The sequence below is a fragment of the Candoia aspera genome, chromosome 1, assembly GCF_035149785.1.
Source record: "Candoia aspera isolate rCanAsp1 chromosome 1, rCanAsp1.hap2, whole genome shotgun sequence".
NCBI classification, from domain to species: domain Eukaryota; kingdom Metazoa; phylum Chordata; class Lepidosauria; order Squamata; family Boidae; genus Candoia; species Candoia aspera.
This window is the reverse complement of record NC_086153.1, coordinates 292,405,549-292,693,906: the sequence shown is the minus strand read 5'-3', so window position 1 is coordinate 292,693,906 and position 288,358 is coordinate 292,405,549. Positions and strand designations below refer to the sequence as shown.

Sequence of the window (288,358 nt, the reverse complement as noted above, 5' to 3'; positions counted from 1 at the left end):
CTATTTCCAGGTCTTTGTATTTTGTGATTTTCTCAAGTTCTTTCTCTTCTATTCTGCTCTCTCCAGGTATTACAATGTCCACTATCCAGATTTTTTTGTCTTTCATATCAACAATTGTTAAATCTGGGGCGTTATGAGGCAGATGCTTGTGTGTCTGAGTTCTAGAGTCCCAGAGCACTTTAGCTTCTTCATTTTCTATTAGTTTGTCTATTCTGTGGTCCCACCAGTTCCTGCTTGCAGGCAAATGGTATTTCTTGCAGATATTACCATGCACCGTTGTTGGTACTTTGTGATGCCGCTTTTTGTAGTCAATCTGTGCGATCTTCTTGCAGCAGCTAACTAGGTGGTCCCCTGTTTCTTCAGCTTCTTTGCAGAGGCAGCATTTGCTGTCTGTTGCTGTCTTCTCAATTCTGGCTTTGTATGCATTTGTTCTTAAGGCTTGGTCTTGTGCAGCCAGAATTAGCCCCTCTGTCTCTTTCTTCAACTTTCCTGCTCTTAGCAATTGCCAAGTCTTGTTGTTATGTGCTTTGCCTGCTAATTTTTTGTGTACTGGCTGTGTAACACTTTGCCTTGCCATGTCTCTTTTCTATTCTTCATTTGATCTTTCTTGTAGGCCAGTTTGGTCTCTTCAGTATTCAGTAAGCCTTCATGGTATACTAGCTTCAGTGCATCTTTTTCACTGTCCTTCAGATATTCTTCCAATGCCCTTTTTTCTTCTTCAGCTATCTGGTGTACTTGCAACATTCCACGCCTACCTATGCTCCTTGGTAAGTAGAGTCTGTCAACATCACTGCATGGATGAAGGGCATGATTCATTGTCATTATTTTTCTGGTCTTCCTATCCAGGGCTTCTAGTTCTGCTTGAGTCCAGTCCATGATTCCAGCTGTGTATCTAATGACTGGAATTGCCCAGGTGTTAATTGCCATGATGGTATTTCCTCCACTGAGTTTGGACTTTAAGATCTTCTTCACTCTCATCATCATCTTTATTATTATTATTATTATTATTATTATTATTATTATTATCATCATCATCATCATCATCATCTTTCCTTTTATTATTCAAAGGGTAAAGATATTTTTTTTTACTCTGGTCAGAAGTAAAATTATGAAATTATGTCCATTGTTTTGACGTTCATTCTGAATCACTCAGTGATGCCTTCACAATTTTCTAATTCAGGTACATTTAACTGAGATTAAGTCCCACTAAAGTCTATGGCGTTATCTCTAAGTAGAGATTTATTGGATTGCATTGCACTTTAAAATAGTCTTTAATTCCAGTTAACAAGTATGTTTCAAATTTCAAGATATAGAAATGAATAATCTGTAGTGTATATAACCATGTGCAAGAAAAAAGCAATTTTCTGTGTGTAATTTCTTTCAAGATATAATTCACAGAATATCAATCATACTGTTTCCTATCACTTTGCTGCCAAATATTTCTTGAAACAAACTATTGAATTCAGTTGTTTCCAAAGCTGTAATATCTAATATAGGTTCTGGGTTGAAATCAAAACTGTTTTGAAAGCAGTTAGGCTGCTTTATAAGATATTTAGGTCTTGCATTGTTAAGTATATATAAGAAAAAGAAGAAGAGACAGAAAGTGTTAAACAACAAGGGTATTCTAAACAGATTGGCAGTTGAAAATAGGGAACTCCCTCTTCTGGCAGCTAGCAATAACTGCTAGGAAATTTCATAAACATTCACAATCCTTATGACAACTAAAGTTTATGAGTTAAATTATGCAAACTTTCAAGCATCTGAGAATTTTTCATCAGCTTCAAATCCAGGGAAAAACATCAGAGATTATGGTTAAAGTTTCAGCCATGTTTGTAGAATTATAGCATCATTTAGAGAGTAACTGATGCAGCCCAATGGCAGTCCTAGCCCAGAGCATGTTGGCGGGGGGTGGGGGGTGGGGGAGGAATCAATCCTATCAAAATGAGAAGCCCAACCAGGTGATAGAAAACCTGCCCCCTTTTACGGGCACGCAATGCACTTTAAAAAAGGATGGCGTTTCAATTGCTTAGTCATGAGCACCATTATAACATCTTTGACACACCAGGGGCACTTTATGAAGGGTGTGTATAATCCAAAGAACTCCTCCAGATTTGGGGATCACTTTTTGTACTCTTCTAGTAAATCAGAAATGGCTCTTTGGTGAGTGGAAGACATTTATTGTTAGGAACCAGGCATTTCTGAATTCTACGTGTAGTCAAATTCATTGTAATTATGACCTGTATGAACATGTGTGGATTTATATAAGATTCAGGGATATTCTTTATATGAGATACAGAGGGTAATCAAACCTATTTTCAGAATATCTAACAACAATGATCAAAACTAACTCAAATTCTAATCACACAAATCTGCAGCAACAGTTTCAGTCACAACATGACTAAGATATTTCATAACAGTACAGTCAAAAACAGCAAAACAAATTGCCTTTCTGTACATTTTAGTTTGGACATTGTATAGTTTACAGTATTTCCTTATTCCAAATTTTGGAAGTCCTCCATCCCAAGAAATCCAATTCTTTTTATTTTTATTATAAAAAAACAAAAAAAGGAAAGGAAAGGAAAACACAGAGCAGACTAAAACATTGCTTGTTTTCTTAAAAAATCAGTAGTAGCTGACAGCTGACACTTTGGGAATTTGATCAATTATATCTCAAATGTAGAAGAATCTACATCTATTCTGTTCTTAGATCATCAATGTAGCCATTACAGTATTTTCTTGTTTAATTACATACTTGTAACTATAGCAACTATAAACATAATCATTTTCAGTTCTTAAGTTTCAACATGGTGATTTCCTTTCAGCAAAGAGCAGAAGAAATCATCCTTCTTTAGAACTCTGGACATTTTGTTTTCTGAATATCCCTTAATTAGTATGCCATAAGATTAAATCCAGTTGTACATCTTTTGAAACCAAGAAGCTAAATAACTGATGTTGAGCAGATATGGGAAGAGACAAGAAGGGATGTGAGCATCCACATCTGTTGGTGGGAATTTGCTGCCATCTTCAGGCAGTCAGTATTAAACTATCCCCAGCATTAGAACTACTTCTCAGTATCAGAGCTCAGTAGATTAAGCTTCTGAAGGCACTGAACCTACCTGGAAAGAGGAAGTTTTTAAAGCATAAACAACCTAGTGCAGATAAAATCTAAATTGTAGCAGCTAGAGGTGTTCAATATCATTTATCTTGCTTTTCATATTCGTCTTTCTCATTCTTTTCTGTTGCTGTTGACATGTTCTTATTACTTCATGCAATAGAAAGCCTAAAATCCCATTACAGATAGCCAAATCAATACATACCTCCCCACATTCTCCTTTCAATGCAGAGAAATTCTCAGAATCTAAAGCAATGACTTCAACGAGACTCCATTGCCTATATAAAGCTCTTGCTTGCTTTTCAAATTGCGTAATGAAAGACCTTGCATTTCTGTTACTTTTATAGCCATATGAATTCTCAGATAATTCTCAATAGGTACATACTGTATCTGTTGAGATGCTTACTATAACCAAAGACCAAGGGAACTAAAATCTTGTAGGTGTCAACTCTGAATTAATTCAACATGTACCCATGCTATGTAGACAAAGCAACATCGCTCACAGAAAAGAAAAGTCTGACAGGACACCTGAAGAACTTAGGGTTTACAACAGTTTGGGGAAAAAAATAAAGGGAAAAAAACCCACCAAAATGGGAGACCAGAAACAGTTTCCTGACTGTAACAATATATCCCAACAAAATACCACTGGATTTTGGAGAGGGAATTGGAAACTGGGAGAGTGGGAAGGGAATGAAGCTCCTGGAAGAAGTTTTACAGAGGAGCCTTAAAGATCTGTGTCTGTTTCTGCATAGCCTTTGAGCGGCCATAATTATAATGAGTTCTGCTAGATCCTGACTCTTCAGTTTGAGAATATAATTTGTTTCACAAAAAGTAACAAAGCCAGAGGCTTTTGAAAATACTAGTAACTAGAATTTGGCCCTTCAAGAATCTAGATGGGCCACTTTCATTGATTTGGAATTCCTTCTTTAATTTAGAGAGAGATTTGTTTGTGCCATTTAATTAATTAATTAAATTCAGGTTAAAGGGAATTGGTCTCAGGGGCTATGTGGAATCCTAATCTGATTCTCAAATCACTATCTAGTTGACTAATCCAAATGTGTGCCTATAATTTAGACAATCCAGAGCCTTGGCACAATCCTAAAGCATCCTGGTTTTCTGATTATGTCATCTCGATATTGGTTATACTATTTTTTGTTACTGCTATTGTTGCATGCCAATAACTAATTGTTAATTGTAATATGGATTTTGTCAAACAGTTCTTGGTCAATCAACAACCAGCCAATAATCATGATAAGGTTTCTTTTCATAACTCAGGAAAAATAACTTATATCTTTGACCTGTCCTTGAATAATAAATTGAGAGTCCTTTGTCATTTTTTTGTTTTGTATCCTAAAACTACTCTTGAGTTTGAAAGCCAGATCTTTCTTCTCTAGTGCACAGCATGCTTATAGACTGTAGCTCAGCTGTACATTTATGCTAAGGTTCTCCAAAATGGCTTAGAATCCTTGTTTAGCACTATCTATGATCTATTCTGATTCTTTATTTCTATTTTTAGGACAGGAAAATCTCACTTTTTTCAAGTCACATTTCTGCATCATTGGCCTAGAGATACGTTTCCCTTGCACACACAAATAAAGAGTCTTATCTTCTTATAAAGTGCTCAGCAGTCCAATTTGGTTTGCTTCATTAGCCTGGTTTCAACCACCAGTCACTTTTCAATCTTCAGTGCCTCCCTGGCTCCACCGCACTCGTGCTGTGCCTTGCACCACGCCTTACCTGCCTGCTGGCCTCCTTGCAAGCCACCTGCAAGCCACTTAATGACCTGCAATCCTCACTTAATGATGGCAACCAGGATTGCTGGGATTGCCATTGCTAAGCAAGGCAGTCACATGAGGTCGCACTTTAAGACCTCATCATTTAGCAATGGAAATTCCATACCAATTACTGTCGTTAACCAAGGATTACCTGTATACATTGCAAGTATTTGGCTGAATGTCAATAAACATCAATCGTACTATCTAAAGTAGAAGTCCTTTAGTTAATACAGGTAGTCCTCATTTAGAGACCACAATTGGGACCGGCGACTTGGTCATTAGGTGAAGTGGTTGCTAAGTGAAACTACAACTGTGCTTATTATCTTACTTCAGCTTTCCTTTGCTTTACAGACCTGTGAAGGTTGTAAATGGTTGATTTACAGACCTGCAAAGGTTGTAAAGTTTCTTTTTCATCACCATCATAACTGCAAATAGTCAATAATGAGGCAGTTGCTAAATGAGGACTACCTGTAAAGAACTTTCGAGTCCAATGGGCTAGAAAACTCAACTTTAGGGGTTGCCTTTAGCAGTGCCAACACCGGCTTTGGTAAAGAACTGTAAAGCAACACTTTCATCTTAACAGATACACAGGACTATAGACATGCAATATTCTCTAGTGTGATGATTGCCTTAATCCAAATAAAACTCTCAGACTCAAAATCACAATTCAGGTTCTGGGTTTATTTAGAAAAGAGTGCAAACAGGTAAAAAGCTGAGAATGAGAAAAGCGCGCCTAAACTCAAACTAAATATCATCGTTTCCAACATCAGCCCACCCCCTCCTTCACATACAGTACAACCCCACATTCCCAGGTGCTCCTAACGAGCTCTGCTGATCAACGGGTAAAAAGACCTTGTGTAATGATTGCCTATCCTGATATACTCAGACGCACAAGCAGATACTTAATGACATCTGATTTATTGGAAGAATAGTATGCAAATACAGAGAAAGCTGAGAATAATGAAAAGCACACCAAATACAAACTAAAAACCCTCGGCTCCAAACGTAATCCCTCCCCCCGTCCAGCCATAGCAACCACCCCCCTCCCAGGTGCTGTTCACCATTTTCCACACATCCTGGGAAAGCAACCTTGAACACAGGAGATAACCCAAACACATTCCAACCCAGCAGCCAAGAGATAACAACTCCCCGAGAAGGAATCCTCCTCCCTCCTGAGATCAAACACGTATCAGGCAAATGACATGCGAAACATTACGAGGTACCAGGAACATTGGAACAGTGAACATGACACCTTGACATTTAAGAGATAGCCCAAACGCATTCCCCCCTGGCACAGTCCAGCACATCTGGAGTACAAGGCTCTCAGCAGCACCCTCCCAGCCAGCACACGTATCAGCACTTTGGCAAGTGAACCATTACGATGCAGAAACACCGCGACGGTGAACATGACATACTGCCCCCCCCCAAAAAAAAACCGAATCATCAAGCAGAGGGCTTGGAAGGATAGGCAACATGAAAGTCACGCAGTAAATCAGGAGCCAGAACATCGTGGGCAGCAACCCATTCAGGATGGGGAAAGTGCTTCCAGCGGACCAGGTACTGAAGAGATCCATGAAGCCTGCGAGAGTCGAGCACCTCCTTGACCTCGAAGTGCTGCTGCCCATCAATCATGATCAGTGGAGGGGGAGGCGGGCGTGGATGCCAGCGAGATGACTCATGAGCAGGCTTGAGCAAGCTGCAGTGAAAAACAGGATGCAAGCGCTTCAAATTATGAGGCAAATCCAAACGAACAGTGACAGGATTGAGCACCGCAGTAATAGGGAAAGGTCCAATAAACTTAGGAGCCAGTTTCTTAGAGGGCTGAGGAGACTTTATAAACTTTGTAGAAAGATAGACCAAATCCCCCACCTTAAAAGCGGGCTGCCTCTGCCGGTGCTTATCAGCATGCAGTTTATAGGCGGCTTGAGCCTCTCGAAGAGCGGTTTGAATAACGGGCCAGGAACCAGCCAGCTTAGAGCCCCAATCACAGGCGGCAACAGCCAGAGCGGGAGGTTGGGGAAATTCCGGAATGGGAACAAAATCCCTACCAGAAACAACACGAAAAGGTGTTTGCCCAGTACTCTGGTGAACAGCATTATTGTAAGCGACCTCAGCGAAAGGGAGCAAGTCAACCCAATCATCCTGATGATAGTTGATGTACGAGCAGAGAAATTGCTCCAATGTGGCATTAAGGACCTCAGTAGATCCGTCTGTCTGTGGATGCCAAGAGGTTGACAACGCCTGCTCAGTGCCAATCAGCTTCAAAAAAGCCCGCCAAAACCTCGAGGTAAATTGTGTGCCCCTATCGGTCACCAAACAAGAGGGGCAGCCGTGCAGACGGTACACATGTACCAAGAAAAGCTTAGCCGGCTGTTGCACCGAGGGAATGGAAGCGCAGGGAACAAAATGAGCTTGCTTAGAAAAATAGTCCTTGACCACCCAAATGACAGTCTTCTTTTGACTGGGGGGCAGGTCCACAATAAAATCCATGGAGATCGCTTCCCAAGGGTGAGAAGGGTCAGCCACAGGCTGCAGAAGCCCCTGTGGTTTACCAGCGGAACGCTTAGACATAGCACAAACAGGGCAGGAAGCCAAATAGGCTTTGACATCCTTCCGGAGGGTGAGCCACCAGAATTGTCTCCGGACCAAATGGAGGGACTTGAGAAAACCAAAGTGACCAGCCTGCTTACTGTCATAAGAACGGGCCAGTATAGCAGAACGTTGAGAGTCGGGCACATACAGACGGCCCCTAACCCAGGCGAGGTCATGCTCAATGGACACCTTGTCAGGATTAACCAGAATCCAGGGGTCAGACCGCAACGCAGAAATAAACGCAGAGCGCAATCCACCCGACAATGGAGGTGGCTTGCGACCTGGAGGGCAGAGCGGTGGAATCGGAGATGAGGAAGACGACTGCTGGCCCCTAGTGCTGCTTCGCGTGACAGCCACCAGACCTAGTTGCGGCCCCGAGAGGACAGTGCCAATTACATCGGAAACTGGGCCCTCGTCTTGCGGCAGTCTGGAAAGTGCATCAGCCAAAAAGTTCTTTTTCCCTGGGATAAATTTAAGTTGGAAATTAAAACGGCTGAAAAATTGAGCCCAACGAATTTGCTTTGGGCTCAGGCGTCTGGGTGTACGGAGTGCTTCGAGGTTGCAGTGATCCGTCCAAACCTCGAAAGGGTAAGAAGCCCCTTCCAACAGGTGCCTCCAGGCCTCCAAGGCAGCTTTAACAGCAAAAGCCTCCTTCTCCCAAACATGCCAGCGCCTCTCCGTTTCAGAAAACTTTCGAGAAAGATAGGCACAAGGCTTCAAAAGCCCAGCAGAATCCTTTTGCAACAAAATAGACCCAACAGAAAAATCAGAGGCATCGACTTGAACCACGAACGGAAGGTCCGGGTCAGGGTGGGAAAGGATGGGCTCTTCAGTAAAAAGAGCCTTCAACCAATCAAAAGCAGCCTGACATGCAGGAATCCAATTGAGCACGGCCCCCAGGTTCTTAACCTTGCGAGTTTCCCCCACCCCCTTTGTGCGCAACAAATCAGTTAGGGCAGAGCAATTTCAGCGAACCCCCTGACAAAGGATCTATAAAAATTGGCGAACCCCAGGAAACTTTGAAGCTGGCGCCGGGTCCGGGGCCGCTCCCAAGTAAGCACTGCTTGAACCTTAACAGGATCCATTTCAATGCCCTTGTCGGAAATCCTGTAATGAAGGTAATCCAAGCGAGACTTATGGAACTCACATTTAGAAAGCTTAGCATAAAGCTTGGCATTCCGAAGCTTGGTGAGCACCTATTTAAGAAGTCGTTCGTGCTCTGCCACAGACTAGTATAAATGAGGACATCATCCAAATACACCAAAACCCCTTTAAACAAGTGGTCATGTAAAACTTCATTGATGAGCTGCATGAACACCCCCGGAGCCCCTACCAGACCAAAAGGGAGAACCTTATACTGGAAAGAACCCAATGGGCAATTAAAAGGCATTTTCCATTCATCCCCCTCCCGAATGTGAACGCGATAACAAGCTTCGCGGAGGTCCAACTTTGAGAAAACTCTGCCGGTGGACAGATGTGCGAGCATGTCCTTGACGAGAGGCAGAGGGTACTTGTTGGAGAGGGAGGCAGAATTTAACCCACGGTAGTTCGTGCAAAGTCTGAGGGTGTCATCCTTCTTCTCCTGGAACAAAACAGGGGCCCCAACAGGAGAATTTGCCAGTTCAATGAAGCCGCGAGCTAGGTTTTTATCAATGAACTCCCGCAAGGCGGAAAGTTCTTTCTTAGTCATGGGGTAAATCTTCGGCTTCGGTAAAGGGACGTCAGGAAGAAGCTCAATAGAACAGTCCATTTTACGATGGGGGGGTAATTGGTCGGCCTCCTCCTCCCCAAAAACATCAGCAAAGTCTGAGTACATAGGTGGTAGACCCTCTAAGGGGGATGGAGAAGGTACAGGATCAAAAATTTCCACTCGCCCTGCCATCATAGGCATGGAACGTCCCAAAAGAGGAGCTTGATAGAAGCCATCCTCAAAGGTAATAGAGTGGGACCTCCAATTGATGTAAGGATTATGAGTGGTGAACCATGGAATCCCTAACACCACTAAAGGATTTCCCACTGGTGTGACAATGAAGTGAAGGAGTTCAAAGTGGGAGCCCATACGCAAAGCGACTTCCCCAGTAAACTGTGTGGCAGCCCCCCCGCCCCCCGCCGTGGAGCCATCAAGCTGCTGAAAAAGCAGTGGCTTGGGAAGAGGGAAGCAGGGCAAATCCAATGCCTTGACTAAGTCAGGATGGATTAAACATCTGGAACAGCCCAAGTCCAGCAAAGCCCAGACCTTGACGGATTTGGATTGAAATCCCAATTCAATTTTGACCGCGAGGATAGGGCAATCAGCACTCACCATGTTGGAATCGCGCCCGGATTCTACCACCTGCCTTGCGGCACCAGTTAAGGCAGGTGGAAAGCATTTTCTGCCAGCTGGTCGAGGGCAGCTAAATCGTCTCCCGGAGAGTAGACATCATGGTTGTCTGCAGTTGCCAGTGCCAGCGTCAATCTGCGAGGAGGGTTGAGTGGTTTCTTGGTCGGCTTTTGTGGTACCTTGGATGGGCGATCCGGTGCCTTAGGCTTAGGGCAGTCGACGGCGCGGTGACCCGGTTTTCCACGTGTGATGCATTGTCCCCAGACAAAGCGGCGTTGTTTCTCTGTATCCCATCTCGAGGTTGACGGCAGAAACGGCACTCGGGTAGTGGTGGCAGGCTTGTCCTCTTTGGTGGCCATCATAAAGGTGCACTGGGCATGTTCAGCTTTACCAGCGAGGCAAATCCAGTCATGTAAAGAGTTCGGATCGTCTCGCCCAAGCGCCCAGCGCAAGACTTCGCAATTGAGGCCATCCTTAAAATGATCAATCAAGGTGGCCTCGGACCATTCAGGAATTTTACCTGCCAAAACCTTGAACTCAAGAGCATAATCAGCCACAGGCTTCTGCCCTTGTACTAGTTCTTTAAGAGCATCCTTAGCCCTCTCTTTAGCCAAGGGATCTTCAAAATAGTGCTTCAGCGCAGCCAAAAAGGCATCGAAAGTGGCCAGGGCTGGCGCTTCAATCTCCGCCAGCTGGACATACCAGTCAGCCGCCCTGCCCTTCAATTTCGTGGCCACCGCTGAGATCTTTTCTTCCTCTGAAGAAAAGAGGTGGCCATGGTGTCTCATGTAACTGGCGGCATTGGTGAGAAAGAAAGATAAGTTAGCGGGGTCACCATCAAACTTTACTGAGAAATCCCAGGGAGTGCCTCCAAGCTGTGGGACCCCAGCAGAAGGATGACTAGGTGCTCCCCCAATGGGAGTGGATCCCCGCGGACCTGATGGAAAGTCTCGTGGTTGGCTTCTCCTTTCAGCAGTCTGTGATGGTGAGGGCGGGAGGCTAGGCAGCCCGCTTGCTCCCGGACCACGGACGATTTTCACTAGGTCCCCAAAGGCAGCCGACATAGAGTGCAAGACGTGTTCCATCGATTCGATTTTGGATTCCAGGACCCTGATTCTATCCGGTGTGGCGGAGTCCTCTAGCCCCGGCCCCTCAGGTAGCGGGCTCCCTGAGACATCTGGGCGCACCCCCCTTGGAGTGTCGGGCCAGTGGACCTTCCAGGTAGAGCGTGATGTACCGGGCTGGAGGTCCATCAGGGCATCCCATAGAAATTGTTCCTGTCCCGTCCCGTCGTCTGCCAGGGGTTTTTTCGATCCTGTGGTAGAGTTGGAGTCCCCCGACTGAGGTGTGGGGTGGGTTGGGATGGGGCTCGGGTCCCTGCTCGGGAACGTTGACTCTGGAAGTTGTCCCGTTTCCTCCTCGAACTCCGTAGGATCCTTTCCCCCTTCTGCCATCGCTAGTCCCCCTTTCTCAAGGAAATTTCCCAGTAAAGAGTGCGAGGCTAGTTTAAAGTAAAGATTCTCAGCTTTATGTGATGATTGCCTTAATCTAAATAAAACTCTCAGACTCAAAATCACAATACAGGTTCTGGGTTTATTTAGAAAAGAGTGCAAACAGGTAAAAAGCTGAGAATGAGAAAAGCGCGCCTAAACTCAAACTAAATATCATCGTTTCAAACATCAGCCCACCCCCTCCTTCGCATACAGTACAACCCCACATTCCCAGGTGCTCCTAACGAGCTCTGCTGATCAACGGGTAAAAAGACCTTGACATTTAAGAGATAGCCCAAACACATTCCTCCCTGGAACAGTCCAGCACATCTGGAGTACAAGGCTCTCAGCAGCACCCTCCCAGCCAGCACACGTATCAGCACCTTGGCAAGTAAACCGTTACGATGCATAAACACTGCAATGGTGAACATGACATCTAGCTCCATTCAGCTTTAAGTTGCTGGATAATGACATCATTGTGATGTCACCACACTAACACTATGATATTGTAATACCCACAAAAGCTAGAACAAGCTGTAATAAAAAATGTACCATTTTTATTCATCTTTTATTGTAGTGCTTTGAAACCCATTAACTGCAGAGTAGGGCATTTAAATATAGCCTGAAGCTATATAAACTCCAAGCACAATATAAAAGGTCTGCAGATATAATACTAACAGCAATATATATATATTCTGAAAGGAGAAATTAGAAAGGATGTGGAAAGTGAAGGCCAAAGTGGTCCCAGTGGTGGTAGGGGCACCTGGGGCTGTGATCCCCAAGCTGGGAGAGTGGCTCCAACAGACCCCAGGAGCAACATCAGAGCTCTCTGTCCAGAAGAGTGCAGTGCAAGGAACAGCTAAGATACTGTGCAGAACCCTCAAACTCCCAGGCCTCTGGTAGAGGACCCGAGGTTGAGGAAGACACATCCACCCATAGGGCTGAGAAGGGAATTTTTATATTTGCTATTCATTGAGACCAAAAAGAAAAGAAAAGAAAAGAAGAGTAGAGTAGAGTAGTAGTCCCTTCACAATTAACAGCAGGCAAAGTCAATTTGTAGAACTGATTTGCACTGGGAAATGTTAGAGCAAGTAAGAAATGTTGAGTAAAAGTATGTATAATAACATATATGACTGAAGAGATGAAATAATTAAGATCTCAGGCTACTTCAGGCACACAGTGGATAGAAGTCAGGGCAGATGCACTGGTTCTGCCCTCCATCCTCCCCAGTCTCCAGATGAACACCTGAAGAGGACGCTTGGTACAGTATTATCTCTGAAGGTAATGTATTTGTGTTATTTATTCTTACAAATATTTTTATACCACCTACTTCCACAAAGTACTAAAGATGACTTATAGTAGCTGGGACCATCACCCAAAGGAGGTGGTGATAGTAACTCCTTCTTTTTCTAATGTCCTATTTTCTTATGGGCATACTCATCTCTTTCTTTCAAGCAGGGAGCTGCCAGAGAGAAGACTCCCCTCTCCTGCAAAGGGTTTTTGAAATTAGGCTAGAGGCAACATGAAATTAGGTTGGCATATCTTGTTCACACTAGATCTAAAACTTCAGCTGGAAGTAAACTCACACCATCAAGATTTCAAGGTTTACTGAAACTCTGGATCAGGAATACTCCTGTGAAGAATCAATTCGTGTTTGTGAGGAAGCATATTGTTCTGCAGATTTGAGACCAAGTGCTGAAAAAGAACAAAGTCTTCTCCAGAATTACAACATCTGACCACTGGGTTTTGAGACAATAAACCTGCAGAGCAAAACTATGATTTAAATCTTCAATTACTTTTCAATTTTCATTGTTCCATTTATTCTGTGGAATCAAGAATTTTTTTTAAGTGCTACAACTGTCATTTTGAGCCCCATTCTCAGAGGTTTCTAAAGAATATGGCCCTCATTTGTTTATCAAGGAAATAGAAACAAGTTTCTTACCCTGGCTGCCTTGAAAATCTATTCAGAACTGTATTGGTGCCATGACAAGTACATCATCTCTCTTGAACACCCCAGGAATTTTCTTAATATTTTATTTTTATACAGCTTCAGCCCCTGTAAGCAAGGCAACTGGACTTTCTGATAACTTTCCTTTGACATTTGAAACATGCTGGGGATAATTTATTTATTTGTCATATTTCTCTACCGCGCATCTCGCATGCAACAACTCTGGTACTGTTGGTAAGAATTGTTGGTAAGCAGCAAGTTCTCATCATTAATTGCCTAATCCTTGCAGCCAGATGGCTCATAAGAAGAACTGGCGATGTTCTAGCCCGGGATGATCAATTGGGAAAGCAGGGAAACAACTCAAAACTGAACACTTTATCAGTTGCACTCATTACAAAGAGAATAGTGTACAAGCTACTAACGTGGGAGACTAGAAGGTAATACCTTATTTTTTGTTGTGAATCTCTTATTCCCGAAGCAGGGAAATAATGTGGAAGGATTTACAGAAGCAGAGGTTGTGCTGAATGTTCCTCAAGTTTTCCTATCTAACTGTAAAAGAGATGTGATATATCAGTGGTTCTTAAACTGTTTGATCCAATCCCACTCCCAAATAATGTCATTACCTCTGTCCCCCTCAAAAAAGCAGGCGCTGTTGTTTTACATCAGCATTTTGGCAGCAAGAGTCCCAAACTGGATCTTTGACTCACGAACAAGCAGTTACAAACTGCTCCACTTCCCCCAGGATATGCTCAAATTACCCCCTGAGATATATGAGCACTGTCTGCTTACAGCCCAAACAGTGATAGCCATCTTTGAATGGCTTTTAAGTTTGGATCACAAGCAGGATTCTTGAGGCAAAGCTGTATAACAGCAATATAAAAGCGTCAGCCTGCCCAGAAGTGACTGGGAAACAGCTTTACACTGCTGTAACTAAACAGTTTGTTAGCATGCAGAATTTTCAAACTCTATGTTTTGCAATTACATTTCAACTAAAAATTCCTTGGTGGGACTCAGCAGGGTACTCCAGCCTAAGCAACCTTCCTTGCAAATTCAAATGAACTTTACAAACAAAGGCAGTTGGTTAGACAAACATGGTATAATTAAGTCATTAAGCAGGGCCTTATGATGCTCAGCTCAATCAATAGATTTGAGAATAGTTGAATGGTCTCCCAGCCCCCTTTTTCAAAAAAAAGAATTCCGCTGTCCTTCACTCAGCTATTCCTAGCACATTACTTAGGATGAGATGTTTCCAAAGTAAATTTCAAATAGTTCCAGTAAAAGTAAACATTTTTACAGATTCCTCTGTTCAGCCAGTGGCTAGAAAAAGCTGAAGTGAGCTTAACAAACTTAAGCAGATAGTTTCTAATTCTGAAGATAAACTTGATTAGTCAAAAGAGATAACAGCACCAGTATGATATCTGAAATATACATGAGTAGCCCCCACAGCGAAGGAAGAAGAAAGACACTGAGAAGGTCATTTTATCAGACCAGAGAGGGGGAAGGAAGGTATAGCGGTCAATCTGCCAAAGCCTTAATGAAAAGGAAAACCCTAGCTTTAACCAAGAAGCTTATAAAACCATTAAAAGACTATCATATCTCTCAGCAGCTTTTGATACCATCGACCATGGTATCCTTTTGGGGCAGCTCAGGGAGTTGGGGGTGGGTGGTGTAGTTTTGCGCTGGTTCACCTCCTTCCTCCAGGGCTGCTCCCAGTCGGTGGTGATAGGAGAGGAGAGAGCCGGCCCTTGACCCCACCATTGTGGGGTGCTGCAGGGTTCAGTCCTCTCTCCTCTCCTATTCAACATCTACATGAAACCGCTGAGTGAGATCATCCATCACTATGGGATGAGGTATCATCAACAATACGCTGATGATACTCAGTTGTATATCTATCCTGGGTGAAGTAAATGATGCGGTCTCCACCCTTTCCAAGTGCCTGGGGGCTGTGTGGATCTGGATGGGGAACAACAGGCTTCAACTGAACCCTGGTAAGATGGAGTGGCTGTGGACTGTTGGCCCCTCAGTTTCCAGGAAGTTGTCATCTTTGGTTCTGGATGGGGTAGCACTGCCCCATTTGGAACCAGTGTGGAATCTGGGGGTCCTCCTGGATTTTCGACTCCTGCTCAAAGAGCAGGTGGAAGTTGTGGCCAGGAGGGCCTTTGCACATCTTCAGGTGGCGCGCCACCTATGCCCTTTCCTGGATCGAGATGCCCTCTGAACAGTCACTCATGCCCTTGTCATCTCCCATATAGACTATTGCAACGCGCTCTACACAGGGTTACCCTTGAAGAGTATCCGGAAGCTTCAGCTGATCCCAAATGCGGCTGTGCGGACAGTTATTGGTGCTGTAAAATCAGCACACATGACACCACTGTTACACAAGCTGCACTGGGTACCAGTTTGCTTCCAGGTCCAATTCAAGGTGTTGGGTATCGTCTTTAAAGCCCTACATGGCATGGGAACAGGTTACCTGAGGGACCGTCTCATCCCCATAACATCAACCCATCCCACCTGGTCAGGCAGAGGGGGCATGCTACGGACTCCATCAGCAAAGGAATTTCATCTAGTGGGGTCCAGGAGGCAGGCCTTCTTGGCAGTGGCACCCACCCTTTGGAATATTCTGCCCCCGGAGTTGAGATGGGTTTCTCCTGGCCTTCTGGAAGAATTTGAAGACCTGGTTCCACCATCTTGCTTAGGATGGGGAGGATAACAGCTCCACCTGGGGGTGGTTGGTACCATAGCACCTCCTATTGATTGTGATTCCATCTCCTCTTGGATTTCACATTTATTATCTCATTTATATTTTTAGATTGTAATTTTAGGTCTATATGTTTTTGTTATACTTTTATTGTAAACCTCCCAGAGTCCCCTGTTGGGGGGAGATGGGCAGTGATATAAATTTAAATAATAAATAAATAAATATTCCTTGTAGTATAAAAGGGCCCTAGCCCTCAAAACCTCATCTCATGGCTTACCCCCATGGGAGTAGACAATAACTTTTATAATTCCTTAGAAGTAATTACATCAAAGGCACAGGACCTCAAGAAATCAGTGTTGCCTGAAGGGGCATCCTACTGCATACTCTACAACTTTTTCAAGAATTGATCAGTAGGCTCTTTATATCTTTAAGACACACCCAGCTGCGTGATGCAGAAGACCTACCTTGCCCAGCTCAGACACAGTTTGGGGGGGATTTGTGGAAGGAAGGGTCCAGTCTGCCCACCCAACAAATCTCAGAGAAGATGGTGATCTTATTATGTTACACTCTTCTAGACTGATTACTGCATCAAGATTTTTCTCATTATAGTGAGGAGCTGTTCACATTATATACTGGCAGTTGAATGAATCCCTGAACCAGGAAAGCGTGGGCATTATCTGCTCTTTAACAGGAACAATTTATTTAACTCAACAGCTCCCCCCTATAAAAGGCAAATTGCCTGTTAAGGTTCCACATGATAAATGTGGAATATAGCTGAATGGACAGCCAGAATTATTCATCAACATTTTTAACATATATTTATCAAAATTTGACATCCTTCTCTTGCAGGAGGCATGGGACATAAATAACTTAGCACCGCATACTAACCTGACCAAGGCAATCCCCAATGAGAAAGCATAGAGACTGAATGGAGGCATACTCTTATCAGCATAAGCTTCCAGTTCAGACATAATCTGCTGTGTTCTCTGGATCTCTTTGCTGCATGACTACTAAATTGTATAGGGATTAATCGAAGCAAATATTTGTAGCTCAGGGTTGAACTGTGGAGTCCTTGGTGCTCTCTGAGCTTTGTTTTTTTCTTGCAGATGTTTCATTGCCAGACTAGGCAACATCTTCAGTTGTATAGGGATTGAAATCATCCTTTTTAATATCTACATTCTCCTCCCATTGTCCAGTCTCACATCAAGATTAAATTGCAGTGGCTGTACATAGAAAGCAATATTGAGAAGTGCACCAATGATCATCCTACAACCCTAATGATAATTGGAGGGGACTTAAATGCCCTGTTGGGTCCTGGTAACCACATTCTTTTCCAATTATTTCAATGTTATTACTAACTGAAAGAAGTTGAGGAACCTTGCCTTCCATGAGAGGCAAAAGACAAAACTTGCAATTCTGCAGATTTCTTTGTAAAGCAGATTACCATCTATTTGGATTTATGTTTTTGTAATGACACCCTGGCAGGTGATCATCCAGCAGAACACCACTTCTACGGAGGAGGGCAGAAAATTCGCAGTTGATTCTTAGCTGGTATTTTGTAAGCTGCTGCCTTTTCTACCAAACCTAAAGGAGGACCTACAAGTACATAGCAATTATCATACAGGAGCATTATGAGTTATTTACCAATGAGACAGAAGGATCATGGGAAAGATTTGTCCCAGTCTTGGAGAAACAAACCACCACTGTTTGACTCAGATGGAATCAAAAGTACACCAAAGCATCAGTCACATGGCTCCACTCCACCCCCATCCTAGCAACTCAACAGCGAAACTGCTATATGCAGCTGGCAAGAGGAACCTTCCCCCAATTTTGGCTCTAGTAATACATACCATGTAGGATTTTATCAAGAATGTTTGCAGCTCAAGAAGTTCAGGAAAGAGTACGAAGTGTATAGACCAAAGCATTCAAAGGATCGTCTTAAACCAGTGTTTCTCAACCTTGGCAACTTTAAGATGTGTGGACTTCAATTCAGTTCAGAGCTGAAGTCCACACAGCCATTAAGCCATTAAAGAAGGAATGGCAGCTGGTGATCCAGTCCTTCAAGGAAAAGACCTCCTTTTTCTGATGAATTACAGCCCACAGTTTAGGGAAGTCCCTAAAGATTTCAGGTTCTAGTACAAATTTGGAGGATTATTTCAAAGCCTTGTGTGCTGAACCAGTCCAAGCGACCACTCAAGATTATTGTGTTTTTTGGTACTCTAAATGTTTGGCCATCAGACTTTTCTTCTGACATGGCCAGACTGATTGCTTGTGCCCTACCTGAACTACTTAAAATGAAATATGCGTGTGTTGTGGAAAATGCAGAAGTACAGAGCACAACACTGAGGAGAAAGAACCATGTTTATTGCAACAATCATTGGGTTCCAACCTTACAAGAATAAGGAATCCCAAACAATAAGAAAGCAAAGGTTTTTATAGAAGTTGAGGGCTACAAGATGGGAAATCCTAGGGATCTGATTTGCTGGCCAGCTTTGGGGAAGCTAGTTAGGTCCTTGTTCGTGTACTTGGGGTTATCTGTATTGTTAGGCAGGAGCAGCAGCAGAACAGGGGAAGGCCATTGTTGAGATGGAAAGTTGAGGTAATCAGGCCAATTGAGGATGGAGTGCAGTTTCTCACCTTGTTATTAAGTTGCAACTCCCTTGTTAGGACTGCCCTCCAGTTGCACTGTGAGCAGCTGAGTGAGGCTCCTGTTCTTTGGTTTAGATGGGATTGCAAGGAGCTTTGTTGGGGGCAGGGAGGGTCAATTTGGGTCTGATGGGATTAGGCAAAGAGAGGAGCTGGATTTGTCCAAAAGACTGGGAGAAAAAAGGGTGCAGCCTCCATTTTATTAGATCTATTTTCTCCACCACTCATGGTAGGCACCCTTTCTTACCTCTTCGCCTACAGTATATTAACCAGACAGGATAGATCCTTAGTGATTAGGAGACAGTAATAACACCAATACACAAGACAGGAAACAAGGAAGACTCAGCTTATAGACCTATCAGACTTCTTAGTTAACTATACATTAAGCATTTGAACCAGAACCCCTTAGATGGGACGGCATCTGAAGGCAGAGTTGGAAAAGAACAAGCTTGCAAGCAGGTCACTCCACAGTAGACCACTTCTTCATGCTGCACCACCCAGTACAGAAGCAATCCATAAACTGCAGTCTTCCCTTCATGTAGCTTTCTCCAGTGCCTGATTGCCTGTTATTCCATCTTCTCATGGGAAAAGCTCAAAACTATGAATATCGATTGTTACTTTTAATAAAATATGGAAGCTGTATTTAGACACCTCTCTCAAAGTAGGAAGCCATCCTCATGGGTAGGTCACCAGAGCTTCACATATAAAAAGAAGTGTTTGTATTTTGGCTGTTGCCTTGTTTAACTTTTACATCAGCTCCATGAGTACTGGAGGCAGTAGCAGGATATATTTCATAGATCTGCTCCAATAATGTGTAAAGAAATATGGTTTTCTCAGAAATGCTACCTATTCCATGCACAGGGCAAATCAGAGAGGCAGGCGTGGAGCTACCTTTGAAGAGTATCCAGAAGCTACAACTGGTCCAGAATGCGGCCACATGGGCAATTCTAGGTGCTCCAAGATCAGCACGCATAACACTTTTGCTGCATGAGCTGCATTGGATTCCAGTTTGCTTCCGAGTCCAATTCAAGGTGTTGGTTATTACCTTTTAAGCCCAACATGGCATGGGGCCAGGTTACCTGTGGGACCATCTCATCTCCATTACATTGACCCGTCCCACCTGGTTATGCAGAGGGCATGTTGCGGACCCCATCTGTAAGAGAATTTCATCTGGTGGGGTCCAGGAAGTGAGCCTTCTCTGCAGCTGCTCCTGCCCTCTGGAACATTATTCCCCTGGAGGTGAGACAAGCCCCCTCTCTCCTGGACTTCCGTAAAAAACTGAAGACCTGGTTTTGCCAGCACACCTGGAGTGGGAAGGGAAATAGACATTCTTGGGGATGGGTGGCGCCCTAGAATGGCCCCTTTATATTCACAGACTGGTGTAGAATCTTCTGCCATCTGGATTTTATTGCATTTTATATTTTTATCTTCTATTTGTATTTATTGTATTATTTATTTATAGTTTGTATTGAATTTTAAACTTTATTTCTATTGTAAACTGCCCAGAGTCCTCCTTAGTGGGGAGATGGGTGGTGATAAAATTTGACAAATAAATAAAATAAAAATAAATAAAAATGCAGTAGAATTGCTTTTAAGCTGTTTCTTGGGGGGGGGGGGAAGCTTGTTCAGAGTGCTGGAAAGTGTTTGGCCCAAGAGATCACAAAAAAAAACACACACCAGGCATTTCTATAAAAATAAATGTATTTACAGAAAGCATAAAACATAAACAGTTTCCACATCCAGAGTTGGATAGGCTCAAAAACTTCTTACATATACATATTTACAAGCTCATGCATTCACACAGGCAGAGCTGGGAGAGAGACTGCTGGAATGAGAGGCTGCAAAAAGGAAACTGAAACTGCTTGTAGCAAGTCTAGGCAAGTTTCCTCCAGGCAATCAGCAGCTTTACCTTATATGGTCATCCTTTTCACACCCCAACCTGAGGACAATTAAGTTTGACCTTCTGACTGTCAAAGTGATTTGTTACCATAGTAACTTAATTCCCCTAGCAGAAAATTTCTTTGCAGAAAACACCACATGCCAACAAAGCTAACAGGATGTAAGATTCATCTGGTTTGGGAAAAATCATGGTTGGATATGTTTTTCATTCCCGATCCTATCTCTTCTTGTTCAACCACACACACACAGACCATTCCTACTGCATTCATCATACTTTTGTTTTTCCTGCTATATGCAACTATTATTTCTATATAATAAAGTAGGCAGAAGCACACTCTTAAACACAGCCATTTTGCTTCTTTCAACATTCATTCACTCATTCTTCGCATCAGTTTGCCTTTTGCCGGTCAACAAACGTGAAGTACAATTTCTTTTTCCCATTCATACATTTCTTACTTTCATATGCAACTACAACAATCTACCTGACACCAAGTCATACTTTCTAATTTACATTTAACCTTTTTATCCATAATTAAACTTATATCTTCACTTCCATGCATGCACTCATGAACTCCACAAGATCAAATCACCATCAGTCAACTCTTTTTCATGCCTCCCTTTTCTTACAGTTTCACAAACGTACGTGTCTTTCTTCCTTTCATTTCAATCATTCATTCCTGCTCTTCACCATTTTCTTCTCTAAATTTCAAATCACACTTTCATTAGGCCACAATCATCACCTAATCGACCCATAGATATCAAACTCTGCAGCCCAACATAGCTTTGGTCAATTGATTTCAGGTAATGGTTCTTAGTTAGAAAAGAAAAAAGTAGACTAGGCTAATAGCCTTAGACATATTCATGCCACATGCAGCTTTCCCTATTGGTAAGAACAGTGCTCATTAGTTTCAGCATATTTTGACCTTTATACCACAAGTAAAATTAAAACCCAATATTAATCTAATAATGCTTACATTATTCTGTGCAAGCTGAAATCCCCAATATAAATAATACTTTGCAGGCCAATATATTGTTGCTCACTTTCCATCAACTAGGAGATACTTGCAGTATATGACACTCTGAAATAAATTGGCACTTCCTACACTGGTGAAATGTACAAAGTAGAGTCCCACAGGCCGTTTGGAGGCAATTTTGAGACCCTGGATTCCCACCTGTTGCCGGAGACTAACCAGGCAATCAGTAGAACTGCCATCAGATCACTGGCCTTGTTATATATATTCCTCTCCAACTTCCCGGATCTGGCCTCCATCCTGGGATTGGGTGACTTCAATCTCCACATCCTGGGTTTCAGAAAACCAGGAAAGAGTCTGTGTGTGGGGTCTCATTCCCACTGTGTGTGTTGATGGGTCCCTTTAGCTTGTGGGGGGGGGGAGGGAATGAGGGAGGGAGGGACGGTGAAGGGACAAGAAAGCAGGGGAGAGCATTGCAGTGGTGATGGGAATGGGGAGGCATAGTGGGACACAGGGGGCAGGCCACTCCCAGGGAAGGCAGCCTCAGAGTTTAAGACTGATAGCACATTCTGGCCCCCTGTGCTTAGCACCAAGACTTAGTCTCCAAAGATTCCCTTCCATATGCACATATTTCAAATTTCAGAATTCCCCAACTAGCATTGCCATTGTGAAAATTCTGCTAGTTGAACTCCACGTAGCTGGAATCATCCAAGCTGGGAAACAGGTTTAAATACTGGTTGCTGGAAGTAATAATAGGATATGGTATTCATCTAGACTTTGCAAGTATATCCACTGGTGACCGTGGACACAGAATATTGGACTAGTTGACCAGGCAGGGCTCTTCTTAATAACGCCATCAATTTCCTCCACCTTTGACACAAGGTACATCATTTATGCATGCCAATAGAATGTATGCATTAAATACACATGAAGGGCTTATTTGCCTCAAGCTGTAAGATGCTTTAATCCATCCTTAAATACATTAGTCTGTCCCAGGTTGCAAACAATTTATTTATTTAAACAAATTTATATGGCTGCCCAACTCACAGAGACTCCAGGCGGCTTACAAGATTAAAATCCATAAAACAAAACACCCCATGGCGACAACAGATACACTCAAATTAACCACTTGATCGGCTCCATAGCAACCTGGGGTCCCCAGGCCTGCTGACATTTAAATATTCATGCCTCTGTGTTACCCTAAATTAACATTCCCTGCTGCCCAAGCAGAACATATGTTTTTTTTATCATTTCATGCTTCCAATACATTATAAGTATAGATAAAGTGATGCTCCTCAAGAACAGAAGCAATGCATGTTTAGAGTGTGTATTTTAAGCTATAAAAGCACTTTTATGGATTCAACATTCACCTTTACTATTCACTCTACTTTTATAAGCCAGTGAAGAGCAAGATCATTTTCATCAATTGTGATATTTTTATAGTCAAATACAATCAGAAGATATATACCAAATTCAATGGATGGAAAAGGGGTGTATATATAAATTCAAACTAAGACCCAGCATGTTTCAAGGCAAATCTTTTCTTTGGCAAATAATCAGAGCATAGTAAAGTTTGCTCTCAAATTCTCATTGCTGTTGTTACAGGCATCCAATGGCTTTTCTACACTTGGGGCTCATTCATAGATTAACGTATTAAAAGAAAAAGTAGTTTGACAGTGACAGCCGCAAGCGCTGACATACCAAACCTATTAGATTCACTATACTGTGTGGCATAATTTTAAAACCCTAGAGATTCTTGGATTCAGTTCCATATTTACAATATAGAAACCACAGACAATAGGTTCAATTATCTGGATTCTCCATGATGAGTTATTTTATTTAAACACTAGGTTAAAAAATACAAATATTTCATCATTACAAAAAAAGCTTTATCAAACTGTGTACATACAGAGGGGTTGTCAAAGCCAACCTGTCATTAATACTTTATATACGTTTGGCTAATGTGAGTGATATAAAGAGTAAGACTACTCTTCTAGATTAAATACACAAACCTAGTTTTCTCTAGACTTTTGGCAATGCTCAAACTGTTTTCCAACATCAGCAAATACATTTCCACAAAAAGTTGAAAGCAGTTTTATTATTCTGAGACTTAATAATTGTAACAGCTACTGTCAAGCAGAGGACACAATTTGCTAACCTGCAACTGGGTCCTACTGCCAGTTACATGGAAGCAAGCAAACATGAGCAGGTAACAAACAGTTTAAGCAGCAATAGGCTAGTACTTCACAATTCCCTGCCACACTATGCTTGTGCCCAACTTTGGGAGGCAAAGAGTTTATAACACATTGCAGGCAGAGTGAGACAGATGTGCTTCCAACCTATGGATCTATACAAAAGCAGATGTTGCCGATCCTTTGTGCCAGAAACAAAATAAATACATTCCAAGACACACAAAGCCATCTCTGAATAGTGGCAGGTGCTTTCTGATGAGTGAAGGTGATAATCTTCTGGTTGCCAAAAGCTGTCACAGTAAGGACTTGAAATGAGAGTTGTCAGAATCAAGACCATTGAATCGAGATTTAAGCAATATTCCCCTCCAGGGCCTTTAAAACTCAAAGTAAAAGAACAGATAAAAAATGCTTGCCTGCAGCTGAGTGGCTGATTCATACAACCTTTCGGTATCTATGTCTTCCAGGGATGACTGTGTTCACATCTCCACTATAAAAAAGTTTCAGCTTTCTTTATATAGCTACTCATCCTTGTCATTACAATTTTTACTGGATATGGAGTTGAGATGATTATTAAGTTATCCACTGAACCTCTAAGACTATAAAAAGATTGGGGCTGCATATTAAGCGTCAGATTTAGCACCAATCTAAGCACAAGCATCAAAACACTTTTGGCAGTCTTTTCCATCAGACAAAGGCTTTTTCCAAAAGTTCATCTTAATGGATTTAAAGTGCACAGAAACCACCAAATAATGTCTTCTCCCCACACCCACCACACCCCCTCCTATAGGCCTGAAACACGTAAAGCTAGAAGATCTTACCTCAATATTAGGTTTTACAAACCCAAACCTTGCTAGGATTTTGAAGCAGCAAACACATTTTTTTGCCCAATATACAATTTTGAAAGATTACGCTTTGCTTAACTATAGATACATGTTATTATAGGTCAATATGCAGTATTTGCAGCAATACTTTTGGTTATTATTTCAGCATTTCTTGAACTGGCACTTTTAACTCGAAGAGAAAGGGAATTTAATACTATGAGATATAGTGCCATTTGCCTTGAAGCAGTGTAGCTACGGCTACTTTTTGAACTTTCATTACAAAGAAACTGGTAACAATTTGTCTCAAGCAGCGTAACTAGCCCAATGCTTTGGGGTCCCCACTCTTTGTTGTTTTCAGTTAATTTAAAAAACATTTCACCACTAGACTATATCCATGTAACTCTTGCAAAACGCAATCTACGTTTGCAAGACAAGCAAGACTGCTAAAAAACAAGAGCAGCTGCTATGCAGCAACGGATCTTACAATTACGGGATTTTAGACAACTGCCAACTACGTCTTATTTTATACAAGTGGTTTTTAGAGCATAACTCTAAAAAGCTAGGGGCAGTATCAGAGATGGAGAAGCCCAGCAGCTCTAGCTCATAGGACCAATGGTAAGGAATACTGGGAATTGTAGTTCAGGAACACCCGGAAGCCACGGATCCATACAATGAAGGATTATACAAATGTCCAGAGAATACAGTTCCACCTCATCCTTTTTCAACTCCCCTCTCTCACCTCTGCAATTAAGCAACTTCAAAACTGGCTTGTTGAGTCAGTCATACAAGCTGTTGCAGGGAAAAATAAAAACAAAAGGTGCCTTGTACCTGTATGCACATTTCTAGCTCACGCACGCGCAAAGCTTTACAGGACTGCAGTCTTAACCGTGAATTCCAGACAATCCAAAGCTATTTTCTGTGCCACGCACTGAACCCAAATTAGAGGCAAAATGCCATGTTCAGCATGATTATGTGTCACCTATTCTAAGACATCTGCATGAAGATTACTTATACTACTAAAAATACACAGATACTGCCACAAAGATAGATGAGAGCACACAGTAAATACATCTTCCATCTTATGACACGTCAAGCAGGCTAACACTGTCTGGTCAGTTTAATAGTCAGTTGTGATGATGTCTGATGGAATATTTTCCTTTCTGTAGCTGGGAAATATATAGTTTGGATTTGCTTCCATCAGGCCTCTTAAACCACACTTCATCATGGTTAATTGTTGTAATTATAGCACTGAAAAGGAAGAAGGAAAAGAGGAATTAGGAGCACATTAGTGTCCCTATACAACTACAGTATTATCCCAACCTGCATGGCAATTGATAAACAGGACTATAATTACTGGTAATAAAACTTAAAAGTATTATGGCAAGTGCCTTGGGAAATGAAGGAAACTAACAGAATGCTACAACACTAATGCTAAAAATATACTCAATACTATTGCACTGATTTGCAAAGAATCCACATTTTAAACAGCTTTCCTTTGCCAAGAAAAAACATGTATGGATATATGACTAGATTCAAGCAGCAGCAGTTGGCAACAGTGATACCCCAAAAGCTTGTATCTGTTTTGTTGCCTATCTATAGCGATCCTACGATAACCTAGGCATAATCATTAGGTCTGTTTTATTTACAAAACAGCGTTCCAGTGAGGTGAAACAGAGCAAAACTGGAGATGCTTACTTTATTTCATCTATATTTCTTTTTCCTTAGGGGTAAACGTAGAGAGAGAGAGAGATGTATATTGGAGGAAGAAATATTCAATGATTTCATCATGTATCTTATGTACTTTTCCAGTGTTCATCTGGAACCCGGAACTTATGTTACATGAAAGCTCTACGAAGGCTGGGATAAAGATTCCTAAAATAATGGTCTTCCTCGCACTAGCCTATGCACAACTCAGCTCAGGTCAGCTGGTTCGACCTTTAAATCTCTCACTGCATCATAGCTGAGCAGCTAACGAAGAAAGCTGGCAGGGAGACACAGTTTGCTTGGCGTCCACTGGCTAAACCAGTGTGCTGGTTTAGCCAACGGCCTTCATAGACACTTATGGTACAGAGGCCCAAAGGAGGATAATTTACATGGGGAGAGCAGTGCTAATGTGCCTGGTAACACATGCATCTCCTCCTATTCACAGTCCTGCTCTTTCCAACCCAAGCAACCAAGTGGAAGACTTGCTGAGGTATTGAAAGGGAGACAATGTTCAGGAGCTTGGGCATGCATGAAGAGGTGTACTGAAGACTTCCTCCACTGCTGTGTGGCTTCAGGCAGCCCACGTATCTTAAGTTATGGAATATGCTTCCCAGGGGAGGTTAAGAAGTCTTCATCCTTGATGAAGAACATCACATTTGTCTAATTAGACAAGTTTACTTTTAATTCTGTACCATTTGCAATATATGCGGGGACAGTTCGTCATGGGGGTGGCTGGCACCTTGACGTGGCCCCAGAAAATTTTAACAAGACTGTGATTTTGCCATCTCGGGTTTCATGTTTTAGAGTTTTTATTATATTTATATTTTTATATTTTTATAATGTATCTTTCTAATTGATATTTAATTCTATTTAAATATCAATTTAAATATTTAATTTTAAAAAATAAATTAAATTAAATTATTTAATTGGGTTGTAAACCACCCAGAGTCATTTTCAAGATGGGCGGTGGAAAAATACAATCAATCAATCAATCAGAGCATTTTGTTCAGGCTTGGGTCTTGAATTCTACACAATCCCAAACCACTTTCTGTCTCAGGCACTTTACCCAAATGTTTTTTTTTTTTTAAATGTAATTTCAAGGACATTAATTAAGGTTTACAACTATAGTTCTTGGGAAGCTGACTCAAGGGCTACAGAATAACCCATCAAGAATATTCTTCCCATTAGAGCAGTGTTTCTCAACCTTGGCAACTTTAAGATATATGGACTTCAACTCCCAGAATTCCCCAGCCAGCCATCCGGATGAGGAACACCGCATTAGAGGCAGATGGAGTGGAAAATAAGAGGGAAAAAAAGCTTGGTTGAAGTGGAAATAAAAAGAGAACCAGTTGCCAGCTCCCCATATTCTGCTCTGGCTGATGCTACCCTGTTAAGGATGCTTTGCTGTGGACTCCCACCCTCACCAGCTGCACAACTGTTATCCATAAATTAGCTACATATGTCCTAAACACGTAAGACAGTAGGGGGGAAAAATCCTTGAACTTATTCAATTTATTTTAAAAAGTCACACCTTGTAGGGCATTCATCTTTCCTATCAATACATATTGTTTGTCCACGTCCATACCATTCCCCGTTATAATAGAGTCTTCCTTCCTCTGATCGTGTACTGTGTAGGTGTTTTTCCAACTTGACAGGTGCTGAAAAGAGGCAGCGCAGACAATGCTGATGAAATGTGACAGTTGCTTTAAGAAGTTGTTTTCTCTCTACTTTACATCCTCTTAATACGTGCATGAGTGACTTTACCTTCAGCTCCTAACCAGAAATAGATTGTAAATTCTTACTGAAAGTACATCCGTATGAATAAATTCTCTTAGGTCAGCCATGTGATAGGTAGCTTGGGATCTAAATATTATGTATTACTGGCTAAACTCTTTTCATGCTGTAACATTGTTTAAACAGCTTTATTACTTTGATGAGAACATATTCTAAATAATTTTTATTTATTGATTTGATTTGATTTGATCTAGGTGCCACCTGACTGAGACCTACTCTTCTCAACTTTCCAAAATGACAGAAATTGCCCTCAAGCCATCAAGGGCATGAATCAGTTTCCTACTATTGTTGTTGTTATCTTCTCACATTCAGCTAGTTGCTAGGAACTGCAGCGTAACGTTTAGGGTGGGAAAGGAAATGGAAAGCAGGGGAGCTGCTGCTGTGGATAATGTTACTCCGCAAAGGATCACAGCAAGGAAAAAAAGGCATTTGGGTGCATCGTCAGTGAATTTATGGTCACAGTGCCTCTGCTTTTCAGCAGCAGTGCAGTAGGGCACTGGCAGCTGTAATTGGCTGTCCCATGCAATTAATCACGAAAGAGTCAAGTAAGTTGCCTTACGTTCTGCCTTCACTCTATGTGGCCCCAACGTAGCCATTGCCTGAAATTAAAAAAAAAAAGTTTTCATTTTTTTAAGAAGTCATTCTTTAGCAAGCTATCTTCTAAAGAAATTTCATTTTAAAGAACAATTTCATGTCAACTCCTTTGAAAAAAATACATGGAAGCACAGACAACTTGCTGTTCAGTGTCGAGAAGCGTGTGTGTGTGTGTGTCACCAAGCTTAACCCCCAAGGTCTTAAAAACAACTTTGGACTAAGATACCAGAAGACCAGAGTTTGTCATGGAGATCTACCTAAATACTGCAACCAGTGCCTTTCTGGTTCTGTTACTAATTGTGGAGATTCATTTGGAATTAACTGAGAAGAAGGCCTTTCCTGTTCTACTGCCTACTCAGTGGAACATCTTCCCCCCAAAAGTAAGATATTTTCCATTTTAGGTGCATATTGGAAATATTATAGTATAGGTGCATCCTGAAAATATTCACGTTTTCAATTTCTTAAAATCACACTGCTAAATTGCTCATAAATGCTAGTATGACTTAATCTGTTTTATTATTTTGTATGTCTTATATAATTCATATGGCTGGACATACTTCAAAAATCATTTGGTAGAAGCACTTCAGACTTCACATGAGTATAATTCTCGGCTATTCATTAAAGTAAGAGCCTGAAAAGAAGTCATGGCTGTTTTAAGGGTCACGGGAGTTTTCAAAGCATGCATAGCCCTAATAATTACTGTAAATAAATAACCAGAGTTGCTCTTTGAGTGAGATGGGCAGTAGCTAAATGTGAAATATAAATAAATAAATAAACCAAGATAAATTTTACGAAGTATAATTCTCTTAAGTATATTATTATAAATACTTTAAAAATTAGGCACCATTCTTTGCCTTAAAAATATAGATACCTTCCTTATTGTTGTCCAGTCTTCAAGTATATCAAGATCTTGTAGCATATACACAATATAGGGCCGTTAATATGTTAAGGAGGTTGTATGAAGAGATAGGTTGAACAGCGTTGGTGTAAACTAAAATTAGATTTTCTTTTTCTTTAGCCTGTCTCCTGCATTTTATTAATGCTGCTTACTATATTCTTTTTCAGTGCTTTGCACAATATTGCTTAACCCAAAACAGAATCGCATGATGAATGTGTATTTATGGCATATTTAAAGGATATCTGATACAACAACAGGTTTCTTCTTCTCTGGACTAAATAGATCCTTCCTTTTTTTCCTAGATTGAAGTTCATCATTCCATAACTCTGAGAAAGAGAAAAATGTTGCAATTACACCTTTTTCACACCCACAGTTCACATACTTGCAGACTGAGCACCTCTGAAAAGACAGGTTTCTACATTTTGGAAAAAAAAACAGATTTATATCTTAAATGGTATTTAAGGTAACATGAGGGCTATTTTAAAACAGTAAGAACAAAAAGTTGCCCAAACCACTGCAAGTGTGTTTGTCTTCCCTTGCCCCATCCCCACACTTGCTTCCTCTCCTTCAAAAACTGCCCACCTCCAAACAGGTCAGGTGTTCAGAGAATGGTGAATTATCTACAGTATATGCATGAATCCTTTAAGTCAGGGTTCCCCAAAGTGGTCAATATCAACCCCCAAGGGTCAATGAGCTATCCAAGGGGCCAATGTTGTTGTTGTTGTTATTCATAGTATTATTAGTTAAAAGTAGTATTTATTAAATTATTTTCTTATAATAAATGTTAGTGGTCGATGAACTCTCTAAAACTTCATGAAAGAGTCGATGAGCTGAAGAGTTTGAGGACCCCTGTTTTACATTAATTTTAGATACCACAAGATGCCAGGGAGCAAATCCAAGGCCTCATCAAGAGGCATGAGCTAGCTCAGTGTTTCTCAACCTCAGCAACTTTAAGATGGGTGGATTTTAACTCCCAGCATACTGGCTAGGGAATTCTGGAAATTGAAGTCCACCCATCTTAAAATTGCTAAGGCTGAGAAACAGTGAGCTAGCTGTTCAAATTTTTGAGGAAGAAAGTGCAAACAAAAGGCAAATCAGAAGAGATAACTTAAGACTCTTATTTTAGTTCTTCTCAATTAGTTTTGTAGACAAAATAGAATCTCCCAAGATAAACTAAATACATGCTGTGATTCACTGCAATCTTCATTACATGGCTCCTAATTTGTTTGGACGGTTATTCATCCATTCAAGCTTTATCTGTTGAATAGTAAGTTACCTGAGGTAATATCAATACTATGCCGGTCTTCTTCAAGCCGTCTGATTTTCTCTTCTAGTTCACTCTGAACAGTGTCATACAACAAGAGCTTTTCACTCTGAAAGGAAAATAGGGTATTCATGCTGAGAAAGGTCATCACCAGTTATGTGAAGCAGATAACATCCTCACAAATAGAGATGTTCTCTTTTCACAGAAATTCCAAGTGGGTATATGTCGTAAAAGGGATTTTCTTGTCCTGAGTATTATTTAAACTCCATAAAATAGAAAGTCTAGTATCATAGGTATGGAAAATGAAAAGCTACTGAATAAAGGTAACACTAAGAGCTACAGAAAAATGGAGGCACATGCAATTCCAATAAAACAGAGATGCCCTAAACTTATTAACTTAAAAAGTAAAGGCCTCCACTTTTTAAAAAATGTTTTATAATTTGTAGCTACTTTAAGACATAACAAAGGAGACCCCAAAGTTTTCCAAACCCTATTTCATGTGCAAAAAGAGTCCAGATGTCAAGGATGCAAAAACTTTTACACCTGTTATACTCATCCAGATCTGTTTTACCCAGTAATGACCGGCCTTGCCTCTAGACAGTTTTGGGCACTGCAGGCAGGAATTCGAGATTTGCAAAGTTCATAGAAAAATTTAATGCTGACGCAGTGATGTCTCTGACATTGTTTGAGCAGAAATCCATATGGCATGTTTAATATTTATTTTATTGTAAACCGCCCAGAGTCCCTCCTTGGGAGGGAGATGGGCAGTGATAAACTTTGATTGATAGATGGATGGATGGATAAATATTCAGCCTGGGGATACAGGCCATTGACGAAGCCCTCTGTTTTCATGCTTGTTTGAATCTGGGTTGTATATCTTCAAATGATTAGGGACTATATGAGAGGTAACGTAATGGTATGTGGGAATGACCATCGGAGACAGAGCCACAGCCAGGGGAAAGGTTGGATAAGAGGCAGCTGAGCCCACAGAAGGAATGTGGGCATGGCAAATGTCACAGAAGGGACCCTCCCTAGTTTCTTGGGCTGTAAAGGTGACAGGGGAGAAACGTACTTTCAGACTTGCAAGATTTTGTTAATGTAACCTTACAATAAAGTAGAGCTAGTTCATCTGGGGGTGCTTCCTGTTTGGACTACCTTGCAAGGCTGACAGGTAATAATTTCAATCAGATAAACCATGGCTCATCAAATTGGGAATAAACTGCGTGCTAATGCCTTCCTCACTTATTAGCATCAGATACCGATTTGGAGTGGACTCTAAGCAGAGTTTCTTGGTTCACTGATAACAAAAGGCTACGGTATCAGAAATTTCACCAAAGGTAGGTGGGTATATGAGATCATGGGAAAGAAGTAGTGAAATGAACAAAAACCATACAAGCTACATAAACAATGGGGGTGGGGGACGTGAAATTCACTGTTAGGCTACATGAAAGCTCTCCCCTCTAAAAGCCAATGTTATGGCTGTATGCCTAAATTGTTTAGAAAAATACACATTCCATCCATTTACTCTGACCTCATTTAGTAACATTAAATGTTTCATGAATAAATTGAATTAAATAATATCACTGCTCTGTTTTCTCCCTGAGTATGCAGCTAATACGCCGGATCACAGAAGTGCTTCTTGCAACTAAAACGACATACAAAATATGCAAAAATGTGGTCCAGATGATGTCATATAGCTGATGTGTATCATAAAATAGCCTGGGTAAGATTTATGCAGGATGTATATTGTCTCTAAATGTATAGAAAAGTTGGAGCCATTTGATTCATTACAGGCTTTCAACATAATTGCAGAAACATAATAAAAAAAACTTTAAGCAAGGATCTCACAAGAACAATTAGTGTGACTAACAAAGCTGTCAAGCTACTTTTCAAGACAAACTAACTGCCTTTTTTGTAGGTGTAAGTGTATAATATTCTATTTTCAAATTGTTTTGCAACTTTATAGCTTAGCTGGGTGTGTATATTACCTCAGAACTAAGTCCAATCAATTATAGACAGATTAAAACAATTTTAGCTAAAAGCAATACCTCACAGTGCTGTCGGGAAGCCTGAATTTCACATTCATACTTGTTTTTCACTGATTCCAAGCAGAGTTCTCTGTAGATACCTACAAATAAACATTTATTTAAAATTAACTGGAGAGAAGCATCATGGAATGTATTACCCACCCATTCTGAAAATTCCCAACAGGCAACAGTGGGATTTACAAAACAGATTTGTTTATGTCTATTTGTGCAATGCCTAAATGAGTTTTAATCCCAATCCACTGAGATATCTCCCCTGGCTTTAAAAGGCTCAAATGCTGCTTTGAAAATTATAGATCTTAACATTATCTGTAAGAGTATTTGCTATCATAATTTACAGAAGACTTATAGAATTTGAGCACTGGTTGAATTAATATTGACCTAATAGGACCTACCCTAGACTTGTCCAGTGAACATGGAACAGCAAGACCAGCAAGATGGGCAGCCATTGAGGCTTACAGTCCATTTATTCATTGAACAACCCTCCTTCCCCCATTTTTTAAAATTCTAGATCAGTTATATATTTGTTGCATGGCCTGCAAAAGTCAAAATCAAAAGGAAAGCACTGATGGTAAACAGACTGGAGAGTGTGAACATATTAACAAGTTGCATATAATGTAATCTTAATTCTAAAAAGCTAGCTTCAGAGACATTCCCTTCCTTCTTTCCCTGAGATTATGATGATCACAATGAAGATGTAACTATCTCCACGGGCCCACCAATGCTTTAGATGTGGCCTCCAGAAAGCTCTGAAAAACACCAGTGAACTTCTCCAACATTTCTAAAGTGTTCATACTTCCGTCCTCCTCTTTTGTTGCTTGCTCCACACTATGCCACTGAATGGAGGAAGCACTTCCTTCTGGAAAGCAAATAAGAAATCAGCCACTGATCCCTGCCTGCTATGCACCTGGTAGGCAGCAAAAATAAAACAAAACTAATCCACTGGGCTTTTTCTTTGTGAGTGATTGGCCAAGAGAAAAAGGACTAGTGCAGGGTTTCTCAACCAGGCCTCAGGGAACCTCTGCACATTCAGGCTCAAATATAGGCCAGAGGTTACAAAATTATGATATTCATTTCATGTGTAGGCCTGTATATATGCATTAACAGTATTCTTAAACTAAAAATAAAAAATGAAACTTACCCCTTTAATGTGAAGTTGCCCAAATTTGAAATAATTTTTTAAATAAGATTGTGATCTCCCAAGGAACCCCTAGTGACTTCTTGTGGAACCCTAGGGTTCCTTGGAACCCTGGTTGAGAAACCCTTCTGTAAGGAATGCTACCATCAGTTAAATATGAGGCCAAAACATGTAGCAGAAATTTCAACATCAATTGTTTTAAAGTCAAAGGCTTCAGAAGCCCTGAAATTTTTGTTAGCATTTTACTTCTACCCCTGCCCCGCAGTGATATACCTAATTAAGTCAACAACAAATACTTCATGCACTTACCTGCCACTTTTGTTCGGATTTGCATGTTTTCTTGCAGAGCTGCCAGTGGTTCCAAGTACTCTGGTGCCTTTCCCGCAATGACCTCCTGTAGTTTTGCATCCACTTGGCTTAATCTCTCTTTGTAAAGTCTTAATATAATGAAGATGGAGTACATTATAGTAAAGACAGGCAGAGAATAGTGTGCATTAATATTTCTAAGATATTTCTTCTCGAATGGCAATGGGCATTCCTAGCCCAGAAGAAATTAGTAAGATTCAAAAACAGACTGAAAAATACATTAAATTACAGTCAACTTTTTATTTAGACATTGCTTGGGCTGGATATGAAACTGTTCCTTCTATTCACTGAGTGAGCCTACTGGCAGAAAAGTGAAGCAGGTAATTGTTTTGATTCTCTATCTTCAGGAAGGGAGAAAAAAAAAATAGATTACAATCAGCTACAAGGAGAAAAAGTTTAAAAGATACCACCACCACCACCAACTTCCTTCAGTCAAAAGAAGTATCTCCTGAGACGAATTTAAACCTGGGGAACTCCTGTTTGGGGAAGCAAAGTCTGGATCTAAATCAGTGTCTTCTACATACTTCCCAATACATCTTCTGTAAAAACTTCATGTTTTCAGCACTGGTGCTTTTAGGAAAGCTAATAACAATAAATATTCAGAATTCTGGCCAGCAAAGTCTCTTCAGAAAAAGGCAAGATTGTGAGATCGCCCACGTGTACTCCAGACAACTGTTCCTCATGAGTAGACTGTAGGAACTGGGGTTTTTGTGGTCAACTTGAGAGTTGAGCAGCTGGGAGTCAAGGGATTTCAATCAAGCTCACAGCTGCAATGTAGCCTATGGACACAAAGTGTGCTGAACCTTATTTCTTAAACACTTTTGGAATTACTTAATTGCTTTTCAGTTATTAGGAACCTTCAGAGTGTCAAGTTATAGCACTCACCAGGTAAGTTTCCTTCAATCCTTAGCAAAAGAAGTTTTAAATACAAGATTAAGGACTTAAAAAAATATATTTTTTGGGAATAAACAGCAAAAGGGTAATTAGAATGTTGATTTTTGAAAGTTATAAACAGACTAAGGGTCCAGATGGATCTGAAATAAGATTTTGAAATTAATTATAAAGAATCCTTCCTGTGGGAAAATGCTGTTGTTTTGAATTCTAAAAAAAAGAACATGATAAGATGGGACTTTGAAGGTTGGATGCTAGAGGGAAGCAGAAGGAGCTAAAGACTACAGTTAAAGGAGAACACTTAAGTTTGAATTACTAATACAGAATGGAGCAAAATACTTTAACACTGGATGCATCAAAGGATATTTGTGAACAATGGACTCAGAAGTTAATTTTAAGAATGTCTGCCATTAAAGATAGACTGTGTTTAAAAGAAGTTATGGAAGAAGAACAAGTTTTACTGGACAAGTCAAACTGATTTGAAAGTGGTTTAAAAATGACAGGCTACAAGAATGATGTGAAAAAAGATGTGACACTGGATATACAAATGAAACCGTCTGATGTCTTAATAATTAAAAGGAATATACAAATAACAAACCAGAAGAGGGACCTGGATAATTTTCCTATATTGGATTTACAAAAGAGGCTTGTTAAAATTTTGAAGGATTTTGTGAGAAGGGACAAAGAAAACATGAAAAGAAATCAAGTTCTAGGACATTATTTGATGGGATTAAAGACCAAGATAGTTAGAAGTATAAGAAAGGAATATAAAGTGGGTTTATTTGATCAAGGTTAAAATAGGTATGTTGTTGTCTCTGGTAACCCTTATTGGATTTTGCTGACATCAGGACTGAAATGATGAGGCTTTATGGCAGCGTCCCACAGTCACCATTTGCAACTTTCCCTGCCAGCTTCCCACAAGCAAAGTCAATGGGGAAGCAGGCAGGGAATGTTGCAAGTTGCTTCTGCCGCTTTCCCATCATTTTATACCAGAACAGTCATTTCAACATACATACATAAACACACATGCACACACACACACATGCACACACACAGTTTTTTGTTTTACCAAAGTTTTCTTTGCATCAGAGACCTAAGGAAGAAGGGGTTCTTTTTGAATTGTAGCAATCAATAAACAACTGAGTTTAAAAACTGTTGTTCATCTGCTGTAAATTATTCAGAGATCTACCAACAGATCCTGATCAATCTTCTGCCCACTCCTGATTTAGATGGACAAGTTAAAGTGCATATGTTAGACTACATCTGAATTAGAATCCCAGAGAAGTTCTAAATCATTGGTTTACTTACTGATCTTTGAGATCTGTAAACTGTTTTTCAAGATCAGACATCTCATCTAAACACTCCATTCTTCTTCTTTCACAATCCTCATCATCCATTTCTGCAATGAAAATTACCCACTTTTACAAACATAACTAGTTTGTCTCTTCCAATGTACTTTACAGCATCTATGACCAAGCTGACCTTTTCATTAAGAGTGGCTAAAGTTCTAAATTAAGTTTAATCAAATTAATATTTGGAATGCTTTCTAAATCTGCTGGAAAACAAATATATAAAATTATTTCTATATATGGGAAAGAACTATATTGCTAAAGTATTCATTTCATCTTACAGCCAGCTACATTATAATTTTTGAAATACTGACTATCAAGGAACCATAAAATTTGAATGAATCAATTAGAAGGAATGTAATGTGGTGCAGAAGAATGTTACTAACAACAGAAAAATTGAAGGTTTTTTTGCCAGTTTAAATAACGGTAAATTCTTATGCTTTCATAATTTCATAATAACATGGCTAGTTCTGTAAAACAAACTCCATACACCTACATATATTTTAATATGCTGTCTAGACTGCATGAACAAACCTATGCCACTGCCTTAACTGATAAAGCAACATCAAACTTTTGCTACTGTAGGCCTATAGCAAGATGAATACCAGCCACAAAACACCACTTACAAATTGTCATGTTCGCCGTTTCAATGTCTTTGATACATCGTAACGTTTCGCATGTCATTAGCTGGATGCGTGTTTCATCTTTCACGGGAGGATGGGAGGATTTATCTCTTGGCTCTGCTTTTGGAATGTGTTTGGGTTATCTGTTGTGTTCAAGGTTACTTTCCCAGGCTAGCAGTTCTGACGGTTGCCAGCACCTGGGACGGGCGGTGCTGCTGGCAGGGAGGCGGGGTACGTTTGCACCGAGGGTTTTAAGTTTGTATTTGGCGCGCTTTTGCTCATTCTCAGCTTTCTCTGTATTTGTCCTAAGTTCCCTAATAAATCAGATTTCATTTAGCAACCTCTTGTGAGTCTGAGTATTTGGGTTGGGCAATCATTACACAAATGAAGATCCACAAAAATATTCATTCATGTATTAGGCCCCTTCTTAACTCAGGCCCCAAGGACCTAAACAGGTATATGACTTCAGCTTCTATCAGTATGGTAACGCCTGCAAGGCAAACTCAATTCAATGTATAGTACACCAAGTTTGCATATCAGGAAATCAAGTGCATAATTTAAGCAGTACTTTTTAGCCATTCAAGATGCTCTACATACAATACATTTCCCAATTCATATTCATAACCTAAGATGCTGTTTTTCCCATATTACAAACGGAAGATTGAGAATGATAAACGAAGCCTTTGGGCAGCCCACTTAAAGAGTTCGTTATTTAGCCAAGATTTATTTTATTTTATTTATTTATTTATCTATCATATTTTTATCACCGCCCATCTCCCCCACACCCTTGGCAGTTCACAATAAAAACAATTTAAAATTCAATAAAATTATAAATAATACCAATAATCAATAAATATAAAATACAATAAAATCCAAGTAAGGGCAGATCAAATTCAGAAATCACCTCCTGTTGATTCACCTGTCACTCAAATACAATTATCCCAGCCCTCAAAATATTTTTACAGGAAAATTTATAATGGTTGTTTTACACCATCAATTAAACCATTAACTGTGGTAACAGCAAAGATCTGTCCGCTTACAAATTTACACACTCCCCTTTTCCCTCCTTCAGTTGTAACAAAGCAATCAGAAGTTCATCTGAATCCTAAACTGTAATTTATCCTGAAACAAACCACAAAGACTGAAATGTGTTTGTTTCATGTACATTACTCTATAATTATTTTGTTAAATTAGCTTTTTTCTCAATAGTCCAAGGTGGCCCACATTGTGTTCCCTGTCCAACCATCATCTCCGTGAGATGGGTTAGGATGAGAGACAGTGACTGGCCTAAAGACACTCAAATGACCTTCCATGGCTGAAGGCAGATTCCAACATTTTCCTCTGCACTTAATCAAAGATAGAACATAAAGCACACAGAGAGCAGAACCAGGCTTATTCTTGACCCTTTGAAATATGATTTCTCAAGTCACTCAAGGACAGCTGCCTTTAGCCATCTAAATTAATGGTCTATGAGTTAATAAAGTCAAAATAATATTTGGGGGGAATGAGAATTCATTTGAAGCAAATACCTTTCTGCTGATTCACATGCCACTCTTAAGACACTAGCACACCATTACCTGTGATCTGCAATCTGCATCAGCTGCTTATTTGAGGAAGTTCTGTTGACATGGTGCCTAAAAGGCTTGGAGCCCAACAATTTGTTGAACTACCTCCCCTAGTGTATACCAGCCCAGGCTTTATGATCTTGGGGAAGTGGGATGGGTGCGTGGGTAGAAGGGCTTGCTCCTGGTGGTTTAGATGGTTACTGCCTAGGCAGTCATGAGTGATTCATGAAAGGGCCTTCTCAGTTGTGACATTTTGATTGTCAGACCCACAATCTTTGGAGGTGCGTCAGACATTGTTAGTAATTCAGTTTTCACCAGACACTTATGATGCACCAGTGATGTTCTTGGTACCATTTTACATAATGGCTGATTTTAAAACTGGTGGATTCAATATGAGTTAAATAGCTTGCTTTTTAAGTTGGTACTTAAAAAAAAAAGTTTTGTAATGTTATATTTTTACCACTGAGAATCACTCTGGGACTCTTTAATGAAGTAAACAGAAGTTAAGCCTCTTTTGAGTCACACTTGATACCTGATGACTTCATGGGCACATCCATGCAGTTTTCTTAGCAACAAGTTGTTTGCCACTGCCTTCTTTTGAAATTTTTTTTGACCTCCCAGTGTAACTTACAGCAATGGTCTAGTGGTCTCTCATCTAAAATATTGATTCTGATCTTGTTTAGTTTTGGGACTATTATCCAAGGCATGCTAGCTTGGCAAGCATTTAGCAAAACAAAAGGGAAGTAAACATGTTTTTTCTTATTTTTCCAGTATTTTTTTTTCTGTGGAATCTGAAGTTTTTCAGTTCTAAGGCTACATAAAAGTTCATTGACTAGGTTTGAGGGAGAGAGACCACTTTGGCTTATGGGGAATACCTGTACTGTATTTTCAGTATTTATTTATTTACTTATTTATTTATTTAAATAAACTGCAGCTCCCAAGATTGCAAGTGGTTTACAATATAGGGTTAAAAACAAAAATCCTATAAAGACAGTGTAAAGGCAACCAGACAAACCAGGTAAAAATGGCACTAGGACACTACAAAATCTCAGATAAAGAGCATTAAAAAAAACACACCAACGCCCATATAAACAAAATCATCATTACAGTATTGCAGAAAGTCCATAAGGAGCAAGTCAGGCACACCTCTGCGGAAAAAATATCCCACTGGGTGGGCCACCAGAGAGGAGTGTCTTCAGGTTCATGTCCTCTTACTGGTTGTAGGGATGGGTCCCAAGCCTCTACCCCCCCACCTGATTCATGTGTAGATGATCTCTAAGATATCCTAAAGCAAAGCCACTTAGTTTTATTGGTTAAAACCACCACTTTCAACTAGACTCAGAAACCAACAGGTAACCAATGCAACAACCAGAGAATTGGTGTGTTATGTTACAAATAACGGCTCTTACCTGCTGATGGCTGCTGCATTTTCTTCCATCTGGATCATCTTCAAAGGCAGCTCCATGTCAAGGTGTTACGATAGGTCTAAGCCCATGGTAAAGAGGGCATGAGTTGCTATGCAGTATCTAAATAGAGGTTCAAGTGCTGCACCAGCCTAAGCTGAGCAAAGCCCCACTGCTACCCTTCAGCTACAACTTCTACCTGCTGTTTCAACAGGAGCTATGAGTCCAGGAAATTCCTAGATTGTGAACATGTAACTGAAGGCAATTCTACCCAGAACCATCAACGAGCTAAGATGTCTCTAGATAAACAGTAACACCATTTTGCTAGGATTCAGTTTCAGCTTGTTTTGACCCATCTAATACCTCACACCCTTCAGACACTGGACATCTGCCTGATGTCAAGGCTTCTAAGCAACTCTGGCTTGACTTGGGGCTGGGATGGCACCATATAATTGAATATAATCAGTGTGCTAATTATACCATAGTCCAGACTGATAGATGATGATGATGATGGTGGTGGTGATAGTGAACCTGCTGCAAAACATTATCACCAAGTGTTAAATAGGGATGGGGAGAAAGCCAAACCCTATGGCACCCCATACTGCAGCTATCAGGAGCTTAATACCTCATCCTCCTTTACTACTGACTAGACCCATCCACTAAGGTAGGAGCAGGACTTCTACAGGACAGTGCCCCTTTCTCCAGCAAGATGCTACAAAGCTGAATTCTAAAAGGAGCACTCCCACTCTGTAAGCCCTGATGTAGGTTATTCACCATAGCAACCAATGCTGTTTTCTGTCCTGTGCCCAGGCCCGAATACTGACTTGAAAGGATCCTAATAATCCATTCATCCAAGATCCTCTGCAACTGACTCCTCACCAAAGGGAAGGTTGGAAAAAAGGCAGAAGTTGCCTAATATGGCCTCATCAAGATATGGCTTCTTTGAGAGAAGCTGCACCACTGCTTTTTTCCAATGGCTGATGGCATTTATTATCTCTGCAATCCAACTGTCCAGCCCATAAGTGGCAGTACTTACTTTACAGACTTTCTATCCTTTTCCTCTACAAAATAGAAAAAAAATCCCAGATAATATTGCAAGAAGTTACTTGAGTCCTTCTGTTAAATTCCATCCAAATGCTATCTAACTCTAAGCACATATGACTAATTTTATCTTTAAGGAACTTCACAAACAAGTTCCAGTAGCCAGCTGGAGCACTGTCCTATCTACTCCTCTCTAATCAGGAATGGGTTACTCTAGACAAGACTGCTGGGCACAAATCTTCAAACTCCCTCAGAAACCGTATGAATCTACCTCCCCTGCAGAGGTCAGGGATGGTGACAAGAAAGCTGTCTGATGATGGCAAATAACTGATGACAGTGTCCTCCAACTTCAGATCACACACCATCTACTTCAAGGTGAACATTTAGATCTACCAGGGCTGAGTCAGGACTGAGATAACCTAAGACAAGCTTGTGATTTCAGTGGTGGGTATGAAATCCTGAGCACCTATGGACCCTATCCCTAAGTCGCTGGGAGTCAGGCTGCATATACACTACATTTAATAAATTATTATTGCAGATATTCGTTCTCCGGCACTATAAGTCTAGGAGACTCTACCACCAGCCCCACAATGAGATTCAGGAGCTCAGGAAGCCTGATTCTGGGCAGTAGCATGGCTAGTACACTAAGAGCAGCCCTAACCTGTCTGTACAGCCTAGTCAGATATAAGAGCTAAGGGAACCCATCCTCCCACTGTTCTTTCACTCAGATGTCCCTTCTGAAGTCCCTGTAAATAATTATATTGTTCAATCTATATCTCTTCTTTTGCCCAAGAGCTCATCCATATCCCTCTTCCAATTTCCCCCCAAAACAATCCAACCTGTGAGGTAGTTTGGGCTGACAGAGAATGACTGACCCAAAATTATATTAGTTTTTTTTAAAGTATTTTATATTTATTTTATAAGTTGCATGTAATTTTTAAGCATCTCATTTAATGTCTATAATATATCTTTAAGATTACTTGTACTTCTAGTTTTTAATTTTTTAAAGAGCTTATTTATTTATGTCAGTTAAATGGATTTTTTTTTTCCCTTGACCTGTGGAAATATTGGGGCTTTTTATTTGCAAAGTTTTATTTTTGTCATCTTTACCAAATTTGTGGAGTATTAACAGGTTATATGTCCTTCTAAGAGAAGGGATCTAAGATATTCACAAATTTGGGCAGTTTAAAATCCCAATTTGTTTTTCTAAAAGAAATTCATTTTCTTCCACATGAGAAAGATCTTTCAAAAAAAGTTGGGTTGATCAAGTGTATATTACAGAAAATTCAAAATCTCCTGGGTTCATTGATTAATAAGTCTTTAAAATATATACTGTGTCAAAAAACAATTGACACAGAAGGACATTATTAGTGTTAGCAATTAGACATTCTAATAATTGTATTGCATTTATTAATTGTTCTTGCCTTACTAAAAACCATCCCAAAGTTTTACAAAGGTGTTTTGCACATCAATTTTGTTTAGCCCTGTATAATTACATTTAGTGAGGAAGCCTAGTTTAATCTGTTATGCTTAATTTAAGGCATCAACAAAAGTCTTTAGACCCCTGGCTTTCTGCTCTGTGCAAATGCAGCCTCCAATTCCAATGGAACAAAAATCTCTATGACTGGCTTGTGGCTGACATAATCAGGTTTGTTTTTTCAGAAGCACACAAGGGAAATTAAGGGGTGAAGCATTCTATTTATCATACCCTCCCTCATTCCTCCCTGAAAGATGCTATTCTGGAGTCTTCCAACAGATGCGTCTTCAACGGTATAAGTGCTGTTCTACCGAAATGGCTTCTTTTGAGCAGTGGAGCTAGCCAGTGTTTTTCAACCTTGGCAACGTAAAGATCAGTGGACTTCAGTTCCCAGAATTTCCTAGCCAGCATGATCTTAAAGTTGCCAAGGTTGAGAAACACTGAGCTAACCTTAGGCCTCTTCCTTGGAGCTTTCAACAAGCTGATGGCTGAATTCTAAACCAGAAAAAATGTCATTAAGTAAAAGGAATGAAGATAGGTCCATATTTTTAATGACACAGTGCTATCTAGGCCAAGAATGAAAGGGAATTTCCCTTGCTTCTAAGACTAGGTGCCACAAAATATTATTTTAGATCTGTTTCCTCAACTAATAGAGATGGGCACGTGACCCAAAGATAAACATTTCCCATCCCATAAAATGTAAATGATTTTATTCCTATTTGTCTGGACTGACACCACCATATAGAACAGTTACCAAAAAAACAGGAGTTTTGGTGCCTCCTGACTCAACTGAATCAGGAGAAACTCGAGAGCATACTATTCTTCTTTCTTAATAACTCTTAGGAATGCTGGAGAACAATATACACAAATTCTGTTCTTCTAATACAGAGAAGCAATGAATAATCAAGAAACAAAAGCCTAACCTTCCCAAAGTAAAACTTAAGGAGGAGTAAATGCTTGGCAATTTCCTCAACCAGCAGAAGCCTCTCCATGTGTATACTTTTTCTACATGCTGCCCTGTTTCATGTTGTCCTACTGTTGCGCAGCATATATTGAGATCAAACTATTTCTACATTAGTGGAAAGAGATGCATGTCAACATGTGGCAGCACCTAGCTGGCCTGGTCTGGGTGCATAAGCTAATTGGGGTAATGCCTGGTTAGGGCTTCAATGGGAGAATTCCAGGGTTGTAGAGTAGACTGAGGAGCTGAAAATCATCACCTTCCAGAGAAGACCATCATAAACCTTTTCCATACTGCTGCTAAGAAAACTGTAGTGGTCTGTCTATGAAGTCATCAGGAATCAAATCCAACTTGATTTTAGAGAAGGATATAGTAGATGGAAAAACCTCTCTGTGATAGCATCTATAACATCCAAATCTGAACACACCCTGGGTGGAAGGTACCCTCAGAATTTTTCCCACAGAATATATTGGCTCACATGGTATTTTAGCTTAATGAAAATGACCAGCAGAAGATTGAGGTAACAAAATAATTACATTTATTCCTGCAATATCTAAATATATGAAATGAGTAACTTAGCTTTTAAAGAAAATGGCAGACAAATTCATAGAATATAATTTATTATTAAATTTACATTCTACCATTGCTCCAGGATTGGTAGACCCATGTTCTACACTCATCCATGGAAGCTCACTGGTCCCAGTCCAACATCCTAATACCATAGGATGCCACAGATATAATGCCTATAAATAACAATGTGATTTCTTTATTTAGAAGGTTAATAAATCAATATCAAATGCTAAGATGAACCAATTATATGCTGAGACGAATTATCTTTAATCCCACTATGCTTTACTTCCAAGTATCCAAGGCACACTTGGTAGAACAGCATTAAAGATAAGAATGGCATATCAAGCATACTAACTCCAGTGGTTTTAGAGTCACTCTGAGAAAAGAACTGGAACACACAAGACTATCAGCCAACATTTTTGCACATGTATCTTGTTTGAGTCTTGAATAAAAAGGCAAATGCAAGCTTTAAGGTATTGTTCTGGTTAGTTACTGTGAATCCTAAATTTGTTTTGAAGTACTGATTTATTTATTCATGCATTGAAACCATTATCATCTAACCTTATCCCTAAACATAGGATAGAAAATGCCCCGTGAACATTTATCAAACAAGTATGTGACATTCCAAAGATCTGGGGCCAGAGGAGAGAAAAAATAATAGGGGCTTCAACAAACAACATTCAAGCTATATTAGTCACGTACCCTGTTTCTTGAAGGCAATGGCAAAACACAGGCACCAGAGAAGGTATGACTATAAAACACCTGTTCTTTCAAAGGAAAAGAAAAACAGCAAGACAACAAACCACATCCTTCATACTAGGACCATCTTGCAATTTTGTCCATAAAGCCACTGGCCCAAGAATTTGATGCCTGCCTACCTATCTGTCTGAATGCATCTGTGGCACTCTTTTTTTGTGGCACACCAAAAGATTAAAGCCATGGAGGAAACCAACTCTTTCGCAGCTTACAGAAATTTCACCCCCTGGGCTGGCTGCAGACAATACAGCACCGCAGGGTTATCACTGAACGACGAGGGGAAAGGATTAGGGGCAGAGAAGAGAATGGCTCTCCCCAGTGAACCCGAGAGGAAACTATTAGAAAAGTGAGGCCACTGCCTTGCCCGCCCAGGTGAGGGGCGTAGAACCCGGGGGCTTCCTAACACGTCCCCCACGGCGAAGGAGTGGGGGGAAATGCCGAAAGGGGCCATAAGGGTTGCAGAAACCGCGGAATCGCCCTGGCCCAGCAACAGAGCCGGACGGGGCGGGGCCGAGTCCTGCCTTCTGCCCCCATCTACCCCCAAGCGAGGCAGATCCGCTCTTTCGCTCCAACATGTGCGCCTAGGAGCCCTTTCCCCGCTTCACCTGAGCTGTCCCCCTCCTCGGATACGGACGAGCTCTCGGACTCCTCTTCCTCGGAGCTGCTGCCCTCGTTTTCTCCGTAGTCCACCTCCATCTCATCGTGATTGTTTTCCTTCTTCTCCCGCGAATGGACCGGCATCCCGTCCGCTCTCGGCAGACGCCCGGCGTCACCCGCTGGAGACCAGGACAGCAGCTTCGCCGGCCACGCCCTCTAACGTGCTGAAGCTCCACCCCACCGAAACCCCGCCATCCACCTTAGCGCCGCACAACTTAACCCTCCTCTCTGTCGCTCATTGGTGGACGCCCTGCCGGCGGAGCAGGGCTTCGTAGACGGGCGTGGTGGGGTGTTACGTGTTGCGCAGCATTTCGGGATATGTAGTCTTTCACGGGAAAGCTTGTACACCGGAGCGGGTAGTGAAAGAAAGGCAGGAGACGGGGGAAAAGAGGCTGCTGAGGGTCTAAGTGTACTTTAAACACAGATTTGGAGCAGGGAGATTAACGCTATCTTCATCTTACTTGAAATAAAAACAAAATTGATGAGAGGGCAATAGCCACCGATTTACCTCTCTTCCCGGTGGGAAGCTTTCGGGAACGCCCTCTTTCGAGGACTGCTGCATTTAGGCAAACGGGGAGGACTACAAGTGGGACAACGTGTGGGAGAAGGCAGCGTCTACTCCCGCGTCTCAGATGCTCACTCTCTCTGGGTACACTGTAGCTGCAAGAATTAGGCCCAATAGCGCTCCCAGAGGCAGAAGTGATTTGCTGTGTGGCCTTTCGGGTCGACACGTTCCCATAACACGGCCGAGTTGATAAGATTTCTTAATCACGATTTACCATCGACAATTGGCTGGTTCGTGCTAATCGTTAAGGCATAAAACCAGGTCTCCCTAAGAGATGTGAGGCCCAGAATTTGGAGAGGGACTGGGGGATTGTTTTGCAAGGACTCACTAACTCCTAATTTTACCAGTAAATTGGAAAAGCATACTCAAAATAATTATTTTGAAATATTGACACTTTTAGAGTGAGTAAATTGCTTTTTAAGATGACCTTTATCCCAAAGTGATAAATATGTTAATATAAAACAAATGCATATTGCACAATTCAATGTTTTCAATATTGTTATAAGTTTTAATTTGATAATCCAGATACAGGTAGACCTTGCTTAACGACTGCCTGTTTAGCAACCATTCAAAGTTACGACGGCACTGAAAAAGTAACTTTATGACCAGTCCTTGCAGTGTCCCACAGTCACGTGATTGCCATTTGTTCGCTTCATAACCAACTTTTGACAAGAGTCAATGGAGAAGCCAGCAGTAAAATTGTACATCGCAATCATGTGATGTCTCGCTTAATGACCCACAGTGACTCACTTAACAACCAAATAGGAAATGATGTCAAAAGTCCATTGTAGTCATGCGATGTTTTGCTTAGCGACCATGTTGTTTAGCAACAGAGTTGCCGGTCCCAATTGTGGTCATTAAGCAAGGACTACCTGTATACTTTTCATCCATAATATTGTGCTTATATGAGCCATTGGTGTCTAATAATATATTGTTATTTCTTGCTATAACATTTGGAAGTTATAATGTCATTTTTTTCTACTTTGCCAGGTATCAATAATAAATAAATACATTGAATACCTTTCGCCTATCCCCATGTACCTGGGAGAAGATTCTTATCTTCTGAGTGGACAAGTATAGGTTTGGCATTTATATTTTTGAACTGCAATCCAGAACACCCTTGGCTGAGAGAAAGCCCCATGGAAAATAATAGATCTACAGTAATTCTAAGCAAACATTATTAAAAAAAACCTCTACTATAGCCCCTTAAAGTTGGCCTTTGAAAATACTGAAGTAAATAAAATTGCCCAGCCATTTTCACAGATATACTATATCTATACTATACACTATAGGACAATTTTATAAACTCACTACTTCATGAAAATAGCCTTAGTAATTTATAAATAATGTGTTTTATGGTACTAAAGCAATAAAATAATGTTAAGTTGGATATGAATTATATTTATTTATTTATTTCTCAGGCAGGATGGAATTTGTTTCATGACTACATGTAATTTCAGAAAATTTTACATCTGTAGTTTTCCATATTGATGTTTTATAATCTATTAAAATATTTTTCTTGCCTTCTGAAATTTTCTACTTCTTTGTCAATTTTTAAGATGGGGCAAGCAAAATTATATAGAATCCCACATGCAACCAATTATAGCTTTCTTTAATGGTATTATAACACTAGTTGCTTTATATAAAAGTATTCCAAGAATGGTTCTTTTATTCCCAATCCTTTTCTTTAGCATGGAATTTGCTTTTTTTATTGCTAGTACACACTGAGTTCTCTATCGCACCAGTAAACACTCATTCAGAGATTTTCAGTTTAATAGCCATCAGAAGATGATGATGATGATGATAATGTAATAATAATAATTTATTAAACTTGTATGCTGCCCAACTCTCAACCACTCTGGGCAGCTTACAACAATCAAAGAATTTACAATAAAATCAATAAAACATAAAAGATAAGGATAAAAGATGGCAAGTTGATGCTAGTACACCATACGAATCAACATATTTAGAATTACATTATTATGGCTTGCAGCTTGAATGCATTGACAGGAACAGTAGTTTTGCAGGTTATTCCATTCAAAAATCAAGCTAGGCCAATTTTGGAGGAAAAAGGAGTTGTCACTGACATAGGGAGACCCAACTCATTTTCTGCTGATTGTTGATTTACAGAAGGATTAAAGCTTAAAAGGCATACGTACTGTATAGCAACCTGGGTGGCCACATTCTTTACTTTGATTTGTGTGCTTAGGGCTTTAAATGGGTGGGAATTAGTAGAAGAGGCAATTTAGAGGCAAAAGGAAGAAAAGAGGCAGAAAGAATAGAGTTATAAGGCGAAAGGTATAATAGATGAACATGGATGGAACCATAAACTTTTTGGAGAAAGAAGTTGTATCCTGTATGGACCAGAAAGATAATGTAGATATTTGGCATATATTAATTCAAGCTCCATATGTATCCTAATCTGTAACTATAAGAAGTGCTATGGCACTATGGTTAGTCTCTCCAAAGAATTATAAGGAGTTGAGGTACTTTGAAGGAGATGCTAAGATCACACACCCATATTACTAAAGCATTATATGCAAACCTATGAACAAGTACATGCTGACTATTATTATTAAAATAAAATAGAAATAGTTTAATAAATTACCATTATCCACCTTCATAACACAAGTCTACTTTATTTTCTTCTCCTGCACCTGAAAGCACAAACGGATGGATATAGTCATTGTGTCCAACAAGGGAGCAGGGGAGGTCCCTTTCAACCAGATGCACACTGCATGCATTGCCAGTCAATGGGCAGAGAAAAGAAAAGCTAGTACAGCTCCCCCCCCCCCACTTGTATTTCACAGTGATGGATCATTGGCAGGAGCAGAAGGAATTGGCCTTTGGGGGATGAAGGCAGTATGGGAGCCATAACAGACATAGACATGTGTTACTAACTGTGATGGTGCAAAAATGACAAAATACGCTTCAGGATGTAAACCCCAACCTTTTGTACTTACGTCCTGATGTCCAACACAAGTAGGTAAGTCACATGGTTTGTGTAGTGACAATATGAGCCATGTTTTGTCCCTTGCCTATCTTCAGCAGATGCCTAACTTGATTGATAAGCAGTACAGCCAAGTATATGAGAGAAGTAGAAACAGCATATCAGACAGTGATAGCAAGAATGGTGGGCAACATGATGTGCCTAAATTGGGCAGAGTGGCAGATTGAGGGGGGGAAAAAACCCCACACCTTTCTTGCATACAAGTCCCAGTGTGTGAAAAACCCAAATGGCATTTGTTTTGCACTCAGATGACATGATGAGCTGCAAAGCTTGGTTAAATAGAATATGTCGTGCAAATATAGATGATAACTGGAAAGGGAATTCCCTTGGTTCTTTTGTGTCTTGTGGTTAGGACAAAACTAGAGTCTGTTGATTGGGGTAGAAGCAGAATAGACAAAGCTTCCTGAACCAAAAAGGTTAGGTATGGCAAGAAGCAGCAGAATAGCTAGTCAAATGCTTAGATTCCAAAGTGAATTATGCTTGGCCAGTATGAGAGATAAGAAAATGAGTTTGGTGTAGTGGTTAAGAAACCGGGAGACCATGAGATCTAGTCTTAGACTTAGGCGTGAAACAGCTGGGTGACTTACGGCCACTCTGTTTCAGCCTGTAATGGGCAGAAGGAATAACCTTAAGGAAGACCAGGAACAGCCCCAACCAAGACAACAAAACCTGAGCCTGGGCCAGAACTGTAACCTGAGAAGATGTCTGACAAAAACCTCCCTAGTCCTCACAGAGATAAAGGCAGGGAGGGGAGCAGCACATTCAGACTTGCAAGATTCTGTTACTATAACCTTATAATAAAAATAACATTAGCATGCATGACTTTGGTTTCCTAGTCTGCTCTACCTTGAAGGGCTGACATAGCTCTAGGAAGAAGGCAATGGCAAACCTCTTCTAAATATCTTGCCAAGAAACTGAAGGGACTAGTACAGGGAGTCACTGAGAGTCAGCAAGAGATCCCCCTACCCAAAGTATGAGAGAAACACAACATTGCTAGGCTACTCTCTTAGTCTTAGAGTTAATTTTAATTTTTTCCATCTTTGGTTCTGGATGGGGTTGCACTGCCCCAGACAGGCCTGGTGCGCAATCTGTGGGTCCTCATAGACTCACGGCTCCTGCTTGAAGATCATGTGGCAGCCATGGCTAGGAGGGCCTTTGTACACCTTCAGGTTGTGCACCAGCTGCGCCCATTCCTAAACCTAGAGGCTTTGCTCACAGTCACTCATGCCCTCATAACCTCCCATCTGGACTACTGTAACACACTCTACATGGGGCTGCCCTTGAAGAGCATTCGGAAGCTTCAACTGGTGCAGAATGCAGCCGCATGGATAGTAAATGGTGTCGGATACTCGACACATGTAACATCATTGTTACGTGAGGTGCATTGGTTGCCGGTGTGCTTCCAGGTGCAATTCAAGGTGCTGGTTGTCACCTTTAAAGCCCTTCATGGCTTGGGACTGGGTTACCTAAGGGACCGCCTTCTCCTGGTTGTTTGTACCTGTCCAATTCGATCTAGCAGGTTGGGTAAGTTACAGGTCCCGTCAGCCAGGGAGTGTTGGTTGGCGGGAACTAGAAGGAGTGCCTTCTCTTCCGTAGCACCTGCCCTCTGGAACATTCTCCCTCCAGAAATTAGGATGTCCCCAACCCTATTGGCCTTTCATAAGGCCGTGAAGACCTGGCTTTGTGCCTGGGCCTGGGGTCTCAAGTGTGTGGATGGTCCCGCCTCTTGGCTGTATTAACATCCATACATTGCTTACTTGGCAGCCATGTATATTTATTTTGTATTTATTTTATATTTTGTTTTAACTGTAATTGTTTTAACTGTTGTACAGTTTTATTGTTGTAAGCCGCCCAGAGTCACATGCTGAGATGGGCAGCTATAGAAATCAATCAATCAATCAATCAATCAATCAATCAAATAAATAAATAATCCATACTGTAGTTTATTGTTATAAAACTACTATAAGAACAATGAAGTTGTGACATCAATTAAATCTGTGTTTGATACATTTCTCTTTAAATGTAATTGTAACTGCATGTTTTAATTGCATGGGCCTTTCTACTATGTCAGATGTTCCAGGAACTGATTCCCAGCCCCATTCATTATGTAAAAAATTAAAAGCAGATATACCTTTTCATGGTTTAAAAAATTATAAGATTTTAAATTGTTTGCAAAAATTTAAAGAGATGATTTAAACCAGTTTGATCCACAAGGGTTCTGTATACAGAACTGCTGTTCATAGGACTGCCTCCTGGTGTGGCAAAATGGAGGGCAAAATTTGTAGCACTGGAATTAGTCTTGAGAAGTTAAAAAGACTTAAATTGCTCCCAGGGATTTGTGCATTACCCTGTTTTCTATTTCAATGTTTCATGTGTGTTCCTTTGTTCTACTGAGCAACTCTCTGGTCTGCATGATATAAACTGCTGGACAAGAATCCTGAAGTGAAATGGCTTAAGCCACATCCCAGGCTATTCTTGTGTTATCCCAGCAGTGTGAAAATTACTTTTGTTTAGCAACTTGCTTATAGAAACAGAAAAGTGCATCTTGTCTGAAATGGGAGGTAGATTATTCCAACACATTTTCTAGGGCTTGACATTTACAACCCTGAACGTGTTTTCCTTGGTTTTTGGTGGCTATGCAGAGGAACTGGTCAGATTGATTTAGCCAGAGGATAGGTTTAATACATCCTGTAGGTAAAAATAATCTCTAAGATAGTAGATATCAGCTTTGTATTATCTTAGAATCTCTGAGAAAAAGCATTAGTAAAGAAGCTAGTAGAATATTTGGTTTTCTTTAAAAAAGATACCCACGCATCTCCAAAATGCAATTACATCTTTGTTCACAATTTCGAGGCTGAATTCCTGAGAATAAATTGAATGGATATGAATCAGTCTTTGCTCAAACAAGAGCCACAGGAAACTGGGCAGAAATATAAATGTCTGAGGGTAGTACTAGAGGGTTAGTTCCCTCCTAAATGACCTATAAGAATAATTCCACTTTTTTTTTTTTTTTTTAGCCAGACAGAGGCCTTGTAGAACGTAGAACCTGGAAGAGCCAGTCTGGTCTAGTGGTTAAGGTGCTGGACTAGAAACCAGGAGGCTGTGAGTTCTAGTCCTGCCTTAGGCTTGAAAGCCAGCTGGGTGACCTTGGGCCAGTCACTCTCTCTCAGCCCAACTCACCTCACAGGGTTGCTGTTGTGGGGAAAATAGGAGGAGGGAGGAGTAATAAGTATGTTCCCCACCTTGAGTTACTTATAAAAATAATAAAGGCGTGATAAATATTTAAATACATAAAATATGAGATATATAATTGAGGCATAGTTCTGGCCAATTTTTTAATGAGCAATTAGCCCTGAAGTCATAGCAATGTTTGACAAATTCACTGTCTGGTAGAGGAACTTCCTGGTTAATTCTAAGCCTGATGACAACGACGACGATGATCTTCCTCAGAGGATTATATTATAACTCTGAATTGTAGCATATCTATCACAAAGACAAAAGTTAACAGCAAAGAAAGGACTTTATATCATGTTAAAATTTACCATCCTATAATATGCACATGAGGACTACTATTATTTTATACCAGAGTAGGGTATTCTATTGGGCCCAGTGGGAGACATCTCTATATATGAATATACAATCACTTCTACACATCCACAAACATGTATATATACACAGTAGGGTTGGCAGCTCTTCAGATTTGATCTCCAAAAGTAGCACCTTTCTGGAACTCCGTAAAGCAGCTATGCCCCTTTCCAGCATCAAAAGACAGTTGTGCAACTTGGGGAAAAGACACAACTGCTTTCAAGTATTGCATTCATGCTCCTGTGCATTCCTGAGTACCTTTTGGAGATCAAATCTGATGTGCTGCACAAACCTAACATACATAGATGTATCTATATTTCCCAGGAAAGGAAAAGAAATTCAAATTTTGACTCACCAAGATTTGTACATGTCACTATTTGCCACATTTACTGACATTTGGTGAGGGATTCAGGAGCCACATTAAAACTTCCAGAGAGTTTAATGAAGCCTGCAAATTGTTCACACAATTTCTGTTCACACTGTAGGGGGGTAAACTATGCCAGTGCAGCGAAGTACCCTGTATTGTTACACTCATCTGGCTGAGGGGCAGGGAGGATATAAATTCTCTTTTTTTGGCATCTCATTGTAGAAATCTAGATATGAAACTCTCCCTCTTATAAGTTATTATAACTTGATGTATACATTATATGTATCATATTGTATGTATTACATATATTATAAAATAGGCATAACTTTTTAAAAAATGAATTGCTATACTGTATCATGTGTCAAAAACAGCATCTGATCATTAATTAGCACCAGACATTTTCCCCCCAATAACAGTAAGATCCACTGATAGGGTATAGACAATCGTGACAGAGCATCTAAAATACGAGTTGTTTTCCCAAATCTCCAGAAGAAAAACTGCTCACACTAACTAAGCCTCCTCAGTGGTTCAAAAAAATGCCATAGTGCTACTTTAAGATTTCACCACAATAAGGGAATTTTATTCTACCAGCTTTTAAACTTTTTGTTGTGAGATCACTCAGCTGTATATTGGATGCAATTATAGTATTATTCCAAGTGTGGCCACTTTGAAAAAAATCTTTTTTCAGTTTCCTAAATACATTCCCAATGTGATACTAAGATTAGAGGCTGGGCTACCTAAAATTGAAGCTGAAGTCTATTTAGTTACCTTGACAGCCTGGCTAAGGGTTATCCTGGTATCAACTGGGTTCTTGAAGCTAATTTTGTTGTTTATTCGTTCAGTCGCTTCCGACTCTTCGTGACTTCATGGACCAGCCCATGCCAGAGCTTCCTGTCGGTCGTCAACACCCCCAGCTCCCCCAGGGACGAGTCCGTCACCTCTAGAATATCATCCATCCACCTTGCCCTTGGTCGGCCCCTCTTCCTTTTGCCCTCCACTCTCCCTAGCATCAGCATCTTCTCCAGGGTGTCCTGTCTTCTCATTATGTGGCCAAAGTATTTCAGTTTGGCCTTTAATATCATTCCCTCAAGTGAGCAGTCTGGCTTAATTTCCTGGAGGATGGACTGGTTTGATCTTCTTGCAGTCCAAGGCACTCTCAGAATTCTCCTCCAACACCACAGTTCAAAAGCATCGATCTTCCTTCTCTCAGCCTTCCTTATGGTCCAGCTCTCGCAGCCATATGTTACTACGGGGAACACCATTGCTTTAACTATGCGGACCTTTGTTGTCAGTGTGATGTCTCTGCTCTTAACTATTTTATTGAGATTGGTCATTGCTCTTCTCCCAAGGATTAAGCGTCTTCTGATTTCCTGACTGCAGTCAGCATCTGCAGTAATCTTCGCACCTAGAAATACAAAGTCTTTCACTGCCTCTACATTTTCTCCCTCTATTTGCCAGTTATCAATCAAGCTGGTTGCCATAATCTTGGTTTTTTTGAGGTTTAGCTGCAAGCCAGCTTTTGCACTTCCTTCTTTCACCTTCATCATAAGGCTCCTCAGTTCCTCTTCGCTTTCAGCCATCAAAGTGGTATCATCTGCATATCTGAGATTGTTAATGTTTCTTCCAGAGATTTTAACTCCAGCCTTGGATTCCTCAAGCCCAGCATGTCGCATGATGTGTTCTGCATACAAGTTGAATAGGTAGGGTGAGAGTATACAGCCCTGCTGTACTCCTTTCCCAATCTTAAACCAGTCCGTTGTTCCGTGGTCTGTTCTTACTGTTGCTGCTTGGTCGTTATACAGATTCTTCAGGAGGCAGACAAGATGACTTGGTATCCCCATACCACTAAGAACTTGCCACAATTTGTTATGGTCCACACAGTCAAAGGCTTTAGAATAGTCAATAAAACAGAAATAGATGTTTTTTCTGAAACTCCCTGGCCTTTTCCATTATCCATCGGATATTGGCAATTTGGTCCCTAGTTCCTCTGCCTTTTCTAAACCCAGCTTGTACACCTGGCAATTCTTGCTCCATGAATTGCTGAAGTCTACCTTGCAAGATCTTGAGCATTACCTTACTGGCATGTGAAATGAGTGCCACTGTTCAATAGTTTGAACATTCTTTAGTGTTTCCCTTTTTTGGTATGGGGATATAAGTTGATTTTTTCCAAACTGATGGCCATTCTTGTGTTTTCCAAATTTGCTGGCATATAGCATGCATTACCTTGACCACATCATCTCGCAAGATTTTGAACAGTTCAGCTGGGATGCCATCGTCTCCTGCTGCCTTATTAGCAATGCTTCTTAAGGCCCATTCAACCTCACTCTTCAGGATGTCTGGCTCTAGCTCACTGACCACACCGTCAAAGCTATCCCCGATATTGTTAGCCTTCCTATACAGGTCTTCTGTATATTCTTGCCACCTTTTCTTGATCTCTTCTTCTTCTGTTAGGTCCTGGCCATCTTTGTTTTTGATCATACCCATTTTGGCCTGGAATTTACCTCCAATGTTTCTAATTTTCTGGAAGAGGTCTCTTGTCCTTCCTATTCTATTGTCTTCTTCCACTTCCGCGCATTGCTTGTTTAAAAATAATTCCTCATCTCTTCTGGCTAACCTCTGGAATTTTGCATTTAATTGGGCATATCTCCCCCTATCACTGTTGCCTTTTGCTTTCCTTCTTTCTTGGGCTACTTCTAGTGTCTCAGCAGACAGCCATTTTGCCTTCTTGGTTTTCTCTTTCTTTGGGATGTATTTTGTTGCTGCCTCCTGAACAATGTTGCAGACTTCTGTCCATAGTTCTTCCGGGACCCTATCTACTAAGTCCAATCCCTTAAATCTATTCTTCACCTCCACTGCATATTCCTTAGGAATATTAGTGAGCTCATATCTAGCTGATCTGTGGGTCTTCCCTAATCTCTTTAGTCTGATCCTAAATTGTGCAAGAAGAAGTTTGTGATCTGAACTACAGTCAGCTCCAGGTCTTGTTTTTACTGACTGTATAGATGTCCGCCACCTTTGGCTGCAAAGGATGTAGTCAATTTGATTTCGGTGTTGTCCATCTGGTGAAGTCCATGTATAAAGCCGTCTCTTAGGTTGCTGGAAGAGAGTGTTTGTTATGCACATTGAGTTGTCTTGGCAAAATTCTATCAGCCTGTGTCCTGCTTCGTTTTGTTCTCCCAGGCCATGCTTACCTGTAATTCCAGGTGTCATTTGACTGCCCACCTTAGCATTCCAGTCTCCTGTGATGAAAATAACATCTCTTTTAGGCGTGTCGTCCAGTAGGTGCTGCAGATCCTCATAGAACTGCTCTACTTCAGCTTCTTCAGCATCTGTGGTTGGGGCGTATATTTGGATCACTGTGATGTTAGATGGCTTGCCCTGAATTCGAATTGAGATCATTCTATTATTTTTTGGATTGTATCCAAGCACTGCTTTAGCCACTTTACTATGAATTATGAAGGCTACTCCATTTCTTCTGTGGTCCTCTTGTCCACAGTAGTAGATCTGGTGGTCATTTGATGTGAAGTGGCCCATTCCAGTCCATTTCAGTTCACTGACGCCCAAAATGTCTATCTTTAATCTTGACATCTCACCAATAATCACATCCAATTTGCCCTGGCTCATAGATCTTACATTCCAGCTTCCAATGGTGTGTTGATCCTTAGAACATTGGATTCGCCGTTCACCACCAGCACTGTCGGCCGCTAGCCGTCCTTTTGGCTTTGAGCTAGCTGCGTCATCACGTCTGGGGCTAGTTGAACTCATCCTCTGTTCCTCCCCAGTAGCATTTTGACCATCTTCCGACCTGGGGGTCTCATCTTCCGATGGTATACCAACATATCTCTGGTTGTACTGATCCATTTAGTTTTCACCGCAAGAATACTGGGGTGGGTTGCCATTACCTTCCCCAGGGATCGCGTTTAGTCTGACCTCTCTGTCATGACCTTCCCGTCTTGGGTGTCCCTTCACGGTTTAGCTCATGGCATCATTGAGGTGCTCAAGCTCCAGCACGACAAGGTAACGATCCTTTGCTGAAGCTTGAAGCTAATACCATCTGACAATTTTAGATCTACATGGTAGAAGAACATTCCAAACATTTTATGGGCTTTTGTCCAAGTTTCTAATACTTCTAGGATTAGATAAGGCAAGAGTTCAATAAACAGAGAATCTGGGACATACATACAGTACTTAAGTCAAACCTCAAGGATTTATTAACCTTACAGAGATTTCTGAAGGCTTATTCTGGCAGCTTAATGGTATTCACTCATTTATCCCAAATATTGATAGGGAATTTGATGATCTACCATGGCTTTTTTAAAAGAAAGTTTCTGTAGATTTTCAGTCTCCCAAATGGTCTGAATTGGATGATTACATTCTATTATACTATCAATTCTACTCTAAGTTTAGGTTAATTCTGCCTCAGATGAATTTTACATTTAGTTCCTTCTGACAGTTACCAAATGTTTAACAAGGACCTGCCACATGATTGCAGCTCCATAGCCCTGACTTGAACAACACAACTTAAGTCTGAATCTATACTTTTTTATTATTATATTACCATTACTGAATATACCATTATTGTAGTCCTTTTGATCACTGACATGTTACACTTTCCCAAAATAATCTGTGCTTCAATTTTTTTCTTTTCCTGGCATTGTTTATATACTGAATTCCGGAATTATGTAAGTATATCATTACGAGCGTTTCATTTTTGTTAGGATCTTCCCAGACTTTTGCCTATCTAAAAATAATGGGCAAACGTTTCCATCCTAGGACCAAAACAGAATTCCAGACTACACACACCGTCGCCGTATAGTAACTATCCATGACCTAAAAAGCAAGCGACAATTGTGCAAGGGGGATTGCGCGGCATCCGGAAAAACGGCACCCCGAGTCTCCCAGATATGACGTTAAAGGAAAGAAGTTGCCATGGGACCTTCGAATTCGCGCCTGACGGCTGTCGTGAAACAATGCAAACACTGAGGACGTAGGGAAGGAGGAGGAGTAACGCGATGTTGCGCGGGGGGAAAGACTAAGGCCAGCCCTCCCTCGGCACCGCCACCCCTCCCTCTCCCAGGCCTGCGCGTCGCCGAGATAGCGCCGGCCGCACCCCCTGCTTCGAAGCCTCGAGGCGGCGCCGTTGGCTATGTAGGGAAACCCGAATTGGGGGTGGTGGGGGGGGCGGATTTCAAGGCCGCAGCGCGTCTCCTCCCGAGCGTTCGGGAGGGTCCCGGCGGCGCTTGGTGCATCGGGAGCCGAAGAACCGGGAGTTGAACACCAACGAGCTATCCACGAGCACTCGGCAGTCAAGATGTTCTCCAAGAAACCGCACGGTGATGTGCGGAAATCCACCCAGAAGGTGCTGGATACCCGCAAGGACCCGCTAACCCGGCTGAAGCACCTGCGCGTGGTTATTGGTGAGGAGGGGAAAGCGGCCTTAGGGCTGAGGGACCGAATGGTGTGGGGACGCAGTCTCTTTCTGGACCAGGTTGTAGCCTGAGGGAAGGATCGGATCGTATCTTGCGCAGGGAACCCTTTCTTATTTATGTATTTATTTATTTATTTATTTATTAATCAAATTTATCACCGCCCATCTCCCAAAAGGGACTCTGGGCGGTTATAATTCCCTTCTTTTTTGAGGAGAATTATTTCAGCTGACGAGGTGTCAGCGTGCATTGGGTTCTGAGAAATAGGTACCTTTCTCCCCGAGATGAGGAGCCGAAGAAGCTCCAAGTCTTTGTCGGCTGACAACTGAGGGCATTATGAGAGGCCACAGGCAGGAAAGAGATACCTGAAATGAGCTGAAATCATCTGTTTTGCATGCGTAGGCCTGTGCTTATCTCACAGTGGTAGGTATGTCAAGATGAAGTAGACTCCCTACTGGTTCTGTTGCCATAATATTTAATTCGATTTTCCAATATGTTAGGATGTGCTTTCCTCAACAAGATTTAGGAGGTATCATTGCCGTGGTTAACATATCCAGAAGGTCCTAGTTTGGGAAATCTAGCATACAGCTATATAATTTATAGCACCTGTTGTCTAGATGTCATAACAGGCTGCACTACTTTCTGATGCTTCAGACATATAAAAAAGAAAAATATACTGTTTGATTGGATTGTTTAGTTTTTGTGCAGTTGCACAAAGTGACCAGCTGGGTAGTCCCTTATATTGAGATTTATTTGTTTTGTGTGTCTTTGTGTCTCTTCGCTGTTCAAGTTACGGTAATGAAATCATGTTTCTAGATGATCTGTTTCTGTTTCTAACAATTTCCAGAGAGGTTGCTGTGTTATGCTGTTGGATCAAAGATGTCAACAATATTTTGACATCTTAGAGACCAACACATTTATTAAAACTTTGGCTTCAGTGGCATGAAATCCAGTTAATATTGAATCCTGTATTACAAAATCATAGAATTATTGCGTGGAGGAGTACTGTGGATTATTAAGTATAAGACCTTGCCTTATGATAAGGAGTCATACACTATAATCATTCTTAATAGATAAGGAATAGGAGAAAGTTGCCTTATAAAACATCTGATTGTTGGTACATCAAGTAGTGCCTCGCATACATTTTCAGATAAAATGTTTGCCAATGTTATCTGGAGATTCCAGTAGCTGGTGTTAGAATTTTTGGAATGCAAAGCATATGCTCTGCTATTGAATTACAACATTTCCTGAAATGTTACATGAATGTCATTACCAAGAAAATGAATATAGTTTGTCGAAAACATTCCTTAAAATAGATTCTATAATCTCTCATGACAATTTATTTTATCTAACAATAAAATAGTCAGATAAAGAACAGGCCTTTCTAAATGTACTTCTTGCAGGGTTTTTTTTTTTTTTTTGGTCAGTTCAGTTAAACTTACACAACATATGAAGTCTGAAATGGTTTGGCTTTTAGATTTGGTGGTAAAAGTAGAACCTTTGCTTGCAACAGCATTGCATCTAAGGCTTGGTAGGCATAACTGTTTGAATGAAATGAATTATTCTACAGAACGTCCTGCTAAATTTAAAACCAATTTTTGCAGATTCCACCTCTAACAATGCTTTATAAAATGAATATAAAAAATACATGTAGAAACATGTATTTGAGGTCAACTACTAATTCAGCTTTCTCCATGTTGGGACCTATATTATGTGGATAAATTAGCCCCAAAGTTGAGGGGAATATGTTTCTTACTACAGTTTAGGAATGGATATATACCATACTTATTTCTCATAACTTTAAATGCCGTTATGTATCTTTTGCATTATATATCCATTATTACTTATTCTTAATTTTGAATAAATATTAGTGATGTTTTTACTATACTTCGTAAGCAGCTAAGGCCATTAAGTGTGTGTGTAACACATACATTTTATAAATAAATAAAATGCAATATGTTTAACAGAGGCATTCCCTAGGGCAAAGTTCATTTATAAAATATGCAGGCAAGCCAAGTTTCTGCATTAGTTTTAATATGCAAGCTTATTTATTATGTTAGTCATTTAATAATATGTATTATTTAAATAACTTGTAAAAATCAAACAAAATTAAATAATAAGAATATAGGAATTAACAATAAGGTCCCTCCTCCAATATAACTCCAATATAACTCCCTAAGGGGAGATGGGCAGTGATAGAAATTTGAAAAATAAATAAATAAATAAAATAACATGGACACTAGATACATTTCTTTTAGGAAAGTAGTCACCAAGCAGAGCCACTAATGAAAAAGTTTTCTTTCCCATAGCAATTCTTCAGATTATAACGTCAAGTGATAAGTCCTTCCTCTAAGTCTTGAAATTTTAAACTAAGTAGACCTCATGTAGAAGCTTCTTCTGTTTCTTAACAAAAACTTCAGTTCTCTGGCCATCAAGCTTCAATATACAGGTAGTCCTCATTTAGCGGCTGCCTCATTTAACAACCATTCGCAGTTAAAATGGTGATGAAAAAGTAAGTTTATGACCAGTCCTCACATTTACAACCTTCACAGGACTGTAAAGCAAAGGAAAGCTGAAATAAGGTCATAAGCACAATTGCGGTTTCACTTAGTGATCATTTTGCTTATCAACCAAGTTGCCAGTCCCAATTGTAGTTGCTAAACAAGGACTACCTGTATATGTATACCAATGCATGCAAATATTTAAGTACCTCTGTCAAATTTTATGTTTAAATGATTCCCTAAGTGAGGTGAGATTGGCCCCAACCCTGTTGGCCTTCCGGAAAGCCCTCAAAACTTGGTTTTGCCATTGGGCCTGGGGAACCCATGGAAGTGTGGAGCTCATTAAATGGCTGGTATAAGTTTAGACTGCACTCTTCCCTGTCTTTTTGTTATAGTTTTTTAAACTGTTTTTAATTGATTTTATTGGTTGAATTATGTTGATTGTTTAGTTTCTGTTTTAATTGTGCACACTCCCCAGAGTCACATGCAAGTGAGATGGGCGGCTATACAAATTCAATACATAAATAAATAAAAGTGAATGGAAGCTGGCATAACCCCTACATGATACAAAATAAAACATGACAACTTCTACAAATTTGAATGCGTACTTACTATTTATGTTCAGTTGTTTACAAATTCAGAATAAGGAAACAGTGCATATGACAGGTGTATTATGAGTGAATTTCAGTTCTTGAGCTTGTTTAAAGTAATTATCTGATGGAATTCAGAGATATCCTAGTTGAAGAGATTTTGGTAGTGATATTCTGCAGATTATTCATGGAAAAACTAATGGAAGACATTTCACAAAAGGGATGTGGATCAAAATATATATTGAGGTGTAACACAAGACCTTATGCAAGTGATTGCATAGTGTTTGTATTAACATGTATCTTGAGACATTTGAGCTAATGGGTATCTTGGGTTGTTCTTCAGAGACCACATAAGTACTTGTACTAGTAGGAGCAAACCTTTCTTTAACCTTCCTACAAAGATTTTGCATAATTAGGAAAAGTACAAGTTTTATATTTTTTTAAAAAATAATTTATCCTGCCATTCATATAAAGCCTGTCAGAGTCACTGACATAGTAGCTGTGCATTCCATTTGATGAGCTACTTTTTAAAAAAAATCTTAAATTATTTCTCTGCTGATATACTGTATATAGGTTAAAAAGTGAAACACATGTTCAAAGGCACTTCCTTGATTATAAATTCACACTGTCTAAATCATGTTTATTTTCTAGGGCAGATTTGATATAGTAGACAGTATATTTGAAAGGTCAACCAACTGTCAAAACTGATAAGCATATTAGCTTATTTTATTAATCGGATGTTTAGGTGACTGTCTTCAATGCTCGGAATGGCTATTTTGTAGTCATGTTGCTTAAGATCCATCTCTGTTCTTATCTCTCCTTAACACACACTATTTTCTTAATTAAATCTGCTTTTACCTTTCCTTTTAACATAAGCTTTCATAGATATGGTAGTATGCAGAACATCACTTCTAGAATTTTTTTCCAACCTCTTAATAAAGCTCCACTCTGGGTAATGTCACCAGGGAAGAGGAGGGAGGAGAGCTTAGAACTGAGGAATTAGCAAAATTCTGAGCTGCTGCCTGAGAGCCTTTTCTATAGGAATGCAGAGGGCACTTTTTAATTGATTTTTTTTTCTATCTAGCACCCTGGCCAGATCTGGCCCATTTTCAAATTCAGTTATTCCCTTGCCTGTTTCTCCCTAATAGAAATAGACCAGATTTGGTTCAGGGGAGTAATCCTATTGACCAACAGACAAATAAGAGTCCAAAAGCCCCTTTAAATAATTTTTCCCAATATTCCTTTGGGTTGGAAAGATAGATAAAATTCAACTTTGTGTGCCATGCCCTTTATGTTGACTAGGTCTCAAAAGGGTAATAAATATTGTAAAATAAATAAATAGTCCTATCCCAGTTTAGTGGCAGCATACATTCATGGTATTGATCCTAAGGCTCAGTTAGGTTCATACAGCTGTAATTGATTCTTCAAACTTTAGGACATTTTAATGAATATATTTTAGGCCAAAGAAGTTTACAATATCACAATAACACTGAAAATCAAATCTTGGGAAAATCTGTCATGATTATATTACCAAAATGATCTCCTCCATAGCTATGTCTGTCACTTTTACAGTAGGAAATTAAGATATAGAATTCATTTAATTTATTAATCATACTCTCAGTCAGAGCTACAGTATATAACTGAGGTATCTGAAAGCCTTGGAGGCTGCCCTCAGAATCTGCCAAAATTTGATCTCATGTTTTGTTTCTTAATGTGACATAAGGGGAAATTAAATTAAAATAAATTTAGTTTGTCTTTGCCATATCTGCTTTATCAAGTACGCTCCCCTGTATGCTATCAAAGAGCAAGTGAAGCCTTCAGCCCCTCAAAATGTGCATTTAGTCCTAAACTATTGCAGATTTGACAAAACAAATGAAGTTGATATTTAAAGTTGTTTTGCCAAGTACTCTTTATATTTGCTTGTTTGTGAGATGGGCAGCTATATAAATTTGAAAATAAAATAAAAAGAACTGGAGTGATTTGTTGTTTTATCTACTCAATAAAACACAAAAGCATACCATAGTTGTTTTATCTACTCAATAAAACACATAAGCATACCATAGTTGCTTATACACTATGGTATAATATTAGAGAGGTGAAAGCATAAGAGATAGCCTATCAGTACTAAGCTTATGGTTCTTTGAATATACTTATGATTGCTAATAAAATATCGGACATGTGATTAGGTATGTATTAGCTTCTATATGGAAAAGATAAAACTATTTTCACGTATTTTTTCCTATTAAATTAGCTGCTGTTGTCCCATAAAAGCCTCATTTTATATACTGTTTTCAAATTATAATATACCATAGCACTTTTATAGATCTGGTGACTTCTGTTTGTAAAATATTTTATATTGATTAACATCATATTTTCATTAATTAGCTTGTTTTAAAACATTGTGTATGTTAACATTATGTCCTATTTATTTTGCAGAGAACTCAGAATCTATTGACCTTAAGCAGTTTTTTGAATTACATTTTTCACACATATATTATGTGTTTTTTGAAAATTTTGTGACTATTGAAATAAGTCTGAAACAGAAAGGTAAGAACAAAAGCTAAATATATTATCTTCCATTTGTAGCCCTGTTTTTGAAATGTATAATTTTTTGTATAAACCTAGAACTTCTAGTGAGAAGTTTTACCAAAAGTTTTCTGTTCAGACTATTTACTGCTATGATTAGTCCTATTGATAAACATTAATAAGGCATTACTTTATGGCTGTATTAATACATATTAAAAGGTAAAGGTAAAGGTTTCCCTTGACGTAAAGTCCAGAAACCATTATTTATTATATGAACCAGAGTGATATAAGTGTTGGACTGGCACCATGGAGGCCAGGTTCAGGTTTGTTCTCAGCCATGGAAACTCAATGGATGACTATTAGCCATTCACACTGTATTAGCCAAGCCTACCTCACAAGTTGATATTGTTGATATTGGGAAAAATAGGAGTGCTATGATTTGATTGGTTGGTTGATCATATCCTACCTTTATTTTGTACAGTTCAAGGCAGTGTACATAGTGCTTTGTCCTTTTACCCTTGAGCTCCTGAAGCGAAAGCATATAAATCAAATAAATACATCAGTTTTGTAGCTGAGCAAATTACTTGTGGTTTAGCCATCAGGGGTTTCCTACCAATCAGATTTCCTACCATTCATTTAGCAATTCAAATCTGATACCTGTTTTTTAAACTGTTCACTGTTTTGTGAATATCAGTATGACATTGATTTACTTGTTTTCAGTTCCAGTTGTTCAGACTATTGTAGTTGTTCAGAATCCAGTTATTTTTAAACTGGATTGACTTTCATATCAGTTTCATTTGAATACAAGCTTGATGATCCATCATTAAAAATTCTTACATCAACATCATTGGAAAAAACATAGACTATTAAAACATGGGTGGCAATCAGAGTTTGTGCTTCTCATTTAAAAGCCTAGTCAAGGTTTGCCAACTCAAATGGGTATACAAATGTATAAATTGAAGCTTGATGACAAATGGCAAAATGGCAGATAATTTTTATCCATTTGTAGATACGTTTTAGCCATTTGTAGAGATCTCTTGCTTCCTCATTTTACCTATGGGGTAGTGGATGGAACAGCAAAAACCAGAACCCATTTCTGTAGGAGAGGACCAGATGGTAGATAGTCTCATCAGGACTTGCTGTTCCACCTTCCCCTCTAGACAGGTGAACTAAATCTTATACAGTATACATTAGAAAATATTGTATATTTTTGAATGGAGTAAAATTAGTTGTTGGATCATGGCACTAAGGGTATTTTCATCATTTAATCTTCAGTTGCTGTAACCTATCCTTTTCTCTTCTATTTAGGTCACAAATCTCAAAGGGAAGAACTAGATGCTATACTTTTTATTTTTGAGGTATGGCTATAGAATTACTTCTACTGTACCATGGACATCTTTTATTTTGGTGAATTTGTTATATACTTTCTTATGACACAAGTGAAAGCTTGTAAAAATAAGTTAGAAAGTCAAGAATTTACTCTTTAGTAACTCTATGTTTTTAGCACTTTAGGTTTTGATTAGCCTCTCTTCCTCTTTCTTTCAACATTGGCAGAAATCAAACGCCAAAAAAGAGAGGACTGTAGAGATTGTTCTCTTTGGACATAGTCTACATAGTTCCTTTAGATGAAACAGATTCAACAGATTTTTGCATATTCAGAAATACTTACTATGTACTGCTAATGGCATTATCTTCAAATTTGAAAAAAAAAGTCCTAATGAAGTCCTAAGCAATTTATTAAAATGTGGCTTTTTGCAGAGCAGACCCTATATCTTGTACACCTAGGTTTCTTTAAATTACAATAATAGTTTGTGTTTCATGTTTAGAATTCTGTATTCTAATAACTGTAAATGACACATAAACAATTTCCTTCCTTCCTTGAAAAAGTGAAATTTTCAAATAATTTGGGTTAAACAATAAATATTGAGTGAGCATTTTTGCTTTCAACATATGAAATTATTCAGACTTTTACAACTTCACAAAAGAAAACAACTGGTAGTAGTCTGGATTGTCAGTTGCTTTAGCTCCATGGCAGTCATAAATATTTTGTTGCAGATCATCAGAGTCTAAGGCTTGGAAGTAGGCAGCTACAGTAGATTCATTTGCACAACATGTTACATCATTTGTGTGTTAACTTGAACATCTATATCACAAAGTTCATTATCTGAAAAGAGTTAATGCATCATGGCTAAGCATGGGACAAGAGCAACCTGCAATGTGTGCATTCACAATAACCAAACAGAGCTGTTTAATGTTTCCTATGAATACACCTGTTGATCTGATTATTCACAAGGGTAACATTTTTCTTATTTCAATTTTTTTTATTTGGGAAGTGGCGTGATTATTTTTTGTAATTTGTAAGCAATTCTGATATTGAATTCTGGAATGGGGAACTTTATTCAATAAAAAAGCAAATGGACAGTGAAGAACGTTGCTGAGAATCATTCTGTAAAATCAATAGCAGTTGTAAATACTCAATTTCCAACAAAGGCAGGAAACTGGGGCAAGTAAAAGGAGGGAACTGGGGAATTTTATTCATTTAAGTCTTTAGATGGAGATGGAACTGTATCTTACAGTAAAGAAATACTTTACTGAGACCTGACTGGTTCCAGAGAGATTTCTTACTATTGGGATAGCTGAATCCACGATCCTCACAAATCTAGAAATAGAGCTCTTTGATGAAAAGCAGGACATAAATGTCTTAACTGAAGTAATAAAAATGCAAACTATGGTCTTCAATTAGTTTTTTAGATGCAGACAATCTACATATTATTTTATTTAATGGGTTGTATTTAATTTTGTCACATTGGATATATGTTTCCATTCCTAGTGATTGTGTCATGATTTGTTACCACTCTGTTTTGTAGAAAATTTTACAACTTCTTCCAGAAAGAATTCACCAGAGGTGGCAATTTCACAGTATTGGTACGTATTCGTCTTTGAGTCAGGCCTCGCCTAGTAATAATTTTTCTGTCCTTGGCTCCTATTTTGAATTTAATGTCAGTAGTTTAAAAACTTGATTGCAGTATCAGTTTGGGAGGGAAAAGTTTGGCACATTCTAAGAATTAGAGAGATTTCAGAATTAATGGTACATCTAACATGATTTATTGGAATGATTGTATTCATTAATATGATGGAAATGCTAGAAATATATTAATCAGTTGTGGGTCCAATATGCATGAGTAAAATAGGAGTAATGTAAAAATGGTGGACACTGCCTTAGAGCAAAAACTGGGAGCCTATGGTCCTCCAGGCATTGCTGAACTTCAATCCTAAATTAGGGAGGCTACAGGTTTTAATTCAGCAATATTTAGAAGGCCATAAGTTCTTACCTCTTGATAAGAGTTTACAGAAGTGTCTGTTGTTTCTTATGAACTGAAATAGGTTAAGAAATATACTGTATGAATGCTAATCGTGCTGTTTAACAAGTATGCACTAGTAAATAATATTGCAAACCTATGCTATGTATGTTATTAATATTAAATAATTATATATAGTTTTATTTAAATATGAGTTTTATATTATTTATGTGTATGAATTTAATTTAAAATTCCAATCTGGATATTTCATGAAAGAATGAACCTATTGTTCCTGTGATCCTGTAATGTCCTTTGTGGATTCCATACAAAATCCATCCAGTGCTGCAGTGTTTTCCTTTGTAGAAGATACAATTTTAAGCTCTCAAGAATAAACTATTATTTTTACTGTTTTTGTTTGGAAAATATAGGTCTCATCTGATTAAATGGATAAAAAGGTGATCTTTTGTCACTTCTGGTATTGAGCCTATTACCAGTTGAAATTAAGCTCACCAAAAGTAATCTAGAGATTGCCAAGGACTTGTTAAAAAGACTTTATCAAGTCTGACCGACAACTCTCACAGTTTATCTTACCTGTAAAAGGATGAATATTAACTGTACTCTTTTCTATTTTTCAGGCTTAATTTTGAAGAAACTACTTCATACAGGGAATTCTTTAAAGGTATGACTAGAATGTTTAGGCATAAAATCTAAGAACTGGAGAGGTGAATAGTTTTTGTAATACTGGGTGAAAACTTTAGAAATCTTATTCAAGGTGTCTCATTTAGTCTATTGGGAGTACCTCTAAACATTATTTTAGCACCAGAACTTTACCAGTAAATAAATGTGAAATTAAAACATTTTATTATTTCATTCTTTAAGATTCGTCGTGAAGGTGTGCGTCTATTCCTCTTATGGTTGCAAGCACTTCAAAATAATTGTAGTAAAGAACAACTGTGTATGTTTTCTTGTTTAATCCCTGGATTTCCACCACCACAGTCTGAACATGGGCCTCAAACACTAGATAATCTGATAAATCCTGTGCTAAGTGTACAAGAAAGTAAGTATGAAATGTGTATTTTCAAAAAAATAAATTTATAATGTGTAGCATAATCCCAAACATATTAATTCAGAAGTAACTCCTAGTTTTTATGGTGTTTTTGCATGCTTGGAATTGGTGCTCTGTTGTTGCAATATGTCAACCAGTATGCACAGTAGAGGGGAGTATTCATGTCCCTGTGAAGGCTGAAACCTCCTCAGCATTATGGTTCTTTTAAGAAAAAATAAGAACCTCATGTGTTTCATGTGAGCTGTTCTTGAAACTCGTCTGGAAGCTTCAGTTAATGCAAAATATCAACTGGCCAACAGTGCCAGGATCATTTTATACAAATACCAGACTCATATGTCTGCTGCAAGATCTGTACAGTTTGCCTTTGTTTGCTAGTTGTTTTTGATATGAATCAGTCCATGAACTAATATCAGAGGGCAAATGCCTTCTTATAAATGCTTAGAATTTGAGAGGCCTGTTGGTCGGGTACAGAAGAGAGACCAGTAGAAGAGAATATATGTAGCTCAGGGTTGAACTGTGAAGACCTTGGTGCTCTCTGATCTTGGTTGTTTGATTGCAGATGTTTAATTACCCAACTATGTAACATGAGTCTGAGTGAGTGTGGGGTTTGCTCCCTGTTGATGTACAGTAGCTTGCCCTGCCAGTGTTGGTGAGGGTGTGGTTTTCTTCTTGGTAGTTCCTTGATTAGAGTATTGTTTTCTTCTTGATTGTTTGTCTGGTGTTAATCCCTGCTTATCCAGGTATAGGCTGCTGGAGAGGACTTGTTCTGGTCTTTCTATTTCCTTCTTAGCTTTCTTATTGTCTCTTTTGAATGGTGTGTAAATGTGGTTTATCTCTGTGTGTATTGATGGCTGATGTGTCTGAGTGCCAAGCTTCCAGGAGTTCCCTAGCGTTTTTGGTTTTAGCTTGGTCTAGGGTGCTCAGTTTCCCAGTTGAAACTGTGGTTGAGTCTGTCCATGTGTTGTGAGATTAAGGAGTTTTCATCATGTCTTCTGACTGCTAGTTGGTGTTCATGGATGTGCTCCATGGATGAGTATTTTGATCTTAATGTATTTGGTTACGTCGGGTGTATTTTACAGTACTGCTGCCATGGATTCTTTCACTAGTTCTGGGTCTATGGATGTAAATTGTGACTTACATCCATAGTTCCAGAACTAGTGAAAGAATCCATGGCAGCAGTACTACACAACACACCTGATCTAGCCAAATACACTGAGTTGGCTTGGTTAGTTGCCTGGTTAACAACAAAACCATTACATTTACCTGAGGCTTAACAGTTATATATATTTTATTAAGAGTTTTGAATGTTTCTTGGGATGGAAGGATGGAGGTGCATACTGAAAAAAACAAACATGAATAGGTAATGCTGAATTACGGCAAAGGCCTCTGTAGTCCAGTATTCTGTTCCCACAGTCACTCATCAAATCTCCATGTATTCTGTATTTTAATTATTGTTAGCCATATTAAGTGCTTACTTGAGCAGAAAGACAGAACATTAAATTAAATTGAATTAATTTAAATTAATAGACGATTAAACAAATGCAATAAATAAGCCAGCAAACAGGACTTGAGTGTGACACAGCATTCTCTTTATGTTTCCCATTAAGTATTATGAAGCATACTGTTTCTGATATTTTTTAATATCGTGTGCATCCTTGAGAGAAACTGGAATGGCCATAAACGTTACAGGATTCTGAGTAATATGCTGGAAATTGCAGTTCATAGTTGTCAACATTGTACAACCAAATTTATTCATTAATATTCTTCTAATGCTTTTCTCTAAGTAAGCTTAAGTGTGTGATTATGTATGTAAGCTGACAGAAGTCCATTTAGCCTTCATTGCCAACTTGACAATCTTAATATTTATTATTGAACAGCACAAGTGACTGTAGAAGAAATTACTCCGCTTGTCCCTCCACAATCAGGAGATAAAGGACAGGATGATCTAACAAGCTATTTTTTAGAAGCACTTTTAAAATACATAGTAATTCAGGTATGTTGGTTGCATTTTTTTGGATAATTGGTTTTCCAGCTTAAACCTAATTTTACTATTGATTGCATAAGATTCAGTCTAATGCAAACATCTTTGTTCTCTAATAAAATGAACATATGTTTAGAAGTATTTTTTAAGAATTAGGCACTGAAATGTTTGTTTTAAAGTTAGTAAATACTGTAGAATATATATTACGCATATTACAATATAAATTTTACAATAATATTTTTATATTTATTTAGTTATTATTTGTGAACCAGTCTGACTAAACACAAGGTGCCCTAGACTTCTGCCAATTCGTATTACTTATGTAAATATAGTTTCTTAAATAGCAATTGTGTAAAAGAGGGAGGATACCTTTATTTATTACAATAATTTACATGTATTTCAGGGTAACAGTCCTCCCAAAGCAGTTTACAAATTGTATAAACAATTGTAAATAAAAACACAATAAATGTTATACAAATAGAAATCAACAAACCTCCACAATCCTTCTCACAGGGAAGTTGGTGGTAATAGTCCTCTTGTCTGCCCCTGGAAAAAATGAAGTAAGGTCAGAAGTCTAATCCCATCATATTGAAAACTCGGTAAACATGCAGTCATACTGAAGAGCAGCTACTATATCTTGCTGAAGGACCCAGAGACTGAGCAGAAATAAAATCACAAGCCTGGTCAGCCTAAAATAGGAACATACTAAAACCCAGAAAGAAACAGATGGAAGTGAATGAAAATAACTATTAATAGCATTCAGGTAGTTGATACATTTGGAATATATAATTGCATTGTATCTGCCTCTGAAATAGATATAAATAATCCAACATTCATATTGTAGGTCAAAAGTCTGGAATGGAAGAACAGAGAAAACCAAGAAAAGGGATTTTCATTCTTATTTTCACATTTTAAGAAATATTACTTGCCTTATATTTTCCCAAACATGTGTAAGGAGAACAGCTTGTATAATCCAGTACTTGGTAAGCATTATTTCATTGTTTTAGAGAAGCATTCTCCTGGTTGTAATAGGAAAGAAAAAAACAAGGGCATTCTGGTTTGTATGGCAGGTATCTCATGCAAACTAATATTTTTTAGTGTCACATTATAAAAGCCAATATTAACTTGAAGGTCCTTGCAAAGAACCACAGCCACATAACACATGATTTGATCAAGACTGCAGATGGGCAAGGAAAGATTCAGTGCACAAATTCCATATTCAGCAAAGAATAAGATTTCAAGAAATGTTAGAAGACTTGATTAAAAATTGATCTGATTATTTTAAAAAAAAATTAAAAATGAAGAATAGAGAATTTGCTGAATTGCAATAGTGAGAACTTCCTACTGCTGTAAGAAGAAAGAAGGAGACCCATTTCAGGGAAATGGTTGCACATGGAATAGTTAGTTACAGACCTCTGATGAAGAAGATTGCATTGGAGATAATGGATTTCATGTTTCAGTAAGCCTTTTGGTATAACCTTAGAAGTCCAAGGGCTACTAAGTCAGTATACAGTGTTCTCTTTGGATCAGTGCAACTTTGGGGGGTCAGTTTCTGTACAGCAGGTATCACATTTGATTAAGGTTGAATGTCCATTAAATCAATGGTTTGCCCAAAACCTAACAATCCCAAGTAGAGTAAGATTGGCGAGTTAGCTCCTCTCTCTATCCTCCCCTCAGCAACTCCCAGCATGGCATATATCGCTAGCCTTTCTGCTCTCCAGTCTTCTCAGTACCTTCCCTTCTGTCCCTCCTCTAATTCCTCTCAACTGCTTTTGTAATCCCAAGGTATGAAGCCCTATTAGAATAGAACCATACATAGAATATTAGGGTATTTGCAACTGCTTCCTTAAGCCTGTTGTCTTTGTGGACCCCTGGTGATAAATGGATCTTGATTTTAGTCACTATCTGAAAACATATGCAGGAGTTGCATTCTGATCCAATGAATTTAATTCTAAGGAAATATAAGACCACTAAGTTAAGTTACAAACTCAAAACATTTACTTGGAAATTTTGTCTTACTGTTTTCACCTGGACACAGTCCTAAATACCTGTATACAATCACAGTTTTAGGCCTTTTACATTTAATTTGTGTTTCTCTCACAACATTTAAACTTGATCAAACAGTTAAACACATAGTATGCTTTGAAGAAAAATAAATTGTTTGTGTTTCATGGAATAGAAGGATTGGAAGGTTTCTTGGAGGTCACCTAGTTCATCCCCCTGCCTACTGCAGGATTATGGCATGCTTGCATTGAACCCTATGGTATAAATATTGGCCATTATGCATTTTTGGTAATATTTATATAACTAGCGATTCAAAATTGACTTTGGCTTGATATCTTTTTCATCTTGTTGTTGTTTCTCCTGCAGATATGCCTCAGATGAGAGCAAAGCCACATTATATAATCATGAAGAAAGACACTGAAACAAATGAAACAGTATATTGCACAAAGGAACCTTTCCTTAAAGCTCGCGTTATTGTCATCAGATGGTTGGTGTCTTTCTGGCTTGAGCCAAAACCTCTTGCAGGACCTCAGATTCCTGGAATGGAAGGGGAAATTGTGCCAAAGAATATTCAGGTAGAGCTAAGAAGGAGATACGATTGAACTGAATAGGAAGAAAGCCCGTCTTACTCATTTAATTTCTGTCTCACTTTTTTCCAAATAACTCCTGATGGTGAATATGGTCCCCTTCTCTTTTATCCTTACAACAGTCTATAAAGTAGAGTAAGCTGGATGTCTGGCCACAAGCTTTCCAACTGATCAGGGATTTAAAGCCCCATATCCTTATCTTCTTTTCAGCTATTTTGGAAATAGTCAGCTAAAATGTCCTTCTTTCTCCCCACCAGCCCTCACCCAAAAAAGAAAAAAAAAAGTTGTTTATCTTTCTCTAAGCTGGAAGATAGAGAGGCACTGTGTTTTGAAGACACTCCAATTGCCTACAACATCAGATTTACATCAGAAATGGGAAATCTCTGAAAGTAGGGAGATGGGCATCACACTAAACATCTGTCAGGCTCCCTGATCAGATGTTCCCAGAACATCTTATCGAACTTGCATCCATCTTCAAGCAACCCATGTCAGACTGCGAGTTGCCAGCAGGGAGGGGGAGCTGGATTGGAGTGTGAATCATTTTGTTTGGGCTAGATGCTCCAAGGTCAACGGGCAGAAAACTGTTCAAGCCATCTGCTGGCACGAGGAGAAGGGGTGCATACCTATAGGGGTAGTGGGAGGTGGATTAGAGGCTTTTGTGATTTTAAACTGTAGAACGTGTGTTAAATACCATTCGTAACTTTCATTTTGTACTGGACACTTCGCTTCATTAAACAGATTTATAAGCACTTGCTTATGGGTTGTGATTGAGTGAAAGCTCGAGTGACCAGTCCTGACAACATCTCTGACTCAGTGATTAACATTATTATTATTTTAATTTTATATAAACATTTGCATACCACCCCATTCCAGATACATTAGGCAATTTAATAACCAAATACATTTGAATGTTATATATTTCATTTATAGCATTCTTACTTTCTTCAGAAGTACCATATGAACCCATTTTGTTCATATCCTCCTCCTCCAAACTGGTGCCCTCAAGATGTGTTGTTTCAATTCTCATAATTCTCAGCCAGCATGGTCAATTGTGTTTTGGCTAAGCATGAAGGAAATTGGTCCAACACATCTGGAGGGGTGGGAAAGAATGATTAACATTTTAGCCACTATACCACATCATGCCATACCTATTTCCTGCAATATACTTATATTTTTTATGTATTAGTAAAAACTATCATTGTGTGTGTGTGTGTGTGTGTGTGTGTGTATTTGTCATTTCATTTTTGGTTTCAGAGAGTAGCTGCTAGCTTGGCTTCCAGAGAAGACAGCAAAAATGATACTACCGATAGGTCTGATAGAAATCCAGAAGCTGAACAATCTCATTCTAACACAAGCACACTGACTGAAAGAGAACCCAGTTCCTCCAGCCTTTGCAGTATTGATGAGGAGCATCTTACAGACATTGAAATAGTCCGCAAAGTTTTTTCTTCTAAGAGGAGTAATGTTAACTTTCTCACAGAAATATTTCGTCAGGTAAAAAAATCCTTTGTTTCTGAAAAATATTTATCTTTGAATAAATGTTTAACTTAGAATCTGTTCTGTGTTTTAAATAATATTGACAAATGTAGATTGATTTCCTTATACTCCTAATTAACAGATGGTCAGAGGCAAAATCACAACTTTCAATAATTTGTATCAGTCTTCCTAAATTTAATACTTTCCAGGTATGTTAAGCGTAACATCACCAAAATTTTGAAGCTGTAGATATCCAGGGGTCATTGGGTTAGGAAGGCAGCTCTACCAGTGATAAGCATCTGGTTTTGTTAGCTGAGTAGATGTGATGTCATGAAACCTTTAGGAATACTTTTTTGTTGTTGTTGCATCTGATATCTGGAACAATACAAACTTTCTTGTTCAAATAAAGCAGCTAAGGGGGAAATCCCACATATGACAGGGAACCTGCTATTTATTTATTTGTTGATTCTGGGCAGCTTACAGCTTTAAAAGCAAGAAAACAATAATAGCAGGAATATAGATCATATACTCTACCTGGGAGAATAGCCGGGTATTCAGAGCTTTTCTGAACATCATCAGGATAAGAGTCATATGGCAGTTTGAGGGCATTTCAATAGAAAATGAATCTGGGGGAAAATGCAATACTATTAAAGGAACAACATTATTTGTTTAAATGCCCAAGCTATGAAGAATTAGTAAATCATACTTTCTAATACAGTAACTACACTAAAATGTGTCTGGGGTGATTTGTGAATATACTTACACCACTGCATTCAAGAGTTACTGCCATATTTCATTATATATATTACTGTATCTGCTGCCATAACCTATACAGTGAACATGGCATTTTATATGAAATTTTACTGTATGAGAATATTGATTAGATCCATTGATAAGTTTATTTATTCTATATTGCTGTCAAGAATGACAGACAAATTGCCATCTTCTTGCCATTTTCCCATTAATTTTTATGTAGAAATATCAATATTCTTAATTTATTTCTGTTTGAGTTCTAGTCCCACCTTTCCACTAAAAAGCATATACAAGTAGTTTCCTGATAGCTTTCATTTATGTTCACATTAATAATGTGTATTCTTCACAGAATCATCAAAATGCCAAAAGCAACATCACAGCTGTGGCAGTATAATCTCTGCCCCTTTCACACATGCTTGCAACATCATGGTACACATAGAAAAGAGGTGGAATTTGCATCATGATGCTGGTTTTATTACTTGTCCCCCCTCCCACTTCAGATGCCTCTGAGTCTTCAGTTCTGCTATTCCAAGTCTTATAACAGCCTTTATAAATGGAGACATAAATAATCAGTTACTAAACTGGGTGGCAGGTTTTGATTTTTGTGCTTTGCTCCTCTGTTCTTTCAAAAACAAATTGGGTGGTTTTGCATTTCTTCTGATGAAAATGTTATCTTCAGCATGCTCCTGTCAGTGAAAGTATTGGATGGCCTTTAAACAGAACACTTTAAATTTAAATCTAAGAATCCTATAACTATATTAGGGAGCTTTTTCCATAACTTATGAGCCTTTTTTCACCTTAATTAGGCATTTTTACTGCCAATATGCGAAGCAGCAGCCATGAGGAAAGTGGTTAAAGTATACCAGGAATGGATCCAACAGGAAGAAAAGCCCTTATTCATGAAAGAACCAGAGGAAATTGTTTCGTCTTTGAACATAGACAATGATGAAAACATTGCAGAACATAATTTGTCAGAGAAAGGAAAAGAAAGAGAGGAGGTAAAAACATCTGAAATCATTCTTTGATTTCTCTTTTTCCATCTCTATGCAGCAGCATCTTCATTCATTGTACATATAAATAAATAAATATATATATAAATTGTTTAAAATTATCTAGTGTAATCTGTTCCTGGAAGGAAAGGAAAGGTAAGATGTATAATGCAGTTTTTACACCTAACAAGCTCAGTTGAAGATTAAGTGAGAAAGAATATGTATCTGAGCACTATAAAACTGTTGGAAATTTTTGGCCATTCTTAGACTAAAATATTATGTTCATGGATTATATTTCCACCATATTTTATAGGTCCCAGAATTGATTCTGGCTGTTTTTAAATAAAACCCAGTTCTTCATGAAGAGGAGAAGGTGCAAATTAGACACTGGGGGTGTTTAATTCTGTTTAAATATGATTGGCCATGAGATTTTCATGGTTCTCTACACAATCAGATAATTATCTTTTTTTGAAACAAAACATCTTTATAAGGCTTGAGGAATGTATAGTGTGGATATAATCAAAGTTTCTAAAAGCAGTACATTATTGAAGTTTGATGGTGGCAGTAGCAATGGATTGATTTTCTCCTAGAAGAAACAACAGAGTTTATTGTGACAGATTAAAGACTGGCTGGCACATTGTTTGAAAATTGCAAATCATTTCATTAATAGTAAGAGGTCCTGCTCTTAATTACAAATATATTTACGTGTGCTATATGGGGTAGATTATAAATAGTAAGGTCTGAGAGAAATGTAATACAAAAAGTACAATGATAATTAGATTGTAACTAGTGTTCTTTACCAAAAGTATTGTTGGTTGCAACAGATGTAACCCAGCTACTTATCTGAAGATTTCATAGAAGAAGCTGACAGATTGCTATGCTGGTACTTTCACTGAATGCTGATAATGTTAAGGGACTAGAAATAATTCCTCATTTTGTGGCTGGTGCTGATCAAAGAATTCAGAACAGCAGGAAAATTTAAACTCTGTCTATCTGTCTGTCAGTCTTTGTCTTGTGGATATTTGGAAAGAAATAATCATGTGTATGTTAGGAAAGTACAGGTAGTTCCTGTCGAAATTCAAATTGGACAAGAAATGGTTGTTATCAGGAAGTTCCCTATAAAATATCAGAGTTGGATAACCTGGAACAAGGTATACGAGCTGGAATACAAGCAGTACTACAAGTAAGCATGTATTTCCTTCTGTTTTCCTATATAAAATTTTCCAGTGTTCTTTTGTTGTACATTTTGCAACTATCTTTCCTGAATACAGGTAGTCCTTGAATTACGACCACAATTGTGAGTGGAATTTCCATCTCTAAGCAATGTGGTCATAAAGTTTGATGTCACATGACCATATCACTTAGCGATGGCAATCCCTGTTACTGTCATTAAGTGAATTCCACTGGTTGTTAGCTGAGGACTCACCCCAATGCAAACCATTCCAGGCTTGGTCCCTCCCAGCCCTGAGCCTTGGTAAGGTAAGGGACTGCCTCCAATTCCCCCCACCTGCCTATCTGCCTCCCCGATCTCTGCCCTTTTGGCTGCCCTGCACCCTGCCTTGCAGGGCGGCAAGCAGCCCCAAAACCACACAGCTCTGGGGCTGCTTGCCACACTGCGGCTCAGAGGCTTCTTGGTGCACCGTGGCTCTGGGGCTGCAAGAAGCCCGAGCCACAGCATAGCGTGAAGTCTAAGCCGCCCCGGCAGCGCAGCACAAAGCCTCAGCACCCTGGGAAGCCCCAGCAGCACGGTGCAAAGCAGCAGCATCCTGGGAAGCCCCAACAGCACAGCACAAAGCTGAAGCATCCTGGAAAGCCCCAGCAGTGTGGCACAAAGCTGCAGCCCAGCACCATGGCACAAATGCAAAGCCCCTAGCCATCCCAGGAAGCCCCAACTGCCCCAGCCCAGCTACCCTCGCTGCCCTGCACTCTGAAACCCCTGCTGCCCTGCACTCTGTCCCCCCATCTGACCTTCACCATCTTCTTGCTCCCACTGCTGATGAAGTGTGTCCACACTGGCCCTTCGCAAGGCAGCTGCTGGCCATATGCGGCCATCTTCCCCAGGTCTCGCGAGGAAACCACCATGCGTAACCTTGGGAAGAAAGCCTCATGCAGCCAGAAGCTGCCTCGTGAAGGGCCAGGCCAGGCATGCTTGGTCAGCAGTGGGAACAAGACGGCAAAGGTCAGCTAGGGTGGCAGGGGCTATGGAGTTCTGGGGGCCTAGATAGGGCATAGATAGGGAGAGATAGGTGGGTGGGGGGAGTTGAAGCACCCCTGCAGTTGTAAGTGTGGGCGGGCTGCCAGGTGCACATATTTGATCATGGGACTGTGGGGGCACTGCAACAGCCACAACTTCGGGCAGCAGTTCTAAGTCCCTTTGTTCAGTGCTGCCGTAACTTTGGTCACTGAACAAATGGTTGTTAAGTCGAAGACTACCTGTATAAACGGATGCAACTCTGTTAAGATGGAGTGGCTATGGATTAATGGCTCCTCGGTATCTGGGAAATTGTCATCTTTGGTCCTGGACGGGGTTGCACTGCCCCAGACAGACCCGGTGTGTAATTTGGGGGTCCTCCTGGACTCACGACTGCTGCTCGATGAGCTGGTGGCAGTCATGGCCAGGAGGGCCTTTGCTCCACTTCTTGTTGTGCACCAGTTATGCCCTTTCCTGGACCGAGAGGCCCTTCAGTCACTCATGTCCTGGTCACCTCCTGTATAGACTACTGTAATGCGCTCTACATGGGGCTACCCTTGAAGACTATCTGGAAACTTCAGCTGCTCCAGAACGTAGCCGTGTGGGCAATCTTAGGTGCCCCAAGGGTGGCACATATAACACCTTTGCTACGCGAACTGCGCTGGCTCCCAGTTTGCTTCCGTATCCAATTCAAGGTGTTGGTTATCGTCTTTAAAGCCCTACATGACATAGGGCCAGGTTACCTGAAGGACCGTTTCATCCCCATCACATCAACCTGTCCCACCCGGTCATGTAGAGAGGGCATATTACGGACCCCATCTGTAAAAGAATTCCATCTGGCGAGGTCCAGGAACCAGGCTTCTCTGCAGTAGTTCCTGCCCATTCTTCCCCCAGAGGTGAGACAAGCCCCCTTGCACCAGGACTTCTGCAAAAAAACTAAAAACCTGGTTGTGTCAGTATGTCTGGGGCAGGGAGAGGAATAGTCAGTTGTGGGGATGGCTAGTGCCTTAGAATGGCCCTTTATACTCACTAACTGAGATACAGTCTTAGCCATCTGGATCCTATCATATTTTGTATCTTTTACTTATTTATATTTATATTTATTGTTTTATAATGGTATTGAATTTTAAATTTTGTTTTTTGTAAACCACCCAGAGTCCCTCCTTGTGCAGGGGGGGAGATGGGCAGTGATAAAATTTGATTAATAAATACATAAAATAAATAAAATGCCCAATTAGATTTTATTCAGTTAATCCAGATGAATTTGTATCTTCCATTATAATCAATGTGGTAATATTTAGCTGATTTCTCAGTATAATCATTTTTATTTCTTTTAATCACAGGTTTTTATAACAAATTCCTCAAATATATTTCTTCTTGAGCCAGCAAATGAGATTAAAAGTTTGTTAGATGAACATACAGATATGTGTAAACGCATTCTTAATATCTACCGTTACATGGTAGTACAAGTAACAATGGACAAGAAGACTTGGTAAAGTGTTTCTGTTTTAATAATATGGTACATACTTATCTCCCTCTTAATGTAACATTTCCCCACTATAAAAATATTGTTAATAAATAAATGTTGGGAGTTGAAAAAGTTGTAAATAATTTACTTCATAGCCTAATGCAGCCTTTCTCAACATTTTGACCCTGGAGGAACCCTTGAAATATTTTTCAGGCCTCAGGGAACCCCTGCACATTCAGGCTCAAATAAAGGCCACGAGTTACAAAATTATTATATTTGTTTCATGTGTAGGCCTGTTTATATGCATTAACAGTGTTCTTAAACTAAAAATAAAGAATAAAACTTACCTCTTTAATGTGAAGATGCCCAAATTTGGAATAATTTTTTAAATAAATCATGATCTCCAGGGAACCTCTAATGACCTCTCACAGAACCCTAGGGTTCCATGGAACCCTGGTTGAAAAACCCTGGCCTAATGTATCTCAAATGGGTATTATGATATAACTATGTAATAGATCTCTGTATGTCTTTCTAAGTTTATTGTAATGAGAAGATACAAGAAGGCATGCGCAGATTCAGTTCCAAAATGGGCAGACTTGCTTTGAATCTGGTGTGGACACCTACACTTCACTTATAAGCAGATCTTTAAAACTTTTCCCCCCCAACTAATATATACCTTTGTTTTATGTTTGTTTTTGTTTTCTAGAGAGTGCCCCATATTGAGTAATAAAGTTAATTAATTGACTTTAAATGATACTAGACTAATGTTGCTTTGCAGGGAACAGATGCTGCTTGTGCTGCTCCGAGTAACAGAATCAGTATTGAAAATACCAACTCAAATTTTTCTACAGTATCAAGGAAGAAAGAATTTGACTTTAGCAGGAAGACTTGCTGGTCCTCTTTTCCAGGCAAATTAATACATTTTAATATTTTAATTATTCCAAATATTATAGATGAGGTGTCTTTCATTCATTAGTTTACTGTCTGAAATGATTAGTTATTTACATTTTTATAAGTTAGCTTTCAGAGCTGTTTGTCTGATTGTCTGAATGCTCAATGCTAAATATTTTTATTTATGAATAACAGAAACACCAGATGAAGTGTATTCATCTTTAAATATTTGTGCTATTTGTTTACATAAAAACGGTTAATTGTCTGTAATGGAGCTAAAACTAAGCCATGTGTACAGCAACATCAAATAGCACAGTTGCTGGTGGTCTATGTCATTTAGATGAGGGGCTATGTGTTTGGTCATTAATGCACATTTAAAACAAATATAATTCCCTATACATACATAACCAAATTCTATGGGTTTTGCTAATTTCACTGGATAACTTAAGGCATTATTAACATTCAATAACTCATGGCTTTATTATCATACATCAGACAGACATTGCAAGAGCAGACATTTGTGTGTGTGTGTGTGTGTGTCTGTTTGCACCTTTAAAAGTAATTTACCTAACTGATAGAAGATAGGCTAATATCAAATGCCAAAAACACCTGGAAAAATCTGTAAGGGTTAACCATCTCCTTCACATCCTGTTACTAAGTTTTTAAAGATATTTGGTGGCTGCCTTCAGCAACAGAATGCTGGACATTATTACCTGCTTGTGGAAGTATGTGTTTGGCTACTTTTGGAAACTATTGGGCTAGTTAGATGGACTCTTGAGGAGTCCATCAGAAGTGCTGTTACAATGTTGGCCAGATTCCACTACAAATTAACTCCTTCCAAAATTGTTTTTATCTAACATATGTAGTCATCATATATTTGTGATGTAGTGGGTCATCCATATATGTGTGTAAATTGAACATTAATTTTATATACTAGAATGCTTCTGGAGAATAACTGAATTCAATCTTATGTTGTATATCAAAAGATGCACCCAGTTGTGGTCTGGGGAAAGTGGGCCCAAAGCAAGGCAAGTGGACAAATTAAGAAGAAAAAGGATATACATTTGGATGTACAGGTAGTCCTCACTTAACAACCACAGTTTGGACTGGAATTTTGGTCACTAAGCAATGCAGCTGTTAAGCAAATCTGACCCGATTTTATGACCATTTTTGTGGTGGCTGTTAAGTGAATCATGTGGTCATTAAGTGAATCACTCGATTCCCTGTTGATTTTGCTTGCCGGAAGCTGACTGGAAAGGTCAGAAATGGTGATCGTGTGACTGTGGGACCCTGTGATGGTTGCAAATGTGAACTGGTTGCCAAGTGCCCGAATTGCAATCAACTGCAGGGATGCTGCGATGGTTGTAAGCGCAAGGACCGGTTGCAAGTTGGTTTTTTCAGCGCCTTTATAAGTCCGAACCGTTGCTAAACAAATCATTGTTAAGCAAGGACTACCTGTATATGAATGAATGAATGAAATAGAGAGAGAGAGAGTGTATGTGTGTGTGTTTATGTACAGTATGTATAAAAACTGCCTCCAACAGCAGCTAGTCTGATGCTTCCAAGATGGATGGAAGAAAACCTAAGCAGACAGAATTTTCTCATATATGCCAGTGTAATCATCAAGTGAAGATAAACATTTCAAATCAGATAGATAAAACAAAAGATTATATTTGGATATCTATAAAAAAGAGATACATTATAGCTGAGGTTAATTGCAGAATATTCTTGGAATAACATTTTCTGTAACATTTATCTTTATAACTTCTTGGATTTTTTTTTATTGAACAGCCTCTTATTCATAACCCTAATCCAAACAATACACTGTTTTCTAGCTTTTTTGCTGGTGTCAGATTTGTTAGATGTAACAGGGTGTGTGGAGGCTAGTTCAAGTCCTCCAAAAGGCATATGCAAGGATAGCTTGCCCTTCCCCTAGTCTACAGGGAAGGTGAATGTTGAGAGATAGAGAGAGGGAAAATGGGCTTAGTTGAGAAATGGAGTTGCAAAAAAGTGTTTTGGCAAGAAAATAAGCAAAAAGGAAAGTGGTTAGACAAAAGAAGGAAAGGTTAGTAGAGAAAGGGATTCATAGAGATCTTTAATGATGTAGGATGAAGAGAAAGACATGCAGAGAGAGAAAAGGTTAAACAGACACTGAAGCTGTATTACTAACTCACAGCAAAACTTCTTTTTCCACAGTTAATTAACTATGCAGCTTTCATAATTTTAATGAGTTAAAAATGACTGAGATTCCAGTTTCTTCTGCCACAAAATATGTGTTTTCCTCTTTTATATTTCTGTTTGTAGACTCTTATAGTAGCTTGGATCAAAGCAAATCTAAATGTGTACATTTCCCGAGAACTTTGGGATGACCTCTTAGCAGTATTGTCATCATTGACTTATTGGGAAGAGTTGGCCACAGAGTGGTCATTAACTATGGAAACTCTAACAAAAGTGTTGGCTAGAAACCTATACAGCTTGGACCTCAGTGATCTACCACTGGATAAATTAAGTGAGCAGAAACAAAAAAAGCATAAGGGCAAAGGTAAGTCATATTATTCAGGTGTGATCAAGTTGAAAAATTGTGATCCAAGGAGAAATGAGTCCAGAGCTACAGCATATGGTATTCCTTTAAAAAAAAAAACTTTTTAGGAAATCTGTTACTAACATAAAATAAATATAATAATAAATACTGCACTGAATGTTCCTTTATTTATGTAATTCGGCTTCTGCTCCACCCCACTCCAAATGGACTCTGGGCAGCTCACAGTATAAAAATAAATACCGTAAGATAAATAAAGACAATAAGGGAAATAAACAAAATGGCAAATCCAGACCATTAACTTCAAAATGTATGAACATATGACAAACACATCTAACAAGGGGTTCCATCCACCCTACCCCAAGATACGGGATAACAGACAGGTCTTTAAGGCCTTCCAGAATGCCATCAGGGTGGGAACGTTCCAGATAGAATACAGTCAGTTTCATCATTCTGCATTCTACTTTTTAAAAATAAAGTAAGTCAGGGCATGTTCCCAGTCTTTTGGAAGGCTTAATCAAGAGATCAGCATACAGAGTTCAAAACAGAAAAAGGAAGTAGTATTTCAAGTTCTAGTTTAGTTTTAAGAAAATGAATCCTCATTAGAATCAAGCCCATAATTTTTATACAGTGTATAGTTTTATGAAGAACACTGAGTCTGCTCATGTATCAGCACTCTTAGTTGCCATGTAAAGTAACAAAAAGCCTAAATGGCTAAGTCCCTGTAGTCCCACAAAGTCAAACTTGACTCAAGGGACTCTGTACAAGAAAAAGAAGTACATTTCTTAAAGGATTGCTGTAAGAATACATTCAAATTTGACAGGCAGACATCGTAGATTATATATACGGGGAAAGTTTTGCTTATATGACTGAAATGATACATAATAATAGTGATGAAGTACTTTATTGTTATTGCAATAAGTCTTGGCTGTAGTTTGATAAATGTATCATTGAGTCAAGATCATCAATTAAACTTTTATTGTAATAGCATTTATCTTCATTTCTTATAACGTCACCCTAAATTATTATGGATACAGTTCTCATTAGTGTATGTGTGTATGCTCCCCCATCAGGTATTGGACATGAGTTTCAAAAGACATCTGTAGACAAATCATTTTCAAAAGGCTGGAGCCGTGATCAACCTGGCCAGGCCCCAATGAGACAGCGCAGTGCAACAACTACGGGATCTCCAGGAACAGAAAAGGCTAGAAGCATAGTGCGACAGAAAACAGTTGGTATGTTACAGTGAACATAGGTATTGGGGGTGCAAAATTAGAAGGAAAAGTAATAGTTTAATACTTCTAACTACACATAAAAGATTTCCTACATATGTTTTATCTATATTGTGTTTATATATGTTTGTGCATGTTTAGGCAGTTTTATGTCCTGTATTGGATGAAACAAGTATGACTGCAGAATATAGATTATTTAACAGATGTATCCAAATATGTAATCATTATATTCTGGTATACAATCCACTATAAATGCACCACATAACAAAGCTGGTATCTAGATTTGACATTTTTAAAAATGGCTATTATATAGGTATGTCTTCTTGAAGTTTGGTTATTTTCCTGAAGTAGGTAATAGGATTTCAGTTTTTATTTTGCCTTCCTCTGAAGTCTTAGACTCAGTCACAAAATCTCATTGTGTAAATAAAAATACAATTAATAACAAATATTAAAAAGAGTAATAAAAAGGCTGCTTAAAACTACCATAAATTTTAAAAACGTGCAATTAATTGCAGAAGTTACTTAGGTTTTGAATGTCTACAGTTTTGGAATAGATGCTAAAAAAAACACCAAATGCTCCCATTTTCTGAATTTGATAAAGAGATCAGTGCTATGTTGCCTAATATTAGGAAGTGTTAAAAAGATAAGAGAAGCTAATCTTAAATAATGCATTTCTAATACATGAATGTTTTCCAGATAAGAATTTCAGTGGTTTGATCAGCATTGTTCTTACATGCTTATTAACAATTTTAAGTAAAATAATAGCTTATAGTAATGCACACTTTTGCAAAAATATATAGAATAATAAGAAGATACTGTTTGCAAATTGTTAACACATCAGATGGTATATCATAAAGCTGCCAGCAATTCTCTGGCTGATGTTTGAAAACTACAGATATATATGCTGAGTCTTAAAAATCATTAAAATAGATTAATAAGTTCAGGTATGAGATTTAGGACACAAGAATTCTATTCGGGTTCAACATGTGATTTGTAATCAAACTTATTGGTCTTATGCAAAGTATTTTACCTGTATTGACCAAGATGAGTAAGCCAAATGCCAAAACTGCTTACTAGGAAGACATGCATAGACATGCATTTAACTGTGTTAAATTTCCATTATTCTTCCCCCACCCCCAGTCTTTAAGAGCCATAAAAGCTATACGAGTTGAAATAGTGGATAGTCAGCAAGGATTCTCTGTCCTTTTAGTCATAAAAGGCTGGTGAATAAACCAAACTGCAGTATAATTACAACGCTGAGGAAGAATTGAAAGAAATCACAGACATAACTTGCAAGATTATCATAGTATTGTCTTCAAGCTTTAGTCTTAAATCAAAGTATTTGAAATGCACAGCAGACAGCAATTTGTTAACTAGACAATTATCATATCCATGTAGGTAAAGGCCAGAGAGCAAATTTAAGCTAATGAAAGTGAATATATGACAGGTTAGAGCAATAATCTGAGCCACCTGGCAGCTTGATCAAGAAGCAGACCTAATCCAGTCAATATAAACCTTGTATGCAGTCCTGCAGATCCTATCTTTAAGGTCTTGTCTTGACACAAACTCCCTACAAAATGTAAAGTATATGTTTTGCATGCAGATAGTCCTAGGTTCAATATCTGGCATCTCAGCATACGACTGGGAAAGACTTCAGAGCTGCAGCCAGTCATTATAGGCTTAGTCTTTCTTAACCTGACGCCCTCAATGTTTTTGGAGTAAAATTTCCATCATTCCGAGGCATGAAGTGAATTCTAATCCAGCACATCCAGAAGGTGCCAGTTCAGGACAGTTGAATCAACAAAACAGAACTAGTTCCCTAGGTTTCTCCTGTTAGTTACCTTCCATCTTTATCAAACAAAATTAGTTTCAAATCCCCAATAGATCTAATTTTATGTACTTAATAGCTTATTTTAATTTCAGTAATGACCCCATAATCACTTTTTAAACACTGTACTAGTATACTTTCTGCAATTTATAAATAGCCTTATTCAGATGTTGCATTGTATAAACATAAAGGAGAAAGATATTATCCCTAATTTTACTACATATATATATCTACACATACACACACACACACACAAACACGTAAGTTTAAAATTCCAAATATTTGAACAGCACTTTCATGTATATATGCATACGCCATCTAGGTATAATTCTACAGTAACCAGGTAATGTTACTGTTATTAATCTTCAAATTACTTATTAATAGTACTATGGAATCATTTCTAGGACCCTGCAAAATATTCAGAAGAGGTGACTCACACTACATAGATGTGAGAAGAAATCACATTTTTTTCATACCATTAAAGCACCTGCATCTTTTGTAGCACTCATGTAGCTGCTTTGAAGGATGTTAGAAATGTATTCTGGGACCACTTGAAATGAAGTGGGTATGCAGGAACATTTGGAAATAGCTTGGCTGCTTTAACAATTCAATGAGAAGTATTTTCTTTGGGCTCTTACACATTACAAAGAGCCTTGTTTGCATGCTTTGCATAAACCTCTTAAGTCATTCCAGCTGTAATATGTTTTTCTGCAGGCCCAAGGCCAAGTTTCAAAGTAGTTTATGTCTGTTCTGCTCCAAATATATTGTAGTGCTATGACATTACATGTCAGGAGTTCTGATGCAAACTAATACTGTGTGGTGTTCATTCTTTGATCATTGAAAGAAAAATTTTGTTGAATTGATACCTTGAAACTCTCAGCAGGCAGTGTTCTGTCTTCTTTGCCACATACAATGAACAGGTATTCTTCATCTGCAACATCAGTTGTTAGACTGTAAAGAGAAGGTGTAGGGTAGATAGAGTAAAGAAGATGTTTTCCATACTTTTTAGAGGCCATAATAGAGTCTAGTTTGATATAAAATCAAATTAAACAATATGCAGATTGTATGAGGTGTATGTATGAGTGAAAGAGCTGGAGACAGGTGGGAATGTGGATCAGATAAGCTTATTGTGCAGGCTACAGTCCTTTAGCCTGCACGGTACAATGCACTGCAGTCCTTCCAATGTTTTAGTCTTTTGTTTTAGTCTGCATGCTCCCATGAAGAAACATTTTTTTCAGATACAATTTTTCAGGAAGATTCAAAGTAAAGCCCAGAAAAGTTCCAATACCAACGTAGAAACTTGTTTGTATTTCTCTGGATGTCAGCCATAGTGTAGAAGGCAAATACGTTCATTTTTTAAATTTCTAAACTACTTTCGGGTCAGCAGTAATCATGTTGCTTACAGTCATCAGTTTATATACCACTTTCTGACTGGTTTTGAATGTGAGTGAAGAAGCTGAATATTTAGGAGAAAATAAAGTATTCCTGTGTCTCTTATTTACACATGAAACTGGAGTAATTGCTGTTTCATCTCACGAGCTAAATATCTCAGTGTGTATGTCCTTGTGTAACATTTTATAAAAACCTGATTTTTTTCCACAAAATGAATTTCATGGAGTACTCACTGTAGTATCCTTTGCAAGTATTAATAAGAGAATAGATGCTGTTGTCAGTGTTTATCCCACTCCCATTACTTTGAAACCCAGCGGAAGGCAGTTCACCAACGTCTAGCTCTAAAGTCGTCAAAAGGAAGCAAGCCAGTAAACAAAGGAATGAGTCCTTTCTTTTCTTGTGAAAATATCAATATAACCAGAGGAAAAAAATCCATTCTGTTCCTTGCATTTTCTTGTACTGTAGTTTGTTTCCATGTACAAGAATGATAGTGATTTGAAAATGGAACTACACTTTCCCCAAAATTCTTCCTATTACATAGATTTTAGGAATTCCTTCAGAAAATAAAAGCTAATAGCAATATATGAATCTTTCTTACCATGTTATTTATCATACGGAAATACAACATATTTCACAACCCTTTTTCCTGTTTTTTCCCCCCATGCATTCTCATCTTAATGTATGATTCAGAATTGTGTAGTTCATTTTCTGTGATGTTCAACTTAAACGATTAGTGAAAAACTGGAGGTATTTTAAAATACTTGATATCATACTATCTTAAAATACTCCCCTTATCAGAAAAATATAAAGAATGAATTCCGTTTTCATTTTCCACCAGACAGGAAAAATAACAAAAAAAAACTTGTTCCAAGTTTATCTTTTAAATGTGTTTTGGGGAAGTATTTTTACAGTTCATTTCTTGAAAACTTCTGGTCAGCACAAGAATAAAACATTCAGTGGTATACAAATTACCCCAATTCTGTTTTATTCTTGTGAGGCGCTGCGGGTTAAACTGCTGAGCTGCTGAGCTTGCTGATCGGAAGGTCGGCAGTTCGAATCCGTGTGACGGGGTGAGCTCCCGTGGCTAGTCCCAGCTCCTGCCAACCTAGCAGTTCGAAAACATGCAAATGTGAGTAGATTAATAGGTACCGCTTTGGCGGGCAGGTAACGGCGTTCCGTGTAGTCATGCTGGCCACATGACCACGGAAGTGTCTATGGACAAACGCCGGCTCTTCGGCTTTGAAACGGAGATGAGCACCGCCCCCTAGAGTCGGACACGACTGGACTTAATGTCAAGGGAAACCTTTACCTTTATATACCACTGTACAAACTCCTTGCCAGTTATTCCTGAATGAACTGGCATTTTTAAGACTTCAGGACAGTATTATTTAAAACTTACTAGGCAACATCTTCATTATAGGTATAAATCCTAGTAGGAAGAGCTTATCATTTAAAAAAGGCATTTATTTAAAAATATTTATTTACTGCTTTATGGAAAAAAGCAATTTAGTTACTCTTAGCTGATCTGTGAATTGTTCCTCAGAAACTCCTGTTTCTATCTTTTGAACCCTGGGAGCAGGCATCAGATGTTGATTTATAGAATCTTGTGGTGTTAGAAAAGAAAATTTTTGTTGCTTTGCTTACTTCGGGTCCACTGAACATATCTAGAACTATATAAAAATGAAAGGCAGTTGAAATAACAGACAAGTGGTGGCAAGTCACAGAATCACAGTGAAAACAATATGAAATAAAATTGATAAAGCACAATCACAATTAAAATTCACTCTACGGATTTGTATTTGAACCAAATTTTAATAATTAATTTCTTATCAGTTGCCCCTTCTCAACTAGATTGCCTTATCAGTCACTAATCAAAGACATAAATTTGGCCAGTTCAAGTTTTCTCTTTCTGGTAGGGAAGAGACTAGCCTTATAAGTTATAAATCTGATTAGCAGCCCTAATTGGAACTTGGGAACTTTTAGCTTTTAAGAGTTACTAAAATTAAAAATAAGAACCTATTACATAGTAAAACAAAAATAATGCTAATTCACATGAGTTAACTGTTAACATAGCAACATGTTAATCTCAGAATTAGAAATTTTAATTTTTAAAATCAAATATCTCTCTGCCTTCCATCAGAAGAACATTGTTTTAAGAGAATGAGAGATTAATATGAATATATTTTCATGAATTATATTTTAATGCTTGTTTTTTCATAGTTTGATTTCTGTAGTATATGGAATAATATCTAGTTTGGGTTTAAACTTGCAAAGACTTTAATATTAAATAGTTTATATTAAACTTGCAAAGTTTTCAGGAATAGTTGAATCAATAAAAGAGAAAAGGAAAAAAACATTAAAGTTACTGCTTGGTAGGTTGCCTGCTTTCATCTATGTATCTGATGAAATGAACTCATGAAACCTATGCTTTTTAATAACATTTGTTAGTCAGAAAAGATGCTTACCAGACCTCTTCTGATTTTTTGCTGTAGATCTCTATTCAAGAAAATACTAACTTGGTTACCAGTTTTGTTTTCATCTTGCAGAATCTTAGTATCTGACATATTAGTAAGTAAAAATTCAGTTTTTGAAGAGAAATGTACCAAATAGGTTATAAATAGATTATAAATTTAATGTTGAGTCTTGTTCATCCCCAAGAATTTGGGGAAAACTTTTTAAAATCTACACACATTTTGCCCAGTTTGGGGTATCTAGTTATGTGCTTCTGCTACTGGAATCAGCATTTGATTTTTGCCTTTCCTATCAAGCATCGTTTTCTAAGTATTTGTCTAAGTATGCTGCTAAAGAATCTTACAGTATGTGCAGTGACCGATGAACCCAGACAGCTGTAAATAGCATATAAAAAGTTTTTAAGAAAGTTCTATGGATTTTAAAGTAATTTTTAAGTTGTTGAGCGTTCTGAGACCAGGATTACAAAGGGCACTATTACATTTAGCTTTTAAAAAATAAATCTTGCTATAAAATGGAGCAGATCAGATAATTTTCTAGGCATGTGACTTTTGCCATTTTATTTCATACATCTTAATCTGTTGAGGAATCTTATATTTTGAACCAGCGCTTAAAAGTATGGTTTTATTTTTGCAATCCTTTGTTTCTTCCTCTATTAAAAAAAAATTCATAATTCATTGTTAGAAGCAGCTTTCGCTATTTATTTTTAATCAAACAACCTATTTACACACAACTCTTTAGATGAGATTACTGTGGCCATAAACATTGTTCACATGACTGACATTTTTATGAAATGGGGTTTCCCATTTCAACAGAGAGTAAGAAGAGGTTATTCCTGCTGATGCTTATTGACTCTGGCCTGCCACTGGAATCTGCCTTGGAGTGAGCTAGGTATTTCTAGAACAAACATTGATGTTCCCCTTCTCACCTAGTCAGGTCATTTGTCATTTACTTTCTGAATTTCTGATACTGCATTTTATTATCCTTGAAAATAAAATCTTGAATTTTACTGTTTGAAAGGGATCCTTCAACAAGAACTAAATAAGATTAACTGAGCTTTCTGTTACAAACTTATTAGTATTTTTGCAGATAAGGAGCAGCCTAAGTAAAACCAACTACCCTTAAAGATCTGTAAAACAGCAATTCGTTTGCTTTTCTAAAGAACTGAAATTGATGGAAGAAAATAATTATACAATTATGAAACAACAAAAATATTACCTATTTGTTAAAGTAATCATTATAAAACTGATTCCTTCCTTCCTTCCACAACTCTTCATTTTAAACTCAAATCTCATGTTACATCATATTTTCCATAAAATTACACAAAGTAAAAATGGTGTAGTAAACATGCTAAGGAACTCTGGTTGCACATGGTATTATGCCTACATGTTTAACACACAGAGTCTGTGTTAAGGGTGAAACAGCCTTTTGATTTCAAATATTGTGGAAAATGTGTAATATTTTACCCAAAACACATCGTTACTATTGGTCAGTTTATTTAAAGCTCTCCTTATCCGTTTCTGTTTCCTAAAATGAAGTAAGTATTCCAGCTGACATACATTTTTTCTTTAGATTCTCATTGAATGAATACCCCAGAGCTTTGAAAAGCAATAGGAAGTGAGGAAACTAGCTTGAGTTAGGAAGAGTGTGTAATTAGCATTTAAAATACCACAATTAATAATGCAGTCTTTTTTCCCGCTATGATCTTTTAAAGATCAAAAGCTAAATTTGATTTAATTTAATTTAAATAAAATATTATTTCTTATGTCCTTAATATTTGTTTTCTTTTCATTTCATTAAAAAATGAACTTTAAAAGCAACTACTTAATTTGCTGTGTTGAGGTGGGTCATATGGTAATTTAGATCCAAAAAGTTAAACAGAAAGTTAGTTGAGATTTCATTTTGTGTTTAAATGCCCCTTTTCTTTTGTGTTGTTTTCTTCTTTTTGTCTTACGTTACATTATTTCCATTTACAAGGCACATCTTGCTTTTATTTGTTGTTGTGGCTTACTTTAAATTACAGTGCTTCAAGAGAACCTTAGTCTTTGATTTGATAATTGTTTATTTTATTTATTTATTTATTTGTCGAATTTCTCTGCCGCCCATCTCATATACGATGACCCTGGGCAGCTTACGGATAATAAAATGACAATCAAGAACAGTACAATATAAAATCGATGCAAATATAAATATACATAAATACCAACACAAGTATAAAAATACAAAAAAATAAAGTATAAAATTCGAGATGGCAATAGGATCTTATCCTTGGCACGATCACAGTGCCAGCCACCCCCATGACTGGCTATCCCCCCTCCCATCCCAAGCAAGGTGGCACAGCCATGTCTTCACCCTCTTCTGGAAGGCCGGGAGAGTGGGGGCCTGTCTTATCTCTGGGGGTGAGCTGTTCCAGAGGGCGGGTACCGCAGCAGAGAAGGCCCTCCTCCTGGACCCTGCCAATTGGCAATCCCTCATGGGCAGGGTCCATAGCATGCCCCCTCTGCCTGACTGGGTGGGACAGGTCGATGTAGTGGGGGTGAGGTGGTTCCTCAAGTAACCTGGACCCATACCATGTAGGGCTTTAAAGGTGATAACCAACACCTTGAATTGGACCCGGAAGGAAACTGGTACAATGCAGCTCATGCAGCAGTGGTGTTATGTGTGCCCCGCTTGGGGCTCCCAAGACTGCTCATGTGGCTGCATTCTGGACCAGCTGTAGCTTCTGGATACTTTTCAAGGGTAGCCCCATGTAGAGTGCATTACAGTAGTCTATACGGGAGTGACCAGGACATGAGTGACTGTTCGGAGGGACTTCCGATCCAGGAAGGGGCGGAGCTGGTGCACAACATGAAGTTGTGCAAAGGCTTCCCTGGACACGACTGCCACCTGCTCTTGGAGCAGGAGTCGTGAGTCCAAGAGGACCCCCAGATTCTGCACCAGGTCTGTCTGGGGCAGTGCAACCCCATCTAGAATGAAAGATGGTAAGTTCCCAGATACCCAGAATAATGTCAAATGTCTGTAACTATTTCATTGAAGATTAATAACATTCACATTCAACCTTTCAGAATATTGCATTGTTTCTTTGAACTAATGAAGCCATTCAGAGATTTATTTTTACTACCAAAGTACCTAATTTTAGGTATAGTTGCCACCATTTTTGTACTGCTGCAGTTGTCAGAATCATTACCAACAAATTGCTGGCATTAAGTAAAAGCACCCTAGATATTCTATGAGAATTACTTGTTAAAAAAAGAAAATCAAAACAGAAAATAAGGGTAGGTATAGGGCAATGCTTTATCTTTGCAAAATCTTACATAATGTTAATGTTTATGACATGATCTGACCTTAATATTTTTCAAACCCTGATGTAGTGACAAATAGAGCATTTTAAGCTGCAATCTTACACAAATTTACATGGGACTAAATTCCATTCAATTTGGGCATTTAGTTCTGAATATATGTATAATATTGGTCTGTCAGTGTTTTACTTTGAATACTGAGGTTTTTTGTACTTATGAAAATATAGGTGTTACTGTTTGTCTTGCATTGAAAGAAATAAATTCAAAATGTTTTATGTACCCACTGATTATTTTTTCCTTACAGCTCTGCCAATATCTGCCGTGCTGAAATGTTTTAATTTGAATTTTCTTCCTTTTATCTTTGTTTTCTCTGTTGCTGCTTTTTCTGTGACACAACCTTTCATTATAGTCACTCTTCTTTTTTTCCTTCCCTACTTCTTTCTTTTCCCTTTTTAAAGCCATGAGAAGCCGATCCATTGGTGAATGTGCTCTGCCATCGGCCTATATACGCAGTGCTAAAAGTGCTCCTGTTCTGATCCATACTTCCAAACCCTTCTTGCCTGATATTGTTCTCACTCCCCTTTCTGATGAGCTTTCAGGTAGTGCCACCTCTGCTAATTTCTGCACTCCCTTTTCACTTTTTTAATCCTTCTGCTTTCAAAAATCTGCAAAATCAGTACTTTTTCAAAGTAAAACATTTAGGGGTGGGGAGGAAATAAGAAAGGTACAATTATTTCAGTTTTGTGATATGCTGTATTTTCGGCTCATTCTGGAACTGTGAGAAGCTAGTGCTGTGCCAATTGCTCTTAAAAATGCAATTTTCTGCCTTTGCAGCTAAATTTTTTAAATTGTTTTGATACAAGTATCCGAAATATTTTTGAAGTAAGTTTTCTTCATGGATGGCAGGACAGGAAAAAGGGTATAATGAATTTTTGAACAAAGAAATGTCAAGGACATTTTCAATATACTGTATAGGCTGGTCAAAGGCTGTAATAAAATTATTATTTATTATATACTGTATAGTAAACTATAATTGCTGTTTATTGTTTTGATTTATTTTCTGACATTATGGCTTTTGCTTATTATAATCAGTATCTTGGGAAATATGTCAGAAAATGCACAATTATTACTAAAAGTGTGTTAGAGTTATTTTACTAAATATTGTACAAATAACTTATACTTTGGATGCAGTTTTACAAATTCTACAACTATAAACAGTGAGAAAAATAAGAACTAGCTATCATTTTTAGCTGGCTTTTAAAAGTAGACTGCTACTTATTACTGTGGTAATGAAATCTTATCATCTGTTGAAATGGTTGATGCTCTCAGTAAGCCATTTTGTACTAATTTTTAATCTCCATTCCTGCATTCCATGTTAAGTGCTAAATAGTTTGAAATAATGTTTCACACTGATTATAATTTTTGAAGCAACTCAGTTTTATTTCTTATGCCTCTGAATTGTAAGTAGTAAGTGTGTTATTCTAATTCACAGTTCAGCTGTACTGAATTATGTATTGCATACTGTAGGAAAAGGCAATTTAAATTCTTTTTTTTAGCATTGCCAGGGTCCCTTCCCCACCTTATTTTAGATTCTTCTAATTAAAATCAGTAAACAGAAAAGAAATTGGCATGCTGTAAAGCAAAGCATCAGCCTTCAGCATAAACTTTAGTTCGATGTGTCTTTGATGCCCACATAGACAGCAGTGCATTCTTAAAAAATAAAAATGTGCCTGAAATATAGGGCTTTGTTTATGGTTGTGCTTACCTGACTAGAAAAAAGAAAAAGGTAACAGTGATAAAGATAATCCTGGGAGGCTGCATGTGTGTAGTAGGCAACCATGTCATTAGTTTGCATTCTACTAAACCGTTTTGTAACTGGCCCTGCCTACACTTGTAGCTATTACTGATAGCCATTTTATAAGAATGCTTACAGTAATATCTTAAAATTTCAAATGGGTCCAATAACACAAAAAGATTGGCTTTGATATACCAATATTCCATATTTGGTAACTCTTGTCAGTTATAAGCATTAGGGGTAGAGTTAGCGGAAACACAAACAAAACTCTTTTAACTGGAATAGTGTATAGAGTTTCAGATAGTATGTATGCTGTCTTCCAAGCTATTCCAGTCCATTCCTACTATCTTCCATTTTTTTCAGCAATTAATATTCGTTGGGGTTTTTATTCCCCTTTAATTTGTTTTCTAATTTTTTGGTACTTCTGTAAATTGTTCCATCAGGCCCGCTGATAGTTCTGTTCTTATGCAATGATCGTGCTCTTTGGGCTATCTAAGAAATAGGAAAATAAATTTACTAGGATTTAAGGATATATCGGAGATTTGAATGGAGTTTCAGAATTGATATTACTGTAGCAATATCTTCAGAAACATTCAGAACATGGAAAAGGTATGCCTTCACAAACACCATCAGGGCACTCAGGACTTGCAGTTATAATACAAAAAGAGGCCAAAATGAACATGAACTATTGCCCATTTGGGGTTTGAGTATTTAGTCATGTTTAAAAAAAACTAAAATGGAATTTCATCTTCTGAAATGTAACAAGTGAGTTTTATCATAGGTATCCAAAAAGAGCACATACTAAATTCTTAACCATGTCATTACAAAGCATTTTCTTCTAACCTTGGCAGACAACTGCAGTAATGTTAATTTGAAATCTATGCAATACCCTAATTGGTTAGAAGAAAATGCTGTATTCTAAATTATTTGACAGGAAAGAAAATTGAGCTTTTGCTCTGTTGGCTTGTCAAAAGAGGCATCTTCAATGATGCTGTAGCAAACGTGTGTTTAATGCTTATTTATTAATAAACTAGCCTTCAGTTTCAATCCGTGGAACTAATTGGGACCAGCAAATCATTTGATGAGGTATTTTGCTCGCTGGTGAAGTGCCCTTTTTGATTTGCTTCCTGAAGCACCCTCAAAGGCTCAGCATGGCTGCTTCAAGGCCATGGGTAAGTCTTCTGAGAATACTGAGAAAATTTCAGGAAGGCCTCCAAACAGCCAAGATGACACTTCAAGGGGTTTCAGCTGTGGCTGCTTTACACCTTCAAGGAATGGATCCAGAGGAGCAGTTTGCTCATAAATAAAACCAGGAAGTCAGATTGTTTTATACAGACCTGTTGTATTTGTGGATTAAAATAATCATGTTATGTTGTCATCCTCAGAGTTCTTCTATAATCCCATTTTTTAAGAATACGTCATTTTATTCTGTAACTGTTTATAGGCTGCAATGCACCACAGAGGTATTTCTATTTTATTTTGGAATATGCACTCTATGATAAATTTTATTCATTACTTGAAAATCACATTTTCTTGAAACATTTATCAGAATGGCTGGTATCTTTAGCCAGTTAACAAAGCAGTTCTATTTAGTGCTTTTCAATTTGAAGTGTTAGTCTAAGAGCAGATTACTACTTCCCGTTAAGTATCTGTTGCAGAAAGGTGAAGTTAGGAATATCTTTTGACTAGGAGTATAGAAAACCCTAGTAAGTTTCTAACACCATCATGTCTTTTGCTTTAAAAGGGCACAGACTTTTTTTAATGCACAAAGTCTCCACTCCTTTGTATGAGCGGAGACTTCGTACATTAAAAAAGGGCTATGCCCTTTTAAAGGCCGCTTCAGTTAGCTGGGGAAATCAGGAACATGGATTCTTTTTGACAGAATGTAATTGATCCATTGGATAGATTGCTCTTTTTCGGAAATTCCTGTCTCCCAAAATTTTCCCTGAAGTATTGGAAGATGTGAATAGGAAAATAATTTAATAGCAGTCAATTCAGGAAGGATGGCATACAGTATACCCAAAGAAAACTAATTTCCAACTTTTATGTTACAAAATCCTATTTAATCAGTACAGGAACTCATTTTGAATGGGTAAATGTGGTATCGTGTAATGTGTATGAACTGCTTTTGCTTTTATGACCAAGAAAATGCTTCATTTAGTGAAATCCTGCACTGGGCAAAAAGAATTTTGTCAACTAAGTTGAGAACTTTATGCGATGAGGCTATAGCTCCCACCACTAAATGCTTTTACTCGGTTTCTGTTATTGATACTTTTAATTTAGTAAAAAAAATTAAAAACCTTCAGCTTTGTGAATATAGATTGTTTTTTTGTTTTGTCGTTAGTTTCTATCTAGTAAAAGACCTGTGTCTCTTGCTTAAAAATGTCAACAGGTTTATGATGACGTCATGTGCTATAATTTTAAAAGTGGGGAAATCACAATTATTTGCTTAGTTCTTCGTTCCAGGAATCTTCAGGAGTAACCTAAGAGAACCATATTATTTTTCTGCATGTTCCATTTAAATTTGCAACATCAAATGTAGCTTAAACATCTTCCATGTTTCTTCCTTTCTCTGTTTTTCTGTTTCTTTAACAACTAGCCTGATGAGTTCTTGAAAAGTTTTATAATCTTGAACTTGCCTTACAACATTATTGCTTCAAATGGATTTCTGTTTTGTGCTGTCTGGGTAACTGGTGTTTTGTAAGTTGTAGGCTAGGCAGCACTGGTATGAATACTGTAGAGTTATCAGTAAATGTGTTGTGAGTTAGGTCATCATGTTCAAGCCACCTATTTGGGTTTATTTGTGGATTCTGCCATACTTTTTTCATATCTCCTATGGTTCTTCTTCAGTCAAGTTCTTGTGATCATTCTACACTTACATAATTTTTGCCCTGTGAAAAGAAATCAAATTCCCTATTACATATATTCATTCTCGAAAGCCTTAATACCGTACCATTTTCTTGCCTGCTATTTTCTTCCAGCTAATGTTGATCTTAGTTGCAAAACCTAATACAAATTTCTTGAGCAAAATCTAATGTGAGCTTGCTTTTGCTCATATATCTTTTTCTTTCTTCTCCATTTCAGCCCATTGACCCTTTTTCTGAGAGTCTTCTCCACCTTATTTACTAAGCAAATAAAAGTAGAATGGGGGAAAGGGAGTCAGCCACTCAGCACTTATATTGGTAGAAACTTTCTGTAAGCTGCCCCTTGTTTTTGTTTTCTAATGAATTAGAAAGTTATTGTATGGTGGCTTCCTTCAGGATAAGGTGAAGATAGAAAACCCAACTGTAAATAATTAGAATTCTCTCGTTGTAGCATGCTCTTCAAATAGTTTTGTTCAGGGTTTTTGTTTTTTGTTTTGCTTTTTGTTTAATCAATCATTTACTAATTAACTGTAGTACAACAGCTGAGAATTTCAGGCATAGAATTAAAAAAAAACTATTGCATGGAACCAAATGCAGAAAAGAATTCCTCACTATTAATAATTGAGCTAACACAGCAATATGCAATACATTTTCTGAACAAATTATATTTGATTTTTCAAAATGTCTCCAAAGTACTACTGTCATAAAGATCTTATTGGACTTGTATAATTATAAATAACATCACTAAAATGTCCTCTTGTACACATGAGTGTATGAATATATCTTTTCTATTTGTCTCAAGAAAGATTTTCTATATAGATAATAGAGTAGTGCAATAGCTCAGATTCAATTCCAAACAGATGCATCAGTGCATGCCTTGGCACAACCCTAGCCCCTGTCTTAAAGCAACCATATCTTTTCCTCAGAACATCAGCTGCCCTCCACAGCTGCCATGCAGTCTTAGGAAAAGGTGCAATTACTGTAATGAATGGCAGATATATTTGTGTGCTCCAGAGCATGTTTTCAAGTTGAACCTGAAACTCTGCACAACCTTAACAGAGAGGAAGATAGTATGGAAGTAAATGCTGCTGTAAAAGTAGTATTACTGGAGAAGTCTGTGTAGGCAATTAAATGCTGAATGACAAAGAGCCATAGTGTTCTAGGTCTGCTTTCTCTTCTCCTGCAACTTTTGAGTGAATTGTTTGCTCTCGTCTTCGAGAATCAACCTTTGAGATAGTTATTTGACCAAGTAATTATTGAAGCTTTTTATCAAATGCAGAAACCTTGATGAAAAAAACCCTTCCAGACACTTGTATATGGAAGAATTGTGAAGCTAATCCCTCGACCTAGGTGATACAGCAAACTGTGTTCTAATACCAAGTAAGGATCGGGAGAATGAATGCTGTTTGTACACTAAGAGAGGATAGAGCTCTGTTTGGACCTTTGCTGATCCGTTTGGGTGAATGCAATTCCAGAGCTGTTTAAGATGGTCTTATTCCATGTCTAAGAATGAAGCAGACCATTTTAGAATGGAACCATTCAATTAACAATAGTTTTTCCATACAAAGTTAGAGTGCCTCAAAGTAGGAGCTTGAGAACAATCATGATGGTTTAGTCCAAAATCTCATTGGATAAATGAAATTTACTGTGGATGCACTTCTGAAGTGAAGAAAAACAGGCAGCTTCCTTTTAAGAGCTTCCATGAACTTAGAAACATAGAAAGTTGTTTTATATCAGATCAGAAAATTAGGCTGTGTAACTAAATATTATCTATACCAATTAGTATTGGCTCACCAAAATTACATAGGAATCTTTTCCAGCCCCATTTGAGTGAGATGTTAGGGAATGAACATGGAACTTGGCATTGAACTGGATTTGCACATGAATGTATGCTATACCTGTAACTTAGTATCCTTCCTATAAACCTCTCCAGTGGATACTCTAACAGCAAGTCTGTATGGAAGTGAAAATATATTTGTTTCTCCTAATGTAAAAGATAGAAGAGAAATGTTGTACTGTAGGAATATTTGTATGTGTCTCTAATCAGTTAAGGCTAAAAAGAGAGAAAGCTAGTCAGAACAGAGAAGGACACTTTTCCCCTCAATGACACAGCACTTTTTATTGAGGTAGTACCTTAGTTCAAATTGTTCTGTACAGGAATGTTAAACAGAATTCTAAGCTAACATAACAGTCCAGGGCAGTAATAAAAAAAATCTGTTACACTCACTGATAACTTACAGCTGAGAGGTCTCTGATAATGCAGTGACAATAAATGACTTATTTATGTTTTCCCATGCCTTTCCTTCTCTGTATAGAAACAGGAGAATAGGACCCTCATTAATCTGATTTATCTGATCATAGTTTATTTGTATATTATGAGATTTATAAGAATATAAGAGGAGCCCAACAGTCAGTTTGGCATAGTGGCTAAGGCACCAGGCTAGAAACTGGGAGACAGTGATTTCTAGTCCCACCTTAGGCACAAAGCCAGCTGGATGACCCAGTCACTCTCTCTCAGCCCTAGGAAGAAGAAGGCAATGGCAAACCACGAAATCTTGCCAAGAAAACTGCAGGGTTTAGTCCAGGCAGTTTCCAGGAGTCAATATTGACTTGAAGGCACCAAAAAAAAAAAAAGAGGAGCCTTGCTAAATCCAGCCAATTAGCCCAACATTCAGATATCAGTGTATACAGGAAACTCATAAAAATGGACAAGAAGGTGATAGTTATTATTCACTGCTGTTCCCTAACACCTGTTATTTAAGGTATTATATCTCTGATTTCAGAGGTGGTAAAAGCTGTCAAGAGTAGTCACCATTGGTAGCCTGATCTCTCATGAATTTGTTCAATCCCCTTTCTAAATTACATTATATAAAGAAGTACTTCCTGCTATGAGTCTTGAATCTCTCCACATTTAGTTTTAATAGATAAGTAAATTTTGATACGATGAGAATTTATATTTTTTATGCCATGCCAAATCTTACATATAGCTGCCATGCCATCTCTTACTTGCTCCAAGCCAAAAACCCTTCATCATAAGCTAATTGCTCTGACCTCATCATTTATGCTGTCCTTTTTGCAGTCTTTCTGGTTCTGTAATAGTCTTCAAGTGTGGTGATGCAAATTGTACATAGAACTGCCAAGTGCAATCTTATAATAATTATATAAAGGCATTAGTCTGTTGACTGTTTCATTTTCAGTTCTTTTTCTAATAATTGTTGGGCCACATACCCAAACTTAGCAGGAAGTCATAGGTCTTCAAGAGCTTGATCCTTTGTGCAAAGGGTCAGAAACTTCCAGGGAGATGGGCAGTGATAAAATTTGAAAAATAAATAAATAAAAGGTATCTATTCTCAGGATTTAAAATGTATGCTTGCTTCTTGTTCCCACCCTCCTGAGTTAATAAATACTTAGCTGGTTGCCTGATGACTTTAAACAATTGAAATACAATGGCCCTCTTTAGCCTGGGAACCACTAGTTTCTGCCCACCCACCACCTACCCCCAGCCACAGCCCTGACAATAATTTCAAACGGGAATTTTTTAAGTTGCCCCAGGTGCCTTTCTTGTTCATGAACTGCCGGATCAGAACTCACCAATAGATGCATTAATGAGGTAAGAATTGCCCTTGCAGAAATCATTCTGGTTCCTTTTGAGCAAGACTTAATATATATTCTATATGTTTGATTATTTTCTTTTTTAAAAAATTCTACTTTTTACCAGGCAAAGATGTTAACTAGCCTGTATCTCCCCTTCCTTAATTATCTTTTTTTTAAAAATGGAGTTACACTGTCTGTCTTGGGAACAAATGTTGACCTTTAAGTGAAGTTATATATTTTTTGTCAGAATTCCAGCAATTTCTCAATTTGGTTATTTAAAAACCCTTGTTAATTCTAGTTGTGTCATTTCACTTGATTCCCCTTTTGAAAAAGCCAAGAACAATTACGCCTAATACTAGTAAAGCATATCCTCTAACAACCCTTTTATCTAATGTCCAACATCCTGGGTTGCTCCTGTTTTGGATCTCTCTCTCTCTCTCTCTCTCTCTCTCTCTCTCTCTGTACTTTTCATAGTCTTTTTATCAACTGTTTATATTTCTTTTAATGAGTTTAAGTTCTTTACATTTTTTGGCAAGACTTCCATTTAATAAAGGATTCTTTCTTGCCTCTGTATAACACTGGCTCTCAATTAGTGGTAAGTTGTTGGACTGGTAGCAGAAAGACCCATTTTCAGATCTTCCCTTAGTGACAGAAGCTCACTGGGCGATTGTGGGGCAGTCAGTTTCTTTACCCCAATCTGTGTCACATAACTTCTGTCACACACAAATATGTAGCTTTGGATCATTTTCCTCAATCAATAAATGAACAAGTATAATGTTTTGGACTCATTTGTTTCGTTTTAGGGCTTGTATGGAGAATAGATCACGTTTTAGGTCATATTTATGCAGAAATATTTAAAAATCAAAAGGAGTCACAAACTTTTAAGCACCACTGTAAATGTAACAAATAGTTTTTCTGGCTTTGCTCATTAGCTACTCTGGTATTCTGTACTTCATGGCATCATTCATGGTTTAAGCCACACATTCTGAGTGAGCATCTACAACTGTAATGTTGAATAATCTCCATGCTTTCTGGAGTCTTGACTTTCTTGTCTCCCCCTATTTTCTGGAAGTTTGCTCTTTTGAACTCAAATGTGATCATGTTGCCTTTTTAAAAAAATTGTCAGCCTGTATTTCATTGAATGTAATAGCATTATCATCACCTAATTGGTTTCATAATCTTTTTGTCCCAAGCAAGGTTCTAGGCATTACTGATAATTCATTTGAAATAGATATAGATATAGCAAGAAACTGATTAGAATAACATATATTCTAATCAGTTTCTTGCTATATCCACAATGATTCTGTGGAAGAGATTGCTCCATTTATGAGTTCTAGTTTGTAGGATAAGTAGTCTGGTGCCCTTCTGGTTCTAGTGGAGCCCATCTGTTTTGAATAAGCACCTGAGTTGTCCAAAAAGAGAACTCAATGCCTCACAAATCTAATCCCATACCCCCAATACCATTGTCTCAACAGGTATTGAACCTGCTGAACTCTGTCTAAATGGTCCTCCACATGGAAGAAATAGTATTTTAGCATCCTAACCAGTAACCTAAATTTTCGCTTCCAGGAGCACATTGTTACTTTGCTTCATGTAACTGGTGCTACTGGTTCATGCAACGTGAACACAGATCCTTCCTAGCACTATCTACCGGACTATCTGGAGAGTGGTATCTGTAGGACTAGGTAGACAAGTCACCATACAGTCAACATAACCACCATGTACATATCTAGCTGTGCTTCTGTTAATTGAATCGGGAGCCCCTTCCCTCCCAGAGGCATATCCTTAATCCAACATGATTTTATTTATTTGTTTGTTTGTTTATTTACTATCCCATCTTCATTACTTTTATACATAACTCAAGGCGGCGAACATACCTAATACTCCTTCCTCCTCCTATTTTTGGCACAACAACCCTGTGAGACAACTTGGGCTGAGAGAGAGTGAGTGGCCCAAGGTCACCCAGCTGGCTTTCATGCCTAAGGCGGGACTAGAACACTCAGGCTCCTTAATTCTAGCCTTGTGCCTTAACCACTAAACCAAACTGGTAAAGGTAAATATGTCTTTACCCTTCAAGGAATGACTCCCTTTTCTTCCTTGCACTGATAACCTCTTTCCCTGAGAACTTCATTCTAAGGAGCTGTCACACTTGCACTAGAATGCCACCATGTCATCCATGAATCTATCTTTTTCCAGGTTCTTCATCATTCCCAGGTCTTCCAGGGCAACTACTTTGCTCTTAGGAAAATGAACTTGCTCCTTGAGAGACAGAAGCTTATTGCGGTGATTGCATACTCATGACTTCTGCCAACAGGGAGATACTCTTACACAGTACTATACATTGTGTTTGGGTGAGGTTTAGATAGTTAGGTTTATTAAGTTTCTTTTTATATTAGGAAAAGAGGATTTAGCTGTCCTAGCCTCCTCTTCCAGATTCACTTGGCTGCTCAGTTTGTGGGTCTGCTTAACTTCTATTTCTCTGGTTACTTTTGGACTGCAGTATGTTTTTTTGCTGGGAGTCCTTTGTGCTTGGGGACTTGAACTCCCTTTCCACTCTGTCCCATTTTTATAGCTGTGGCTGATTTCCCACAATCTGTAGCTATAGTTTAAAAATAAAGGTGTATGGAGCTTGAAAGAAAATATATTTCTTGTATATTTTTATATATCTTACTGAGTATCAGTAAGATATATAAAAATATACAAGAAATATATTTTCTTTCAAAATATATTTCTTACTTTTATATATCTTACTGAGTATCAAAATTCTTATCAGTGAGTGATGGTTAAAAAACCTTGACTTGGGATAACTTCTTTAAGTAGTATGGGGGGGATCTATATTCTTCTTTCATTAAGAAAGTTAAGGACTCTGTGTTGACCTTGAGTCCTGTTGCTGTAAAGTTTTCTTAGCAACAATACAGAAATGGTTTGCTATTGCTTTCTTCCAGGACGTTTTTTTTTTTTTTTTTTGCCTTCTTAGTCTAACCTACATCTATGGAATTCCCTGATGTTCTCTCATGCAAGTACTAAACTAACCAGGCCTAGACTTGCTTAACTTCTGAGCTCAGAGAAGATGAGCCAATATTGGCATTTGCTTAGAATTTCTTCTCATAGTTAATCATATAAAAAAAAAATACTCTGAATTTTTTTTTTTGGTTCTATTCTAGACATAATAGACATCAGTTTTTGAAGGCCTTGTGTTTTGAAGGTACTTCTTATTTTTCATTGTAGAACTCATTTTCTATGTGCTGTAAAGGCTAACCTGGCACATACAATTCTTACTTGTTTCATTTGCATGATTATTCAACATACAGCTTAGGATATTCCACTAGAGTTGTTTCCACAACATCAAACAATTCACAAATAGTATATATATATCAAACCACTTCAGAGGGCCTTATGATCTGCATTCTCAGCAAAGTCACATGTACCAAAGTATTTTAAAGGTGAATAGAATTAAAGTAACTATCAGAACTGAGTCTCCATATGTATACACTGCTGTCTGCTGCTGCATGATGAGGAACGTGAATCTGGTCCATTCCATGGGACTGTTATTTTGCCATTCATGATCTGCCTATGCCTGATAAAGAATTAGAATTTCTTCCTGTAAAAACAAATCCTAAGTGAACCCTTGTTGCAGTCCATACCTTCCAATTATATTGTTGCTTTACTTCAACTGGGAAAATATTAGAGGTGGGAGATTCTAAATGCAACAATTTATGTTACATAATAAAACAGCCTTGCTCCAGATGAACATTTGTCCATAGATGTATTAAAACTTTGATCTGAATATTTATTTAGCTTATTTATTTTTTATGTATATCCCATTTTTGGCAAAATACTTAAGATGCCCTACAACCAGACTAGGGAAATAGTATTAAAGCTAAATATTTGTAAAACCACCAACATCGAATCTTAATAAAAAAGAAAGGCAATAATAAAATGTAGTATTTGAAACCATTGCTGAAATAAAATAGCTAAATGTGTATCAGAACACTTCACAATATATACTTCAACTTGTCCCATGGAACCTTAAAAGCTGCAGACGTGCTTCTATGGCCACATATAATATTTGCTTTATAATACCTCTTCCTTGTTTTATATCCTCTTGGAAAAAGTTGTAAAAGGCTGCTACAATTGTTTTCATTAACTTCTGTGCTGGTCATTAGAGCTAAGATCTTGTGCAGTAATACTGGCACAGAAAAATATGAACAAGTTTGGTTTTTCTCTTCAGTGTTTAGTAATTTTCTGTTTATCTTTACCTATTTTGACTGATCTAAGACAGCAAGGATTGATTCTGTAATGATTACTATTTCATATTCTTCCAAGTGCTGATCCCACTTATCTCTAGGGAATAAAGAGCTCTCTTGTTAGGATCAAGATACAATTTTGGACATTGAGAAATAAAGTAAAGTAAAATTGTTATGCAGTTAGCATAGGGTATAGGTTCAATTTGTCAGACTTCTTCTGGAATACTATGTTGTGGTTATCTATTAGTTTTATTTAAAAATAGTTTTTGCATGTTTAGGGGAATTTAGGCTGTTTCTGACGGGTCCAACTAGAGGCTGAAAAGTATGTGTATATGCATGTTTCTTAGCAAACCTGTAGAACTGGGAGAAAAGATAGCATTCTATTATGCAGAATTAATCAGGTAAAGAACTGAACCTTATATAATAATTTTAAAACAATATTTGAAAACAATATAACCCTTTCATTTTTATATTTGTGCTTTGTATTTCTATTCACATAGATGTGCACATTAGGAGCTTTTGTTTATTTATCTTACCCTATATATAGAACCATCCAAATTATGATAAACTGTCGGTTCTTGCATTGCATTTCCCCCTAAATAGACAATATGATTAAATGTTTGTTTTGACTCCCTGAATTAAATTAGTATTTAATAATTTATTGGCACAGCCCTAGTTTTAACAGTGTTTCCAAATTTCCCATTACTCTGCTGTTTATTTCTATGAACGTTAACATTTTAAAACTGTCCTGATGATCTAGCTCATACATATTTTGTATATGCATGCAGATGTTTAATAAAATTTCAAATAAACAGTATTTCATTTTACTTAACAAAATATTTTAGGTGCCTTTTTAAGGCAAAATGTTGCATTATTGTACTGAGCAGATTAAATATTAGGAAAATAAAAATATGGATATAATATATACTAAATACATACTTTTTCTGCAGACATTGATGATGCTCAAATCCTCCCACGTCCGCCTCGCATCCGACATTTTTCACAAAGTGAGGAAACTCCTAGTGAAGTTTTTGATGCACTGAATGAGGAGCAACCACTTCCAAGAAGTAGCAGCACATCTGATATACTGGAACCATTCACTGTTGAGCGAGTCAAAGGTGCAGTTCCTGTCATTGACGGTTCATCCCATCATGCTCCAAGCTTACAGAGTTCCACAGAGGCCTCTTCAATATGTAGATCCACTGAAAGTCACATTACTGATACAAATAGCAGAGAGTCTTCTCTGGAAGTTGGGGATAGTATTTATGATCATCTCTGTCAGTTGGTAGGCCCAGTAGAACTTGCAGATGCAGCCTTTGAACAAAACGAATATGTTGACCTTGAAGGTGAAGATGATCTTCTTTCCTCTCTGAGAGAATATCTTAAAGAAAAAGAAGAATTTTTCAGTAGCATTGAGATAGATAAGCATGAGTCTTCTCCTCATGAAGTTGTTGCAGGAATAAGTAGGAGTGATAACTTGCCATTGGATGGAGTAGAGTATACAGACCAGACTGTTACATATGCAAGTAGTACCACTGTTGCAGAAAATACCAATAATACAGAACTACAATTGGAACAAAACCAAACTGGCTTTATAAGTAATATTGCACCTACACAAGTAGATACTTCTACAAGAAACCAAGTTGATAATGCTAAACAATTAAATATTGATAAACACACCCAAAATCTGCTTGATCCCAGGTCAAGTATCCCTATTGACAAGGAAAGGAAGAGATATTTGTACAGACAAATTGCCACTGATGTAGATGTATCTGTGGAAACAGTGTTAGCTGAAAAACATAAGGGTGCCCTCTTTAATGAAAAAGTAACCAACACAAGTGTTACGCATGCAAAGAAAATGTCACATAAAGCCTTAGTTAACCCTGAAATGCTTCACCTTACAGGCATGAGCAAAGTGACACCAACTAAGAGAAGTATATCTGAAACAGTAACTCATAAGGCTAAAATCATGAAAATAGCAACTAAAAAGCGAAACAGTGTCCATGTTACTTTTAGGCCATCTACTGAATCTGTTCAGTTTTATAATCCTCTAGAAAACAAAGAGGCCCCATGGAAAGCAAGACTGCGTAAACTCAGTGGTTTCAGTAGTGGGATCAATAGCAGCAGCAGCCATACAAGTACCAGCTCATCCTCTGGGGCTGTGCTGGTCAGACCTGGAATCTATAGGCATCTAGATGCAGTCAGTACAATTTCTGCTAATAGTAAGCAGAATAAAGAATCAGATGTTCCAGCACTCACGCTGCAGAAGGAAAGTATTGGAATAAATCAGATGTCCAATCGTAGCCCGCCTAAGCCACCAAGTCAGGAGTCGGGACAACAGCAGGGCTCCCTGGGTGGTGTGTATAAATCTGTTGTACATGCTCTTTCGAAGCCGAAGGCAAATGTTTCCCCACAGAGGCAGAGCAGAGTGCCAGCAGAGGCTCCACTGAGGGATCTGTACAGTCATGTAATGGGCTATTTTGGAAAGAAAGCTGCAGGTGAGCACTAATACTGTGCAGCGCACAAAAGGAGAAAGGCAGCATCAGTTTGGCTTTATGCACCTAAAGCAAGCTGTTACAAAGCAATCAAAAGGCTTTCGGGTGATCAGTGCTTTTTCTTGTTTGGTTTTGCATGCGCAATGGCCAGCTGAATTTTTTTCCCCAGTTGTAAGTTAAGTGTATAAACTATAAATTACTAATTATCTTTTAAAAAAAACATTTAATGAACCACTTTGCTGCTGAACACTTAAGGTAGGGAAGAGGAAGAGACAGTAAATTTACAAGTAGATTGTATCTTTGCCATGCTTTTCCTGGCATACCTTGAAACCCAACCACTGAATACAATTGGCAAATAGTTGGTTTCTAATAGAAAATGTAGGTGTGATATCTCTAGTACATCTCCCAAGTTATCACTTACTATATTTGAACTAATTGCAGATGCAATTAGGTTCCTCCTCCTCCTCCTCCTGAAAATGAAACAAAACAAAAAAAAATAAAGTAGATGTCAACATTTCATGTTTGGATTATTTCACCATAACATTCCAGTGTGGATTTTGAGATTTTATTTGAGCAGTTACAAAATATGCTTTAGCGCTTTCTTGGTGCATTCACTGAAATGGATGCACCATTTTCATGGCAACATCTATCACTGCTTTTGTTTTCTGGGGTCATAGAAGTGCATAAAGGTACCATGATAGTTCTTCTTGAGCTAACTATGAGGCCTCTATGTACTAATAAAAATGGACAAGGCTGGCTGTCATTCTAATATCACCATCTTAGTTGACATGCTAAGTAACTTTAAAAAAAAATAATCAGAATTACATTAATTTTCAGCAGTGAGGTAGGATTTTGGTGTTTTTTTGTTTTTGTTTTTGTTTTTTTTGTTTTGTACATTGTATGCTGGCATGATTAACAATGTTCTATAATGCATCCTGCATTGAGATGTTAATGCCATCTGAGGGCAGTCTTTATAAGCATATCGTAGCAGACTAGGTAGTAATACAACATATTGTTTCAGATTGATTTATTTTATTATATTTGGTGCATCTCCTTGGAGAAGATGTTTAGCTTGAATTCTAGGAATATTTAGAGAGGTTTTTTAATTTATTTAATGCCTTGAGAGTGTAATACCAAAATCACTTTTATACCTCAGCGTAACAACACATTTACTCCTTTTTGGGGAGACAACATTTAATTAACAAAAATAAACTAGAAAACTTGAAACCTTCAAGGTTAAAATAACAAAATGTAACAGAATGAGTAACAATGTAATGCTCTGCAGTATTGATCATCAACTATATTCCATTTTTTGAACTATACAATTTTTCATTCTATAAGTATATTTTGTATATATAGTATTACGATGAGACATAATTCAATATACTGTAAATAATACATATACTTTCAACCCACCTGTTTTCATTAGCATACATTGGCATAGCTGTGAAGTATTATACATTCAGTGATACGAAGGAGTGAAGCAAGCATTAACAACTTTAGTAGTGCTTATCTGTAAGCTTTCTTGCTTTTTTCAAGGTCACACTGGAGATTGACTAACACTTGCTCAGTGGTGATGGGATGGGATGGGATGGGATGGTTTAATGGGTGGAATAGCTGTACTAATTCTTATAACTAAATCTGTTTTTAAAGAATATATTTTAACTGCATGTTTAGTAAATAATTATTTGTATTGTCTAATTTATTTTATAATGTTTTAAAGTATTTGTTGTTGAAAAAAAAATTTTTTTTACTATATACAGTCATTCATTTGCTTTTAGCCAATAGGGAGGATATGAACCAAAAGCAGATCCCTCTTGGTAATGATAATGGCAGTAGTAATGCAAATATTCCTGACCTCATGGATGAGTTTATAGCTGAAAGACTGCGCAGTGGTAGTTCTTTGGTAAGCTTTTAGCATTTTCTTTTATCTTAAAGTACCAGATACAATTATGATTATGACTTGAGTTACAGAATTAATTTTAACTGCAAATGCTAATGGAATGGGAAATAAATAGGGAGAACAAGAGATCCTGATTCAGAAAGGCAAATATGGTGTGATGGATACCACTGAAACTTGGTGAGGTGATACTCATGATTGACACATAACAACGAAAGGCTGCAACATATTCAAAAGGAAAATCCCACAGAAAGAGTGGGGGTGCTGCACTGTTATGTAAAGAAAAAACATGCACAAAAATTCAGGTGTTATCAAATGCTACTGAAAGTGTTTGGATAGGAATAAAAGGAAAGAGAAATGAAAGTGATACTATCATGAAAGTTTATTACAGACTACCTAGCAGTCAGAAGATACAGATGAAGGTTTTTGGCATCAGATGACCAGTCTTTCAAAGAGGCATGCAGTAGTAATAATAGAGAATTTTGATTATCCTTACATCTGGTGGGAATCTAATGAGTCGGAGGTCCACAAATTCATATCTTCTCTCACTGACAACTTCATTTATCAGAAGGTAGAAGAAAAAATAAGGGTGTCTGCTATCCTGAACCCACTCCACATGAACGGGGAGGAATTGATTGCAGAAGTGGAAGTGACTGGCACCTTGATGATGCTGTAGGAACAGAAAATCTGTGGCAGCAAAAAATCAGAAGGAATTTGGTAAAACACCTTTTCTGAACAACTCCTACAAGAAGGAAAAATAGGAGCAATCTAAAGAAACCAGGGTGGACTTACGCAGAGTTCTCTAAAATGCTGAAGAGAAAAAGAAGTATGTATAGGTAATGGAAGGAAGAGCATATGACCAAAGAAGAATACAAAGTAGTCTCCAAAAATTGTAGGAATTGTGGACAAAGCTCAGAATGAATTGAGGCTTCTGAGAGATACCAAAAACAAACCAATTCTGTGGGGTATGTCAGAAATAAAAAAACAAAGAGGCTGTAGGTCAATTGCAAGCAGAAAGTGATGAATTGATCATAGTTGATTGTGTGATGAGAAGGTAGAACTTCTTAACTCCTATTTTGCATCTTTCTTCTCTCAGAAAGGAAATGTAGCCCTCGTGATCATTTTTAAGCCCACTGGAGAAAGGAGGAAATCGAAGCATAGATACACAATCGCTTAACCTTATCTGTCTTAAGCTACATTAGCTAATTTAAATGAATTCAGGTCTCCAGATAGATTACATCCTAGAGTACTGAAAGGATTAGCAGAGCTCACTGCAGAATTACTCTCATCAACCTTTGAGAACTGCTAGGAGACTGGTGAGGTCCCAAAAGATTGAAGGAGAGCAAACGTCCCTATCTTCAAAAAACGAGGAGGACCCAGGAAGCTTCAGACCTATCTATGTGATGCCTATACCAGGCAGTGTTCTTGAACAGATTATTAAACAGCATGCGGTGGCGCTGCGGGTTAAACCGCTGAGCTGCCGATCGGAAGGTCAGTGGTTCGAAACCGTGCGGCGGGGTGAGCTCCCGTTGCTAGTCCCAGCTCCTGCTCACCTAGCAGTTCGAAAACATGCAAATGTGAGTAGATCAATAGGTACCGCTTCGGCGGGAAGGTAACGGCGTTCCGTGTCGTCATGCTGGCCACGTGACCACGGACGGGTCCTTACGGACAACGCCGGCTCCAAGGCTTAGAAACGGAGATGAGCACCGCCCCCTAGAGTCGGACACGACTGGACTTTACGTCAAGGGAAACCTTTACCTATGCAAGCATTTGAATAGGCATGCTACAAATAACAGGAGCCAGCATGGGTTTGTTGCAAACAAAATAATGCCAGACTAACCTTACCTCTTTCTTTGATAGAGTTACTAGTTAGTATATTGTGAGAGTGCCATAAACATTGTGTATCTGGACCTCAGAAAAGCCTTCAACAAAATACCTCATTCTCCTTCATAAAATGGTAAAATATGGGCTAGATGGACTCTTAATTGGTTGAATGAATACCCCCAAGGAATGTTTGTTAATAGTTCCAGCTTGGAGGAAATTGTTGAGTAGAGTGCCACAAGGTTCTTCTGGGCCCTTTGCTGTTCATGATTTTATCAATGAGTTTGATGAGGGATTTGAAAGTTCCTTATTAAGTCTGCAGATGACACAAATGTGACAGAAATGGTTAATACTTTAAAAAGATCTGGTCAGGCTTGAACAATAGGCTAAAATGAATAGGATGAAATTTAACAGAGAAATACAAAGTTCTGCATCTGGTTAGGAAAAATGAAAGACACAAGTATAGGATGGCAGAGACCTGGTTTAGTAGTACTATATGTGAAAAAGATCTGGGTGTCCTTATCAACCACAACTGAAACATGAGCCAGCAACGGGATGCTGCCTTGGGGTGCATTAATAGGAGCATAGAATACTTCATGGGATTACAAATGGTCCACTTAGAGTACTGTGTCCACTTCTGGATTCCACAGTTCAAAAAGGACAGTGACAAATTCAAGACAGTGATGAGAGGCTTGGAAACCAAACCTTTGAGAAGTATCTCAAAGCCTACAGAAAAGTTGATTGATGGGAAATATGATAGTCTTTAACTATTGAAAGGCTGTCACACAGAAGAGGGAGTGGACTTAGATTCCAGAATGAGAACCAGTGGGTTAAAACTAAAAGGAAAGAGGTTCAGGCTACACATTAGAAAGAACTACCAGACAGTACAACTTGTCAGCCAGGGGAACACACTGCCACATGAGGTGATGGGTTCTCCTTTCCTGAAGGTTTTCAGACAGAGGCTGGATGGTCATTTCAGAGATGCCTTAGTGGATCCTGCACTGAGCAGAGGATTGGATTAGATGACCCCTGAGGTTCCTTCCAACTCTGTGATTTTATGTAGTAAAGTTCTTGTAGGGATTGAGTACCAATGTCATAGTATGTCTATTATCTCCCCTCCACCCCCACCCCTGCATCCTTTTTACATCAGTCCTGGACCTTATGAACCTAGAAGCTACAGAACCTAGGATCCAAAACTGGATGCTACAGTAAAGCATACCTGGTATCAGTGGCCTCCGTGAGCTTTTGTTAGTACATTATTTTAAATCTTAAGGGGATTTCTCCCCTTAAGAAAAACAGATGAAGGCAAAGAAAATTTGCTGCCACACTTGGGAATGGGAAGACCATCTTTAAAATTATTATATATATATACACTCTACTTGTTTGTTACAGTAGAAATAACTGTGGCATCAGAAATTGTAAACAAACACAATATGAAAAGTAGGTAAAAGATTCAGTTTAAAAAATCCATACAAATCCTCAGGCTTCTATTGCCCTTAAAAGTGCCAGGACTTGACCAGCAATTAAAAGTTTATAATGAAGCCTTCCATGGAATTATGTGAAGCTGCCTAGCAAACATTCCAACAGTTGTGCAAATAGCCAATAGTGGAAAGGTATTTTGTTTAAAGTAGCAGAAAATAGTTGGATTTTGGCTCCTTCATGTATATCAAGGCTGTCTCAGGTGATAAATGTGCATGTGTGAACTAGTGTTTAGCTTATTTCTAGAATTTTGTGATAGGTGGAGATGCATAGAATTTATACTACATTAATTGTAGGAAAGCTACAGGACAGTAGTTACTTTCTATTATATTTGTGATTTAATGGTATATAACTCAAAGTCATAAAGAAAAAAGATAAGTTAAAGAAAGTCTTCAGCTACATACTTAAGAGTTGCCACTTCTGGGCCTTCTTGGGGTATCATCGGTATTGTGCAATGACTTCTGTTTGGTATATCAGGTCCCAAAGTATCTATTACAAATCTACCTTTTAAGTTGGCTTTCTACAGTCACTACTTTTTCCTATTTTAAAGAGTTGTTTTTACCTTCTTTCGTACAGGAATGATTTAGAGTTATTTTAACAACTCTGGGATTTTTTATAATTAGAAGTGATACTAAAATAAATAGTGATAAAGACCAAGGGTAGAGGAGATAAAATTAAGAAGGGTGGAAAGGCAGAACTATCAAAAGCCAACCTTACTTGGTCTATCATACTGAACATGTGATTATTTAAAATATAAACTAACAGTGCCTTACAATTACCTTCTTAATTGTATCAATAGGTACTTTGAATCCCCAAAGTGTGTATTTGACATCTGGAAAAAGTTATTTTTGTTTGATTAGGTGCAACAATTCATTATTTTTTAATTATTATATTTTCATCTATCCAATAAGCAGAGTTCTCACAGTGGATTACAGAGTTGTTAACTAAAAGAATAGAAGGTGATTATTAGATAAATGGGTACTATTAAAGCTTAACATAAATAATTTAGTAAAAAATGTGTATGGAAAATTAAAAGGTTGCAGTAATTTAGTTTGCAAATCAAATTTTTTTTAAAAACTTGACATTAAAAACTGATAATTGTAAGATTCTATCATTTCTGACTATATTTTTTTCTTAAATTACATGAAATATCACTTCAATTAGAATGTGGCAAGAAGAGGGAGCAGTCCAGGAAGCTTAGAAGTACCAAAAGATCTTCCTGATATACTGAACAAGCAGAATCAAATGCGTCCTGTTGATGATCCTGGTGTACCTTCTGAATGGACATCTCCTGCCAGCGCAGGCAGCAGTGACCTTGTCAGTTCTGACAGCCACTCTGATTCTTTCAGTGCATTCCAGTATGATGGCCATAAATTTGAAAGCAAGTATATCCCCACTGAATCCTATATACAATTTTGTAATGAGGTTTAAGGAGAAAATTCAATTACTATTAGGTTGATCAGTGTCTCATCATGGACAGGACACCTTTCGATCTAGTGGAAGCTTGTAACTGTGAAATGTGGAAGGAGGCAGTTTTCATTTATTTTCTCTGCAGGCCATCTCCCACATACCTATATTCCCATCTCCCATGCTTTCAAAGAATACTCTTAATCATCCAGAGCAGATGGGTGAGATGTAGGATGGTGCAGAAAGGGTAAATTACTGATAACCATCTCGTTCCCCTATTCAGTTCATATAAGCTTCTGCTGTATAAAAGAGTTTTCCATCAATATAACAATACATTTGGGTGTAAATCTTAATTTGAATAGGTTCTGTTAGTAAATTAATGAAAAAATCTGGAGCAAAATCCACAAGGAAGCCACTTGTATCAAAATGTACAATTTCAGGGAAGGAATTTCTGTGTAATATATGTATCCTGGCTATAGGAAATAAATATTTAAACTTTAATTACTTTAATACTTTAAATAACTCAATGTTTTTCATACTACATGTGTTCATTTGTTTTCCACATAAAATTGCTATTAAAGCTTTAAGGTAAGGTTAAGCTGTGGGGTACATATGGCATCCAACGAGATCTAGTGAGTATTCAGCTGATAGAGAAAATGATGTGAGCCTGTCCTTGGGCACATATCTGTCTCTCAACAAATTCTATGAGTCAGGAACATGGATATGGCCCTCATTCTCTCCTGCTTAACAGCAGCATGAATTCAAGATAAAGATTTCCTTCTGCTTAGTTCATCAGAACCAATACTCAAGAATTATCTTAGCTGGGGAAGGTCCTTATATTTGGATGCACAGATCTTGAATACGTTCAGCATTGTATAGTTGAAATGAAGTTCCCTTGATGAGGTCCTGTCCTTGGCCTTCTTATATGTACTCCTTGCCTCAACAGATCTCTCTCCAGTGGCTAAACTTTCATGATCTTGCTTTTACACACAGATAAGCCAGCTGCAAGAGAGCCAGTTTGGTGTAGTGGTTAAGGCACCAGGCTAGAAACTGGGAGACTGAGTTCTAGTCCCACCTTAGGCATGAAGCCAGCTGGGTGACATTGGGCCAGTCAATCTCAGCCCTAGTAAGGAGGCAGTGGCAAACCACTTCTGAAAAATCTTGCCAAGGAAACTACAAGGACAGTTGCCAGGAGTCAAAACTGTCTTGAAGGCACACATGCGCACGCGTGCACACACACACACACCCCAACTGCAAGTAAGAACACACTGCCAAAAAATTTAGCCCCAAGTTGTTATTTTCTAGGAAAAATAAATGTTTTTTTCCAGAACTCAAGTGCATCTCTTTTGTTGATTGTCCTTTGGCTACTGTAATATGCCCTGTGTCCCCAAACATAGGTAACTGTTGCTTGGCAGTGACCCCTGACTGTACAACTGAATAACTGTACAGTAAATGCAAAACAAAAAGTAGCAATATGCTATTTCTATGAAAGGTTTGATGTTGCTGTTTTTAAAATAGTAACGGCTATATTTTTAAATTAAATCTGAGCGATGAGCAATTATTTATTTACTTTTTAGATTTCAGTTTATGCCCTGAAGGTGGCACAACAACTTCTGCTGAATCTGATACAGGTTCCGGCCCTCAGCAAAGTGCTGAAGAACAAGAAGTGGCTAGTTTGACTACCCTCCACATTGACTCTGAGACCAGCAGTCTCAATCAACAAGCACTGTCTGCTGAAGCAGCTACAATTACAGGTTAAATTAAGGGGTGGGGAGAAAAAACTAATTGTAGATGCTTCTATCATTCTTCCATCCTACAACTATCTCTATTTAGCTTTTAATATACTGTATTTTGTTTAACAATTTTCTGGATAATTAGTCATTTTGTTACAGCAAAACCAAAACAAATTTAAGAAACCTTAAAGATAACCAATTGATTACAGTATGAGCGTTTGGAGATTAGAACCATTTACTATATGAGTTAATGTTACCCCATGACAAATTAAAAGTGCCTAAACAGAATTATACATCTCTCCAGTCTTGCATTTTTAAAAAAATTGATTAAGAGTTGCTGGAACATGCAGGATACTATTCAGGATTTAGAATGAAGATTTCCTGGTCCCCAAATCCAAACAAGCTTTTCAGCATCCTGATACACCTGCTGTAGTTCAGTCTTCCTCTAGACCTACCCATTGGGTATTCTGGCTTACAGAAATGAAAAACTTTCTTGCCCCAGGTTGTTAGTAGGCAGACTACTTTCTGTGAATGGAATTTTTGGAAAATCCAGGATATGGATTTGTGGAATAATATTTCTTTTCATATAAACAGCTTAGAGTTCTCAGACTTGAATTAGAGATTCAAATAATATATATGCATCCATTCTTTACTTTCATTGTTGTTCAGCAATCTCCCCAACTAAACCAACTTTAATTAATCAGCTTTTAGGTTCCCCTGAACTTCAAAAAGTAGTTGAGTTTAACATATGAAACATAAAGCGCAAAAGAGGCAAATTAAGTTTAGTGTTTCTGAATGTGTGCAGACATAAGAATTATTCTGCTGGATCAGACAGGCCTCTGTCTAATTCATGTGTAAACAACTTTTTTGTGGCCCAGGCTTCTTAAAAATTGTATTCTTGTGAACAACTAAGGGCAGTAGTAGGCCAGGCGTTACTGAAGTAAAAATAATGGCATTTCAGCAGGCAAACTTTGATTTTGTGGAAGGGGTAGTAATTTTGTTTTTCTAAGCCTAAATGAGAGCTTATATACCATGGAATTTTTTACTATCAAAAGCTTACCCATTCCTATGAAATTGGGGTGGGTCAGTGCAAATAGCAGTACTGGGGTTGTGAGTTACCTATTAATGAACTAATCTAGTCTTTTTCCAATGTTAATAAGCCAGTTACCTCTTTTTCACAATTAAGAGATAAAAGTTATAGCTGTCCTTGATTACTGAATGTTCCATTTATGTGTCATAGTTCTTGATAAGCTAGATGACAATCCCTGATTGATGGAACCCAGAGTTTGTCCCTCCTGTCCAACCTAATTGGATGGGTAGAAACAGTGGGACTAAGGCAGTCACTCAGATACCCTGGCCTCATGCTATGTAGGGCTTTATAGGTAGTAACTGGCACCTTCAGTTGTACCCAGAAGCAAATTGGGAGTCAGTGTAGTCCTCAGAGCAAAAGTGTAACATTGGGATAATGAGGCATAGCCATAATTGCCCCTGCTGCTGCATTCTGGACCAATTGAAGCTTCCAGCTGTTCTTCAAGGGCAGCCCAATGTAGAGCACAGTAATCCACTTGAGAGGTGGCCAAAGCATGAGTGATCATGTGCAGTGCCTCCTGATCAAGGAATAATTACAATTAATGCACAACAGAAAGCTAGGCAAAGCATCCCCTGGCCACAAGTGCTACCTGCTCTTCAAACAAGAGCCCTGAGTCAAGGAGGACCCCCAAATTACACAGCCATTCTTTCTGTGGTAGTACAACCCCATCCAGAACTAAATATCCAGGAGGTCCTAAAATCCAAAGTCCCTCCATCTTGCTAGGGTTGAGCTGAAGTCTGTTTTTCCCCATCCAGACCCCCCACAACCTCCAGGCACTGACAGAACTCCACAGTGTCACTTAGTTGGCCAGGAGCAGAGATAAACAGCTGAGTATTGTCAGATATTGATGACAGCTCACCCTGTGCCATTGAATGGCCACACCCAGTGGCTTCATATAGATATTAAACAGGAGTGGGAAGAGAGTCAAGTCCTGAGGCACCCCAGACAAGAGGACCTGTGGGACAGACCTTTCCCCCTCCCCCATCAACACTGACTGGAGCTGACCTCAGTGGAAGGAGAAGAACCAGCGTAACACTACGCCCCCAACTTCTAACCCTTGGAGCCAGTACAGAAGGATACAGAAGGCTTCTGAGAGGATAAAGAGAACAAAAATGGACGCATTTCCCCATCCCATTCCCTCCTGCAGCAGGGAGCAGCCCTAGGACACTCCAAGGTCAGAAAGTAATCTGACTATGACAGGAGAGTAAAGGAAATCTTCCCCAACTTCAGATCACATTGCCACTACCCCAAGAGGAAGACCAGATCCAAAGTGTGACCCCTGTTCTATGTCAGGCCCTCAATTACCTGGATCAGGTCCAGAAACCCAGATGCACACACCTCCATGATGGCAACCCCTCCCTCAACAGCCATCTGGGTCTCAGAAATACCTACCAGATCTGCCCTCTCATCTGTGATCTTACTTGAAGATTACCATAGTTTGGATTTCTGTCACCCTTTTCTTTATATTTCCTCTATTATTTTGTTTCTACAAATTTTGAGAACCTTAAATGTAAAAACGTATAGAAAATTATCAGTGAAAAGTAAAAATCTGTAACATTTAAACTAACCTGATTGAAATTTGCTGATTCAGTATAATAAATACCATCTTGAGATATTGTATTTTGATAAATATTTCCCTTTTATCATAACTGAGTATTACACCAGTGTTAATGAACATGTTAATTTGCTTACAAATCAGAGTAAGTATTAAGTAGCTATACCTTTTATTCTGATAGCTAAAATTCTTTTACAGGTTCCGAAAGTGCTTCACCAGTTCAGTCTGCTCTTGGATCACGGTCCCAGACTCCATCACCTGCTACTTTGAGTGCAGATCACAATGAACAAAAGGACCTGCAATTGGATGAGAAACTCCACCACTCAGTTTTACAGACACCAGATGACCTAGGCAATACCTTGGATAGCAAACTTAAGAATACCTTTTCTTTCCTTTCTTATTTAGTACAGACTATTTTCAAACAGGTGGTATTTGGAGCCATTTCTTGAAGTTGTATTATTGCCTGCCAATAATAAAGAGGCCTTTATTGGCTTAAATAAAGCAGATTTTTATTTTTAAGTTAATGATTGATTGAAGCAGCTGCATAGCCCACCCATATATTCAGTAAGCTGAATAAACTGAAAACAGTTTACAACAGTAGGGTTATATCTTTCCTATCATGAGCTAACTGGCATGTATTTTCCCTTATATTGACTGGCTCCCTTCCCAGCTTTCCTCCAGATTTATGGGGCTAATGAATTGCCTTTCCATGGATGGTTTGTAGTTAAACATTGTTCATAGGATGTATGCTAATTTTAGCTGGAATAAACAGGAGCATGTAGCCCTAAGGAAGCCTACAATAAGCAACTGCTATTATCTCTAGGTAGTTCTTGGTGGATATAGCCTAGATCTTACATTTGGACATTCTCCAGCTATGCTGCTGCAGAATGTAGAAGCCAGTAGTTGCTGTGGGCATTAATGAAACGTTATATCCTGGTTCAGGGTATAATGCATACACTATAATGTTAGCACCACATCCATACCATAATACATAAAACAGGTTTATATAGTAGTATGTGAAATGTGAATGAAATAGGTAAGGAGGAAGCATGATCGAGTACATAAGCCTTGGCTTCAGTGTTAACTACAAGACTTTTAAGCTTGTTTTCTAGGTAAATGCAACACATTTATTGTAAAAAGATGAACCATGTGTTTCAGGTATACACACACAAATGCAGTGCCTTCATTTTTCTGAATTTGTTCTAAGGTTAGCATTCCATAGAACTCTCGGTTTGCTTTATAAAGTCCCTCTTCTTCAAAGCCCGTTTTGGAAGTAAGATGAGAGGTCTAGGAACACTGGGAAAGTGTTTGGGAAGACAGTGCCAAGAAAAAAAAATCAGCATTCCTTTGTCTCTCTGTATTATGTTGACCATTGTTCCAATCTAAGCAAATACTTCTACAAATTAAGTTTCATAGTATATTTCTTTGCTTCTAATCTCTTCACAAAAAAGGACAGCTGCCTGACAAGGTGTTTTTCTCCTCTTACAGAAACCAGTGATTTTCCATCTGAATGTTGCAGTGTGATGGCAGGAGGAACCCTGACAGGATGGCATGCAGATGTAGCTACTGTAATGTGGAGACGAATGCTAGGGATTTTAGGGGATGTCAATTGCATTATGGACCCTGAAATCCATGCTCAGGTTTTTGATTACCTTTGTGAGCTCTGGCAAAATCTCGCTAAGGTATGTGGAGTGTCTCCACTTGAAAATACTTTAGAAGGGTACTTTCAACAGTATGTTATTCATATAAATGTCCATTACACTTTAATATTTTCAGATTAGAGATAATCTTGGAATTTCAATTGATAATATTACATCACCGTCTCCACCGGTCTTAATTCCTCCATTGAGAATTCTGACTCCATGGCTTTTTAAGGTAATTTTAATTAATCATTCAATTTTTAAAAAAAGATATAATGGTATGATAGAACTGTGTTAATATTTTGGCTTCCCTTTTTAATATTAGGCAACCATGTTGAGTGACAAGTACAAACAAGGCAAATTGCATGCTTATAAGCTCATTTGTAATACAATGAAGCGAAGACAAGATGTTTCTCCAAACAGGGACTTTTTAACTCATTTTTACAATATAATGCATTGTGGACTGCTTCATGCTGATCAGGTAAGGGTTTCTACCTCTCTTCACCTTCCCAACAAAAAAATCCAGTTTACTTTTTTATGGAGCTTACAGGCAGTCATTATGCCTGTAACGAAGGCATCCATAAAAGTCTTTTGGTTGGTTACGTAACATTCAAATACTGTTCAGCTCCTGCTGCCAAAAATATATTCTGCATCTCTTCCAACTCTTTTTTGTACGTCTATGTTTCAGGGAAAGCTCAGCAAAGATGGGTATGTTGTTTTTCAGGAGACCTACCTGTCATTTTCTAAATTATTTAGGAATCATTGGTAAATTCTTAACAAATCCTAGACTTTTTGAGAACGCATTTTGAAAACATTAGTTTAGACTAGTTTTTCTTGGCCATGGATAAGCTTAGGACACTGTCCAGTATTACACAAACAGATTTAAACTCGCTCATCAGGGCTCTCCCTTGCTCTTCCCACTCAATGCATGTGTTCACATGCTCCAAATCTGCTCCACAGTATTCTCCCAGTTTTCTGAAAAGATCTCCAGTTCTTCAGAGAGATGGAGATGAGAAGAGAAATCTGTTTACTGCTGGTTGCCATCCAGTCACCAGACAAGAAAGGTGAAGTGGTACATCTTTGTTTTAGGTGTGCTCTTTTCAATTGTGGATGTGATCTCTATACCAGAAAAAGAACCTTGCATATAAAAAACCTGGATGACAGAGAGAAAGGTTCCAGACAAGCATTCTCATCGGTATTTCATTCTCTATAGAATAACTTTTTAAAAACGGGAATAATATTTAATTGTATGAACTGCACCTACAGTCTAAAACAGTATGGCTATGAACAGGTTTATCACTCATCTTCTGTCTGAAGGAACTGCTGTACGCGTGTTGTACAAGTGTTCTAGGCAATCTATTCAGAATTTGACTGACAATTTAGTTACAAGTTTTTATCTCATACATACTGTTTCTATTTCTTGCTAAACAATCTAATTACAATTTTGTAACAGTTCTGGTAAAGCAGTGTTTTCAACATAATTGCCAAGAATTTATCATACTGCTGAATAAGATACCTTCCCAGAAATCTAAGGATCATTAGCAAAATGAAACACTGGTTCCAGTAATACTATTCAGACTATATTGTCTTTTAGAGAGTTACAAGAGACTTTATATTTCAAAAGTATACTGTGCTTTCATCTATTTTATATATCATGATATTACATCCCTATTACTAAGTAAACATTTACCATCTGTACGAAAAGTTCAGGATTTATTTTTGGTATATATGGTTATAAAAATATTACCTTACTCTTAAAATATATTCAGCTTAATTAAAATTATTTCATTAACAAGAATTCTAAATTCCAATTCAAGTCTCCTATTTTTTCTCACTTAGTGAACTGTATACTTTGAAAGAATATTTCAGTGGGATACCAAATTCTGTCTAAGATAAAATGCCGTTGCTTGTTGGAGAACCAAACATAGATTTGTCTAAATTTTAAAGGACAGTTTATCTGTTAAAGAGATGGGAAAGTAAACAAATTCTTAGTGACTAAAATCAACACAGAAGATTTTGGTATCCTGAACCATACAGCAGCATAAATTGAAAAACTTTGGATAGGGCTGAAAACTCCGTACAACTCAGTGCCAACCTTACTTTCACAAATGTGTATACTAAGAACTTCCTTTGTGGGAAGCTTGTATACTCTGCACTGCTAGGGATCTCTAGTCCTAATCATTGCAGGTTTATCTGATATTCAGGAACACCATTTTTAAAGCAACTATGCTTTTATACTGGTACTAAAAAGTTTAGAAAGCAAATATTTCAGCAATTTAATGCTGTAATATTTGTGGGAACAGGGAGATACATTACATAGAATATGGGTATTCTCTGCTACTTTTGCATAAGTGTGAATATGTTGTCAGACGGGCTGCACTTGGATTTCCAAATATACTTAAGTGGTCTCATGCTTTCCTCTTCTGCCTTTCTCTATTCTTTTTTGTAGTTTTGTAGTGTTTTTTTTAAAATATCGATTGATGCACTCAAACCTGATAAACTTAACTATGATTTCTTTGAAAACAAGGCAACTTAAAACAGATTATGAATTGGGGTTGAATGAGCCAATAGTTAAGATTGATCATAATTTGGATGACATACAGATAGTCCTTGTTTAACGACTGCCTCATTTAGTGACCTTTGCAGTTACAACAGTGATGAAAATGTAACTTTATGTTCTGGCCAGCTAGCCTGGACACAGAAGAGGTGAAATCAAGTTCTGTTTACTGCAAATGATAAACACAATAATTGCAGTGGCTAATCAGGAACAAGCAGTTTTTAAGTCAGCAAGGCTGCAGTCAAGAACAGGAGTTGTCTGACACGTGGCAGGGAGCTTGGCTGGACTGGAAGGCTGGGATCACACAGCAGCAAGGCAGGAGGTGGGGGCAAGCGGCTTGACTCTAGGGGAAAGCTCCGAGGCAAGCGGCTGCGCTGCAGCAGGGCAGAGAGAGGAGGCAACATCTGAATCTGGCTGGGAGGAAGCGGCAGGCAAGATAAGGTCGGCTGGAGTGGCGTGGTCTGAGGGCAAGGCAGGGAGAAGAAAACGGTTGTCTCCAACAACTCATTCTTGTCCTGGCCGCTTTTTATTCCTTTGACTTTCCTACCACTTAGGGCAGGGAGCCAATTGTCTCTCGAGCTCTTGGGCTCATTTTGCTGCCCTCCATTCTCGCACGCTGATTGGCTGCTGAGCCTCCTCTTCAGAGTCTCCTCCAATTGGTGGCTCCGGAGCCCCTTTGAATTTCGCGCCTTCTCCTTCCTCAGCAACCGTCATCTCTGCCTCCTCTGCCTCAGGGTCGTCCTCAGCCTCCATACTTACACTATCCCCCCCTCAGGACCCCCCTTCTCCTGTGTTCACAGTTTGGGCTTTTGAGGGTATTTCATATGGAATTGTCTCACTCTCAAGGGTACATGAGCATCCAAGGAGTCTTCCCAAGAATACTTTTCTGGCCTGTACCCCTTCCAGTCTATTAAATATTGGAGATGCCCATGGCGTACCTGAGAATCCAAAATCCAAGCTACTTCATACTCAGCATCACCATTGACCACGACCAGAGGGGGTGGTTGAATCCTGGTTCTGAAGGGGCTAGACTCAGAGGCTGGAATGAGCAGGGACCGGTGAAAGACAGGATGCATTTGAATGTGTGGTGGCAGTGTAAGCCAAAAGGCGGGGGGGTTTGTGATAGCCTCAGTGGGGAATGGACCCAGGAATCGGTGGTCCAACTTGTGAGAAGGGCGTGAAGACGCGAGGTGTTTGGTAGATAACCAGATGAGGTCACCAACCTTTAGAGGTGGTCCAGGTTATCTGTGATGGTCTGTGAAGCGTTTATAGTTGGCCTTTGCCTTATCCAGCTGTTCTCGGAGAGCCAAGTGACTGGCCTGGAGTTCTTGCAAGACTTGATTGGCAGCCTGCACAGATCAATCCGGTGGCTCCAAAGGAAAAGAGTGGGGATGGAACCCATAATTGGCAAGAAATGGAGACATCTTAGTTGAAGAGTGCTGAGCGTTGTACACAAACTAAGCCAATGCTAGGAGGTCCGACCAGTTTTCCTGTTGGTAGTTGATATAGCAATGGAGGTATTGCTCCAAAATGGCATTCACACGTTCCATGGCCCCACCTGATTCCGGATGGTAAGCAGACAACAGATGGCTCTGAATGCCTAGGTTCTTTAACAGCACCCTCCAGAACTGGGCGGTGAACTGGGTCCCCTGATTGGACACCACTTTTCACTAAGCCATGGAGCTTGAAAATGTTTTGAAGGTATAGATGGGCTGTTTCTTGAGCGGTTGGCAGCACTGCACAGGGGACAAAGTGAGCCATCTTCGTCAAGGAGTCCACCACAACCAGGATGGCTGTGGCACCCAGAGAATTTGGAAGATCGGTGATAAAATCCATAGAGATGGCCTCCCACGGCTGCTCTGGCATAGGTAGCAGCATCAGCAAGCCAGGAGGTGATCCCGTATGGTGCTTGGCCCTGCGGCATGTTGAACAGGACATTACATAGTGCTTGACATCATTTTGGATGCAAGGCCACCAGAATTCCCTCAGCACCAAATTCAAGGTTTTAAAAAACCCGAAATGGCCAGCCACTGGATTATCATGACAAAGTTGCAAGGTCATCTCCCGCAGTCTTCCTGAAGGGACATAGTAGCAACCCTGAAAACAGAAGGCATCGTGGTTCCAAGACCACAGAGTTGTTTATTCCACTGAAGTCTGTAAGAGCTTTTGTCTTTGGGCAATTACAAATGAATCCTTCCATTGGTTCTCTTGGATCTGGTGAAGCAGATCCCGAGGCTCGCTGGTGGCTGCAAAGCGTTCGAGTGGAATGACAGGCTGAGGCGACAAGGTTTCTCCTGTCTGTCATACTCCAGTTTCCTTGATAGAGCATCCACTCTTCGATTCTGCCCTCTAGGGATGTAGGTCACTCTAAAGTCGAACCGTGAAAAGAACAAGGACCAACAAATTTGTCGTTGATTCAGGTTCCTTGCAGTCTTTAGATGCTCTAGATTTCTGTGATCGGTCCGGACTTTGATCTGGTGATGGGCCCCCTCTAAGTGGTGCCTCCATACTTCAAATGCCACCTTAATGGCTAAGAGTTCCTTATCCCAGATGGTATAGGACTTCTCAGCAGGCGCCAACTTCTGCGAACAGTACATGCAAGGACACAAAGTCCCTGTCTCAGGGTCCGCTTGCAGCAGAATGGCCCTGATGGCCACATCTGAGACATCAGTTTCTACCACAAATGGACGGTTCAGGTCTGGATGCCCGAGAATTTCAGACATGAAAGTGTCTTTTAGCTGCTTGAAAGCGTGTTGTTCGAGATTTCCCCAGTTGAATTTAGTTCTCTTTCTCAGTAGATTAGACAACAGGGTGATGATTTCAGTGAAACATGGAATAAAGTTGCGGTAATAATTACCAAAACCTAGGAGCTGTTGCATGTCTTTGGCCTGACACAGCGGTTGCCAGGATTGCAAGGCCTCCACCTTGTCTGGTTCCATGGCTGTGCTGACAGCAGAGATTCGATGTCCCAGAAAGTCGATGGTTGACTGAACAAACTGGCACTTCTCCAGCTTGGTGAACAAATTGTGGTTTCACAGCCGTTGCAGGACCATGCGTACATGATAAATATGCTCCCTCTCAAGAGGTGGAAAATATCAAAATGTCATCAAGATACACAATCAGATGCTGGTCCAGTAGATCCCAGCATACATCATACATAAAATGCATGAATACCCCGGGAGCATTGGATAGTCTGAAGGGCATCACAGTATATTCGAAATGACTGTAGCGGGCATGAAACGCCATCTTCCATTCGTTGCCCTCCTGGATGCGTACAAGGTTGTAAGCCCCCCACAGGTCCAGCTTGGTGAAAACTCAGGCTCTGTAGAGACGCTCCAGCAACTCGCAGATTAGAGGAGGAGGATAGCAATTCTTAATGATGATTCAATTCAGTCTTTGATAGTCACAACACAGCCGTAATTCCCCTGATTTGTTTTTCACAAAGGGTACAGGGGTGGCTAGGGGCCAGGTAGAAGGTCGGATAAAACCCTTCTTTAAATTAGCGTCCAGAAAGTCCTTGAGAGCTGCCTGCTCTGACTCTGTCAGGGAATAGATGTGCCCCACCGGAAGCTTGGCACCAGGCACCAGATCGATAGGGCAGTCATAAGCTCTGTGTGATGGTAGTTGATCCTCTTCCTTCTCATTGAACACATCCTCAAACTCTTGAAATGGCAGAGGAATTTGCGGGGTGACCCCGAGGAGTTGTCCAGTGGCAAGGGTTTTGGCCCCATGCTGAACACATAGTGGGCTTGAAAAGGTTATTTGTCCTGTGGTCCATTCGATCTGTGGGTCGTGCATCACGAGCTGTTTGAGCCCTAACACCACAGGGAAGTGAGGCATGGCGGCCACATAGAACTCGATCTACTCCGAATGAGTTCCTATATGCATAATTAAGCATTGGGTGGAGGATGCCATGGGGCCAGATTGGATTGGTTGACCATCAATGGTCTCTGTGATCAGTGGAGGGTTCACCTCCTGCTGAGGAATGTTCCATCTTTGTGTGAATCTATGAAGTCGGCCATGGCTTGAGCCTCAGTGGTGCGATTCGCTATTTGCAGGTGAGTGAGCACCGCCAAGCGTCTGAGTGATGTGAGACAAGGCAAGGAGACTTGGCTTGCAGCCAAACTAACCCAGCCTAGTTGCCCCTTTAGGCTGGGTGCAGACCGTTTCCCACCTGTGATGCCATCTTCTTGGCAGGGCAGTTGACCCTCATGTGTGTCAAACCAGCACAATATAGACATAGGTCCTCCCGTCTGCGGCATTCTTTTTCAGCTAGAGTGAGATGAGGCCTTGCCCCTCCAATCTGCATGGGTTCCTCTGCAAGGGTTCAGGTTGTCAAGGTGCGTGTGGTGACAGGTTGGGATGCCGTGGCTCAGCATTGGGCCCTCTGCTGAAATCGTCCATCAGTCTTCAGGCAGAGGTGCATCAGCCCCTGGAGGGTCTGCAGGCAATCAGTGCATGCCAGCTGATCCAGGATCTTGGCCAACAGTCCTACCTGGAACTGGTCCAGGAGGGCTTCCTCATGCCACTTGAGATCATGTGTGATCAGCCGGAAGTCACTGATGTACTCTGCCACTGGTCTATGGCCTTGTTGTAATTCTCTCAACTGTAGACTGGCAGATTGGGTCTTTACTGGGTCCTCATACATGGACTGGAGTTGCTGGCAGAATTCACTGAAGTTGTCTAATAATGGGCTTTGTTGGTTGATCAGAGCGGAGGCCCACCTAGCAGCAGTCCCTGACAACAGGCTGATGATGAAGCCTACCTTATGTCGATCCGTTGGGAAGTCTTCTGCTCACAGGTTCAGGTAAAGCAAGCATTGCAAAAAGAAGGCAGGAAATTGGGCTAGGGTTCCACCAAACCTCTCTGGCGCCAGTTGCTGAGTCAGGAGGACTATCTGGTGGTTGAGTTGCGCATTCTCCTGTGCCAGTTGTTCCATGACTTAAGTGTGATTGTGATCTCTTCCTGTTCTCTGGTGGAGAGCTTGGTCAGAGACAATCTGTTCTGGCCAACTAGACTGGACACGGAAGAGGTGCAATCAAGTTCTGTTTATTGCAGATGCTAAACACAATAACTGCAATGGCTAATCAGAATAAGCAGTTTTCAAGTCAGCAAGGCTGCAGTCAAGAACAGGAGTTGTCTGACACGTGGCAGGGAGCTAGGCTGGACTGGAAGTCTGGGATCACACAACAGCAAGGCAAGATAAAGCAAGGCTGGACTGCACAGCTGGGATCACACAGCAGCAAGGCAAGATAAAGCAAGGCTGGACTGGAGAGCTGGGTTCACGCAGCAGCAAGGCAGGGTAGAGCAAGGCTGGGCTGGAAGGCTGGATCACTCGGCAGTGGATTCAGGCTTCAGGACAAGTGACGCGGCAGCAAGCCAGGAGGTGGAGGCAAGTGGCTCGGCTGCAGGGGAAGCTCCAAGGCGAGCGGCGCAGCAGCATGGCAGGAGGTGGAGGCAAATGGCTTGGCTGAAGGGAGAAGCTCTGAGGCGAGCGGCGGCAGGAGGCAGGGGCAAAAGGCTTGACTCTAAGGGAAAGCTCCGAGGCGAGCGGCAGCAGGGCAGAGAGCGGAGGCGACGTCCAAATCTGGCTGGGAGGAAGCAGCAGGCAAGGTAAGAAGGTCGGCTGGAGCGGCGTGATCCGAGGGAAAGGCAGGGAGAAGAAAACGGTTGTCTCTAACAACTCGGTCTTGTCCTGGGTGCCTTTTATTCCTTTGGCTTTCCCACCACTTGCGGCAGGGAACCAATGATCTCTTGAGCTCTTGGACTCATTTTGCCACCCTCCATTCTCGCACACTGATTGGCTGCTGAGACTCCTCTTCAGAGTCTCCTCCCATCGGCAGCTCCGGAGCCCCTTCGAATTTCGCACCTTCTCCTTCCTCAGCAATCGTCATCTCTGCCTCCTCTGCCTCAGAGTCGTCCTCAGCCTCCATCCTTACACTTTGTAACCAGTCCTCACATTTACAACCTTCCCAGGTCTATAAAGCAAAGGAAAGCCAAAGATCATAAGCGCAGTTGCAGTTTCACTTAGCAACCACATTGCTTAACGACCAAATTACTGGTCCCAGTTGTGGTAGCTAAACAAGGACTACCTGTATTAAAGTATGTTTATTAAAAAATGTGGCAGAACATTTTTTAAAACTAGGTTCACTCTATTATGTTACTTTCCTGTGTTTTATGTTTAACACATCATCTACAGTTTCCTTGATAGACGATCTGTCTCTTATATTTTTTTCCTTCAAGGACATTGTCAATACAATCATCAAGCACTGTTCCCCACAGTTTTTTTCCCTTGGTTTGCCTGGTGCTACTATGCTGATAATGGATTTCATTGTAGCTGCTGGCAGAGTAGCAGCATCATCTTTTCTCAATGTAAGTTGATTCTTTTTCAGGCATTGCTATTTTATATTTATTTCTCTTTAACAATAAAACTTATAATAGGATTGCAAAGTTTATTGGTTAAAATCCCTCCTAGTAAGAAACTTGTAACACTATTAGCAGCTTAGTATATTATGTACAATGTAATTACACAGCCCTTTTATTATAACGTCAGATATTCAATATGTAAAGGTGATTGTGTTCTCTGCAATAAGGTTGCTGAACTTACAAGTTAGGCCTTTTAATTTAAACTGGTAAACAGTACTTTACAAAACAATATTTTCTAAAAAGATAGCCCTTGCCCCAGGGAGTGTTCAGTATAAGGCATCCAGTGCAAGAGATGGCAGATAGAGAGGTAAGGATATTAAACAACAAAGCAGAGGGGACTAGGGGAAGCAAGCATAATGAAATTAATCTAAAAAAATAAATGCACTTATTCAAATTAAACTTTGTTTTGTTTGTGATTAAATACTAAACATCATTAACAGTTCATGTTTTTATTTTTAACTCAGGCACCAAGAGTAGAAGCACAAGTTCTCTTAGGCTCTCTGGTGTGTTTTCCAAATTTATATTGTGCATTACCAGCATTGCACCCAAACACTCCTGATATTGTTGTGTCTCAGTTTACAGAAGTAAAGGTAGGTTAGAAATGCTGTGTGTTAATTTTTATGTCTTCTGGAGTTTAAGATAATTTTTTCTAGCCATGTAGCTGCTTAAACATAACATAGCATAAGAACGTAACAGCATAAGAAGAATGCTGCTGGGATATAGGTTCATTGCCTAATATATATGCTTCCAACTGGATCCCTTTGGAAGTTCACATACCAGGACCGGATAGCCCCCTCCCACTGTCATTTCCCAGCAGCCAGTATTTGAAGCACATTCTTTTGATTCAAAGAGTTAGTATTAGTAACCGTTGATAGCCTGATCCTCTGTAAACCTATCCAGCCCCTTTTAAAAACATCCGTATTAGTTGTCATTACCAATTTGGCAGAGGGAAGTACTGGCAGCAAAGTCCACAGTTTAAAATACCCATTGTGAGAAAAAATATTTCCTTCTACCCATCCTTCCTGCACTTAGTTTCAGTAAATGTTCTCAAGTTCTAATATTGTGAGAGAGAGAAATAAATCCCTCTGCAGGTTGTCTATGCCATACATCTATCATATTTTCCAAAACCTGCCTCTGTTCCAGGCTAAAAAGCCTCAATTTCAGTAGTCTCTCCACATAGCAGATCTGTACCTCATGGAGTTTTTGCGAGCCATCTTCACTGCAGTGACCATTGCACATGATCTTTGGCCCACAATTTTATACAGCTAGATATTACAGGTAGCCCACGACCTATGATTATTCATTCAGTGACTGTTCGAAGTTACGACGGCAGTGAATGAATGGTGGTTACAACTGGTCCTCGGAGTTCCAGCTGTCCCAGCATCCCCATGGTCACATGATTGCAATCTGAGAGCTTGGCAACCAGTTTGCACTTACAACCAGTTGCAGCACCCCATGATCACGTGATCACCATTTGCAACCTTCCCTGCAGGCTTTCCCGGAAAGTGTCCTGTTCAGACTATGAGGCGGCCAGACAGAATTATTATCAAAACTCTTTATTTAAAACATGTATTTACAATAATAAAGTCCTAGTGAATAATAAGGCAAAGCAGTTCCAATCAAGACCACCCAGGCAATGATGGACGAACAGGCAAGGCTGCAGGATCAGACTGGCAGAACAGCAAGGCAGAATTCAGCTAACTCTCTGATCGAAGCTGTCAGACTTGGTGAAGCTAGAGCGCGTGGCAAGGCAGAAGCTGGAGGCAAGGTTCTGGAGGCAAGGCACACCCTCCTTGACCTATGCTGCTCCCTCCCTGACCTGCACCACACCTCTTGCGCTTCCCCTCTCACCCCCTCCGCAACCCTTGTCACATCTCCCCCACACCCTCTTGTTCCCTCTCCCACCTAGTAGCAGCCACTTACCTGCCTGCCAGTCTGGGATGACTTGCAACTTCCTGCCAGCTTCACCAGTGACTTTGGTTGTGGGAAGCTGGCAGGAAGTTGCCTTGGCTAACTACTGTAGGATTCAGTTAACGACAGCAACCGGGACTGCAGAGATTTCCATCAATAAGCGATGTGGTTGCACTTTACAACCACATCACTTAGCAACGGAAATTGCAGTCCCAATTGCCATTGTGAGTCGAGGACTACCTGTATCTGTTTTACTAGACTGATTCCATTTATTTTGTTCCTTGAAATCTTCGCTGCGTACATACATGACTGCACAAGTACCCAATGTGTTTCAGGACAGGCATAGGATTTGTTAAGTCCTTTACTTCTGGGCTTTAGGTAGACAGAGCCAAAACACCCTGCTTTATAATTTTCCTAGAAGTGGTGTAAAGAAAGGAGTCCTGGGCAGAAAAACTTAGAATTTCTCTCTTGGAAATACGGGTTTGTCAAGTTCATCTTCACTGATGGCAGCCTATCATAATTTTATTTTTATTGAAAACCCTTTAAAATAAGAGATCTACCAATGAGACTTAGATGAGCTCTTCTTTCTCACTGGTAGCAAATGTTTGCCTGGAAATAAACCTCATTGACTGCATTCAGTCACAACAATAAATTAGATTTTCATATGAATGAATCTCAGACTTCTGTGCTCTGCTGTTATTGGAATTCTTTGTATATTTTCAGAAGATACTCTACAAAAGCCTTGAATTATAGAATGTAGGTTATGCCACAGATTTTGCCCAGATTTCTGCTATTTGGGAAATGTGTGTTTAAAGTTAAAGTCCTGTAGTCCTGTGGCAACTACAAAAAAGATAGATGGTTATGGAAGTGATACAGTTTGTCACTGAAATTCAGAATTGGACAACACCATGGACCAAGCAATTTCCAGGAGCAAAATTGTTAAATTTAAAGAGGAAAATAGAAAGAATAGACATATTTTCTTAATTGTGCTGTTCACTGATGTCCCCAAACAATATAATCAAATCCCTCTTGTTTCTGACAGCTTCTCCTCATTGAAGTCACTTCCCCACAAAAAAGGGAACTAAATGGAAATCCTAAAACAAGGTGTCTAGAGCAGAGATTCCCAGACTTTTTGGCCAGTGTGCACATTTAGAATTTGTGAAAATGTGGACACTCTTTTAATGTTGTTGTGGGGAGGGGGAAGGAGTATTAAGTACATTCACTGCCTTGAATTATTTATAAAAATAATAAAGGCAGGATTAAAAAAAGTTTAAAAATGGGTGCCATGAGGAGCATGGTCAGTCATAATGCATTCATATATCAGAAAGTATAATTACTAAGGTTGTTTCTCATCATCCTTTCTAGTTTCTTAACTTGCCCTTTATCATTTCAGTGTGCCCTTGACTTTTTAAAAAGATAAATGGGTACACTTCCACTGTAGCCACCATGGGATCTTTGTGTGTCCAAGAGGCATTTTTGGAGATTGTAATGACTGAGGCAGGCTTTTTCTTTCCATCATACCAGCTTTCCATTTACTTAATTAAAAAATCCTTTTAAAAAATGCAGGTAACATAGACTCTGGTAAGCACCAAGGAAGATATATGTGACCACCACATTGGGAGGCAAGTTCCAAGAAATGTAATGGAAAATATTAGCTGCCAAAATATTCATGTACACAAGCACCTCCCCTCTCCCCATTCCCTCCATTACTTTGGTATGGCTGTGAAGAAGAGTTTGGAAATGTAGCAGTACAACTGAATGTTAAGCTGTGGATAGCTATTGAAAGAAACCAGTTTTATATATCATATTTAAAGTTTCTGGTTTCAGTAAACTAAAATTAAGATTAATCATAAAAACATTAGTCAGCGTTTCTGATCTCAGGCTATTTATATGACAATAATGAGTATTTTTATTGTTATGTTAAAAAGTAGTTATGAAAATTTCTCCCATGTAAGCAGAAAATTGAAGCTTCTATTCTCACCTTCTTTTCACTACTAGATATTAAGCTTAAATCATTCCAGAATAGTTTCAAAGAAAATACTATAACATTATTTTTAAAGAAGTAAAGTTTTAGCTGAAGGCCGTTACCATAGGTAGGAATAGGTAGACAGTGGAAAGTGTGCACTACTGGATGAACCAAATTAAGTGAGAATATATATACAGCTGAGAGGCTTGAAAATATAAATCAATTCCTCCAATTCTGATTTCTTTAAAATTACTTGAGAAATTTTTGTATTACATTAAGCTGTTTAGAGATAACTTACCTTGAACGTTTTTACTTTAGGAACTGGTTATCAAAACAATACTAAGTTCTGCAAAAGAGGAGCCATCGGGACCTGCAAGGTATGGATAAACAAGGAATATACCAAAGCATTTTGTTAATTGGTTAATTCAGGTACTTGGTTAAATGTCTAAACATTATGAAACAGTTTCTTAACATTTTGGTGGCAATAATATATATGTTTAAAAGTTGTGGCAGAATATTTAGTGAAGCAAAAACCAATATACGGTAAATATATGTTTGCTTGTTAGTTTATTTTCAAATTTTGCCACCACCCATCCCCGCCCCAGAAGAGGAACTCTGGGTGGTTTACAATAAAACTAACAAGTTAAAAACAATAACCATAAGTAGTATAAAAATATAAATACAAATAGAAAATATAAGTATGTTGGTATTTGCTTCACTGAATATTCTGCACAATGATTTAATTTTTAAAAAATGTATCCACAACTAGCCCTCTACAAATAATAAGCTTTAATACATTGAAGGTTTCCACAACCAGAACAACCAGTTGCTCCTCCCAAAATCAGATCTAGAGGATTAGTGGATCCTTTGGAACAGCACAGCCGATAGTATGGAGTGTTAATGAGAGAACTTGTGACATCAGTTTCACTCACCCCTTCTGTTGATAGAAGCCTTCCTCGATCAAAGAATCTTCACTCAGAAGGCATGCTAGTGCATATGATCTAGTTCTGTCTATGAAAATATACCATAAGGTTTTCACTCCTTGATAATATCAGGTACAGCTAGTTTAATATAAGTCTGTAACTTGTTTTGTAGATGTGTTGCTCTTTGTAGCCTCGGCATTTGGATCTGTGAAGAACTGGTACATGAAACCCATCATCCTCAGATCAAGGAAGCTCTGAACGTAATCTGTGCTTCACTGAAAGTAAGCATGTAATCATTAGAACATGACAACCAAACTGAGATGTGACATTATTTTTACATATTGGAGCTTTTTACTCTTGTATGGGTAGTTTTTAATCTAATTTAGGCATATATTTCAAACTTGTGGCCCATTGAGTTTTTTTATGTGGCTCATGATGTCTCACAAACTTAATGTTTTGCCACCAGAGCCTATCTACTTTGCTGCCTTTTCCTGTGCACAGGTGCTGTGATGCAATGTGTGCCTGTGACAGCTCAAAAATTTAAGGTACTGGCAGAGCCCAAATCCTACTGGGATGGCTCTGCAGACCCTGCTCTCCACCACTGCCATCTTGCCTTGTTGCTTTGTCTCATACGCAGGCACTGCACCAACAACTGATAGCCATGCAAGCATGCAGAGGGAATTGCTGGTGAGATTGCTATTTGCCTGTGCTAGTTGGTACCAGGGATATGTGCAGAAAGTGGTGAGATGTGGGACAACAGACAGCCGGAGATGGCAGCCATGGAAATACAGAGTTTTACTGTTTTACAGCAGACAACCTGTTTGTTTTTATTAACCATCAATAGTGCCATTTTAATTTGATTTTAGTTATTAGTTATAAATAATAATCTCCTGCCAACCTAGCAGTTCAAAAACATGCAAATGTGAGTAGATTAATAGGTACCGCTTCGGCGGGCAGGTAACGGCGTTCCGTGTAGTCATGCCGGCCACGTGACCACGGAAGTGTCTGTGGACAAACGCCGGCTCTTCGGCTTTGAAATGGAGATGAGCACCGCCCCCTAGAGTCGGACACGACTGGACTTAATGTCAAGGGAAACCTTTACCTTTACTATAAATAATAATGCATTATTTTAATTTAATTATTTTATTAATTTTATTAATTAAGAATTAACAAATATTAATATTAAATATTAGTTGTATCTTTGCATATGTATGAATGCAGCCCACTGATCAGTGTGTTTTATGTAATGTGGCCCCCTGTATTTATTTGAGTTTGAGATCCCTGATTTAGTCTACACAATGCCTAACCAGTTGCATAAATACAGAAAGTGTTATCCTTATTCTAGGTAATTCTTCATTGTACTCTGGGTAAGGAAGCAGCCCCTTCCCGATCTCATTTCAGTGCTGGTCATGGTAGATAGGTAGTTATAATGCAAGTCATACAGTCCAAAGTAGAGCTTACTAAATCACTTACTAAATTCTACTTAGTAGAATTTCAACCTGCAGAGACACCATGGAATGTAGCTTAAAGCAGAGATGGGCAGCATTTATAGAGCCATGGGCTGCAATTTAGCCTGGAGGCTGCAGAATGCTACCCAGTGAAATCCCTGGAAAGAGCAAAGCCAAAATGTTCAAGGCTTTGTTGGAGGGGTTTCAGGGTTTCATTTACAAGAATGGGAGTGAGAGGCCACTGGCAATAAAATTTCTCTCACCCACAAAATTGTATTGGGGGTTGGGGTGGAGTTTTATTTATTTAAAACATAGCCACTCAAGTTAATCACAATGACTTGGCTGGGCAGCTTATGGATAATTCAATGGAATCTAATAAAAAGAATACAAAGCCACAATATATAAAGTGATAAACAGTAGTGAAATTATAAAATTGTGATCCAAACTGAATGTAGAGGCCATAGGGAGTGGCCTTGAAGGACAGAAGGAAGAGCTGCTACCAAGGCAGTGGTCACATAAGCAGGGCTTGAGCCCAGGCCAAGAAGATAACTTGAGAAAACATCCCAGACAAGCCCCTCCCTAGTTTTCAAGAAGATAAAGTGAGGGAGGGGAAAGCACATTCAGACTTTCAAGGGTCTGTTCCTATAGCTGTTACAATAAAAGTAGTCCTGACCTACATGGCATTAGTTTGGTAGTCTGGTCTACCTTGTTGTGCTGACAGGAAATGAAAACAAGGAGCCTGTATTACCTATTTCTACCTTGGATATATGTCAGGGAATGGAGATTAGAACAGAAAGCATTTCTCAGATCTCTTCAAACTCCTCAGTTTAAGTCTCTGATCCACAGCTTCTGAGCCTAAATAATGCCACTGCTGCTGAGTGAAAGAACAGAGAGGTAAATGGCACTGGAGCACTAGATTGGTCAGATTCCTTACGAAAGATCACCTCAGAATTATAAAGAGCACCCTTTGGTCTCGGGGGGGACCAGCTCCTGGAAATTTATAAGGAAGTATTAGAGCTGAGATGGTTGCTGGAGACAACATTCATTGTAGCCTGCCTTGCTGTAAAGGGTTGTAGACCTGAACTTGGAGAAGGTATGAGAGAGGCATTAAGAGGGGATGGAAGGATTGAGCCATTAGGGAGGGACTTGGAGAAGTGATTACACTGTCCAGAGATAGAAGGAAGCATGAGAAAGAAACTTAATACAACCCAGCCTTGATTTTGTTTCATATAAGATGGGACAGAGAGAAACTTGGACAAACCTTCTGTTAATATACCCTACAACAATAAAATAGCATTCCTGGAATTCCTGTGGTGTCTGTTTCTTGACCTGGCCTACCTGAAAGGGCTGACACTTACATCCCACCATTTACTGTGGGTTGTTTCCCTTGATATCTTTATCTTCGCTTGGATCACAGCCACTCTTCTAGACTGGCCACATTTACAGCCAGTACAGTATAGTAATGTTTGGCTTTGAACCATGATCTTACTTCGTTAACTTTTTGGCTTTAACATATCTGTAGGACTGATATACTGTACCAGCTCTCAACTTCAGCTGTCTTCTTCACTCCTTGCACTTCTGTGGGAGAGAACAGGATGAAATTAGCTGCCATCAGATATTGAGAAAGCTACCCATCTAGATGGTTTTAAGGGGAGATAAGTAAAATTCATATGGATGAGGCTACAAGTCTTGATGGATGTGTTACTGCCTTCTAAATCACAGGCAGGGTACTGTAAATATTTGCTGCTGGGATTAATAGTGAGCAGTCACCCTGCTCATAATAATAAGCTTCCTGACACCAATGATCGACCAACATGTGAAATTGAATGCTGAACTAGATGAAGTCTTGGCCAGATCCAGTAGGGCTATTTTTATGTTTTTCTTAGTCTCCTATTAAATAGTTCCTGAACTAATTTGAGAAATCTCTGTGGTAATACATTTTTTAGTCTGAGTGACAGAGATTTGGACAGTATTTTCATATATTTCTTTAGGCTGGAATTATTGTTCAGCCCCAAGTGTAAGAACTGACACCTTTAGTCCCAATAATGACCTGACTCATGCACAGTTGAAATATGCAGAATTCAGATTTATTGAGATTAGTGTACAGATCAAGAGAAAAGCTGCAATTAAAAGCTTTCCCGCCTAACTAGCTAATTAAAACATTCCATTTACCCCTCTCCCCCTTCCTATCTCTTCCCACCTAATTCTAACAGTCAGCCATACCAGGCACAGATGTCTTCTGGCAGTGTGACCTTGACTCCCTCCCTCCCTCCCAGCCCAAACAGAGAAGAGTCACACTCCTTGCAATTCCCCCTCCCATCTGGTGCTTGACATGCATTGACTCATCATGGCAAAGGAACATGATCAGATGATTCAGCAATCATTTGATTGTGGGATCTGATACCAAGAGCCATGTTTTCCAGCTATATATGTTTCTTTTGCTAGTTTGGCCAGTGATTCATAACTTGCCCTGTGCTGTGTAATTTCACTGTATAATGTACATTCAAATATGCTGTATAGGTATATAGTCTCAAGCTAGTCTATGTGAGCCCAAGGAGGATGACATCCGTTGCATACCTTTCTAGCCCAAATTCAGCTTCTTTTCATTGTTCACAACCCTTGATAGTTAATATAACTAGTGTGCAGAGTACTACCTATCATACGGACCAAAGAAATGTTTATCTCTATTATTTTGTCTTCATTGCTGGCTGTATCCATCACACAAATTACTTTGCAGTACTATGTACTATTTGTCAATCTGTTTTAGACAGAAATATACCCCACCTCCAGACCTCTACCCATGACCAACACCATAGTAGTGTTTGACAGGGAAAAATAGAGTGAATACGTGCAAGTTATACATAGAAGGTAAAAAACTGGAAGAAGCAGATGAATTTCTGTACTGTTACAATGTTACTAAAAATGGGGAAATGGATGGAGAAATTTTAAATGTGCTCTGCCCCATCTTCTTACCTTTCCAATAATTTTCCTCTAAGGTATTACTGTGCATTTTGACTAGTCTGACTGGAGTTCTACTTTCACAATTGTGTGGGATAGGTTTACAAGTGTCCTGAACAAAGAATTATTATGCCCTTGTACTTCGGGGTCTGTCAACCCAGAGAAAGAGATTTTATTGAATTGTTCCTTTTATAAGGATTCCCACCATCTACTAATAACATCTCTTTTATATAACTATCTGGATAGATCAGATATATTTTATGTCATTCTCCTTTTATCTGATTCAAATCATAACTCATTAAGTGGCAAAATTTATTTCTGGGGCCATGCTTACTAGGAAACAAATTGCGATATTCAGATTGTTCCATAGGTTTAAGTCAAATTCTGCTACATATTAAAATTTTTACAATTTCTTTTATGAATTTTGTTGTATTTAAGTTTTTTTTTAATATATGTCCTTGGTCTTGGACTAAATATATCTAACTGTATCACCTGTTGCAAGGAATCAATCAATTTTATTTCGGTGATAGACCAGCATGTGCAAGGAATGAATGTTTGCTAAGAGAAGAAAAATCTACTATGTATAAGAGTGCTTCTGTCAACTTAGTTTTGTGGAAATGAGAGTTGGATATGTTGTGGAAACATAAATGTGAATTGAACAGAGTGAGAATGAAGTACTTAAAAATGGTAAAACAAAACAAAGTAAGGTAAAAAAAATGAACAGATGCTGAATGAATGTGGATTGAATTCAAATGTGAGTGACCAATACCAACAAAGCACATGGCTATAGAGAGAGAGAATGTATAAAGGATCAAACTGTGAAATAAATATATATTAGGAAGAGGGAAGGTTCAAGAGGAAGGGGAAGTGACTTTCAATTATGACTGAAAAAGTCATAATTGAAAGGAGTTGATGACATCTTCAAAAAGAGAAAGGTGAGAAGTTTAAAAGAAAAAGTTGATGTGTAAGTAGTATATGGATGTGATAGAAGCAGGAATGCTTTGTAAGGATAGAAAGTATAGTGAATGGTGTTGACTTCAACTAGATTTAGTTATGAGTCTTCGTTTCTGAACACATCTGAACACTTTTGCTTTCTACTGTAGTTCTCACTCTTTTTCTGTGCTTTGTGCAACACTGCTTATCCCAAATGAAATAGCATTACGCCCTGGTGGCCCTGAGATAACCCAAAGTGGCTTTGGACCCCACCCTCCAGTGCCAGATCCCCATGGACGAAGTGGTGGGGACGAGTAAGCCTGGCAGCGCCACGGACTGCAATAATACCGTATAGTTGGCCTCAGTGTGGCAGACCTTGATGGTGAGAAGCGGGGGATTTGGAGTAAGAACCTGTCCATCTCCTCCCAACTGACCCAGAGATGGCAGAAAACAGTTAGGGTCCCTCCAGAGTGAGTGAAGGACTCTCTCCTGGGGATGAGAGATGACGGGGGGAGTCTGGGAGCATGTGATTGTATAAAAGAGCACTCACCTCTGTGTGAGAGTCGGTGTGGGTGAGGAATGGACAAGTGATCCCCCCTGTTGACTGGTGAGAGAGGCCAAGGGGGACATAGTGAATGGGGGGGGGGGTGATGGTTGGGCTCTCACAGCTCTGAGAGCGAGAGCTGGTGTGCCAGAGGGCCTGCCATCCTGTGGGCTACTGAGTGTGTGTAAGGACGTATGAATGGATGGAGAGAGCCCTATTTCGAACAAGGGACTCCAGAGGTACAGGATCAGGGGCAAAAAGATTAGGAGTCACTGGGGGCTGTAGGGCGGGGCATATCATTGAGGTGGTGACGGGTAGGAGATGCTATGGCGAGAGCCAGAAGACGGGCCATCTTCAGGGAAGACACCCCCAGTATTAGTTACCGGTGGCATGCTCCAGCCCTCTATGCTCAGACCCAGGTCCTGGACAGCAGATTCATAGGGGCCCAGGCCTTCGACTGCTGCTGCTTAATGCCAGGTGAGTCAACAACAAAGCTCCCCTCATATGTGATTTGATCACCGAGGAGGGGGCAAACCTGGCATGTATCACCGAGACCTGGCTGGGCCCTGAAGGGGGGATACCCCTTTCAGAAATGTGCCCGGCCAGGTTTATGGTATGGTACCAGCCGAGACTTCAGGGCAGCAGGGGAGGGGTGGCTGTTGTCATCCCAAAGTCTCTAGTAGCCTTGAGGGGTACTGCTCCACAAGTGGCTGGGTGTGAGACCCCTGTTTTTCAAGTTCTGTTCCTGAGAACAGTTGGGGGTATTGCTACTGTACCAGCCTCCCTGCTGCATAGCAACCTCCCTGCCTGAGCTGCTGGAGGCTCTTTCGGGGCTGGCAGTGGAGTTCCCCAGGCTTATGATTCTGGGGGACTTCAACCTGCCATCCCTGGGGTGCGCCTCGGAGGCAGCTCGGGAGTTCATGGCTACCATGGCAGCCATGAGCCTGTCCCAGATTATTCGGGACCCAACTTGAGACAGTGGCCTCACTCCGGACTTGGTTTTCTTTGGAGTAGTGGCAATGTGATCTGAGGGGAGAGTTACAGCTATCCTCATTGTCATGGTCAGATCATGCCCTGGTGGCCCTGAGATTCTCTTATGCCGCCCCCCTCCACAGGGAGGCAGGACCCATTTGTCTGGTCCACCCCCGGCAACTGATGGACCCAGTAGGGTTTCAGAGGGAGCTGGGGTTTATATCTGAGGATCTGCTGCATGTTCCAGCGGAGGCCCTGGCTGCTGCCTGGAATAGGGAGCAGCCGGGGCCTTGGACAGGATCACTCCTGTGCGGCCTCTCTTGTCCCATTGAACCTGACACTCCCCGTGGTTTACGGAAGCTGAGGGTTCTGAAGAGGATTAAGAGACATCTAGAGCACCGCTGGAGGAAGACAAAGACTGAATCCGACCAAACACAGGTTAGAGCCGCTATTAAGGCCTACCTTGTGGCGATAAGAGCGGCGAAACGTCAATACTTACCCGCTTTTATTGCATCCGCAGAATGCTGCCCAACGGCCCTGTTTAAAATTACTCAATCCCTTTTGCAGAAGGTGAGCCCAGCGACCCACCTACAGGGCTGTGCAGAGGAATTTGCTGAGCATCTGCAGGACAAAATCGCTCGGATCCGCTCTAAGTTAGACTCTAAGCGTGAGGCATGGCCTGCGGCGATACCGGGGGAGCGTACTTACCCAGTTATCTGGGAGCAGTTTGATCCTGTTGGACCTGAGGAAGTGGACCACCACTTGTCACCTAGACCCATGCCCCTCCTGGCTGGTAAAAACAGCTCAGGAGGTGACATGTGGTTGGGTACAGGCGATGGTTAATACATCCTAGAGAGAGGGGGTGTTCCCAGTTGCCTTTAAAGAGGCGTTCGTGCACCCCCTCCTCAAGAAACCATTGCTGGACCCTATTGTTCTGGACAATTTTCGCCCAGTCTCCCACCTCCCCTTTTTGGGGAAAGTGGTTGAGAAAGTGGTGGCTTTGCAGCTCCAGAGGGTTCTGGAGGAAATGGATTATCTAGACCCCTTTCAGTCAGGTTTCAGGCCTGGTTATGGGACAGAAAACGACATTGGTTGCGCTTATGGATGATCTCTGGCGGGAGTGGGATGGTGGCAGTGCATCCATCCTTGCTCTTCTTGACCTCTCAGCAGTTTTCGATATCATTGACCATGGTATTCTTTTGGGGCAGCTCAGGGAGTTGGGGGTGGGTGGCGTGGTTTTGTGCTGGTTCACCTCCTTCCTCCAGGGCTGGTCCCAATCGGTAGTGATAGGGAGCAAGAGATCCAACCCTCGGCCCCTCCTTTGTGGGGTGCCACAGGGTTCAGTTCTCTCTCCGCTCCTTTTCAACATCTACATGAAACCGCTGGGTGAGATCATCCGTCACCACGGGGTGAGGTATCATCAATATGCTGATGAGAACCCTGGTAAGATGGAGTGGCTGGGCTCTTCCATATCCAGGACTTTGTCATCTTTGGTTCTGGATGGGGTTGCAGTGCCCCAGACGGACCTGGTGTGTAATCTGGGGGTCCTCCTGGACTCACGGCTCCTGCCCTTGTTATCTCCCATGTAGACTATTGCAACACGCTCTACATGGACCTACCCTTGAAGAGTATCTGGAAGCTTCAGCTGGTCCAGAATGCAGCCACGCGGGCTGGTTTTGGTGCCCCTAGAAGGGCGCATACACTGCTGCTGCGTGAGCTGCATTGGGTACCAGTTTGCTTCCAGGTCTAATTCAAGGTGTTGGTTATCACCTTCAAAGCCCTACATGGCATGGGGCCAGGCTACCTGAGGGACCACCTCTTCCCCGCTACGTCAATCTGTCCCACCCGATCAGGCAGAGAGGGCATGTTGCAGACCCTGTCAGTAAAAGAATTCTGGTTGGTGGGGTCCAGGAAACGGGCCTTCTCTGCAGTAGCTCCTGCCCTGTGGGACATGTTGCCCCCGGAGGTGAGGCTAGCCCCATCGCTGCTGACCTTCCAGAGGAACCTGAAGACCTGGCTCTGCCGCCTTGCTTGGGGAGGAGAGGGGAGTAGCTCCGCATGGGGACAGCTGGTACCTTAGAGTGCTCCTCCCACATATGGACTGTATTAGACCCTCCTGCCACTTGGATTTTATTCCTATTTTTATTCCTATTTTTATTTTTATTTTATTTTTATATTTATCTATTAAGGGTAATTATTTATTTGTATACTGTATTGTATTTATATTTTACGCTCATTGTTTTAATTGACTATTTTATTGTAAACCGCCGATTGGAGGAGATGGACAGGCATAAATAAAATAAATAAATAAAGGGAATAATGTGTATGTATGGATAAGTAACACTATTTATTCCTTTAAATAGAATTTAGTAATCTCATTAATTTAATCCAGTATGGATGTTCTTTAGAATAAAAGCTATTACATTCTTTGGGATAGTTCCAAATAAATTTGGATACAGTTAAGCTCTAAATCCAAGAGCCAGTTTGGTGTAGTGGATAAGGCATCAGGCTAGAAACCGGGAGACCGTGAGTTCTAGTCCCGCCTTAGGCACAAAGCCAGCTGGGTGACCTTGGGCCAGTCACTTTTTCTCAGCCCTAAGAAGGAGGCAATGGCAAACCACTTCTGAAAAACCTTGCCAAGAAAACTGCAGGGACTTGTCCAGGCAGTCTCCGAGAATCAGACACGATTGAACATATTAAAATAAATAAATAAATAAGCTCTAAATACCTTACAAGGTGCTTACATTATTAATATGCAATCCTATGCAGTCCAAGGAAGATAAAGGATCAAAACTGGCCAGAAAGGCTCTGTAGCAGCAAAAGAGGAAAGAATAATAGAAATATATTTCTATAGAAGTCTCTGAAATCCATTTTGGACAATATTGTTTTATTTCATATTATTATTTTATTAAAAAATTCCCCCAGGTAGGCAATTTTTTAATTCTATTATCTAAATTTCCTTATTGCTTGTTTTGCTTTGATAGTTTCAAAAAATTGAAGTTTAAATTAAAATGTGCTTAACTGTGTTTAGTAAATAGAGTATAATTTTAAAACAGCATGTACAGGGAAAATAATAGAAGCATATTCTCTTTGTACAGTTTGGAAACTGAATGTGAATCTCAAAAAGAGTTTTATATCTATGGGAAACAATTCTTGGGCTCTTATTTGGAACACATATTATTAAAAGAACTTTGGGTCATTTTTCTAGTGAAGAAACATGAATGAATATCGATACCAGATGCTATGTATCTTGTCAGATTTATTGACAGTTGCAGTCTGTACACTATTGGGATGAAATGGCAGTTGACAAAAGCAAATTGCAGGCTTATAACCGAGATGCAACAACACGTTCTGAACTCCAGCCAAGCTGTTCTGTCAAAGTATAGGCAGCATTTATTTCTACTAGACATTGTGAAGTCACAACTTTTGTGTTTCAACCATATTGAAAGTGGGCAAAAGGATCCTAACCACTCCTTTCAACTGCTGTAGTTGGCAGCTGTGTTACATACTGCTCCAAAATAACATGTCTTCTAAGAGGGTACAAAACCTTATCCATGCTACAAAAAAGTATCACTCAAACTATTTTTAAACAGTAGGTGTACCAGAAGCACGATTGAAAGTTTATACTTGAGAAAACGTATGGGCCACATGAATTTACTTTAACGAATCACTCTGGAGTCTCAACTGCACTCTGAGTTTTAGAAAATTGTAATAGAAAAGTATATGGTACTTAATTTTTTTTTCCCAATGGACAACTGACCCCACCCCAGAATTAAAGCCAGAGATGTGCAAAATCAAGAATGGGAATTCTTAAACTTATGGCTTAATTTTTGAGACAGGTCCCAGGGGAAAAAAATTAAGGGTATTTTTATGATTGAAGAGCATATATACATTTCATAAATAAATGATATTATGGTAGTGAGGATTCATAAACAGTTAGCAAACTTGCCTTGAACTATTAGGATAAATATTTACACTATCTGATAGAATGGAAAATTGAATTTAAACTAGTATTTGAGGGAAAGGATCCTCTGGAGCTTTTTAAGCAGGGGCTGAAAATCCATCTAGAATTTTTTTTTTAGACTCAGGATTTCCTTCATCAAGCAGCAGGTTGGATCTAGAAGGCCAAAAAGTCTTCTACTTTATGAATCAGAGATTCAATTTAGAGTACCCAGTTACTTTCAGAACACACAAAGAGCTTTATTGGATCAAACCTTAACCACTGTGTGTCAAAAAGTATTGAACTAGTTGCATTTGGGAAACTCCAGCCTGAACTGGAGATAGTAGCCCTTTTCACTTCCCAGCAACCAGCATTTAAGGTATGCTACCAGTGATTCAGAAGATAATAGCCATATTAGTAAATATTGATAGCGTGATTCTCCACAAACTTACCGAATCCCCTCTTAAGTTATATAAAGTGACTTCCATTACCTTAATTAAATTTCACAGTTTAACTCTATGCCTTTGAAAAAGTATTTCTATCCGTTGCCCCTGAACCTTCCTGTATTTAGTTTCAGCAGATGACTTCCAGTTTTAGCATTATGGATGAAAAAAGATAACTTCTCTCCGCTTTATTTATACTGTGCATGGTTTTATATGCCTTTGACCCTCACCTACCTTCATTCCAAGCTAAACACCCTTGGCTGCTATAGTATTTCCTCATAGAGGGATCTGCTCCAGCACCCTAATATTTTCTGGTAACTTCTTTTCACCTTTTCCAGCTCTATAGTATCCTATTTAGGATTCAGTGGTAAGCAGTGTACCAAGGAGGTCTTACCATGGATTTGATTTAAGGATATTATTATATCTTCATTGCTATTTGTAATTCCCTCTCTAATCATTCCAAGCATTGAATTAGCCTTTTTTAATAGCAGCTGCAGACTGAGTTGATATTTTCATTAAGCTGCCCACTGTGACTCCTAAATCCCTTCCCAGATCTAGCGCTACCAGCTCAGATCCATTAATGTATAGGCAAAGCTTGGGTTTTTGCTTGTTTGTTTGGTTGACTTCCAACTTCTCTGCAGTAGCTCCTGCCCTCTGGAACATCCTATCCCTGGAGGTGAGGTTAGCCCCATCGCTCCTGACCTTCTGGAAGAATCTGAAGACCTGGCCCTGCCACCTGGCTTGGGGCAGGGAGGGGAATAGTCATGCTTGGGGATGGCTGATGCCCTAGAGTGCTCGTCCCATGCAAGGACTGAATTAGATCATTGCCATCCGGACTTTATTTTTATCTATATTTATTGTTATTTGTAATTGCATTTTATATAGTGTATTTTTATATGTTGTAGTTATATTGTATATCTATTGTTTTACTGATTATTTTGTTGTAAACTGCCCAGAGTCCCTCTGGTGGGAGGAGATGGGCGGTGACAAATTTGATAAATAAATATTCATTTATTTACATTAAAATGCATTTCCCATTTTGAAGTTCATTCACTCAATTTGCAGAGATCCTTTTGGAGTTCTTTTCTGTCCCTTTTTGGTTTTATCATCCAGAACAGTTTGGTATCATCAACAAACTCAATGCTTAGGCCTAATTCCAGATCATTTATGTACAAGTTAAAAATCACTGGTCCCAACATGGATCCCTGGTGGGCTCATTTTGCATATCTCCCCAGTATGACAATTGTTCATATATTCTTACATTTTACTTCTTGTTTTTTAACCAGTTGTCAGTCCAGGAAAAAAAACCTGTCCTCTTAACCAATGCTTGAATCAAAGTATTAGTATTACTTTACTGAAGTAGCTCTCAACCAGCAGTATATGGGCCACTGCATTTTGCTCCAGTTGGAGTTTACAAAGAGTCTTGAAGGGAAACCATCAGTAGAATATATTACAGTAATCCAAGTTCAACATAATGACAGTGTACATATCTAGGTAGAGTCTACCTTGGCCACTCCACCTGCTGCTTTAGCAGGAGCTGTAAAGATACACTAGTCACAAACCTTCTTCAGAGGAAGTGCAAGCATGTTCAGACTTAAAGTAGGGGCCATAAGAGAGTCCATAGACCTCTGGATAAACCGCAGCTCTGTCTTGCTGGGGTTCAGCTTTAGCCTGTTTCATCACCCAGATCAATTTCCAGACAAATGGTCAAAGCATCCATAGCATCTCCTGTTCAGCCCAGAGTGGAGATGTATAGGTGGGTATCGCCTGCATATTGGTAATACCTCACCCAAACCAACAGATGACCTCTCCCAATAGTTTCATATAGCCATTTGCTTGTGACTATGTGAGAACTTTGAATGACCCCCTCTTCAGCCACTCATCTCACTGCTACCTGTGCAAAGCTGGCTGAGCTCATGCTGGAGAGGATCCTCCCCACTTCCTCAGATTCTACAAGCTCAAAAGAATCCTGGGTCATATCACAAGACAAGATCCAAGTTATTTTCTTTGGTTCTATCAATGTGGAGCCAAGATCTGAATGGATACAAATGATTTTATCAGTAAATGTTTGGAAAACCAGCCATAGCAACATGAAGGATTATTAGGCCATTCTTTCCTAATAAGGAATGGGTCACCTTAAACAGAGCAGCTGGATGACAATCCAATGATGCCAATAAACGCAGAGAAATACTGACATTTTGCTTAGAGGAAATCCTGTTCAAAACAGTGGTTGCCTCTGAATTCCAGAGGTCAACAAAGGATGTGGTAAAATGACCAGAATTTTGCTTGGGGAAAAAAATTGAGACTTCTTGGAAACTGAGGAGATCTATTAGGCACCTGGGGTGGCTTTATCTTAATTCCCCACCCCAACTTTTCAAAGGTCACCAGTGTCAACTTTTTAAGAATATAATTCCATAATTGTGTTTATAACTCCCATAATTCCTTTTTGATTTAATTAGGAGGAACAAATAGCTGCTCAGAGCCTTTCCACTGGAGCAGTTTAGAAGCCTGAATACCTATAGTCGTGGAGAAAAGTAAGTACACCCTCTTTGAATTCTATGATTTTATGCATCAGGACATAATAAAAATCATCTAGTCCTTAGCAGGTCTTTAAAATTAGGTAAAGACAACCTCAGGTGAACAACAACACATGACATATTATACTGTGTCATTATTTATTTTTACAAAAATAAAGCCAAAATGGAGAAGCCATGTGTGAAAAAGTAAGTACACCCTTACTGCTTCCATAGGTATTAAGAGGCTAAGTAGCAGCCAGGTGCTGCTAATCAAATACCCTTGATTAATTGATCATCAACAAGTGCGACCACCTCTATAAAAGCCGAAGTTTTAGGAGTTTGCTGGTGTGGAGCATTCAGGTGTGTGTTAACACAATGCCAAAGAGTAAAGATGTCAGCAATAATCTTAGAGAAGCAGTTGTTGTTGCCCATCAATCTGGGAAGGGTTATAAGGCCATTTCCAAACAATTTAAAGTCCATCATTCTACAGTGAGGTCACTTATTCACAAGTGGAAAACATTCAAGACAGTTGCCAAACTTCTCAGGAGTGGACGTCCCAGCAAATTCACCCCAGGGTCAGACCGTGCAATGCTCAGAGAAATTGCAAAAAATCCAGGCTCTGCAGGCCTCAGCATGTTAAATGTTAACATTCATGACAGTACAATTAGAAAAAGACTGTACAAGTATGGTTTGTTTGGAAGGGTTGCCAGGAGAAAGCCTCTTCTCTCTAAAAAGAACATGGCAGCACAGCTTAGGTTTGCAAAGTTGCATCTGAACAAATTGCAAGACTTCTGGAACAATGTCCTTTGGACAGACAAGACCAAAGTGGAGATGTTTGGCCATAATGCACAGCACCATGTTTGGCGAAAACCAAACACAGCATATCAGCGCAAACATCCCATACCAACTGTCAAGCACGGTGGTGGAGGGGTGACGATTTGGGCTTGTTCTGCAGCGACAGGACCTGGGCACCTTGCACTCATTGCATCGACCATGAACTCCTCTGTATACCAAAGTATTGTAGAGTCAAATGTGAGGCCATCTGTCCGACAGCTAAAGCTTGGCCAAGATTGGGTCATGCAACAGGACAATGATCCCATGCACACCAGCAAATCTACAACGAAATGGCTGAAAAAGAAACGAATCAAGGTGTTGCAATGGCTAGTCAAAGTCCAGACCTCAACCTGATTGAAATGCTGTGGCGGGACCCTAAGAAAGCTGTGCGTAAACAAATGCCCGCAAACCTCAGTGAACTGAAGCAACGTTGTAAAGAAGAGTGGGCCAAAATTCCTCCACAACGATGTGAGAGACTGATAAAGTAAAGGTAAAGGTTTCCCTTGACGTAAAGTCCAGTCGAATCCGACTCTAGGGGGCGGTGCTCATCTCCGTTTCTAAGCCATGGAGCCGGCGTTGTCATAGACACTTCCGGGTCATGTGGCCAGCATGACGACTCGGAACGCCGTTACCTTCCCGCTGAAGCGGTACCTATTGATCTACTCACATTTGCATGTTTTCGAACTGCTAGGTGAGCAGGAGCTGGGACGAGCAACGGGAGCTCACCCCGCTGCGCGGTTTCGAACCGCCGACCTTCCGATCGGCAGCTCAGCGGTTTAACCCGCAGCGCCACCGCGTCCCTTAAGAGAGACTGATAAAGTCACAGAAAACAATTAATTCAAGTTATTGCTGATAAAGGTGGTTCTACAAGCTATTGAATCATAGGGTGTACTTACTTTTTCACACATGGCTTTTCCATTTTGGCTTTATTTTTGTAAAAATAAATAATGACACAGTGTAATGTGTCATGTGTTGTTGTTCATCTGAGGTTGTCTTTACCTAATTTTAAGACCTGCTAAGGACCAGGTGATTTTTATTATGTCCTGATACGTAAAACCATAGAACTCAAAGAGGGTGTACTTACTTTTTCCCACAACTGTACATAAATAAATGTGAAGCATTGGATATGTGCTAAGTCTGTCACTTTTATTCATAACTTTTGAGTATTTCAAATCTCCCCCTATATTTCAGTAAAAAATTTTTTCATAAAATAAAATGGATGCTAGGGTTAGCAGTCATAGTGTTCTTACTAACCAGTCACACTAAACATTATTTTTTATGGGACTAATTTTGTACAAAGTAGTAGCTATGGCATCTGAATCATAAAAATATGAAGTGGCTTTCTTGGTACTTGAAAACATAATTGCCTCTGATATGCAGCTTGAATTTCCAATGGATTAAGCATGCTTTTCCTGGTCTTGATTGCTGACAGACTGTATATAATGCTGTTTGCAGGCTCCATTTTTATTATACTTACGTTCAAACCCAACAATACACTTCCCGTTATCTGGTGTGTGTATGGGAGAGAAGGTATGTCTGGGAATGGGGAGAGAAAGTTTACAGAGCTAGTTTTTGAAGAATTCCTACAGTTATTTGCATTTGATTTTAGTTCCTTTGATCATGTTTGAGTATCTCAGTATTCTGATATTCATCATAGGCAAAAGTAATGCTGCAATCCTCTGTGTTTGACATATATATCATATGAGCTTGCACCTAGAACATGCACTTCCCGTTGTAATTATTGCATATTGGAAAACTACTGTGATCCTTGGTATATATTTACATTTATTAGTGTGTATTATAGTAACATTTATTTATATATTTTGCCATTTAAATGTTTTCACTAGCTGATTTTTTGGTTTAAATCTCAGGGATATGGCACTTTTCTTTTAAGGAGATACCCATATTCACATCAATAAACCTTTTAACATACCACATGAACCTCTGGTTTTTTTTTGAATTTACTTGCCATGTATTATTATTTGTATGCTCTAAATTTGTATATTTATCTTAGACTCATACAACGTAATTAATTTTTGGTTTAAAGCTGTTCAAGAATTGGAGAATAAATTTCTTACCTGAGCACTTTTTTTACTTTGAATGTATGTTTTTTGTTTCAACATGAAATAGTAATGAAATGCTAGTCTGTTAGGTATAGTGCATTATAATATTGCATTCAATACTTTTCTCTTTGTGTTTTTTTATAGTTTCCAAATAAAACAGTTGCACATGTGGCTTGCAATATGCTTAATATGTTGGTTCATTATGTACACAGGCTACAACTCTACCAGCCTGATTCACCATTAAAAATTATTCAAGTAAGTAAAAGCAAAAGATACATTTGAACATGAATTTTCATGTAATAATCTTTAGCAAAATATTTTCAGAGTGGCCAATGGTATGTGTGTCATGCAAGTTTCACAGTGTAGCACTGAAATTCACAGCTTATGAAATAATAGTATGTTTTTATCAGAATTGTTCACTACCAATGCACATGTTGGCCAAGAAGGCCAAATCAAATATAGATACCATGGGGAAGAGTTAAAACAGGGTCTCAGAAATGTTTATAACAATATAATGATTTACTCAAATAAAAGTTATTGTTATTGTACTAACCAGGCAGATGGGATCGGTGGAGATCTTTAGGCAAAGATTTTAGGAGGGCGTAGGTAATCAGTCAGAATGGAGCTAATGCAACCTTTGGGAGTTAATGAAACCTTTCTCCACTCTGAAATAGAGAGATGGTCATTGATGAAATCACTTCTGTAGTTTTCAGAACAATAACAGAAATAGGTTAATGCCATTTAGTAGCATTTTAAGGAATGATAAATCTTTTTTCAGTTGTTTATCTAGTTTCAGAATTTATATGGATAAAAGTTTAAGATTCATTTAAGATGAATCAATTAGTTGTGGCCACCTACAGTAATATATCTCAAATGTTCAGTCTCTTTCATATGGGAAGCATAAGGCAGGTATCATAATAAATGTCAAACAGCAGTGTCACATCTGGAAACAGGAAAAAAGTATACAAAAAAGTATATTTTTCTGAAATATATGAAAAAATATAAAGAACATTTTAATATTTAATATGAATAGTATGAAGTATATTTTAATATATTTCAGTGGCTTATAAATGTCTTGCCATGGCAGTAAAAGCCATTAAGATACACCAGTATGAAGCATATACTTTAAAATGTATTATGCTGACTCGCACTGAATCAAGGTGACTGACTTCTAGGTAAATGCGGTTAACATCAATTTTACAGAACTAATAGCAGTAATTCTTGAATACTGACATTTTGACATTATTCAGTCTCAAAAGCAGCTTCCAAACAGCAACCTAAGACTTTGAAGAAGTTAACCATTTTAAATAATTGCTAAGTAAGATTACAGTGATTACATAGAACAGAATGAAATAATACTAACAATGCTAAATTAAAATTGCATAGAAAAATAAATATGCAATAGTTAATTTCCAAACAAGAATCTATATGACTAAACACTATGAAAGCCATCGCCATACAACCAACACTTTATTCACCAGATAAAATTAAGGCCAGTTTCATACACAATACACAAAAATAAAAACACCATCAGTTTGCTTGTTCAAAAAATACAATTTTAAGCTTAGAGATGTAGATTTCTTTTTAAAATATGTTTATTGTCTGCAGATATTGATAGCTACCATCACTCATCTCTTGCCCAGTACAGAAGCTTCTTCTTATGAGCAAGATAAGAGGGTAAGCAGATTTCTTTTATGTTGCTCTATTGCAATGTACTGTATGCTTATGACTAGTACAAAACTGAAGAACAGTTAGTTTGGGTTGTAAATGAAACCACGAATTATATGTGCGCATTTCATAAATAGGCTTAGGCTCCATTTTCCTGGGTGGACAAGGGGCTTAGCTGCCCTCATGTGCATTGCTTCCTCATGGATGTGTTCCTGCTCCCACCACCAGCAACTCCATTTCACTTATTTATTTTCAGATTTTTATCCTGCCCTTAAATTTTTTGTCAGCTCAAGGCAGTATACATAAATAATGATCCTGCATACTATTTTTCCCATAACTAAAACCCTCTGAGGTGGGTTGGGCTAAGAGAGAATGACTGGCCCAAAGTCACCCAAGCTCAAATGTCCACTAGAAGAGCAAAAGGCCAATTGTTTATTTATCTTCTGTGAAACAGGAAATTTGGGGAGTCGAGTTTCATGGTCCACAGATGAGAGATGATTAAAGAATATGGCCCTGGTATACACAGCCTCCTTCTGGCTTCAGAACGCACTCTGTAAGATGGGGATGGCCGTGTCAACAGCATTATCAACTGGAGTACTGTTAATAGACATGTGTAAGGCTGCAGAATCATTGACCTTTGTAAAACATTATAAAATAGATAAGTTTGACACAAACAAAGCCTTTGCCCATGCTGTGTAACAAAGAGTACTATAAATTGTTACACTGATCTACCCTGAGAATCCTGCTATAGTATATCCCTTTCCTTTTAGCTCACAGTAGTTGGGCTTCCCTTTCTGATCACCATAAGATAGACCCAACAATCCCACCCTATTTAGGAAGAAGAGAAAAATCTATACGAGATACCAAGTGACCCAAGATTTAGGATGCAGGTTACATCACTGCATTATATTAACCATGAAATGTTACTCTTCCATTTCTATGCGTTTTAGCAGTTACAAGCTTATTATTAATAACATACACAATAAAGAAGGAGTTAAACCAACTGAAGTGAAGTCAGTGCAACTGAATGAATGGAAAGGGTTTCCTTGAAGGAACAAGAAGAAATCTTAACCTCTTTCTTCTAGCTAGAAGAGCATAAGTTGTGCTCCCCAATTTCTGCCCAGACACAACACATCCTAGAGAACAGAAATCCTTTATTTTTTTTCCTGTTAGGTTCATCTTCCCGTGACTAGAAAGATACTTCACAGTAAGTTCAATTACCAATCAGTCATATGATCTAGCAAGGGTCTTTAAGGTGATACAAATCCTTTTCTGTGATACAGGTCCCTTTTATGTTTTAGTTTCATACAAAATTAGCATAATGGCCTGGATCCAAAGCCTGCAATCCACAAAAGAAAGTCTGTTTCTATCTGTGGAATAAGTTAGATCCACTAGTTGGTAAAAACATAGAAAGAGGCTTCTTTTGGCAAGTCATCTTTCCCCTTACAGATTCCTGTATACCCAGAACATCTGCTTCAATGTGTTGGGGTGTTTTCCCAAACATTTATTTATTTTATTTACATGTTGGTTTTATACCCCACCCTTCCTCCAAGAGCTTAAGACAGTGAGAAAGGAAAGTTGTATATTAGCACTCCTGTTACTGTTCGACTGTGACTCCAGGACAGGTCTAGAGAGCTGCAGCTTGATGGGACTTCCAGGGGAGTGCAGCATAATGGATAAAGCCTAAATGAACCAGGAAGAAAGATGTAATGGATCAGAAATGGCTCGTCGCTTTGGGATTTTCCATTATTATTTTCTTGGTGTGCTGAAGCTTTTACCATCTTTCATCCATAGTGGTAAAACTTCAACAAATTGAGAACATTAGAATTTCAGTGATTGCTTAGAACATGTACCGTAAATGATTACATATGTACTTTGATTTTGTTAATATGTCTGTGTAGAAAAAATAAGAAAATTGTGCTTAAACATTGTGCTATTCATTGGTTACAAATATAGTCCATCTAAAACTATGTTTCTTTGAAGTTCTGTTGTGTTTAACTCTCTTACTGAGACTAAGATGACCTTGTGTTTTAGTAGGATCAGGCCTTACTTATTTGTGTCTGTATTTCTACTATCAAACTGTTGGCATAACACATACTGAGATACAAAGTGCTTCTTGTATGGATTCCTGCTGAAGCTACAGTTTAAAAGGAAACATGGAAAATCAAATCAAATAAATTATCCTTCATAGTTATCTGTAATTTAGAAATCTTTCTATTACAGTTGGTGGTATCTCTACTTCTTTGTTTGTTGGACTGGACAATGGCATTGCCACTGCGGACATTATTACAGCCTATTCATGCTGCAGCATCTGAAAATGATAAAACTGAAAAATCTGTTCTTAACTACATATATAAGGTATTAGCTACCCCTTTTACTTTTGATTTGGGTTTATGCAAATTTTGTCTTTTGACATTTTTAAACTTTTTGGTTTTGCAAATAAGCAAAGAAGCAAAACGGAACAAAGAAAGGAGAGCTATTTTCATGTGCCATGTTTTCTCAGAATTATAAGTCAGAACTCTGAACAACTCTGACTTATGAGTAAATGAGAAGTATGTTGCACCCTGTTTCATTCGTTCCTACTGAGGGCTCCTGCCAGCAGGTGCAGCTAACAAATCCAGATGGCTTTGTCTGAAGCTTGTTTAATTTCTGTATAAGCCAGGGAATCTGTCTTATGAAAGGAAAAAAGTCAGAATACCTGGTTCATGCAACTTTGTCATCACACCATGAGCAGAGCCATCCAGATTTCCCAGCTCTGCCTGTTGGCAAGAGGAACCAGCAGAAGCTGGAGAACCTTCTCTATGCTCTGATATTCTCTGAGCATAGATGGCCATTCCTAATCACAGTGTACTTTGGACCATTCTCTGAACAGAAATAATATATTGAAAGTTCAAAAACACAGTGCAAATAGAATAGAGTAAAACTACTTTAAAAAACATCAGATTATATAAATGAAAACAAAGAACAAATATTAACAGAGTAAAACAATATTGAGAGCCAGTTTGGTGTAGTGGTTAAGGCATCAGGCTAGAAACCGGGAGACCGTGAGTTCTAGTCCCGCCTTAGGCACAAAGCCAGCTGGGTGACCTTGGGCCAGTCACTCTCTCTCAGCCCCAGGAAGGAGGCAATGGCAAACCACTTCTGAAAAACCTTGCCAAGAAAACTGCAGGGACTTGTCCAGGCAGTCTCCGAGAATCTTTGCATGGCCCCAGACAGAAGATGGGCATTTCAAAACCAAGGTACCACAATTAAAAGGGCCTTTTCAGTGATATGTCTGTGGGGAGGCACATTCAAACATCAGTCTCAGATAAAATCTAGATGGGAACTTTTGGGGATTCATTCATTCATGGTACTGATTTTCCAAACTGTAAAAGTCTTAAAAAGTCAAAACAGCACTTTAAATTACCAGTAGAAAGTCTCTTCAGTATCCAGCCATTTATTACTTGGGAGTAGAGTAAACCATTTTCAGTAGCAGTTCATTTAGAAGGCTACTCTTGAATAGGATTGAAATAATCAATTTGGACTGGAGAGACCCAGTTCAAGTCCTCACTTGAACCAGATATGAATACAATAATGGATACATTAAATAATAATTACATATCATGAGAACAGTTACAAATCAGAATAATACGAAAGGATTCTCATCATCTTCCTTAGTCCAAACAAAACTATGTGCGCTTTGGTAGTTACATCACAGATTTAAGAATTCTGTGTATCCTGTGTGGATTTTATGCCAAACCTCTGAGAAGTAATCCTGTTTCCTCTTTAGTCTTTCACACTTGTATACATAGGTTTTAGTAAGCTTTGTTTTTTTCAAGGTTCTTCATGGATGTGTCTATGGATCTCAGTGCTTCAGCAACCTGAAATATTTTCCAATGAGCCTATCTGATTTAGCATCTTTGGATTACGATCCTTTTATGCATTTGGAAAATTTGAAAGAACCAGAACCACTCCATTCACCTGATTCAGAACGGTCTTCCAAACTCCAGCCAGTCACAGAAGGTTTGTTTGCTTTAATTAACTTCTTTTTCTGAAGGATTGTTATTCAGACTAATACTTCAATATTGGAAAATCTACAATAATTTTCAAGTGTTGTAGATTTTCCAATATTGAAGTATTAGTCTAAAGTATGAGTTCTAAATTACATCTAATATCACAGTTATAGATTATAGATGGTGTTAATAAGCATGGAATAGAGTAATACAATTCTGAGTAATTACAACTCTGTTTGCTACAATAAGTACATCTTTACAACATACATCAATTTTATAATAGATTTTTCTGTGCCCCAGTAAACAAGTAAGATATTTACCATTTTTATTGTTAGCAAATATTTATGTTATTTAGCAAACGATCACGTACACGTTTAAGTCATTGTACACTAATTTTTTAAACCTTAAAATTTGCTTCATGCTTATTTATCAACTTGTTTTTTAAAAAAACAACAACCTACATTTGATTTTTTTTCTCTGAAAATAAACACCTTGAATTAATACTTCAAATCATTTTAATTTAGATTTTTTCTCTTATGAAGTATCAGATGGTATTAGTGAAAAGAAATTTGGGAGATATAGGTTTTTATACTGAGGCTAAATATTCTGTGTAGTATCATTCTCCTCCAATATTAAGCTGTTCCCTTTAGGCTTCCTTAAAGGTATTAAGGACTAGATAAATACAGAACCATTTTGCAGCAGCTGTGTGCTAACAGCAGGTGATTTTGTGGTCTGCAGTGACTCCGTGCTGTTTTTTTTTATGTGGAGAAAATGGCTAATCATTGTGCCCTTGTCTAAGGCATGCTTCATCATTTTCAAGTACTTTTTTGGCCAAAGAATTCTGAACACAGAGCTGTCCTCTAATAAGCTCAGTATTGGATTGAACAAATCTGATTTGAGAACTATTGGCAGGAGGAACGGTAATTATTAAATTTACTGAGGAGTGAAGCAAGCTACTGTAGTTGGCTTTTTGTCAAATGGCTGTGGTCTTATTAGTGAAGAGTAATCATCTGCAGGGTCAGAATGAAAGAAGCACCGAAGGATTCATTCCCCCCTAATTACAGTTTCACCTATACATATTATGCAAAGCTAATATTTAAACTAGTTGCCAAAATTAATTTCCCCTACATGTTATATTGCAAGTGTAAAGAATTGCAGCCAGTTTTTGTGCCTTACTGCTTTTGTATGCTATAATAATGTGTAATTATGGGTTCACAGCAAATACTCTGTGATTTGTTTAATCTGCCTGTTTGAAAAGACAACCTTGAATAGTTCCCTCCGCCTATTCTTAAATTAATATCTGTTGGAGAAAACACCAGCATTGCGGTCCTTCATTTGTGCATTTCCACACAGGAGTGAGTCTTCGTTTTTTTTCTAAAATCCTAAATGAGATATTTTTTCTACCTCCTGTTATATTGTCGTAGATAAGTTAGTAACCTATTTAAGGTATTTTAAGAAGATCCCTGATAATCCCGAGTTGGTTGGGTGACCAGTACAAGTACCAAGCGTTTTGTCAATTTTGGAACTCCTAACAATATTAAAATTTAAGTATTTGTCATTTTCTCACAACAGCCTATAATTCTAAAGGAAGTGAAGCAAATTGTTAGATAAGTCAGGATGAGTTCATATCAGCAAACATGACCTACCCTTAAGTATTTGGTACACACAGCGTTAGCATAATTCCTTTATTGTCTTTCTTCTCACTTTACATGATCCTCCCTTGTTTTAAGACCTGATATGATTCCAATTTATGTCAGAAAGAAATGTTGCTATTACTGACCTACAGAAATATGTAATCTTGAACATACGGCAAGAATAACGAGGCACAGAAAACTGTCAGCTCAGTTCACCCAATTTCCAAGGCAGATATTTCTTTGAGCCACTGTGGTATAGTGGTATATGAGTGAGCATATCCAAGTTGAAGCTCCAGCCAATCATATCATTTATTGATTTACTGTATGCAGTCAATTAAAAAAAGAGTCAGTTTGGTGTAGTGGTTAAGGTGCTGGCCTAGAAACCAGGAGATTGTAAGCTCTAGGCTTCCCTTAGGCATGAAAGCCAGCTGGGCGACTTTGGGCCAGTCACTCTCTCAGCCCAACCCACCTCACAGGATTGTTGCTGTGGAGAAAATAGGCAGGAGTATTAGATATGTTTGCTGCTTTGATTTGACCAAAATATTTTTTAAAAGCAGAATATTAATAATATCATCTCAGTATAACCTACTGTACTTCATAGAGTTGTGCATGAATAAAATAGGAAAGTGGGGAACCTACACACTGCCTTGAGTTCTTGGAAGAAAGGTTGTTAATTTAAATAATTAGATAAAGTGGGCAGACCATCCTCAAGATTTTCTGTTGACACAAGTTCATAATTTCCTAATGCTTGATGCTACAAAAAACTTGATGCTTAGCCCTCCGCAAAATAGAAAGGATTTCTGATATATGGAAAATAGTTAACTGTGTTCCCAACTGAGTTGATTTTAGAATGCTATACATAGGAAGTCAAGTTCTGTGGATACTTGGTTGTGGTTTTTTTCCCCATGTGTCTGTTTCAGTCTAGCTTACATTCTGCCTTATGCAGAGATTTTCATTCAAGACAGAAGCTATATCATGCAGTGCAGAGCACTGTGCAGTATTTGATGTTATAAATATGAGGGCAGCAATATTTTTTTCTCCAAACAAGATACATTACTTTCAGATTTAAGTCATGTTTTCCTGCAAAACTGGGAAGTATATTAAATAAAGCTTGTTTGAAGCTTTGTTGCTTCAAGTTCTTTAGATTCTACCAGGAAATATTAAGAATTCTATAAAACCATTCAGTTAATATGTTGAAACCCATAGTGTCATAAATATGTCAAGCTCTCAGAATATTAATGAAAAAGAGGGAACCTTTTCATTAACAGGTGGTCCAGAGCTGGTTCCACCATGAGGCAGCTGCCATTAAAGGTCAACAGATAATGAATTAGCTACAATACAAAATATGCTATATAAATTATACTATAAGAAAAAGGCACTGTGAGGACTAGGAGAACCGGATTTGGCCACACATTTTGGCACTACACACATCCATTACAATAAGTCTTTACAGATGCCAATCATTCTTCCCACTAAGAAATTACCAACTCACAGTCAAGAAAAAAAGAAATATAAAATCTATACCTGAGGGTATCTGTATATCTCTTTCTATTTCTCTCTCTGTGTATCTATAATGGCTTGAGGCTTATAGTTGGCAATTGTAGTTTTCTGCTCTGAATACAGCTTTTCTAATATCTGTAATAAAATTAAATTATTAAAGAGCAGTGTCCTTGAATCTCTGCCTTCTAGCCTTCGAATCTAGATGAAGGCATCATTTGGATTATCCTGTAGCTTCAGGAATATGCAAATTATATTCAGGATTTTAGATTTCAACCTAAGGTCAAGATTGCACTAATGTTTTCTTTTCTTTTCTTTTCTGGAAAATGAGCACTTCTAAAATAGTGTTATCTGCGAGAAAATGTGTCTCAGTCTCACTTCAGCTGTGAAATATCACTCAGTTCCCTTCTTAAATCCAACTGCTGAAAATGTTTGCTTCTTCTGTCTTAGTTCTATACTTCCCATATGGTGGGAAGGTGGTCCTCTCCTTTTCAAGAAGGAAAGCTGATAACTTCTGTTCATATTTTTCTTTTCTCTATGCTATTGAAGTGCTAAAATGTTTTTTATAATTATTTGTATTTTTAAAACTGGGCTTATGGTAAAATTGCTTTCATTATTCATTTTCATTTAATAATTTTTTTAATGAAATGTCTATTATCCCTAGTAAACAGTATTTTTCTTGTAGCAGTTTATGAATATGGTTTTATGCAGGCCATACTGCACCTCTTCAGAATCCCTTAACGTTTAAATGGATAGGTATTATATTTTTATTGCTATCATTATAACCTAAACTATTGAATTTCGTTTTTTTCAGTAAAATCTCATATGCAACAAGGACTGATCTCTGTGGCAGCTCGTACTGTGATAGCTCATCTGGTAAACCACTTAGGCCATTATCCAATGAGTGGGGGGCCTGCTATGCTAACAAGTCAAGTATGTGAAAATAATGACAATCCTTTCTGCGAGAATCTTGAGCTTTCTCCTGAACTTTTTGAGAACCCCAATCTCCAATTCTTTGTATTAAATAATACCACATTAGTTTCATGTATACAGATAAGAGCAGAAGAGAACATGCCTGGAGGAGGTTTGTCTGCTGGACTAGTCTCAGCCAATTCAAATGTCCGAATTATAGTACGAGATCTGTCTGGGAAATATTCTTGGGATTCTGCCATTATGTATGGGCCTCCCCCTCCATGTGGCCTAAGTGGACCAACCACTTTTATGCTGTCACTGCCCCATCAAGAGGAATCAGAAGATGCCTCAGAACCTACTGCATATACAGAAGAAATGTATGTAAAAGATGGAATTACTTTTTCACTAAAAAGAAGATTTAGAGACACTGTGCCAACATGGGATACAATAAAGGATGAAGAAGATGCCCTTGATGAACTTTTGCAGTATGTAGGAATCACTAGTCCTGAGTGTTTACAGAGGACAGGTGTGTCTCTCAATATACCTGCTCCTCAACCAGTTTGTGTGTCAGAGAAGCAGGAAAATGATGTAATCAATGCAATCCTTAAACAGGACACTGAAGAAAGGGATTTTATTGAAAAACACTTCAGTGACTTAAATATGAAGGCTATGGAGCAGGATGAGCCACTTCCACAAAAACCCTATTCGGCATTTTACTATTGCAGGTTGCTCCTTAGTATTCTTGGAATGAATTCTTGGGATAAAAGGTAAAATGACAATGTTATTTGCTATTAAATACAACACAGTTTGGTCTTTTTCAGGACTGAGAGAGATTTTAAGTGACAGACATGCTGCTACTAAAAACAATAGAAGCATATCCCTTCCCCACTTCCAGGACAGCCACTCCTTGTTTAGCGAGTATCTCGATTAGCAACCATTCGCAAATACAACAGTAATAAACAGTAATAAAAAAATCATTTTCCAACCAATGTGCACATTTACAAATTTTGTGAACCTGAAAACAAAAACCTTCAGTTTGATTTAAGTTCTGGTCAGTTTCAGGCAGCAGCAAGCTGGCCAGAGCTTCTGTCTTTTTAAGAAATTTATTAAGTTTCAAGATAAAGATAAAAGCTACAAAAAAAGCAAAAAGAACTAAAAATATGTGAAAACACAAGAGAAATTTTTTTTTCAACATTACAGAGGGATATGATTTCCAACTTTTAACTGCAAGGATATACAAAAATTTTCCATAATCAATCTCTTACTCTATATTAAACCAAAACCACATTGTTTCTATAAATCATTCCACTTTGGCACATTATAAAAATCACTAAGTACAGTTATTCCCTCCCTTATATTTAAAAAACAATCATATAGACCTCCTAAACAACTTCCCCCCCAAAAAGATAACACTTATTTAATTATTCCCTTCCTACTACTATTCTATACATTTCTGTCTACTATAATAAAAATCAAACTAAAAAGCACATAAATTATCTGCCACTATACTTAATAGTACAACAGTTTTAATAATCTTAATGAACCCAAAAAAGAAAATTCAAAACAGTAACCTTAAATCCTTAAAACCATCCAAACAAACATTTTTATACCCTAATAATTTTAATCCATATCCTTAAAAACAAATAACATCAATCAAACCCTAAAAGCAGTTCAGGTAAACATTCTTTAATCCTTATCCCACTTCAAAATAAAGCAAAGTATTACATATCCCCACAATGGGCACAGAGCTTTTCTCTTGAAAAAAATCAAACAGCCCAACTGCCCCCCTCATAAATTCCAACTTCTCTTCAGAAAACCTACCATACATAATGACCCCTTCTTTTTCATGTCATTTCACCAGAAAGTTCCACTTATTGCTTGCAGATCCCTCTCTCCCTTAAATTTCCCCAACTCCACTATCCAGTCTTCATCCAGCATCTCAATAGAAATCCCAATCTCATTCTTAGAAGAAACATTTTTATCACTGTTGAATTCCTTAATTTCATCCACTACTTCCCCAACCAAATGACACATTTTAGACCTCATATTTTCCACGATGTCCTGAATGTCTTGTATAAAAGCTTGGTAGGAGTCAGAAAAAAATCAGTTTAAAATCTTCCATGTCTCACACGGAGATTATGGCGCCCGCTAGGAACTTAACCAGCGAAAGTTGAAGATACGGAAAAGTTCCAGAGTATTTACACAAGCAAAAGTGATATAAGCAGACAGTTCCCAAGGGAAAGTAGAAACAGAAAGCTGAAGATTCAAATCAGCTGATTCAATGTGTAGGAAAATGGTGATATCTTCAAATTTAATGCAAAAATAATAACAGGACAGGAAGACAATTATTTACTCTCAATCCTCCTTTATATTTGGAAGGAAAACGAATTCCAAAACTTAAAGGATTTTTTTAAAAAGTAATCCCAAAAACAACGATAAGCACCAAGAGAGCCAGCTTCTCCTCACTGTAGAAAGCCTCTCTTAGGGTATGCATACTTTAAAAATATATATAAATTTGGTGATTTAGAAATGAGGTGGCCGGTCTTAGCGACCCTTTAAGGCTACAGCGCAGCTTGGAAAATGATGACGGCCCCACCTCCCAGCTAGCTCTTACCAGTCGAACAGAAAACGCTATTTATGATCTGGCTACAAGCAGCCATCCGGAGGACAGATGGGGTATTCCAGGTGTTTTCCTTTATCCGGAGAAAACTCCTGGGCTTCAGGAAAACCTTTCTGAGCCCAAAAAAATTTGCCACATTGTCAGTTCTGCCTGCTAAGCCTGCGGGCACAGCTGCTCAGGCCACCATGTCCCCACCGGCAGTACTTGCAAGCTGGCCAGAGCTTCTGATCAACTAATGAAGGTTACAGAGCTTGTCAACTTGTGGTTAGCACTTTTTAGGGAAGCAGTGTGCTGCAGAGAAAAGCAGCTCAGGAAGAGATAGCTTGTTTAAGCAATCTCTCCTCCCTGAAAGGAGGCAAAAAAAGAAAAAAAATGGGTCAGACACAGGACACCACGGTATGAAGAACTTTATCTGAATAAGACAGCAGTAACCAGTGATATTCACAGCATCTCTCTCTCAGTCACATGTTTGCTTAGCAACCATTTAGCTTAATGACAAAGTCGCTAGAATGGATTGTGGTTGCTAAACAAGGAGAGGGTGTAATGAAATTAAATCCAGATATTCTATCACTTCCTTACTAAGATTTTGTTAGCCATGTGTGTAAGTAATGTAAATCACAGTAAAATTGTATGAGAGTGGTGGTTTCTTTTGTTTTGTTCTGTTCTCTTTGCATTATGACACATCACAGAAGTAGAACAGCTGAATAACTGTCAAAATATATTAATGTATAATCAAGCAAAGTCCTGTCTACCTCAGATCCTCACAGTGGTTAACTAGATGCCTCTAGGAAGTTCACAAGCAGGATATTAAGTGTCTAGTCCTAATTTGAGAGCCAGTTTGGTGTAGTGGTTAAAGGAATCAAGTTAGAAACTAGGAGACCATGAGTTTTAGCCCTACCTTAGGCATGAAGCCAGCTGGGTGACTTTGGACCTCGCTCTCCGCTTGAGGAAGAAGGAACTAGCAAGCCACTTCCAAAAATGTCATCAAGAAAACTGCAGGGACTTTTCCAGGCAGTTGCCAGGATTGATCCCCCCAAAAGTCCTAACTTACTATTGTTCTCCAGCAACTGCTGCCTCTAATATTGGGGGTGGCATATCACAGACATAACTGTTAGCCATTGGTAACATTATATTTCCTAAATTTGTCCACTGCCTGTTTAATATTATTTGAGTTGGCTGAAGGCAATCACTACGTTTTATAGTGTAAACTGAATTCATGCACTTTCCTTAAACTATTTTAGAGGTACTAACAGTACTAGTATTAGATAAATATTTTGATTTATTGCTGCATGTTATTTTGATCACTTTGTGCATCCCACAAAGTAGTAGAACAAATTATTTTCATTCTCCCCCTCCAAAAGAGATTACTTTAATTTCTGAGTTGCACTGTGCACTTGCTGACTCTCATACAAATACATTTAATCCTTCTCTGTCTTTTGCCTCTCCCTACTAGCGATCAGTGGAGATTGCTGGTTTCTTGCTACTATTATCAGCAAGAAACCATAGATCTGATGTTCAAGAATCACCAGATTAAGTATTCAGCTAACTGGAGTATTGGGGGGTGGGGGGGAGATCAGGTTGTTTGCTTTTCAAATGGGAGTAGGAAATTATTTCAATTTGTAACTAATTTACTTAACAATTGATTCCAAAATGAAACATTTTAAAAATGTTTTTAAAAAACAGATATAATGAACCAACATCAACCTTTTTCCTAGGGGAAGTAATAGCAGTTTTTTAAAAATCTAGGAATCTCATCTTTAAAAAAACACATCAATGTTTATGTGAAAAATAGTGATCTCATAGTTTTGCAATATATTCAGTTTTTTTCTCCCCCCTAATTTCTTTTGGTGAGGTGGACTGGTGAGGAGCATTAAAGCAAGGTACTCTCCTTTGCTGGGTGTATTTTAAAGAATCTTCCTTTCACACCTTTTATAAGCACTGCCAGTAGTATAAATAACTGGAAGATAGCTATTTTGCAGTAATATTGTTAGGTTTGGGGGGTTTCAGATTCTGGAGACACCTCTAGATTTTGCTTCAGCCTGTTATACTGTAGTCCACAAATCATATTTTGTTTATACTTTTTTCACTATTTTATCACCAAATAGTTATTGCCTGGTCTACTATAGAACAGGTTTTATGTGCTCCAAGGGGAGTGTTGTTCAGGCCACCAGATTAAATAGAAAGAAGTGGAAATTATGCTCAAGGCACTAACAAGGATTCAGAAGACCACCTGGGATAAAAAAATAACTCTGTGTGTAAAGATCTATTCATTTTTTATGTGAAAAGGTCTTTCAAAAGGCAAGAAAACTGTAGGAAATTTTAATGAACAGAAATGAAAATGTGTTATTGTGTGCTATATCTGTCATTGTACACAGATAATGAAAATATTTTATTAAATTTCCTTATATAGGAGAAGTTTCCATCTTCTGAAAAAAAATGAAAAGCTACTTCGGGAACTTCGACATTTGGATTCAGGACAATGGCAAGTTATCTGCTATAAGCAATCTTTAAGTGTGGTAATAATTTCATTTTTGAAATTGCACTTCAATATACTTATTTTTTACATAATGTAGATTTCAAGATGTTACAAATTCTTAGCAATTTCTATGAAACTAGACATTTTTATAAAAATCTGAGTAATGAATTGTAACCTGCCCAGAGTCACTTGCAAGATGGGCGGTGCAGAAATGTGAGGGAGGGAGGGAGGGAGGGAGGGAGGGAGGGAGGGAGGGAGGGAGGGAGGGAGGGAGGGAGGGAGGGAGGGAGGGAGGGAGGGAAGGAAGGAAGGAAGGAAGGAAGGAAGGAAGGAAGGAAGGAAGGAAGGAAGGAAGGAAGGAAGGAAGGAAGGAAGGAAGGAAGGGTCTTTAGAGCTAACATGCCAGTACCTATAGCTCTGAGTTAATTCAATACTGTTTAGTTTATTAGTACTCTATGTTCTAAGTTTGTAAAAACAGGTAATATTAATTCTTAGTCATGGAATAAAATCATTGTTTAAGCCCTTAGTGCTCTAATGGGAATGGAACTGACTACAGGGGGAAATGCGGACGGACTATTTCTTTCAGCTAAATCATTAGGGGAAAAAAAACTAGTATATTTCAGAAGACCCTTATTTCAACCAGAGAATTGTATGTCTTTATTGCGTACAGGGCCGATTTTGGTGAACTATATAAGGCCTTTAAGCTTATGACTAATAGTAATCAAAGAAATTTATAACCCATTATAACTCTTGTGCAAATGTTATTAATATCTGTGTTTTCATATCTTCCAGCTAGAGCAAATTTTTTTAGCCATTTTAAGGGAAAATACTGTTTTCTTAGAGATTGCCAGGTTTTGCTGCTATTTGAAGAAAACCTGTTTGCATGGGTGCATTATGTTTTCAAATTGCTGAATTACAGTCTCTTCTGTGCCTATGAATTTTAACTTTGACCTAAATCAAGGTGTAGTAGCAAAGGTGGCTGATGCCAATTACTTTGAAATAGTTGGTAACCAATTTTGATTAAATTTAGAAACCAAGCTAAGATCTGGCCTCTCATTTATCCCCCCCAAATTTGAGAAACTTAAAAGTAAAACTTACTTTTGCAACATCAAAAAATGCTTTATAAGTAAAAGTTATATTTGTACAGTATTATAAGATACATAATTCTGATTATAAATCTACTTCTGTTTTATTATGACACTAAGAGAATAGGCTTAAAAAATGCCTTGGCAATGATCCTTGCTTTAGGACTATAAATAAATAAACGAATAAATAAAAGCTGAAATCCACTTCAGATAGATTCAGAACTAAGAAAATAATATTAACTCCTTTATATAGCCACTATTTCTTAGTGATGTCAGAGGATATTCTTATGTAATTGCAGTCATATGTCTTACAGCCGAGAGACACACAAAATTGCAGTATTTTATGTTGCTGAGGGACAAGAGGATAAACACTCCATCCTGACTAATACTGGAGGAAGCCAAGCCTATGAAGATTTTGTAGCAGGTCTTGGTTGGGAGGTATACTTCTAACACTTTGTTATTTTATATTTTCAAATGTTGTGCTGCATTGAGTAACAGCATTTACTTAAGAATTCATATTAGAAACAGTTTGGGATTTCTTTCAGTCTGATCACTATCATGCCTATGTCACAAGCTGCCTATAGAACTTGTAAGGGGGTGGCTATCATTCCTATCATACGTCTGAAGCAGACTTTTTTGTCATATCAACAGTCTTTTATCAGAGGAAAAGAATAGACATCACTGTGCTTTGTGGTGCATGATACTTCTAAAAGCCAAGATCTTTGTGGATGGTGGGAAGAACAGGGATATGTTAGTTTCACAATTATTCTTACAATATCTGGAGATTATGTTGTAATTTTTAGTAAATGGTCAAATTTCAATATTTGTGAAATTTGCCAGTTCTATGTTTGGTGATAGGAGGACTAGCTCTGTGTCAGGCTCCTCGATCAAATGTCAATACAACATCTGATCGAACTCACTTCCATCTTGAGGAAATCCAGAAACCTGTGTCAGCAGACTGGGAGTCACCAGCAGGGAAGGGGAGCGAGATTGGAGTGTGAATTATATTGTTTGGGTTAGGTGCCCCTTGCCCAAGGTCAGTGGGCAGAAACCATTCAAGACATCTGCTGGCACCAGGGAGGGGGTGCATGCCTAGGCGGGGAGTGTGGTGGGGGAATTAGAGGTTTCTGATTTTAAACTGTAGAATGTGCGGGAAACAGCCATTCGCAACTTTGTCCTTGTATCAGACGCTTTGCGTCTCAATTAAACAGTTAATTGAGCCCAAGTCTCTAGACTGTCTTTGAGTGAATGCTCGAGCGTGCTGGTCATTACACTCTGCTTCTTTAGAATCTATGAACAACACCAAATCCTATGTACTGTAGCATCTGTTTAGATAGAACAGCTCTATTGAGAAGCACTCTATTTATTTAGAGGAAACATCTAGACAGATGTTCACCACCTACAATTCCAGTGTCCACTGCATGGAACCTAATGATGGCTACTAATACTATCTGAAATGGCATAGTACAGATCATAATTAAATAGCCAGTGTGAGAATAGTACACTTGAAAGTTGCTATCAGGCCACTGGAAATAACAGTAGATGAAATTAACATAGATAGCAGCAATTGTGTTTGCCTGTATGCTGAAGTTTGGGGACTTTTTCCAAGTTTTCTATCAAATTTCTCAAAGCTGAGTCATTTTAGCAGAACATAGATAATTATTGGTTGAGTGAATTCTGAAATACAGTAGCTAGATACTGTGGGGTAATTTTATTCTTCTTGGGTTTTTACATATTTGGATTTCAGGGAAAGCAGTCTGTAATAGAGAAAATAAATCTAGGTTAATAAACCAACTTCATTTGACAAATCTTTCATCAGATGTCATTTCTGCCAAAATGGATTGGAACCACTATTACTTTATTACAAATAATATGCTGACGTTTTCTGCAATGACTGACATTGTGTGCTGGAGTGATACTGAATAGTTAGAGAACTTTAGCTAGGTTATATTTATGGGTTCAAATTAAAGCTGAAACGGCTCACATTTTGGAGTCCAGGTGCTAGGAAAAGAGTTCTGTGGCAGCAGTGAAATTACAGCCTTTATATAGATTTAACTAGATTGGACTAACATTTCTTAGCTTTGTGAACCTGAGAATTTTGATTTCAAACAATCTACTAAACAGTCTTGATTTGGAATGGGATCAGTAAAATATTAATGACAATGAAAAAAATCTCAGTAATAAGTTTTTTCCCTCCTTAATCCCCCCAAAATTGTGGACCCTATGGTATACTGTGGTCCTGAGTCCAAAAAAGGCTATATACCCAAACTCTAATTTATATTTATATGTTTTTCTTATATAGTGTTGGCTTTTTATTTTAGGTGAACCTCACAAATCATTGTGGTTTTATGGGAGGATTGCAGAAAAACAAAAGCACTGGATTGACCACTCCATATTTTGCTACCTCTACAGTTGAAGTAATGTTTCATGTGTCAACCAGAATGCCTTCTGATTCAGATGACTCTTTAACAAAAAAGGTAGGTATTCCAAAGTAACCTTCCTTGGTCTAATCAGCTAGTATGGTGTAGTGAGTGATTAAGTTATTGGACAGAGATCTGAGAGGCTCTCAACCATGGAAACTCACTGAGTGACCTTGGGCCACTGACTATCTCTCAGCCAAATCCACCTCACTGAGATATTGTTGTGGGAAAACTTGGGAAAGGGTGCACACTAATGAAGGAAAGCAGGGTATTCAGTAATTCTAACAAATAAAAAGCCTGGTACATTACAGCATTGGGGGCTGGTTCAAAGTCCTGCCACTCCAGTATGCACAGATAACTGGGAAGAGTCACACTGGCAGAAAAGCCTGAAGTTGATCAGTCATCTGGCATGCCGAGCCTTTTTGTGGTGTTGCAGTGAAAAGTTGGAGCAATGGAAATTGGTTTGGGTGAAGGTACAAGTGTTGGATTTACTCAAGCCCCACAGCTGTCTGGGCATAGGACTTCCACACATAAAACATGGTTCCTGTCTGCTGACATTCTGGAGGACAATTTTCCATCAAGTGCTCATGGAACTAGCCTGATGGACTGCTTTAGGAACTCCTTATATTATTGATTACGGGAGGATTAAGATCTTAGACCGGTTTAATGCTGTTGGGTTACATACATAGTCAGGAGTGTGCCAGCTACTAATCCTATTGGTATTGGGGCTAGCAAGGGCTACACAGGAGTATGTTGCATTTGGGCAGCCTTCACAATGGCTTGGCTTCTCCTGCATCTGCTGAATGTATTACAGCAGGGCAGGGGGCTATGACTTGGCAGGCTGAGAGTGGTTGGTTGAGGATTATTATGTTAAAGGGTTTCTAGGACTTGTGGGAGAGGAGGCAGGAAGACTGATGAAGGAGATAAGTAGGCAATAAGTAAGTAAGTAAGAGATAAGTAAGGAGTAAATCTAAGTGGTATGGACAGAAGGAGATATGACATCAATCTGGGAGCAGGCTGCATACAGGGAAGGCAAGATACTGATTTCACATTCTAGTCTCCACCAGAATGGTTGTGTGATGAGAGCTTTGGATTGGATTGTAGCTATGCATCCTCTCCCTGTTTGTTGATCCTGTGATACTTCTTGGTTTTCTGAGGAGCTTTGGAAGATGAAACGACAGAAGAGATGCCTAGAAAACCATTGGAGAAAGATGACGAGTGACCCTAAACATGTGTAAGAACCCATAGTAGGGATTACACCATGTCAATAAGAGTGAGACAGTGTAGGTATTTTTCACTCTTCTCATGTCCACAGATAGCCAGCTAGTGCCCCTGTTTAAAGTGATTGGTTCTGTATGGGTCTCAATATCTATAGGGCATTATGAAGAATATTCTAGGTATCTGGCAGATAAAGTCAATTGGATTCATTCTTGAGTTGAACTCCAACTGGGAAGGTCCTGTTGAGTTGGCCAAGGCATGCTCTTCTCTTGTTAGGTGTGAAGTGTTTCACTTTGTGATGCCTGAAGAAGTGGATGGGATCCTTGAGTCTGTTAGTCCAACCACTTGCATTTTAGATCCATCTCCCTCCTGGTTGGTTAAGCCCTCCAGGAGGTGGCATGTGGTTGGATCCATGTGATAGTAAATTCATCCTTGACAGAGGGGTTGTTTTTTCTGCTCTGAAGGAGGCAATGGTATGTATGCCCCATTGTTGGACTCAGTGTTTCTGAACAATATTTCTCTAGTCTTCAACCTTTTTAGGTAAAGTTGTTGAAAAGGTGGTCAGACTACAGCTCAATAAGGCACTGGAGGAAATGTATTTTCTGGACCTGTTGTAGTCTGGTTTCAGGCTGGGGCATTGTATGAAGACAGCATTGATTCCATTTGTTGATGACCTCTGGCAGAGATGGGATAGCAGTGGTGGAACTGTCCTGGTTCTTCTTGATCTCTCAGTAGCTTTTGATACTGTCAGTCATGGTATTCTTCTGGATCAGCTACAGGGTCTGGGAGTAAGAGGCATGGTATTGTGGTAATTCTCCTCTTGTCTCCATGGCCAATTATAATTGGTGTTGACAGGTTGGGAGAGGTCCAACCCTCTAAGTTCCAACAAAGTGGGCATGCTTTGTGTCCCTTCCGTTAAACAATGTCATCTGATGGGATCTATACCTTCTCAGTCATGGCACCTGCCCTTTGGAATAACATTCCCTCCAGAGTTCAGACTGCCCCAATCCTGCAAGCCTTCAGACAATCTTTTAAAACTTTTTTTTTAAATTGGGGTGGCCTTATAAATCAGATAGATAGATAGATAGATAGATAGATACATAGATAGATAGATACATAGATAGATCAAGTTGTGAAAAACAATTCATTAAAGGCTTTATTTTTATTCAGGTACTAAACTGATTATAACTTTTCTAAATCAACTTAACAACTTTGCCCCACATTCATATACATAAAAATGCCTCGCTGGACACATGCATTTTTAATGTAACTAGTTTCTCTTCTTTCTTGCAAAAGTAATAGTACTTAGTAGTGTGTAAATATATAAGTACACATATCAGTATATAGGCAGTATATTGACAGAGGTATGGGTGCTGTTCTATGGCCTTCTTGCCACAACAGTGTTTCCTACAGATAAATAGGTTTTACATCTTCTCAATATTTTGCTACTATAGTCTATAATAGTAAAAGGCAACATGAACAATGAGAAGAGTCTTAAGAAATAAGCTTGTAAAATTGTTCTGTATTTTTTGTATATAAGCAATACATGCAGTCTCAAAATGAGGTGTGGGAAAAATGGAACGTCTTCTCTGTGATAGTCCACACTTTAGGAATATCCTAATCCAAGAAATAATCCCAATTTGCTGATGGTTGGAGAGCAGTTTACAGCAGCTCTTTTCCAACAAGTCTTTGGCCCCAGTTGACAAGGTGGCTATAATTATGTTTTTATGGTGATATGGGTTCTTTTTGTTTTTGTTTGTATTTGTTGTAAACTGCCCAGAGACCTTCAGGACTGGAGTGGGTTATAAAAAATAATTTCATTTTGAGTGAGACTCACTAACCACACTTGTTAGCATAGGGGAATCTAGCAGAATACTGTTAATTCCAATATCTAAAAGTATCAGGGCTGTTTAAAATTCTTCTTTTCCCTGATCCACTTCCAACTTGGATATTTAGAGATTTATTTCTCATAGGATAGATAGAGGATGCACACTTTACCATGAACAACTATATCTAAAGTATATTACCATATAACAATACTGTATTTGCAGCCAGCACATGTGATCAGCACCTGCCAGTGCTTTTATAACAATCTCAAAAATAATTTTTTTTGCACTATTGGTATTTCTTTTTTCATTTTAAAATCCAATAAATTCCATATTACTGATATAAATAGAAAAAGACAGGGAATATTTGTCCTATTACAATGAATAGTTGGCTATCATTAGATTGTGAACCTTCTATTCTGTACATATATCTTTAGATGTTCTAATCCATTCAGCAGACACATTAATGAGCACTTGTAGAAGTACAATATTGGAAGAAGTGAGGCAGGTTGACCTCAGCATGGAGTTTAATACCTGTAACTGAATTATATCACCAACAGTTAGTATAGAGAAATAGCTGTGCCTCTGGCAATTTTCAGATTTGTTCTATGTTCAGTCTCTAATAATTTCCTGTGTTATTATTTAACAGACTTTGTGCTCTAAAAAATTTCACTGGTATCTTAAAAACTCCCATCAAACTGCCAATTTCCTCCTACAATTCAAGATGACTATTTATTTAGATGTATAGACCACCAAATCCAGAGACTCTAAGCAGTATTTCATAACATGAACTCAGTGATTCTGATTGGGAGATTACTGATGTAGCTCAGGCTGAATTAGGTATGTTTCATCTACCTATAGTTAAGATGAAATACAGTTTGTCCAGATTCAGGCTGAATAGCAAACTGCAGTTAAAATAAAATATGCAAATACTTCTGAGCTATACATAACTATAGCAGAGAAGTATCAGCAAAACATGCAAAGCTGAAACTCACAGCAACTAATTCTCATAACAACTGCTTATTTATTTGTTTGTTTGTTTGTTTCTCAAATTTTTGCTACTGCCCATCTCCCCCACCCCACCCCAAGAAGGACTCTGAGCGGTTATAGTTAGTTTTATGCTTGGAAAAGCTCTAGGTGTGTTCCACTCCTCAAATGATTGTAAATAACTTGTTAATGGGATATCATAGCAGCATCTGTTATCTAGATTTGTGTAATTCTCTCTTCTACATACTAGATATTTGTATAGTTTGTTTGGTTCCTGTTTCAGCTAAGTAATATAGAATGGCCTCTATCTTCATGTGGATGACAACTTCTGCTAGTAGATGGCAAATCTGAACAAAGAACAAAAAGCTAAGAGATTATTAACAGGCTATCTGAGACTAGCAGTTAAGACTGCCATCCCACAGCCTCTGTTTGAGCATTCCAGAGACCACTAAGTGGATCAGATTTCTCTCAAATATTGATTCTCTACCTTTCCTGCCTCCAGCCCTTACAGAAACATTCTTCTTTCCTTTATGGGGTTAGCATTTCTGTTATTGCAGTACTAACTCCATATGAGGAGAAAATGGAGTGTATGAAGGAGCAAAAGTGGTACCATATTGGACTGAAGTGCTCCCAATTCATACCTCCATCCCACAGTAAACGTTGATCTGTCCTTGAGCTGGTCTAAAGTATTTCCCCAATAGGAAGGATATTTTTGAGCCAGGTGAGAAAAGAAAGATTCAAATGTGGCTCCATCTCACTTCTGTAAGCAGGATCTTAGAAATACTGGAGCCTTTGACATAGAAGTACTTCAATTAAAGGAATATGATTGTTGTGTATGGCATTTAAGTTTTATTGATCTCAGTGAAACATTGATTTTTCTGTATTCCATATTATGCTCTTCAGACTTTTTACCAGCAGAATCAGTCCAGCATATTTTTAAAAGATAAATAGATATCTTTGCTTCCAGCTTGATTTTTTTTAAAAATGGAATCCAATTGTTTTTAAAGTTTAATAATAACATTTACATATTTTACTGAGTGAACAAAGAATTTTGCCATGAAATTCAGTAGGGAAAAGAAAGGAGAATGTCACAGAAGCTGTTCTAAGGAACTGTGTGTTTAGCTGAGAAGGGTAAAAAATAATCTCTTGAATATCTGCTGATTGCAATGGGTATGTCCTAATTGCTGCTGATCATTGAGAGTGGCTGATTGAGTGGCTGCTTCCTGCTCAATAAGCAGAGAGTGTAAGGGGAATGTAAGACAGCCAGGTTCCAGGAAGAGCTCACTGAACAAGCATACATGGAGATGTAATGGGAGTTTGACCCAGGAATTTAAGAGGCAGAGCCTTAATTTTTCTTTTAAGTCAGGAGTTTGTACTTGGCTAACCTGAGAGACTGAGAAGAAAGAAATAAAGCCTCCTATTGGTAGTACCTTAGATAACAAAAGTGAAGGTTAAAGGACAGAAGTCTGGTTGGGATGCACTGCTTGTGACAAGTTTGTGTTTCTGCCTAAGAACAAGCTGGCACGTATTTGCAACAAATATAAGCTTGTAACCCTACAGCAGTGCTTGACAAGTCAGAGGACTGAATGGGGAGTGGCAGTTCTCAGATAGATAAGGATTCAAATTACTATTGTTCAGACAAGCTATTACTATAGAATCCTAATAACAGAAAAAAGACTGGCCCCTTACCACTGCACTATAAGGCAATGAGAAAAAAAAATCAAAGTCCCCACCTAATGCAACCGGATATATTTCAGTTCTAAAGGAAAAATAGTTCATTTGCTGGGATTTTTTTAATTCCTACTTTCATGTTAATAAAACATGAATATGTTTGGATAGCTGAGAGACCACTTGTCTCCAATTGTTTCTGCCCGCCCAGTATGTTCCAGCAGAGTGGGTGTGCTCCAGGCCCCCTCCATTAGATGTTGTCATCCTGTGGGGCAAGGAAGCATGCCTTCTCTGTTGCGGCCCCTACCTTCTGGAATAGTATCCCCCCAGAGATCAGGATGGTGCCTTCTCTCCTAGGGTTTTGGAAATCATTGAAAACCTGGCTTTGGTCCCAGGCTTGATGTTTATTATTTGTCTAAGGCCGCTGTTTTGTTTTGTTTTGTTGATTCTTTTGTTTATTAGATCATTTTAGTCTGGGCAGGCCATCTGATTTAATGTTTTTAGCTATTTTTATCATTTTTTCTAGTTTTGTACACCACCCAGAGTTCATCAGAGTTGGGCAGCCAATAAATTTAAATAAATAAATAAATAATAAAGCTTCTAATGAGAGCTCTGAGGTTCTTGCTATTGGAAGAGATTTACTTTTGATTCAGGCAGCTACCAACTGCATGACAAAAAGAGACACAGTAATAGAACCATCTCCAAGTATTAATAAATTTAATGACAATTATTCTCCCTGCTAATCCAAATGGAGACAGAAAATACTGCAGAGAAGGGTTACTACTATATAACTATAGTATTCATTTTATTTATTCAATTTAGGCACCACCCAATTCCAACTGACTCTGGGCAGCACACAGTATAATATAATATAAGAAAAGCCAAATATGAATCCAAACAAGATGGTATATATACAGACAAAAGCAAAAATAATAAAGGTACACCCAACAAAGGGCCAATCCATCTTAACCCAAGGCCTGGGAGAACCAGATCTTCAAAGTTCTCTGGAATGCCAACTGGGTGGGGACCACACAGATTTCAGGATGGATCTCTACCAAATATCATGCACCATTTACATTTGTAGTTCATTGTGTAATTTAAATAAAAATAGACACAGATTTCACAGGTGGAAAAAGTAAGTACATCCCTATATTTATCACTACCTCAAATACCTAAAATTAGAATCAGGTGCAAATGATTAGAACGTTAGAGAGGATCTAGGAGGAACTTGTCTTATTTAAAACTCAGAAATGTAATTTGATTTGTTCTTTGTTGTTGAAGTGTGTGGTATCACCATGCCTAGATTGAAAGAGCTCTCTGAGACCTTCAGAAAAAGGTTATAGATGCCTATGAGTCTGGGAAGGGATTCAAAAAGATCACCAAGCAATTGGACATGAATCATTCCACTGTCCAGATCATGTGCAAATGGAGATTTCAAACAACTGCTACCTTGCCCGTGCCAGGTCATCCCAGCAAGTTCAGCCCGAGAACAGAAAATTCAATGCTAAAAGAAGTCTCTAAGAATCCCAGAATTTCATCACGTGACCTACAGATAGCTCTCACAACTATTGGTGTCAAAGTACATGAGTCTACCATTAGAAAGAAGCTGCACAAATTAGATCTACATGGAAGGTGTATCAGGAGGAAACCTTTGCTGTCCAGAAAGAACATCAGAGCAAGACTAATGTTTGCTCATGAACACCTAGGCAAAGACCAGGACTTCTGGAATATGTGCGCTGGACAGAAGAGGCAAAGATAGTATTATTTGGCCATAGTACCAGAAGACATGTTTGGCAGAAAAGAAAGACAGCATTTCACCAGAAGAACCTGACATCAACTGTAAAGCATAGTGGTAGAGATGTTATGCTTTGGGGCTGCTTTGCTGCATCAGGGCCTGGGCAGCTCACCATCATAGAATTCACTATGAATTATTTATTGCACCAGAGGGTGCTTCAGGATAATGTGAAACCATCTATCAGAAGATCAAAGCTCAACCAAAAATTGATCTTTCAACATGGCAGTGACCCTCAGCATTCTAGTAAATCCACCAAGGAATGGCTGGGGAAAAAAAAGAAATGGAGGGTTCTGGAATGGCCAAGTCAAAGCTCAGATCTAAATCCCATCAAGATGCTGTTGGGTGATCTGAACCAGGCTGTGCATTGCAAGAAACCCCTCAAACATCACACAACTGAAAAAAAATCTGCATAGAGGAGTGGGAAAAATTTATCCCAGCCAGTGTCAAAGGCTAGTAGACAGTTATAAGAAATGTCTACTTGAGGTTGTTTCTGCCAAAGGGGGCAATGCCAGAGGTGTATTTACTTTCTCCACAGAAGGAAATGGCTATCTGTTAATTTTTTGTTGAATAAATGATTGCAAAGTCCATTTTTCATAGTTTTTTGTTCAATTACTTTATATACAATAGTTGGAATGAAGATAAAAAATATTGATATGTCCACATACGTTAAAAAAGGAAAAAAAAACTTTACATGGGGTGTACTTACTTTTCAACATGATTGTAATTCCTTTAGTTTCTTTGCCTCACTCTTTTTACTCCTATTCTATGCTCTGCATATCATTATTTACCCTGAAAGAGAATTTTATGATCAGTATATTTGAATGTACCAATTTTGAGAGTATATTTTCCTCTTATCCTTTTTTTCTTTTAAGGTTAGCAGTTTAACAAGGGGAAGTGGATAACAAAAGCAACTCTGAACAAAAGCAACAACAAGATCATGGTCTTCAAGAAATTTAGTGTCCTCATCTGTTCTTTAGATCACTAGGTTCTACACATTAGTGATAATTTTGGCAAGAGTTCAAGGGTTAATGTAATATCTAAATAAAAGGAAATTGAGCCCTGCATTATTTCACTTGTCTTCTCTTTCCAAAACTAACTTACTTAATTTTTTAAAAAGTAAATACTTGAATTCTTCCTGCCAGTGTACTTTGCTTTTACTATCGTTTATTACTTCAATTATGCTTGGTATCACTTAGAATGATCTGCCACTTGGAAATCTCAGTGTAGCCTGCAGCTCAGTATTAACTCTGGCTGGTATTGTAACATGTACAGCATATGACATTAATGTATCAAAATTAAATTTGATCATCCCTTCTGGTTATATTTATTTCACATTTCTTTTGTATTCAGTTAACATAAACTTATTATGAAAGCTGACACATGATGAGGCTATAAAGGAAGAATGTTTTCAACTATTTCGATTTTTTTTAATGAAATTTCAGATATCTCTGCTTTTCCAGTGGTTGACTTCTTCAGTGCTTTAGTAGAAATTGTAACCTGGTGCTGTAACTATAGAAATATTTTTAACTGATCATGTTGGTTTATTGCAGTTCTATCTACTGTAATTGCAAAACTAAATCTTTATGTTAAAAGTTGTTCATTAAACAGAATTATAAGCTATGAAAAGGGAAGTCACAAAAATGTAATAGTTAATACAATAGCTGTTGTAGTAGCACCATTATATTCTAGGGTCACAGTCTGGTAGCCTAGTAAGATCATTTCCTGTATTTATTTATTTATTCATTCATCACATTTATATAGCCTCCCATCTCACATATGTGACTCTGGGTGGTATACAATAAAAACAAACCAGAAAACAAACTTTAAAACTTATAATAAAAACATTAATATTACTTAAAAAGAGTAGGAGAGAGTATCTTTGATATTATGTGCAATGTAGCCATCTCATAAGTTTTCCATATAACATTTGAAGGTCTTATAAATGGATGTACATTGTTTTATTTTGTCTTTATAGCAATATTTCCTTTAGTTTTAGTTTGCAGTTTAGAATTGATAAAATTGCTTTATGATGAAAAGAAAAACAAAGTTTATTTATTTTTTATTTTTCAAATTTTGCCACTGCCCATCTCCCCCGAAGAGAGGGATTCTGGGCGGTTATCCAGCAGTAGAAAATGAGTAGTAAACAGTGAGCTTCTCACCTTTTATTTTGATTGTATACCTAGGTAGGACTTGCTACCTTTATTGTTAACAAAGATAACAACAAATTTCTGTTTATTGTTGTCTGTTAGTAAATACTGTAGTCTATGACTATAGTTAGTGACTATAGTGTTCTGGAAGAGTTGCAGATTCCAATTTCTGGGGTAACTCCATGTGGAAAACATAACATAATCTAATGAAGAAGTCAACAAGGCAAAGGTTACGTTGGCAAGTTCAAAATAATCCGGCAAATCACCAACAGAGCATTAAATGGCAAAGCTTAGATTAGGAAAACTTGTACATTAGGAGGGAGGGTAAGGTGGCATGTCATGATCAAAGCAGTCAATACTTATACACTCTGATCTTTAAAAAAAACAGCCCACCACTACCATCTCTATCTTATCTGTAGAGAGCTTTTCCTTGCGGATTCTCATCCTTCCTATAATTATTCCAAATAGTATTTAATAGATTCTGGTGCTTCCTGGAATTTGAAAAGGAAGACATCTTCAGATGCAGTACTTTTCTTCAACCTGTGCGGTAGCTTCTCCCAACTGTTTCATATAGAGAAGAACGCAGAAAACCCCACAGGACTGTCTACTGGGATTTAAGAGAAGTTTCTTCCAGACTGAGCTTGAGCGCACAGTTCAGAGTAAATACGGAAAGCTTCAACGATTTCTATGAAAATCAACAGGATACACTGTCTTGTTTGCCTTCTGAAATTTAACTGCTCCTTAGTGCATCTGGGACAGTAACTGCCCTCAAACTAGAACTGACCTAAAAGTAGTAGTAGGCCAGTCAAATGGTTTAGTTAGCCATTAGCCATTTAAAGCATAGAAGGTTTATACAAGTAGGAAGAGAAGGTGAGAAAGAAGACTGGGCTTCTAAATGGAATTGTCACAACAATACAGTTTCCTTATAGCTGTTGCTAGGAAAGTGCGGTATTTGTTCCACAAGCAGAGTTTGCTTCCTAATTTTTTGTGATGTTCCCTCAGTGTTGTAAAGTTCCTGCCTCTATCCTAAATTTGATCTTTTTTCCTTATATTTATCATGGCTAGCTGCCAATTGTCCAGAGGGCCATACCAGAGCATCCAAAGGGAGTATCCACACGGTCAAAGTGGCAGGCACAACCAGACAATCAAAGCCCAGCCCATTTTAATTCGCAAGCATGTAAAAAGGGATGGGGCTTTGATCACCAATTTGCTTCTGCCATTTTAACACTGTTCCCCCCCCACCTCCCCCATGGAATTATGCAACAATGATGCTTCATTACACTAAAAAGCCATTATAAATAAACTAGTAAATTCTCACCTACATCTGTATTTAGCATGCCTGGCCAAGGGTCATATTATAAACAACTGTTAGCCTTTGAGGTAGGGCAGGTCAGGAAACAGACTCCACAAGAAATACTGGAACTCTGTATGGTACAGAAACAGATTCTTGAAAGTGTGACGGCGTTTTCCCTTCCCTTCCTCTTATACTACTTTCAGGGTCACTTTCAATATCTTTCTAATGCCTTCTTCCTTTCCTGGGCTTAGTTCATATTTTGCTAACTTCTGCCATGTATATGCTTCTCTATAAGAACTGTCCATTCTGTAAGAAGCTTTCTGATTTTTGGAATTATTCTCCATTGAGTAGTGCACTTGCCTACTACTAGGATGTAAGCTTATTACTTAGCCATAAGGTATAATGCATAACAGTTTTATGAAGAATAATAACAGATTACTCACCTGGGACTGCAGATTTTTGAGTGGTCACCTGTGCATTCACACAACCTGGTTACCCTTCCCTCTCCAGTTGCCTGCTATGGTAAGCATTCCTAGGAACTTTAGGCTGCTGGTGAAGTCCCTAGGAATCTGAGGGAACCATGCTAAGGCACAATTTCTGCCTCAATTCTAGACATTCTGATTATCCATTCTTAATTTATAGATGACCATTCGAAGAATTGGGTAAGTGATCTCCTCATGAATTGGTTTCTCTCTTTGTAATATCTGAATTGGTTTTTACATGTTTATATAATAGAATTAGAACACCAGTATGAAGACAAACATGTATGGGGACATGTATGAAGTCTGATAAAAAATCAGACTTAGGTTCTGATTTCAAACATGCATCAGTGAAAGCAAGGTGGAAGAGTTGTGGGGTAAATAATATAATTCTTAACACTGGGCCCAAATTCAGCTCTATACATCTAATAAATAGTTAAGAAAACCATTTTGTTTATCATTTGAAGATACTGAGGAATCAGTTGTACATAGGCAATTTTTAAAAAATGTGTAGCAGTCAATTATTATTTTTATGTCAGAAGTAGTTAAATAGCATCTTTAGCAAATGTAAACTGCTTTGCGTTGAAATTCTATATCATAATGCTTTAGGCTAAAATTTATTTATATTTATTCTATATTAATTTCAGAATAAGCCCTATTTCTCAAAGTGGGTCTCATTTCTGAGCAGACATGTATGAGAACATTCAGATACTTATTTTTCATTGTTTCATGATAGTTTAATATTGAAATTTGACAAATTAAGCAAAAGCACTGCAGTTGAATAAATTGTATTTTGTGGTTTTAGTGAAAGTGCAAATGTTATTTTTAAAATATTTTGCAGATTTTAAAATACTAATATTATTCTAGCCTTACAAGGAGCTATTTAAGCCTTTAAAAGTTTCCTTATAGCTTTGTTATTATACAGATCCCTTCCACAGCTATTCCATTTTTTTAGACAAATCTTTAATTTAATAGATAGCTTAGACTACAGTCCTAAATAAAACTAAAGATATACTAAGGGGGCATTGGATGTTATATAGGTGCTTCTATCAACAATAGGGGAAGGTCACAAACATTATTGTAGATTCCTTTGTATGCCTGCAGAGAAGTGCAAGGATATCAATGTCCTAACTAACAGCGGTCCTGCTAACAGCGGAAGAGAAATGTTCCTTCACATAGTCTATTAAGAATTCATCAGATTCCTGAGAATTTCTTGATTAATGTATTATATAGATACTACTATGTTATTTCTCTTGTTTCAGCTTAGACATTTAGGAAATGATGAAGTTCACATTGTCTGGTCAGAGCATACTCGAGACTATCGAAGAGGAATCATTCCTACAGAGTTTGGAGATGTACTTATTGTTATATATCCAATGAAAAATTACATGTTCAGTATTCAGATTATGAAAAAACCTGAGGTATGTTCTAAATATTCATATTCAGCTAAGACATTTAGGAAATGATGTTCACATTGCCTGATGAGAGCATACTGGGAATCACAGAAGAAAAAATCATCCCTATAGAATTTGGAGATGTGCTCCAGTGAAAAATTATATGTTCAGTATTCAGATTATGAAAAGAACCTAGGTGTGTTCTAATCATTTGTACTGTGTCCATCAAAAGGGAGATGAGGTGCTGTGCTAGTTGCTGAGGTGAGCATCTTGAGAACAGACTTCATCTTCAGCACAGACTTCAAAAGATCATTTGGGCTATAGAACAATAACACTAGCTATTGTTTGGGTAATTAAATAGCTGCAGTTCAACAGTAGCTACAGATAACCCTGGATCAGAGCATACGTTAGTGGGCCTTTTCTGTCATGGTGTCCTCTGGAACACCATCCCATTTAAGAGTTGTAGGCCCCCACCCTGGCCCTGTTTAAGGAAACCTTTAAAACTTGGTCCTGTTCCCAGACCTGAGTGAGAATAGGTTGTAGACCCCTTGTGGGATGTTTCGGTTGTTTATTTATTGGTTGTTTTTTCCCAGACCTTCTTTTGGATTATACGTTCTGTGTTTTTGTTGTTGTCTTTAGTAAGATTTGGATGGCCTTTTAATTTAATACATGCATACAAACGTACATACAAATGGCATAAATTACCATTATCACTTTTAAACATATAGCTATATTCTGACATTAATTGTATTTATCTATTAATTATATATTAAGATTGCTCTAATAAATACGTGTCCACAAACTATTTATACTTTTTTTCATAAGCAATCATATCCCTACAGCAAATTTGCTACCTGTACAGTTTTACTTGTATTTTAACATTTGAGAGGAATTTTTCATGACATTATTAGGTGTATCAGATTAAACTTAAAATAAATTTGAATATAAGTAATTATTGAAACAGTTATTAATGTAAGAAGGAAAGTATCTCTTTTTGAAAATATCAAATGAGCATATTGGCATCAAGAAGCACAATCTTCTACAGTATTTTAAATAATAATTAATTAGAGGTGTAAGCATTTGTTCATGCTGATTGCTAATTGTTGTAGAAAATACTAATTTAATGGCTGAACTTCTGAACTTTTTGAATTCAGGTCCCATTCTTTGGTCCATTGTTTGATGGTGCTATTGTGAATGGAAAAATTCTTCCTATTATGGTTCGAGCAACAGCTATAAATGCAAGCAGAGCACTGAAATCGCTCATTCCATTATACCAAAATTTGTATCCTTTTAACAAAAACAAAACACCTGGAAGCAAGTCCAGCTGAGCACAGAGTAACTTGCTTCCAGATGATCATGCCTAGGACTATACCATACCTTTGATTGATATTCAGGATTTCCATAAATGCAGTTTTGAAAATCTTAGGAAAATATTTACTAAAATAAAATGCAAGAATAAAATGAAATGATAGAAAGGCTTGGCTACAACTTGATTATTTTAGGCAGATATTTAAAATGCTTTGAGTGATTTCTGAATAATTAAAAAATTATTGGTAAAGATAAGATGTTTTAAAATTACTCAATTTTAAATTATCTGGAGGAATTTTGGGGGCTATAAGACAACTCATAAATAATTTTCTAAATCAATACCAAAGGACACTACTACTTGCACATACGTAGCATAAATGCTGTTGTCATATTTTTCTACAGTATTACATTCCATTAATTGTAGTAGTAAGTGCCTTTCATGATACAAATCTTATAGAAATGGTTACAGGCGTGTCAGTAATTACAAATAAAACCACAATGAATAATATTTTTAAAACAAAATAATTAAAAAATTAATCATGGAGTCTTCCCATGTGGTACTTGGTAGTAATACCTTATGAGAAGAGGAGGGGAAAGTATGCCAGGAGCAGATTTTTGAGCTAGTCTTTGCCTCTATTTTCAATGATATTCATTTCTTATTAGACATAATTATTGACAGTGAACAGGTTTGTGCCATTTTATTGTTCAGTTACTAGTGGAAATGCTTTTTAATTATTTTTCTATAGAGAGCGAGCTTGGTTGGACATAGTGTAATGTGTTAAGGTAAGTCAAGCCTCTTTTTGATACTTTCCATGGAGCTGAAAGCTGTATTTGAAACTTTTTTAAGAGTTAGGTTTAATTATATATACTTTAGTTTAAAATCTATACCTGATTGTGGTTATTAAATAAAATTTGAATTTTGAGATCATGAAAGAAGTCATAAATATTATTTTAAATTAACACTGTTATCTAACAGATCTTTTTAGCAAGTATGCAGAACAGAGATAATTTGTAATACATATTACATGTGAAAACAATAAGTCTTTGAATATCAAAATTCTAACAATTTAACTTAATTGTATGATAATTATATAGCATTGTCAGCTATATTCTACTCACTAAATAGTCCTGAGATTCCAGAGCACATATTGTGAGATTTATGTTCATTAAAAATAGTCTGGGACAGCAACATGTCTTGGCTAACTATGTATCAAATGTTGTTCAGTAAATTACAAATGTATTGATTGGCATATGCTGCCTAAATCGATTGTTCTGACAGCCAGAATTACAGTAATCTGTCACTATTGATGACTGTCTTTCAGACTTCGGTACCATTCCTTCATTTGTCTTCTTTTCTTATTTCTGAAGTGCATTTTCTTGCAAGCATCTAGTATTGTTGTGGTAGGTACTTGATGGTCCTTTTTTGTCCCTGGAGACCAATTTATAGTCTTGATCATGCAATTAGAGGTAAAACACCACACTGGGGAGCATGGGTAGGCAATATTTTGCCTAGCAGTTGGATTGTGAGTGTAGTTTAGGCTTGTTCTCAGTCATTTATTAATTAGCAGTTGAGAGAATAGGGTTTTGTTGGTTTTTTATGATGAGGGAGGTAATGAGTAATTCCAAAGCATCACTTAAAATGCCATTGATTTTAGACATTGTAGATTTAGTAGACATCTGAATTAATTTTAAACTTTTGTCTTAACATTTGTAATACAGATTATTCACCCATGTTCATTACAGATATTTAAATATTTTTTACATTATGCATCTGTATGTATGTGCTTACTATACTATTAAGGATCATACCAAAAATATGTCATATCTTCTTTTCTCCTACCTACCTAGCCTCTTCTAATCTGTGATGCTTTGCACTAAACACACTTAGGGAGATCTACTTAGGGATCTACTTAGGGAGAATTTGACTGGTAACTGAATGTGTCCCACTAAACAAACAAAATTCTTCTCTTTCTGTCTGAAAAGGGCTTGTCAAATTTGGAATAAAAAATAAATCAAATTAATTTGGTGGAGTTTACTTACCTATTTTGCCATTCAATTTTTTATTTTAGCATTTAAATCATTTTTAATGATTTTTAATGATTTAAATATACAAGATGTGACTTCTGTGAGATCCATTTTGTCTTTACTTTGGAGAAAATGTACTGTGAGGAATTGCTAAAATTGCTAAAATTGCTGTATTGTTGTATTACTTTAAACTAACAAAGATTTAATTAATAATGTATTCTCTGCATATAGCAACCACACAATTCTTTGACTAAATTTTAATAATCCAAAATGTGTATTGAAGCTAGTTTTTATGTTCAGTTAAAAACTTGAGCAAACTATAGAAAGTTTTATGCTGAGTCTCCTCTTAATACTACCACCAGTAGAACAAAACCTTGCAAAGTTAAAAATTAAAAAAAAAAAAAGCTGAAATTAATGACATTGTGAATGTGTACATTTTTGTAGAAGTAGGATAAAGGTCATACATTATCCATTTCATTTAGAGTGCTTCTACTTATTACCAGTACAGATTTTAAAAACCCTGTTGCCAAGCCACAGTTCCTATCATCTGTTCTTGCTGTTGTGAAAAGGTTCAATTTTCAGCAAAGCCATGCATTTCACAGAAGGTATGTGAGGTGAAATTTCACAGAAGACATGATGGATCTTGATTCTCAGTGATAAACCTTTAGAGCCAGCAGGGTTGGCATATGGTTCAGCATGATACGAAGGCTTGGGTTCCTTAGCTTTACTTTTGTGGTGTGGAGCTGATAAAAACTGGCTATGTATTGTTTCACTGGACACCAATCATAGGCAACAGGAACTGCCCATTTCAACTCTCGGTGGGAAGGAAACCCAGGCACAGTTCACAATAGTGCTATTGTCATGTTGCAGACTACTCTGAACAGCTTGACAGCTTTCAAAGGAGGGGGAGAGAAGTGTTGCTTTTCAAATTGGTTCTCAAAAGAGTGATGGGAAAAACACAGTGCTGATATATTAGCATTCTTTTTCTATAATGTTATCAGTTTATAATAATAAACAGTTGCCTGGTAAGGCTTTTTAAAACTATAGTAATCATCATATACAAGAATGCAATATAAAAGGACAGAAGTCATCAAGACTCTGAGTTGAACAAAGTTCAATGTAAGAATTTCTAATTAAATCTGTGAACATGTATGATCTGCTATAGCATATACAGAAAGATCCATAAGCAGAAATATAATTTAGAATACTTAGAAATCTACTACTCAGTAGATCAGTCTTCCTCATCCTGTTCCTCACTATAGTTCCCCTGGGGATAATTGTAGACGTATACAACTTGGGGAAGGCTGACATGAATTATTTAACATTTATTTTCATGCTGTGAATCAGATTATATATTCCTATTCTTCATAATTCAAAAAAGAGATTCCATTAGTCTTCAATGAAATGTATCCTTAGGAAAGCATATTCTAATGTACTGGAAAGGGAAAGGTTGAAGAGAAGGGGTTTCTCTATACTTTCAAAGAGATTGGTAATTCTTCTTAGTGTTTTAACCTTCAGTATCTATACTGCCTTCAGCAAGGCAAGGGAAATTCAGATTGACAAGATACATAAAAATGAGAGTTGGGGCTTGAAAAGTAGATATTTCTGGTGGCAGAAGCCCCAAAGTCATATGGACAGTGACTTCCTTGAATGATCAATAATATTCTTCTGTCTACTGATTTAGAATATTTAATTACTTTTTAGGATGTAGAGGAGTTGGGTGGTTGTCAGAGTGGCTCTCTCGCATTCAGATTCATTCAATTGACTACCTTTAGCAACATTCATTTCCAAAAATGTCATCTGCTAAAAACAATGTGTCAAATTATAGAGCCTTGTAAAGATGGCAGATTTCTTCTAGTTCATCATTCTGATGAAAAGCAGTCCACAGCTGTTTGGGATAATTTCTCACTATCAGAATTCTGCAAAATGGCTGCTTGATCATCACTGATACTTTTACAGAGTGCTACAGCCCAGTGTCCTGTAGGCCCATCAGATGCTCCTTGATGGCATTGTGCACAAATGATCATTTCAATAACCATTCAGTTGATGTTCCTGTTTCCTGTTTGTATACACTATGCCTGTTCAGATAAAAATATTAATATCCTAGGCAGGTCTTGAGTTTATGCTTTTCTCTTAGCCTTCTTTATTGTCCATTCTCTCTATGCCTGATAATCCCAGATGGGTTTCTCCAGTGACCAGGATCGTCTCCTAAGCTTGTGGACCCACTTCCAAATTGACAGACAGAGCTCTTAATAGTGAAGGTAGGATGTTACGCTTCTCAGGCTGTCTTTGAGCATGAATGAGAGCCATAACATTCTGAAAAGGAAAAAAACTACTATATTGTTTGCTTACTGTGCTCCTGTATGCAATGTGAGAGACAGTCAAGTAATCAGACTTGTACAGCTTTGTTTTCACTCAGATCTAAATTCATCTCCTTGGATCCTAGTCTTTCTTTCTTTCAACTATCTTTCCAAGACTCTGTGTAGGTGAAGATTGGGAGAAAGATTGTCGGCACTTTCTGAAGCCACCTACACAAATAAGAACTGTTGACTTCTCGTCTTCAGAAGACCTGCTACATCAAGGCAAGATTCAAAAACAGTAGAATTGGTCATGAAAAGCAGGAGACTTTTTAAAATAGAATGCTGATTTCAAGCTTGTAGGGTCAGCTTCATTTTTTACCAGAACTACAATATTCCCTACTTGGTGTATTATGTTTACACTAATAATTTGTTTTGGCCATCAGAACTGAATATGGTTTGCACAAAATTTCACTCTTGGTGACTTGCCTTTTTGGGTTTATCATTATAATTTACAGTGTGCAGGAAAGTCCTGTTTGCTGTTATTAAACCCAAGTCAAATTGTTGCTGCTTGGCAAGTTAGAAAATAATTTCAGATAATTTTTTTTCAGAGAAAAGAAGTAGGGATGTGGGCAACAAATACAAAAAGCTTCTTAGAATTCCATGAACGTAATAATAGTTCATTTTTAAACAATATCTAATCAGTATGCTGCATGTATTTCACAGTTGTGAGATATGGGCAACAGGATGCTGAATTGCCCGGTTGTCTTTAGTTTAGATTAGAGATACTAGCTGGAACATGCTTTCAGTAAAATTAGGCTGTAGTTGTGGCAAAATGTGTCAGAACTGACCAGTACTGTGTCCTTAACATTAGCAGAGAATGCAGCATGTTGCACAGTATGGCTAATTCAGGTGATCTTGTCTGGTCTCTGTCTTACTTTATAAGACAGAGCATTATATAAAAGCTTCGGTTGATTGAAGCCATGATGGCAAGTGGAGGTCAATATTCATGGGCCCATCTGTTGCCAACCCGTAGCATATAGAAGATTGCAGTTAGAATAGGAGAGGAATATATTGTAAACAGGAATATATTGTAAGTTAATGGAAAGAAAAGAAAAGAGGGAGGGAGGGAGGGAGGGAATTCTTTATACACAGACACACACACACAATTTTATTATATATATTATTATTATTATTATTAAATAAGCATTAATATTATTATATATTATATATTAAAGCCAGTTTGCTCTAGTGGTTAAGGCCCTTTGCTAGAAACCAGGAATCTGTGAGTTCTAGTCCCGCCTTGGGCATAAAAGCCGTCTGGGTGACCTTGGGCCAGTCACTCTCTCTCAGCCCAACTCACCTCACAGGGTTGTTGTGGGAAAAATAGGAGGAGGAAGGTGTATTTGGTATGTTTACCGCCTTGAGTTATTTATAAAAATAATAAAGATGGGATATAATATAAATAAATAAAAATAATTTTATTAAAACTTTTTAAAAATAAGATAAAAATTAATATGAACTAATATAAAGTTAAAAAGAAAAGAGAAAAAGCAAAAGCAAAGTGAAAGCAAAAAGTGCAAGAAAGGGAAAAAAGTTAAAGAAAAATAGAAAGGGAAAAAAAGATGCAAAGCAGTAGCTTCTGATATTCTTCACAGCAGTTATAAGTACAATTACATTTTGACCTCTCTCTGTAAGGTAAGGTAAAGGTTTCCCTTGACATTAAGTCCAGTCATGTCCGACTCTAGGGGGTGGTGCTTATCTCCGTTTCAAAGCCGAAGAGCCAGCATTTGTCCATAGACACTTCCGTGGTCATGTGGCCAGCTTGACTAAACGGAACGCCATTACCTGCCCGCCGAAATGGTACCTATTAATCTACTCACATTTGCAGGTTTTCGAACTGCTAGGTTGGCAGGAGCTGGGACTAGCAACGGGAGCTCACCCCGTCACGCGGATTCGAACTGCCGACCTTCCGATTGGCAAGCTCAGCAGCTCAGTGGTTTAACCCACAGCGTCATAATACTCTTCTTTTTATAATCTATCCTGTCTAACCATCAAACCCATAAATAACAAGTATATATTTTTTCATTTTTATGCAAAAAGTCCATAAGAGGTTTCCAGTCACCAATAAATATAATGTCTTTTCTCTAATCAAAGAAGTTAGTTTATCCATCTCAGCAAGATCTGTCAGTTTCACCAACCATTTATCCATAATGGGTAGTGTCAGATCTTTTTATCTCTGTCCATACAATAATCTCACCACAGTAGTCATATACTGAAATAATCTTCCATGGCTTTTTTCTATTTATCCATAAGTCCTGAAAGGAAAAGTTCCGGCTTCAACTGAATATTAATCTTTAAAATTCTCTGTATCAAAATACGTATTTGAATCGAAATTTTTTTAGCTTTTTTACATATCCACCAAGCCTGATAAAAAGTCCCTTCATGTTGTTCACATTTCCAATATACATTTGAAATGCCTTTATACATTCTAGATAATTTCTCTGGCATCATATACCAACAATACATCATTTTATAAAAATTAGCTTTGATCATAACACAATGTAAGTTTCAAGTCTTTTCACCACATGTTTTCCATTGATCCATCTGTATATTACAACCAAAATTCTTAACCCACTTTATCATACACTCTTTAAACTGTTTGGCAGAATCCTTACTGAAGTGGTGCAAAAGCTAATAATGAGAAAATTTGGAAAATGTAGTGTAGCTTTATGCCTGACCAAAGGTATGTAGACCAGATTTTTGCTCGTGAGCAGGTCATGCCATCTACACATATATGAATGTGTTATAGAAAATCGTACAATTGTAGATCTAGAGCAAGTGAATAGCGTTGAATGATGGAGTGTTTTGCATAAATCATGGAGTTGGGTTGGTAGCTGAACGCAATAAGAGTAATGTATGACAGAAATAATGCATGCATATGAATAAATGGGATGCTGAGCAGTTCATTTAACATTGAGCAAGAAGTAAGAGAAGGACATGCAATGTCTATTTGGTTGTTTAATGCATTTTTCAACTAATGTATAAGAAATACTTGTAATGATGTTAGAGGTGCATTGTTTGGGGATACCATGAATGTGAGTGTAGCTAATGCCATGTTGTTAGCTGAGAATCTGGTTTGCAGCAAATGTTAGATAGATTGCCCACTGCAGTAAGAAGTATGAATTGAACATTAATATACTGTATTTAAGACAAAGTTAGTTGTGTTTGACAGGGAAAATAAAGTGAATACTTGAAAATGGGAAAAAATAGAGCCAGTAGATAATTTTGTGATTAATATATGGTCTGTTGCAACAAATGAATGTTTATTTAAAAATCATGCTTCTGCCCACCTTTGAGAGTTGGGTATACTAGGGGAAACAGTAAAATATATATAATGGAAATTGGTTGTTTAAAAAGGAAGGTAAAAGGAGGGAAGGGAATGAGGGGAGAAAGAGATCAAGTCAAGAATGAATGGGTGTTGTGACTTATACATTGAGGTGGATGGTTTGGTCCTATAGATATAATGAGTATTGAATTGCAAAACAGCTACATGAAGTAAGAGCGAATGAATTGAAAGGAAGTAGAAGACCAAGAAAGTGGTGGTCTTTGGATGGACTTGATGAGATCCTCAAAAAGAGAAGAGATACAAGTTTAAAGAACAAAAAACAGCATATGCATTAGTGGATGGATGTGTTAGTAAGGTTGTTTGCAAGGACAGAATGTAGGACGAGTTATAGTGGATGGAGTGGTGTAAACTAGATTTAGACTTCTTTTTTTCTCCCTTATCTCCCTCCTTTAATCTGTTTTTACCATTACTGCTCACCTTTTCCTGCATAATATGGTTTTCCTGAAAGCAAACAGTTTTAATTAGTATATATGCACGTATATACCTTTTAGATAATAATGCAACTGTCATATGATAATCATATGACTTTTTCCTTATTAATTTACTGAATTAGTTATTCATTTTAAACTTATATTGGTAATATTAAAATAACCCACTAGGGTTGAGTCACTTAAAATGTTGTACTCGTATTAGAATAAAAGTAGTACAAAACAATTGTTAGTTCATGCCTATGCGTTTGTCTTCAGTTTACTATAATTTAGGTAACATTATGACAAATCGATTTTAAATGTAGTATTCTCACAAAGTTTCTGGCTTCTCTGCCTTTCCCATTCACACTGAAGTAGTTGAGTGTAGGAAAGCATGTTAATATTAAAATAGTAAAGCTGAAACTGATGGGATATAATTGTTGTTCCTACAACAAAGGTGTATGGGCACAGTTCTGTGATTCTCTTCCATTTTTTTTTCTGTTAACATAAAAACAAAGTAAAGCCAAGCCAGTCATGCACTTGGGGGATTAGAAAGTATAACAGTGATCAAACTAGAATTTCTGCTTAAGTTATTGAAAAAAATATATTACTGCTATATTTCATAATGGTAATTCATTGAATGCCCATTCTTCCGCTTACTACAGGGTAGATTATATTTAAGTCAAGATTAATGGATAGATTTTGATGTTAAAATCCAGTCTCTTAACCTGCCATTCCCTAGAGGCATATAATGCATTAGCTTAAACCAATATGCAGCTTATCAAAGATACTATGACACAGTCTTAAATGATGGTTTACTGTGCAAAATTACTGCTTTCTATGATAATAAAATCACTATTTTGTATTCTTGATCATTGCAATATTAAATAGAAATGTAATCAAATTATTTCACATTTAGATACAGATAGCCCTTAAGTAATTGTGCACTGTAAAATTTCTGGGTTTTTTTTTCCTTCATTAAGTCTGTCAGTGGGCATTTTCAGTAAAATAGGATACTTGGCTTTATTTAGCTGAAGTAAAGCTCTTAATCTTTTTCCAGTTTCAGCTTTTACTTCCAAAATTTGTAACTCGCCAAGATTTTTTCCTTTCATGTTGTTTGTTCTGTCTGTTATAGATGGTGATGTCTCCTCTGTCTCTTCCCTAGGCCAAGCACAGGGAATAGAAAGGAATTAATTCCTAATGGGCTTTAATGGGGCTCAGTTGGGCCCAACTAGATGGTGAAGGAAAAGAAGGAAACACTTTCCTTGCTGATGAAAAGACGGATAGCCTCCACTACATCCATTCTATTGCCAGGATTTCAGGTTTGGCCAAATATTACATAGGGAGCATTTAGAAGTCTTTAAGCTCATCTCTCCCTGAGAGCTAAAATCAGCCCTTGGAATCCAAATAGAGCTTTTAAAATGAAAAACTTAAATGACAAATCATCCATTATATGAATTTCATGGCAGTACTATGTTGCAGTCTTACTTTCAATATGGCATATCCAGAAAAGCAATTTTTTAATCTTTTTTTTTTAATTTGGAACATGCGTGTTTCCACTGGCATGAGAAAATTTCTTAATCATGTCATTATAATTAGTTAAATCCGTAGAATCATTTCTTAGATGTTATTTTCGATTACACTGTAAATAATTTCATAAATACTGTTAATAACCTTTAAACTTAGAATCCAATACTGTTATGCTAAAGTGGCAGTAATATCTTCTTGATGAATCAGATGAACTATAGAAGAGAAATTTGAAAAGTCTACTCTTTTTTACTCAGCAGTCATGCATTAGGCATTTAAGTCTGAATGTGATGTGTATTTTATCTGATTCCAGTGTCTGTAAATGGGGCTCCAGTTGCACTACTATAGCACCTGTTACAGATTTTGAATAATCCAGCAGCCAGTAGGATAAATATAAAGAAGTATCATGTGTCATGGTTTTATTTATTTATATTTCAAATTTCGTCACCATCCATCTCACTCAAGCATGACTCTGGGCGGTTTACAATAAAACTAAAATAAATACAGGTTAAAATACAATAAAAACAGTATTCTTAAATAACAGTATAAATATAAGTATAAAATCCAAGATGGAGATGTTAAAAAGTTCCTAATTAAATTCATGTAATTCATGGGGATGTCTTCAAGGCGCTAACCACCCCCACGATTGATTATCCCTCCTTCCACCCCACGTGAGGTGGCAGAGCCAAGTCTTCACCCCTTTCCGGAAGGCCGGGAGAGTGGGGGCCTGCCTCACCTCTGGGGGAAGAGTGTTCCACAGGACAGGGTCCACAGCAGAGAAGGTTGTCTTCCTGCGCTGCGCCAATCAACAATCTCTCATGGATTGAGTCCATAGCATGCCCTTTCTGCCTGACCGGGTGGGACAGGTTGATGTAATGGGGATGAGGCGGTCCCTCAGGTAACCTGGACCCATGGCAAGTATGGCTTTAAAGGTAACAACCAACGCCTTGAATTGGACCCGGAAGCAAACTGGCACTCAATGCAGCTCCCACAGCAAAGGTGTTACATATGCCATCCTTGGGGTACCCAAGACTGCTCTCGCAGCCACATTCTGAACCAGCCGTAGCTTCCGAATACTCTTCAAGGGTAGACCCATGTAGAGTGCATTGCAGTAGTCTATATGGGAGATGACTAGGGCATGAGTGACCGACCGGAGGGCTTCCTGATCCAGGGAAGGGTGTAACTGGCGCACAACACGAAGTTGAGCAAAGGCCCTCCTGGCCACAACTGCCACTTGCTCTTCAAGCAGAAGTCGTGAATGCAAGAGGGCCCCCAGGTTCCACACCGGATCTGTCTGGGGCAGTGCAACCCCATCCAGAACCAAACATGGTAAATTCCTGGATACAGAGGAGCCAGTAACCCACAGCCACTCTGTCTTACCAGGGTTCAGTTGAAGCCTATTGTTCCCCATCTAGACCCCTACAGCTTCCAAGCACCGAGAGAGGGTGGCCACAGCCTCACTTACGTCACCCAGGATGGAGATGTATAATTGAGTATCATCTGCATATTGATGATGCCTCATCCCATGGTGACGGATGATCTCGCTCAGCGGTTTCATAGACATGTTAAAAAGGAGCGGGGAGACTACTGAGCCCTGCAGCACCCCATAAAGGAGGTGCCTTGGGCTGGATCTCTCGTTCCCTATCACCACCAACTGGGACCGGCCCTGGGGGAAGGAGGTGAACCAGCACAGAACTACGCTGTCCACCCCCAATTCCCTGAGCCAACCCAAAATGATACCATGGTCAATGGTATTGAAAGCTGCTGAGAGGTCAAGAAGAGCCAGGATGGATGCACTGCTCCCATCCCACTCCCACCAAAGATCATCCATAAATATGACCAATGCCATTTCTGTCCCATAACCGAGCCTGAAACCTGACTGAAAGTGGTCTAGATAATCCGTTTCATCCAGAATCCTCTGGAGCTGCAACGCCACCACTTTCTCAACCACCTTCCCCAAGAAGGGGAGGTGGGAGACTGGATGAAAATTGTCCAGCACAGTGGGATTCAGCGATGGTTTCTGGAGGAGGGGTTGTACCAATGCCCCTTTAAAGACACCCAGGAACACTCCCTCCCTCAAGGATGAATTCACCATTGCCTGGACCCACCCACACATCACCTCCCCAGCTGCCTTCACCAGCCAGGATGGGCATGGATGTAGTTGACAAGTGGTGGCATTTACAGTCCAGAGGATCCTGTCCACTTCCTCGGGCCCAATGGGATCAAACTGTTCCTGGATAACCAGTTAAGTACATTCCCCAGGCATCTCCACAGGCCATGCCACACACTTGGAATCCAACTTGAAACAAATCTGAGTGATTTTATTCTCCAGATGCCCAGAAAACTCTGAGCAGCCCTGCAGGTAGGTCACTGGACCCACCTCCCAAAAGGGATCAAGCTATCTTAAACAGGGCTGCTGGACAGCATTCTGCAGATACAATAAGAGCAGAGAAATATTGACATTTCGCTGCTCTTACTGCTTGCACTATTTGTACTACTATAGCACCTGTTACATAGTTTGAATAATCCTGCAGCCAATAGGATAAATATAAAGAAGTATCATGTGTCAAGGTTGTTTCTTAATTGATATTCAGTGTAAACAGTGTACACTTGACAGTGTTGTAAGAATGGAAAAAAACTCAAGATTGACTGTTCTGACAAATCACCTATTTTTACAGGTGGTCCTCATTTAACAACCACTCATTCAGCGACCATTCAAACTTATGGCAGTGCTGAATGAGTGGTAGTTACAACTGGAACTTGTACTTAAAGCCGTCACAGCGTTCCACAATCGCATGATTGCAATTTTGACCGTCCCTGGCAGCTTCCCACAAGCAAAGTCAACAGGGAAGCTGGCAGGAAGTCCAAAGTCGTGGTCACATGAGGTCCTCATTTAATGACAGCAACAGAAATGCCATCACTAAGTGGCGCAGTCATGTGGTTTTTCTTTTTTTTAATAGTAATTTTGTTAAAAATTAAAATTGCAGCAGTAAAAACAAACTAAAAGAATAAAAAGAAAAAATAGAAGGTGCAGAAAAGAAAAAAAATAGAAAAGAAAATGGAAAAGGAAGAAAAAATAAGAATATAGTAAAGAAAAAGAAAAGACATTTCCACTTCATCACAAGTATAAATAATTTTAGTAACTTATCACCTTCTCTTAAAGTACAACAATGATAGCTTTTTCCCATGTCCCATCTCTTATCTATAAACAAATCCTTAAAGCCTCGTCATTTCAGTCCTGATAGCAGCAAATGCATATTCTTACAAGAGATAACAACGTATCTATTTTAACCTTGATCCAGTAAACCAATTTTATATTCCTTCTAATAATCTTGATCTTTAGGCCCTTCAAATAATGTCCTAGAACTTGATTAATTTTCATTTTTTCCTTGTCCCTTTTCACCAAATACTTCAAAGCTTTAACAAGCCTCTTTTGTAAATCCAATAGAGGAAAATTATAAACTCTGTTGGTTTGTTATTTGTATATCCCTTTTAATTATTAAGACATTAGCCAGTTTCTTTTGTATATCCAGTGTAACATTTTTTTCCATGTCATTCTTGTAGCCTGTCATTTTTAAATCTACTTTCAAATCAGTTTCAATCTTGTCAGGTAAAACTTGTTCCTCTTCCATAACATCTTGTAAACACAGTCTGTCTAGAGAGGCAGACACTCTTAAAATTAACTTCTGGGTTCATTATTCAAAACTATCCTTCAATATGTCCAATGTTAAAACATTTTGCTTCATTCTGTATTTGTAGATCAAGTCTGAGTGTTCTTCTCCTTTAATTGTAATCCTTAGTTCCTTCTAGTTCCGACTAGTGTCCAATTTTTAAAGGCTTACCTTATTATATATTTTTTAAAGAATTCAAAACAAAAGCATTTTCCCACAGGAAGAATTCTTTATGATCAATTCCAAAATTTCATTTCAAATTTATCTGGACCCTCAGCCCATTTGTAACTTTCTAAGATCAAAGTTTTAATCACCCTTTTGCTGTTTATTAAAAAAAAAATTTTTTTTTAGTCCTTAAACTTGTATTTAAAATTTATTTTGCTAAGGATTGAAGGAAACTCACCTGGTACTATAAAATTTGTTGATCCAAAGGTTCCTAATAGCTGAAAATTAGTTAGCAAGCAATTTCTGAAAGTGATTAGAAAAGGAAGCATGCGAACCCAGTGTCCTTTCAAAGGCTCCAACTACGATTACAGCAAGATGGCTATCCCCTCGTCTCCCAGAGCCCTAAACCCACCGGAGACTGCTGACTTGCGGTCTCCTCACGCGCAGCAACTATCTGGAACACTTGTGGGCAATCTCAAGTTTTTCCTTGTCCAGAGAAGAATTATCGAAGAGCCGGTCTATTCACCGGCTCTTCATTCTGCTGCGGTCATCAGCTCCACTTTTTGCAGAGCCATCTTCCATCTGCCATTTCTTCCACGGAAGTCCTGTCATATGGTTTTTTTGGCTCACAACCACGTCACTTAAAGATGACGTTTCCGGTCCCAATTAGTGTTGTTAAACAAGGACTACCTGTAATTGGTAATAACAAAGCATATAAATTGATTATGTGCCAGCAAGTCAGTGACAACTCTTAGCAGTCATGGAGTTCTAGGATCTTCTCCATGATGATCTGTCACTAACCTGGCCTTTTGGGTCTCTGTGAACAAATTACAGAGTGTAATCTGTAATCAAATTCATCCACCTTGCTGGTCATCCTTTTCTCTCTCTTTCCACCTTTCCCAGCATTATAGATTTCTGAAGGGAGATGGAGCTTCACATAATGTGTCCAAAATATAATTTGAGCCTGGTCATTTGTACCTCAAGTGAGAACTTTGGATTTATTTGTTCTATGATCCATTTGTTTGTTTTCTGAGCTATCCATAGTATTGTCAAGAATCTTCCATAGTGTCACAGGAAAAATCATTGCCTACACAATTATGATCTTTGGTTATAGGCACATCATAGCATCTTAGTATCTTTTTCAAGGCCTTCATTGCTATCTTCATAGCTTGGGACTGGGATACATATGGCACTGTCTTCTCCCAGTTGTTTCTACCCATCCAATTCGGTCACACAGGCTGGGCATGCTACGGGTCCCATTAGCGAAGGAATGTCGGCTGGCAGGGACTAGGAGGTGTGCCTTCTCTGCCGTAGTGCCTGCCCTCTGGAACATGGGTTTCTCACTTATCAGCAATTTTTTTTTCTTGTTTCTTGACCTTTTCTAAAACCAGCTTAAACTTCTGGGATTTCCATTTCCATGTCGGGTTCTAGTCTGCATTGGATGATCCTAAGCATTGTTTTGCTAACATATTGTATGATAGGTTGTACACTCTGTTAAGTCTTCTTTCTTTTGGATTGGTATGTAGAGTGACCTCCTCTGATTTGCTGGCCACTGTGTCATTCTCCAGATCTGCTGGTATGGATTGGTAAGAACCTTTCCTGATTTTTCTTTTGTTGCTTGCCTTATTTCTGTAGATACTCCATTAATTCCTGTAGTATTCCAGATTGATAATTACTGAACTGCTGATCTAACTTCATCTAGCCTGGAGGTTCTTGTAATTAGGAAATATTGTCAAAGCTATCTTGAATGCTGACATACCCGCTATGTAAAATGTCTGTATACTCCTTCCATCTTTATTTGATCGTCTTTGAATCAGTTACTATCTATTCATTGCCATTCTTTAGCATACCAGTTTAAGGTTGGAACTTCCTTTTGTGTTCAAATACCTTTTGGAAAACTTGTTTTTGGTGTCTGTTTCCATCTTCAGTGTCTTTACAGGTGTTGTAATACTGTTCCTTGTGTCTTCTAACAGGTTTCTGAAATTCTTAAGTTTCTTTCTGAGATCTTTGTCTTTCTTGGTTTTGGCTTCTCTTCACCATCTGTTCTGACATCCAGTTTGGTTTCTTCTGTTCTTGGTCTTAGTTTCTGTCTCTCACCCTTAACTTCCAGACTCACCCTTAACAACTTCCTTGATTTCATTCTACAGTTTCTCTTGTTTTCAATCGGTGAGGTTCAGGACTTCAAAGCAAGTGCTGATGTTCTTAAAAATGATTATATGCTTAAAATCATATCATGGAAATTGGTGATTTTAGCTTGACTTGAAACTTGCATATGAGTAGTTCATGACCTGTTCCATAGTCAGCCCATGACATGTCTTTCCTGTTTTAATTGAATTCTTCCACCTCCTTGTACCAGTAATATAGTCAGTTTGATTTAGTTGTGATCCAACTAAATTATGCATCATTTTGGTTATATAAAGAATGTGTTAGCAACAAATAAGTCATTGGATTAGCAGAAATGGGCAGAAACTGATAAATTATTCTCCTGCTTCATTTCTCTTTCCTAGACCATATAGTCTGACTACATTTTCCTCCTTAGTGTTTCGAACTTTGGCATTCTCATCTCTAACCACAAGCAGCATTTCTTGCTTGTGTGTTCAGTCAATGACAGATTGAACTTGACCATAACACTGGTCAGCCTCCTTTTCTGCATCAGTGGTTGGAGCATAAACTTGGATAACTATCATACTAAAAGTTTGTCTGTGAAGTCTCATTGATATCATTTGGTCATTAACTGCATTGTACCCAAGTGCTGTCTTTGGTATATCCTCCTGGCTGTAAAAGAGTACGCAGCCTATATAAGACTGTGAAAGCAACACTGCTTTTTCTTTGTTTGTCTTGTCCTGTGTAATAAACAGTATGATCTTCTGACTGAAAGTGTCCAATACTAGTCCATTTCACCGATGCTTAGATATCAGTGTATAGCTGATGCATTTCATTTGCCAAGTGCTGAGCTTTCCCATATTCATGCTTCTTACATCCCATGTTCCCACTGTATATCAGTCTCTGTAGCTTTGGATTTTCTTTCCCTGTATAGCGACTTCAGCAAATAAGCATCCAGAATCCTTTAATCTAGCCACATCATAAACACTGCTAGTACTCTGAAAGATGCTCAGCTTTTCCTCAGTAGCATGTTGAAGAAAACGATGCCTTTGCTCTTCCTACTACAATGATCATCTGCCTCCAGCATCATCCTATATCACTGCTGGCTGACATAGGTGCTTGTTTGCTATGGCTGGGCATCCGGGATGATTTTCAAAACTTGGGTGACCTTGCTGGGAGTATATACACTCCTAGGGTTTTCAGTTATCCCGCCCAGGAACACATACCCATGATGAGGCTGCATAGCAGGACTTGGGGGTAGGGGAGGAGAAGGAGCAATATGGAATAATTTAGGTATTTAAAATGATATATAAATCCTTCCATTAAAAAAAAATCACATTTTTATCGTTGCTGTAATGAATAAAACTGCTTAAATAATAATTTTCTAACTTTTTTTTCTGGTAAGTGAGAGCTTAGGGCAATATCTTATTGGCCTGTCCTATGAAAACAAGCTTGCTGATGGCAGTGAGGTGTTTTTAATCATTATTTTCTCTGTTTCTCAAGTTAGGAAGCATAGTGTTACATTTTTATTAACTCTATTAAAATAAACTTAAATTCTGGAATTTGCTGCCAGTAATCATGGTGCTGGCAGTCAATTCAAATAGTTTTAAAAGGACACTGGAAGATCAGACTATCCATGTCTACTAATACTGATGGTTGTTTAATATCTCCTGAATCATAAGTAATGATTTAAGGGCTAAATGTACAGGGGTTTAAGGCACCCTTTTTACTCATTAACCTCCTCATCCCCTTCAGAAAAGGGTTCTGGACCCATCTACTTATAGCTTTAACTTTAAAAAGCCAGGTGGGTCCTTCAAGCTAGCAGAAGTTTTATACTTCTGAATGGTTGTGAATCTGTTTCCCTGTTGAGATACCCTTTGGATCATTTTCCAATATTTGAGTGTATAAGCCTGTGGAGAGAAAAGAGATTCTGTTGGTATACTGCTCGCTCCTGAGCCAAAAGTAGTGAACAAAGATCTCTGTTGTCAAGATCAGATCAACTCTTAATAGATTTAACATCTGTAGCTATGTTTCTACAGTACACCACCTTTATCAGTATATGAACAGGCCTTTCTGTAGCAGATACAGCCTGCGAGTACATCCCCAAAACAGCATACGTGTCAGTAGTCAAGAAGACTTCATAACAGGCTTTTGTAGTTAGAAGTAATACGTATTTATTCTAATAATAGTACAGAATCAGAAGAGTGCAGAATAGCAATTACATTGACTTTGGCTACCATAATACAGTTTAAAGAAAGTGCTGCTTTGGTGTTTCAACTGAGCTTCCAAATGAATAGAACAAGTCGTACAGATTGACCAGGACCTACAGATTTTCTGTTGGATAACTGAAAGGACAATTTGCATTATGTCATTTTTTTATGCTTCTTGTCTTTGTAAGAAAAGATAATGCTATCCTAGAATAGTAACAGTTCTGATGAGGAAGATATTTCTTTGCAACCTATTTACTCCAACTGCAAGCGTCGAAAACAAACTTTGCTTCACTTTTGTCCTCTCTGTATCTATGTACTATATATAATAAAATAAACCTAAAAAGGTTTCATTTAGAGACCTCTGAAACAGGAGCATTTTGAAAGCAGGTAGGTGTCTCCACCCTGTTTTTCATAAAGCATTTTACCCATTCAAACAGACTTTTAAAAACAGCTTGTTTTGATAGCAGGCTGTTCTCCTGTGGGCCTTCAGCCTTTGCTTCCTGGCAGCACCTTTGGTGCGAAAAGAGAGTGCTCAATTGGGAGACTATCAGTGCCAGCATGCATAGAGTGATAAGTTAACACACCACTGGGAATTTCTGGGGCCCACCAAGATACTTCACTTCTAATGTGCTAACAAGCTCATTTTTCTACCTCTTGCCTCTTCAGTTATTTTTTTTTCTCAGAAGAGCTTAGAAGTTGAGTGCATCAGGCATAATGAAAAGCTCTGTAGGAGGGAGAAGCAATAACCCAATTTTTCCCTTTTCAGCCAAATAGAAAATTAGTTTCTGGTAATACACAAAGGCCAGTATTTTTTGTGCAAGGGGCACTGCTGTGAATCAAAGGACTCTATTAACTGCAGAAAATTCAGCAGCTGTGAATCTCCCCCAATGGAAAAAGTGCTTTTCAACAAGTTGTGAGATATGTAGTATTATTTAGACTTCAACCATCAGTTTCATCCTCTGCCACTTATACACAACCTCTTAAAACAGTGCTATATTACTCTTCTGTGTTAAGGCTTAATCTTGTGTGTGTCCCACAACCTAAGAAGCTTTACAACAAAGAGGTCTTCTATTTCTTCTTGTTCTACTACTTACGTTACTACTTAGGTGATTTCAAGAGAAATTTTTGATTTGCAGTCTAGTTCTATGGAGACAGTTGAGCCAAAGCAATGTATATATACAGTAATCAGGATTATTATTGTCTCTTCTGATTCAAAGCACTTTTCTCTGCATGTTTTCTATATATACTTAAACTGATTAGCACTGCACAGTCCAGTTAATTTTTTAAATATAAGGTGGAGGGTTCAGTGTTTATTGTTTTTTAAATTTCCACTTGCAATCATGAGAAAAATCTGCTAGTCAAAATATTAGTGATGGATAAAACTGTAATACTCCAAAAGAAAAAATAAATTGTTATTTCCCCATCTCTAATAAATTATTTGGAGAAGTAGCTCTTTGCAACTGAAATAATAAAAGTGAAAATAAGGAAATATATGAATAAAGGAAGTCTAGTTTACAGTTAAGAGACAAGAGGAGTTATTCAGCTGATTCAGGAGAGATGATAGTAAAGAGGATGTTCAGCTGATTTTCTGTGGCGGATGATATAAGGACATAACGAATGAGTACCCTACAGTACTGAAGATGGATTGATAAAGTTCAGGTTGGCTGAAACTGTAAAATGAATGCAGCCTTGAGCTTATGGTTTCGGAAGATGTACATTTAGTTTTTGAAAGTCGCAAAGACAAGAAACTTCAGTATTTTGAGATGAAAATTGTGAGAAAAGGCAAGGAAAAATGAAGTGACTACCCATATCAGAGATTCTTTGGTTTGCAAAAGAGCAAGCAATTAAAACAATTCTGTGTGATATTCCAGACAAAAGTAGGTGACAGTTGCTCATGCATATTTTCTTATTTTACCAGGAATTATCCCTTGGGGGAAAAAAAAGGAAGGGAGGGAGGGGGGAGGAATTAGCCCATTGAAGTTTGACAGTAGAAGGTACTTTGAATATAACATGCATGAGTCTTTGCAGTCCAGTTTCTCTTTCTTGACTTCAGATAGAGTTAAGAAAAGTGGTTCTGTCTTCTACCAAAAGATCTCAAAAAAGGAGCAGGAATGGGATTCTAGTATTCTTCAGGGACATATATTGGCATATATCACTTCCAGCAAATGGAACTTATTTTCCAATGAAAATTCCATGAGATTGACTTTTCACTAGTTTCGCTTACACAGTTTAAATCAGGGCTGCAAATAGCTTTCTATTAAAAAAATAAATTTGAATAATGTTAAACATCACATTGCATAAAAATAAAATACGGACTGGCAAAAATTTCCTGATCCAATGAATATAGCAAGATAACTTTTGCAAGTTGCATGAGAACTGATTCTAAGCACACTAAAGCAGCGTATAACACCAAATCAGCATGGTATTTTTTCTTGATAATTGTATGTTGCTGCCTGCTGTTTTACATTTTGACAGCCACTTCCATAGCTGCTTTCATGAACACTAGAAATATCTCTCTCTCTCTCTCTCTCTCTCTCTCTCTCTCTCTCTCTCTCTCTCTCTCTCTCGCTCTCTCTCTCGCTCTCTCTCTCTCTCTCTCTCGCTCTCTCTCTCTCTCTCTCTCTCTCTCTCTCTCTCTCTCTCTCTCTCTCTCTCTCTCTCTCTGCTAACAATAAAATCAGGGCCTCTGGAACAAGCAGCCTGGAGAGGGTTCTTCAAAAGCAGCCACACTTCAAGGTACCAGGCTCTTGTCAATAATATCAGAAAGAGGAGGCTAGAGGACAAAGGCAAAGAACGACAATGCTTTTCTGTTGACATCCTTTGGATGCTTGCTTTCTTAGCTGGTGCTCAGGGATGCTATAGTTTTTTTCTTACCTCATTATTTTTTTCCTTATGCAGAATACTTTACTTTGCATTTATAAATGAAATTCAATACATGCTTTTCATTCTAGATTAGTGGGGGGTTGTTTGTTAGTTTTGTTTTTTACATTTAAATTGAAGTCCTGTACTCACCTGGTACTAATGTGTGAATAAATATGTACAGAATTTCAATGTCAAATCTAACTTTGAGAGTACAATGACTTTAAAATAAGAGTTGTTTACAAGCTAACATGCAGGCACCAGAGGTAGTTTTAAAGAGGTATAGTCAGTTTTTTATATGCTATATTTTATCTGAACACTACTGTGTAATATTGAAGTACATAAATAGCTTGTCAGAATTTGGACAGTAGATTTGGATTTGGTTCATCTCAACTTATTACCATGTGATTCAGTTCATTGGAGCGGGATCGCTTGCCATAGCATTGTCTGAAAGTTACTGAGTTATATAAAATCAAATGCCATATTTTTAAAGTTGGTTACTTCTGATTTGAATTACTGAATTTGAAATATAATCCAGCTTCCTGAACCATTTGTAGATGAAAGGAATTAAGAACCCTGTATCCCACCATAGGACTTTTCTTGTTTCTGCTATGACTGTGATAATGCTTAGTCAAAACATACAGCTTTGCTCTTCCAAAAGCTTTGATCATTTAGAGAGGAGTCATGAGAAATTCAGGGCTAATTTGAAAATAAAACACTTACTCAAAAATGGAGCTTGAACTAACACATTCAGGATTTAAGAGAATGGAGTGATCAGTAGAGCTTGAGAGTTACTGTCAGTTTTAGCTGGAAAGCCACAAATTAAGCATCGTGTGTCAGTGGAGTACTTTGTATGCAATTTTTAAACATGTTTCTTTTATATTCTTGTATATTTTCTTTGATCTTCAGCTTCAGGAGATTGAAGAATAAGCATTTACAGTTCAATTATAAAATATTTTATACATAAATCAATTCATTAAAAGAAAACAACCGATCAATATTACTGATTAAGGCTTTATTCTCTTTGCTGTATTCTAAAATGTAAATTCTCCTTAACATTTGAGTTTAACAAGCTATGAGGAAAGAGCTCGCTATCTCCAGACAATTATTCAGCACCACCTAGATCCTTCAACATTTGAGGATTATGCATCTCAGGTCTTCTGCCCAGCATCCTGCCACCATTTGCCCCCTGAAACTGGTAAGAATATAATAAAAATTAGGTGTTTTTGTTTAATGATACCTAAAATGCCGTATGTTACACATAATCATGTATGTATATGTGTGTGCGTGTGCGTGTGTGTGTGTGCGTGTGTGTATAGCATCTCAAGCAATAAAACTTTATTCTTTCTCTATGAAATCAAAGCCATTTAATACTATTCACTTTTTACTCTATAATAGAACTTTTCATATTTATATTATTTGTGAATGTTTCTGAATACCTAAGACTCCTAAATATATAGACTGATCCATAAGCCTAATTGATCTACATTGTTTTTAAGAAAGAATCATTTTAGTCTTGTTGGTGAACAAGGAACAATATCACCACAGTTATACTATTAAAATATGTTGCTACATAGTCATTTTCACCAATAAATTACATTTTTGAAATCTTCTATAAAGATACTGCATTTTCAGTTACTAATTAAACAGTAATCACTTAAGAATATGAGTGGCTCTTGAGGCCTATCTGTACAAATAATTTGAATTCCTGATGATTATTTCATTTATTTCCCCTCTTTAGATCATTAAATATCAGTTCTGTTTATCAGAAGGTAAGACAAAGTGTCTAAAAAAAACCCCTCTGTTTTATTAATCTGTTACTAAAGCACTAAGCTTGTAACCATGTTGTATGCAAACTTTCCTGATTGCCCTTATTTTTACTATTAAAAGAGAGAAAATCACACTGAGAAATTTCCACTACATTTTATTCAAGTTTAGTATTTACTAACTCCAGGTCTGCATGAAACACTAACACTGTGGTTCTGGGATTAAGGTAACTAATGGGAGAGACATCTGTTGAGCAAGTCATACTTGATTGTGTCTGACCTTTTGTTTCTCAGCATGAACAAACAGTACTGGATGGCAGTGGTGTGCTCTGTCCCCTGTCCTGTCTTTCTTTGATGTGAGCAGTTAGATTATGAATTCAGTGTAACAAGGAATGATAAAAGTGACTTGTTTTGGGTGATAAACTTTTATATTGTAATGACGTAAAAGAAATTTGAAACATTACCACTGTTACTATCATCACCTACTTGCACTAGAGAAAAATCTCAGAGTAGGTTTCTTTCTTTCTTTCTTTCTTTCTTTCTTTCTTTCTTTCTTTCTCAAAACAATAGGTGGAAATCTGGTCATCCATGGAACAGAAGCTTTGAAACTATATTTGGATTTTCATATAAGATTTAAAGATAATGCAAAATACGTGGAATATGAATAGGACTACTCAGAGTAATACAGTATCGGTTTCATTTATTCTTGTGCTGATAGGTTTTAAATGAAAAGTGAACAATAAATAGTGAACAATAAAGTGAAAAGTGAACAATAGAAATAAAATGTATGATTATAATAAACATCTGAACGAAAAATAAGAATAGTTTCATAAATGAAAATAAGTCAAGGTAAAGGAAGAGAAAAAGTTTTAATGATGGGAAATAACTTCTTTTAAAAAAACATTTTTAATGATGGTCTGATCAATAATTATGATACCTGATGTTAAACTTTATCATATAAAATATCTCCACCCGTCATTACCAACTATGCAGTAATAGTGATTGCAGGAATTGACTACTGCTCTTTTTGCATGGAAATAATTTGTGGACCTAGTTTTATTTTTTATGTTAACATGCCTAAAGTACAAAGCAAACATTCTTCTAGAGGTGAAACATTTTATATACATGTGAATATCAGTGATGCTCCAACTCAACCCGAACCCAGAGAAGAACAGGGTTTTGATTAATTCAATCAAAATGGGACATGTGGCTTTAATTTTGCCCCATCACTGATTCAGAATCCCCCATGAAACTCCACCTCCAATATGTAGTTCAAGAGCTGAGCAGTCAGCCACAAATAAAATTCTTTTGGTACCTGGTTTCATGACCATTAAGTTCTTCATGGGCTCACTTATTTATACTGAATATGGAATATTTTTATTGAATGTTTCCCTACCATTCAATAAAATGTATATTATAGAAAAACTAGTAAGTGTTAGGGATGACTAATGGAAGCTCTACTGATTTTAGTAGAAGCACTTTAAGTGTGTCTAAATCTGTACCTAGCAGATTAGATTCATGGTTTAATTTATTTCTTTAAAAAATGAATTGCCGTGATGCAAAGAAGAGTAATGAGTTCTTTAACATCAGAATTCTGGAGAAAAAAATAGTAACTTAAAACACGATCAATTAAACATCAATTTAAAATGAATCAGAAAGGTTTTTAAAAGATAAAGTTAATTAATACATCACACACAGATACAAGAAATGAATAAATGCCCTGACAGAATAAACAAGTATTGCCGAGCATAAAAAGCAGTGGAGTAGATTCCAAGCAGACATTTCAGAGAAAGCTGTTTCCTAGAGTATTCCAGTACTAGAGGGTCTCCATTAAAAATATCTACTCTTGAGTACTTACCTACCTTATCATCTGAAGGCATTTTGTTCAAGACCTTTGATTATAATGTCAGAGCTTAGGATAGAAGCACCCCTTCAGATACTGTGGTCTCAAGCCTGAAAGGCTTTCTGAGTCAACACTAACACTCTAAATTGGAATGAAAAACAAGCTAAGAGCCAGAACATAAGCAGTACCCTGCTGGATCAGACCCTTGGCCCATCCTTCTAGTCCAGCAGTCTGTTCTCACTGTGGCCAACCAACTGCACATGCACACTAATCTCAGTGAGGCCAGGAACAGTTTCCCCTAGAATTACGAGGGTGTGCATGTTTGTGATCGTAATTATGGATAAAATTTTCAGCCCCAGGGTATCAGGTCAGCCACTCACCCACTACCTGGGACCTTGTGGTAGACTGAAAAAAGTACTTGTTCATGGAGGAGTTGTGCTCAAGTTGTCTTCTCTGGATGGATGCTCTGTTTGTTCATGAATAATGAAGGAAGGAACAAAGAAAACTCCAAAATGCATTACATTCTAAGATAAGCACATAACTCTCAAGGACATTTTGGACTATAATTTTCAGAATCTCTGACCATAGGCTGGTGGAAGTATGTTCCAAAAGCTTTCCACCCTCTTCCTCTAATCCTTGCATTCCTGTTTATTCCTTGAAAACGTCCAGAGAATCGTAAGACATGCCTAACAGTATGAAATGTGCCTTAGGCAGCTGCATTGAAAAGAAGAAATTGACATAACTGGGAGTCCTGCAGTATCAGTACAATATTCCTTTGCTCAATTTCAGGAGTTTCTCCATAAGTCATGGACCACAATATTAAAGATAGAAAGGCTTCTCGTGGAATGGGAATGAAAATTACAGGAAAGGAAAGATTGTTGGGTGACTGATCTTCCAGCTGAATTTATAAAAATAACTCTAAAAATATCCAGAAAGATTGGGGGAGAGGGAGCCCAAGACAGCAATTACAAGCCAATCTTGTTTGCCAAGTAAACCATGTGGATCTGTCCATGTAGTCCACCAGGAATCAAGCTCAATTTGAAGGAGATTTTACCTTTTACCTCTTTCCTGACTGAATATTGAGACAGTGGCAATAACTCTTGTAACTCAGAAATCCAACTGATTTAAAATTAGTTCAGAAACTCAAGTAATATCAGATTTGTGACTAATGTTTGTAGCAGGTTTAATCAAACAGTGGTTTATCATATACATTCCCTATATTGTGTAAGAGAGATTTGTGGTTTGCAGTATCTACCTCAGAAGTTAAGTTAAACAACATGACCCTCAGCATGATTACTCAGAACTAATCTCACTGTGTTTAATACAACTTACTTCTAGGTCAGTGTGCAGAGGATTGCAGCTTAGTTAAAATCTATCTGTTGTAATAAAACTCCCAGATAAAGCATAATGTCTCTTGAATTATTTCTAGATTGCTGTCAGTGCTAACTTTCCATTTTGGCGAAATTGTTTGCATGCATAAATAATGTTAGCAGGAGTCCCCAGAGAATGTGAAGCAATTCTAATTGCATATTAGAAAGAAAACAAAAACAGCTTTGGGCCTTTTCAGATCTGCTATATTATTTGCTAGTTACCTGTTGAATAAATTAAAACACTGAGCCAAAAGTAATTAAATTAGAGGAAGGGAGCATTTTAGCAAAGCTCTATTGCTAAAATCCCCCCAAAATGGGATGCAGTGCTGACATAGGCAATTCATAGAATCATAGGGTTGGAAGGGATCTTGGAGGTCTTCTAATCCAACCCCCTGCCCAAAGCAGGAATCCTCATACCATCTCAGACATATGGTTGTCCAATCCTTTCTTAAAAACCGCCAGCAATGGAGCACCCAGAACTCAGGAGGCAAGCTGTTCCACTGTTTAATAGTTCTCACTGTTGAGAAATCCCTCTTTATTTCCAGGTTTGGATCTCCCTCTGATGAACTTCCACCCATTGCTTCTTGTCCTACCCTCAGGTGCCATGGAGAATAAATTGATGCCCTCTTCCCTGTGGCAGCCCTTCAAGTATTGGAAGATTGCTATCACGTCTCCCCTCAGTCTTCTCTTTATTAAGTAAAACGTACCTAGTTTCTTTAGCCGTTCTTCATAGGATTTAGCCTCCGGATGCCTTATCATCTTTGTTGCTCTTCTCTGCACTCTTTCTAGGGCCTCAGCATTTTTTTTTTTTTTGGTATTGTGATCAGAACTGGATGCAGTATTCCAATTGTGGCCTCACCAGTGCAGTATAGGGTGGTATTATCACTTTCTGTGATCTTGATACTATCCCTCTGTTGATGAAGCCCAGGACTGCATTGGCTTTTTTGGCAGTTGCAGCAGCCTTCTGACTCATACTTAAGCGGTGGTCCACCAGGACACCTAGATCCCTCTCATAGGCACTACTGTTGAGCCAGGTACTGCCTGTTTGTACCTGTGAATCTGGCTTTTCTTGCCTAAGTGCAGGTCCTTACATTTCTCACCATTGAACTTCATCTAGTTGGATAGGGCCCAGTGCTCAAGTCTGTCAAGATCCTTCTGAACCTTGAGTCTACCTTCTGAAGTGTTAGCAATTCCCCCCAGCTTTGTGTCATCTGCAAATTTGATGAGCGCCCCTTCAACCCCCTCATCTAGGTCATTTATGAAGATGTTGAAGATCACTGGGGCCATGACAGAACCTTGAGGTACCCCACTGCATACTTCCCTCCACATAGATGTAGTTCCATTAAGGACCACATGCTGAGGGCACTTGGTCAGCCAACTGCGAATCCATCTGGTAGTGATACTGTCTGTCCTACATCGTTCTGTCTTACCAAGAAGTAAGCTGTTACTACTTTATTAAATGCCTTACTGAAATCTAAGTATACTATATGCACAGCATTTCCTTGGTCCACTAATTTAGTCACTTTATCAAAGAAGGCAATAAGATTTGTTTGGCATGACCTGTTCTTAATAAACCCATGCTGGTTTTAGTAATTGCCCTGTTCATTTCTATGTGCTCACAAACCCATTGCTTGATTACCTTTTCCAGAATTTTCCCAGGTATCGATGTCAAGCTGATTGGTCTGTAGTTTCCTGGATCCACTTTTTCCCCCTTTTTAAAGATTGGAACCACATCAGCTCTTTTCCAGTCCTCTGGCAGTTCCCCTGTGCTCCAGGAGCTCTCAGAGAGAATGAACCACTTTTATTCAGTGGTTCCGAGATCACATCTGCCAGCTCCTTCAGTACCCTGGGATGTAAACCATCCAGCCCAGGAGACTTGAACTCATTCAAAGCAGCTAGGTGTTCTCTTACCAATTCCTTACTTATTTTGACCTGCATCCTTCTTCTGTCTCCACAGTGCTGCTTTTGACAGGTTGGACTATTTTTTCCTTTTGCATAAAGACAGATGCAAAAAAGGAATTAAGCAGTTCCGCCTTCTCCCTGCTGCCCGTCACCTTCTTGCCGTCTTCTCCCACTAGCGGACCAACCATTTTGTTGACTTTCCTCTTACTCCTTACATATCAAAAGAAACTTTTTTTGTTATTTTTGGCATTTGTTGCAAGTCTTAGCTCATTCTGAGCCTTAGCCTTCCTGACCCCATCCTTGTAGTTTTGGGCTATTAGCTGGTATTCTACTCCAATTATAAGCCCCTCTTTCCATTTTTTATACTTATCCTTTTTGTCCCTCAGCTTGTCAGAGAGGTCTTTGTGCAACCACACTGGTCTCCCCTATTTTTCTTTCTCTGTGGTATTGTTTTTGGGGGGCCTTTATTATCTCGTTTTTTAGAATTTCCCAAGCATCCTGAACTTATTTCCCCTCTAGGATTTCCATCCATGAAATCCTTCCTATTCTTCCTCTTAGTTTGTTGAATTCAGCTCTCTTAAAATCTAGAACACTAATCTGGCTTGGTTCAGTTACCCTTGCCTGCATTATGGTGAATCCTAGTTACGACATGGTCACTCTCTCCCAAAGTTTCTACAACTCCCTCAACCATTTCATCCCTATTAGTAAGTATTGAGTCCAGTATAGCTGACCCTCTAGTTCCCTCTTCCACCTTCTGGATGATAAAGTTGTCAGCTAGGCATGTCAGGAACCTGTTCAATCTCCCACTTGCTGCAGAGTTTGTTTCCCAGTTGATGTCCAGGTAGTTAAAGTCCCCCATCACTACAGTGGTGTGTTTCCTGGACACCTCAGCTAACTGATTTGCAAAATGTTCATCTATTTTCTCTGCTTGGTTGGGTGGCCTGCATGACACCCCTATGGCAATGTCATTTCTTTTTCCCATAATATTCACCCAAATGCTTTCAAGAAGGCTTTCATTCTTGGTATCATGTATTTCTGTACAGGTGTAGTAATTCTCTACATACAGTGCAATTCCTCTTTTGTTGGGTCCGTTTCTTTTGAACAAGTTATATCCTTCTAGTATATTCCTATCATGGGTTCCATCCCACCAAGTTTCGGTTATACCAACAATATCGTACCTGCCCTCATGTACTAGGACTTCAAGTTCTTCCTGTTTGTTCCCCATACTTTGAGCATTATTATACAGGCATCTGAGCCCTTTACGCTGACCTTGCATTTGCTTGCTGAATCTCCTGTTTTATACCTGAGTGCTCCTTCCTTCTCACCACTTCCTTCCACGTTATCCATTCATTGTCAAATTCGTTGTCTTGGGGCTTAGCGTTTGGTCCTAGAAATTGGCCTCTTTCTCCCACCAGGTTTACTTGATTTAATTAATTGAATTTTTTAAATTGATTTAATTAATTGAAGAGGTTTTGTATCTTTTTCTGTGCAAAATTTATACCAGCCTTCCCCAAACAAGTCCCACAAGATGTGATGATCCTAACATTTTTTGACTAAAATTCTGGGAGTTGTAGACCCTGGATTGTGAAGGCTGACCCATTTATGAAGGCTAATTCCTTCCCTGCCTGCAGTTAGACATGGATATTAACTTTTATGTTAATCATATAGATTAGATATGCAAGATTCCATATTTCAAGGCAGATGTATAATTTGTTGATGAATCCTATTATTACTGTTAATCAAGAAACGTAAGACTGTCAAAGACAGAATTTATATTAGAGGTCTGTGTACAGTAAAAATGATCCAGAAAAAGTGCTTCAAGCGCCTCTCTTCTATTCATTAAAGCAGCCTGACTTTTTTCACACTTCTATGTATCATAACCATGTATATTCTTTTTGCAAGTTGGTGATTTTTAATATTGAATGTTCTCAGTAAAATACATGTTAGAACTGCACTCAGCAGAATTTTAGAAAGAATTTTACTTTTCATGTGAGTTGGAAAATTGGTTTTAGGGAGAGGTGTTACCATTTGATTATTTTATTGATTGTAGGCTATGTTATTTGTATGCCTGAAAAAAAAAGTCAGATTGCTTTAAGAAATACGAACTTTAATGAGTGAACTCCTTAAAACAGGAGTGCCCTTTTTTAGGCTCCTGCAGAAGCCTGAAATGATATGGGCTGCTTTAATAAAAACCAGCGAGATGCTGAGCTGCCACAATGTTGGAAGCACTTCTTCGGTGTAAGTTATAATGAGTCTCCAAAATGCAATATTTCAGGCCTGTTGTCCTCACCACAAAAAGTTTATTAGAGGAAATAGAATAAAGTGTTAGTATTTTACAAGTTAGCATGTACCAACTAATTTTCAAAGATGTTACCCAGCCAATACGATATTCAGTACTTATATTGATAGAAACAGAATATTGTTATCTTTCAAGGTAGGCCTTAGACCACATGTAGCCTTTAATTTAGCCTAATTTCAAAAGCCCTTTGCAGTCAATTAATTCAGACTATTTAACTCTGTCAAGAACAATCTATTCTAGCCTGCTAAAATGAAATACAGAAAAGACAGTATGCAAAAAAAAAAAAAGTGGGGAGAAGCATATTTAAATCAAAGGTTTTTTGGGTAAAAAAAAGATTTTCCCCTTTCTTCCCAAAATAACTCTTATACTATGTTCCAGTATATTCTTACTGTCAGTGGATTACATCTCGTTTTGCCCATCATTGACCTGAAGTTTCTTCTGTTTCTGAAGTGAGCTAGCATCAGATGGAATTCACTGGTCCTGAAGAAGAACAAACTATTGTTGATTTCACTCCTCCCTTCTCCAGTTCCTGGCATCACTTTCCATGCTGTTCTGGACAATATCCCGCCATTCAGAACTAGGTGATAGATGATGCTTTGGACAGAAGATAAAAATGAAGAAACAGATCTTGCCCCTTTCTCTCCTTTGGCAGTGAATTCCGCTAAGTATATGTCTGAATCTAATACGGCGAAATTTCTTTCTGAGTTTTTTTATTTATATTTATTGAGAATTTTACATAAAATAATAACAAATCTAAAGAAAAAGAAAAGAAAGAAAAAGGTACAAGGGAAAAAAAAATAAAGAAAACTAAAGTTATGAAAAATGACTTCCAACCTTTTCTTCAACAGATATTGATGAACCCATCATCTCTCCTCCCTCTTATCTCTTCCAGAAATACCTTCAACCCCATATTAAATTCTCATATTTTTCAATAATTAATTCCATAAATCTCCATTTCACTTTTTTCTTCTGTTAGCAAAAGAAGTGATGGAGAGGTGGACAGAAGTAAGGAAAAAGGAAACCATGAAAGGTTTCCAGTCTTTTAAAAGAAAAAAACTTGTTTTCTCCCTGACCAAAGAGGTCAGTTTTGCCATTTCTGCTAATTCTGATCGTTTTACAATCCATTCCTCCATTGTGGGAATTTCAGTACTCTTCCATCTTTGTGCATATAATAATCTTGCTGTCATTACCATATGCAAAATTAATCTTCCCTGAATCGAAATTTCTTTCTGAATTGAAAAGTATTGTATAAAACAGAACAGTTGAAATTTGAGACCAAAGCTCATTAAAATTTTGCTGTATGTTGTTGTTGTTTATTCGTTTAGTCGCTTCCGACTCTTCGTGACTTCATGGACCAGCCCACGCCAGAGCTTCCTGTTGGTCGTCAACACCCCCAGCTCCCCCAGGGACGAGTCCGTCACCTCTAGAATATCATCCATCCACCTTGCCCTTGGTCGGCCCCTCTTCCTTTTGCCCTCCACTCTTCCTAGCATCAGCATCTTCTCCAGGCTGTCCTGTCTTCTCATTATGTGGCCAAAGTATTTCAGTTTTGTCTTGAATATCATTCCCTCAAGTGAGCAGTCTGGCTTTATTTCCTGGAGGATGGACTGGTTTGATCTTCTTGCAGTCCAAGGCACTCTCAGAATTTTCCTCCAACACCACAGTTCAAAAGCATCGATCTTCCTTCGCTCAGCCTTCCTTATGGTCCAGCTCTCGCAGCCATATGTTACTACAGGGAACACCATTGCTTTAACTATGCGGGCCTTTGTTGTCAGTGTGATGTCTCTGCTCTTAACTACTTTATCGAGATTTGTCATGGCTCTTCTCCCAAGGATTAAGCGTCTTCTGATTTCCTGACTGCAGTCAGCATCTGCAGTAATCTTTGCACCTAGGAATACAAAGTCTTTCACTGCTTCTACATTTTCTCCCTCTATTTGCCAGTTATCAATCAAAGTGGTTGCCATAATCTTGGTTTTTTTGAGGTTTAGCTGCAAACCAGCTTTTGCACTTTCTTCTTTCACCTTCATCATAAGGCTCCTCAGTTCCTCTTCACTTTCAGCCATCAAAGTGGTATCATCTGCATATCTGAGATTGTTAATGTTTCTTCCAGAGATTTTAACTCCAGCCTTGGATTCCTCAAGGCCAGCTTGTCGCATGATGTGTTCTGCATACAAGTTGAATAGGTAGGGTGAGAGTATACAGCCCTGCGGTACTCCTTTCCCAATCTTAAACCAGTCCGTTGTTCCGTGGTCTGTTCTTACTGTTGCTACTTGGTCGTTATACAGATTCTTCAGGAGGCATACAAGATGACTTGGTATCCCCATACCACTAAGAACTTTCCACAATTTGTTATGGTCCACACAGTCAAAGGCTTTAGAATAGTCAATAAAACAGAAATAGATGTTTTTCTGAAACTCCCTGGCTTTTTCCATTATCCAGCGGATATTGGCAATTTGGTCTCTAGTTCCTCTGCCTTTTCTAAACCCAGCTTGTACATCTGGCAATTCTCGCTCCATGAACTGCTGAAGTCTACCTTGCAGGATCTTGAGCATTACCTTACTGGCATGCGAAATGAGTGCCACTGTTCGATAGTTTGAACATTCTTTAGTGTTCCCCTTTTTTGGTATGGGGATATAAGTTGATTTTTTCCAATCTGATGGCCATTCTTGTGTTTTCCAAATTTGCTGGCATATAGCATGCATTACCTTGACAGCATCATCTCGCAAGATTTTGAACAGTTCAGCTGGGATGCCGTCGTCTCCTGCTGCCTTGTTATTAGCAATGCTTCTTAAGGCCCACTCAACCTCACTCTTCAGGATGTCTGGCTCTAGCTCACTGACCACACCGTCAAAGCTATCCCCGATATTGTTATCCTTCCTATACAGGTCTTCTGTATATTCTTGCCACCTTTTCTTGATCTCTTCTTCTTCTGTTAGGTCCTTGCCATCTTTGTTTTTGATCATACCCATTTTTGCCTGGAATTTACCTCCAATGTTTCTAATTTTCTGGAAGAGGTCTCTCGTCCTTCCTATTCTATTGTCTTCTTCCACTTCCGCGCATTGTTTGTTTAAAAATAATTCCTTATCTCTTCTGGCTAACCTCTGGAATTTTGCATTTAATTGGGCATATCTCCCCCTATCACTGTTGCCTTTTGCTTTCCTTCTTTCTTGGGCTACTTCTAGTGTCTCAGCAGACAGCCATTTTGCCTTCTTGGTTTTCTCTTTCTTTGGGATGTATTTTGTTGCCGCCTCCTGAACAATGTTGCAAACCTCTGTCCAGAGTTCTTCCGGGACCCTATCTACTAAGTCCAGTCCCTTAAATCTATTCTTCACCTCCACTGCATATTCCTTAGGAATATTAGTGAGCTCATATCTAGCTGATCTGTGGGTCTTCCCTAATCTCTTTAGTCTGATCCTAAATTGTGCAATAAGAAGTTCGTGATCGGAACTACAGTCAGCTCCAGGTCTTGTTTTTACCGACTGTACAGATGTCCGCCACCTTTGGCTGCAAAGGATGTAGTCAATCTGATTTCGGTGTTGTCCATCTGGTGAAGTCCATGTATAAAGCCGTCTCTTAGGTTGTTGGAAGAGAGTGTTTGTTATGCAGAGTGAATTGTCTTGGCAAAATTCTGTCAGCCTATGTCCTGCTTCATTTTGTTCTCCCAGGCCATACTTACCTGTAATTCGAGGTGTCATTTGACTGCCCACCTTAGCATTCCAGTCTCCTGTGATGAAAATAACATCTCTTTTAGGCGTGTTGTCCAGTAGGTGCTGCAGATCCTCATAGAACTGCTCTACTTCAGCTTCTTCAGCATTTGTGGTTGGGGCGTATATTTGGATCACTGTGATGTTAGATGGCTTGCCCTGAATTCGAATTGAGATCATTCTGTCGTTTTTTGGGTTGTATCCAAGCACTGCTTTAGCCACTTGACTATTAATTATGAAGGCTACTCCATTTCTTCTGTGGTCCTCTTGTCCACAGGAGTAGATCTGGTGGTCATTTGATGTGAAGTGGCCCATTCCAGTCCATTTCAGTTCACTGACGCCCAGAATGTCTATCTTTAATCTTGACATCTCACCAATAACCACATCCAATTTGCCCTGGCTCATAGATCTTACATTCCAGGTTCCAACGGTGTGTTGCTGTATGTTACTATGTTTGAATTCTCTATAACATCTCAGATGTTAATGTTCTTAGCTTTGAGCCAGCTCAAAGGACATAATGAAAATATTTTATGATATAGGGGATATTTATTTGGATTGTTGAAACATATTCAAATTGCTGCATTTCTAATTCTTTTTCAACTTCAAGTTAGATAAATATGAAGAATGGTCAAGAAGGGGAAGTCTTACAGAAATAAATTACATGGCTTATACTGCATGTATGCTATGGGTTTACCTGGCTTCTATTTTCATAAAAGTTAGAAGTATTATCTTCAGTTTCCAATTCTTTAGAACTATAAAATATTGTAACCATGTATATTCTTTTTGCAAGTTGGTGATTTTTAATATTGAATCTTCTCAGTAAAATACATATTAGAACTGCAGTCATCAGAATTTTAGAAAGAATTTTATTTTTCATGTTAGTTGGAAAATTGCTTTTAGGGAGAAGTGTTACCATTTGATTGTTTTATTGATTGCAGGTTTTTTTATTTGTAAGCAGTTTCTAAAACACTATAACATATTTATGTCATAATGGTTGTATCAATGAGGCTGTTGGATCAGAATTATTTTTATAGAATTCTTCTTCTTTTTTTCTGTTCTTTTTTCTTTTTTGTAACCTGTAGTTGGTGAGTATTCTTCCTGATTGTTAAGCTGTTGATTCATTTTTACACATTAATGCATCCCTCTTTAACCTTAGCTTGCATGTTAGCAACATAACAGATTCTAACTTTCTCCCTTCTGTATTCATCTGTAAATGCACTCCAACCTCTGCTGTTCGTGTCTCATGTCTCTCACCTGTTATCTTTTTATCTTTCTTCCTTTTTCCTTACTTCTGTCCACCTCTCCATCACTTCTTCATTCTCAACAAAGAAAGAAATGGTGTGATATTTCTTCTCCTTCCCAAGCCACCTCTAGAAAGAATTGGCCATTTCAAGGTAAAGGGCAAAGGCTTGAATTGGAAGGTCTTTCACACTAGCTGTGAATGGTAGGCAGTGCAGAGCACCAACATTTACTTTTTATGCACTACCCTACCATTTAGAATGCTGTGATTCCTTGTAAAATGTGAACAAGGTAGAATGTCTGAATATTGATGTGTGCTGGGCAGCTGGGGATGAATTTAAGCAAACAAGCAAATTCTTTTCCTATATGGAAGAGGGTTTTTAAGGCATAATACATTTTATTTTACTGTAACTTTATATACTCCATGCCTAAATCAGTTGAAATTCATGAACTGTGCTTTTTCATGGATGCCCTTGAAAAGTATTTGGAAACTGCAGCAACTAACTTGCTTTTTGACACATTCTTTGTTTATTATGTTACCAGTTTCATGTGAATTGCATTGGCTCCAGCTTGTTTCCAAACACAGTTCAAGATAGTCTTTATATATATATAAAGGTACTAGTCTTTTTCCTAAGGAGATGAGGTTGAGGAACTAAAATATTTGAAAGACTAATCCTCCCATTATAAATTTCCCATATCAAATGGCTTAGGAGCCAGCCTTCTAACCATCAAGCTAATCTTTGTTAGTAGAAATACAAGAGAGTAAACTGTTTTGAAATTAAAAGTTAAGTTACATTTGGGATCGTTTCTAGACTAAAAGATAGCACATATTTACCTGTCTATTGATTGATCTATCTGTGCTATCTGTGTATCTATCTACAGAAAACACGAATAAAAGCTATTTCAAAAGTACTTGACCAAAGCACAAACTATAGCATTTGAATTATTAAGCCAGGCTTATGACATTTTGTTTTTAAAAGCAGTTACTTTCGTAACTTAGCATGGCTTTTAGTGACCACTTTCACCAGTGCTGCAGAATGAAATCAAGAAATGTGTCGGAAGGAAGGATCTTTGAGATTAGCAAAATATTTTATTAAAGTGATTTCATAAACATATTTTTTTGTAAAATAGAAACACTAAATATGTAGTTTTAAGGGTATTTTTTGTTTATTTCAGAAGAATTTGTTCATTAAATTATGATACAGTTTTAATATAATTGTAGAATACCATGCATAGAATACCAGAAATACACTAGGACGTTTATAGAGTGATCTTGTCATAGCATCCACTCATCCTCTGAAAATATAACGCCTGAATATTAGGAAACTCTTCCCAGTATAATGCAGCACCAGACTCCCTGAATTCTGATAGTTTTCATAATAATGAAAGTTCTTTCCACTTGCAAATGGGATTCTTTGTATTTTCAGTTATTTATAATTTGGTCCAAACAGTTCTTGAATTCTTTTGCCATGCTAGTATTCTTGGAGGAAAATACTTTATTTTAAGCTGAATAGAATATAAATGTACGCACAAAAATATGCACACTTTATGATGGAAGACCATTAAAATAATCATATGAAGATTTGGCCCATTGGTTCCATTTGGCCCATTTGGTGCCACCTTTGACTACAAGCACTTACGTGTGCATGCATGTGTTTAAGATAGACGAAAAAACTGGTTTTATGTTTTGTTGCATCATAATAAGAATTTTGTTTCTGAGCATTTACTAAGTGCAGCATCACCTAATATTCCATTAATGAGAGCAGGAAATCAGAAAAATGTTATGAATAATTCAGATTAGTTGAAGAAAGCAGTATTCCATCATCTTTCAAAAAGAAAAAACAGAGATTTTCACATTTGCAGTGGGAAAATGTAGAATTGTTACAGAACCTAAAGTATAAATAGCAAGGTCCGAATGTAGGGACAGAATTGGCAGTGTGCATGTAGTAGCCAACTGGTGCCTGAGCATGGATCTCTGCTACTGTCAGCCATGTCCTCTCATTTCTTAAAAAAATAACAAATAACTTTGCAGTTGCATGCAGACATGAGTTTTGATCTGCAGCTTATTTTAAAAGGCAGAATAAAGAAAGAAATACTCTTTCTGGCAGCTGGAACCCTATCTGTAACTTGCAGGAATGATCATATACATAAAATCTGGCCTGCTTTGCATGCCTCAGAATCTTGACTTTTGCAATAACTGTGTTAACGTAACCTATTGCTTCTGCTGTTTGTCTTGGGGCCAATCCAAGGAAAATTACTCTGCTTTGGGTCAATAATACTACAACTTCTGTCAAAATTCTCTTGTTCCTTTTACAAAGATAATGAACCATGTAATACATTCAGCTAGTGTGATCTATCCACACTTCTGCCCTATTGAATCCTATAAGAATATATACTGTATGTAGAACACAGATTAGATATGCCACCCTAGTTCCTTTTTAATAACTTCCCAGTCCTTTGTTATTAGCAGTTTGTCTGAAACTTAGACTGTCTACCAGCCACTCATAATCTTTGCTGGACTACAGAAAATAGATAGGTTTGTTAATGATTCTGGCAGATGGGTTGCTGTTGATAGGACAGATCAAAAGAGCAGGTACTGTTTGGGGCTTGCACTTTGCAAATCCTCTTCTGCAATCAGATTGTTCTAATATGTGAGGTCCTTCTGTTTTCTGTAGGGTCCTACCCAGAGACTCAGGCGTCCGAAGTTCCAGCAGCAGCGCAGATGGACAGGTCCGATCTAGCTTTTCCCATTTCTCCACGGACTAGCAAGAGTCGCATGTCCATGAAACTGCGGCGATCCTCTGGCTCAGCCTACAAGACTTAGCGAAGGGTAAAGCCTTCAGCCCCTTTTCCCCAGATATAAATCTTTCGTCTATGCGGGATATTTTTCCTTCATTCCTCTGCTCTTATTTTTATTTTAAAGAAACATACTGGAATTTTATTTCAAACTGAAAATATTTAGCTTTTTTGTTAGAATATTCAGCTTCCTGCTAATCATAGTTTATCACTGCAGTGTACTTCCTTCACTGTTTTTTTTTTACTTGTCCTTGTAAGAGGAAACTAACAACTCTTTTTAACATCTGTGATTACTTACTAGCCACCCCTGAAGCTGGAAACTGCAGGCATGTTCCACTCTTATTTATTGTGTAACCCTTTCAAAATAATAAAGATGTCATCTTTGAAGGAACGCATGCATACTTTCCAAACTAAGATGTATTTCCAGAGTTCTCAACAAATATCACTAGAATTGACAGAATTATGTACAGAGTATGTATATTATAAGAATAAACCTGTTCAAGTTAACGCAGACCCATCATCAGCTCCATTATTCTCATTCACTGTTGGGCAGACTTAACAGCAAGCATTTACTGTTAAGTGTCAGCAGCTTCCAACTTCCTTGCTAACATTTGCTCTTCACTTGGCTCTTGGTACAATCTTTCTCTTCCAAAGCTGAGATTGTCCCTTGGTATACCTGTGTAAGTATACGTATGCACAATCACCTATTTTCAAGCACTTTGCCACTTCAGTCACTTGCTTTCAATTAAGTAACATGGGGCGGGGGGGAGGCTGTGCCCTCATAGTACCAAATATATACACAAATACATTCCACTCCAAATTTGCCACTACTACTCAGAAATATTTTCATAATGAAGAAATGCAACTGTGTTGTTTTCCATATTCTGCTTTAACAAAACGTAGCATGCCGCTGATACTAACTGCATGTGTAAATATATGTTCCTCACCTGGGCAATTATAGAAATATATATTGATGTATTGGTTTGCTATGTAGTATATACAAATTTGTAATGGTTGAAGAAAATACATGCTATTTAATAATACAATAAAATTATTCTTACCACTTTGTGTGTTCTGTATTTCATTACAAAAGCTGCTTTATGCAAACCTTTTTGATGCACAAATATCAAGAAAAGAATGGAAAATAACATAGAATGATTGATCATTTAGTTGTTCAAATGCAAAATCTTTTTAGTCAGTTTTTCATTCCACTTCCTTGTTCCAAATGTAGTTTTCTAATAACTTTGTTTCATGTAACACATATTCTGCTTAAAACAGTATTCATGAAGTCACAAAGTACAGCATTTAATGCTGGAAGCAGCTAATAATGCTTCCTTGTTTCCCCTTAAAAAGAGGTTTTAGTATTTTAAGCTAAAATCATTGTGTACTGTTTAAAGCAAATTGTATATTGAAATTATTGTATATGTAGTATGTTGTATTTTTCAAGTTTCCAGATCACAACATTTGGGAAATCTTGACAAGTAAATAAAGCTGGAGTGAAAAGGAGGTTGTATTTTGCCATATCTAATATTTCCTTGAACCATACCTGTTGACTAGCATAGCTAAAATATTAATACTTTATAGTAGTGTATAAAAACTCAAAACCCAAATATAGAGAAAATTCTGTAAGAGTGATCTTTAGAAAAGTATATCATTGAAGTTGGACAACAGTGTAATCCTGCTAGCCTAATTTCCAAATATTTTGTCAGACAAAACCAAGCTGAAACCTGGAAGCAAGGGAGATGTTTTAGCTAACAATCCAGTTCAAACTTTGCTTTTGGTTTTGGAAGGGCTGATCCCTAAATGATACTGTAAATCGTTTTCATTCTTATTATTGTCTATTCATCCAACTGGACATTTTCCAGTGATTCAGGTTCTAACCAAGGGCCCAGGAGAAAGAGCTAGAGGATATTTTTACAAAAGCACTTTCTATGCAGGATGGAGAGCACTGAATTTAAAAAGGGTTAACCTCTTCTGCACATTAAAGGTATTGTTCAAGTATCTCTACCATCCCAACACTCGGATTTTTAAAGTAACCCTCCCACCCCTTATGTATAGTTTTTTTTTTCCTTTTACTATTTGTAATTTAGTGAGCTTGAAAACTTACACAATATACTCAGGAAACAAACAAAAATTAATGCTGACTTTAATAACCAGTAATGAGCAACAGCAAACAGAAGGAGCATTTCGTATCAGACATTGACTTGCTATGAATAACTGACTATATATTGTAATAATACAGAACACAATGAACAAAACAGTTACAAAAACTAGTGTGTTTTTAAAACTTCGAGACTGGTGAGGCAAATTCCACTAATTAAGTATATAAATCTGACTACTACTCCCTCAGGAAAATTATTAAGCTTTAATTAAACAGTGTTAGGATGTACTTAAGGTCCTAGGGACAAGAGTAACCAGAATTAAATATTCACAGTCCCGCTTTCCCCGGATGACTTACTCACAGGTAGGCACACGGTTCTAGGTTTAGCTACAGTTTTATGCACAGCCAGAAAATGGTTTTTCCTCAATGCAATGCCATATTTTTTAGTCCTAAAGCAGAAAGGCTTCCTTCTTAAAATGGTGAGTTCACTATGAAAACAGAGTTCAGTATTTCATAGAATGTGCAGTGCACTGTTGTCCCACTATAAGGCAGCAAGGAAAATTTGTCAAGAATAATTGGTTTTTTTGTACTAAAAAGATTTGACATAAAATATGGAAATACCTCTTGGCTGTGATTTTCCACTGGAATTAAACTTCGGAGAGGATTTGTTTGGGTCACCAAAGAATAAGGAACAAAGCTTAGGAACAAAGGAAATATCACATAATGCAGTTCCAAATAAGGGGAGAATCAGTCCGAGCACCTGCTCTGTACAGTCGGGCAAATTTCTAGCTTTAACGTTTGCATTTCACAGTTCAGTTTGGAGAGAAGAATCAAACGGTCGCCGGTCGAGCCTAGCAGCCCGGCCTGACCGACATCTGCAATAGAAGGACCTGTCTGTTCTCCGAGGGGTGGCACTTGTTGATGTGTCGGGTGAGGCCGGGCGAGCTGAAGAAAGTCGAGGGACAGTGTTTGCAGGAAAAGATCTGCTGCTCACCATGGTTAGCGCTGCCCTCAGGCTGCCCCAATGGCAGAAGCAATTCCTCACGCACCGCGTGCCATACCCGGTGCTTGTCTCTGATGTCCGCCGACGGGAAGTGCGCGCCGCACAAATGGCAGGAAAAAACGATCTGTTGCGGGGGTGGGTGAGGTGGTGAGGAGTTGCTGGTGAAGCTGGCGATGCCAGTCTGGTGGGTGCCCAGGTGCTTGCGCAGGTACGCCTGGCGCCGGAAAGACTTGTGGCAATAGGGGCAAAGGAAGAGCTCGCCAGGAGGAGCTACCAAGCCGGAGCCCGGGCTGGTGGTCGCGGCGGCGGCGGCGGCGGCTTCGCTGACCGGACCCAGCTGGGCGGCACGAGGAGCGGGCTGGTCCCGGCAGCAGGAGCTGTCCGCAGCGCCGTGGTGCTGATCGCAGCCGGGCTTCCCACGGCTGTTTTCTTTGTCCTGGGTGGGGCCGGAGGAGGTGGTCGGGCGCGGCTTGTGCCACCGGCGGTGAGAAGCCAGGTTGGCCGGGCAGCTGAAGATTTTGTGGCACTCCGGGCAGCGATATTCGACGCGCACAATTCGCGAACAACGGTGCTGGGCCAGAGCCAAGGGATCAGCATAGGGTTCCTTGCACAGTTGGCAGACAAATTCACCCAGCAGCGTCGGGCGAGCCACGCGGATCCCCTCGCTGCCCGCCTCGGAAACAGCTTTGATCCGCAACCCCAACACGGGCGACGTGGTCACCTCGTCAGCAAAGCTCAGCTTGCGCACGGCCTTGAGCTTCTTGGCGGGCGGCGCCTTAGCTCGGGACGGGCGCTTGAGCGAGATAGCCGGGCAAAGCGGGGCAGCAGGCAAGGGGAGCGGCACGGGCAAAGGCACAGGAGTGCGCGGAATCAGGGGCAGCTTCTCCGCCAGCGCCACGGCAGGACTCAGGGGAGAGGATTCGGCAGATACGGGAGAAGGCGCCCAGCGCCTGGGCTCCTCCGCTGCGGGGGCTGCGTTGTCCGAGCCTCCCGCGCCCCAGACCGCCGCCAGTGGGGAGTTTGGCTGAGGCAGCTGCTGGGGCTGCTGCGGCGCCTCTGGCAAAGGCGTTGCGAGGCGGGGCGCTTCCTCCAGGCGGAGCGCTGAGGGTCCGCCTGCGGGGCGCACCCTATAGGAGCCCCCCGGCCTCCTGCTCCGCTTCACCAGGAACCCCCGCGGCATCTTCCGGGTACACCGGATGGCAGCGCTCCACTTGCACCGGCGCTGCGTGCCCGTCGGGCGTTTATACCTCACGTCCCTCGGGGAGCGAGTGCGTCACCATTCCCTCGGCCCAAGGCTGCCAATGAGGAGTTGAGAGAACAAATGTGGAGGGAGGGGAAACGCGAGTTGGAAAAGGCGGGAGAATCTGAGCTTGGGAGAGCGCCTGGGCACTTTCCCAAACGGCGCTTGCTAGGGGCGGGCCGGGGTGAGGCAGCTGCTTAGCTCCGTGGCAAGCAACTTTCTCATCTCTCAGCCATCCCTTACCTTCCGGCTTGTACTAGACTGACCTTCCACACCTTGCATCCTCCCTTCCTCTGGCCCGTTCTTCCCAGTCAAACTCAGCTGTCTTTCCAAACATCCTTGGAATAAGTATCTTCTGCTCTGCTCGCCCCGCAGTTTCCTTCCTCAAAAGCCAAGCCGAAGTTGAGGGAGTCTCACTGGGCAGCAGGCACTGGCTAAGGGGTTCCAGATGCTTCCAGCAAAGAGAATTCGGTAAGGTGATGGCACCTTACCTTAGACAGTTTGGGCCTTTCAATAAATGAGTTCCTGTGGGGGCTGAAATGATCCCTGAAGGAATGCAGATGTCTCCATCCTCTCCTAAAATACATTTTGAAGCAAAAGAAGCTCCTAAAAGTATCTGCCCCGTTTCCCCTACTTCAGTATCTTCCTCCCACCCCCAAATAAGCTGATGGAATGTTTTTGGAAGTCTAGGCGCTAATAAAGGCAAAAGAAAATATACTTTTCCTCATTTCCAGCACAGAAGTAGCAGGGAACCAGCTGAGCAACTTCTTCCAATAACTTAGTTCTGGCAGGGGTGGCCTGAAAATCAGGGAGCTGTCCAAACAGTAATGCCTCCTGATAAGCGTTTGGGGAGGAAATCCAGGCTGGAAAGAAGGCGAGGGGAGGGATCAAGAGCGAAGAAGTACTTGTTCAGTGATATCTCCCTCCTTGTAGTTGCAAAGCTTGTAGCTTTTTTTTTTCCTGGAGAAAACTACAAGCCTGAGGACAAACTGCTTCCGGTATTGGCTTGAACTGCACCTTTTCCCTATCTTAGTACAGTTTAGCTTAGCTTCAAAGTCTGAGTGCCAGAAACCAGTGACCTCTTCTTTTTCCAGCTCTTCATTGTTCCTCTAGTTCCAAAACTTGGTGGTGAAAATTACCCAATTATTTCATTGGTCAGACTCCTTAAGACCTCACCTTTATATTTAAGCTATGTTAATGCTTTCTATCACATCCTCCGAGTGGGAGCAAACTCCTGCCCTTATATTTTAAGGGCATAGGCTACCATGCATAAGCCCAAGCAGAATTATCTCAGCTCATCAATTACAGATTCATTTAACCTCTTCCTATTATCAACCAGACATGCAACCTGCACATGGAAAGGTGAAGATTGATGGCAATCTCACCACTGGTCTGCAGCAGACTGAGATGCTCATTAGTCCTAATAATCAAGAAGTAGGAGAACTGGATTGGTAGCTACACTATTTTTCAATAAGTGTAACAATGAGTTGCAATTGTATAATGCTATCAATTGTTCAGCATGCAACAACTTTGCCATGAAAGTCAGTATTGTTCTCTCCATTCATGCTGGTAGAGAGAGAAGGGTAATTTTGCACGGCAGCTTTAAGCTGCTTGTCTCCTGCACTAACACCACCTGGAAATGAAGCCAGCTTAAGAAATCATATCCAGATTTCAAGCTTTGGTAACAATGCTGGCCATAGAAGTTGCGGAATCCATTGATTTGGGATGACATTAGACACTATCAGGAAGAACACACAGCATTGTTGCCAAAGCTCGGTGCCCTCACTTGTGCCAGGAAAACAAGCACCAATCACTTTCCTTAACTGGGTGCATCTTTGAAGACATGTAGTTTCCCTCTGCAGGAGCAAACAATATCTAACTGTCATAGTTACAGTTGGGACTTTAGAGGTCATCTAGTCCAATGCTCAGTGCAGAACTTGCTTGCTTATGGCAAACACATTATCAGTCCACCACTGCATGGAGGTGAGTGGGGGAGTACACCTCCTTGTTTCACTGTTTTACTGTTCTTGCAATCATCTGAGCTAGAAGGGAAATCTAACTTGTCAGTTTCACAGCAGCCCTTGTGCCCCTCCTAAGAGACACCTTATCCCAGCTTTTGGCTTTGCAGGACTCATTAGAAGAATTCCAACATGCCAGAAATATTACTATATTCTAGTCAAGGGAACTGGGAGATTCATCTGCACTGGGAGAGAAGGGAAAAACTCTGTTGTTGTTATTGTTACTTTTTCTTTAAGGTTGTCAGGAAGAGGTTTGGAGTCTGCTCACTTCCTTGTTGTGCTGACATGCATGAGTACATCCATATACAGGATCCCCCCCCTCCCCTTCTCTTTCTTGCAGTCTTTTCACCACCACTACCCCCAAATTGCCACTCTCCAGCCTCCTGTCCATCCACCAATTCCCTGCTTTTAAGTAATTTCTGTTGGACTGATTTAAAAAGAAAACAAAACATTGACCTTTTAGCCACACAAGGAAAAGGTTCACTGTTTCACTAGTCCATCAGCCCAGGATGAAATGATTGTGGAGGGTTTAGGCATGCAACCATAACACAAACTAAGCAACTGTAGCAGAGACACCACCTACTGTACGATGAACTGAATGAAGACAGACAGACCTTCCAATGCTGTTTGGGCCATCAGAGCTTGGAAAATAGAACATTTGGTGTGAAGCAAGAAAAAGCAGGGAGATGTTGCCTCCACAATGGGCTAGGGACAGATTGAGGATGATACATCTTCGTATCCTCCAGAATTGGTAAGTGGGTTGTCCTAACTCAAGTTTCTGAATGTGTAATTAGCCACTACCCTACATAAATTCTCTACGTCCACAAGATTGGAGAAGCAACTTGGCTAATGGAAGAAGACTTTATCTTACTCAGGAGCCTCCAATGTGGTGCCATTGTTACCTTTGTACCAAATAACACATCCTTCTGTAACAAGGGATTTTTTCTTAGAAACATTTAGCTGTATGATGCAATATAATTGGCTCCAAGGCATTTTGAAAACAGTTAAGTACCCATGACAGCTATTTTGTGACTACTTACTCCTAAAATAGGTTACCTGAAAGTGATATCAGCATCTTCAGACTAGGAATCAACTACTAGTAACAAGCTATATTTCAAAATTGCTTCCATTTTTAGTTTCTTCCAAATGTCTTCTGTTCTCCCCAGTTATTCATCCCCACTAAGGTCCTTTATTTATTTGCTGTACAACTGTAAATCAAAAGGACAAAGATTTTATTTTATTTATTTATTCATTTTAATGTTTCTAATGTGCTTATTTTGATAATAATGTCAAAATAAGAGGAACAAAGTATTGTGGCAATGAATGAGGTAACGAGGAAAGGTAATAATTCTGGAGCATTAACTCTTTGAAAACAGCAATATATTTTTTCTAAATCTTCAAACACAATTATACTGACCATTCTGCTGATTTAGCGGGAAACACAAGGTAGTGCCCACCTCCTGGAGATTGTGCATGTGACAGAAGTATCACAAACTTCATGTTTCTCCAAAACTGACACACTACTGTCAGTTTTCCAGAATATCATGTTAGAGCCAGTTAAGAGAAGTTTCCTTGCACCTCAAAGTAGCTGAGATAAAATTCGTGATTCCAATGAAAGAAATAGTTCAGCAATGAATGAATATTACCATTCAATTTCAGAATGGTAAGAGTTTCCAAGAGAAGTGAAGGGGAAAGAAAGGTTTAGTCACAATTGACAGAGATGTTACATGCACATGGAAACAGATGCAGAGGGGTTTTTTCAAAAAGTGCAACCAAACTGCAAAGGCAAATGGGCAGTTTTGTAAAATAATATTTGTGCATTTAAAAAACTCAAGGAATATAAAAACTGTATTTAAAATGTAATTGATAGTAATATCAAACTATGGATACCCTGGGCCTCTGAAAATTTCATTTTCTCCTGTTCCAAAAACACTCCTTGCAGATGCCACTATTTCTCTACACAAATTGTTCTCTAATATTTAAAGATAAAATAAATGGTTTTAGAGCATGTGACATTGCCAATATTGTGAGAAAGTGTTGCCTGAACATTTCCAGAATGGCATTTTTAACCAGTTAGGACAGAGCTACTTGAAGCATTTAACTAGTTTTTCTGGTCTTGGATGATGGGGAAAGGTTAAGAAACACACAATATGACAAAAACACCCAGAGACAAAACTACTATGCTTAAAAAGAGAGAAATCTTGTATCGAATTTATGATTATATGAGAAATCAGCCATTTATTGACTTCAACAGCACTTGGCTTTCCAAAGATAATTTTAGAAGGAAATCTCTCCTTACGTTGAATGGCAAGCCAAACAACAGCCATGACCAATCCCTTATCCCTTTGCATTTTTCCTTTCAACATTTAAAGCTCTCCAATCAACAAAGCAACTCATTCAGTCTTGGTAGAATAAGTACTGGGAAGTACCTGGATGGCAGATCATAAAAAGTTAAGCAGTGTGTAACCTCATAGTTTATTTTTATTCTGTTATTCTTTAGTTTATGCTCTGCCTTTCTATTTACAGCAACATTCAAAACAGCTTACACCTAATATTTCGATAGAAGACAATCAAGAAACCCCAAAGAAGTTGAACAAATATCCTGGAGGAAGGCAAAGGCAAACTACTTCAGTGTTCTGCCAAGGAAAATGCATGGACACATTCATGAAGTTACAACTAACTTGACCTGAAGGCAACTTTAATTTAATCAAATTCTGTATCATCATCATCAACAATAACAGCAGCAACAACAACATCAAAAAGGCCTATCATAGAGGGTTATATTCTGTGCTTCTCAAAACAAGAGAGGAACTCTGCTTTCAGGAAGAAAAAGTTTAATTGTCTGTTCCAGTTGCCTGATCTCTTTAGTTCTGTTGGTTCTGGTCTATCAGAAGCAGGAAAGGACAAATTAGACTAGAGGTTTTTAAAAAGGAAAGTATAATTTGGGCATATCCTGGGGGTAATGGTGCAATTTGTAATTATCTGTTTGTGAGTCAAGGATCCAGTTTGGGACTGCCACTACCAAGATGCTTGTATAAAACAACAGAGTCTGGGTTTTTTCATAGGGGTAATGACATTATCTGAAACCAGGAAAAGGGGCAATTGGGTCAACCAGTTTAAGGACCACTGAATTAGACTGTATTTCCTGCGTCCAATTCTAGGCATCACAATTTTAAAAAAATTGAAGCTGGAACAGGTGCACAGAAGGAGAAGGATAACTGAGACTGAAACTAAGTCCAAAAAGAAACTGATGTAACTGGGTATGTTTAGCCTAGATAAGAGATTATCTGAGGAAGTGATTTAAGTATCTGGAGGGCTGTCACAAAGGAAAAGTCATCTCCAAGTGTAGAACACAGAATGGTCATAATTGACAGGAAGGCAGATTCTGACTGAATGTTAGGATAGAGTACCTACTGGAACCAATTCGCAAGGGAGGGAGGTAAGCTACTCTTCCCTAGATGTGTTCCCTGAATGTGTTCAAATAGCGTTACCAGACAACCAGCAAAAGGAGGATATGTCCTCCTTTTTATCTTCATGTCTTCCATCTGCCAGGCATAGCCTTAAAATCAAATATTGTCCAGCTTTCTGAGTGTCTTTTTTAGGGGGGGAACTATTTTCACAACAGTAGTCACACAAACTTTCATGTATTGTGATCACTGTTGATCCTATGTTATTGCTAGGGACAAATAGCTGAAAATAAAGATTTGGTGGAAAAATATTGTGACTGAAAAACCAGTCTTTCTGATCCTGGAACAAGTAAATTCATTTTTTTGCAGTTTTTTGCTGTAATTTTCATTGTGGAGGCCAAGAAAGTTAAACAGTGTGTCCTCCTTTTCCCCCATTTGTCCTCCTTTCCATTTGTTTGTGTCCTCCTTTGCCTGTTCAGATATCTGGTAACCCTAGGCTGAACAGGTATCTGTTGGGGATGCTCTATACTCTTGCACTTTGTGAGAGGTTGGACTTAAGTGATCTTAATGACTTCTTCCAACTTTACTCTTCTAGTCTGCAGATGGTGAAAGGTCCCCTGCGCAAGCACTGAGTCATGTCTGACCCTTTGGGGGGACGCTGCTTTTGCGACATTTTCTTGGCAGACTATAGCGGGGTGGTTTGCCATTGCCTTCCCCAGTTGTCACTTTCCCCAGCAAGCTGGGTACGCATTTTACCAACCTGGGAAGGATGGAAGGCTGAGTCGACCTGAGCCACCTACCCGAGAATCGAACTCAGGTCGTGGGGAGAGTTTTCAGTTGCAATGCTGCCACCTACCACTCTGTGCCACACAAGGCTCTGCAGATAGCTTACACTATAATACAAATTTTAACGCTATCAGTTATTGCAAACTTGGTTTCCTCTATTTGCCAGCAATATGTCACTGTTCCTCTTTCATCCCTCTCTAATTCATTCCAGTCTGAAAATAAACTCTGTAAAGCCTGAAAGCGATTTACTTTATAACTATTGCTCAATTGTGTTGTTTTCATGTCCCTTCCATTTTTCTCTAAAGAATTAATTAATTAGTTAATTAATTAATTAATTAATGTTTCTTGCCAGGAAAAAAGGCAGTTTTTATTTTTAGGTGCTATTTTTAAGGCTATTTTTATTTTTTATTATTGTGAAGTTATCTGGATCAAGTTAGATTTTGTGACTCACTAGGAAGTAGATAAGGTCCTCTGAGCTGTATGTTTGGTCATTATCTGTTAGACCCAGTGTAGAGAGAAGAGGGAATGGCATTGAGGGAGAAAAGAAATAGCCTCTACCAAGACAACAGCCAGATAAAAGAGAACGGAGTCTCGGACAGGCATATAACCTGAGTAAACATCCCAGACAAGACCCTCCCTAGTTTTCACAAAGATAAAGGAGAGGGGGAGCACATTCAGACTTGCAAGATTCTGTTACTATAGCTCTGTAATAATAGTATTGGTCTACATGACATGGGATTCCTAGTCATGACTGGCCTCTCCTGGATTGTCAAGGAGGCTTGAGAGGTGACCTATGGGTGGGTCCATGCAATGGTATCAGCCTCTTTGAAGGAGAGGGTGGTCCCACCAGCCTTGAAGGAGGTGGTTGTGTGCCCCCTTCTGAAGAGGCATCACTGGACCCCACCACTGAGGACAGTTACTACTCAGTATTCAACCTTCCCTTTGTGGGAAAGGTTGTTGAGAAGGTGGTTGGACAGCAGTTGCAGAGGATTGTGGAGGAAATGGATTACCTGGACCTGTTGCAATTGGGTTTCAGTTCAGGGTATTGAACAGTGATAGCATTAGTCATGCTTGTCAGTGACCTTTGCAGAACCAGAATGTGCCCATCCCATCTCAACAGTTTTCAATACCATCAACCATGGTATCCTTCTGGACTGGCTGCGTGGCTGGGAATCCAGGGGCCCTGGGGTGCAGTAGTTTGCCTCCTTCCTCAATGGTCAGTCATAGTCTGTGTTGACAGGAGCAGGGAGATTGCGTCCATGGCCCTTCATGTTTGGGATGCCTCAGGGTTTGGCACCCTCACTCCTCCTGTTTAGCATCTAAATGAAACTGCTGGTTAAGGTTATCCATCAGTATGGGATTCGGTATCATCAGTATGAGGATGGTACTGTGCAGATGAAGCTGTCAATGTACCAGCTGTCTATGTACTAGCTTCCAGTGTCTAGAAGCTGTTTGGGTCTGGATGGGGAAGAACAGATGTCAGCTCGATCTTGACAAAACTGAGTTCCTGTGGCTGTTTGGGCCCCCTGGACTGGGGATGTTTTCACCTTTGGTCTTGGATGGGGGTGCTATTCCCCATTTGAGTCTAGTGCACAACTTGGGGGCCTTCCTGGACTTGCAGTTACTACTTGAAGAGTAAGTGGCAGCTGTGGCCAGGAGGGCCTTTGCAGAGGTTCACCTTGTACACCAGTTGCACCCCTTCCTCAACCAGGAGGCCCTGCAGGCAGTCAGTCATGCCCTAGTCACCTCTCAATTAGACTATTGCAATGTGTTCTATTTGGGGATTCCCTTAAAGACCATCTGGAAGATAGTCAGCTTCCAGGTGCAATTCAAGGTACTAGTCCTCATCCTATAAAGCCCTTTATGGCATGGAGCCTGGCTATTTGAGGGGTTCCCTGTCTCCAGTTGTTTCTGCCCCACTGCTCCCACTCTCCAAGTGTTCTGGAAGTCCTTTAAGACCTGGCTGTGTTCCCAGGCCTGAGAGTAGGGTATTTGTGGAGCCCCTGTTCAGTCTTTTTAATTTTACTGTTGTTGTTTTGTCCATTGCTTATGTTTTTAACTGTGCTTTTAAATTAAGCGTTTGAAATATTATACTGGACATCACCCAGTCTTTTCAGGGTCAGGGAGCCTTAAAAACCAAATAAATAAGTAATATTCTCTTGATCAGGAGAATGTATCCAGCTGTTCAGAGTAAGCTGGCAAACTTCCCACATTCCTGCAGACTGTTGAATATCTGGGTAACTGCAGCAGCTGCCTGTTGGAGCATTAATAAAACACTGGGGGATTATTCAGAGTACTACACATGAAAATTGGAAACACAAATTAGGGGCCAAGTCAGTGGTAGCTATCTTCATTAATCTATATGAACCTTACACTAAGTACGTAGGGGTAATTCTTACATTTCAGGAACTATAACTCCCAGAACAGGAAGTTGCTCAAGGTATTTTGGCTACACTGCATCCTGAAATGATTTATGGGTTGGAACATCACAAACCTCTTTTCTTCTCTTGTCTTTTCACAGTTGCTCAGTGGGTGTAACAAAAAGTGCCCATTACTGCTCATGCGGCTGCATTTTGTACCAGCTGTAGCTTCAGGATGATCTTCAAGGGCAACTCCATATAAAGTGCATTGCAATAGTCTTGCATCAACTATTAAAGAAAGGAGTTGAACATTCATATACTTAATGAATTAATCCAATAAATCACAAAACAATTGTAAGCATATTTCCTAAGCCAATCCATTCAGGAGACAGACAGTAATATTGGTGCAACTGAGAAATAAAAATTAAAATATATATATATTGTATTGTAGCTGAACACATTTTGGACAATTCCTTTAACAAGGGTATTTTGCTTATCGGCTAAACCATGTCCCTTGGTTATATTGAAGAAACAAGTCTCAGCAATCTCTAGTAGATGGCTAGAGAATTTTACTTGGACAAGTAAGTCTGCTTTTATAGACTAGAGGTAGGCTTAGAACTATCATATCTGGACTGCAAAAATCTGAGCAACCACTAGATGGCAGCAAAGATTCTGTACATTTAGTGCTGCCATCTAGCAGTCACCTGTATTTCTGCAGCTCAACAGTAGTAGCCCAAGGGTAGGCAAACTACAGCCTTCCGCATATTGCTGGACTATGGTTTCCATCCTTTCACCATTGGTTGTATTGATCGGAATTCATTGGAACTGGGGTTCAGTTCATCCACATTTGGATGGGCCACACATTGTCCATCCTTATTATTGAGAAAAGAATGGCACTGGATTACTCTAAGCTATGGCCTCATGAAGGTTAAGTGATTCCTGATCAAGGACAATAGTCTCCTTGCATGTATAATAAGCTGTTCTTAGTAGGGAAAAGCTTGCTTATCACAAGAACCGTCATCTGAAGGAAAAGTACAAAAGTTGCTAGCATTTCTTGAAAAAGTTGGTTACCAGAGTTCAGCATCGGATAAGGATAGTGAGACACAAATAGCTTTAGCTCAAGAAGCTGGAGCATGACATTTTGGATGGGTAGATCTATTACTTTCAAATGAATTCCTTTGGGACCAGAAAGGAGGAGGATCTATCTATCCATCCTGGATGGAGCAGAATATCAAGACATTCACAGATGGGTATAAAAGACTTGAGTTAAAAGCTGTATGACACGTGAATTTAATTTTAGACATTAATACCTTAATAACATACCAACCAATTCTATGATTTATAACACATTATTAGAACTCCTGCACAGACATATTTAAGTCTGCTTGTTCCTATATTTAAGGCATTTTAGATTATGTCTGTTTATTAACGTGTTTGGAAGCAAAACCCAAATTTCACTTATTGCAGCAAACTTTACTGGCCTTGTAAAATATATTTTGCTGTAAATTACTGGCACTGTTTCTGTTGATAGTCATCATAATCAAACATTTGTAAGCAGACTGTCTCTTCAATCTGTTCAGTTGATGCACTTTACCTGATCTTTCATTAAAGTAATCAAAACACTTGCTGTGCTGCATCTAATGAATGTTGCATGTATGATTAAGTACTTTCATTCATATTGCAAGTTTGATTTAATGTAAACTGCCTTTCAGACAGCCATTAGCGTAGCTCCTGTGTGAATTCGATTAATTGGCTGAATTCTTCCAGATGTCCATTAAGTATTACAGGAATTTCTATGTGAAAACAGCAGGGACTGTCTAGCAAAGAACTAAACAATGATATGTTATATTACTGCCATGACTTACAAAAACCAAGATTCATTTTCATTAATAAAACATCTGTACTGCACAGCTATGCATCAAGATACATTTATTTTATGTTATGCTTCTTATGATGACCATAAATGGTTTGTTAAATAGGTGCCCAATATGCTCTACAACATTGCACACCAACCAAAAGGCATTTAAATAGTACCGGAAGGGAAATAGATGTGTTCATACTTAAGATAAGAATACTGCGGGAAAGATAGTTGCTTCCACAAAAATATTTGCACAAGGCTAATATGGTTTATATAAGCTTATCCAATTGCTCAGACATCCGCCCAGAGTCCCCTTTTCGGGAGAGATGGGCAGTGACAGAAATTTGAAAAATAAATAAATAAATAAATCATCCATCTTTCTATTTAAACTTTAAGTAGGCCGTGAGAGAGCCTCGTGTGGGGCAAACTGAACCCTGGTAAGACCGAGTGGCTGTGGGTTAATGGTTCTTCTATATCCAGGACATTAACATCTCTGGTTCTGGATGGGGTTGCACTGCCCCAGACAGACCCGGTGAGTAACTTGGGGGTCCTCCTGGACTCACGGCTCCTGCTCAAAGAGCAGGTGGCAGCCGTGGCCAGGAGAGCCTTTGTGCAGCTACATGCTGTGCACCAGTTACACCCTTTCCTGGATTGGGAGGCCCTTCGAACAGTCACTCACACCCTTATCTCTCATATAGACTATTGCAATGCACTCTACATGGGGCTACCCTTGAAAAGTATCTGGAAGCTCCAGCTGGCCCAGAATGCAGCCACGCGAGCTGTCTTTGGTGCCCCCAGAAGGGCACATGTAACACCGCTGCTGCGCGAGCTGCATTGGGTACCAGTCTGCTTCCGGGTCCAATTCAAGGTGTTGGTTATTACCTTTAAAGCCCTACATGGCATGGGGCCAGGTTACCTGAGGGACCGCCTCTTCCCCATTACATCAGCCTGTCCCACCCGATCATGCAGAGAGGGCATGCTGCGGACCCTGTCTCTAAGACAACTTCATTTGGCAGGGTCCAGGAAGCGGGCCTTCTCTGCAGTGGTGCCCGTCCTATGGAACATGCTGCCCCGGGAGGTGAGATTGGCCCCATCGCTCCTGGCCTTTCAGAGGAGTCTGAAGACCTGGTTCTGCCGCCTCGCTTGGGGCAAAGAGGGGAATAGATCTACATGGGGATGGCTGCTATAGACCACTCCTCCCACACTTGGACTGCTTTAGATTCTTTTGCCACTTGGACTTTTTCTTTTTTATTCTTATTTATATTATTTATTATTGTAATTTTATATTGTGGATTTTATTATTGTTGTTTTAACTGATTACTGTAAACTGCCCAGAGTCCCCCGACGGGAGGAGATGGGTAGGGACAAATTAATTAAATAAATAAATAAAGTGGTAGGCAGCAGTATTGCAACTGAAACTCTTCCCACGACCCGAATTCGATCCCAGCGGAAGCTGGATTCTCGGGTAGGTGGCTCAGGTCGACTCAGCCTTCCATCCTTCCCAGGTTGGTAAAATGAGTACCCAGCTTGCTGGTGAAGGTGACGACTGGGGAAGGCAATGGCAAACCACCCCGCTATAGTCTGCCAAGAAAACGTCGTGAAAGTGGCATCCCTCCAAAGGGTCAGATATGACTTGGTGCTTGCACAGGGGACCTTTCACAGGCCATTCTCAGCCCTTCTATCCATCAGCAAGAACTAGGGAGGCTGCAACAGCAGTCTTAGTATGTGTCATAATATATACTTATATTTGACTTTATACACAGACACACACACAAACACACACTTATTTGTCAACTTTACATGGCCACCCATCTCACACAAGGTGACTCTGGGAGGCATACAATAAAACAAACTATTAAAACAGAATATAAAAAACAGTTAAAACAATTAAATAATTGATATAAAAACAAGATTGTGAGAGGGTTAATTAAGATGTTACGTACATGGTGCAACCAACATGTGGGCTTTCTGCTGTCAGGGTATCCCCAGGCCTGATGAAAAAGACGTGTGTGTGCCTGTTTGTGTATAGTGAACTGGGGGGCAAATTGGGCAATTGCTTAGGCCCCACAGTTTAATGAGCTTCAACATTTAACAACAATATGGGTTTCAATTATCCCTAACAAAAAGCATTTAGGTCTTATTTCTTACCATTGGTTGTGTGCTGTTAAAGATTTTTTTCACTTCTGAAACAAAAGAAAAAGTACCTTAGTATAGTTAAACTGAAGCTCCACAGAAGCGTTTTTCTCTTGTAGACATCAAGAGGAAACATGTTCCCGTAGCTACATGTTTATAGACAGTCATGGGGATTAACTAATTACTTTTCAGATGTCTTTGACAATGTTTACCTTTAGCTAATCAACATTCTCAAAATTTAACTTTTTAGAAAAGAAGTAAAGTCCATTAAAGCCCATGAAGACATTCTAAAACTAAAAGAGGCAGATTTTGGTACTTCAGTTGTTTCCTAGTACATGGCCACATAGCAGATTTACAATTATTTGTTTGCAAAAATAGCAGGGAAGACAAGATTTAGGAGGGAGGGAACTGCAAGTTTTAGTTTGATTTCCCAGAATTTTTCTTGACTGTTGCACTTGTGCATCTTCCTATGAGATAGGTGTGTTGACCTGAGAACTTCAAGGCCCAGAGTCCCTTAGTTAATGCTGTTTTTTTTCTATTCTTTGGACAATTCAACAAGGTAACTTGCTGGTTGCAGGAGAGGGAACAAATTCAAGTAAGAAAATACAGCGATCCAGACTTGGAACCATTGCTGCTGCTGCAAAAATAGACCTTTAAACTTGTAAATGGAAGCTTTAAGAAATTTATGACCAGTAAGATTTTGTGATTAAAATGGTTAAAGAATAATAAACAGCTCTAGATTATTACTAAGGTTCTTAGGAAGAACCTAAGAACAGCCCTCACACCTATCTAGACTAGCACCCTACAATACTTCTCTGTTGGGATGTGGTGATGGTCACCAGCTTGGATGGCTTTGAATTCATGGTCAATCAATGGCTCTGAGTCTGGATGGCTGTATGCCAAGTTCCTGTTGCAGGACAGCAAGAAAGTCCATCTGCTTCATTTGTGGGCTTCCCAGAAAGGCATCTTGAGGGCTGTTATGTGAAACAGGATGCTAGATTAGATGGGCCTTGGGCCTGGTCCAACAGGGCTGTTTTTATGTTCTTAAATCCCCCATATGAAGGCATAGTTTTTGGATCAGCTAGGGGTTTGGTCACAGGAACAAAGAACATGTCTTGCCTGATCTTTGCTCTTATATACTCTTATGACCTTGCTCATAGTAAAGGGGCAATAGAGCCTATACTTATATATGTTGTTGCCAGATATAAGGTTTTATTTTGAAAGTTCAAACATGGAGTAACATGGCACTATTGAGACAGGAAGGAAAAGAAGAGATTCCTTCCTCTTGAGAACATATGCCTGTGAGTTTCTCCTGTGCTGGTAGTGTTGGTAGTTGCTAGGCTGTAAAAATGCTTAAAATGTTGCAATTTTACTATTCTGGCAGATGCATTGCACCCTGACCTGTAGATTAATCAAGCTAAACATGTTGAGGTAAGTCATGCTCTAGAACAGTGTTTCTTAAAATATAGTCCTAGGACCCCTGGGGTCCCCCAACACCCTCTCAGGGGTCCACAAAATCAAAATAATTTGCCAGCCTATGTTGAAAAATAATACAATAGTTAAATCCCATCAAACAATTGTGAGAAGCAGTAGCGGCAGTGAATGCATCGATTTTAAGTTTTAATATGGTAAATATTGATAAATATATCTCCCACAAACAAAAGCTGCTTTGGGATCCTCCATAATTTTTAAAAAGTGGCAAGGAGTCCTGAGAGAAAAAAGTTTAAGGAACACTGCTCCAGAAGAATACATTCCACTGAGGTAGTGTTTTGCAAGTTTTGCAAGTCAGCTACATGAGGAATAAAACTGTCCCAAAATGAATAGATCTGAACATGGCTGTTTTTTTTTTAACCACAGATGCCAAACCATTTATGCTCCTGACCTGTTATTTTCAGGTTTTGCTTAGTGTGGTCTCATTGACAACGTCCTAAATGGATATTTTAGTATTAAGAGGCAACAATTAATGTATCTTTTGAGTCTGGTGGTGTTCAAAAAAATAGCCCCCAAGTGCCAGCGAAGATAGAGATTGCTTCACATGAGAGAAAAATTACAACACTACTTAATGTTGAACTGCTTTAATGTACTAATACTTCTGAAAATCCCGACTGGGTCATATGATTAATCAATATTTATTGGTTAACTGGCTATCACCAATTCACCATATAGCCTATCATGATATCATGCAATACATTCAAAAAAATTTTTTTTCCAGTTCCCACTAGAGCAACTCACGTGGAGATAACTGCATGTTATTTTTGTTCATGATCTGTATTCAAGGCCTGACGGTGTAACCTTCAGATGCTTTAGAAATGAACTAAAATGAATGTATTATGATATACTTATCCAGACACTGACAGCAGTGAGCCTTCAAATCCTAGGCCTTCAGACAAGGCAGAATAAAGTGAGCCAAGCGAGATAACATTGAAAAGTCAGAAAAAATAGGAATAAGGAATCAAAAAGGTTCAGGTGGCATGATTTGTACATTGAAAAGAAAGGTCAGCCTTCCGGGCAATCTGTAGGTTGATGTCTAGGGTGGCCATATGTAGGCAGCAAAAATCTAGATGACAAGCAGGTGGTGGCAGAGAGAGACAGAAAGCTCTCCCTGAAATGCTCTTCCAAACGTTTGCAGCTCAGAATGGATAACTCTACAGGGTTCAGAATAATGAAGACAAAGACTTACAAACAAGCAAAGTAAACATGGTTTGTTTGGACAATTGGTTAGTGTCTACAGTATCAGATGAAATCCCAAATGGGAATTACAGTAGCTGAATAGGACAATTTCGCTTACGTATTTCCAGGAGTTCATAGTGTAATGTGTGTGTTCTCTCTCTGTGAGCGCTTTGTGGAGTGGATCTGTGCTTTTCGTTTGTTCAGCTGTGGGCATTTGTCGCTTTACCCGTGTTATACTTTTTAATGACTTTTTGATGTTTGTATTTTGCCTCTGTTTGTGGGGGACAGTTACAGGGTAGAGGGAAAGTTCATTTTCCCTGTGTGTTTATGGGAGGGATTATTGGGGGAGTTGTGAGGAGGCAACTGTGGGTTTTCTGAAGGGAGCATTAGCCTTTCCTGAGCTTAGCTATTTTCCCTTTTGTGAAATGGGAATTCTGTTGTGTTTTGTAGAAACAAACATGTGATTTGGCATTTAGAGGTCAGATCCCTATCACTTCCTTCTGTCCAGGGAGGAGTTGGATATGAACAGAAAAGTGTTGTCATGGTGACTGAAGAATAAAAAGAGCCTGAAGAACGGGAACTTTTTCAGCAGCTCTTACCTTCTTCTGTGGGCTGGCAAGAAGCCTGGGATGAAATTAGGAATAAACCAGTATTCCAGCCATTAAAGATAACCCATTGTTTAAACCAAGCAGAATTTTTAAGTCAGTTCTGAACTGTGGTTTCATAATATGGTTGTCGTGTCCGACTCTAGGGGGCGGTGCTCATCTCCGTTTCAAAGCCGAAGAGCCGACATTTGTCCGTAGACACTTCCGTGGTCATGTGGCCGGCATGACTAAACAGAATGCCGTTACCTGCCCGCCGAAGCAGTACCTATTAATCTACTCACATTTGCATGTTTTCGAATTGCTGGGTTGGCAGGAGCTGGGACTAGCAACGGGAGCTCACCCCGTCACACGGATTCGAACTGCCAACCTTCCCATCAGCAAGCTCAGCAGCTCAGCGGTTTAACCCGCAGCGCCACCGCGTCCCTCAAACTTTCCCTAGGTATCATATAATCATAAATTTGGAAGGGGCCTCGGAGGTCTTCTAGTCCACCACCCTGCCCAGGGCAGGAACCCTCATACCATCCCAGACAAAGGCTGTCCAATCTTTTGTTGAAAACTTCCACTGATGGAGCACCCACAACTCCAGGAAGCAGACTGTTCCACTGCTTAACAGCTCGCACAGGCAGAAAATTCCTTATTTTAACTTTGGATCTCTCATTGTACAGATTCCACCTGCTGGAGCTTATCTAATCCCCAGGCATTACAGAGGATATGAATTCACACCCTTTCCCCTGTGACATCTCTTCATGTATTTGAAGATGGCTACCATGACTCCCTTTACCCTTCTCTTCCTTAGGCTAAACATACCAACTTCCTTTAATCGCACTTTGTATGAGTCCTGTTCAGACTATGAGATGGCCAGGCAGAATTACTATTAAATTCTTTATTTACAATAACTATTTACAACAGCAAAAAGTCCTTGTAATAGATTAGGCAATGCATTCAATCAGGTCCACCCAGGCAGTAAAGGACACCCAGGCCAGGCAGCAGGTTCAGATTGTGGCAAAAACAGCAAGGCAGAACTCAGCTAATTCTCTTACTGAAGCTGCAAGACTCAGTGGAGTTAGAGTGCATGGCAAAGAAGAGGCTTGAGGCACAAGTCTGTGAACGGGCACACAGGTTGGACCAGACTGGAATGCAGAGGCTAGACAAGGCTGGACTAGAGCATCTAGGCAAGGCTCGGATCTGGAGACAAGGCTGGACTGGACTGGAGTGTCTAGGCAAGGCTCGGATCTGGAGGCAAGGCTGGACTGGACTGGAGTGTCTAGGCAAGGCTCGGATCTGGAGGCAAGGCTTGACTTGGCAAGAACATCATGACAAGGCTTGAAACTGAAGGCAAGACCGAATTGTGCTGGAGCAACGAGGTGAGGCTTGGAACTGGATGCAAGGCTGTGCTCAGCAGGGACGGCAAGGAGATGCTTGACTGGAGTGGTGTGTGCAGGAAGCAGGTCCATGACGACAGAGGGGGCTGGCTGTGGTTCCACGCTGGCTACAGGCAAGGCTTCCGATTGAGGTAAGGACTCTTCTGCAGAGGCTGTGAGCTTGAAGGATCAGTTGTCTCCGACAGCCTGCTCTTGGTGTGCCTGCCTTTTAAAACGATCCTTTCCACGCCTTTTCTCACCTGCAGCCAATTGTGGAAGAGGGGGCTGCCTTTTGATTTGCACGCTTTTCTGCTCATCTCTCTTGAGTGCTGACTGGAGGATTTAAATCTCCCTCCAAAGTTTGTCCAGTCAGCGTCTCTAGTTTCTCCCGCTCTGCTGAGTCACTTCTGGTTTTTATTTCTCCAAATCCTTCCTGATAAGTTTCAATTTCCCCTTCTGACTCAAGATAAGTTTCATTTTCAGAGTCAGAAGCAGACTCAAACCTCACAGTATGATTTAGCCTCCAAGCCCCTAATGATCTTCGTTGTTCGTATCTGCACTCTTTCCAGTTCTTCACTATCCTTTTTGTATTTTGGTGATCAGAATTGAATACAGTATCCCAAGTGTGGTCTGATCACTGCAGCATAGAGAGGTACCATCCCCTCCCGTGATCTTGACACTGTACCTCGATTGATACAACTGTTCTGGCTTTCTTGGCAGCTGTGGCACATTGCTGGTTCATGATTAATCTGTGGTTTACCAAGACACCCAGATCCTTCTCGCAAGCACTACCGCTAAGCCAGAGACCGCCTATATTGTACCTGTGCATCTGGTTTTTCTGCCTAAGTGCAGAATATTACATTTATGAACATTCAACATTTTATTGGATAGGGCCCAATGTTCAAGTCTATCAAGATACTTTTGAAACTTGAGCCTGTCTGTAATGACAGAACGCTTGAGCATTCACTCAGTGACAGTCTAGAGGCCTTGGCTCATTTAACTGTTTAATGAAGCGTAGCGTTTGATGCAAGGTAAAAGCTGTGAATGGCATTTCCCGTGGTTCTGCAGTTTAAAATCACAAAAAATTCTAATTCCCCCCCCCCTTACTATCCTCAAAGGCATGCACCTCCCCATGCCAGCAGATGACTTGTCCAATGTAAGCGTGCGCAGGCTGTGGTTACCTTGCCTTCGACATGTGCTCTATCATCTCTTCCATAGCAGACATTCTTGCTTCTGAACCTCAGGCTTTCTGGGGTGTAGCCCCCTTCTCACTCACAGACCCCTGGGAGCTGGGACTCAGGACCCTCACCTGGGCCTCAATGGGATGGGGAATCCCCACTTCTCCCCCACCCTTGGCCATTGCAACTGGTCCCAATTACGGGCATGGCCCTTTGTCTCTGGTGTCTGGGGTTCATGGACCAGATCCAGGGTGAGCGCAGTCTCTAGTTCGGTGGCATAATCTGTCATAGCCTCCGTGCTCTCCTTAACCACATCACTCCCGGCATCTTCTATCAGCTCCTCCATCTCTTCTACTGCTTTGGCATAAAGGATGGTTTTGTCAGTGTCTTCTGAGGGTGAGGACTCCTTGGTCCTTGGTCTCTGTTTTTTGGACATTTTCCTCAACTCTCAACTGAGTATTAAATCACCAGGTAGAGTCTCTAGGTGAAGGATTCGCAACTTTATGTAATGACCAGAATGCTTGAGCATTCACTCAATGACAGTCCAGAGGCCTTGGCTCATTTAACTATTTAATGAAGATGGATGCAAGTCCAATAAACATGTTCTGGGAACATTTGATCGGGGAGTCTGACACTGTCTTCTGTTAGCAATCCTCCCACCTTTGTAACATCCACAAATGTTATGAACATCCCTTCTATTCCCTCATCTAAGTCATTTATGAAGATGTTGAAGAGTACTGGTTCCAGGACATTCTCTTCTATTAGAACCCTGAAATACTCCACTGCATACTTCCTTCCATGTGGACATAGACCAAGTAATGCCTATGCATTGGCTACAGTTGTTCAGCCAAGTATGAATCCATCTAGTAGTGGAACCATCCATCCCACATTGTTCTAATTTATCAAGAAGTTTATCATCTAATTTATCAAATGCCTTGCTGAAGTCTAAGTACACTACATCCACAGCATTCCCTCAATCCACTAATCTAGTCACATTGTCAAAGAAAGCAATAAGATTTATCTGGCATGGCCTCTCTTTAAGAAATTTGTGTTGGCTTCTGGTGTTCACCCTGTTCATTTCTAAGTGTTTGCAAACCCACTGCTTGATTATCTTTTCTAGGACTTTCCCAGGTATTGATGTCAAGCTGATAAGTCTGCAGTTTCCTAGATCACTTTATCCCCTTTTTAAAATATTGGAACAATGTTGGCTCTTCTCCAGTCTTCTGGCACTTCCTCTGCTCCAGGATTTCTCAAAAATTTCAGTCAGTGGCTCTGAAATGGCATCCACCAGTTCCTTTAATATCCTGTGATGTAATCCATCTGGTCCAGGAGACTTGAATTCATTTAGAGCATGTAGGTGTTCTCTCTCCAACTCCTTACCTATTTTGATCCGAATTTCTCTTCTGTTCCCTACAGTACTGCTTCCGACAAGTTGAACTGCTGTTCCTTTTGTGAAAAGACAGGTAGAATGTAGGAATTAAACAATTCAGCTTTCTCCTTGTTGCCTGTCACCATCTTGCCATCCTCTCCAAGTAGTGGATCAACCGTTTCCTTGACTTTCCTCTTGTCCGGTCATACTGAAAGGACCCTTTTTGTTGTTTTTGGCAATTATAGCAAGCCTTAGCTCATGCTGAGACTTAGCCTTACCCTTCTTAGACTTACCCTTCTTTTCAGATTCAGGCTATTTCCTGATATTCTGCTTTTGTTATGTGCCCCTTTCCATTTTTTAAACTTGTCCTTTTTCTTAGTTTATCAGAGAGATCTTGTGCAACCACATCAGTCTTGTCAGGTGTCATGCTTTTTTCTCCCTCTCTTTGATATTGATTGTGTTTGGGCCTTAATTATCTCATTTTTCAGAATTTCCCAAGTCTCCTGAACTGTTTTTCCCATCAGAATTTTCATCCATGGACCTTACTACTTTTTCTCTTAGCTTGTTGAATATGTTGCAAACTGTACTCTCCTCTGACTGTGAAGTTTAACTATGTAATTTATTTTTGCTTCTTTTTCTTTGCTTTTCTGCTTCCCCATTTTTGTTTTGTTCACACTGGTCATACATAGCCATGATGTACCAATACTATGAGATATACTGATTAGTAATGTTCAATGTTATTTCCATTGAGTTATGATAACAACCTCTCTTTAAAAAATTAAACAACTGTGAACAAGGAAGTAGGACTAATAATGTGAAAGGGATTTTGAGCCATTATGATAAATATTCCCAAATCTATCAAATGAACACATTATAAGTTGTACATAGTTAAAATCTATGCAGATATTAACTGAAAACAGAAATGACATGGTTGTCCTAATACACACTTCCATTTGAAATTATGTATTTTAGTGGCTATATTCCATTTTTAAAGTAGTAGGTTCAAAACAAATGTTAGTTCTGAGAATGTATTTTTATGTGAAAAGAAAACATCAATTCAAAAAAATGTACAATATACTTCATATCAAGCTATCATGAACTGTCACATTCACTTAAATGAAAAATATTTTTTTTTAGATTTCTTTGAGGTTTTTTTAACATAAAAATGCCTGCAATGAATTTTTAAAAATAAGTCAAACCAGGCAAGGTATGCCACTGGTAATTTGTAATTTATAACAGTTTTCACTTTCACTGAAAGCAAAGGTAGATAAATCACAACTTCTTTTGAAGCCTGAGGTACTGAAAAATTAAATCAGCAGGCCTTGTTATTGATGTTTTTTCTAGCTCAAATGTTTTGAAATCCCTGCCTTTCATATGTCCCTGAGAAATAAAGAGAATTGTGTGATGAATCATTTGAGCTATTAATGCCTTTAACAGATTAATATCCAACACTTTCTTTCTTTCTTATATTGGTCACTATTTGTCCTCTAAACAACCTTTTCCAGAGACCGATTTTAGGGCCCATCTCACATTTTGTAAGCCTCTGTGGTGATTCCTCTTCATGCAGAACAGTGATGTGGGGGGACTCACACGAGGAGACAAAGTAATTAAATGATGAATGAAAATTAACTCCAACAAGTGCTATGCCATGACTTCTGTAAGTTTCAGGCAACTTCAGCCTTCTTACCTCTGTTGTTTAAAAGACTATGACAAAAAGGTACGAGAGATTCCTTCACTGATCCACTGTAAAGGAACCCATTCTCTCATTATACTAATTTCCTTCCCCTTCTCCTACTCATGTCCATTCAAGCTATCCCAGGAGCTTTGAGTTAAGTGAAAATGTTTCTTTTCTTCACATCCTCTGCCATATGTGGAAAACTTGGGCAAGGACCAGGTTTACTTATTATTTATTAATTTTTGTAGACCACCGTGACTTAGAAGGACTCTTAGTGGTTAACAAAAAAAAAGTTAAGATATCCAAAGTAAATTAAAACAATAATTGAAACATCCATGATAAAATCATATCTCAAACATAACAATAAATGCAGGAGCAAAACTCAGTATATCCTAAATTATTCCCAACTCTCCAAAACAGCTCTGTTTTGACTGATTTCTAGAAAGATAAAATAGAGGGGGCTAATCTAACTTCTGGGAAGAAGACTGTTCTACAAGACTGGGGCCATCAGCAAAAAAACATGTTTCCAGGCCTCAGACCACCTCATTCCATGAAAGCAGGAAACCATATGAAGCTTCTTCCAGAACTCATATATCAGGCAGGTTGATTTCAGTAGGAAAAGACAGTCCTTGAAGATACCTAGGTAACAATCCATATTAGGGTTTTATAGATTATAGGTTATAGCACCTTGAATTGCATCCAAAAACCTATTGGTCAATGTAGGACTTGTAATAGTGATTTGTCATTTGTGGGCTCATACCTGCCCACAAATGAGCCTATGTGTTCTGTACCAACTGCTGTTTCCAAGTGGTCTTCAAAGACAGCCCATATAAAGTACATTGCAGCAATCCAGGCATATTGTGATAAGGCATGAATTATCACTGTAAGGTCATTCTACTTCAGTTAGGGCTACAACAGTCACATCAGCCAAAGCAAGACAAATGACCTCCTGGGCATAGTCTCCACTTGCCCATCCAGCAGTAGCCCTGAGCCCAGAAGAACCCCCTGCTCCTTCAGGGCTCCAGAATCAACACTGGGGCTGGAAAAGAACTTCTATGGAGAAACAGTACCGCCATCAAGTTAGGGTTTCACTTCAGCCTGTTTCATCAGTCCAGACCTCAACAGCCACCCCAAACTGGGCAGAGACTTTCATAGCAATATCAGATCAGCCTGGGGTAGAGAGATACAGAATCAGCATATTGGTGATACCTTACCTCAACCAACAGATTACCTCTCCCAGATATTTCATGTAAATATTGAAGGGAAGTGGGGAGAGGACAAAACCCTGCAGGCCCCACATGAGGAAATTCTCTCCAGGTTGACTGCTCATCTCCCACAACACCATCTGGAACTGCTTCCTCAGAAAGGAATGGGACCACTGCAAAATAGTGCTTCCAATCCTCTGTTTCCACAGGCAGTCCAGAGGAATATCATGGTCAATGATACTGAATGCCACCAAGTGATCTATTGGGATCAGGAGAGGTGCATCAGTCTGATCTTGGGTGTGACATAGATCATTGACCAGAGCAACAAATGCTGTTTTCATTCCACACCTGGGCCTGAATTCTAACTGAAAAGGATTCACATATTTTATTCTAGGCAGCTCAAAAAAGTCATACAGGAAACTTTAAAAAACTGCCAGTGTTATGATTTTCCCAAGAGCCCCAGGAAGTGTAAAAAGGATAGCAATGAGGTCAGTTTAATTGGGCCTTGCTGAGCTCTGTGCCTTTGCATTTATCCAGATACTTATGCCATCTGCTGTGGGGGAGGGGAAACTAGGTTGAATGATGTAGGGAATGTTGAATTAATCTGCACATTAATTTTTGGCAAGCTACTGGAATTTATACAGTACTTGCTTCACAATCCCAGACCATCTTAGATGAAGCTGATTATGTTCATACATTTCAGGTAGCCTTGTAGTCAGGTAGGGTTAGGTACGGTAGATCCCCCAATAACTCAATGCTCATGAAGGACAATGGCAAGATGATACAGATAGAACTGCATGTGTCAGATCTTCATAGGCTAGGTACAGTCCCCCAAGTGTAGTGGCCATTGCCAGCACCAAATGTAAATTCAGCTGGTTGCTTGGTTAGTTTATATGCATATAGTGGAAGGACCATGACTTTGTATTTCATACGAGATAGCATATCAGTTTCAGCCAAACATTGGCCTGTTTCTCAACTGCAAAACAGTAACACTGAAGGGGAGTTGATAGCCACTGAATACGTAATTATAGAATTGATCTAAAAATGCAAGTGCCATCAGTCATCCCATCAAAAAACGTTAGGGTTATCATAAAATTATCCTTTATTCCTATTAGAAGAAAAATAACTTTACTTTTTTCTTCAGAGACCGTCAATTCATTTTAATTGGTTTCCTCGGAATATAAAATAGAGAGCTTATTAAATTGTAAGTCCACTTCCTCTAAAGCAGCATGCTGGCTGGGGAATTCTGGGAGTTGAAGTCCATACCTCTTAAAGTTGCCAGATTTGAACAAAGCTCTAAAGGCTTGTGAAAAATACAGTATGCTTGAAATATCGAATATATATTTTAAGAAATAAGTTCTTGGTTCTCTTCATTGTTCTTAACCAGGTCAAATACAAAGGTCTTACAATGTGGGCAAAAGAGATTTGAAAACAATCTTGCTGCAGTCTTGTTGACAGATCTTGGGCAATGCCTGCTGCCAACAAGACCCACCTGTTATGGTAGAATGAATAGATGAAGGTGATGCCTGTTGTTTAAAAAAAACCCTAATTCTTCTAAGTAATCATATTTTAATTGATAGTGCTAGAGGTCAAACAAGTAATACACTTAAGAACATTATTGCTTTTGACTATTTATTGAATTATACAATGATGGTCCAGCCAATCACAATTGATTTCTTGAGGGGAAACTTATCAAATGTTGCTGGAGTCCTGCTCTGGAAGAACTTTTCCAGAAGGATCATGACAGGAGCCTTGATTAGTTGTGGCTCACCACTGTACGTAGTACTGTATCTTTATTATAGTCACTGACCAGCACTTTATACAATTTTGTAAAAGGGTTACAGAATTCAGATTAAAATACATAAATAATTTGTAGGTGATTGATGGAAATAAAATAGATCAAACAAAAAACCCTATTGTAAATACAAGTAACAGAATGCTAAAACAGTTCCACACTTCAAACTAATTTGCTAAATTATGTATAATACTTTGTGATTAAAGCACTAAAACACTAAGTGAATTTGTGCATGTGTATCTCTATCTTTATTGTAGTCAGAATGACATAAAGACATAAGGCAGCATTAAAAACATAAGAAAATGTTGTATATTTATAAAATTCTGAATTAAGAGTATTTTCCTGTATTAAGTCATGGCAGCTGAAAGAAATTTTGCAACTCTTCTGGAGATATTAAGGTTCTGGGCCAACAGTAAAATCGAATGAAATTATTCTCAGAAATGGTAGAGCTTCTATGAGCAAGCAGATTTATGAGGGTATGGCACAAATTTTGGTAGAAGGGGCACTGAAGGAACAGATGGGCTGGAGCCTCAAGTCCTTCCTAGTCACAGGGACAAGTTTGCTCGGCAAAAGGAACATTATTATGTCTCTTCTCCAGGATCATGGAGGGCAACACATTAAAACAGGTTTTAAAAAAAAAGAGCTCCACAATGCATTGGACAGGTAATATTGAATAGGAGGTAATTTGCTGATGTGAAGAGTATATATTCTGCTGGTACTGGTTACCCAGATCAGTTCCCCTGGCTGGGGAATTCTGGGAGGTGAAGTCCACACATCTTAAAGTTGCCAAGGTTGAGAAACACTGACCTACTGCAGATCACTCTGGTCTGCCTGGAGAGCACTATCAAACACCTGTTGCCAGATTACCACTAGTTCTTGATAGCCCATGGCCAGGAAGACTTGACACGAGAAGCCACATGGGTCTAGATCATTCTGAATTCTAGTTTTCCAGAAAGAAGAGAAAATTCTAGGAGGATTATGGTGGCCAGGGAATTGTTGGAGAAATGAAGCTTGAGCCAGAAGTCGAACCAGCATACATATGCCAACTCTATGCAGATTGATTCCATCTCTATGCAGATTGCTGCATTTGAAACGCAGCAAAGTACTAGCAATAGAGCTCTTGTAGACTGGATTGTATCTAAGGGCTTTAAGTTATAACATGCACATACCCAAGAACCATATAACTTCTATAAGATGTATTTAACTTCAAAGAGTTTCATGGCAGCAGGCACATTCTTGCCTCTTTCGGTGCAAAAGATACCCAATGTGGCCTAAGCACTAGATTTAATTTGTTAATGCCAGGTTCCAGAAAGTTGGCATCCTATGCTGAGGTATTTGGTCTGTATTATTATTGTTGTTTTCTGCCATTGATGTTTGTGGGGGGGGAAAAGCAATTCACCACTGTATTTACTGCATCTTTAGAGAAACTTGGGTGCCCATCCCATGTCGTATGTGGGGAAATCTCAGTATACATGATACTTAAGTAAAGCAGCCCTTAAGCAAGGAGCGTGGATCAGTAATCTGCAAGCGAAATATATATAGTGGGGCCTCCCTAAGCAAGCTGACAGCATTGTTTCCTTTCCCTCCCACCACAAGTTGGGCTTTTTAGAAAATCTTCCATTGGTAGAAACAGGAAGCTTCCTCCTACAGCTCCAAAATACAAATGTGGCACAAAGGGTAGATTTCCCCACAGGGACAAAGGACTGACCCTCCCTTCCTTGCGCGCTCCTCTCATGACCTTTAGGCTAGGAAAAGTCTCCCACTGAAAAAAGATGGAATCCCTCCAGAGCAATAAATGAGAATTCCTTTTTGATCATAGTACAATGTACCTCAACACAGAAAAGGTTGCAATTATAATTTGTCATTTTTATAAACGAAACGTAACAGAATCTGTATGCATCAAAGAAAAGTTTTCTTAGAAGGGTCATGTTTTTCAGCATGGCACCAGATCTGTAAACAAAGAAGGGGCAACCGTTTACGGAGTACAGACCTTTTGGAGTAAGCCAGCAGAACGGAAAGGGTTCTTCCATCAGGAGATGGCAGTTTTCTAAAACCAGGTCGAAAGACCCCATAATTAGTGGTTCAAAGATAGTACAGCACTTAAGGAAGGAGAAGCACGGATGCTTTTTACCACTGCTAAAAGGAAAAAAAGATTTTACAATAGCACATTGAAATGAGTGGTGACAGTAACGCAAATAGAAAGGCTAAAGATCACAATATATATATTTTTTTATAAATCCGAAGCAGACATTTTGGTACAGTACTCTTAATTGACATACTTACTATTTGGGAGTTTCTAAATTTGCTTGGCTACTCTGACATATTTTGTTTGGCCAAAAAACACGAGAAAAAGCACATTGCCTTGTAAGCACTGAAATGTGACTTCTGAAAATGTGGTCCATTATCCCTTTCCACTGTCTCTCAAAGAATCAGGCAAGAAGCAAGGATGTGAGATGTTCCGAGCCTGAAATGTCTTCTTATGTAGCAATTCGAAGGCAATTATGTCAATTCTCTTAGCTATAAATCTATTGATTGCAATTTATGTGGAGTTCGTGTTAGCGCTGCTCTTTTTTTTGAGCCACAGCTTCAATCACAGCTGCACTATAGGTAAACTTTCGAACTGGAGTCTTTGGCCTCAGTGTGTTTGATAGGTGGCACAGACAGCAGCATATACTGCATTGGCAGCAATGGAAGGGCTGTGCTTCAAATACTACTGTGTTTACCATACATTTGTTATTATGCTAGTCACAGGGAATACGTAATCTGTAATAGACAAGGTGATCTTTTTAACAAACTTTATATTGGGGATAAACTCTGAGGGAGCTTGTATATTCAAGGATTAGAAATGTACTAATCAAGAGGTTATTTGATTCTCCAAACATTCACTCAAAAGACCTGGGTAACATTATTGTAAATTAACAGCTTTTTAAAATGTGTGTACAGCCTGGTTCATACAAACTGGTATTTTGGGGGTTTGACTTAAAATATTGTATGAATCCATCCAACTCTGGCTAATTAGTTATTTCCTGCTTAAACAAATCATGGCTATCTAGACAACAGAGTTGAAAGAAATATAAAATCTAATATATTATTATTATTTAGATTTATTATAGCCACCCACTCCAAAAGTGCTTTTTTTTCCTGCACAGTCTTTCACCTGTCATAGATTGCCAAGTCTATAATAAACCTAGTAACAGCAAGTGCTACACAGACACGTAGCTAAGATGATTGGCTATGATATTAAAATATGAAGATAGAATATTGAAGCTTTTCATAATAAACTCCTGGCCCAGTCCTGTTTTTATGGCTTTTCATTATTTTACTGTTAGATTTTAGGGAGACAAAAAGAAAACTGTTTTGCTACTTGTGAAACATCTTGGCAATATTTCTGTCAAAAAGAAGTTGGTTTGTTTAGAAATACATATATCCCACCCAGATTAGTTTGCAGTTATTTAGAGCAGTAAAAATAGCATATCATGGAAAGGAATAAACAATTCCACTGGTCAAGGAATAGAAAGACTACAGTGTAACATAAAATAATGATTTACATTATCATTCTACTAGGTGTTGCATTGCAACATCATACAAAAATTATATATGGCACTATTTTGGATGGTGATGGATTAGGACACAGTAACACAAGAGATTATTTACCTATGTGAATGTATTTATTTACAAGATTTATATCCCATCTTCATGGTTTTTAATAGCCAAAAGGGAGACATACATTTTCTAATTAAATAGAATATGCCATTTTGATTTTTCAACTACCTGAAGATTTTTTTCACTTGCATTGATTCAATGTCAAGCCCTGAGAGGCTGGAAAGCTCAGGAAAGAAGAATCATTCAGATTTCTGGAAAGATCTTTATTGCTAGTAGGGTAATGTAACAGAATCTTGAAAGCCTACCAAAGTAATTCTTCCACACAACATACACTTAGTGTAATTAAGGTGGAGTTACTCTGAGTCTCTTTTTCATGCTTCTCCCCTCCCCTGGACTCAGGAATCTTGTCTGTAATGGCCCTGCTTCCTCCCTTACCTCTCTTGCTGCCTCCTCTGTGTTTCCAGGGTCTGTTACGCATTCTGTCACAGGCAAATATTTATTTTAACAGGTAATCCTAGTGAAATTTCAGTGAAACTCCAAAATAATAAAGTAATATAATCTGCTTTAAACAAGATCCTATGGTAGCTCTTTCAGGACTGACTTGCTGTGTTCACATTTCACATTAAGTCAAGGTCTGTTGAATAACCCATAATTTAGTAAGTTCACACATCACCCCAAGCTATGTACAAAGCCTGTGTAGTATAATAGGAAAGATGTTAGTCTAGCCATTGAAGTCACTGGGTGTCTTTGGGCCAGTCACTCTGCCAGCCCAGAATTGTTAAGGTGGGGAGAAAATGAAAGACGCTTCCAATATAAGCCACCACGAGCTCTTAAAATAAAGGCAGGATATACATTAAATACTAGAAATAAGCAAAGAAATTATAATTGGGTTCTCACAACATGCTAGGTCAAAACTAAACCAACAGGAGTATGCCACTTATCTTCCATGCTGCTCACAGCTGTTTCTTAAGCAAACTTCAGAAATTCCATCTGGACTGTGGTCAGTTGACAACAGGAATGGGCTAGTGCTCAGCCCAGATTGTGGTAACCACAAGACCTGACTGGTCATTCCATGCAGGAGAAGCAAACCTTGCTGGTTGGCTCCTGTGTGGACCAGTCTACCAATGCCTGCCTTTCCCTTATAGGGATTGTTCCCTCCTCACTCAATTGTTCCCATGTGCTTTTCCTTTGTTTTCCCAGATATTTGAACACATGGATGCTTTTACATCCCCCCTTCCCTTGTTATCTTCTTGGCCACTAATACAGACCCTTTCCTTTTTCTCTCTCTCTTATGGTAGTATCGTTGTTCTGATGCTAGAATCATCAAAGCCACAGGAACCTACTATTGTTCCTACTATTCTGTATGTCTATAGGTACTTTATAGCAAGAAGGAAATAACTGATAGTTCAAGGTCATAGCAACATTCCTACGTTGCAGCTTCAAGATGCTTCCAAACAAAAGGAAAGGTAAGGAAAACTTTGCACTACTGTATGCAGGGTATGAGAAAGCAAGGTGAGCATGCTTCACCCAGCCTGGGCAGAAATGGAAAATGTAAGGGTTGAAAGGCACATGAGCTTCTAGGGTTAAGGATAGTTCATTGACTTAAGGGACCATCATTGGATTAATTGCAAGATCGTGTTAAAAAACAGCAACTCTGACTTACAGAGACTATAGCAGCCTGGCACCCCAGAACAAAATGGCTGCACAGGAGGGGATGAGGAGTGCCTGGCACTGCAGCCAATCAAACCTAGAGTTGCTAATAGAAAGGGCAGCTCAAGCTGGAAAGCAGCCATTTTAAATCAAAGCTGGAAAACACAGGCCAGTGTGCATTTGCAATGGTCTAGCAGTGAGAGGAGGACTAAGTCATCTGTGCTTGTTCTCAGGAAATGGTGAATAGCCCATATTGGCAATGGACCAAACAGAAAATTCAGGTCTGCCCTTAGTGTGATGTTTAAACTCAGTCTGTGCCTCCTATCCATACAAATGATTAAACCTCATACTTCTTCACCCCAGATATGTTCAAGTAATATCATCATTGTCATCACCACCGCTCCACCATCATCATTATTGTTATTAAATATTATGAGTAAAAATCAAAAAGGAAGACGTAGTGACTTGCCCCAGATCAATCACTATGTCTATGGTTAACATGGTATTTGTACCTAGATCTACACACTGTCTCAAATGAATATCAAATCCACTACTCACCTTGTCTACCCGTGTACATCTCTGGGGCAAAAGTGCAGCTTAGGGACTGTATCAGGACTGCCAACATTCCTTGTGTGGCGCGTGCACACACACACACATTTTTTAATTTTAGCTTTGGTTGGATTTACCAGGCAAAATTGATGCCTTAAGCCTTTCAAATGCTTAAAGCAACCATTTCACTCCATAAAATCCCCCAAACCCTCTCCCAAAGTAGGTTCTGGACCTGCTTGGTTTTGTAGAGCATCTTCCAAAGGCTGGTACCCCTACAAATTGATGGAACTTTGGCATCCTGACCTACATAAAGCTCTTCTTTTACATTGCTCCAAATGACTCCTCTCCAGAAGGAGAGCAAAAATGTACTTCTACCTCTGAAGAGTTAATAAAACCGTAGAGAGTTAAAGACTCATACATTATCTATGATCACCCAAGCCAATGTATAGGAAGTCTTACTAGCTCTAAGTGCTGTATGAATTGCACTATTATCTGGCATAAAGATCTTAAACACCATAAATCACATCAGGGTGCCTCCCCTTCTGGTTGCTGATCCATAATCCCTCAATGCCCAGAGCTTTCAGAAGGTAATCTTTCAACAATGGGATGAGCTGAGAATTTTGTTCTCCAAGGATTTGTGTCAAAATTTAATGTGAATGGCTTTAGGCACAGCAAGAGGCACTTGCATCCAGTTCATAATCTACAAGGATTCTTAAATTCCAATTTTGCATTGAAGAAAGCAGCTTTTTCTTTAAAGGCATATATTCTACCCATCACTACAAATGTTTTCAGAAATATAAAATGAACATCTTCACTCTTCTCCATGTAACTAATCAGCTTGTAGAAAAACAATCAGCTTTCTAGAAAAGAAAAGATTTCAGGGAACTTCAACTTGAAATATTTCAAAGAGCGGCATTTGGTAAATCAAGCCCCATCATCATCCCAACATGTTTCAGCAACCAGATTGTTAGAATTCTCAACTGAACTGGGACTTCCTGGCAAGGTCCAAGAGTATTAAACCAACTGTTGTTCCACTCACTGGCCCAGGAATCTGTTTCCAGCTGAAGAACAGCACGTAGATTATGTTGACTGAGCAACAAGGGCACTTTGTTTACTTGTTTATTTGTTTGTTTGTTTGTTTATTTATTCAATTTCTATAGCCGCCCATCTCAACAAGTGACTCTGGGTGGCTTACAACATTATGTCTACTTACAATATTTCTGCCAATACAGTATAACTTAATTAACCAATTTAACTGACATATATTCTGTTAAATATTTTCTAGGTTTTTTTAGAGCTGGGAATAACGTTAGACTTCTTGAAGCCATATTATGTATTGCAAAGTATTATGTGGAGGGGAAAAGGTCTATTGCTTGGACAATCTATTAAAAAATAGACTTTATCTGATTTTTTCCCCATCTAAGTGCCTCCATACTGACAAGGAAAGTATTACTTTATTTATTTAACAGCATTTATACCACACTGCAATCCTGAAGGATTCTGTGTGACATATGCTACGACCCTCCTTTTTAGAACAGCTTTCCCCAACCAGATCTGGCCAGATTTCCAGGCAAGGTGAGCAGGGGACTATCAGCTTCTGAGACGGAAAAATGTATATTCAGAATGACCTCTGCATTCAATGAATGATCTCCTTTTATCAGCTTTCTGGACAATCAGTGACTTAAGACTAGGGCTGGGAGGTACTGATTTTCAGCAGACGCATTTTCTCTTTCCTAGTTGCCAAACAAGGCAGACATCAATTCATTGCTTCTAGAGTCTTGGTTCTTGATGCCAGCGAATGTACAAATGTGCAAAAACAGTTTCTTTCTGCATGACCTACCTAGCAGTTATATGGGTTTGTAAATTCATTATTTTTTATTTTACAGGAAGTTCACCATTAAAAAGCACTTTGCTTGCTGTATAGGCTGTACAGACAATATACATATGCCAGAGATATTCGTGTGATGCACACAAAAAGTGGATGGAGTTTCAATTGCACCAGCATGGCTGCCATCTTAACTTTTTTTATCATGTCTTGCAGTCATCCCTGTTGTCTGCACAGTCATGTATGATAGTGCATCACATTACAATATTACCATGATGCTGATCTACTAAGATTATATTTTGACTGAGGTTACAGGCCATCAATGAATGCTAATATAAACTTTCTACATGGAAAAAAATCTCTATTACAGAGAGGTTTTTTTGTACATGCTATTTGTACAGATTAATTCAATTCAATTCAGTTTATTAAATTTGTTGAAGCCGCCCACTCCGTTAGATTCTGGGTAGCTTACAAAATCCAAAAAACAATTAAAACAGTTAAAACACATATAAACAGGCAGCCTGGACTAAAAGAACCAAAACAAATATAACAGGGGCCCACAAATACATTAACAACCACATTAACCTTAAGCCTGGGAACAGAGCCAGGGCTTACAAGCTTAGATGAGAGTGGATGCCATTTGTATCTCTGGGGGATGCTGTTCCAGAGGGTGGGGGCTGCAACAGAGAAGGCAAATTTCCTTGGTCCCACAAGATGGCAATATTTAATTGAAGGGACCTGGAGCATATCCACTTGGCCCGAACATACCAAGCGGGCAGAAACAATTAGAGATAGACAGTCCCTCAGATAACCAGGTCCTATGCCATGAAGGGCTTTGTAGGCTATGACTAGCACCTTAAATTGCACCTGGAAGCCTACTGGTGACCAGTGTGTGTAATGTGACCCATGGGTGTAATATGAAATGACCATTACTGCTCACACCACTGCATTTTGTACCAGCTGTAGCTTCCTGACAGTCCAAGGGTAGCCCCATGTAGACCACATTGCAACAGTCCAATTGTGAGGTGACCAGGGCATAAGTGACCATCTGAAGGGCTTCCTGGTTGAGGAAAGGGTGCAACTGACACACAAGATGAACCTGTGCAAAGGCCCACCTGGCCACAGCTGCTACCTGCTCTTTGAGCTGGAACTGTGAGTCCAGGAGGACCACAGGTAGCACACTAGTCTTGAATGGGGAAGTGCAACCCCATCCAAGGCCAACGCTGAAAATGTCCTTGGCCGGGGGGGGGGGGTGGCAAACAGCCATACCCACTCAGTATTGTCAGGATTGACTCAAAGTCTATTACTTCCAATCCAGACCTGAACAGCCTCCAGACACCGGGTCAGTATCCTGACAGCTTTACCTGTGTAGCCCAGGGTTGAGATGTAAAGCTGGGTGACATCAGTGTACTGATGATACTGAAACCCTGAACAGATAGATGACTTCACCCAGCAGTTTCACGTAGATAGAGGGGAAAACATCAAACCCTGAGGCACCCCACAAGTGAGGGGCCATAGGTGTGACCTCTCCTCTCCCATCTACATTGACTGAAACCAACCATCTAGGAAGGAGGTGAGCCACTGTCAGTGCCTCCCACTCCCAACCCCTGGAGCCAGTCCAGGATACTGTGGTCAATGATATTGAAAGTCACTGAGAGATCAAGAAGCACAAAGACTTCTTGGATGGGTCTGAAACTCAACTGAAATAGGTCTAGATAATCTGTTTCCTCTAAGATCCTCAGCAACGGGTGTCTGGCCACCTTCTCTATAACCTTCCCCAAAAAGAGAAGATTGAAAACCTAACAATAGTTGTCCAGAATGGAGGGGTCTAGCAATGTATTCTTGGCCCACCAATTGCGGAGAAGAAAGAGTAAAAAGAAATACTCCCTTGAATCAAGCTTGACTCCTAGTTTTCTTGGCAGCAGTATGGAATTACCACTGCATTCTTCTAGGATTTATTTATTTATTTCCTAGTCTAACATTCAGACTAGCACTTCTTGATGGTTTCCCATCTAAGTATTAACCAGGTCCAATGCAACTGAAATTCTTCAAAATCAGCCAAGATTGGCTAGGTGCTCCTGCAGCTGCTATAAAGCAGCAGTCTTCAAAGTTAACATTTTACATAATGTGGTTATCATGGTATTATTCCACTGGAAATAATGAACTGCTGTACAAAAGTAAAAGGGCCTGAAAAAATTTAAAGGTGAGCACCTACAGACTTTTGGCTCCTTGCAACACACAGAGCTTCCAGGAGCCAAACTTGCAGCAGAGAACCAGCAAGGTGTAGAAGATTGCTCATAGAAGAGCCAGCATTCCTGTTAACCCCGCTCAAGATGCACCCAATGGGCCTTTCCACTTAGTATAGAATTGTATCATTAGTTATTCAAAATTATTCATTAAAGTCTGTATAAAATGCATCATTAAGCACAGAAATAAAACAAGGATGTCTCTGAAAGTTGGATCATTTACTGCTCACAAGCAGTTTTCAAAGTAGTCTCAGTTTGGTTAAATAATTTGTACCTGTCCATTAGAGCTATACAGAAGTTAGATGCAGGAATTGAGTTTAAAAGGAACATTGCCCATGATCATCAGAAGGTCTAATAGGCAATTAGGAAAGAAAGTCCCAGAACCAACCCTCAAGCTGGGACTTTCCATACATCTTCACTAGATACAAATAACAACAGATCTGGGTTGCAAAACTCAGGACATCCCCTAGATGGCAGCAGAGGGATACAGAACATTCTAATGCTTTGCTGCCCTCTATCAGTTGTCGGGGTCTTTACAAGACAGATCCAGCAGCTCTAAGCTATGCGTTTCTTCAACTGATATAACTTGTGTGTCAGAATGCCATTAACCATACAACAGCAATCACAAATTCCTATTCATATTATGAAGTGGTTAGAATAATTGCTACAGGTTAAGCATTTTTCTTGATATCACATTAATAGCTCACTCACTATATGAATAGTTGAAATCACTGCCTTAATTCTACAAAAGGTTGATCTGCATAGCTTTGGTCTGATGCACATTAATTTGGAAGTCCAATTGAATGCCATGGGGGATTTCTATTTGATATGCATTTATATCTAAGCAAAGTACAAGACTTATTTTTCCCCTACAAACAATGCCATGGGGTAGGTTCTGAATAAACACATTTGGGATCTTGCTGCTCAGTGGTGGCTTTGGAAAATATTTTGCAAATCAACGTAATTCTAAGATGTAGTCAAATCCCATTGTTATCTAAAGCTTTTTTGGAATAAATGCCACACTAAAGAAGACCAGGGCATTTCTATTATTTTAAAAATACAGTGAGTCACCAGCATTCTGCTGAACGTGTCTCTTGGCAACCCATGGTGGAAAGGCTGAGAAATAAAAGCCGCAAACAGTGAAATAGGTCTTTTTGATCCATAACATGGGAATGTAGTTCAGCTTCTTTCTGCTTCCTCTCCACTCCCCATCTGCCCAGATCTATTTTATGTTCCCAATCCCATCAGAAGGTTAATTGTGTTAACAGGAGTGACTGCCACGGGGGAAACATGATTGAATGCTGAGCGCAGTTTTAGTTGATAACCTGCAAGTGACTGAAAGGGCACAAAAAGGGGCTGATCTGTTCTGAAGGGGTTGTCAGTCACAGAAAAAACGTGGCTATGGGAGAAAATGGCCTTATCTCGCAGGAGGCAAGAAAGAAGATAATCTCCAGGCTGCACTTGTTCTAGCTCCCATGCCTCTGTCTGCAGGCCTGGCATCTGAGCAAGAGATACGACCAACTGGGCCTTTCATTGTGTGTGAATCATAAACAACTACCCGGTTCGGTATATTTTTGTGCCCTATGAATTATTCATCAATGGCAAATAGGAATTTAATTTAAACAACAGCAACAAGGAAATAAACATCCAATAACAACTTGACATTTCAGTCCAATGAGGGCAAATCTGCACATATAGTGCATACACACACACACACACACACACACACACAGAAAAATGCAATTATGCGTTTTAGATTGTCTTTTCACAACAGTGGCTCTAGATCCTCTCTTTGAAAGTGTATACAGTCAAATCTTGTTTAAACATAAAGAAGCCTACCAAGGCAGTACAGGAACACCAAAGCTGCCTTTAAACAGTTAGTACTCAAAGTGTATCCCTACTGTGATGAGAAATGTTGTATCTTGGTTTAAATAATACTTATTTCTAAAGATTCATCAATGATATAAGTTGGTGAAGTACCTTCAAAATCTTGCGAGATCAATGCTACCTGGAGTGTTTGGGGCAGTCCTGTGTGAGATTATGCAATATTTTGATAATCTCACATGAGAATTTACATCTGGGGAGTGCCTGGGCCTTGGCATGAGATCTTTAGCAGAAAGACAGTTGCCCGCACTGTCCAACATGCAAACTATGGCAATACACTAATTCTCAGGGCATAAACCTTTGCTGCAGTAAAGTTGTGCTAACCACAGATTTAGCTCACACAAACAATAGATGAAGTAGTAAAATTGCATCCTGCTCCTCTATATAATATTCACTGCTGAGTACAGGAAGGGTGAAGTGTTTAGAAAGCTTCTTCAAGATATGCAACGTGTATGTGTGGTTCATTAATTTACTGGGTTATACAATTGAATCTTGATTCTTTATAGGGTCTTTCCCCACTGCAGGGTTATATGCCTTTTACCTACCCTTGAGTCAGCAGTAAACTATACCAGCATGACATTTGCTGCCCCATTACTAATCCTATTGTTTGTTCTGATTCACCACTGAATGGTGCTGTCTGGATTCTGCATGTACAGCGTGTGCTAAGCAATATGACTGGTTGACTCTTTCAGCATTACCCTCTTCCTTTTTCTGTATGTCACCCTCTGGAAAGAAAACTATCCAGCCTGGGAGGTGGTGCAGGAGGAATGGTGGAGGGCTGACTGCAGGACCCTGTCCATTGTGCATGGGCTCTTTCCTGAGCCCCTTTGCCTATATTCCATTCTGTTCTAAGCTGAATAAAGTTTTTTTTAAAACAGATTGGAGTCACAAAGACAGCTGAGTTACAAGCAAATTTACTGAGGACTTCTTGCTGTAACGATTGCCTAAACTCAAATACTCAGTCTCACAAGCTCGGGCTTAAAGATAACTGATTTATTAAAGGAATAGTATGCAAATACAGAGAAAGCTGAGAATGAGCAAAAGCGCGCCAAATACAAACTTAAAAGCCTTGCTTGAGAGCAGGTCCCGCCCCGTCGCCCGTCAGGACGCTCCCCCTCCCAGGTGCTAGAAGCCGTTAGACGCGCCTGGGAAAGTAACCTTGAACAGGAGCGCAAACCCAAACATGCATTCCAAGCCCTCAAAACAATGGAGGGCGAAGGAATGGAAAAACCCCGGGTGAAGGAACACGGAACAGAAAAAGACATGTGAAACGTTACAATGTTAACCAAACATTAGAATGAGAACATGACATATTGCCCCCCCAAAAGAAACTAGGGAGCCGGTTTGTCAGGATAGGCAGAGTGAAATTGGGTTACGAGACGAGGAGAATGCACGTCTGGAGCAGCAACCCATTCAGGATGAGGGAAATGTTTCCAGCGGACGAGGTACTGTAAAGCGGAGCGCTGGCGTCTGGAGTCGAGGATAGATGCCACCTCGAAGTGTTGCTGGTTGTCAATCATGAGGGGAGGTGGAGGAATGGGTTGTGGATGCCAACGGTCCGATGACAGGCAGGGTTTGAGTAAACTACAATGGAAAACAGGATGTAAACGTTTAAGGTTGTGAGGCAAATCAAGTTTAAACGTAACAGGGTTGAGTTGAGCAACAATTGGAAAAGGACCGACAAATTTAGGACCAAGTTTCTTAGAGGGTTGTGGGGACTTGATAAACTTAGTTGATAAGTAGACTTTATCCCCGACCGCAAAGGATGGTTCTGGGGAACGCTTTGCATCGGCATGGCGTTTATAGGTAGCCTGGGCATGGCGGAGAGCGAGTAGAATATTAGACCATGAGTCTTTGAGAGAGTCTGCCCAGTCAGCAAGGGTGGCTGGTAGCGGTTGAGGATGAGGAAGTTCAGGAATCGGAACAAATTCACGTCCAAAAACTGTTTTAAAGGGAACTTGACCAGTGGTTTGATGAATGGCATTGTTGTAAGCGACCTCAGCAAATGGGAGTAAATCGACCCAGTTGTCTTGTTGGTAGTTAACAAAAGCTCTGAGGTATTGTTCCAATGTAGAATTAACCGCCTCTGTAGATCCGTCCGTTTCCGGATGCCAGGCGGTGGAAAGCGACTGTTTTGTACCCAAAAGTTTTAAAAATGCCCGCCAAAATTGTGACGTAAATTGTGTGCCTCTGTCACTCACCAAACGGGCGGGGATACCGTGGAGGCGGTACACGTGGATGAGGAAGAGGCGTGCCAGCTGTTGTGCGGTGGGGATAGAAGCGCATGGGATAAAGTGGGCTTGTTTGGAGAAAAAGTCTTTGACGACCCAAATGACAGTTTTGCGTTGACTAGGGGGTAGATCAACGATAAAGTCCATGGAGATATCCTGCCAAGGGACAGATGGAGTGGCAACGGGTTGAAGGAGACCTTGGGGTTTGCCTGGTTTGCGCTTTATCGCCGCACATACAGGGCACGCAGAGACATACTCCTTCAAGTCTTTGAGTAAAGTTGGCCACCAGAATTGGCGGCGAACGAGGTGCAAAGTTTTTACGTAGCCAAAATGTCCAGCTAGCTTGTCATCGTGGCAGCGCTGGAGTATGGTTTTTCGCATTGCCTCGGGTACATAGAGACGATCGTTGCGCCAGGCAAGATCATCGGTGAAAGTTAAAATGTGTCTATTGGTTTGCAACCAAGTATCTGTTTTAAGGTGGGAAAGCAACTGTTGTTGCAAATCGGAGGGAATTGACAAGGGCGGCGGGCGGCTGGAAGGCAGAGCGGCTGGAGGCGGAGTTGATTGCGCTCGGGTCTGGCTGCGAGTCACTGCTGCCAAACTTAATTGTTTGTCGGTCCAGACGGTGCCTTGGACCGTTGGCCCTGGGCCAGCATCTTGGGGTCTGCGCGAGAGTGCATCAGCTAAAAAGTTTTTCTTGCCTGGTATAAATTTAAGAGTGAAGTCAAAGCGGCTGAAAAACTCAGCCCAGCGCAGCTGTTTGGGACTGAGTTTTCGACTGGTGCTTAGAGCTTCCAGGTTTTTATGGTCGGTCCAGACTTCAAAAGGGTTTGAAGTGCCTTCCAATAGGTGTCGCCATGTCTCTAAAGCCGTTTTTACAGCAAAAGCCTCTTTTTCCCAAACATGCCATCTTCTCTCTGTTTCCGTGAATTTGCGAGAGAGGTAGGCACAGGGTTTTAAAGCGCCAGATTGGTCAGATTGTAATAGAATTGCTCCTATGGAAAAATCAGAAGCATCGACTTGTACAACGAAGGGTTTAGAGGGGTTTGGATGCTGTAAAATTGGTTCTGTGGTAAAGATTTGTTTGAGCGCTTCGAACGCTTGCTGACAGGCTGGAGTCCATTTAAGGAGCGCGCCTGGGTTCTTTGAACGTCGCGTATCCCCCTGTCCTTTAGTTTTTAACAGTTCAGTAAGGGGGAGGGCGATTTCTGCAAAATTTTGGGCGAATGCCCGATAGAAATTAGAGAATCCAAGGAAACTTTGTAATTGTCTCCTGGTACGGGGAGGTTCCCATGCCACGATAGCTTCTACTTTTGCAGGGTCCATTTCAATGCCCTGAGCTGAAATCCGGTACCCTAGGTAATCAATTTGCGACTGATGAAACGCACATTTTGACAGTTTTGCGTACAACTCTGCTTTTTTCAATTTAGCCAGTACCTGACGCACCAAGTGGATATGTTCTGACATGGTTTCAGTATAAATCAATACATCATCCAAATATACCAGTACCCCCTTAAATAGGTGGTCATGCAAGACCTCATTGATTAGTTGCATAAAAACCCCAGGTGCCCCAGATAAACCGAATGGTAAGACTTTATATTGGAAAGCCCCAAGAGGACAGTTGAACGCTGTTTTCCACTCATCCCCTTCCCCTTATGCGAATGCGAAAGTAAGCTTCTCTCAAATCCAGTTTTGAGAAAATTTTGCCTCTGGCCAGATGTGATAACATATCTTTGATCAGGGGCAAAGGATATTTATTTAATATTGAGACCGCATTGAGCCCGCGGAAATCGGTACAAAGCCTTAATGACCCATCCTTTTTTGGCCTGAATAGGACAGGAGCTCCTACCGGGGAATTTGCCGGCTCAATGAAACCCCTAGCCAGATTTTTGTCAATGAACTCCCTTAGCGTGGTAAGCTCTTTGGGAGACATGGGGTATATTTTTGGGTGAGGCAATTTTACATTTGGTAAAAACTCAATGGCACAGTCCGTTTTTCGGTGGGGTGGCAAGCGATCCGCTTCCTTTTCCCCAAATACTTCAGCAAAATCTTGGTACTGATTGGGTAGTCCCTCAAGAGGTTGAAGCGTTTGCACAGTGGTATACGCTACCCCTCCACCCTCCATGTCCTCCAGTAGGTCCTTTTCGGGTACTTTGTAAAATCCATCTGCAAACGTCACAGTTCTATGCAGCCAGTTGATAAAAGGGTTTTGTTGCACAAACCAAGGCATCCCCAAGATTACCAGAGGACCCCCCACTGGAGCTACCACAAATGGCAGCTTTTCCTGATGGGAGCCCATCTGCAAGGCGACCAGTCCCGTGGAAAGATTGACTGCTTTCCCTCCCGCCATAGTTCCATCCAATTGGGTGAAAATCATGGGTCTTGGCAAAGGGAACGTGGGCAGTTCCAGAGCCGCTACGACATCAGGGTGCATTAGGGAACGGGAGCAACCCGAGTCTAGCATGGCCCACACTTCCACCGTTTTGGTTTTTGAGCTCAGTTTAACTTTAACAGTCAGTGTGGGGAAGTTTCCACTCACCGAATCATGGTTACGCCCGGTTTCTTCCACCTGCCCTAGGGCGCCCTTCAGGGCAGGTGGTAGGCTTTTCCCGCCGGCTGCTCGAATTGCAACTCTTCCTCCTCTTCGCCGAAGGGAAGGTCTGGGGGGTCCAGTTCCGCGAGGGCTGCCTTCAGTTTTCGCGGTGGAGCAGGAGCAGGCGTCTTTACCGTGGGTTTCGTCTGTCGTTCCTCTGGACAGCGTCTCGGGCACGACGTGGCTCGATGCCCTTCTTTCCCACATCGGAGGCACTGACCCTTGGAGAACCGTTGCTCCCTCTCTTCTTCCCAGGTTTTCGGTTTGGGGCGGCTGGCAAGTCCAGATGTGCGCGCTCCTCTAGCGAGACGTGTTTGTCTAAGCTCTTTGGTGTGGGCATAGGTTCGTAGGGCATTTTCTGCGCTTCCCGCCAACTGAATCCACCCATATAGCGTTTTAGGATCATCTCTGCCCAGAGCCCATCGAAGGATTTCGGGTTCAAGCCCCTGCTTGAACAATTCGATGATTGTTGGCTCAGACCAGTCTTCCACTTTTCCTGCCAAAGCTTTAAACTCCAACGCATATTTGGCAACTGAGAGGGACCCTTGGTAGAGTTTCCGCAGGTCATTTTTGGCCGTTTCTTGAGCTAGGGGGTCTTCAAAATGCTCTTTAAGTGCCCACAAAAAGTCATCGAAGTCCTCTAACTCAGTTGCCTCAGCTTGGCATAGTTGCACATACCAATCCGCTGCCCTTCCTCTCAGCTTGTTGGCAATGAAATTGACCTTGCCATGTTCAGACCGAAAGTTTCGACCCCAATCTTCTATATAATGCTTGGCATTAGTAATAAAGAAGGAGAGCGTTGTGGGATCCCCATCGAACTTCACTCCAAATGGTGGGAAGGTTCTTGCCGGCTCAGCTGGCTGTGGCGGTGCCGCGAATGTCAGCGTGCGCCGAGCCCCCATGGGTGGTCGATCCCTAGGAGGTCTTGCCTCTCGCTCCCCCCCTTGACGGGCTGATCGAGTCTTGCTTCTCCCCCGGGTCGACATGGTACTGTGCCTGGGGTACTGTGACGGCTCTTCTTCCCAATCCTCCGGGGTGGGCTCTGCCTCTCTGGGTAGATCCTCTCTGGGTAGATCCTTGAGGATCGTCACTATTAAATCCATTTTATCTTCTAATGCCCTCATACGGGCCGGAGTGACCGGCTCCTCCGGGGGTTGGTTGGTTACCACCACCCTCGGTGACAAGGGGACTTCGTGCTCCCAGGACAATTGTGGAGACCCCCTCCCCGGTGCTCTTTCCATAACAGTTCTATGTTCACTCCTGAGACTCTCCTGCATGGATATCAGCAGCTCGTCCAATTGGATATCTCGCAACTCCCGACGTGCTGCTCTTTGCGCTCTCGAGGTTAGCGCTGGCCGGCTTTTGGCCGCCTCCCGCTCCTCTTCGCTTCCCTCACTTGCGCGAAGTTGAGGTTCTGTCATCGCTAGCGTACCCTCTTATCCAATGATTGGATGGGGCTAGCGGAAAATGGATAAAATGATTCTCAGCTTTATGTAACGATTGCCTAAACCCAAATACTCAGTCTCACAAGCTCGGGCTTAAAGATAACTGATTTATTAAAGGAATAGTATGCAAATACAGAGAAAGCTGAGAATGAGCAAAAGCGCGCCAAATACAAACTTAAAAGCCTTGCTTGAGAGCAGGTCCCGCCCCGTCGCCCGTCAGGACGCTCCCCCTCCCAGGTGCTAGAAGCCGTTAGACGCGCCTGGGAAAGTAACCTTGAACAGGAGCGCAAACCCAAACATGCATTCCAAGCCCTCAAAACAATGGAGGGCGAAGGAATGGAAAAACCCCGGGTGAAGGAACACGGAACAGAAAAAGACATGTGAAACGTTACAATGTTAACCAAACATTAGAATGAGAACATGACACTTGCTACCTCCTTCCTTTTCTTTATACAGGCAACAAATGCTGACTTCTAAATTCCTCTGTGCTCTTTTGAGGAGGAAGTGGTCCATCGCCCCAGTGGTTCTTTATATCAGAAGGAGCACAGAATTAAAGCATCTACAATACTGCCAGCTGACTAATGTGCAGTTCTGATAGACACCAGCACAGCACTATAGTGTCTGAAAGTTCAGACCAGGGTTTCTCAACTTGGGCCACTAAGACGTGTGGACTTCAACTCCCAGAATTCCCCAGCCAGCATTGGAGCACTATTTTAACATTGGCTTTAAGAAAGGTTAACCTAAGGCTGTCTCACTCAAGAAAACAGCATCAGGAAGATCCAGAAGAAGAAAGATGCTAAGTTTGGTGCAAATGGGGAAAGACCCTTACTATTAAGGCCACACACAACACCATTTGCCAAAGCTTTATACTGCTGATGCAATAAAGATTCCCTAAACATGACTATCCAAAGTAGGCATGGAATTTGGAGTGAGCACTTGTAGCACTGCTGAACAAATCCAGAATACTGAAAAATGCTGATGCCCAGTTCGAAGCCAAAAAAGATCCTACAAGAATAACTCTAACAACTCTGAACAAAATAAACAAAAATGCTTATTGACTTAGTAGCAGGATAGGTCAGTTTGAAGTATTTGATTCCTGACAGCAGTTAAGCAAGAACTGTATGTGCAAAGTGTAAATCCTGCACTTGTTGATTTGTGACATAAAAATCAATGAAACTGTCTGTACCCTCATCGCCTCGGTTTAACTCTCCTGAATAGATCAGAAGACAGTAATTATATTTCTGCCTGACTAGCAGGGATAGAAAGCTGTTCCATTTTGGATCAAAAACCTTCCCAGTAGGTTACATCTTCTAACTGCTGCTTATCAACACTTAACAATTGCTTCTGCATTTACCTTTGATAGAACCACCAGAATGTTGTGCTCTAATTCCAAGGGAAGATCATGGAAGGTTTTGAAGTTTAGTTTCTTCCTGGTTTCAGTATGAATTTTCTTTATACTCCAAATTTTGTGCTGGAGGATATTTAGAGATGTGTAATATCCACTCACAACTAAAATAAAACAGGGTAAAACAATGTGCGTGTTTTTTTCAAATGGCTCTTTAGATTTAGAGCTAAAGCTTATATATAACCCTCTTATATCACTGACTTTTATTTCAGTTATGACCAATGCCCTTCCATTTTATTTAATCTGATGGCGTTCATAATATCAGCAGAATGTTACTGCCCACCTTGGTAAGTAACAGCTTTAGATACAAAGGTAGGTCAAGTAATTTGAAGGAGAAAATAAGCTGCAGTTTTAAATTTTGATTTTTGGCACTGAAGTTACCAATAGTTGAATAATAATGTCGGGAGTTGGGGGGAATCACACCAGAATCAGGTTGGTTTTAAAATATTGTGAGAACAGGAGCCAAACAAGCAACAGGCAGCACCAGCTATGTTCTCGACAAGAAGTACTCAACTGGAAAAGATGTGATAACTTAACATCAGTGACGGCCAGATGCAGTGCATTCATGTGTGAGGCCCAGGAGAGCCGCTCAGCGAATTCCAGGCCACAAAAGCAAGCTTTAGAAGCAGATCCCCATCATGGACACCATCTGGCAATTCCCATTCTAACCTGTGGGAATGCCACATATTATTCTGTGGGTGAATTTTGTTGTAATCCATTTATAATCATACAGTTTACATTTACTTAAATATTCTGCTGAAGCTAAATAATAAGATAGTTTTAATTAGATCTTAACTATTGGAGTAGTCATCATAATAAAGAATCAAAATAGCAACAATACAAAGTGCTATGCACTTAAAATGTTTCAGATGTCACTGAAACATTTATACCTTTAGGTTGTTTACAAATTCATTACAAAATTAAACCAAAGTTAAGAAAGTCAGTGGAGTGCAAAGTTCTTAACTATGGTCAGACTGTATCCTAAAACTGTGGGGGCCCTTGAAAACCACCTGGAAACTCGACTGGTCTAGAATGCAGTGGCTGTATGCTCACTGGCCTGTCTTGATACTGCCATATTACACCACTGCTATAGAAGTTGCATTGGTTTCCAGTGTATTTTACACAAATAGACTTTGCCCCTCCAACCCGGGTGGCCAGAGTTCACCAACCAGGATGTGCGGTGGGAAAGGCCCAACATTGGGTGTTCTCTGCGGCAATTCCCCCCTACGGAACCCCACTGTTTTCAGTCCAAGTGACCTATATACACATTCTCTGTAATTATTTTGCATTCCACAAGCAGAATTTACTTCATAAAATACCATAAATAGAGTTTCAGAATTACTTCTTGGGGGAATATAATAGTGACTCTGTTGAAGCCTGATATTATTCAATCTATAAATAAAAAACAAATCTGAAAAGTACATCATTACTGTTCCAGCTGTAGCTAAAAACCCTGCGTCTACAAGAACGACTGACTCACAGAAACTGATTAAGTTCACCACTGAGCAGAAATTTGAACTCAGATTTCTAAAGTCAAAATTTCTCTTATAACTAGTTTTGACTAATCACATATCATACAACTATTCTCACATGCCCTTTTTCATTATGAAATATCTATACAGGGGTTTATTTGTTTTATTATCAGGGGGGTTACACAAAATAAGAAAGTTCTTATAAATATATAATGCAAGATTAGAAGAAATCATCAAGTTAAGGACACCCTTTCCCCATATATTTGTTCTTTTGTACGATTGACAGGTTGCTCTGACTTTTGCATATACAACATTTGCCACCTGCCGTATTTTACACTTAGAGCTCCGTCCAAGTCTCATTTACTTGTGGGAAAAGATTAGACTGAAATACAGTTTCTAGAATTTTAGTGTATGGATTTATGTAGCTGTATTAACAAGCATGAAGCTATTTATTTAAAATATTCCCACATTAACGAAAAGGATTTTAGAAAAAGATCCATTTTCATACTTTTTTGTGCCATATAATTATGTTACGTTTTTTTCTGCAAATACATGTTTATTTTGGTCTAGTGTGTTTCAAATAGCACATCAGCTGAGAGGATTAAATTGTAGCTTCACACTGTTGATTTGCCACACATTTGGATTTACTGCATATTCGATCGTTCACCCTTTTTCTTGTCTAGTTTTACACTAGACTCCACAGTGAGTTTTAATCTGTTTGTCCATAGTATTGCTTTTCTCAAATCAATATAGCAAATCTAATATGGAGCATTCACCGGATCCTCTCCATGCAGCACAAAACCATCCAGCTTTGTAAGTCGTGATGTGAGACATTTTTCTTACTGAGACTTTTTAAGAGAGGGGGAAAAAACCTCAAGAATCTTCCCCCCACCCCTGCTGCAAATTGCTTGATTATGTGAGAGGTCTATTTCTAGACAGCCCCCATGGTGGAGAAATGTTGAGTGCTCTTTAGAGTGGGCTTCACAGTAGCAAAACATATCAAAATAATGTTCATTGTGCACAATATATTACCTTAGAATTAGAAATACTGTCTTTAGACTGTGACTGAACATTAAGCCCCTTTAAGTCCCACTGGTTTCACTAAAAATGCTAGTAAATGCTTAAGCATTTTACATGCAATTTTATGTACATATATCTGCAAGTAAGTCCTAATCAAGCATAATTAAGCAAACATCTAAGTATATATGCACTGCATAGAGTCAGTGAAATCAGTGGGATTTAAAATCCCTCTTCTGGCTTGTTTCTGCCCTTCATGTCTGAACAATGTGGTTAAATGAAAAATGAAGCAAAAGTCACCCTCTTAGTCTGTGTCTCTTTTTTCAGTGCAGTGACTGTATGTATGCATATTTCTATGACCTGCCCTTTTTTCCTTCTCTTTGCTATATTAGGGACACTGCTCTATCTTTTTGTTCATTTACATGACAGAAGCAGTGCTTTGCTCTGAAACTTACTTTAATTTCTATTCTGATGCTTTACTTTAAATAGTGATTATAAAAAGATGCACTGAGTGCTGTGTACTGTATGTCTGTCCCAGTCACATAGGCATAGGAATTACACATAAGCTATTTCCAGGCAGAAAATGTTCTTAGACCTTTCTCTATAGATGCCAATTAGAAGATTAACGTCTTTTCTCTGTCTCCCCCCACCCCCGCCTTTTCCATTAAATAGTCACACAAAAGCCTAGCTGACAAATTGCTCTCTCCATGGCGTTACACAAAGACAGACAATGGATGATCATCATTTACTATACTCAAATTCTATTAATCAGAGATTAATGAGAACATGTCTAGTAGGGAAAAATTACCAGAATGTGGGCATATACTCATGTAACATCTGCTCTAGCTTTACCTTTAATGTCATGTCATCTTTTATCATCCTGGAATAATGTTTGCTCCAGAAACTTAATTAAGATAATGGGTACCTCCCTTTAACAATAACCTGGCTTCAGGGAAATGTATATTCCTTTGACAGTTTATTTTCTGAAAAAAAAATATCTTAGTTTTCCATAACTAATTATTAGTGAATTTAATATGAGAATTGTACTTATTATTATTTTGTGCAGGGAAAAAAGCCTGAAAAGCTATGACAATTATCCTTATTATAATCAAGTGTTAGTTAGTATTACTGCAATCTGGAGATATTGATGGAAGAACCAACAGAAAGTTTTGGAGGTTTTACTCCATGTTCAGGAAAGTATGATGAATTGTAAGCTTTAAACAAAAAGTGGGAATGTATTTTTAGACCATGAAACTTGGGAATTTTGCTATGTATTGTGGAAATACATTCTTGTGATTCTAAGAAATATTTTTCTATCAGTGAAAAATATTTTCTACTATTCACTTTTATTATTAGTTATAATACACTAAGTATTAATAGTACTAGTACTAGTGTTATCAGTGAAATTATCTTTTCCTAAATATACTCATTTTAAATATTATCATTGCATAGTTCAGATCTTATTTCACTCCCCCTTTAAAAAAAAACTTGTTCTGAACAAAAATACCACTTCAACAAAATATACACATCTCCCTAGCAATGAGGCATGGAAAGGAAATTTAAAAGGAACATACAAAGTGACCCTAAATCACCTGTTTGCCTTTAATATCTGAAATTGAAAATTTGGGTTGAAGTGATTAGTCTTTTCTTGGGGGGAGGGGGAACCTCCTAATGCTGTTATTCCTCAGCATGGCAGAATCTCTTGCCAGAATAAACAATAAAGCAATTACATCTGTAGTCAGCCAATATCTAAGGAAGACTGCAATCTATACGTTTTATGTGCTTTAAATTGGCCTTGCTTCCTAATGGCCTGGGTAGATGCTTGTCGCTGTTGGAGAGCTGTTGTGATTAGTGCGCACAAGGCTAGCTTCCAAGATTAGCCGTGATCTAAGTTTGTGATTAAGCCGCGATTCAGCACCACACAGATCAGAACAGCTCCTGCAATCCAGGGCAGCCGAGGAGAGAATGGGGAAAAGAGATTGCAGAAAGAGATTGCAGAAAGCTTCTTAATTAATTTTTAATTATTGCTAATTAGAAATGCTCTGCTTTTTTAACATCCTAATGGAGAAAATCAAGAGTGGTTCCTGTCTTTCTTGTAAAAAAAAAAGATTCCATTAATTAATTTCTCAGTGAGAGATTCACAAGAGGGAGGTCAGGCTTTGGGACGTTTCAAGCATCATAGCTAAATGAATTGAACAGCTTCTGTACATATATCACTAAATTAAAGGTTAATTATACTCAGCCACCCAAGGGATCCCCTAACCACATATAGAACAATAGCTTTTGGCTGAGAAGTATCTAAAAGTGGAGTCATGGGCATTATGCAAAGCATGGTGTACTAATGAGCTATAGATACTTCATAAGCTACAGAAAGGAAGGATTGCACAAAGGGATTCATCTCTCCCTCACGATTTATTTGCTACTTCCATTTATTTGAAGCAGTGATGCTTGATGCCACAGACCTCTTGCCATTATTTCAGGAGATCTTTTCACCAACACCACCAGAAACTGACGAGTGCCTGACACAGACGTACACACTTCACATGCAGTATCTCATATTCCCATCCCCTTTTACATTTCACCTGAGGATGGAGAAATGAATTGGGTACATGTTTATACAGATGCATACATGTACACCTAGGCTGGGCACACACAGCACACTAAGCCATGGTTTTCTGAATAAGTCACAATGAAATAAACCACTAAGTTTATACATCATGCTAAACTATAAAACTTGGTTTTCAAATCACAATGGCAACGTTAACACAAGCACATAAGACAAAAATAAACAAATGATATTATGGTTTAGTGAGATGTACAGTCTCAGGCCCTCACATGTACATCACAGGGTATTCCTTTGCTACAGCAGAATATATTCAGTATCACAGTATCGGTTTATGAATCAATTGTAATCTATACAGAAAATGTGTAGACAGTGAGTACAAGTTTTGTATTTATTCATTTCATGTACGTGCCACTTTTCTCCTATTACAGAGCTCAAGCTGGTGTATATGTGCAGCTCAGCCAGTATTAAGTCTACATATTCTCCAGGCTGGACCTTACCTTCAGCAAGGCAATGTGTTATATTCCTGTAGTTCAAGTTGTAGCCCTCACCAGCATAACTAATTATCATGCTGGATGAATGGGATTTGTAATCCTGACACACATGAAACATGCCTAGTTGGATGATGTGCTAGCAAAGACATATGTCAAATAATTGTAGCACGTGGTCTTACGCATGTCACAGTTCCACTGATTCTAAATTACCACCATGTCCCAGCCTTTCTTTGATTATGAAACTCAGGCAATGTGCATAAGGTTCCCAGTCCTATTTATATTCAGCAAGATAGTTTTCAAACCTTTCTACATTTGACTCTGTTCAGTAAGGAAAACAGGATTACTGTGGTAGAGAAACCCTTTTTGATTTTAACTGTACTTTTGTTTTCATTGTATTTTTGTACAGATCAATCACTATATGCTCCCATTTTTTTCCCTTCATGCTTCTGTAAGGCATTACAGGACAATCCTATGTATACCTTCTCAGAATTAAGTTTTGTTAAGTTCCGTTGGACTTATTCTGCTAGGTAGACATAGAACTGTAGTTAAATTAACACCATGAGGAAAATAAGTCATGCATTCATTTTGCAACCCCCATTATTTGGAAACCAAATGATGAAATTGTGCAAGAAACAAAGGAGGATCCTCTCTATCCAGTCAGCCATTACTAATCATTAAAAGCCCTTAAACCTTTCCCATGGACAGTCCCATTTTTTCCAAATTATCACTCTCATCCATTTCCCAACCTCTCTTTATTATGGAACCCAGGCAATGTGCATAAGATTCCCAGACTTATTTATTATTCAGCAAGATAATTTCACTATTTGACTTTGTTTTGTTTCTATATAGGGCCATGGGTGAACAAAAACAGCCCTTTAGGAACAATATACTCAGTCTGCATTCATAAAATGTAATTCCCCAGTTTAATCAATTAACTGAATTTCCTGGGTTTGCACAATATGCTTAATCATAGATTGCAATATGAGTTGATTTGCACAAGAAGCCAGGTTAAAATGTGGCTAGTCTGTAATATGGTGTGTTATAAGAACATTGCTAGAGAGAGGTTAGACAGGGATCTAGATTAAGCATGAACAATTAAAACTGTATACCAGGTGAAGGTAAAAAAATGGCCAAATTTTCAATGCAGTAATTAGACATTACTTTTTTTTTCTGATAAAATTGGTGGGTCTGGCTGCCTGACAGATTATAACATCCGTTATGTTGACATTAATTTCACAGTATTTATTTATTTTCCCATCTTTTCACAGGCAGGACATGAAATAACATCCACCTAAACGTCTCTGTCTTGAATACAAGAAGAAGAAATTCATTCTAATCACTTGAGTAGGAACAAGAGGAGATGGAAAGCAGGTACCATTAGCATTGAGAAAATTAACAAAATCTGTTTAACAATTGAAAACATTTACAACTTTTAAATTACATTTGAAATGTCAATTTAATTTCATAATTTGTTTCCTAGTTAATAATGTTAAAAGCCATGCTGTTACAAATCCCTGAGTTAATTACAATAAAATCCACCAAATCAAATTAAATGGCTGGAATCAATAGTGGTTATCTACCAGCTATCCCTTATGACAATCGTGCTATTCTTTTGACGTATATTTCCAACATGCCTTACTTTTATCACCTTCCCCAACTTCAAGTGAAATCAATGTATGTTAATTCACACCTGTTAACTGTAGCATTTTCCCCCTTCGCTAACCCTCTAAATTTGATGGTAACATGTGTCAGCAACTGTTTCATCTAATTTTTGAAAAAAAGTAGCAAGACATTTCTCACATATCAGTTTTGAGGACAAAATGTGACAACAGGGAACAGTGCATAAATATCTTTTTCAAATGGCCTTCCATCATATTTTAACTGCAATTAATGTTAAAATCTGTGATATATTACATTTTTTAAATATTTACATTAAGATCTGAAGTGAAAGAGTTGAATGAAGAGATCTGGATGGACCCCACTCTGCTGTTGTTTAGAAGAGCCATGAAGACCCAGGCCTTTGGCAAGGGACAGTGAGACCCCCCACCTCATTCCATCTGGTCTGTTCTTGTCTTTTATCCTTTTATTGGTTTTGTTGTAATTTCTTTGTTTTGATTGTTGTGAGCCACCCAAAGATGTTGGGAGTTGGGTGACATACAAGTTTAATAAATTATTATTATTATTATTATTATTATTATTATTATTATTATTCACTTGTTTCACATATTTTCAGACCATAAGGATAAAGGTGGCAGGTCAGATTATTTGTCCATCTAAGCCAAAATGGCCTTATTCCAGTTCCAGCCTGTTTGCCAAACTTACAAGTAGTTGAGTGCTTGCTAACTGAGCCTTTTACTGGAGATGCTGGGTAAATAAGTTGGAACCTTCCTGTTCTAGTTGAAGCTAGTTGCCAACAGCTCTTTTGAAATTATAGAACTGAACCCTACAGCAAGCACTATCAGAAAGTGATGCCCTGCTGCTGAAAAAGAAGCAGTTTCAAAGATGTACACATTGTGATTAGCCATGATTTGTTTAACCATGGCTTGAATAAACTAAAATTGACTGAATTGACACAACACACTAAACTAAGGTTGTATAACTCTCCACAACTTGAGGGCCACACCATTTTGTCTCTATGTCAAGGACTACACTTCAAAAGTGAATAGATCCAAGGTTTATTTTTGGAGAGGGGTTCAGGTGTTTTAAGTGGTGAAATGAGTGCCTGAAGTGCCTGCAAGCTCAAGAAATCCATTTTCCTCAACTCCCCACCACCACCCAAAAGCTCCAGAAATATTCAAAGAATGGTGCAGATATTTGGCCCCACTCAAATATTTGGGAGCGAAGGAGAAAAATGGAGCAGCAGAAATAACTCTTCGAGGGAACACCTGTACCTTGTGACTGTGTGGTTTTCCAGGAGGACTAATGCTTCCTTAATTATAAACTGGCATTAAATCACTTTCAAACACTGGACTATGAATAAAATAAATTTATCTACCATAATCCATGATATCAAATTGTGGTTAAGGCAGTCCTCTCTAACCACAGTCTGATCTGTGGTCTGGGTTTGCACATTATGTTAAACTAAGTGATTCACTGGGTGAACCAGACATAAAACTCCACAAACATAACTTGTTTCAGCCAACCGTATTCTGAAGCCAGCCCCAGCAGAAGTGCAGCAGGGCTGTTCCATTTGTCTGCTGCAAAACTTTTGACTCTCCCCTTCCAAAACTTCATATTGAAGAAGTGCCTGAGTTTGCCAGTCCATCCCAGTCCTTTGGTGTTCTGTCTTGTAGATTTGAAGCCTGAGGGCAGGTCCTACTTGAAGAATTCTACTGCTTGGGCTGAAAGACAAAACGATGCTTCTCCCCATTCCGTATGCTCCTGGCAGAGGAATCTTGCTTACTAGCAAGACAATGCCATTTTCCGCTGCTTTTGAAGGAGCCAAAGGCAACCCCTTGTCCCCACTTCTCTTCCCATCCCTCAGTGTCAGGCCCCTGAGATGTCCATCTCATCTTACAGCAATGGCTCTTACCTCTTTCCCACCAATCAGACAGTCAACCCAGCAAGAGGGCAGGGATCATATTACTGTATTATTGCTTATCTTTGTGCGGGGGGGGGGGGGGGGTATATAAAAAAAACCCAAGATGGCCATGACCATAAGATTGTAGTCCACTCCTTTTTACACAACAGACATAAGTGGCTGCAGCTGCCATCCTGACTTTTTTGCCCACCTCTCCTGTGAATGCTGCTCTCCAGAAAACCTTCTTTCAGTTGGTAGCATCAAAACAGGCTTTTAATGAGTAATAAATCATCAAGCAAATAATATGGCTAATTATCAGCAAAACTCTAAATTTAGTTATCTTTGTAACCAGTATGTATGGGTTTTATTCCTTTTATTCCTGATACTTTTATCTTACCCACAGAACACTAAGCTATTGCCAGAGAACTCTGAAAATAATTGACTCCTGACAACCCTCATCATGTCATGTAATAAACTAGTAATGTAATGTGCTTATCATAGTATCTAATGAAAGAAAAGCAACGTGCCGCAGCAAGGAAGTATGTTCACTTCTGCAACAACTGAGGCAATTGATTCTTCAAAAATGAAGTCTCATTGCATATTTGGCATGTCAGGTTTTTCTTCTGAAAAATGGACTCTAAACATATGCAGTGATGCTTTTCCTGTTGAGCAGTTATAGAGAAATCTCAAGATACAACGAAAGATTCTAGGTGTACAGTTCTGTAGCTTGATTATGCAGTCCAAGAAAGCCAGGGGACTATCAGATAAATTCAGCCTCCCCAGAGCAGATGGGTTGGTAGGGTTGTTTGGAGCCTGGTTTTGGTTTTTGTTCTTTGGGGAGGTTTAACTCAGAATATGCAGAGATTTTAAGAAGATATGTGGCAGCTAAGTTCTAGGCCCCTGCCCCCATTTGTTTTCCTTAGGTTTGAATCTATGTCAACACTTCACCAATATTGTAATTTGATTTAATTTAATGTAATTTATTGAATTTAATGTATTTAATTATTTAACTCAAATACATAAATAAGTATTGTAAGAAAATACCTCAAGCACTAGGGCTATGATTTTGTATGTATTTAGAGTGAGGAATACAACTGTACACCTAAATACACATGCACAGGATTGTACTGTATCTTGTTCCACCAATACATATTATGGGTCCTTCTATTTTTGCAATGTTCCCAACTTCCTAATATCACTCCCTCCATATTCCTGGGATTACTACTTCCATCATCCCTAGCCAGCACATATAATCTAGCACACACGGAAGACTTCAGGTTGGATACAGTAGGCTTAGTAAGATAGAGAAAATAGCTATTCTTAGCCCCAGTGCTCTCAAGATGTACTGGATTTTTATTCTAATAATTCTGAGCCAACTCAGTCTTTGGCTACGAGGGCTCAGAATTATGAGAATTGAACTCATCTGTTGGGCACTAGGTTAGAGAGAAAGAACGCAGGGAAGATGGGTTGTCATAATCCGGAAGATGAATCATTGATGCCTGTTCTTGTGCGCTACTGATTCAAACAGTCAGTACTAAGCCTTGATTGATGTTCCAGAGTTCCTAATAGTTTGGCTAACTACCCCAAATTTTCCATTGATTCATCATCAGACAGATTCATCTTGTGTGCCAACTGTGCCCTTTCTTAGTTCAGAAGGCTCTTCTCATAGACACTTATGCCTTGGTCACCTTGTTTGGACTACTGTACTGTACTGTAATGGGGCTACACTTGAAGACCACTAAGAAGCCACAGCTGGTCCAAAATGTGGTAGTGCAAGTAGATATGTTTGTGTTCCTCAGTATGCCTATGTAATCCTTCTATTTCATGAGCTGCACTGGTTGCTAGTTGGCTTACTGGTCTTCTATAAATCCCTTCATGGTTTAGGGTCTGGTTATTTGCAGGACTGCCTCACTTGGGCCATCCTATAAGAGTAGTCAAGGTCAGCATGCTCCAGGTCCTCTTAATTAAGAAAGGCCACCTTATGGGACCCCAGAGGAGTACCTTGTTAGTTGCCATCCCTGCCCACTGGAACAGTATTCCCCCTGAAATCCTCATGGCCCTGACTCTGCTGTCCTTCAAGAAAGCCATAAAGACCTCATTCTTTCAGCATGCCCTGGACTGGGGGATTTGTGAACTCACTGGAACGGTTGGGGTTTTTTTTAAAGTTTTTTTATTGTCTGGATGGTTGCATGTTATTTCTGTTCTTCTTTTATTATTATGTTGTACTTTTAACTTTTGTTCTGCCTCAAATCACATGTCAATTAGACAGTCCCACAAATCAAGTCAAAAGCCTACAATCCTATTATCTGGGAAATGTGCATGTCGTTCTTTGGTATAAAACTCTTCTGCAACTTATAATTTAACTTTATAAAAGTTCTTGGAACAACAAAAAACAGCAGAACAGATAAAATCACAGTTAAAAATTAGCTTATACTGTCTGGTGAAGTGCCTAGATAATTAAAAGCATATTCAACTTGGTGTCAAAATAACATCAAAATTAGTGCAACCAATTTCTCTATGAAAGGCCTTTCCACAGACAGTCTGGTGCAACCAAGAATGCCTTCTCTATGGACCCAGAAATGGTGGGAGATCCCAAAAAAATTCCCTTGTGACCACAGAAAAGCATGTGCATGTTCATGTTTTATCTTGTTGCCCAAGTTTTAGATCACCACCAGTGTTCTGAATTGTGCCAAAAAGTCCTGCAATCATGTTTTCTGCTTCAGATTTTAACCTAAGTTCAAGAAGAATGTTAAGACTTAAATAAATTGCATCTCCATTGAGGCCCAGTTTAAAAACCTCTGATGTTTTCCCTAGACAGGTTCTTTGCTATCTATAGCACTTTGCACCTTAGCTAAATGATTGGCCCCACCGTCTCTGAGGCACAACATTATATTAAAAGGAAAACATAGGAATTTCATGCTTCCCAATATGTGTTGGCACCACAGATCCCAGAATTCCTAGCTATTAGCTTTACTCACCAAAAATCCTGAGATTTGAAATCTTTGCATCTGGTGGACACCAGGTTTGGGAAAGTTAATACATTCATTAATACAAAGCCTGCAATAAAAGGATAAGAAAACAGCTAGTACTATGAACCAGCATGGAAATGATTTTATGGAAGGGAAATAGCAGATGAAGCCAAAGACAAGCAGCAGTTATAGAGCCATGGATAACTGAGCTCCCTTTTTACTAATTATATTAATGCCACCCATGTCCCTAAGACTTCCTGTCAGATCCCCCCGATCAAAGGTTTCACAGAAACCCTTATCAGAGCATCTACCATCATTTCCTTCTCCAAGGAAAGGAATCCGTGTTGCCAGATGAGAGGGGGTGTGAAGTTGGAGTGTGAAGTGGTTTATTATGGCTATGGAGGACATCAAGGACATGGGGTTGAGATATGCCAGGAATACCATCTGGATGGGAGGGGGGGTGACATGGTTTCATGGGAAAGGGGACTAACTAAGAGAATGTAGTTTTTAAGTTAGGTTTGAGCGGGAAATCTTTATTCGCAGCTTGCCTTCTGTACCGTTCATTACGCTTCATTAAAACAGTTAAAGGAATCCCAGCCTCTTGACTATGATTGTGTGAATGCTCGAATGATTAGGTGCTGACATCCATGAATATAAGCGTACAAAGTGGAATCTGTGATAAATGGCAGAGGTTATGAGGAATTTAATCTTCTGAAAAGCTTGTGCGTATATTGTGCAACAGCAGCAGCAGGAGGAAGACAGGGCTGGTGAAATCATAGCCTAATGCCACATGATTTCACTACTTAATTCCCCTCATCCATTCCCCATCCCCAATGCTAAAGACCTTTGCTTGGAAGTAAGTCTCAGTGATTTCAGCAAAATAGCTTTCCAAGTAAATGTGCTTAAGATGAGAATCACACATTTATACCATTGAACTAAAAATGCCCAGAAGCTGAATCAATTACTGATTAGCAGACTAATTGCCAGAAGATCCCAAAAGATATCCTCACATAATGATGACTATGCAAAGGCAGAGCTTTATAGAGGAAAAATCTGAGACTCGTGTGAAGTCTATATGGATAGCAGGAAGGCAGGCAACCCCCTGCAGGGACTGCTTCATCAGGGAGCAGACGTTCCTGCAGCAGCCTGGAAAGTTTGATGAGTCCAGAAGTTGGGGTCCTGGGACCAGCTGGTCCTGTACCCATAGTCAGGTGGGTCTGCAGGTGCTGCCATCTAAAATCTAGTTGACTGCCATAGAGGAGAATCTGCTGAGGAACTGTGGTCATGGTGTGAAAGGAGTGGAAAGAATAACAGAAAAGGAGGAAGAGACAGAAGAGGAAGAAGATTGTAAAGGGCTGTGAGAATAACCTTGAGAGACAGGAGGAAGAGCCACAGCCTAGACAATGGTCTGATAAGAGAAACCTGAGTCCAAAGCAGGAATGGGAATGGAGAAAGCATCTCAGAGTTGACCCTCCCTGGTTCTCTGGCACGTAAAGGCAGGGGAGAGGGGAAGCACTTTCAGACGTATAAGATTCTATTACTGTAACCTTACAATAAAAGTAGTATTAGTATTCATGATTTTGGTTTCCTGGTCTGGACTAACTTGAAGGGCTGACAAAGATGGTGCAGGGTGAAGCAGGGTGGAAAAGCTGGAAAATGTATGGTGTGCCTAAGAAAACTGGGCTTGGTCTTGCTCCATCCAGGGCTAATATGGCGAATGTTGGATTGATGGATAATACGGTGGAGGAAGGGAAGGAAGAGGAAAGAACCGCTTTGCTCCTTGTGTGAAAGACAGGAAGCTGAGAAGAAAGGCCCTTCCCTAGAGTGAGAGAACAGGAAGTGGGTCCACCTATTTTCTTGACTTGTGTGAAAGCCGAATGGGGGAATTTGAGGGGGAAGTGAAAATTAATATGGGAAAGCTGGACGAGAAGGGGATGATCTCTTGATTGGACATAAAATGAGTTGGAATGTGGGCTTGCACAATTGGGTGTTGCTGCCAAGTATAGGTGAATGTAGCCAAGTAAGAACCTTGCTGGGGAGCTTGTTCCTATCTTGGATGACTGGAAGAGGAAAGCTGACTATCTAAGGGAGATAAAGTGAAGGATAAGGGTGGTGATGGGTAAGGAGAAATTGGCTGAAGAGAGTATCAGTACCAGTGAGGTATCCCTCACTGATACCTGTCCAGCTGAGTCTCAGATAATGCATCAGTCTCAACCTCAAGTTAGGGGACAGGGAGTTATCACGGGTTTACAGGAAAGTTACACAGGTTTAGTGGTTGTGAGGAACACCCTTTTCACAAGTGGATAGATGTGAGGATGTATTTGTGAGACTGGAGCAGAACAAGCTGGGCGTGTTATCATTGTACTGTCCTCCCAGTTGTATAGGAGCATCCCTACCTGAGCTGTTTGATCTTCTTAGGTATTTATTGATTTTAATTTCCCCTCTCTTGTTGGAGGTGGCAGACGAATTCATGGTTGCCAACCCAAACATGGACCTGTTCCAAGTTATCACTGGTCCAGCCTATGTAGCCAGCCACATATTAGCTCCATTTCTCAGCTTAGAGCAGATAAGACATGATCTGGTGCTGGGAAACATTTTGTGGACAAGTCATTTTCTCATGACCTTTGAGTTAACTGGAATAGCCCATCTCCTCAGGCCTGATGGGGAGAAACAGGCTCAGACTTAACCCAAATAAGGCAGAGTGACTATTAATTTAGAAGCCTACTAATTCTGGTATGACATTGACTTGGAAAAACTTCTTGATGATAACATCTGCATAACAATGTGACACTATACCTACGGAGGTTCTGCATTCTCCATCTCTGGATGCAGTTAAGAGATTGAATAGCCACCTCTCAATTATAGTTTAATTGGTTTTCCTGCACACTGCAGACAGTTGGACTAGATGAGCCTTATGGTCTCTTCCTAATCTACAACTCTGTGTTACTATGGAATTGTGTTCCCCCCGAAAGACCAGGCCTTCACTCTGGGATCTTCCTGAACTCATAGCACCTGCTGTAAAAACAAGTGGAGTCTGCAGCCTTTACCCACCTTCAGCTGGTGTACCAGTGGTAGCCTTACCTCAAACAGGATGTACTGAGGATGGTCATTTATGCCCTTGCCACCTCTTGCCTGGATGACTGCATTTCGCTCTGCATGGAACTGCTCTTGAAGACTTCTCAGAAACTTCAGTTGGTGCAAAATGCCCATGTGAGTACTGTACAGTCTTAATACTGCCACATAACATCATTGCTACAGGAACTGCGGTGAAGAAGACGCTGACTGCGGCTCTCTAGGGGGTGAATTAGCCTCTGCGACCCCCGTAAATCCTGCCTTTGACTTTTGGCTCCCAGGTCAGCTGAGGGGGCTGGGGGGGGATTGGTAGGTCCCCCAACTTAAACCGGGGTAGACCTGGACCTGGAGATGAGCGGAATCCCCCCCTCCCGAATGAAGCGGCAGGCAGCAGAGGTTTCTGGCGGCGGCAGCAGCATACCTGGGTGGGCTTGAGCAGACCTCCCATGGACCCTGAAGGACCACAGTGGATCCCGGTAGCCCCCTGTGCTCCCCCAGTGGCCCCTGGATATTTCTGGATGGGCCGGACAGTGCCCCGCAACGGCAGCCCCCGTACTAAAATCAGCCCGGGAAGTGACTTGTGGTTGGGTCCAGGCGATAGTTAATGCATCCTTGAGGGAGGGGGTATTTCTGGCTGCCTTTAAGGAGGCACTGGTATACCCCCTCCTCAAGAAGCCATCCTTGGATCAATTTTCGCCCGGTCTCCCACGTTCCCTTTTTGGGAAAGGGGGTTGAGAAAGTGGTTGCATTGCAGCTCCAGAGAATTCTGGAGGAAACGGATTATCTGGACCCCTTTCAGTCAGGTTTCAGGGATGGAGACCACATTGGTTGCACTTCTGGATGATCTCTGGCAGGAGTGGGATGGAGGGAGTGCATCCATTCTGGCTCTCTTGGACCTCTCAGTGGCTTTCAATACCATCGACCATGGTATCCTTCTGGGGCAGCTCAGGGGGTTGGGGGTGGGCGGTGTAGCTTTGTGCTGGTTCACCTCCTTCCTCCAGGGCCATTCCCAATCAGTGGTGATAGGAGAGAACTGGCCCTCGACCCCTCCATTGTGGGGTGCCGCAGGGTTCGGTACTCTCTCCTCTTCTATTTAACATCTACATGAAACCACTGGGTGAGATCATCTGTCACCATGGGATGAGGTATCATCAATATGCCGATGATACCCAGTTATATATCTCCATCCCGGGTGAAGTAAGTGATGTGGTCTCCACCCTTTCCAGGTGCCTGGGGGCTGTGGGGGCCTGGATGGGGAACAACAGGCTTCAACTGAACCCTGGTAAGACAGAGTGGCTGTGGATTGATGGCCCCTCGGGTTCCAAGAAGTTGTCTTTTGGTTCTGGATGGGGTGGCACTTCCCCATTCGGAGCCAGTGCGGAACCTGGGGGTCCTCCTGGACTCGCGACTCCTGCTCAAAGAGCAGGTGGCAGTTGCTGCCAGGAGGACCTTTGCACATCTTCGGGTGGTGTGCCAGCTACACCCATTCCTGGACCAAGATGCCCTCCGAACAGTCACTCATGCCCTTGTCATCTCCCATATAGACTACTGCAATGCACTACATGGGGCTACCCTTGAAGAGTATCCGGAAGCTTCAGCTGGTCCAGAATGTGGCTGCGCAGACAGTTATCGAGGCTGTAAAATCATCCATGTGACACCACTGCTACATGAGATGCATTGGGTACCAGTTTGCTTCCGGGTCCAATTCAAGGTGTTGGTTATCACCTTTAAAGCCCTACATGGCATGGGACCAGGTTACCTGAGGAACCGCCTCATCCCCATAACATCGACCCGTCCCACCCGGTTAGGCAGGGAGGGCATGCTACGGACCCCATCAGTAAAGGAATTTCATCTAGCAGGGCCCAGGAGGCGAGCCTTCTCTGCAGTGGCGCCCGCCCTTTGGAACATCTTGCCCGCAGAGCTGAGACGGGTTTCCTCGCTCTCGGACTTCCGGAAGAAACTGAAAACCTGGTTCTGCCACCTTGCTTGGGAGGGGGAGAGTGATAGCTCCACTTGGGGATGGCTGGTGCCATAGCACCTCTTAGTGATTGTGTTCCATCTCCACTGAGATTTTACATTTGTTTTTATTTATATTTTAATGGTAATTTTAGGGGGTTATGTTTTTAGTGTTATTTTATTGTAAACCGCCCAGAGTCCCCCATTGGGGGAAATGGGCGGTGATATAAATTTAATAAATAAATAAATAAACTGTACTGGCTATTGGTGTGTTTCTGAGTGCTATTCAAGTTGCTGCTTAGTGTGTGCGTGCATGTGTTCCTTCGAGTCAGTGTTGACTCCTGGCAACTGCCTGGACTGTCCCTGCAGTTTCCTTGGCAAGATTTTTTGAAAGTGGTTTGCCATTGCCTCCTTCCTAGGGCCGAGAGTGGCTGACCAAGGTCACCAAGCTGGCTTCATGCCTAAAGAGGAACTAGAACTCAATCTTCCAGTATTCCTGGTGCCTTAATAACGGTACCAAACTGGCTCTCATTTATCACCTATAAGGCCCTCTATGGCTCAGGGCCTGGATATACTGTATATATGAGACGGTCTATCCGATAGATTCTTCCTACTTAATCTGTGCAAACAGACTAACAGAGAATGCCTGCTAAAGTCTTCCACCTATTAAGAGGTAAGATGTGGGGCAGGGGGGAGCACAGAGGCAGGCATTCTTGGTGAGGGCTCCTAGATTCTTAGTTAAAAGGCAAAGGACTGTTATCCAGGTGCTTGTATTTAGAAAATTTCAGATTTGAACCCTGCCATCTCTAGGTGGAGATGGAAAAACAGAGCTGTGGTCTAACACAATGTAAGGATGCTTCCATTGATCTTAACAGCCACAGGCACTGCTTTTGTCAGGACTGGCACCTTAGGGAGTGTTTTTAGAGCTTTTTAGCTTTGAAAAAGATGACTAGATGAAATCTTGAGAGGTTCATTTTGAGTGAAGCACATAGGCCTGCATGCGCACAAGCACACACATCCTGCTACAATACCAAGAAAACTAATTAGCAGTAGACATAGAAAAACAAAAGGAAATATTTCATAAAATACAGAATACATTAACTGAAGCCTTTGCCATACAATACCGAGAGCAATTTGCATGGGGAAAGGTAATTAGGGAAATGAATGAAGAGCATGGGTATTGAAAATAGGACATTCTGTCTGGAAGGCATGTCCTGTGTTACTGTGGCATGGCTCCAGTTACCACAAGCACATCAGAAGCACCTTGCTGGAGCAGACTACAGTCCATGAAGGCTACCTTCTTGCTTCTAACAGTGATCAGCCAAATGCTTCTGGGAGGACCTCACATACTCTAGGTAGGCATCAGTCTTCTCCTGCTCTTTGAAGGCTTACTGCTTCTGAACATGGAGATTACATTGAAATATCATTCCCAAACTATTT

General features: G+C 39.3%; 3 protein-coding genes and 1 pseudogene across 6 annotated transcripts; 1 reads left to right on the top strand and 3 right to left on the bottom strand.

Annotated features, from left to right (window-relative positions):
* Positions 1–23,253: 23,253 nt before the first annotated feature.
* BRMS1L (BRMS1 like transcriptional repressor) lies at positions 23,254–45,763 on the bottom strand. Of its 2 annotated transcripts, none has more exons than XM_063290051.1 (10): positions 45,509–45,763; positions 36,467–36,557; positions 34,211–34,338; positions 32,767–32,846; positions 30,731–30,827; positions 29,697–29,780; positions 29,428–29,492; positions 28,522–28,561; positions 27,754–27,826; positions 23,254–25,712 (listed from the first exon to the last, which is right to left on the bottom strand). In XM_063290051.1, the coding sequence occupies exons 1-10, from the start codon at positions 45,642–45,644 to the stop codon at positions 25,589–25,591; spliced, it is 918 nt and encodes a 305-aa protein (XP_063146121.1). In that variant the 5' UTR covers positions 45,645–45,763; the 3' UTR covers positions 23,254–25,588. The 2 variants fall into 2 exon arrangements, with proteins under 2 accessions (XP_063146121.1, XP_063146120.1); XM_063290050.1 differs by having other exon boundaries at positions 27,700–27,826; positions 45,509–45,759.
* Positions 45,764–58,086: 12,323 nt separating this feature from the next.
* On the top strand, positions 58,087–222,723 carry RALGAPA1 (Ral GTPase activating protein catalytic subunit alpha 1). 3 transcript variants are annotated; one of them, XM_063290052.1, is made up of 41 exons: positions 58,087–58,504; positions 64,041–64,151; positions 65,439–65,488; positions 66,998–67,055; positions 68,065–68,108; positions 68,309–68,486; positions 70,373–70,488; positions 71,321–71,459; positions 72,847–73,055; positions 74,322–74,561; positions 76,103–76,294; positions 77,337–77,468; positions 79,820–79,968; positions 80,723–80,852; positions 83,140–83,377; positions 84,448–84,609; positions 94,053–94,193; positions 107,045–108,592; positions 110,371–110,495; positions 114,954–115,170; positions 116,774–116,950; positions 119,773–119,925; positions 121,063–121,256; positions 121,351–121,449; positions 121,540–121,695; positions 130,015–130,143; positions 130,662–130,787; positions 134,393–134,451; positions 135,170–135,278; positions 151,793–151,903; positions 153,257–153,325; positions 155,540–155,674; positions 157,135–157,318; positions 161,254–162,118; positions 166,382–166,453; positions 167,847–167,970; positions 169,854–170,009; positions 182,629–182,787; positions 183,915–184,042; positions 205,815–205,939; positions 221,540–222,723. In XM_063290052.1, the coding sequence occupies exons 1-41, from the start codon at positions 58,399–58,401 to the stop codon at positions 221,686–221,688; spliced, it is 7,764 nt and encodes a 2,587-aa protein (XP_063146122.1). In that variant the 5' UTR covers positions 58,087–58,398; the 3' UTR covers positions 221,689–222,723. The 3 variants fall into 3 exon arrangements, with proteins under 3 accessions (XP_063146122.1, XP_063146123.1, XP_063146124.1); XM_063290053.1 differs by having other exon boundaries at positions 58,090–58,504; positions 107,045–107,212; positions 205,815–205,934; positions 221,532–222,723; XM_063290054.1 differs by lacking the exon at positions 94,053–94,193 and having other exon boundaries at positions 58,092–58,504; positions 107,045–107,212.
* A 1,889-nt stretch (positions 222,724–224,612) lies between these two features.
* On the bottom strand, positions 224,613–225,944 carry INSM2 (INSM transcriptional repressor 2). The gene has a single exon (XM_063288883.1). The coding sequence runs from the start codon at positions 225,942–225,944 to the stop codon at positions 224,613–224,615; it is 1,332 nt and encodes a 443-aa protein (XP_063144953.1).
* Positions 225,945–234,400: 8,456 nt separating this feature from the next.
* LOC134487210 (uncharacterized) lies at positions 234,401–285,100 on the bottom strand (annotated as a pseudogene).
* Between the last annotated feature and the right edge of the window lie 3,258 nt (positions 285,101–288,358).

What these genes read in the sequence shown, in the direction of transcription:
- BRMS1L (XM_063290050.1), bottom strand. Translation starts at nt 45,644, where the DNA reads ATGCCGGTCCATTCGCGGGAGAAGAAGGAAAACAATCACGATGAGATG. An exon ending in AATCCGAACAAAAGTGGCAG is followed by an intron (nt 32,847 to 34,210) that starts GTAAGTGCATGA and finishes GTTTATTTGTAG; the next exon opens with GTATCTACAGAGAACTCTGC. An exon ending in AAAGATGAATGCCCTACAAG is followed by an intron (nt 25,713 to 27,699) that starts GTGTGACTTTTT and finishes CTTCCTTTTCAG; the next exon opens with TGCTATAATTACAACAATTA.
- RALGAPA1 (XM_063290052.1), top strand. Translation starts at nt 58,399, where the DNA reads ATGTTCTCCAAGAAACCGCACGGTGATGTGCGGAAATCCACCCAGAAG. An exon ending in TTGCTGGTCCTCTTTTCCAG is followed by an intron (nt 80,853 to 83,139) that starts GCAAATTAATAC and finishes TTCTGTTTGTAG; the next exon opens with ACTCTTATAGTAGCTTGGAT. An exon ending in TAGCAGGTCTTGGTTGGGAG is followed by an intron (nt 167,971 to 169,853) that starts GTATACTTCTAA and finishes TTTTTATTTTAG; the next exon opens with GTGAACCTCACAAATCATTG.
- INSM2 (XM_063288883.1), bottom strand. Translation starts at nt 225,944, where the DNA reads ATGCCGCGGGGGTTCCTGGTGAAGCGGAGCAGGAGGCCGGGGGGCTCC.